The sequence below is a fragment of the Lacerta agilis genome, chromosome 17 (genome assembly GCF_009819535.1).
Source record: "Lacerta agilis isolate rLacAgi1 chromosome 17, rLacAgi1.pri, whole genome shotgun sequence".
NCBI classification, from domain to species: Eukaryota; Metazoa; Chordata; class Lepidosauria; order Squamata; family Lacertidae; genus Lacerta; species Lacerta agilis.
In genome coordinates, this window is record NC_046328.1 from 17,153,796 (window position 1) to 17,435,823 (window position 282,028).

Genomic DNA, 282,028 nt, shown 5'->3' on the forward strand with positions numbered 1-282,028 from the left:
CTCTTCACGGCGCGGTGTGAGCTGGTCTCCGGAATTACCGGTCGTCCCGTCCGCAGGCTTGGCCGGTGCTCCGTGCAAGGGCGCACATGAAGCGCTGGTCACAGATCCCCCAGCAACTGGTATCCCGCGTGCAGTTGACCCTGTCCTGTGCGCAGGAAGCTCCAGCCAAAGAATCCCCGCACAGGATCTTTGGTTCTATAGAGTATAATTGTCCTGCTTCTTCCATTGAAAGAGTTATTAAGCGACATTGGCACATTTTCCCCCACATTCCAGGCTGTGAGAATATGCCTATTTTGGGTAAAATACATACAAGATCATTTAGGGACGTTCTTTCACATAGAGACCTACTTGAATATCATAATAATGACCCCAACACTACATTGAAAGGGCATTACAGATGTGGTCATTGCACATGCTGCAGATTTGCGTTGCCAGTGAAATAATTTACTAACACATCAAATGGGCAAAAAAATATTTTGCAACAGTTCACAAATTGTTCCACAAAAAACTGTGTATACTGTATTTGTTGTGCATGTGGGCTTCTATATGTAGGAAGTACCACACGTACTATTAGGACTAGAATAACTGAGCATTGATCGAGGATACGCAGCGCTTGTACAGATGCCCCATTAGTTCAGCATTTTCAGCAAGAGGCCCATACTGAAAATGATTTGTTTTTTAATTCTATGGACTTTTTAAAAATTATCTTTTAGAACAGTTGATGTGCATAGAGCCTTGCTACAACAAGAGTATAAATTAATATTCCAGTTGGGGACCATGTTTCCAAAAGGGTTGAATACAGAATTTGATCTTGGATGTTGTATATGAATTCAGATTAATGTCTTTGTTTGTGCTATAATAGAGAAGTGTAGCTGTACCTTTAATTATCTGTGAGGATCAATTTCATACACCTGTGATGTTGGTGTAGTTCAGTCAAATGTGATGATTGATTCCAATTATTTGAAATGTATTTAAAATGCTTTGCCGCATTTGTTGTATACTTGCTGTGCCTGTGAAGATCTTATATTCTTGGTGTATCATGTTGAGTATATAGGTAAGACAACATGAGATGGTTTATGCACATAGATTATTTATCTTGCTGTTTGTTGTGACTGGAATGTTGCTTTGTATTATTCAGTATTATGGACTGAAGAAGCTGTTGCGAAACCTGCTTAACATCTGGAGTACAGGTCTTCTGATCAATTGTACTACTTTTGCCGAGGGATGGTGAGAAGGTGCTTGTCTGAGACCCCTGCCTCTACATATGACTATGTGAAGAATCCTTTCTTGCGATCTTCCCACTTACATGACTTTGCACTTCCATTAGAGAACTATTTGCAGAACAATTTGCTTGTTTGCACTGTGTGTTTGCACTATTATTATATACATTATTGGCAGAGTTGTGCCACTGGTTGACTGTTTTTCTATAAGTATCTCCAGGCTTTGACACGCATGTTCCACTTTAGTGTGTTTAAGTAAAATTGTCCTTTATATTTGCAAGCCGGTTTGGTGTTTTGGTTTTGTTGTATTATAACCAGAATTACAGAAGCCATCATGGTTTACGGCTTGATCCTGGAATGTCACGATTTTCCTTTATCCTCCTCTCCACATCCCAGAGAACAATTAAAAGTGGTCTTTCTGTGTGTGTAGGTGCAAAAACACAGTCCTGCTTATACTGACCAATAAAATACGTGTATCAAACTAAGGAAATTGTCAGGGAACTGTCCCCAGCTCAGCGCAGGTGGTGGAAGGGCTCTCGGGATGCTACAGAGAGCCTCAACCCCACCTGACCAGTAGCACCTTGTCTTCCATCGGAGGGAGCAGAGGTCTCCATTGGGGAGGGGCAGGCAGCCCAGGAGCTGGAGAGCCGAGGCTCTGGGGATGTTGGAGAGACCCTGCAATCTTCTTGCTCAGCAGGCGAGGAGGGAGACATGCTGCTTCCGTCACCCCAAGTACACAGAGGGGTGAAACGAAAAGAGGGGAGGCGGAGATTTTGTATACCAAAACTCTTATGTTGGGGTCAGAACCGCAAGGGGCCACTCCTGGATTCTGCAGATGGTTGATACAGACATGAACTTTTAAGCTCTGCACTGTACATAGTATGCACAATAAAACTGTTATAACATGGGAATCGTGATTCAGCAAGTGATTTCAGCTCTGACATAGCAGGCAGGAGACAGCTTCTTCATGTAACACACTTTATTCAGACAAACAAGACGGGAACTGAGGAGAGGGATGCTACATTTATAGGGACAGAAAGACTGGCTAGAAAGGATACATTTTGGAGGGAACAATCTCAAGCAATCACAAAGCTGCCTTTTGGTGGGAACCAATAAGACTGAAGATCCAAATGCAGCAACTTGAATGAACCAATAGTAGCTGTTCCTTCTGGAACACGAAGGCAGTTACTTTCCCCTAATGTGAATACAGACAATAATAATACAGATACTATAACCTTTGAATCAATACGCAACAAAGACTACTAAAGGAATGGCTGGAGTTTTGCCTGGTTTCTCATGAGCAACCATCCAAGGACCTTACAGAAATGATGAAGCTGGCATATGAGGCCCTTGCTATAATTCTGAAGGAAAAACGTAAGCAATCCGCTTTAAAATCTTGAATTGCCAGGCTTCAGCAGCCAGCCATTTTTAAGGAAGCACATGGAGTGCCCATTCCTTTATTGTAAATTGAGCCCTACACTGCCTTTTCAGAAGCAAGTCCCACAGTATTGGGTCAAGGTGACCCATGTAGGTGTGTATATGATGTCAGTGTGTGTGGGAGATCAAACACAGAAAGAGCTTCCTGATGTAGAATAGAATGCCCCTTTTTTTCATCTGAGAAATGTTGGAGGGTGACCAGGCCGCAGATGGGAGTAGGCCGAGAGAAGCGAAAGCTCTGGCTCTGATTCTAAGGCACGGCAGAGGCCAAATGGAATTTTGCAGCCATGGTTTCCTTAGGGCCTCAGTGTGGCTTTCTTTCTCTCTCTTTTCTTTTTGCATTTTCTATTTTACATATACAAGTGGAATAAAAATAAAAAACATAAACATATAATCCCCTTTGACTTCCCTCCCCCCACGTTGTGGATCTTAATACTGTATAATGATTTCCCCCTCTATATCTCAGACTGGCTTTCTAAGCGGGAAAAAGAGCAAGGCCTCTTTGCGAACCAACTTTGGGGAAGCACACTCTCTCAGTCTCTCTCCATCTTGCTTTTTCATGTCTTTCTAGTCTCAAAGCTACAATTAGACATTGTTCAGAGTTATTATTATTATTATTATTAGGATGATTGATTTGTTTTTATTTATTTATTTATTTAGCTAGCTAGCTAGCTAAATTCTGCCACCATCAGCTTTCTGTTCTCAAAGCTATAATATGACACAGTTTGGGGTTATTATTTTTATTGTTATTACTACTACTGTGGCAGTGGCCCAAAGGCCCACAATAAATGTGATACTGAGAGGAGGGTTTATATGTTTGGCTCCCCACCACCCTAGCCTCAAAACAAAAATTTGGCACAGTTTGGGGTAATTATTATTATTATTATTATTATGGAGGGGAGGAAATTTAGCTTCCCCCCTCCCTTTCTGGTCTCAAAGCTACGATTTTATACTGTTTGGGGTATTCTTCTTCATCACCAGCCCCATCATTAATTATATTGAGGACGGGTTGTGCTCCTGTTGTTTATTATCTTGTTTTGTTTGTTTCTTGAGCCGCAGGAGCGAGTGAGGCCTAGTGGTGGTAGTGGGGTGTTGTGTGTGGGGGGGGGGAGCTAAAAAGGGCAAGCTCAGTTTGGTGTGACCAGTGCTAAAATGCAAGGGTCATGGTTGCTACACCAGAAATTGACCCATGGCAGACTGTTTTTACTTTCCAACTAGCCCTGACTTAATCCATGCTGACGCCTCATTGGTTTAAATTATTTGGATCCATTCCATCTCAGTTCTGTTGTGGTTTCGGGCTAGAGGATAGCCTTTGCCAACCTGGTGAATTTCCACAATCTGTAATATTATAAGGGAATAATTTTTAAGACCTAGTGATTGTTTGAAATTTCATACAGGGCTGTTTTTGTTCTTTCTACCAGGGGAAAAATTGTGATTATAAGTAGTTTCGAATATAAAATGAATTATACAACTGAGTTACAACACCTGCGTTGTCATGAAAGCCAAAATACTTCAAATCTGATTGATCCCTTTCCATTTTTTCGTAGCTCTCAGGAGGACAGGAGTGACCATTCAGGTGATTCAGTGATTGCTTTCAAGGTAATTGCTTCATTTGCTCCATTGTAGTGAAGGCAATAGTTTATCTCCCTGAAATAGAGATGATAGCTTGGTTGGCCCTGGAATATGTTGTCCCAGACAGCAGAAATATTGACAAATCAGGAATTGAAATATGAAACATATCATCATCCTATTCAGGTAGACTCCCTTATTCAGACTGTAGCCTTTTTTGGCAGACCTTTTCCGTTAACCTTGGGGTTCGCGTTGCACCACGAGGTGAGGGAGAGAGAGTCAAAAATGACACCGATATGATTTAGAGAAAGAATTTATATTCTGACTGCCTAGGACAGCAGAAGGCATCTGCGTGATAATTCACAGTGAAATACAACAGGTGAAAAGATACATACAGCTTTTATCCTCTTCAGAATCCCTCTCCCCTCATTCAGCCTCATGAGTTCATGCACGTCACACCATTAGTAACATCGAAGCAAAAAGGTACTTTGGCCTCGAGTTCCTGGTGCCTGCCTGTCTTCATATGCCAGGCCATCTATTCAATGACTCATCTTGTCTCTTTGGCCAAGACAGCCCTGAGTTTATTATTGGGTAAAAGTTAAAGCTTTTCATTCTTACTATATGGATCAGTCTGCCCTTTGGCTGGCTCTTATTGGTGCCTCCTTGTACCTCTTGCCTTTCCCTCTAATTGGTAGGATCACCCATCAAAGGATTATCCAATCCCCTTCACATCTCTGGCCAATTTCTGTACCATGGGGGCACTCTGACCTACAGCTTTCCATTGATTAATAATATGCCAGCGAAGAGAGAATACACACGAAAAAATAAGTTTCACAAAGAGAGCCTACAAAAAGCTAAGCTTACAGAAAAAGCTGAATATTAAATGGCCAGAAAATTATATGAAGCAAACAAAGGTATGCACTAAGAACATGTTTCACAAAAAGAGCTTATACCAATAACATCCAGAAAATGATATCAAATAAAGGGGCTACAGTTTCACAAACTCAAATAAGCAAATAATCGTAGAAGCTACATGTCAAATAAAAGAACTTAAAAAACATTAGAGAGAGAGAGAAAGAAAATCAGTTTAATAAGGCTTAAAAGAAACTTACATCAAGCTATCCAGGGAAGGTTTCCAGTATAGAATCATAGAATAGAATCATAGGGTTGGAAGAGACCACAAGGGCCATCCAGTCCAACCCCCTGCCAAGCAGGAAATACCATCAAAGCATGCCTGACAAATGGCTGTCAAGCCTCTGCTTAAAGACCTCCAAAGAAGGAGTCTCTCCTTGGTAGCAAATTCCACTGCCGAACAGCTCTGAAGCCAGCCATATGAATATCAATTAAAATACTTCCAGCTCAGAAAACTGAGAACTTAATATTATTATTAAATATTAACTAATATTATACTAAATGTCTTTCAGAAGAAGAACCTACCTGTATTCAGGGGAGGCTTTCCCTTCTAAATAAGATTTTCACCCCAAAAATCCAGAATGAAGAAATCCCTTTCTCTCTTTAGAAAGGGAACAGACTGACTTCTCAGAGAGGTGAATGTGCAGCTCTGAACCACAAAAAGGCAACTTTCTCTCTTTAGAAAGTTGGCAAATCTCCCGTGCCAGGCAGAGCTTTTTAATTGGAATAGCCTTTTCATGCCAGAAAGTTTAGAGCTTTGCCAGCTTGGGTCAAGATGACCCTTTCATGCTATGCAGAACCAGGAAATAATAATAAGGGCCTCTTAGCTGCTCACTCTAATTCACAGCATGTCAATAGAGAATATATGAACAGAGGTAGAATATTAATACAGAAGAAAAAACTCCTATAGGTCTTACAAGCTATACAGAAAAATTATAAAACTGAATTAATAAAACTAGAGAATAAAACTAGAGAATTGAATTCTCCCCCTTCAAGACCATTTTGTACTCATGGCACCAAAAATATAAGTTTTGTCCCAAGAAAACACTAAGGGCATGTTCAAGATGTCTCATGCAAAATTTCTTCATTGGCGTTAGCTAGCTCAACGTTTAATGTGAAGTGAAGTGAACATACACATCAATTCACAAATTTTTGAGTGGGTGTTTCTTTGTATATCTCTCCCCCCCCCACACACACTTCTTTCCTCATGTACATTAGCGTTGCCATATTTTGAAGGGGACTGATCTAGACAAGTGGATCACCAATAGCCTGCACAGTCATAATTTCTCTCATTTGGCATGCAACATCTGTACAACTTCCTTGTCCTACTCTGACCACTGCACAACAATTCACATTACCAGGGCTTCCAATGTTATTTATTTATTTATTTGCATTTATATCCCTCTTTTTTCTCCAAGGAGCTCAAAAAGGTGTGCATGGTTCTGCCCCTCCCTGTTTTATTCTCACAACAACCCTGTGAGATAGGTTAGTGACTGAGCCCAGGGTCACACAGTGAGTTTCATGGCCAAGTGGGAATTTAAACCCTGGTTTCCCAGTTCCTAGTCCAACACTAACAACTAGGCCACCCTGGCTCTCAGAACATTAGTCCACCTGGATCCCCGTACTGCCTACACTGACTGGCAGCAGTTCTTTGGGGCTTTAAGACAGGAGTTATAGTCCCAAGATTTTTATTTACGGTATTTTATCTCTATGCCTGCTGTCCTCTCCCCTCCAAAGTTAATCTTTAAAGGCCACAGATCTTTTTGTTGTGCTGCTGCAATGGACTAACATAGCTACCACTCTGAAATTTATTTTGTGTTTTATCATGATGGTGGCCTAATATATTTTGTGCTTCCATTTATATATATTTTTAATTGCTGATGGCCATCTTGACTTCTTTCTTTTTTTGCATGGTTGTGGAAGGCAGGATATTTGTTTTTTAAAACAACAACAACAACAACAACAGAATAAAACAAATGAAGATACAACCAGCACTGCAAATCCGCTGTGCAGTTGTTGTTGTTGTTGTTGTTGAGTTGTTTAGTAGTGTCTGACTCTTCGTGACCCCATGGTCCAGAGGCACTCCTGTCTTCCACTGCCTCCCGCAGTTTGATCAAACTCATGTTGGTAGTCTTGAGAACACTGTCCAACCATCTCGTCCTCTGTTGTCCCCTTCTCCTTGTGTCCTCAATCTTTCCCCAACATCAGGGTCTTTTCCAGGGAGTCTTCTCTTCTCATGAAGTGGCCAAAGTATTGGAGCCTCAGCTTCAGGATCTGTCCTTCCAGTGAGCACTCAGGGCTGGTTTCCTTCAGAATGGATAGGTTTGATCTTCTTGCAGTCCATGGGACTCTCAAGAGTCTCCTCCAGCACCATAATTCAAAAGCATCAATTCTTCAGCAATCAGCCTTCTTTATGGTCCAGCTCTCACTTCCATACATCACTACTGGGAAAACCATAGCTTTAACTATACGAACCTTTATCGGCAGGGTGATGTCTCTGCTTTTTAAGATGCTGTCTAGGTTTGTCATCACATTTCTCCCAAGAAGCAGGCTTCTTTTAATTTCATGACTACTGTCACCAACTGCAGTGATCATGGAGCCCAAGAAAGTAAAATCTCTCACTGCTTCCATTTCTTCCCCTTCTGTTTGCCAGGAGGTGATGGGACCAGTGGCCATGATCTTAGTTTTTTTGATGTTGAGCTTCAGACCATATTTTGCGCTCTCCTCTTTCACCCTCATTAAAAGGTTCTTTAATTCCTCCTCACTTTCTGCCATCAAAGTTGTGTCATCTGCATATCTGAGGTTGTTGGTATTTCTTCCGGCAATCTTAATTCCAGTTTGGGATTCATCCAGTCCAGCCTTTCGCATGATGAATCCTGCATATAAGTTAAATGAGCAGGGAGACAATATGTAGCCTTGTCTTCGTACTCCTTTCCCAATTTTGAACCAACCAGTTGTTCCATATCCAGTTCTAACTGTAGCTTCTTGTCCCCCATAGAGATTTCTCAGGAGACAGATGAGGTGATCAGGCACTCCCATTTCTTTAAGAACTTGCCATAGTTTGCTGTGGTCGACACAGTCAAAAGCTTTTGTGTAGTCAATGAAGCAGAAGTAGATGTTTTCTGGAACTCTCTAGCTTTCTCCATAATCCAGCACATGTTTGCAATTTGGTCTCTGGTTCCTCTGCCCCTTCAAAATCCAGCTTGCACTTCTGGGAGTTCTCAGTCCACATACTGTTTAAGCCTGCCTTGTAGAATTTTAAGCATAACCTTGCTAGCGTGTGAAATGAGTGCAATTGTGTGATAGTTGGAGCATTCTTTGGCACTGCCCTTCTTTGGGATTGGGATGTAGACTGATCTTCTCCAATCCTCCGGCCACTGCTGAGTTTTCAAAACTTGCTGGCATATTGAGTGTAGCACCTTAACAGCATCATCTTTTAAAAATTTAAATAGTTCAGCTGGAATGTCATCACTTCCACTGGCCTTATTATTAGCAGTGCTTTCTAAGGCCCATTTGACTTCACTCTCCAGGATGTCTGGCTCAAGGTCAGCAACCACACTACCTGGGGTGTACAAGACATCCATATCTTTCTGATATAATTCCTCTGTGTATTCTTGCCACCTCTTCTTGATGTCTCGTTTAAGAAGGCCCTCTTGTCTCTCCTTGCTATTCTTTGGAAATCTGCATTCAATTTCCTGTATCTTTCGCTATCTCCCTCACATTTTGCTTGCCTTCTCTCCCCCGCTATTTGTAAGGCCTCATTGGACAGCCACTTTGCTTTCCTGCATTTCCTTTTCATTGGGATGGTTTTTGTTGCTGCCTCCTGTATAATGTTACGAACCTCCATCCATAGTTCTTCAGGCACTCTGTCCACCAAATCTAAATCCTTAAACCTGTTCCTCACTTCCATAGTCTTCCATAGTCTTTCCCAATCTTCTAACATGATATTGTGCCCTATATCCTTTGCCCAATTGTTCATTGAAGATTTTACCATCTCGCCTTTTGTATGTGTGGAGACCAATTCTGGATCCACACGTCGTTTCACAGTGTGGACATAGGTTTCTGGGCAGGAGTTGATCACGGTGAGGGTTTGCCAAATGTGCCTTCCTCTTAGCTTGTTTCTCCCTTTCATCCCAAGTTCGAGCATCTTCAAAGTCCATGACACCTTTGGTAAATGGAGTGCTCACGACCAGTATTTCCCAATTGTCAGTGTTTATAGTACATTTTTTTAGATTTGCCTTGAGTCTTTAAGTTCGGAATAGTTGCTTTGGAAGATAATAATCATGCATCCAAGCAACATCACCAGTTCAGTGAAGTTGATGTTGAAGACTCATTGCTTCGACACTGGTGATCTTCCTTCCTTCCAGTACACTGGCACTGTTCGCCTGTCTTCCTAAGTGATGTGTACAATTTTTCAGAGACACCGTTGTTGGAATCTTTCAAGGAGTTGGGGATGGCGTTTATAAGTGTTCCGTGTTTCACAAGCATACAGTAAAGTTGGTAGTACAATAGCTTTGTAAACAAGCATTTTGGTTTCCCTATGAACGTTCCGGTCTTCAAACACTGCACTTCAATCAGGAGAAAGCTGCACTCTCAGAGCTCAGGTGATGCTGGATTTCGGCCTCAATGTCAGCCCTTGTGGAAAAATAACTGCCCAGGTAGGAGAAGTGATCAACACTTTCCAACATTACACTACTGAGTTGGATTTGTGGCGCTGCAGAGGGGTTGTTTTGTGCTTGTTGGTGCATCTCCTGGGTTTTCTGGATGTTGAGCAATAGGCCAAGCTTTTTCGGAAGACCTGCAACCTGAGTGTTAGGAACATGGTTGACAATTGTGATGGGGTGTGAGTGGGATTAGCCTTCTGAAGCTTCTCCTTTTGAGCCCTTTAACTGACACAACTTCCAAGCATAATGGAACATAGGAAGTTGCCTTGTATTGGGTGAGACCGTTGGTCCATTTACTGACCATTTGTTTGGAAGCCGCTCTCCAGGGTTTTCAGATAGGAGACATTCCCAACCCTACCTGGAGATGCCAGAGATTGAAACCTTCTGTATGCAAAGCAGGTGCTCTACCACTGAACTACAGCCCTTCCCCTAATCCAATTCACCATGAAGGCTAGAAAATGAAGAGTGATAACTTTATGAATACAAACCTAGAAAGTGAGTACAGTGGTACCTCGCTAGACGAATGCCTCGCTAGACGAAAAACTCACTAGACGAAAGGCATTCGCTAGCGAAAGGCTGTCTCGCAAGATGAATTTTCCTATGGGCTTGCCTCGCAAGATGAAAATTTTTTTCCCGTCAAACCGCTATTCTCCCGTTGGTGATTCGCAAGACGAAAAATTCGCTATACGACAGCACTCGCAGAACGAATTATTTTTGTCTTGCGAGGCACCACTGTACTGAGTTCTGCAGAGAAATATGCTCTGTGAAGAATCACAAAAGCTACTGACTCTGTTTGCAGTGCATTGTTTTGTTGGCACCCACATTTTTCAAGCCTGAGTTGGATTCTTTGCAGTCCACAAAACTGTTCCTTTCAGTCCAGCAGAACTCCTGACTGGCAGCAGATAGGAGCTGGCGGCCATCCAATCTGATCAAAAGTACAGAGGGCTGAGATGGGGCCTTCCTCACTGTGTCTTCTTAACAAAACGACACGTGGGCATCCCGCCTGTTCGTAGAATTTCCCCCATTCCTAGCTAGTCAGCAGTGGTGGGTGGTGCTATGTACTGAGCTGAATCCTAGAACAATAGGATCCAGAATGCAGCAGTCTGATTGGTCTGCAGGAGCCACCCAATCCAGCTCCAGGTGGAAGTGAACCAGATTGGCTACAAGAGCAGCCAATCAGGCTTCTGGAGGAAGTGAATCCGCAACCTGATTGGCTCACAGGAGTAGCCCAGAATTAGCCAATCACGTGGGGCCCATTGTGTAAATAATGTATATATAGCAGACATTTTGGGGAAAGATTCATTCATTGCTACTATGAGCTGAATAAAGAGCATGAAATTCACACTTGACTCCGAGTATATTTCAAGTGGGCTGTTCCTAGACTTGCAGATTTGAGCCATTTCAACAGTGGCTGTCTCTCTGGCACGTCCTCTTTCTCTTAAGCCCTTTGCGTTTTGTTTCATTTTACCATCAAGCGGTATATAAATTTCATGAAATTAATTATGAGATAAATATAATATGAGAGTGTTAGAAAAGTAACAGTAAGAGGATCGCAAGGGCTTGAAGCTAGAGACCCACAAGATTTAGCCCTGACAGCATTTAAAGCACTATGATGCCACTTTGAAAAATCATGGCTTCCCCAGAATTCAGAAGGGCAGAGGTCCCTTCATGGTAAGCACAACCAGACCCCATCTAAGCTTATACAAACTTCTAAGATTATACAATAACCTGGTAATTACACAATAGTCATTGTTAGGGTTGTACCACAACAATCTAGGTGTTGCATTTCAGACAGATCTACTATTTTCTGTGCACGTACATGGGCAAATGTTTTGGAGGGCTCCAGTATCTTATTTCAGAGCAACTTGTGTTTTCCTTGAAGTTCCATTGTGCATAAAAGAACTTGCACATCATTCTCTTGAAACGGAAGCGCCTGGTGTTTTCCATTTCCCTAAATGCTTCTCTTTGGAGCATACAGTGACTAAAAAAAGGCCCGTTTCATGCTGATTGGGCGGCTGTAGGAGACAGGCATTCTGCTGCAACAGGAATAATAATGTGTCTTTGACCCATGAGCCCACCCCTGCAATTGTGGATCACTACACCACTGGTGCCATCCCTTTAAAATAGTTGCCCTTGATTTCATTCTGACAGGCTACCCAGGCTGGTGCCGACTGCACAATGCCTCTCATTCTGCACAGTAGGAGATGGGGTGATGTCTTTGGCGGTCCCAGTGGATGGGGGCAAGGCTCCACTGCCGCCATGTGGCCGGAAAGAGCACCCTCCTCTTTCAGCCCCCATCATCTTGCTCATTGAGAACAAAGGAGCCAGCGGACTGCCTCTCCGATGATCCCTGCCGCTCGCCTAACAGCAAAAGGAACCATTTGTTTCCGATGAACAAAACCACAGCCTCTTCATAGACTGAAGACCTTGGTAAAGAGCTTCCTTGGCCCTGCTAAAGGGCTACATCCAGACCCGTTCATAAAATGTTGAACTTAGAGGCAAGGCAGGCTGCAGTTTCAAAAATAAGTGGTGCTGCAGAATAAAAGTGAGTGAGTCCAGCCCTAAGGCTAGTTCCTTAATTGTGTACTAGCAGGAGGGAGGGGAGAGACACTTTCAGCTGTTCATCAGGCAATGGCTCTTTCCACCTGCCTTGCCTCAGCCTCCAACCCTAGGAGCCTTTCCCAGGCGTGGCTTTTTATGTTTTGTGGTTTAGGGAAAACACCCTTGTGGACCAGATTTGCCCCACAGGCTGGAGGTTCTCCGCTCCTTCTTTAGTACCATGTTTAAGTAGTACTGTTTTTATATGTGCTGGTTTGTTTGGTTGTTTCTTACCACTGACAGGCCTCTCTTTAACAAAAAATTGCTGGATCTTTCTTTAAAGTCATCTAAGGTGAGGGCTGTTACTCTATCATATAAGAACAAGTTCCAGAAGTCAGCAGGTGAGGCCTTCCATAAGTCCACAAGTGAGATGCTTCACTCTATTTCCTGCCCCAACTAGTATACCATACCTGCCCCTACAGCCCCCAACAGTCAGTCAAAAATCTAAGGCCACGGAACACGTTTCAGCCTGCATTGTGCTGTTTTGGGGGGTTTCTAGCCCATCGTAACTCCCCCCCCCAATATTTTCTATGCTTCTGCAAATCTTAAGGTTTTCCCGAACCTGTAGAACCCACTTCTTTATATGTAGGGTGGTGCCTTTGGCCTCCATAAAAAATGGCCCTCCAGAGTGATGGTGTGCTCCTGTTTGTGCAAGCCTCACCTTCTTACTGAATGGGAGAAGAGCGGGGGCATATTTACTGAAATCTCAGCTGACGTAGAAACCATTGCCAGCCCTCGCCCATGAACCGACATACAAACCTGGCGCAATCTTGCCTTCTCTGCCACCTAATGTGAGTCTTGTGCTGGCCTCTGAGCCACAGATTTATTTTATTTTCCATGCTTTCAGCTGATCTGGCTATGGTAGGCTGGACTGTGGAGAAGACTTGCTGGATTTTGCTGCTCTTAGCAGGAGAGCCAGGGAAAAGAAGGCAGTGATGGCAAGGACAATGTCTTTGTTGATACCAGCACTGCAGAGACATACAAATGATGCTGTTGTTATTGGAGCTGGCTTGGGAGCCCGTTGTGAAAGAATTCTCTGTATTCCCTGACGTGGGAAGAGAGAGGCGATGCTAGTAGAGTCAGCCTGGGTTGCAGCAGGAGCAGCAGCAGCCGCAAGAGTTCATTTCCAGAACATTGTCCTCCTGGGAGACAAGCTTCCCAAAAGAGGAAGCTGGCCCTTGCAATGAGGTGGAGAGCCCTTGGCGACAGAGGTGGGGGGCCTTCCTGAGGGTCCTCTCAGCTCCAGCAAAGACCCCCCTCTTTGGCCAAGGCTTGCCAATACCGGCAGAGGGTTTCTAGGATGCTGTAAGCAGATCTGCTAGCGGAGAGGCCATTCCATGTGGGAGAAGCATCCCAAGGTTTCCCTGGCAAACTCTGCTTTGGTGGTGACAGGGCGACGGAAGGTTTGCTGGAAGGTGCTTAAACTGAGGGAAAGGTGAAGTACAAAGCCAGACTGTTTGTTATGCTGTGTTGCCAGCAACAGTGGGGAGAGTAAGGCAGTGAGAAGAGGAGAGGCTGAGGAGATGGGAGATGGGTTGAGAATTGGGCTGAAGGTGATGTCTAGTAATAGCTAGAGATTGTGTGCCGCAAACTGATGTGCATTTGTGAGTATTTCCATGTATTTGCATGATGTAAAGAAATTGCACTGTGTGTACCTGCTCTGAGAAACTATTTCCTCTCTTATTATTCGGCATGTTCCATGCTTAACGGTGTGGGACTTAGCCCTAGAGAATCCTGGCTGAAATTGAACCTTTTGTGCGCAGGTTTTGCATTTATTTATTTATTTATTTCTCTCTCTATTTGCATTTTCCTGCCAATTATCAACCCAATAGTGCGCTTAGGTTAAAAAAGAAAAAGCTTTAGACTGAAGACCCAGAAACCCAGAAAATGGAGTCAGACTGGTTTGAGTAGTATGGGATGTGACATTCAGTAGTATGGGATGTGACATACCTGACATTCAGAAAATACCTGAAGGCAGCCCTGTTTAGGGAAGTTTTTAAAGTTTTTAAATGTATTTTAATGTTTGGTGGAAGCCACCCAGAGTGGCTGGGGAGACCCAGCCAGATGGGCGGGGTACAAATAATAAATTTTATTATTATTATTATTATTATTATTATTATTATTATTATTATTATTATATCGACAGGTTACCTTTGAAGCATATTGCCATCTCTCATCAACCCAGTGGTGAATGTGCAATAAAATTTATATTCTGCAAGCTTTCGTCTACTCTGTTTAGTTCCATTGTACTGTCACTAAAAGGGATCGTCTTTATTCTTGTCTTTCCAGGAAAAGTGCTGTAAAATAGTGGTTGTTTATGGGACAGTGAACATTGCTGTATGAGTGGCTGTGTTTTGCATGTTTAAGGGTGTTTAATAATAATAATAATAATAATAATAATAATAATAATAATACAATAATAATAAATTTATTATTTCTACCCCACCCATCTGGCTGGGTTTTCCCAGCCACTCTGGGCGGCTTGCAACAAAATATTAAAATACAATAGACCTTCAGATATTAAAAGCTTCCTTAAACAGGGCTGCCTTCAGATGTCTCCTAAAAGTCTGGTAGTTGTTTTTTTCCTTTGACATCTGGTGGGAGGGTGTTCCACAGGGCGGGCGCCACTACCAAGAAGGCCCTCTGCCTGGTTCCCTGTAACTTCGCTTCTCGCAGTGAGGAAACCGCCAGAAGGTTATAGATTGGGGGGGGGGGAATTCCACCTAAACCCTAGGAATTAATAAATGCTAGGATTTATATTAATTGGGATATGGCTTAAAACATAAACTGGAGAGCTGTGCCATCTTATGCCCACCTGGCCCAGCTGCAGCTATCAAGAGAACAATAAAGGTAATTAACAATACAAGGGAACTTCCCTCTTGCCCCCAGGTGTAAGGAGAAACTGGGGATTTGGGGGAGGGCAAGGGGTTTTGGGGAGAGAAGAGGAGGGGAGATCAATCTTTGGGGAAAGCTGCCTGCAGGCTGTTTGTGCTGCTGCCTCTTGAAATGACCGTGCTAGAAGATCTGCACTCCCTCCATGCAGACTGAAGGGGGGAGGGATAAGGTGGATAAACCATATTTCTTAAAGCACGACAGTCTCCGCTGTGTCTTCTATTCTCCAAGGGGGCACAGACCCTGTGTGTTTCCCTGGCACCCCATGGGTTCTTGCCACCGCTTGGCAGAGAGAGGGGCAGGCACCCGGCTTTTGTAACAGATCCCATCGTACATGCAGTAGTTCTTTCTGACCCTCGAGGGCAGCTACCATACTGTCATTGGGGCACGAGGCAGGGACTGATTCTCACTTCAAGTAGAGAATTGCAAGTTCCTTGCATAAAAAAGGGACACCCCCCCCCCCCGGAACTGCCTGAGTGACTGAGTCACAGCAGGTGCAGTTCCTTCTGAAGCATATTAATCATTAACTGTCACACTGTACGGAAAGTCAATACAGAGGATGGGCAGTGAGAGTATGCACGAGAGATGTAAATCTAACCTTCGAGGGAGGCCTGAAAGTCCATATTGGAGTATGTCAAGAGAAGAGACACTTTGCTTCGTGCGGACAGGTATATTTGGAGGAGAGAGCTATCAGTGGCTGCCATCTACGATGCCTCCGCAGTTGGGGGCAAAAATGCTTCTGAATGCTAATAGTTGGAAGCCATGGGAGGGGAGAAAACTTATGCTCAAGCCCTGCTTGCAAGCATCTAGTTGGCAAGAACACTGCAAGAACAGGATACTGAACTGTATGGGCCACTGGCCTGATCCAGCAGGCTCTTCTTATGTTCATATTGGGGGGGTTTCTGAGAAAATTTAAGGGGGGGTAATTTTTTTAAAATAATAATAATAGTAGTAATAATAATAATAAGTGATTAATAATAGAAAGTGTGTGAAAATGAATAAAAAATGAAAACTAATGGTACTAATGAAAAAGGGGTTTGTGTATGTAATTAATATATTGGTGGTAATTTTGACTCACGGGCAGTTTTAATTTCACTGTGGGGGCTGGATATCGGGTCCCTGGGTTAGGACTAAGGTGGCAATCCCAGGGAGCAGCCTTCAGTGGATCAGGCCTCCTGCATGGACACCATTACAGTTATTCAAAGAAAAAGAAAAAATTATTATTATTATTATTATTATTATTATTATTATTATTATTATTATTATTATTATTTTCCAGCAGGAGAGGTGCATTTGTTTTCCCCCGGGGGTGGTCTCCAGTGCACGGTTCTCCCCTGGGCCCTGGTCTGCTCTTTTTACGCTAGCAGCCAGGGACATAGGCTCAGGATTAGGCCAGGGCTAAGCTGTGCGATTCCTCTGGACCTCCCTGGCCCTCCCGGTACCCTCCTACCTCTCTCCCTTGGTGGTGGCTGCAGTGGCAAGCTGGTGCTCCTTTTTGCTCCCCCCCCCTTTTTTTCTTTTCAGCTGGGCTGTTGGTAGAGTGCTCCCAGTCAGATGTGGTGTAATTGAGGGGAGAAGCGTATCAGTCTGCAAGTGGTAGCAAGCTGGGGGTGGTTGGAGTACGATGTGGGCTGGGTGTTTGAATTAGAGGCAGTAGCAATGGGAGAAACAGGACCCTCTTGGGGTGCGAATGCTATGGACCCCTCCTCAGGTTGTATATATGTATAAATAAACCATATATCATAAAGATGGTGGTGGGGTGCACATTTTTATTCTTTACTTATGATTATTACTTTGTCAAAATAAAATATTATTATTATTATTTTAAAAGGAACACTAAAAGGGCATTAGCATGGAGGCATCCCTTTGATAGTTGTGATAAACTCCTACATTTTAGGGTTATCAGAATGTAAGGGTGGCTGAATCTGACAGTTTTGGATTCTCTATTTCTTGTTTTTTTCCAATTCTCTACGGTTCCACATCAGTTTGAAAATTTTGTAAAATAGGTCCTCCTGAACATTCATCAGAATTCTGGCACAAATTTCTCTTGTACACATTTTTATATGCATTTTTGCTTAATATACACTTTTTGGCAAAGCAATTTCCCCATATATCTTGCATTTTTGGGGTGCTTTTTCACTAACACATTCATTTGTGATGAGAGCCTCCATGGGCTCCCTCTGCCCCTTGGCCTCCTCAGGGGCACACCCCATGCACCCACCCCAGGCAGCGGTACCTTATGATCTGCCACTGGGTGGCATGAAACAATATATAAAGAAAGGCAGCCAAACAGGGGGTGCTTCAAAGCTCCAGGTGGTCTCCTGTGTGCCAAACCAGGCAGAGGCTGGACCTCCCTCCTCTGCCCCGCAACCTCTCTCTCTTTCTTTCTACTCCAGTTTGTATCAGGTTCCCAGTTCTTTCTGTGGATCAGCCTCCAAGGGAAAGGTCAACATAAAGACACTGGGATGCAGTGTTGAATGTCAAGAAAGAATAAGGGAGTCTTGTTACCCAGTTCAGGATCTATTTACAATTTCCATTCATTATTCATTGAGATGAGAATCTCAGCTACATAATGCAGCCAGCTAGCACCATGCATCCATCCCTCAACCCTAGCTTCTCTCGTATACATGCCATACATTTCAAGTACACCCCAGGAACAGTAGTTTATTAAGGATGCTGGGAATTGTAGCTCTGTAAGGGGTAAACTACAGTTCTCTGGATTATTGGGGGGGGGGTGCTTTATGTGTACTTTAAATGTATAGTGTGCCCACAACTTCAGACTGATATGGAGAGGGTGCTGTTGGAAGGAAGCCCATTCTTGGAGTTTGTATATTGACAGTAGTAACATTCCAAATTTGGGTGCTGTTCAATAAACTGCTCATATGCCAAATCTGAATGCTTATGAGTCACTGAAGAATTTGCAATTATTTTAGCAGGAAATAATTATAATTATAATTATTTATACCCTGCCCATCTGGCTGGGTTTCCCCAGCCACTCTGGGCGGCTCGCAACAGAATATTAAAAACATGATAAAACATCTAACATTAAAAACCTCCCTAAACAGGGTTGCCTTCTGATGTCTTCTAAAAATCAGATAGTTGTTTATTTCCTTGACATCTGATGGGAGGGCACCACTACCAAGAAGGGCAATTGATGGGTTGCAGCCTTCGCAAGAAGTTTAGTTTGATTGTGGGAGAAATTTTATTCAGTTCACATTAAAAGGAGAACCTACTGAATTTGCACTTCTCGCAGGGAGGGAACCACCAGAATGCCCTCGGTGGTGGACCTCAGTGAACTTGGGACCTTCCACATAAGGATAATCAAGAGATTATCATTTCTGGAGCTGTAAAGGACTTTGGATTACTGTAAAAGTCTCTGAGTTTTTATAATCCTACTGTTTACACTTAGCAAATGATTTGGCTGCTGTGCGAAAGGAAGGCTGTTGAGCTACTGGAACTATAGCAGGCTCTTATTATGTTCTTAACTTGGTCATTGGCATCAGCTATGTACATACAGTTAAAGTACATTGCCCCCCTGAACCCTGGGAGTTGTAGTTTCAAGGCATTGGGAATTGTAACTCCGTGAGGTGTAAACTACAGTTTTCAGAATTGGGGGAGGGGCTTTAAATGCTTGGGTCTTGCTTGTGGGCTTGCCGCTGGTTGGCTACTGCAAGAACTAGAATAGATGCTGGACTAGAATAATAGAAATGTAGAGTTGGATGGGACCACGAGGGTAATCTAGTCCAACTCCCTGCAGTGCAGGAATCTTTTTGTCCAGCGTGGGGCTCAAACCCACAACCCTGAGTCTCCTATTGTACACGGGCCTCCTTTGGCCCCACTCAGCAGTGTTCTTAAATTCTTAGACATTTGCACTAAAATGCTGACAAATTTTCATGAGGATTTTTTAAAAAAAATCATTTTTATTTATTTTCCAATAAAAACAGCCAATTAGCATATAATCCAATCATAATCCAATTTAAAAAATAAACTAAAATAAATAACAACCAAATTGCTGTCCAAATTGTTAATTATTAATTTTTCCGAGCTCCCCACAGTATGGACCTCTGAAGTATATCTCCAATATCTTCATTCCTGCCTTCTTCTGTTGTTCTAATATTTTCCACATTCTGATCTTAGCACTTTAAAGTTCTCCGCCCCTGGCTATGCGATTCTCAATCATGTCCGAAATCTTATATCCTTTCATCCATCGAGTACAGCTTCATTTGTGTATATATATTTTTCAACTATCTATTTACCAGCGAAGCTTTTCCTGACTTCATTCCAGTCTTCCAATCCAGGCTGTTGACCAAGTCTGTCATTTGAAGTTTAATGATGCAGAAACTCCCAAGTTGTTAAGTTATTCCAATCTGAGCTGTTAGCCAAGCCTGTCTTTTGAAATTTATTGATACAGTGACTTCTGTTGAGCATACTGTTTGCAATATTGCAATGTAAATAGACTGTATTCCACAGATATAAGTAATTTGACAATCCAGCTTTTCTGGAGACCACACAATCCCCCCTTCTTGGCCCTAGAAGGGGCATTGCTAGACATCCATTTAGCCTTCTCTCTCGCTCATAATGAAGAAATTATGCAAATAGAAGCTATGCATGTTATCCCAAATTGTTGTCTCGAGTCATTAAAAGTCAACTAGCAAGTATTTCCCATTTCCCTCGAAAAAGGGAGGAATTATCATTTTTCTGTGCTGCGTCATATTTACAAGCGCCATCTTGTTTCTTCTTTTATCCTTATCGAGTCTTTCAAGTCTAAGTAAAGCTGTGCAATTGAATACTTAATTATAAATAGAAGTTCATCTGTACTTCTCCTCCCAAAAAAGGTATTCTTAATGAGGCTTGGCATGGAAAAACAATTGTAGGTATTGAGTAGAAAAAAAGAACATACCAATCACCTCTGTAATCCAAACACCATGATGAGAATCTCTTTGAAGTCCGAGCTTGAACACCAGGGACTGTACAGTTCTGCAGGTTTTTCCTCAATCTTCTTCAGTCCAGACTGTCTGTTTATTGTCCAAATCTAATTATTTTATCAAACAGATATTTCTGGCTTGTGAGACTTCGTAGAGTGCCAGCCGTGTCGTGCTCTGGGACCCAGCGTCCTGCCGCTTGCACCTTGATGCAAGCTGGCAATCTCGGACGGTCTGCGGGTTTAGGAGACAGTCCTCCCCCACCCTGGGGAGTCTGCCAGGGCTAATTACCCCCATATCCAGGGGCGTACCCAGGATCAAAACTAGGAGGGGGGCAAGCCATGGTCGTTCAGGTTCAAAAACAGCTTCAAGAAACAAAAACAGCTTCAAGAAACAGAAAAACACCCCCCCCCAAACAGAAAGCCCCAAATGGCTGAAAAACTCAGTTTCCCAGGATCCTCAGTCCTCGCAAAGGAACTACTCACCATGCAAGTGAACTCAGTTTGCCAAGCTCCCTTGCAGCGATGAATCCTGGCAAATTCAGAAACTGTTCCTCTCTTGCCAGCACGATGTAGCGTGGATACAAAAAGCAGGCAGACGAGGAAGGATGAGAACCCAGGCTAAGACCATGGTCAGCCCTCGGATTCACCCCCTGACACTGCCCAAGTCTCAGCCTGCATCCCCATTTGACCAAGCAGGGTGCAGGCTAGGATCCGCCAGCTCTTTGTCGGCATGAGGGAGGGGGAAACAGCCGGCGCAACCACACACACACACACACACACAGTGGCCAACTGTGCCTCAATTGTTATTTAGATTTTGGGAGGGGGAGAAAGACCAGTCTTGAGCTTTTTTTTCCTTTTAGGCTGCTGATAACCATTTAAATTTTTTTTGCTTCGGGGGGGGGGGGGCAGCTGCCCCCTGCCCCCTCTGGGTACGCCCATGCCCATATCAACCCTGAATTACCGGTACAGCTGGGATCCGGTCATGTGGGAGCCAGCCATTTCTCACTGCTGGAAACAGGAAGCTGGATTTTATTTCATTTTTAAGGATTTTTTTATGCAGATTGATGTAGAAAGGTGGAGAACTGAATGTCAGACTGGAAAAATGAGAACCCAGTTTACCGAAACGAACAGTTCTCTCCATCCTTAGCTGCCATTCTGCATATGCACTGGAACCCTTTCACTCCTTTTTACATGACCAAGCCAATAATTGGGGCTCTTGCCAGCATATTGGGAAAGCCAGCGTTGGCTTAAGCTGGATACTCTCACTTTCAGGGCAGCTCCAAGTGCATGTTAATGCCTAAACGGAAAACTAATCAGTTGCCAGCTGCTATCCCACAAGCACATGCCAGCCCCACCCCAATTTGGTTGTTAACTGGACCTCATATGATAAAAGCCCTCTTCCAGTTGGCAGCACCCGACCTTCGAACAGAGGCTGCAATTTATATTTTCTAGCTTCTAGCAAAGTGCCACTAAATGCTTTTTGTCCTTTGAACTGGACTTGTAGCGAAAGATCGGACTTTTTGCACCAGGAAAGTGACATGAAAAGGTGGGGGGACACTTGCTGGGATGCTGCATCATTTAACCTCCCCACAAACAGATTAGAATGGAAGCCCATGAAATAGCCAAAGTAGGACTTATCCACACTTGCCTTTCCTCCATGATTTCCAAGAACGGACAGCTCCATAACCAAGTGCTCTTTTCTTCACCCTGGGAAACCATTCCTTTACTGCTGGATCAGAGCAAACAGCAATCCAAGAAAAACCAAATGGCTTATTGCACTTCAGCTTTAAAGAGCGTGTTTTTATGGGAAAAGCTCTGGGGCAGAACAAATGGCACTCCAACACAGAGCTTTAAAGCACAGACTTGTGCCTAGGCAGTAGGTAAGTGTGGATAAGTGTATAGTCTTATCTCTCTGGATGAATGCGCTCTCTTTCCCCCTCTTGTTTCAGAAATGTCAGAAATCTCTAATCTGACCTTTTCTGTCTCAGCTGGATAACTTTGCTGGTGGGTGCTTTTGTGTCGCCATCTCTCGCTGGCTCCTACTCTCTAAGCTGGAAAAGGTGAAATAAGTAACAAAGAGATCTTTTCTCCCTCACTCTCACTGAACTTTCCAAGGACGCCAAGGCAAACAAAAAGCTCTGTCCTCCTTAGATTGTATCTCTCACAAAGCCGGAAATAATTAGCTGATGGCTTGATTTTATTCCCACGCATGATGCTGGCTTTAATTGTCTTCCTTGTCGGGTTTTGTTTTGATGTATAGATTTTGATCATTTTGTTGTAATCATTTATTTGTCTTACATATTTATCTGTTCTTTAATGATGTGGGGGAATTAAAGTGTATTTTTGAAGAAAAGGGGAAGGATGAAAAATGGAATGTAGGAAGGTGCCTTATACCATGTCAGCATATTGAACACCCCCAAGGAGTCCTGGGAACTATAATGTATAATGTGGCGCTAGGGAGGGAGTTGTCGCCGCGACACTCCTTGGTGTGTGGAGTTCCGCAGGGCGCAATCCTTTCCCCGATGCTTTTTAATATCTTTATGTGCCCTCTCGCCCAGATTGTCCGGAGTTTCGGGCTGGGTTGTCATCAATATGCTGATGACACCCAGCTTTATCTATTGATGGAAGGCCACCCTGACTCGGTCCCAGACACACTGACCAGGTGCTTGGAGGCTGTGGCTGTATGGATGCGTGGGAGCCGGTTCAAGTTAAATCCTTCGAAGACAGAGGTCCTCTGGCTGGGTCAAGACGACATGGGGTTGGGGGGCCAACTCCCATCTCTTGCGGGGGTGCAATTAGTGCCAGCGCCTTCTGTCAGGAGTTTGGGTGTAACCTTTGACGCCTCACTTTCTATGGAGGCGCAGGTTACAGCCACAGCAAAGGTGGCATTTTTCCATCTCCGCCGTATTAGGCAGTTGGCCCCCTACCTCCCTCGCCCTGATCTGGCCACAGTGATCCATGCGACGGTCACCTCCAGACTTGATTATTGTAACTCGCTCTACGCGGGGCTGCCCCTGAAGCTGACCCAGAAACTCCAGCGGGTGCAGAATGCCGTGGCGAGGCTCCTCACGGGGTCTTTGCCGCGGGACCACATTCATCCAGTGCTTTACCAGCTGCACTGGCTCCCGGTGCAGTACAGGGTCAGGTTTAAGGTGCTGGTTTTGACCTTTAAAGCCCTATGTGGCTTAGGACGCTCATACCTAAGGGACCGCCTCTCCTGGTATGTCCCGGGTAGGACCTTAAGGTCCTCAAATAATAATTTGTTGGAGGTCCCGAGCCACAAGGATGCTAGGTTGGCTTCAACTAGGGCCAGGGCCTTCTCAGTACTGGCCCCGACTTGGTGGAACAGTCTGGCACAAGAGACCAGGGCCCTGTGGGATTTGGCATCTTTCCGCAGGGCCTGCAAGACGGAGCTGTTCCACCTAGCCTTTGGGTTGGTTTCAGTTTAACCCTGATGTTTTGTTCTTTTGGTGTGATTGGTGGGCTACTTAAAAATGAGGCTGCAGTTTAGATTTAATTTTAAATTGTATTTTAATCTGTATTTTAATGAATTGTTTTATGTTTTTGTTGTGATTTTATTTGTGTTAGCCGCCCTGAGCCCGGTTTGGCGGGGAAGGGTGGGGTATAAATAAATTATTATTATTATTATTATTATTATTATTATTATTATTATTATTATTATTATTACCAGGGAGCAACCCATTTGCATTCTCCCAAACTCTGCCTGCCTGCCGTGCCCATTGCCAGCTCTGCCACTGCAAGGCCCCAGGAAGTATGTCTCCTTGGCCTGACACAGAGGACAATGCTGCTGCATTGCAGACACTCACACACTGGGTGCTCAGGCATTCTCTCTGCCTCAGAAAGGAACAGGCATTTGCTCCATCCAGCCACTGAAGCTCCTGAAGCAACTCTGAGGTCTGATTTCAGCAGACTCCTCCTGCTGACAGCAGGCAGGTGCTGTAGCCTTTTCATCTTTGCTCACTGCTAGCAAGGAAGTTATCGAGCAAATTGTTAGGATAGACTAGAGGTAGAAGGGGTGTGTGTGTGTGTGTGTGTGTGTGTGTGTGTGTGTGATTTTTTTTTGGGGGGGGAGCACATTACAAAATAAGGAGCCCTGTGGGACTGTGTGCTTTATTTATTCGCTGGCTCAAATTTCTCCTGCCAGCCTTAACCAGATGAGAGGAACCTTAGACTCGGAGGCCAAATCTGGCTCTCTAAGCCTCTCTATCTGGCCCTTGGAACTCTCACCAGCCCACACCCCTTCACTGGCTCTGCTTTGTACCCCCCTTGAGTGGTTATTGCCTGGCTGGAATGTGTCTTGAAAATCAGTAATGCCCCTTGCTTGCCCGGATAGAGGGTAGAGAGGGGGTATGCAAGTGTGTGTAGAAGTTAAATTACTGCACCAAGGTAATATCCGCATCAATTGGCCCGCTCACTTTTGCCTCCACACTTGCCCACCACTGGCATGTGGCCCCCAGAAGGGTATCTATGAGGGAATGTGGCCCTCGTTCTGAAAAAGGTTCATTGCCTCTTCTCTTAACCAAGGCTTGAAACCAGGGTCTAGAGGTTATGAGGAAGAACCTCATCAGCCTTCACTGCCGTTAGCACTCATGCAATAGGGAACTATGGTTAAGCAAACTGCCCGTGATTACAAGCCTTTTTTGTATCTGTCGGCTCTGACTCTTCTCCCTCCAACTTCAGTACCTGCAACTTCAAGAGGAAGGTGTTCAGCAGGTGCCGAAGAGACAACAGAGACGGGAGGGAGAGAATACCAAAGGGGGGCAGCCGCTGCCACACCTACATTGCATGGAATGGACCTCCTGCTAAGATGGAATCTACAGGAAACCCTCAGCAATCAGTTGGGTATATAAGGCATGAGGGGATCTTTAACAGAGTTCAGAGACACCTTCCAGGCAGGTAAAGAAAACACTTGGTGTTCAAAGCAGTACCGGTGAAGGGTGTGGCCTGGGGTGAGTTCTGAGGGCCATATGCAAAGAGCGGGGGGGGGGGTCTCAGACTGAGGTTCTCCACCCCCCACCCTGGTGTAGACAACACTGAGATAAATAGACGAAAGGTTTGACTTAGTATAAGGCAGCTTCTTGTGTTCCTGCTTCTAGGAATCTGCCCATGAATTCACTGCCCTTTTTCTGTTTTCCTTTTCAGGTGATCGCGATGGTGCATCTGGGGAAGAACTGGAAGTCCATGGGTAAGGGCCTCATCCTGGGGACTCTCCTAACCAGCTTCATGCTGCTGCTGTACTCCTATGCCGTCCCACCCTTACAAGTCAGCATGACAGAGTGAGTGAGTCTGGTGCTCATAGGAGAAGATGTGTGGACCAAGAGACCATGAGTGGAACCAGTGTCTGTTCTGCCTCCACAGAAAGGCGCTCAGAACATATACATGAAGGAGAGTGAAGGGATTGAGCCCTGGTGTGGTAGAATGGACTGTACCACTTCAGGTGGCAGGGGGACGGGGGAATCTTTTCTTTCTTTCAGGGGCATGCATGAAAATTCCCTGCAAGTAGAAAACTTGACACATGTAGGGGCTGGGCAAGAAATGTTATCCTTGATATGCTAGCTTTCTGTTTTCAAGGGATTGGGTTGTGTGTGGGGGGGGTTTAATGTTGGAAAGCACTGTACTGGTACAGTCTACTCTGACACTGGTGAATATGTAGCTCTGGAATCTCCAATGTGGTACCTGTGGTCTCAGAGCACCCTCGGTCATCCCTCGGTCCCCACCAAGGCCCTGTGCACCTCCCATTTCTTAGCAAACTACACTTAAGAAAATGTGGTGAGCATGTATCTCTCTCGCACCGCTCAGAGATTCCAGGGGTACCAGGCACACTTACTAGGGTCTGTGTTTCCTTTTAGAACAATGAGGCACAGTGGAGTCTGTAGTGTATTTATGATATATGGTTTATTTACACATATATACAACCTGAGCCTACTATGGAGGGGTTCAGAGCATTAGCACCCCAAAAGGGCTCCTATGCTTCTCCCATAAGCATAGTAGGATTAGGTTTGCAAACAGAGAAATCAGCCACATTCTCTGTGTGTCTTTGTCACAGCCAGCTCACATAGTGCTCAGACCCCACTTGCTCTCTTTGCCAAACTGCTTGCCAAAATGACACTTTTTCCTGTGTTCATTTAAGTCATCCACTTGGAAATCCTAAACCCATTTGATCTCAGCCCACTCAGTGGGGAAGGAGTTCCACAATTCAGGGACTACCACAGAGAAAGCCCTCTCCTAGGCCACCATTCTCTGCACTTTGGAGGGTGGCAGAACTATCTCTGCAGATCTTAACACACAAAGATCTTGGTAGTGATGGAGATGGTCTTTCATATATTTGTGGCCTAGGTCATTTAGGGATTTAAGTACAGTGGTACCCCGCTAGACGAATGCCTCGCTAGACGAAAAACTCGCTAGACGAAAGCATTCGTCTAGCGGGAGGCAGCCCCGCTAGACGAAAAAGTCTATGGGGCTGCCTCGCAAGACGAAAAAATTTCGTCTTTTTTTTTTCCGTTTTGCGGAGCGCGGCTCCCATTGCCGCTCCGCAAGACGAAAACCCCGCTAGACGAAAATTTTCGCGGGACGAATTATTTTCGTCTAGCGGGGTACCACTGTACTATTGAGAGCACCCTGAATTGGGCCCAGAAACGCATTGGCAATCAGTAACCTCCTCTAGCAAACCACATTCAACTCCTGAAAATGAATGTCCGGTGGAAACTGGAAGCTAGAGGAAGGTCTGGGACCTTTGCCAAGCATAGCATAGTCAAGGAAGATAGTGAGAGAGCTCCTTATGCATTCCTGGAGAGATCCTCATTGTCCACCCTGCTTTCCCCTTAGGGTCCCAATCCCCTACTCGTGCTCTTCCTACCCTTCCCAGGCTTGGCTGCCGGCTTTGGCCAACGGTAGCCACAATCCACAGAAGTGCCATCCCAAGCTGGACATCATGTTCCTGAAGACCCACAAGACAGCCAGCAGCACCATAATCAACATCCTCTTCCGCTTTGGGGAGAAGCACCACCTGAAGTTCGCCTTTCCCAGCGGACGCAACGACTTCAACTACCCCTCCTTCTTTGAGCGGAGTCAAGTGCAGGACTATCAGCCTGGCATGTGCTTCAACATCATCTGCAACCACATGCGCTTCCATTATGAGGAAGTGCACAAGCTGCTACCGGCCGACACCATGTTTGTCACTGTGCTGCGGGACCCTGCCTACCTCTTTGAGTCCTCCTTCCACTATTTTGGGACCCTCATTCCCGTGACCTGGAAGTTGTCGGAGCACGATAAGCTGGCCGAATTCCTGCAGGACCCGTGGCGTTACTATGATCCCAATGGATTCGGTGCACATTACCTCCAGAATCTCCTCTTCTTTGACTTGGGCTATGACAGTAGCATGAATGCCAACAGCCCTCTAGTTGAACAGTACTTCCGTGAAGTGGACGAGCGTTTCCACCTGGTCATGCTGGTAGAGTACTTTGATGAGTCATTGGTGCTTCTGAAGGACTTGCTCTGCTGGGAGCTGGAAGACATCGTCTACTTCAAGCTCAACGCCCGGAATGACTCTAGCATCTCCAGGCTAACGGACGAGCTCTATCAGAAGGCCACGGCCTGGAATCTCATAGACGCCAAACTCTACCGGTACTTCAATGCCACCTTCTGGCGCAAGGTGGAAGCCTATGGGCGTGAGAGGATGGCCAGGGACGTGGCCAGGCTTCAGGAAGAGAATGAGAAGATGAAGAACATCTGCATTGACGGGGGCCGCCCGGTGGACGCCAGCGCCATCCAGGAATCCGGCATGCAACCGTGGCAGCCGCTTGGCAAAAAGACCATCCTGGGCTACAATCTGAAAAAGAGGATCAACAAGAAGCACCGGAAGCTCTGCCGCAAGATGCTAACCCCTGAGATCCAGTACCTGACGGACCTAGGGGCCAACATCTGGGTCACCAAGCTGTGGAGCTGGGTGCGCGAGTTCCTCAAGTGGTAGGAGGGCTGCACAATGGCCTACACAATCCCTGTTCCTGACAAACATGTGCCCCGACCAAGGGAAAAACCAGGTGCTTTCACTTTGGTCCTCCCAACCATCCGCCCCCCCCCCATCCCACACTTCTTATTTACCTTAGCTGGTCAGATATGGCTCCTGCTTGCCACCAGCCAATGCATGAACTAGCCTCAGAATGAAAAGGGACAGCAAGCTTGAGTGGTTAAAAGGAGAGGAATGGCCAAGCCCAAGGGAGGGCACGATCTAATCATCCATTTGGGCCCAGGCTGTGCCAGGAGGGGGATGTTGTGGCACAGACAAGGGCTGAAGTAGATGGGCCCCCACCACCCCTGGGTGCCATGCAGAGTCCAAACACTTGAGACAACCCCACTGTTTCAGCTGAGAGCAGAGCAAGCAACAGCAGACAACGGCATTAGGACACCTCTGCCAATTTGTAGCATTTTGCTAACTCTTTAGAGCTCTGATTTTCTTCCTCTTGACTCTCGTTTCAAACTGCTGTGGACAGTGATGGATGAGCTGCCACCACCCTGCTCCTTTTGTCCTCCTGGTCGGGAGAAACTTGGGAGAAGTGGCTGTTTGTTTGTGCTTGTCTGGCTATTCGCGCATGTATGTGTTTGCATGTCTTGACGGATGCTCCTTTCTAAAGAAGGGAAGTCAACGCACGTGTAATTTGCTCACATCTGCAGGGATGGACAAAGGATGTGCTGGGTGGGCAGCACATTTCTGAACATGTGCACAAAGACGCAAATATTGGACATCTGTCTATGGGCATATCTATACTGCGAACTTAAAACTAGTTAAATCAGGGGTAGCCAACACCTTGCCCTCCAGATGTGGTTGGACTGCAAGTCCCGTCATCTCTGACAGGGACATTCTAATGGGGGACGAAGGAACACAACAACACCTGGAGAGCAGCACGTTGGCAAACCCGACATTAATTAGTTATTCCCCTGAGAATCCTGGGTACTGTAATTCTGTGAGAGGGAGGCAGAGACCCTGGTCAGCATCCTCACTGTAGTAGAGTTCACAGGATGGTCACCCGCAGCAGTTAAATTAATAGCCAACTGCTATGCATGTGTAGTGTAGATATTGTCCATGCAGGGGACTGAAACATTACTGCGAACAGATTAACTGTGAATGAGTTGTGTGTTTGTTTATGTTAATTGCACACACAAATTAAGCTCCAACACAAAGATTAAGCTCCAACACAAAGGTGGCGTTTTGCCCCTGCGTGTTGTTGGCATTGCACTCCTAAGACTGTCTTTTGCTCTGTGGGGGATGATCGAGTGTGTTCCTTTGTGCACTGAAATCTGCCTCTGTTTCAGGATTGCACAAGCCACAATGTGTGAGAGGCAACAAGAAACGGTGGATTGCACTGACTCACCTGGCAGCGATAGACTGGACAGCAGCCTTTGCCCACCTGGGGCCCTCCAGATGTTTGGTACCACAGCTCACAGCAGCCCCAGACTGCAGCCACTGTCTGGGGCTGATGGGAGTTGTAGTGCAGAAAGAACATCAGGAGGGCCCAGGGTAGGCAAAGGCTGTTGTACAGAGTACATGAATGCCAGGATTGACACACTTCCTTTCCTTTTAGTTCTAGGAGAACCATCAAGGGCATCGTCGACTTCCTCAGCCCTCTATAGGTGGGGAAAGATCACCCGCGTCCTTAGCAGATCCCTCTTTTAATCCCATTCTGGTGCTTACAAATAGCTGCTTTGGACGTATACAATAAAATGCCCAGTAAAGGCTGCTATTGCCATCTCTCTCTCTCTCTCTCTCTCTGTGTGTGTGTGTGTGTGTGTGTGGTTTCATCTGCTTATGCTGCCTCTCTTTTGTTCATAAAAACACTTTTTAAAAATTGCCTAGTAGTTAGCAAGAAGTGGGGTGGGTGTGAGTTGTATGGTTTCTTTTAAAGCAGCTTAAGCAATGGGGCTGTTAGGACAGAAGGCACCGCTAAGTATGTAGCCCAGCAAATGGCACGAGGGTTGAAATGCTCTCCATCCGCTGCCACCGCCAACCCAGGACACTCAAACCACAATAAGCAACAAAGAAAAAGGCCACATTCCCACCATACATTTAAAGTGCTATGATACTACTTTAAACAGTCGTGGCTTTCCCCAGATAATTCTGGCAGCTGTAGTTTGTTGCAGGCCCTGTTAGGAGACCCCTATTTCTCCTTGAAAAACGACAATTCCCAGAGCTCTCTGAAGAGCGATTTATTGTTAAACCATGCTGAGAACTGTGGCTCTGGAATTGGGAATGGGGGTCCCCAGCACGAAGTAGAGCTCCTATAATTCTTTGGGTGAAGCCATGCCTGTTTAAAATAGTATCATAATGCTTTAAATGGATGGTGTGAATGTGGCCAACCAAAAAGTGTCGTGTTGCCCTAAACCCCCAGCCTCACGTGAGCAAAGCCTCTCGGTGAACATGGAACTATAGACCCTCTTGACGTATAGCTGGAAGACCTCAGGACTGCATGCCATACATACAAAGCACATTCAACATTTAAAGCACATGGCTTCTTCCTGCAAAGAAGTAGTTTCTCCCCTATAGAGCTACAATTCCCAGTGCCCTTAACAAACTACAGTTCCCATGATTTTTTTTGGGGGGGGGGAGCCATGTGCTTTAAATGTATGGTGTGTTTGCAGTGTTAGTTAATGGTCCTCAGGAGCTGAGTCATTTCAGACTGAGTGCTCCTCATCAACTCAGGTTGAATTCTCCACCCCCGGAACACTACCTAGAGACAAACCCAATCTGTGCCGATGTACCTCTTTCTGTGATTATGGAGGCCTGGGACTCCGGCTGTGTACACACCACACATTGAAATTACACGGCTTCCCCTAAAGAATCCTGGGAACCATAGTTTACCTATAACGGAGCCAGTATTCCCAGCACCCTGAACAAACTACTGCTTCCAGGATTCTTTTGAGAAAGCGATGTGATTTCAATGTATGATGTGTGGATGTGACCCTTGTCATCATCACCCAGCAGGGCCATTTTCCATACACCTCTGTGGGTTTGGTCCACAGGATGCAGAATGCCGCATGTTGTCTTCCTCCAAACGTCCGCCGTCCCTGCCAGAGCTAATGTCCTCACTGGTTGGAGGGTCCTGGAGTTTCTCTCCTCAAAGAGGAGGTGTCAGCCCTGACAAGCAACAGGATCTGATGAGGACTAGTGTGCTTACAGGGAGGGCTCCCATCAGAATGCAATAGAGGAATGGTGGGAGGGAGGAGGCTTCCCAGTTGCTGCTTCTCACTGCAAAAAACAAACAAAACCAAACCAAGGAGAGGCGGTCTGCCTGCACACCATACATTTAAAGCATGTGCATTCCCCCAAAGAATCCTGGGAGCTGTAGATTACCCTTCGCAGTTCCCAGCACCCTTAACAATGTCCAGTTCCCAGAATTCTTTGGGAGAAGTCATGTGCTTTAAATGTGCACAAGTGAGTATCTCCACCACGAAGGAGTTGCTTAGGTGGTGCTAAAAGGCAACCAAAATGTGGGGAGTGTACTCAGAAGGTTACACGAGGGAGATCCTTTTGGGGCTTCCCTTCCCCCTTTGCCCCATATATGACTTCAGGGACAGCCAATGTGATGCCCCTCCAGAAGCTGTTGTACTTCAGCTGCCATCAACTCCTGCAGCCAGCAATGGTTAGGGATGATGGGAGTTGTAGACCAATAACTCAAGGGCACACTGTTGGCTACTGCTGGTCCTACTGTGACTGATAACAATAGTTCAGAAGAGCATCACCTCCTGTCTGTTCCATCACAGCACTCTCTCTCTCTCTTTCTGTATATATACCTACAAACACACACCATTAACTCAGTATACATGTCTAATGTTCTCCACTTGTAAAGATGAGAAATTTTAAGAATCGCTATAATTTTGTAAAATAATTATAATGTAAGGCTGTTTATAATACAAAGGTCTTTGAGCTGTTCAGACTCTTGATTCTTTCCCCCCCACTTGTAGTGGTGGCGTGAGCTGGAGTGGGTTGGGGTGTGGGTGTGGCGAAGGACCATGGCTCAGCGGTAGAGCATCTGTCTTGCATGCAGAAGGTCCCAGGTTCAATCCCCAAAGGCAGCACCTCCAGGTTGGGCTGGGAGAGGCTCCCTGTCTGAAACCCTGGAGAGCTGCTGCCAGTCAGTGTAGACAATACTGAGCAGGATGGACCAATGAACTGACTCAGTATGAGGCAGCCTATGTGATGCCAGCTAGCGAAGGAATTGCAGAGCACAGTTTCTGGAGCTCAGCAGAGCCTATCTAGTGACATCAACACAGGAGAACCTCCCAATGGACAACTGTGTCCCATGAGAATCAGGACACTTCCAGGCAGTTGCCATTTTGGGGTGGGATTCAATCACATACTGGCGATTTCAGGGTGCACAACTGATGTTGAATTGGCGCTCTTCCACAACCAACCTGCCTCTTTTCCCCACCCCTCAAAATGAATGTGTTATGATAAGGAAGGCAATGGGGAAATGCACTGCAAAGTGCAAGACAATATTTGCTTGGTGCACCATCATCTAACCTCCCCATGCACAAATCAAAACAAATGTTTCATAACTAGCCAACATAATCTTGCTGCAAACTTTTTGCAAGTAAATCAGGCTGAACGCTCAATGTGTTGAGAAGCAACCCCAGTTGCTTAGGGGAGGTCCATTTGAATTTTCTACCCCAGGCACCAAATTGTATAGTGCTGGCTCTGAGCAGCAGAGGAGGATAAGCAGAGACTGCTGGGCCAACGGGGTGGATCAATGGGGAGAGCGGATCTACACCATTCATACATTTAAAACACATCATCCAACACACATTTAAAGCACAGGATGTTCTGTGCATTAAGATTCAGAAGCCCGTGTAAAATATACAAAGGTCCGGGTGACAGTCCTAAGCATGCATGCCAGCTGTGTTCCAAGCACAGTTAGTCAGTTACTGTCAAGTTAGTACACTTACAATGGTGGCTTTATTAGGAGGCAAAGTCTGCTGAACTCAGTGGTACATTAAAGGTGTCGACCAGGCTCTGAGTCATCCTCCACAACTCCTTATCTGTATAAAGTCCTGTATTTGATTTGCATACATTTGGAGTTAAGTATGAAACATAGCTGTCAACTTTCCCTTTTATTGCCGGAAATTCCCTTATTCCAGCGGCGTTTCCCATTGCAAAAAAAGGGAAAGCTGACAGCTATGGCCGTTTCCCAACGCAAAAAAAAGGTTGACAGCTCTGGTATGAAATGAGAATTAAAACCACCTCTGAGCATATGTAGAGAGCCTTTCTCCCCTCACAGAGTAACTGCAGGCTCCTTGCTACTTACCACACATGCAGAATTAAAGAGCAAGGCTTTTACGCAGGTCTGGGCCCCTGGCGTCTACACAACCCTCAGTTTTCCTTGAGAACGCAATAATCTACCTGGGAGTGAAGCTTTTTCCAAGCTGGTATCTTACGGGGGTGTTTTTTATACCACCCAGCAATTCAAACCAGCCTTTCACCATTGCTAGGTGACCTAGGCAAGGCGGGGGGGAGCATGAGGTTGCTTCTGTTCCTTTAATGCTGCTATTGTGCTGTGAATATTGTTAGGTGACCCTCACGGAGATAAGTGCCATCAGCTGCTAACACCTGCACATCAGGCTGTTATTAAAGACACAGTTACAGTGGCTGGTTGAAAAAGCTGGCAAATCTACACAGCTCTGTGTGGGCTGAATGTATATTGCCCAGGTTGGAACAGTTTTACTTGCTTTTGTCATTGCAACAGTTTTATCTGTTTTTGTAATATATTTGTATATATTACATTAGGACCTTATGCTGAAGAGTGGATAAGGAAGTTTATAATAAATAAATCAAATAGATAACGCCATTGCTGTAACCATTGGGTCACACTCCCCTTTAACAGGTTGCATCTGGACTGCTAGTCCAGCTCTCTCACCCCTTTGGGTAGATACATGTTCCCAGCCCACCCCCATTAAAGCAGGTACATGGTGATAAAACTCAACAGGGCTTTTTTCTAGCAGAACAAATCTGCTCTACCCAAAACAGGCTGTCTGCGATAAGAAAAGTGATTGTGGAGGGGGAAACAACATTTTACATCTGATGTGCTCCCTCCACCGGTTTGGGAAATTGTATGCCTACACGACTAACCACAATCCACATCAATCCTCGATGTGTTTGGTTTGTTTTTTTTAATGAAATGTGCTACATTTTGATGCATTCCTCCCCAAACCCACTTAAATCTGAATTGGAAAAAGTTAGCTGCGTTTTAAGCCTGTAATGTGCACTTAGACTAAGACTAACCGTTTGATGGGGATGGGTGGCATCCAGCTTTTGCACACACAAATGCTCAGCCAACAGAAGAGCTCAGGTGCCCTTTTATCACCAGTGTCTTCAGCTATTACCTCTGGGGAAGGTTGCTTCCTTCCTCATGGAGAGGGAGGCTGATCAAAATGAATCCTCAGCACCTGTGCCCTGGGAAAGTGGCTCAAGCCGCCCCCAGAAGGTGGGAGTGGGTATAAACAGGTGCCTTAGAGTAAGCTGAAGGGCTGGTGTCCACCTTCTTTCTGCATTGGAAGCTGAGAGCGTCAATATGCGGTTGCAGAAGAAGAGCTTGGTGGTATTTGCCTGGAGTTTGGTGGTTGCTGCTGCTGCTGCTGCTCAGAGTGGTAAGTTGCATCATCTTTTCTCCTGCAAATTGCATTTCTCTCATTGCATTGGGAAGGGCTGCAGCTGAGTGGTAGGGCCTTGCATGCACAAGGTCCCTGGTTCAATCCCCAGTGGGGAGATGTCTACCTGAAACCCTGGAGAGTTTCCACCTGTCAGTGCAGGAGGCACCGAAACAGACCAGTGGTCTGACTTGGCATAATGCATCTTCCAAAGTTGACTCCATGTTGTTTGAGATGAACTAGCTGGGCTTGCATCTCCTTTGCTGTGGGTTTGGAGGCTTGAGGGGGTGACCATGAGTATCTATTCCTACTCTCTGCCCTCTAGAAGCCTCTGAGGGAGGCTTATGTTGAAAACAATAGGGCTGAGGCTCTCCAGTGACCAATGTGGGCTGAGCAAGCACTTGAACCCAGAACTGCCCCTCTCCAACCCCTGCATTTAAATCTGTTTTGTTCCTGCTTTTCAAAATATCATTATTGAATTTATACCTTATCTACAAAAGTACACAGGGCAGCTTACCTAAAATCTATAAACCAATATTTAAAAAGCAACATCGACATGGGGGGGCCCACACATTACAAAATAAGGAGCCCTGTGGGACTGTGTGCTTTATTTATTCTCTGGCTCAAATTTCTCCTGCCAGCCTTAACCAGATGAGAGGAACCTTAGACTCGGGGGCCAAATCTGGCTCTCCAAGCCTCTCTATCTGGCTCTTGGAACTCTCACCAGCCCACACCCCTTCACTGGCTCTGCATTGTACCCTCCTTGAGTGGTTATTGCCTGGATGGAATGTGTCTTGAAAATCAGTAATGCCCCTTGCTTGCCCGGATGGAGGGTAGAGAGGGGGTATGCAAGTGTGTGTAGAAGTTAAATTACTGCACCAAGGTAACATCCGCATCAATTGGCTCACTCACTTTTGCCTCCACACTTGCCCACCACTGGCATGTGGCCCCCAGAAGGGTATCTACAAGGGAATGTGGCCCTCGTTCTGAAAAAGGTTCAAGGCTTGAAACCAGGGTCTGGAGCTGTTTCCAGCAGTTAGAATGAGGAATCTCATCAGCCTTCACTGTGGTTAGCACTGTGATGCAACAGGAAACTGTGGTTAAGAGTAGTGGCTTAGAGGCCCAGCTCCTTCCTACAATCTGCCCATGATTACAAGCCTTTTAGGTATCTGTCGGCTCTGACTCTTCTCCCTTCCACTGCAGTACCTGCAACTTCCATGCCCTATGAATGCAACAGGACCAGCATCCATCTAGTGCTCAAGATGGACCCTTGGGGGACAGGTCTCAGGCTGGAACCACAATATCTGCACCTCGGCCGCTGCCCCCCTTCCTTTGAGGACAACCGGCAGGGCTTCTTCCACTTCCAGTACCACTTGAAGGAATGTGGCTTTGCACGGCTGGTGAGTGTTCTGAGGGGCCAGGATTTTGTAGGCTGCTGTGGTGACTTGCTAAAGCTGAACTGGGTGGGTTGAGGTGCCGGTCGCTGAGGAGGAGGCTGAAGAAAGTTGCTCATAGGGCGGTAGGTAAGGAGCACAACAGTAGGTGGCGCCAATGTCAGAATGAGTTTTAATAAATTTATATGTCCAGATGCAAAGTCAGAAATTTGGACAACTGACTTCGCTTTCACACCATACAATTAAGCATCACATTTCCACTTCAAATAGTCATGGCTTCCCCTAAAGAATTTTGGGAGCTGTAGTTTATGAAGGGTACTGGAAGTTGTGAAAAGACCCCCCCTATTTTCCCTTGCAGAACTACCATTCCCAGAGTTCCCTGGGAAGAGAGGTTGAGCGTTAAGCCATTCTAGCTATTGTAGCTCTGAGAAGGGAATTTTGGGGGAGGTGGGGGTCTCCTAGCAACTCTTGGCACCCTTCATGAACTACAGCTCCCAGAATTTTAAGGGGAAGCCACGGTTGCTTAAAGCAATGATGCTGGCTTCGGTCCAGTATACCTGAAGGAGCGTCTCCACCCCTATCATTCTGCCCGGATACTGAGGTCCAGTGCCGAGGGCCTTCTGGTGGTTCCCTCACTACAAGAAGCCAAGTTACAGGGAACCAGGCAGGGGGCCTTCTCCGTAGTGGCACCCGCCCTGTGGAATGCCCTCCCACCAGATGTCAAAGAAAAAAACAACTACCAGACCTTTAGAAGACATCTGAAGGCAGCCCTGTTTAGGGAGGCTTTTAATGTTTAATAGATTATTGCATTTTAATGTTCTGTTGGAAGCCGCCCAGAGTGGCTGGGGAAACCCAGCCAGATGGGCAGGGTATAAATAATAAAATATTATTATTATTATTATTATTATTATTATTATTATTATTATTATTATTATTATTATTATTTTATATAACATCTCAGTTTTTTATTCTTGCAGATCTGTGGCACAATGGTAGAGTATTCTAGTAGCCTGGTCTACAGGCCGCCATCCACCCGGTCCGATCTCTACAGCAGGAGCCCTTTCATGGAGAGGATTAACTGTACTGATTATGAGTAAGCACTGCATGTGTGGACATGGGAAAGGCCTTTTGGGGCGAAGAGGATGGATGTTAGCAGCATTCAGAAGTGGAGCTGAAGTTGTGAATCTAAACACATCTCTGTTAAGAGTTCAGCTGCGTGAGGAATGTTCCTATAATTATTATTTTTTCCATTTGCAGCAGAAATCTGCTAAGGATATACAGTCTGATTACTGCAAAAGCCACCAGGAAAGCTTCCCATTGGTGAAACGCAGCAAATAGATCTAAAAAAATAAATGCTCATATAGTAGTTCTTAAAAGCATGTGGGTTACTTCCTTGGAGCAGGAGGGGGGACAAATTTATTATTATTATTATTATTATTATTATTATTATTATTATTATTATTATTATTATTTCTACCCTGCCCATCTGGCTGGGTTTCCGAAGCCACTCTGGGGAGCTTCCAACAAAAGATTAAAAATAAATTAAAACATCAGTCATTTAAAACTTCCCTAAACAGGCTGCCTTCAGATGTCGTCTAAATGTCATATAGTTGTTTATCTCCTGATGGGAGAGTGTTTCACAGGGCGGGTGCCACCACCAAGAAGGCCCACTGCCTGGTTCCTTGTAACCTCGCTTCTCGCAGGGAGGGAGCTGCCAGAAGGCCCTTGGAGCTGGCCCTCAGTGACTTGAGGCTGCTATCTTATACACAGTTAGCTGGGATTGGAGGGCGCCAGGTCAGGGAAGGGTGACTTAGGGCATGTTTGGAAGATTTTGCAGAATGATAGAGTTGTAAGGGTCCCCTGCAATGCAGGAATTGCAGCTAAGGAATCCCTGACAGAAGGCTATCCTGCCTCTGTTTTAAAAACCTCCAATGAAAGAGAGTAGTTCCGGTCCACTGTTTGAACAGTTCTTAACCTCAGAAAGTTTTTCCTAATGTTTAATTTGCTTTAATTAAAATATGCAAGTGAATTGTAAGGCTCCCGTGCTCTCTCCGACCTAATGAAAATAAGCCCAGTTGCACTGCGACTTGGAACTTCGAAGTGGTTGAATGCACAGCACATCTCGTCGCTTCACTCCCCTAGTCCACATTGAGGTGGCTCGCTGTAACACCCGCAAGGAGACACTGACTCTCTTCTCTTCCAGCGCAGGGCGCTTGACGACTCCTCCTCCACAAGTGACAATGGTCACCGGCCAGCTCTCTGCTTCCAGTGGGCTAATGTTCACCGGGACTTTAATGAATGGTAGGCAACAGGATCCAGCAGGGCGGGGGTGGGGATGCTCACAGTAGGCGGAGCTAGATGCATTGATAGGCGGAGCCTGAGCCAATGATAGGCGCAGCCTCCTAATTCCAGGGGCATGTGTGATCGAACTGTGATAATGCTGCCTGTTTGCTGGATGGAGAAGTATAAGATTTTGAGGTATTTGGTTAAATTTTACTTGGAGCAGACACACTGAAATTAACGGACCTAACTTAGACCCCCTCTGCATTACATACATTCAGAGCAGTATCGTACCACTTTTAAACAGTCATGGCTTCTCCCAGGGAGTTCAGGGAACTGTAGTTCAGCATGCTGAGAGTTGTTAGGAAGGACCTTCATTCCCCTCCCCGAACTACAGTTTCCAAGAGTTCCCTGGGAAGAGGATTGTTCAACAAGCCTGAGAATTGTCGCTCTGGGAGGGAAACAGGAGTCTCCAAATTACGCTTGGCACCTTTAACAAACTACAGTGGTACCTGAGGTTACATACGCTTCAGGTTACATACTCCGCTAACCCAGAAATAACGCTTCAGGTTAAGAACTTTGCTTCAGGATAAGAACAGAAATTGTGCTCTGGTGGCGCAGCAGCAGCGGGAGGCCCCATTAGCTAAAGTGCTGCTTCAGGTTAAGAACAGTTTCAGGTTAAGAATTAAGTACTTAACCAGAGGTACCACTGTATAGCTCCCAGGATTCTCTGGAGGAAACCATTGCCTTCTAAAGTGGAGAGTTGCTGTGGTGTAATGTTGGAGTCCGGTTAGAGTACCAGTGACCCTGGGCCAGTCTCTGCCTCTCAGCCTAGCCTACCTTGCAGGGTTGTTGAGCAGATGATATGAGGTGGGGGGGGGGGAGAACCATGCATGCCACCTTGATGGGAAAAAGGCGGGATATAAATGCAATGTAATAGCATGTAATAAGAGTGCTATAAATGGATCATGCAGATTGGGCCTTCATAATGTCCGTTAATTCCAATGGGTCTGCTCACGAGCAGTTGAATGCCACCCTCTGAGTTGCATCTGGGGAAATAATAGCTAGCTGTAGAAAGAATCTTGCCCTTTGTTCCACCTTGCTCTGCCCACTGCTGGCATGTGCCCACCCTCGGAGGGTCCCCCCCAAGAGAATGCAGGAAACTCTTTCCCCTCATCGCTCCTAAAAGTGCTGCCTCTTCCGTCTCTTTGCAGAGGACTTCAGCGCTCCCTCATCCTCCAGCTTCTTCCCCCTGGGCTCTCAGATCCACATTCAGTTTGCCGTACAGCGTTCCTTCCACCAGCCTTTGCAAGTTTTTGTAGACGAGTGTGTGGCTGCCACAACTCCAGACCTGAGCACATCGCCCCGGAGTTATGTCGTCATTGCAAACCATGGGTGAGTCTGCATTGGGGGGGGGGGGTTGAATTCTGTGGATGGAAGGGGAACAGTATGGGGGACAAGCCTTACCAAGCTGTTCAATAGGTAGGTTTGTGATTTAACAAGATTCCAGGTTTTGTAGGACAAAACGGCACAAGATGCTGTTAAGTACGTCAGATGTTCTGGAACGTGAAGTCCAAAACACCAGCCAAGGCAGCCTTCACTAACCTGGTGTTCTCCAGATGTTTTGAACTACAACTCCCATCAGTCCCAGGCAGCATGCATGGTCAATGATGACTGCAGCTCCAGGGCAGATCCATGCCATTCATTTAAAGCACACTCAACATGTGTTTCAAAGCATATTCCTTCTCCCAGAGAATCCTGAGAACTGTAGTTTAAGGATGCTGGGGGTTGTAGCTCTAGGATGGGGGAAACTGCAGTTCCCAGGGCGCTTTGGATGAGCGCGGAGTGTGGCTCCGCCCATAGTCAAAACAGGCAGAATGCCATGGTCCCAGCATATGGCCTTGAAGGCACAGGAGGCCCCCCCACATTATTGAAGCTAAGCCAGCCTGGGTCTTTCTGATTAGTGTCGGGATGGGAGACCACCTGGGGAACCATTTGTACGCCATCCTGGGTTACATGATGGAAGAAAGGTGGGCTAGAAAATTAAAATTGCAATTTATTGCCACGGTCTGGAGTATGCTGCGGACTTTTAAAAGGTGGCTCATAGACCTGGCAACCTGGCATGGGCCGTCTCATAGGAGTGTGCCTTGCACAAAGTCAGACTCATCAATGCATCTAGCTCAGTATTGCCAACTCTGATTGGCAGCAGCTCTCCAGGGTTTCAGGTGCAAAGGACAAGCCAGCCCTACCTGGAGTGGAGATGCCAGTGGGGACCTTTTACATGCAAGGCAGATGCTCTACCACTGAGCTACAGCCGTTCACTGACTCCTGTAGCTCAGAGTTGTCTACCAATGAGTTACAGCCCTTGCCCTGGAAATAAAGGTTCTAGCCATAGAACCATAGAGTTGGAAGGGACCCTGAGGATCATCTAAGTCCAACCCCCTGCGATGCTGGAATATGCAGCTTTCCCTTAGGAGGATCGAACCTGCAACCTTGGCGTTATCAGCACCACACTCTAACCAACTGAGCTATCCTTAAGGTTCTAAAAAACACCAGAGCTTAATTAAATAGGAATCCACCTGATATGCAGGTACCAAGGATTGAACCTGGGACCTTCTGCATTCAATGCAGACTTTCTACCACTGAGCTACAGGAGAACGTAAGGGAGTCAGAAGAGAGTCCTGTTTTCTGCAGCAGCCAGGTTCAAATCCCCACTTGGTCATGAAGCAGGTGATCTTGGGCCAGTCACTCAATCTCAGCTTAAACTACCTCACAGGGTTGTTGTGAGAATGACATGGAGGTGGTGGGGGGAGGGCTCTGCTTGCCACCCCTGGAGAAAAGATGGGATATTATTGCCATCAATCCGTAATAAACTTAGGTGCCAGGTTATTTTTTGTTTAAAGCTACCAGTCACATCTGGAGACAATTGTGTGGCATCTGCTTAAAATCTTTGGATGCATTTTGTCCTCTGAATGAGATATACTTTTTAAAACATATATATATTTCTTGTTGGGGTTTGGGCAGGTGCCTTGTTGACAGCAGGGTTGCAAATTCCCGGTTCCTCCCTAGACAGACTCCGGAAGTGCTCCATCTTTCTCTGCAGGCCTTTGAATTCGTTGAGATAGACACTGATGTAAGTAACTGAACTCTTAATAGGCCTTGCGCCAGTATTTCCTGAAATAACTTTCAATTTTGCGGTGATATCTCTCATCTTCTCTTCAGCAGGCAGTTGTTGACTCATTAATCCATGCTTTGTGTAGCCTCAGGGCTAGAAAGCTGTTTGAATGGAAGCGGAATTCTGCTCCCAGTGCTACATTCTGTACTTTTGCATCGCGCACGGGAAGCCACCTTATTCTGAGTCACACCGTTGGCCCATTAAGCTGACTGGCAGTGGCTCTGCAGGGTTTCCAGCATCTGGCGTTCCCAGCTCTTATTTGGAGATGTTGATAGCTAGGTTTGAGTAGCAGTTACAGAGTTTGTGGGGCACTGCAAAACATGGGGCTTTCACTGCAAAATGCTGCAAAACTATTGCAAAACTTTGGCACTGGTTTGAAGGGATTTGGACACCATATTATACCGGTCCTGAAAGACCTACACTGGCTCCCAGTACGTTTCTGAGCACAATTCAAAGTGTTGGTGCTGACCTTTAAAGCCCTAAACTGCCTCGGCCCAGTATACAGTGGTACCTCGGGTTACGAACACCTCGGGTTAAACACTTTGGGTTACAGACTCAGGTAACCCGGAAGTAGTACCTTGGGTTAAGAACTTCACCTCAGGATGAGAACAGAAATACTGTGGCAGGGGCCGTGGGAGGCCCCATTAGCTAAAGTGGTACCTCAGGTTAAGAACGGACCTCCGGAACGAATTAAGTTCGTAACCAGAGGTACTACTGTACCTGAAGGAGTGACTCCACCCCCACCGTTCAACCCGTCCAGCGCCGAGGGCCTTCTGGCGGTTCCCTCACTGCAAAAAGTGAGGTTACAGGGAACCAGGCAGAGGGCCTTCTTGGTAGTGGTGCCCACCCTGTGGAATGCCCTCCCATCAGATGTCAAGGAAATAAACAACTATCTGACTTTTAGAAGTCATCTGAAGGCAGCCCTGCTTAGGGAAGATTTTAATGTTTGAAGTTTCATTCTGTTTTTAGTGTTCTGTTGGGACCCCAAGGGTCCTCTAGTCCAACCCCTTGAAATGCAGGAATATCAACTAAACTAAAGCATCCAGGACGGATGGCCATCCAACCTCTGCTTTAAAACCTCCAAGGAAGGAGAGTCCACAACTTCCCGATGGAGACTGTTACCCTGTCAAACACCTCTTGCTGCCAGAAAGTTCTTCCTGATGTTTAGTCGGAATCTCCTTTCTTGTAACTTGAAGCCATTGGTTCCAGTCCTACCCTCCAGAGCAGGAGAAAATAAGCTTGCTCCATCTTCCATGTGAGAGCCCTTTAGGCATTTGAAGATGGCTATCCTATCTCCTCTGTTTCCTATTTTCGAGGCTAAACACACCCAGCTCCTTCAACTGTTCCTCATAAGGCTTGATTTCCAGACCCTTGAGCATCTTGGTTGCCCTCCTCTGCAGCAACAAATAATAATAATTAAGCATGATCGTGTATGACCGTCCCAATAGCATCAGGAGCAAAATCCATTCCTCTTGCAGGTTTACCTTCACTGCCGAGTTTTAGTCTGGGACCCAGCTGTGCCCGCCGACCACATGAGGAAGGCCTGCTCGTTTCACAGAGATACTGACAAGTAAGGATTGTGGGGGTGGTTGTTCGTTAGAGGTTTTTGCCGAAGGGATCTGTGAGTGGTGAGTCTTTTGGCTAGTGGGTGATGAGTGAGGCCAATACTGAGAGGCTCGTTCCAGACCCTCCAAGTGTCCCTATTTACCAGGGATGTCCCTGATTTAGAGAAGCCGTCCCGGTTCCTGATTTGATCCCGTAATGTCCCGCTTTTCCTTAGGCTGCCCCTATATTCATTGGAGAAATGCTGGAGGGTATGGAGTTATCTGCCTCCTGAGCTGTCTGAAGGCAATCCTGTATAGGAAAGTTTCCTTAATGTTTTATGATGTTTTTATATATGTTGGAAGCTTACCAGACCGGCTGGGCCAACCCAGTAAGATGTGTGGGGTATAAATAGTAAAATTATCATTATGGAATGGGATGTCCCTATTTTCATCGGAAAAATGTTGGAGGGTATGTTGTTCCAGGGATGTTGGACTGTGTGTGTTTGTGCGCGCAACACAAACACTCAATAGGCAGGCCCTCAATTTCAATTTCAGATTTTAAAAATGTTCAATGGGCGTCTATGAGTTGCTCCGAAATAACAAGCCGGCATAGAGCATGTTTCTAGAGCAGAGTGGTCTCTTCATCAGGCCCTGCTGTACTAGGGAAGGAGGGTTCAATGCAAAATCTGCAGTTGCTGTGGAAACCCGATTTGGTACATCGCTGGGAGATCATCCCCTATAAGCCAGTGGCAGGGGGACCTTATTCAGACCAGTGACCTCATTCCTTCATATGCAGCCTTCTGAGGGGTGCAGGAGGGGGGGGGAGATGCAAGTGGTGGGTGGGGCCAGAGGCAAAAGTGGGTGGAGCAACTCCTTTTTGGAGTGGAGGCTGTCATTCCAAGCCATTCAAAAGAGGTTTCTGCACACAGATACCCCTCTCCATCCCAGGCAAGCAAGAGGCAGGAGCACAGTTCCAAGGACACATTCCGGTTGGGTCCAGCCCCTTTAAGAGGGTGTGGATCAGGGCCAGGGTCAGGAATGGCCTCTGGGGCAGGAAGAGGCCTGGGGTTCCCCAACCCCTGATGTAAGCAGACACTGCATCAGAAGGAAGTTCCCAGAGGCATGAGGCTTGCAGTCGGAGCCTGTAAGCAAGTCTAAATCAGTTTCCTTTCATCCTAATATCCGGTGAAAGAATAAACCCAGCATGTGTGTGGATACTGTGAGGTCTGTGACTTTTGCAAGCCTGCAACTTGGGGCTCAACCACACTTTCCATTGCTCCATGTTTTCTAGGCACAGGTCTGGACTTTCCAGGTCCTCCCCCCCCCCTTCTTCATTTTGTATCCCATTGCTTTCTCTGGGAAAACCCACATTTTTTTCCTGCTGAATTGGAGCAAACGGCAAGCAGCAGAAAACCCAGCTGCCAGCTACATCAATTCAGCAGTAAAATGCAGGTTTTCCCGGATGAAAGTTGTGAAATAAAAAGAACCTGCTTAGTCACAGACCTGGAAATCCCGCAGCTGTGCCTAGAAATGGGGCACAAAAGCAAGTGTCAATGAGCCCTTGAATTCAAAAGTTGACGGCTTTTCTTCTCTCCGCAGTTGGGAGCTCCTAGATGATCCATCCAGTTCTGTGTGCAGCTGCTGTGACTCGACATGTGGAGCGACTGGGTCTCGCCACCAGAGAGATGTGGAAGGTATCTCTACACCTTTTAAAATTGTTTGTTTAATGCATCCCTGGAAATGGATAGGGCAGCGATTGAACTGGTCGTACCAAAATCTGCACCCATTGCGTCTCTTCAGGTCTGTCTGTGGAAGCCCGTCCACAGCAATCAGATGTGGTGGTGACTCATTTCACAATTCAGAAACTGGCTCAAAACGGAGACCACGGCGAGCTGGATGCAAATGGCTCTCTTGCTGTCAGGAGGAGTCGCAAAGGTAAGGTAAGTCATCAAATGATATGCACTAGGCCAAAACCAAGGTGGTCTTATCTCTCTCTCTCTCTCCCTCCCTCCCTCCCTCCCCCCCCCATCTCTCTCTCTGTTTGTGTACCAGTTACAGGTAGGTAGCCATGTTGGTCTGCCATAGTCAAAACAAAATAAAAAATAAAAAAATCCTTCCAGTAGCACCTTAGAGACCAACTAAGTTTGTTCTTGGTATGAGCTTTTGTGTGCATGCACACTTCTTCAGATACAGATACAGATACAGAGAACAAACCTAGTTGGTCTCTAAGGTGCTACTGGAGGGATTTTTTCATTTTTTATTTTCTGTTTGTGTGCATTTGTGTTATAAGAAAAACTGCTGCCTTTCCTTTATGGGGTATTCTGGAGCCCGTATAGAGTCCTCAAGTGGGTTCCCTATCGGCAGGAGAAAATAACAGAGGCCAACCAGAGAATATTGAGAAGCAAAGCGGCTAGTAAGTCTGCTCTTTATTCAAAGAACTGTTGCAACAGGGTCCCCACTCACCACACGCAGGAGGGAGGAGAACCCTGAACAATGGTGCACAAGCCCTTATATAGACTTTTGAAATTGCCCACCCTGTAGTCCAAGACCACCCCCCCTAAAACGTCATACATACATCACAGAAGGAGACGGTCTATAGCAGAAATCCTGTTTGCCAGGATACCTGATCATGGTCGCTGATTGCATTACCTGGGCAGTCTGGCCACTCTTTTGTGATGGTTAATACTTTAGCTCCTGAATCCAGGTCACAGGCTCACCCTATTCATACACAAATACGCCCTTAAGACAGTATTTGTAAGCAAAAGGTCAATGGGAAGGATTTCCCCATTGGCCTCCCTTACTGCGGAGGAATATTTGAGGTCATTGGGAGAGTCAAAATGGCTTCAGGATTGCTCTCCCATACTATTTCAGACACATGGTTCATATATTTAGTTATGTGTGCATTTATCAAAATTTATTCTATATTTGAGACCTTAAAATTCTTAAAACAGTGTGTAGAGCTCTCAGTGGCTTGGGAACAGTTTACCTGAAGGTTAATTGAATTGGGCCCAGAAGTGAACTGGCAGCCATTTACCGTGTTTCTCCTAAAATAGACACCGTCTTATATATTTTTTTCGCTCAACAAAACACAGTATGGCTTATTTTCAGGGGATGTCTTATTTTAACCGTGTCGCATCGGTACGCTGCATAGCCACGCCTCTCCAGGCTGTTTTAATGGGAGGTACCACGTCACTATGGCTTATTTTCGGGGTATGGCTTATTTTTTGGGGAACGGCTTATATTTCGCAAATGCATAGAAATCCTGCTATGGCTTATTTTATGGCTATGTCTTATTTTAGGAGAAACAGGGTACCACTAGATAAATTGGGTGTTTTGAAACAGCTGAAAGCATGACAGTGATGCTAAGGGCTGTAACTCGGTGGCGGAGCATCTGCCTTTCTTGCAAATGGTTCAATCCTGGCATCTCTAGGTAAGATTGCGGAAATAAAAAAGGCCCTCTCTGAAACCCCTGGAGCATTGCTGCCGGTCGGTGGAAGTGCTGAGCTAGATGGACCAATGCTCTGACTGTGCAGAGTCCCAAGTTCGTTCTCTCTCTCTCTCCCTCTCTCCGCAGGTGGGAAACAAAATGTAATGCCGCCTGCTGTGGGCGCCCTTCTCCTGGAGCTGGCTGTGCTGGCTGTCCTGTCTCTGGGCTTCTGCTTCTACAACGGTTATCAGAAGAGACTCTGCCTACACCGCAGGGAGGTCGGGGACCTGATGACTCGGGCGCTGTTGAATGCTGAGCACAACTGTGGCAGCATTAATGCCAGTGTAGAATATGCTTGATTAAAAAATGAACCCTGCTTAGTTACACAGGACGGTGGTGTCTTAATGTACCCAGCGCTTTTTTTAAAAAAGAAAGAAAAACTTGTTAATATGGAGGTAATGAGCCTATGCTGGTTTTAGAGCCCTTATCTAATCCAGAAGATCTAGAGATGGTGATTTAAGAGTGGGAAGCATTGGTTCTTTCTCTTTTGGGTCAACACTAGGCTTGCCATATATTGGGCCTCATCCAGCTGTTCTTCCTCTTTCAACTCTTGATACAGGTGGGTAGCCGTGTTGGTCTGCCATAGTCAAAACAAAATCGAAAATTCTTTCTAGTAGCACCTTAGAGACCAACTGAGTTTGTTCCTGGTATGAGCTTTCGTGTGCATCTGAAGAAGTGTGCATGCACACAAAAGCTCATACCAGGAACGAACTCAGTTGGTCTCTAAGGTGCTACTAGAAAGAATTTTCGATTTTGTTTCAACTCTTGAGTTTTCCAAGGCTCTCATCAGCACCTGAGCGGCTAAACAGAATTCAGTATGACTGAGAAGTCAGAAGCAAAGGGGAGTTAAGGGTTAATATGGGGGGAGGAATTGTGAAACCAAGGGGCAGAAATGTGGGGATTTACAGAGTTATGCAGAAGAGACCAGGTCATTGGACCCTTTAATTAGTTCCCTTTCCCTAATTACATATATTTGTTGGATTTGATAAAACGGATCCTCTGAAAATGGCAAAAAAATTGGGGGGGGGGGTTCTCATCACTACCTGGATCACCTCTGTCTCCATGGAGAAGCACATGAATCCAGGGGTGCCAACTTGAATAAAATATTGGGGGGAGCCAAGTAAGCCACGCCTTGCATAATTGATCACATGACATGATGCATACACACCATTGGAATGGCAATGCCCATTGACTTTTGGGGGCCAGCCCCCTCAAATATTTTATCAGGGGCCCCAAAGACCCCCTTGGCCCCTAGAGGTTGGTTCCTATACATAAGCCTGAGATTCATGCATGCGGCAATAAACATTCGCACATGTGCATTAGAGACAAGGTATTTATTTCTTCATTATCATTATCCCAATCTCTGAGAATCTAGGGCAGGGGTTGGCAACCTGAGGCCCATGGGCCACAAGTAGCCCACGGGCGTCGTTTAACTGGCCCACGAGCTGCCCCCGAACTGAGCCACCCGCTCGGCGAGTCCCTGTGCGCTGTGCTAAACCGGTGCGGCGCAGGGACTCGTTTCTGGGGTGCCAGATATCGCGTCTGCGCAGACACCGGAAATCATGGGTGCTAACACACGTGCGCAATCTGGCCCACACAGGAATCTCCGCTGGAGTGAACCGGCCCAGGCGAAGTAAACCTTGCCGATCCCTGATCTAGGGGTTCCAGGAACTTTCCCAGGGTTTGGTTTCCTTTGAATGAAGGTCAGCGGAGACTATGTCTTTAGGATATGCGGTTTTGTTTATATATATATATGCAACCTGAGGGGCTTGCGGCATTAACACCCCGAAATAACTTACTTCTCCATTAGTCTCAGCTTTGTATCCAGCACAGAGCAAACATGTCTCTGGGCCTCCAGCTCCCAGCCTGCTTCCTGCTCAGCTCATATACAATCCTCTGGCTTTTGTCCTCTTACCTAGCAGCTAGGTGAGGGGCAGGAAGGCCCATCCATTTGCTTGGAGGGTCCCATCACTTGGTTTTAGCGTCTGTAACCTGGCTCATTATTTTGGGATGTTGATGGGGGTACTTCAGTGGCACACTCTTCCATTGTCTCCAGAGACAGACGGGTGCCAACCAATAAAGTCATTGCCTTACAAATAAATGTGTCTGACTAAGGTACCAACATCCCAAAGGAGCAGAAAAGACTCTTTATGTATGTGACAACAGCAGCACAGATGCTACTAGCCCAGAGATGGAAGGAAGAGTCCCTACCAGAGAGGAATGGCAAACCAAGCCGAAATGGCAAAACTGACCGGAAAGCTCAGGAACCAAGAAGACAAAAACTTCAAGAAAGAATGGGAAAAAATTATAATTTATTTAGGAGACCACTGTAAGCGGACGAAAACAATGGCAGGATTTTAATTTCACTTGTAACAAACGCTAAGGACAATATGGACAGATATAAAATATAGATTATGACATAATTTGCAGCTGAAAATGTTGACAATAGGACCCATGGAGGGGATGGGGGGGGAAGTCTTGAGATTCAGAGAAATATATACAGATATATATTCAGTATTGTTATAAATTTACATTTGTGAAATCAAATATAAGCGATTTTTTTTAAAGAAATGTGTCTGACTAGTTCAGGAATTTCCTCTGCTAGATTCTAGCCTTCACTGGGTACTGGACACGAAAAATTGGGGTTTGGAGCTTTATCCAGATTGACCCCTTTCCCAAACCCGCAATAATATATTAGATTTTTTTACCCTTCCTTCGCCATAAGGTCTCAGAGTGGGTTATTACGGCAACATAAAACATGCAACCTTAAAATCAGTTAAAACAATCTAGAAGAAAAAGAATAGGTCCTCAAATGTACAGGGTGAGTCCTTTAAAAGGGGCCCCGTGGATACAGACTACACATGTTCCACGGGGCCTCTTTTAAAAGACTCACTCTGTATATCTCGGGTGTAAAAAAAAAGGTCAGGGTAAGAAGAGGTACACCTTCAGCGTACAAGGAAGCTATACAGGCATGGTGCAACATCTGCCTCTGTGGGGTTTCCACAACTTAGGGGTGGTTTTCCTAAGAGACCCTGGAAAACGAGGTGTAGCAAATCCTGACACCAAAACCCAGGACAAAATGGGGACGCCCATTTACAAGGAAGGGAAGCATTCCAGGGAAGCGCAGCCTGTGGTCACTTCCAGACTTTATTTCCGGCTGGGATTCAACCACATATCGGCAGATTCAGGTTGTGCAGCTGTGGTTGACAAGGGATTGTTGCATGGTTTCAGAGAGTTCAAATGGGGTAGATTTGCCTTGAAATGCCAATTAAATCTCTCCTCCATTCCTAGCGATGAAGGAAGTGGCAAGAAAATGCCCTGGTAAGTGTGGAGGAAATGCTTCCTTTTGACCCAATGTCATCTCGCCTCCCTGCAATGGATGAATGAAGGGGTTATCTGGAAGTGCCCTGTGATTGGATCAGCTGGGAGGGAAAACAAGCTAAGTTACTTAGGACTTGCCTGCTGATCTGTCAGTCCCAAGTGAGTTCTCAATGGGACGACTCGGGAAATGATGCACAGCACTGTTGCCTTGGCGTTCTCCGATGAAGAACGTTGAGCTGTACTCAACATTAGTCATACTCTCAGACTCATTGACATTAGTGAACATGGCGAGCTTGGATCCATTCATTCCACCAGGTAGAACTTAGTTTACTGATTGATTGATTGAATTTATATTCAACCCTTTTCTCCAAGGAGAGCTCCAGGTGGTGTACATGGTTCTGCCCCTCCCCATTTAATCCCCCCACAACAACCCTCTGAGGTAGGCTAGGCCAGGCATAGGCAAACTCCGGCCCTCCAGATGTTTGGGACTACAATTCCCATCATCCCTAGCTAAGGGGACCGGTGGTCAGGGATGATGGGAATTGTAGTCCCAAACATCTGGAGGGCCGGAGTTTGCCGATGCCTGGGCTAGGCTGAGAGGCAGCGACTGGAGCTAGGCCATTCAGGGAGCCTCATGGCTGAGTGGGGATTCGAACCCTGGTCTCCCAGGTCCTAGTCTGACACTTTAACCACTACACCAGCACAGGCTGTAAGCATTGTATTGGATATATACCTCCCATGCTTTGGAATTAGGAAGCCTCTGAAAACTTAGGCGTGCAATGTGAGTATACCTAAACCAGTTTACTCAGAAGTAAATCCCTCTGAGGTCTGCAGCTCCACAGGGCACCTGTTATGGATTGTAGCTCATGACTTCAGGTACCAAATTAGGGTTCCTGGCCAATAGGAGACTTGAAACAATCAAGGAAGGCCCAGGTGTGTTTAATTTTCTCTCTCAGCCTATTTAAAAAAGCATTTTGCGGTTTCCCCGTTTTCCTTCCTTGTCTTTCTTCAGGAGAATGATGACTGGCTTCTGGTGGGCGGCTGTGTTTATTGAAGTGTTGGGTAAGTTTCTGGCAGACCCTCCAAGTGTCCCTATTTTCCAGGCATGTCCCTGATTTAGTGTACCCATCCTGGTTTCTGATTTGATCCTGGAATGTCCCACTTTTTTTTAATGTTTTCTGTTTTATGGTGTTTTGTATATATGTTGGAAGCTGCCCATAATGGCTGGGGCAATCCAGTCAGATATGTGGGGTATAAATAGTAAAATTATCGTTATGGAATGGGATGTCCCTATTTTCATCGGAGAAAGGTTGGAAGCTATGTTCAAGAGGGCATGTTGGGGACCTCCTCTATGCTCAGTAATGCTTCTGAACATCAGCTGCCAGAAGCCACAGGTGGGGGAGGAGTGCTCTTGTGCTTGGATCCTGCTTCTGGGGGCTTCCCTTTGTGTCTCTGGTTTGACCACTGTGAGAGCAGGATGCTGTGCTTTAATGGGCCATTGGCGTCATCCAGCAGGTGGACTCTCTTTACGTTTTCAGCCGTGAATGAAAGTGAGGCTTCGTTACTGCCCAAATACGTTCTGAGCAAGGTTAGATTAATAGAGAGAGCATTAAGCTATTTGGTGTACATGGCTGCTACAGTCCAGTTATTTGGCTAGGCATTTTTGGTTCAAATTATTCTGTACCAACCCTGAGGTTCTCATCCAGCCGTTTCTCATGAAATACTGTATTTTGGCACACTTCTCTGCAAAATAGATTTGACCTGAATGTGTTTGCAGTCCAAGAGTGTGCAATGGGTTGAGGGTCAAGTTCTTAAAATTCCTGATCAGGTATTCTGTTCCTTCATTCCTCAGCCATCCAGATTTTGGCCCAAGGAGAAGGCTTGGCTTCTCCAGACACAGTAGGTTCTAACATTCCTCAAGTGACAACTGCAGAGCTGGGATTCTTCAATAGGATATTTCATGGTGAGGTGACTTGTTTAATGTCCAGAATGGGGATGTGAGGCAGACCCACTGGAATTAAGGCTCCAACATTTGCACGATCCTGCCACTTTAAACAGTCCTGGCTTCCCCCAGAGAATCCTGGGAACTGTAGTTTATTAAGCATGCTGGAAGTTATTAGAAGAGACCCCTATTCCCCTCTCAGAGCTACAATTCTCAGAGTTCCCTGTGAAGAGGGATTGCTTGTCAAACCACTCTGGGAAGAAGAGGGTTTTCTGAATACTGAAAATGGGTATCTCTACTAGAGATAGAGAAGAAATTCAATTCAGCTCACGTTTAAAGGCAAATTTACCCGATTTGAACTTTCCAAAGCACAGCCATCTTTTGAAATTAAGATTTCAGTGAATTTTTCGAAGCAGTTTGCTAGCCAAGTAACGTGAGTAAAACTGCATAGGCTACGGTAAGGTAAGCATGGAAATGTGCATATGTTAGAGAGACTAGTGTTTAAAAAATGCATTGCATTAGGGGACCTTGCTTAAAATTATTAAACAAAATTGCATACAAAAATGGGCAGGTTAGGAGAAACACACTAAAATGCTGGTAGATTTTGTTTTTTTTAATGAAAACTGTAGAAATGTGGAGAATGCAACTTGCAATTGGAAAGAACTTGAGATAAACCTAAATGGACAGTTCCATCCACCCCTAGTCACAAATATTTGAGGGAGCATCAGGATCAGTGCAGGAATCCTGGCAACAAAGGCATCTTGGCTTTAGTTTCAGGCTAAAATTTGTGTTGGGAGGTGCCAATGGGCTAATGTCTCTTTCTCTCCCTCTCTATCTCCAGCTGCAAAGGGTCTGGTGTGGAGCAGCGATGCCAATGCCACAGAGCCCACGGCAACCACTTTGCCAACGCTTCCTCGCTCCACGGCAGCCAGCGCAGAGCCCCGCGTCCAGCTTCTGCAAGCTGCTCAGGCCAGTGATGCAAAGATTAATTTCTCTCTGAGAGTGTTGAATGGTAAGATGACTCTCCCACCCACAAGAGTCAACGGTTGCTTCCCTTAGCACCCTGATTTTGGGGTTCAGTTGTGCCATAGTAAATGATTATCCTTCTTAGAAGGTGGGAAACATTGGTCTAAGCCAGTCTTTCCCCTAACTGGTGCCTTCCAGAGGTTGCTGGACTACACTTCCCATCAGTCTTGGCTGGAATGCCTAGCGATCAGGACTGGTGCCAGCCTCCAGAGGGCTGCTTCTCCTCCTCCTCCTCCTCCTCTTCCTCCTCCTCCTCCTCGGTGATCACTTGTAGCCGAGTAAGATTATCTTCCATAAACACGGTTATAACAATGAGTCTGTAAGTAACTGTAGATGCCAATTCTGGATCCGCACGTGGCTGATACCATTGTGGCTAATAGCCATGGATAGGCTCTGCCAGTGGCATAGTGTTGGTTGCTGATGCCCGGGGGTTGCGTGCACATGCATGCCGGATGAACATGTGCTGGGCAGGGGAGCACCAGCCCACCCTCACCACTGACATTGCTGGAGCGACCCTATTTCCACCAGAGTAATGTGGGGATGGGCTGAGCCGCCTGCCCACCTGTTGGGTTTCCAGACTACAGTTCCCATAATCCCTGACCACTGGTCTTGCTAGCTAGTGATGATGGGAGTTGTAGTCCAAAAACAGCTAGAGACCAAAGTTTGGGAAACACTGGTCTAGAGAGCAGCAGGTGGAGGAAGGCAGGTGTAAGATGCTAGGTGTAACATCTGCATGGGCTAGTCTGCACCGCACACAATTTCCAACTTCTCTCCCAGAAGACTTCATTGTTGCGGCTGAACCTGGGGAGTACGTTGAAGGTGCTTTGATCCATCTTGAGGCCAGAGTCCAGGCGAGTCCAGGCCTGTCCCCCAAGCTCTTTGTTGATGAGTGCTACGGCGCGGATGCCCGACCCCACGGCCATTTCAGGAGGGTCTACATATTTGCAGATAAACACGGGTAAGTGGTGTGCCGTTCTGTTAACAGATGGAGAGGGCCTTCTCTGTAGTGGCACCCACCCTGTGGAACGCCCTCCTGTCAGATGTCAAGGAGATAAGTGGCTATACAACCTTTAGAAGACATCTGAAGGCAGCCCTGTATAGGAAAGTCTTTTAATGTTTTATTATGGTTTTATATATGTCAGAAGCCGTGCAGAGTGGCTGGAGCAACCCAGTCAGATGGGCAGGGTATAACAAAACAACAACAACAGTGTTTCAATGTGGTAGTCCTTCCACCCACCCCCACTAAAGCAGAAATGGGGCAGTGTGTTAAAATGAGTTCATCATTTTAAAAAACGCAAAAATATTTTGACAGCGCATTTGGCAGATATCTGATCCAGCAACATCAAAACTGGATTGTGCTAAGCCCCAAGGCAGTGTGGAAAATTGGGTCAAAACTGAAAAATGATGCATCCCCCCCAATACCTAAAAATTGATTCTGGCACTCAAAACCACACTCTTCCCACTTTCATGGTTAACTTGCCAGGTGCCTTTACGGTGATGGCCCCAAAGTCAGGTGGCTCCGTAGAGAAGACTCTGCAATGGTGTTCACAATACCTGCCTTCTTGCTAACCGGCGACTCGGAGGAGGTAGGAATCTCTCTGGAGTAATTGTCTGTGTTCTGGGATGCCGCTTACGTTCTGTTAAGAGACTTCCTGGTTTTCTCGCGTAATTTTCCTCCGACTGCCATCTCCAGGATTCTTTGGGGAAGCTCTTAATTCTTAAAAATTGTTCACAGAGCAAATGTGAGTGGGTGCCTTCTGCAGGGATGCCCCGATGCAGGCTGAATAAAGCACCCAAATACTTTCACTGGCCAGCGTGGTTGTAGTGGTTTGTGTCAGCCTCGCACCCACTGGGTGACCTTGCGCCATTTGCTAAATCTCAGCCTAATGATTAATCTACCTCACAGGGTTGTTGTGAACACGACATTGGGGGGGGGGGAGAACCACAAATACCGCTTTGAGCTCCTGGGATGTAGATGTAACTTGCAAATAAATATTTGTGACAGTTTGAAATCTGCTGCCAAAAAAAAAACCTTCCCTTCTTTTCTAGATCTATATTCATTGCCTCCTGTCAGCATGGAGCAAAGAGACCTCCTCAAGCTTTGGCAAGAAAGCTTGTTACTTTGACAGCTTCTCTTCCAGGTCAGCTCTAAGCCTCTTTTATTGCAAGTCCTTGCTTGACCGCCCCCGCCCCCACCCCCACCCCCACCCCAGAACTAAATTTGTTTAAATGCCTTGCAAACAAAAAAAGCGAGAATGCATTCAATATTAGTTAAATATATGTTGATCACATCCTTAAGCGCTTATTTTGTCTGGCCAGATGTTTTGAAGACATGCTGTTTGGTTTCTTTGCCGTGGTGAATTTGACACAAGAGACAATCGGTTGTAAATCCAATTAGGTTTTTAAGACCCACTAAAATAAATGGGATGGGACGCAAGTGGTGCTGTGGTCTAAACCACTGAGCCTAGGGCTTGCTGATCAGAAGAAGGTCGGCGGTTCAAATCCCCGCGACGGGGTGAGCTCCCATTATTCAGTCCCTGCTCCTGCCAACCTAGCAGTTCAAAAGCATGTCAAAGTGCAAGTAGATAAATAGGTACCGCTCCGGCGGGAAGGTAAATGGTGTTTCCGTGCGCTGCTCTGGTTCACCAGAAGTGGCTTAGTCATGCTGGCCACATGACCCGGAAGCTGTCTGCGGACAAACGCTGGCTCCCTTGGCCTATAGAGTGAGATGAGCGCCGCAACCCCAGAGTCGTCCGCGACTGGACCTAACAGTTAGGGGTACCTTTACCTTTACCTAAAATGAATGAACCTAAATTAGCTATGGCCATTAATTTCAATGTGTTTACTCTGAGTAGGACTAACAACTGGATACAAAAGTGAACTTCTTACATCTTAACTTACTGCATGAGGCACAATTCCTATGAAGCTGCACTGTTTTTAACGGTTGTACAGTGCCTTGGTAATTTTTGTGCAACGATACAGATTCCCTTAACAGTTGCTGCGCGTATTACTTGTAGTGATTTTGTTCCCTTCTAGCTGGAAGAACATAGATGAACCATCCAAGAATTATGTCTGCAAGTGTTGCAACAGCTACTGCCCTTTGGAGCCCCCCACTCCTGGAAGCGAGAAAGGTACCTGTAAGCTAACCTTTGTGTCTAGGAAACTGAAACAATAACTGAGATGCAAGTAGCCAGCTAAGAGGTGGGTGGTGAATTTTTACCATTCACACTGATCTGTGGCAACTAGGAATCTAGTTCAAAACGCATTTTAACGTGAGCACCTTCCAGAAAAAAATTTCTTGAACTGGAACGCAGCTGCCCTTTGAAATTTGCCCTTCTCCAAATTTGGCAGTGAAGTTCTTCAACCAATAATAAATCATGATGATAATAATTGCATATATTATGGGAAGCCTAAATTCTGCCTTGTGTTTCCCAAAGGTATATATCAGGGGTTGGCAAGGTTTATCTTGCCTGGGCTGAATCGGACCCGTGGAGATCCCTCCATGGGCCAGATGGTGCCTTCCCGCGATTTTTGGCATTTGCGCATGCACAGATGTGATTTTTAGCACCTGCGCAGACGTGGTTTCCGGTGCCGCGGAAGGGAGCCTCCACGCTGTGCTGCGCCGGTTTAGCGCAACGCGTGAGCGGGCAACTCGATTTGGGGGCAGCTCATGGGCTAGTCAAACGACCTCCGCAGGCCACTTTTGGCCCATGGGCCTTAGGTTGCTGACCCTTGGTATATATGGTTGGCTGCTGTGAGAGCAGGATGCTCGACTGGGTGAACCATTAGCCTAATCCAGCAAGCTCTTATGGGCTTCTCATTTACACTACTGCAATTTCCCACTTTTTGGATAGATCATATAGTGAGAGCATAGAATTATAGAGTTGGAAGGGACCCCGAGGATCATCTAGTCCAACCCCCTGCAATGCAGGAATATGCAGCTGTCCCATACAGGGATCAAACCTGCAACCTTGGCGTTATCGGCACCACGCTCTAACCAACTGAGCTATCTAGGATAAGGTAGCAATATAGAATTTAATCCTGTGCTACATTGCTGTAGCACCATTGCTGTGTACATGAGCCTTCCACAACTGAGTGCCCTCCTGATGTGTTAGGACTGACCATTGGTAATGCTGGCTACTGGAACTAGGAGGGGAGCCCCAACATTTGAAGGTCACTGGAGGCTGGTACATAAGCAATTGTTGGGTGCCTGCAGGAATCGTAACTTCCCTACCCCTAAAACTCTTTCTCCCATCTTCCAAACAGCATTTTGGGGTGAAGGAAAGCTCCACAGGAGAGTGGTTGGCCCCTTGAGAGTGCACAAGGAAGATGTACCTTGGTTTGAAGGTTGGTTTTTGTGTTTCTCGTTTCTGAATACCTTAGTCTCTTCTGGGGCTGGAAATCGTGCTCCAAAGCTTCCAGGAGAATCACTCAAAATAGGCAGCCCCAGAAGCACTGGTTTAACTGTATAAAGGGCAAAAATCTGCAGATGCTAAGGTGCTGCTTAAGTTTCAGAGGGTGGGTTTCTGGGTTTTTATTTATTGCATTGCATTTTTATTGAATTTGTATGCCGACCTATATCTGTAGATCGCAGGATGGTTCACAACATAAAATCACAATATTAAAAAAAAACCACACACAAAATACATAATAAAAACAAAGACAAAAACCAATAATCCCCCCTCGGACAGCACATTTGAAAGGGCATCAGATGTCAACTGGCCAAAGGCCTGGTTGAAGAGGAACGTTTTTGCCTGGCATCTAAAGGTGTATAATAAAGGTGCCAGCAGAACGTCCCGGTGGGGGGGGGGAACCTTCCACAATCTGGGTTTTCACCGACAATCTGATCTGGGGGCCTGAAATTGTAGTGGACAAAACATGCGGGGAAGATAGCTGCTAGCCACAACAGCTGTGCTCTGCCTTCAAACTTTGGAGGCAGAAATGCTTCTGAATACGAATTGCTGGAAGTCAGAGCGGAGAGGACTTTTGTGCTCAGGTCCTGTTTTCTGCAGGCATCTGGTTGGCCACTGTGAGAACAGGCTGCTGGACTAGATGGGTCAGTGGCCTGATCCAACAGGTGGTTACTATTATTAGGATTTGTTGCCTACAACGTCCGAGGCCCATCAGAGCCAGTGTGGTGTAGTGAATGCGGGTGGCGCTGTGGTCTAAACCACTGAGCCTCTTGGGCTTGCCGATCAGAAGGTCGGCGGTTCAAATCCCCGCAACGGGGTGAGCTCCCGTTGTTCTGTCCCAGCTTCTGCCAACCTAGCAGTGCAAGTAAATAAATAGGTACCGCTGCAGCGGGAAGGTACAACAGCGTTTCTGTTGGGCCAGAAGCATTTAGTCCTGCTGGCCACATGACCTCGAAAGCTGTCTGTGGACAAACACCGGCTCCCTTGGCCTGAAGCGAGATGTGTGCCGCAACCCCATAGTCGCCTTTGACTGGACTTAACCATCCAGGGGTCCTATACCTTTACCTTAGTGCAGCAGATTTAGGATCTGGGGGGCTGGAGTTCAAATCCCGCCTTGGTCAGGAAAACTCACTGGGTGATTGTTGGCCTCAATATCGAGTCTCGGCCTAATCTGTCTCTCAGGATTTGGGGAGGGGTGTGTGGAAATGAGGAGCAGGGAGGGCCACGTATGCCAGTTGGAGGTCTCCGCAGGGAAGATGGGATATCAATGTAATGAGAGGATACTCTATCTATGGCAGGTGTGAGCAGCTTGTGGTCCTCCGGATGTTTGTTGATCTACAACTCCCATCACCCCTGACCATTGGGCCACACTTGCTAGGGCTGATGGGAGTTGTAGTTCAGCAACAGCCAGAGGGCCTGAAGGTTCCCCTACACCTGAACGAGGGCATCTTGCTTAGGCAAAACGGCTCCCTAAATGTCCCTTCTCTTCCAGGGCGATGCCACACCATGAAGACGTTCCTGTTGGTGAGCATCTCCTTTGGGGGCAGCTGTGTGCTGGCGGCCCTCTTCAGCGGGGCTACGATAGCGCTAGGCCTGGCCGTTCTCCGCTACTCCCGCACCAGCAAAGGCCACAAACCCCTGAAGAACCGCAAGGAGCAGCCGTTCCAGACCGAGCTCCAGCTGGTCCTTGGGGACCTGGCTGTCGACGAAGAGGTGGAGAAGGAATCGAACATTGACTACTGCAAGATCAAGAGTGACACGCCAGAGAAGGCCTAACTCTCTAACCCTTTAAAGCAAAAATAAAATGTGTGTTGAAAGCTTTTCTTTTATCACTGTGTAGCTTTACTGCCGTAGTCACTTTCTCCTCCCGGTTGAAGGAACTTCCTCTCCCCTACCCCCAGCCGGAGGGCCACATTCCCTTCTTGGCAACATTGCAGGGGCCACATGCTAGTGGCGATGGGTGGTCAGAAGCAAAATTGGGTAGAGGAATCGGGGCAAACTTTAATTTTTGCGTAGGGCAGGTTAACGGAGTACAGCTCAGTTTTTCTCTTATGCAACTAGTGAGGACGACCACCCTGCTGTACAGGGCATCTGGAGTGCATTGGAGCTCTAGCACTACCATGTAAATGCTGAAGGGGCTCATAAATGGTGCAAGATTCCGAAAGTGGTTTCATTTATTTATATGCCAAAATTCTCACTGGCTTGGGTACACCATGCGTTGGAAGCATACTTTGAGATTCCTGCATTGCAGGGGGTTGGACTAGGATGAACCTTGGAATCCCTTCCATCTCCTGATGCTATAAACCCCAGAGCTATAAACCCAGGATTTTTTGAGGGGTGTCATTCTTTAAACGCAGAGTGTGTACAGTGTCACTATCATTAAGCCAGATCGAAGGAACTACAAATAACCTTTTCAGCCGAGCAGCGGTAATGGGAGCCATTTAAAACTGGCTCTACTTAAGTTGTTAACGGGTTAGTGCAATTAACCACTCCCATTAGCTGGAGGAGGGGCTCACAGTGCAAAATGAACTGTCAGCAGGCTAGTCCACATTACTACTGGGAAACAGCTGCCAGGAACCCGAAACAAAAAAATAAGAGGTTGTGCCTTAAGTACATCCCAGCGCCCCCCTTATCTGGGGTGGCATTGACTTGAACAAGGATGTGAAAGGATTTCTAGAAGGCCACATGCAAGTTCCGTTGGCATGGGAAATGGACCAGTCTCTACATAGGCTTTTAGGACAAGTCCTGAGCTGCCCAGAAGATCCATTCTTGTTGGATCCACAGTACCAAGCTGGATTGGTTAAGCACAGGTTCCACTAAGCTGGATTTCAATATTTTAGAAGTCTAGATAGCATGGAGACCACAGAGAAAGAGGTAGTGGCTTTGAGGGCGGATGATAGCCTGGTTTTGCTATCCGAGGCTCTGGCAGGCCAGGGGAAGGAGGACTTCCTCTTACTCTTCTGTCTTGTAGAGTTTGCGGAGACTGGAGTCCATCAAGAAATCCACTGACCTGCACCAGAGGAATCGGGAGTGGGAGGGGGAGAGAGAGAGAGAGAGAGAGGTAAAGGAATAGTGCAATCCGTAAACCAGGAAGTAAGTGCCTCGGTTTTCAAACGCACCTCAGAAGTCAAACATGAAACGCGGCTTCCGTATTGAGTTTTCTGTTTTAAGTTTTCCGTTTTCTGTACTAAGGCTTCCGTTTTGAGTTTTCGGTTTTCGAACATTTCATCTTCCGGAACAGATTACTGTATTTTTTTGTCTGTAAGACACCCCCTATTTTTGGGGACTCAGAATTAAGAAAATTGGGGGGGATGGTCCAGTGTATAAGACGCCCCCAATGTTTGACATTATTTTTAAGGGGGGGAAACCTAGTCTTATACACGGGAAAATATGATATGTTAGAAAACCAAGGTACCACTGTATTTGTATTTGCCTGGCATTTCCATGGAGGCAAGAAATTACTCTAGGGGATTTGGGGCATATGTGTTGTTTTTTGATGCTCTCGTAGAAAATCTACACCAAACCCCAAATTGACAGCACCCCCCCCCTGCCTCTCCCAATGTGACTGTTATCATGTAAGGAGAATGCACGTCTGAATAAGGATTAGAAGCTGAGCAGGAATGAAACACAAACCTAAGGTAGGCAAACAGATTCTGCAAAGAAGCGACGGGTGGCTACTTTGGGAAGTAACAGCAGAATCGGTCTCTCAATGAAGATGTGTTTCCTTGGGTCTGGCAGTAGGGGGCGCCACTTACTTTAAAAAAAACCAGTGAGAATAGGACCTTAGGGCAGGACATTCTGCATCGATCAATCAAAGAGAACACAATGTCACTGACACACTCTGGGCATAATGTTTATTTATAGACAGACTGAATTCTTGCCCAGGGATCGAATTTATTCACATCGTTTTACTCAAGAGAACACAGAGACACAATTTAAATGAGAGAAGTGAGGTGAGGGGTGAGATACCCTATTTTGAAAATTAATGTCCCAGTGTGAGATTAAATAAAGACCCATTTCTGACATAATTCCTGTGTTCCCTCTAAGGAATGTTAGTTTGAAAAGGTGGCTGTTCAGCCATGCTTATGTCAGAGTACTTTGGCCATGTTCACACCACACACTAGAATGCAACTTTAAACAGTCGCAGCTTCCTCAAAAGAATTCTGGGATCTGTAGCATGTTAGGGGTGCTGAGAGTTGTCAGGAGACCCCTATATTCCCCTCGCAGAGCTGCAATTCCCGGAGAGGTTCAACAGGCAACCCATCTTCTCAGGAAACACTGGGAATTGTAGTTCTGTGACTCTTTTTTATATTATGGGCGTTTGTTCTGTATTATTTTGTTAATACTATTGCTTAATACAAGTTTGTCATGGCCTTTGGCTAGAACGGTAAACTTACGAACTGAACGTGAGGGGAACAGGGGCCTCCTCACACCTCTCAGCACAAACTACATTACCCAGGATTCTATGGGGGAAACCGTGACTGTTTAAAGAGGCACCGTAGTGCTTTAAATATACGGTATGAATGTGGCCTTTGTGACATTTAAAAGGTGAGGCCGTCTTAATCACTACTGTTGCAAAGCAAGCTGCCCTTTCAAGGTCACCACCTCAAATAACCTTTCCCAATCAGGTGTTTAGGGCTAAAACTCCATTCAACCCCAGCTGGCAGGCCTGTAGGTCTACTCCCATCAACCCTAGCATCTGCTGGTTGGGGCTGATGGGATTTGTAGTCCAAAATGGCCCCGGTGCCTGGGGCTGATGGGATATATAGTCCAAAATGGCCCCCTGTGTCTGGGGCTGATGAGGGTTGAAGTACACAGCACCTAGCAGGGCTTCAAGGTTGATACAGCTCATCCCTTGCATTTAATCCTTGGCTGTGCCCAAGGGGTGGAAGTTGCCCGTACCTGTCGATGGGTTTGATGATGAAAGGAATGGCCGAGAGTCCCACGGCAGTGGTGGCCCACTTCCTGACCGAGAGAGGCCAGTGCGTCAAGCTGGCCATGAGGTAGAGTGACCCTGCGCAGATGCGGTTAATGGTGAAGCCAGGAATGGCCACGGAAGCCAGAGCCTGCCATATGAACGTGTCCACGACTGCCACTGCGGCATGCCTGCTCCTCCCTTTGTCCACGGCCTTCGCCTGTCAATCAGAGGAAGGATGAAAGTTGTGTGGACTTAAAACTTTCAAAACCAAAAAAGAAACTGACCATCTCTTTCAGGTTTCCCATCCTGCCCTTTTTCCAAACAAGAACAGTGGACCCTCCGGATACGAATTAAATTCGTTCCAGGGGTCCGTCCGCAACCTGAAAAGTCCATAGGCAGAGGTGCTGCTTCTGTGCACACGGCGAAACTCGGAAGTATACACTTCCAGGTTTGCCGCGTTTGTAACCCGAAAGTTGCGTATCCAGAGTGGGACGTAACTAGAGGGTCCACTGTAATTTAAAAACAAAACACCTAAAACCTATTTTACCCATGTGCTTGTTAATTGCTTCATCTTGAAATGAAAGGAGGTATATAAATTATATTAATCATTGTTTTCATTTATTATTTATTTCATAAAATCCATACATCCCCTCAACTGTTTAAACAGAAAACCTCAAAGCAGTTTGCTAAAAGAGTAAAAGAACGAAATCATCAGCAAAAACAATTAAAAACAACTATTTGAAACGATAAAATATAACTGTGTTTACCTCGGGCCTGGAGGCAACATTCAACCCTATCTGAACTCTGTAATTTTTATTAAATTTTCTGTTTTACATTTTGGAATATTCATTTAAACAACCTTAAAATATCAATGACTCCCCTTCTTCTCTTTCCATGGTTCATTTTGCATAACATAAATCCCTGCATATTTTATATAAACTAAACCATTGGGTATTCCAATACTACAGCCATCAAAACTTATTTACACTGTTGAATTTATCTGAATGCTGCCCACGTTTTCAAATAAACACAATTTTGCTGCATATATTCAATAAACATTTTCCAATCTTCTTTAAACGAATGTTCTCTTATTCTTTATGTTAGGTCTGCAAGCTGCACATATTCCAACATTCAACCCTATCTGGCCCTCAAAACCCTCCCCAGACTACATTGGCCTAGTTTTGCAATCTAAACATTTTTTTTCCTGGATGGAATGAATCCTTGATTTCTGACAACACCTCTTGCTTCCCTGATGGAGGACAGAGAGGAATGTGTGTGCACGAAACAGCTTCATATACAAAGGGAAAATCTTTGCTCCACTACCAGCATGCGGCCCCCAGAAGGGAACGTGGCCCTTGACTTGAGAAATGGTTTCGCCCCCTTCTCTGTACTCACAGATGCCGCCTTCTTGCCCTTGTCAATTGCGTCAGCTGCCACATAGGCAGTCGCTACGCCGTAGCTGGCCCACACCAATGAGACGGGCACGATGGCCCGGAAAGACTCACCGACCTCGTTGGCGTAACCTGTAACGAAGGTCAAAGGTCAGCAGGAGCGCCAAAGCCCCTCCCACAGCCTCTAGCTCCGCCCGACAGGGAGGAAGAGTCCAATAGTTGTCATTACTTTCAAGAGTTAATGTGTCCGCAGCCACTAGTGGGGGGGGGGGGAGAGAAAGACTCCCAACTTCTCTCGCTTTGTCTCTACTTTGTCATTTTAATTAAGGATGCCATACATCAGGAACTTCCTGGACATAACTAGCGAAAATTGTGCCTGGGCGGAATTCTGGAATGGTAGTCCATCTCGGAAGTGTTTTTAGGCAATTTCACAAATAAATAGGTAAAAGGCAAAAGCTTCAACAACTTTTGTGTCCGGATTCAAATACGGCAGCCCTATTTTAATCCACCTGTCAACAGTTGGAAAGATGACAAGATACCTACGAAAGCAGACTGGCTGATGAAACTACTAGATTATGCAGAGGTGGCAAGATTGACCGGGAAAATCAGAAATCAGGAGGATCAAAACTACAATAGAGAATGGGACAAATATAGATTGCATTTAAAAGAACACTGTAAACACTTGAACTCTTTGGCATGCTTTAAATAGCTCTTGCAATGTCACAAAGACTTTGGATACAATGGAGGACTGAAATTTGGATAAATTTATAATACACAGTTGACATTGGTATTTTAAGAATCCACAGAGGGGAGGAGGGAAGTCCTAAGATTCTGAAGAATTTTAATATTTGCAAGAACTTTATTTGTGTGAATGAATTTGTATAACCAAATAAAAAAACTTTGTAAAAAAAATAAAAAAAAATCCACCTGTCAATAAAACTGAAATATCAAGAATGAGATCCATTCAGCTCCACTAAATCTAAGCCACAGCATATTTTAGTAATATGGGATGGAAAGGGAGGGGAATGGCTTGTGCTCCATCACTGCCTGAGGTATGTGAGGTTACAGAATGCGCACAAACATCTTAATTGTGTACTGTTTACAAGAAGTGTATAGGAGCAGAATTTAAGCAAGTCTTTTTAGTTTAAACTTCAATGGATTGCAGTTAACTGGGTTACGGTTTGGGGGACCAACCAACACCAAGCCTGGTATATGATGAACGTATCCTAAAAACTGTCGGATGGGATGAAGCCAACCCACCCAGCTCATATATTACATTAAGTATTTATTTATATCCCATCTTTTCTTGAAAGGAACTCAACACACTTCTCCCTCTCCCTATCTTACCCACAGAACACCCCTGCGAGGTAGGCTTGGCTGAGAGTTGGTGATTGACCCAAGGTCACCCCGTGAGACTTCATGGTGGGGATTTGAACCCTTGTATTGCAAGTCCTAGTCCGGCACTCTAACCACTACACCACACTTCTTCCTTCCAAGAAACTCAACAACGTCACGCCAAAGTTTTATCCTCCAAATTTTATCCAACGGGGGGTGTTTGACCTTGCAAGCACCACCAGAAAGACAAAAGCAAAACAAATGCATTACTGGCAATAACCTCCACCGTCCGTTTCGCTCCCGCGGGCCTGACTGCCGCAGCTGTTCCTACGGGATTAAATTTCGCTGTGCTGCAAAGAGGGGGCATCAATGCAGCCATTTTGTGCCGCTTTCATACTCTTCAGAGGACGCACCCTCCGCAGTCGCCTCCTGATGCTCTAGCAGAGCCCTTCCCAAGGTCCAGAGAAAGTCACCTTGGGAGCTGCCTGCCGCCCGACGCAGCAGAAACTTCCCAGCGAGGGATCCTGCTTCTCAAATATCACTGGACGGAAGCTGACATTTCATCCTTGAAGCTTGCCACACCACCACCACCACCATGCTGCCCAGTTTTTCACCCTGTGTTCCTGGCGATTTTGAGCTGTGACTTCAACAGCTGTCCAAGACCCTCAACACAGGAAACTGCCTTGCATAGAGTCAAAACACATGTCCATCTAGCTCAGTACAGTGGTACCTTGGTTCTCAAACGCCTTGGCACTCAAACAACTTGGAACCCAAACACTGCAAACCCGGAAGTAAGTGTTACGGTTTGCGAACATTTTTCGGAAGCCGAACAGGCTCCGTTTTGAGTGCTGCGCTTCCAATTTGAGTGCCACACTTCCGTTTTGAGTGTTACGCTGAGGTCTGTCTGTTTCTGCTATTTATTTTGTGTTTGTTTTTGCGTGGTTTTTCTTGTTTTTGTGACTGTGTGGAACCCAGTTCAGCTACTGATTGATTGATTGATTGATTGTGACGCTGCAGTACATTGTTTATTGTTTTCATTTTATGGATCAATGGTTTTGTTAGATAGTAAAATTCACATTAAATTGCTGTTTTAGGGTTTGTTTTTAAAAGTCTGGAACGGATTAATCCATTTTACATTACTTTCCATGGGAAAGCTTGCCTTGGTTTTGGAATGCTTTGGTTTTGGAACAGACTTCCGGAACGGATTAAGTCTGAGAGTCAAGGTACCACTGTACTGTCTACACTGACTGGCAGCAGTTTTCCCAGCCGGACTTGGGGAGATTTAAGCAAGGGCTTTCGGCACATAAACTAGTTGCTCTGGCCACTAGGTCAAGAGGTACATGTGACATTTGGTTGTGCAAAGTTTTGTCCCGCAGTCGTCTTTAAAGACAAGGACACCAAAATATAGTCTCAGAAGCCGTGGAACCCCAGCAGCAAACCACTGCAAAGTTAGAGGAGTAGGAGCTGCTGCAAATCTTCTATTTATTTATTTTTTAAAAAGAGTCAGTATGTTTATTGGTTAGAGTGCCAGACCAGGACCTGGAAGACCAGGGTTCAAATCTCCACTTGGCCTTGAAGGTTGATTTTGGACCAGTCACAATCTCTCAAGCTAACCTACCTCGCAAGACTGTTGCGAGGATGAAAATGGGGGGGGGGGAGAGAGAACAATATATCTCACCTTGAGCTCCTTGGAGGGGAAAAGGGGGGATATAAATGCAGGAAATAAATAAAAATACTCTTTTCTTTGAAGATAACATCATTTATGTAGCAATGATACAGAACAACACAGAAAACCAAGGGGATCCTTAATTATTTCCCCACATTTATTATTATTATTATTAATTTTCTATTTAAAATCGCTGTCCTCAACAAGAGGAAAAGCAACTTGAAAGGACAGTGAAAGATTTTAACAGAGAAGCTGTCAAGAAAGTTAAGAAGCCTCTTCCCCTTTGCAGTGCCCAATTGCCCACTGGAGACGGCAACTAGGAAGGAAGAAGAAATTGAATTTTGTTTGCATTTCTGTGAGAAACAACTTATCAAAATATATAGCAGATGTACAATAGCTATAAAGAGTTTATCTGGAAAGTTATACTCGGCTGCATGTAATGCATAATTTGGACTTCAGATCATGAGGTTTGTACCCAAACGCTTATGTGGGGAATGTATTTTCCCTGTTCCATTCTTTAAAAATAAAAAATAAAAAAATCTCTCATCCTTGGGCTCCACAACACATTTATTTATTTATTTATTTATTCATTCAATTCATATCGCATCCTTCCTCCTGGTGAAGGAGCCCATGGTGGAAAATGCATCAATAACAACCAACATATAAAAAGAGTTTAAAATATTCTCTCAAGCAGTGATTTCAGGGTCGCCAGGAAGAGTCTCTTTCTGCCATCAAATGCCTGGATCTAAACTGGGATGTTTCCAAATTCCTCCTGGAAGTCAATAACGAGAGGGGAAGATGTGCCTCACCAGGGAGGGCATTCATCAAACAGAAAACTGCCGCTCAAAAGACCCTACCGTGCGTATATGCCAGCCAGACAAGGCCTCCTCAACCTGCCAATCATAGTCTTGGAGATGCCCACTATCTCGGTGCCTGGTATCTATGAGAACAATTGTCCCCTGTGTATCTTTTGTGTTGAAAGAGAAGCGTGTAAGCTGTATTCTCATCAGCAGGGAGGCTTAAGACTTGCAGAAGCTCTTGTAGACTTGAGTGTGGATCCTAGGCTAAATATCTTCCCAAAAAAAGGTGCCACAAGACTGCTTGTTGGGTTTTGTTGTTGTTGTTGCTCCAAACTAAAGCCACAGTCCTAACTCCACTTCCTTGGGACTAAGACCCACTGAATTCAAAAGGACTTACTTCTGAGCAGTACACAACTGCCCTGCTGGAAAGTACCTTCAGGGAGGTGATGGTATGCTGTTTTATTGTATTTCTATCCCACTTTTTTTTCTCCAAGGAGCTCAAAGTGACAGACATGCTTCTCCCCCTCCTCATTTAATCTGCACAACAGCCCTGTGAGGTAGGTTGGATTAAGAGGTAACTGACAGGTCCTCAAGGTCACCCAGTGTGCTTCATGGCTCAAATGGGGAATTTGAACCCAGATCTCCTTAGTTCTTTACCTTGAAATACACCATCATTGCCCATGTATACTCTACCTTTCAGGGCATTATTGTGCCCTGAAAGCTAAACATCTATTATTAACGTTATTTCACCGAAAGGTATAGCATTAACGGCGCTTAATGGCGGTAAATCTGGACAAGAGTTGCCAACTTCTTTCCTCGATGGAACTCTGCTGTGCCTAAGAAGGCGCAAGAGCTTGAAGGCACAGGAGCCCTGGCAGAAAAGCAGTTGGCAACCTCCGCGGCCCAATCCTGAGAACAGCGTTCCTTGCCTTTTACTCCGATCAGTCTCCGCCGTCCGATTTCCACCCCCCGTCCCCCGTCCCGTCCGCCAACTTCTTGTTGAAGGCAGTTCCAGCGGGGAAAGCGCTCTTCCGCCGCCTGCGGGCTTCCTCGAGAGTAAATTCCCCGCCCTTAACGGAGGCTGGGACTGCCGAGGAGGCGCGCGGCGCGGCTTTGAGGCCACTCACCCAGGTAGCGCACCCACGTGTCGCGGTAAAGGTCCGGCGCCGGCGGCGGAGGCTCCTCGGCCGGCGATCCCATGGCCGGCTACTCAAGGGCGCCAAGGGCAGTAGCAGGAATGACGGGGATGGGGGAAGAGTCCCGGGCGGGCGGGCCAGCGCAGGCCGGGCCTCCTCTCCAAAGCGCACCGCAGGGCGCACGGCGCCGCGGAGCCAGCGGCCAACGGAACCGGGCGGAGCCGAGCCCAGCCGGCCGAGCCACCTCCCCACTGGCCGCCTGGCCGCGGAGAGGGGCGGCCCCAAAGGAGGAGGAGGAGGTGGAAGGCTGCCTTGCCTGCCTACCGCCGGGGGAAGCTTCTTCCCTGCCCAGGAGAGCGCGCGATCGCGCGGGGGGGGGGGGGGACGGACCTCGATGGTGGCTAGGTGGCACTACCTCTCCGCCTCAACCTACCTCGCAGGGCTGTTGTGACTAATAATAATAATAATAATTTATTTGTATCCCGCCCATCTGGCTGGGTCTCCCCAGCCACTCTGGGCGGCTTCCAACAAATATTAAAATACATTAAAATATCACAGATTAAAAACTTCCCTAAACTATCACTATCCCATCTTTCTTTCACCAAGGAGCTCAGACTTGCGCACATGCTTTCTCTCCCTCTCCACTTTATCCTCACAACAACCCCGTGAGGTATCTGAAGAAGTGTGCATGCACACGAAAGCTCATACCAAGAACAAACTTAGTTGGTCTCTAAGGTGCTACTGGAAGGATTTTTTATTTTTTGTTTTTTGTTTTGTTTTAGACTATGGCATACCAACACGGCTACCTACCTGTAACCGGTGAGGTAGGTTAGGGTTGAGAGACAGTTGACTGGCCCAAGGTCACCCTGGTTCATGTCTGGATATGGGTCTTCCAGGTCTTTGCTGTCACACTAGCCAGGGCTGATGTATACTGGCAGGTCAGCGTGTGGTGGTGGGGTGCAGGCTACAAGCAAAGAATAAATTAAGAATGGCAGACTATGAACTGAGAGGGACCACTGCTCGCTCGCCTTGAGTCCCAGTCACCATCTCTTAGCCTAGCTTACCTTGTTTATAATATGGAGCAGGGTCCAGCAGCCATTGAACCACCTTGAGTTTCCTTAGGACGTATAAATGCAATAAATAAAAATGAAACCAGGCACCTGCAGCTTTGACCACCCACAGAGCTATAATTTCCAACACCCTTAAAAAAACACCAACAGTCCTCGAGATTCTTTTGGGGGAGAAATACAGTACAGTAATGTGGTTTCAGGACACGGTGTGTTCGCAGCTTGAACAGAAATGAAACCCGGAAAAGGGCGTTGATATCTGAATCTCGTGATGAAGACGAGTCCGTTCAGACCACGAGATGGCGCGTTTGTTTACACTCTATCTAGCAGGGGATTAAATGGGGATTTGTTTTAGGCCGAGGCAGCTGTGTGGGAAATCCGAGCTGCCAACTTCTCCAGTTCACTTTAGGGCAGGAAACGAGTTTAGGGGCTCCCGGGTAGGCAGACACCACGCGTCTCTTTCTGCTCCCCAGAAGTAGCTGCCTGACGGTAGGGCCGATTGATTCATAATTGCTTATTCATGTCCATGTTTGACACCCTCCTCCCTTTCATTTCAGTTAAAAACTATCAGAATGGTTTCTAAAACAATTAGCAACCTAAAAAAAAATTATGAGTTAAAAAACAAAACAAAAAACCAACCCATGCAACAGCCTGACCACATAAACCTCCAAATCTGGAATCAAAATCTAACAGACGTCAGAAAATAAAAATGTTTTTTTCTAGCACCAAAACAGATTACAAACTCAGTTGTCACTTAGCAGATTTCCATAGCTGGGACAGCATTCTAGAAAAAGGCTGTCTCTGTCCAGTCAGTAATATGCTATCCTCAAGCGATCCTAACTCATAAAAAGATATCGGACGTGTTTGTAATTTTTAGGTATTAAGTGTACTTAAGGAGATCATAACTTGTTTGTTATGCCAGGAGCAAAACCTTATTGACCAGTTGCCCCTGATTCCCACAAAAAGCACGTGCCAGAATAGAGGCGTGGTATTCAATATATAACAGGTTCTCTCTTGTTTTTTTTGTGAAAGAGAGGAATTCCAGGTTTAGGCTAATTGTACACCAAGACCAAAGACAGGAATTGGCGCACGGTCCCTAAATTAGTTCTTCCGCCCTTAACAAAGATGGCTAACACACCAGGCGGAAATGCCTACTGTCCTATTTAGGTCTGCCTTTGAAAGTACAGGCTGGTGGGCACGTGATGTTGAGTGGCAACCAGAAAGGAGGATACAAAAATCTGTTCGCTTGCACGGTTCAAGGAGGAAAACAGAAATTGATTTTTTTTTTTAAAAAAAAAAAAAGGTATTTCCAGCACTTCCTATGCAAGATCCCTTTAAAACTGGAAATGCAAGGGACAGGGTTGCATGCAACCTGTCACTGAACTGTACAGATAATATGATCTCTCCTATTGAAAGGTACTTTGTTTTCGTCATGTGGTTTGTCAGAGGTTGGTTTGCTTGAAATCCACTTCTTTGCCTTCTTGGCTGTAAAAGTGGAGGTGCATGATTGCTGTCTCCAGCTTAAATTGATACAGGAATCACTACCTCCAAGCCCCGAAGCCGGTTAGATGCACAAAATTAATAGTAAAGAGCACATGCATGCATTTATATTTTTAAGAAATGAGTTTTATTAGTAAATATTTTGTTCAGGAACAATAAGCATAAAATAAAACATATTTGGACGTCAGAAACTTCACACATTTTCTCAATGGTGGGTAGACCAAGTCAAAGAGCAAATACTTCAGAACTAGGGTCTGCTTCCCCAGCTTGCTGCGAATGCCAACGCCCTTACCCCTTTGCCCCAAGCCCCACAACCTTTGAAAGGAGGGGGAGGCACTTGCTAAGATGCTGCATGAAGAGCCTCCCTCCCTCTGTTAAACCTCACTGGGGCAGCCTGCCATTCCTCATGCGTGATGACCACTTACATTTTTATGTATATAAGGGAGAAAGTGGGAAAGTGCCGTATTTTTCAGTGTATTGGACGCCCCTATGTATAGGGCACCCCTATATTTGGGGACCCCAAATTAAGAAAATGGGGGGAAATTGCCCTGACTTGTTGAAATTTGGGGGGGGGAGGATTGCCCAGAGGCTAACAGCCCCACGCGTCTAACAGGCTGCCTATCAGCTGTTCCCTCACGGCAATCGCTGAGGTTTTTTGGGGGGCAGAGTTGAGTTTTTTGGGGGGGCGGAGAGTGGTGAAGCTTTATTTTCAATTATTTTTTAGCAATTTCCGCCTTTCCCACAGAGCCTCCGTACAATATTATGCTCCTCCTCCCACTCTGCCCACCCTACAGGCAGAGGCTGCATGTGTGATCTGCTTTTTTTCTGCGCAGCGTCTTCGCGCTGCTCCATTTGTGCACGGGCGGCGCAACGTTACACAGGAGGAGAGCAAAGCGCAATGTTTTGCTGGTGTTAAAGGCGCAGGGGGGGATATTACTTCAATCGCCGCGCTCCTCCTGTGTAACGTTGCGCCGCCCGTGCACAAATGGAGCAGCGCAAAGATGCTGCGCAGAAAAAAAACGGACTGCCTGCTGCAGCCTCCCTCTCCACTGTAGGGCGGGCAGAGTGGGAGGAGGAAGCAGACTATGGAGGCCCCGCAGCTCGCCACTTCCAGGAGCTGCGACTGCTAGAGCAAGTTCCGTTATTTATTTATTTATAGATTTAATTGCTATATTCCGTGGATAAGACGACCCACATTTTTAGACCTAAAAAATTGGGTAAAAAAACTTATAGACAGAAAAATACGGTAATCCATCTTCAATATAGAGTGGTACTTCTGCCCAGGGGCGTAGCAAGGGGGGGGCGAGGGGGTCGGCGCGCCCCGGGTTCCATAATGGAGGGGGTGACAAATTATCAAGGAACAATTTTTTTTTGGAAATGCCTGCTCCGAAGGTCTTATCTTACTATACTAGGGATTATATACAGTATATTCTGGCGTATAAGACTACTTTTTAATCCAGGAAAATCTTCTCAAAAGTCGGGGGTCGTCTTATACGCCGGGTGGAAAATCTGTGGTTGAGTATATTTCAAACTCTGTATTTTAACTGGAAAAGTTGGGGGTCGTCTTATACGCCCAGTCGTGTTATACGCCGCAATATACGGTAGCTATATCTGAAATTTCATGCATATCGGTTAATATCTTGACCCTCCTCCACCAAAATAGCTGTTCACTTGGCTGTTTTCCTATGTCATGAAGGCTGAAATTTCAGTTCAGAGAACACTTTACTGTTCCCAACCCTAACCCTGTGGAAAGCCATCTAATTAGACTTCTATTTGATTTTGAGATGTTTTTAGGAGGTAATTTAATTATTGTTTGATTTTATACCAATGTTGTGTATCTGATGTTAGCCACCCTGAGCCCAACTTTGGCCGGGGAGGGTAGGATATAGTTTTTTTTAATTATTACTTGTTATTATTCCTTTGTAAGGAAATATTAAATAACGTAAAACAATTTTTGCGGGGGGGGGGATCAATGGGGGGGTTGACAAGAAATTTTCCGCACCGGGTACCACCTGACCTTCCCATGCCTGGGGGGGGGGGTTTGACCAAAAAAAAATTGCCCCCGGATACCAATTTACCTTGCTAGGCCCCTGCTTCTGCCTTTCCAGAATGCTCGGAAAAATCACATTTTCTATAAAACTTGCCATGCCGTGTCACTGGCTGAGCTACTGTGTGTCGACTTCCCAGCTGAAGCAATGCTCCAGACCAGCCTTTGCCAGCCCATCAGATGTTTTGAACTACAGCTTCCATCAGCTACAACTAGTTCAAAACATTTTTTTGGGGGGGGGGGTTCCCTAAAGTTGGCCAAGGCTGCTCCAACATCCCATGTACTCTACTTGAAATGAGAACCTAGAGGATGTTTCTAGCCTTTAGAAATCTTTAGCAGCTGCCAAGAGAAATGTTATTATCAGATCTTTGTGCTATACACCCACAAACAGAGGGTTTTGTTTTGTTTTTGAATTGCCTGTTGTGTAATTGGCAAATACGTGTATCACTAGTTCCCGAAAGCTCATGAATAGGGATGATTGTCTATTTTGGTTCCTCTTATTTCCTCATTTTCTTAAGCTGAGTTCTCCATATTTCCACATCCATTTGCATTTTTAATTTTAGCCCTCATGAGAATTCCTCAGTCTTTTAGAGCCTTTTACCACTAAATATATAACTGTTTGTGTGCAATTTTGCCTAATATACACAATTTTGTAAATCCACTTCCCCTCATATTTGTATGCCATTTTCACTAAGAGATTCATTTTGCACACATCGTGTGTGTGTGTATCTTTTGCACAAGTTACTTGACTGAAGACTTACATTACAAAATTCAGAGAAGTGCAAATTTCAAATTTCAAAGAATGGCTGTGTTTCCATTCTGGAAAATGCAGATTTGGTAGATACACCTTTAAAATATGAACTGAATTGCATTTCTCCCTCCTCCCCAACACATGTGGGCACTGTTCCCCATACTGTACAAGTTAGAGTTTCCTGGTTTTATGTGTTATGGTTTTAGTGCATTTTCAGGGGGGGGCAGAAATAAGTGCTAAAGCTACAGGGATTCCCTAAATCTGACTCCCTGTTATAAATATATTGGTAGTGACATGTAAGTAGCTGGGTAGCGAAAACGCAGATGGAAAATGCATTGTCTGGTTGGCAAATTGTGAACCTGCTCAACCGGTTTCTGCACCCTATGGATCTGCTTATGTTTCTATCTGGCTGGCATTTCTGAGTCCAGTGTTAATGTCAGCCAATTTAAACAACAGATTTTTAGTAGAATCATAGAGACAACAAGGGCAATCCAGTCCAACCCCCTGCCAAGCAGGAAACAGCATCAAAGCATTCCTGACAGACGGCTGTCAAGCCTCCGCTTAAAGACCACCAAAGGAGACTCCACCACACTCCTTGGCAGCAAATTCCACTGCCGAACAGCTCTCACTGTCAGGAAGTTCTTCCTAATGTTTAGGTGGAATCTTCTTTCTTGTAGTTTGAATCCATTGCCCTGTGTCCGCTTCTCTGGAGCGGCAGAAAACAACCTTTCACCCTCCTCTATATGACATCCTTTGATATATTTGAACATGGCTATCATATCACCCCTCAACCTTCTCTTCTCCAGGCTAAACATACCCAGCTCCCTAAGCCGTTCCTCATAAGGCATCGTTTCCAGGCCTTTGACCATTTTGGTTGCCCTCTTCTGGACACGTTCCAGCTTGTCAGTATCCTTCTTGAACTGTGGTGCCCAGAACTGGACACAGTATTCCAGGTGAGGTCTGACCAGATACAATGGTACTATCACTTCCCTTGATCTAGATGCTATACTCCTATTGATGCAGCCCAGAATTGCATTGGCTTTTAGTAGCGTCTGCTAAGCTTCCCACCTGGGAGACCAAGCAGTCGCATTGAGGCCGCCCCATCCGCTTAGAACAGTGGTCTTTAGTCTCTCCAAGCCCAACTTCGGCCACCCAGCTCAATTGGATTTATTGTATACACCTCTCTCTCCTCCTAAGCAAGAACATGGAAATAAGATAGCAGAAGGCAGCTGGTCATCTGTAACCAATAACTCATACCTGAGCTTGCATATTTTTTCTTCCCTGCCTGTTTATTTTTTCTTTTGTGCCATGTATGCATGTTTCTTCGTTTAAGATTGCAAGACAGAAAGTAAGAAATGCCTTTTTTTCAGTGATCTGTAAGCCATGATGGGAGACTTTCCCCCTTCCAGCTGACAAGTGGGATAAAAATTATTTCAGTAAATCAAGCAGCAGTTTTCTGGACTGTACCACTTTATGCTACATTTAGGGGAGTACACTTTTGAACATTCCACCCTCTATTTTCTTTTTCAAGAAAATACATGCCACCCGCCTCCCTCTGTTAACTTCCTTAGGCCAGATAAATAAGTCAACATAGGGAATGATTCCTCAGGAAGTTCTACACTATTGATTATATATTTTGTGGTTTTATATTTTGATTTTGTTCTGTGAACTGCCCTGAGACCTCCAGATATAGGAGAGTATATAAATTTTATGATGATGATGATTATACCCCACAAGCCCCACTGTAACAAATGACTCAAGTGCTGAACATGTGTTTGAGTTTGCTTGTTTTCCTCATCCTTCCTCATCCCTCTTTCCTTTCGTGATGCATCTTGTGCATGGGAAGCTTGCGGAACAGGGATTGTCTCATTCTTAATCAATCTTTTCTGCAAGGTCCTGTTTTGATTGCCTCCCCCACCCGGAAAACCCTACCATGAACAGACGTAGCCATGCATACCAACTCAGATGTTTATTAACATTTCTCATCTTCAAGGTAACCGAAAAACTGTAACTGAGGTGGGGGTGGGAGGGAGAGAATCAAAAGTGCTATGTTTCTGGACACTCTGGCCAAGACTTGGGTTTAGCTACGAGCCAATGGTGAATGTGTCCATCGGGAAAGTTTTATTTCCTTGGGCCTCCGTTTTCCCAGCGCTGACCACGCACTCAAGAATTTCGACAGAGATGTTCATAAGCAAAGAGATAGGCAGGGAAGAAGTGGCCTCTTCCTAAGCTTTTCCCTCCCTCTCTGAAAGTGTGTGGCAGGTACAACTTGAAACCCACTTGCTGAGCATAGACCCCACAACCCTGACCCCCCCAAAAAAACTAACTGAGGTGAGAACCTACCCTGTAAACTGCTTTTTTAAAAAAATGTGCAGGATTTTCAGATATTCAGGACCAACGTCATGCAGGCATTCAGGACCAATGTCATGCCCACCTCACCTGTTACAGGTGGATTTAAGGTGGATTTAAGGCAATCCATTAATAGAAGCAAGCATTGCGTGGAGAGAGCCACCACATCTTGCCCCCCCCCCCCAAATACATTTTTTGCTGAAACCTTGCCAGAGGTTGAGAGGTGCCTGCTGTTCTTGGGAACAGCCAGAACGAGGTGAGTGGAAAAGCGACGCCTTCCAGTACGCAGCTGGTGGCAGCCGCTTCCGACGGATGGGTCCAGGAATGGCTTTGTGCCCTTGTGGAATTCACTGCAGAGGGCAGTGATGGTCGGTAAACTAAGGTGGCTTTTTAAGGAAGCGGAGGGAGGCTTAAACACATCCACAGAGCAGGTGTGGCTAACCTGCGGCCCTGCAGATGCTGTTGGATTCCCAGCACCCACCAGCCCCATCTGGGAGCACTGCCGATGGTCAGGAATGATGGGAGTTGTAGTCCAGCAACATCTGGAGGGCTCCAGGTTCACTCTATAACAGCCAGAAAGGGATTTGTTATTTTGGTAAAAGACATACCAGAGCAGGGTCTTCAGCTGTTTTTTGTGGACTACAGTTCCCATCAACCCTGACCGCTGGTCCAGCTGGCTAGGGATGATGGGAGTTGTAGTCCAAAAAACAAAAACAGATGGCGACCCCAGTTTGGGGAATCCTTTACTAAAGGAATGTAGACGTGTTGGGTCAGGGCTGATGGGAGTTGTAGTTCAAAGCATCTGGAGGGCACTCAGTCTGATCCGGCAAGGAGTCCCGAAACTTCCTCCTGCTCTTTCAGCCCTATGCCTACTGCAGGGGTGGGGAAATTCTGCTCTGAGGGCCACAGGCGGCCCTCAGCCTAATTTCAGAAGCCACCTGCACGCAACCAGTTCAGACCTCTGGCATGAGCGATCTGTTGTGGTCCCAGCAGCCGGAGCGGGGGGAGGAGGAAGAGAAAGAAGCGGTGGGGGGAGAGAACGGGGGTAGCCCTGCCTACCACTGGTCCGTGGCCTGTGACCGATTAGCCTTGAGGAAATGCAGCCCCACAAGGGAAGGAAAAAAGGTTCACTAGGCCCACCGGGTCTCAGGCGCCATGTAAACACGGAGGCAGGGCTACAGAGCTTGAGAGACAGAGTGCAGCTCTCCTCTGCCCATTAGCGTTGCCAAATCAACCCCCACTACCCTAAAAAGAAGCTGGTGGTGGGCAACGTCCCACAGTAGGGACTGGAATAGACCAGTAGGTCGCCATATCCAACTGCAAAAATAATCCACTCCACTGCCCCAAATAAAATTCCCCCACCATCCTTGGGAATGTTCCTTCCACTCCTCTGCCCCATAAACCCAGCCCTCCCAAGGGGAAGAAGCGTTTTTAGGATTGCCGCCTTTGTTGGGGGGGGGGGTTGCAGGGTGGAGAGGAGAGAAAGCTCCATCAGGCGTGGTTAATCTTCAGCTCTTTCATCTGCTCCTCCACCTTCTGGAAGTCTTCTTCCACTTTCTTGTCCGGAAGTAGCACTTCGACTGAGTAACTGATTTTCTTGGCGTGGATGTAGCTGTACGTGTTGTCAAACCGCAGGACGTCTGCGTGGGCAGAGAAAAAGGGACAGCAAGTGTCATGTCAGGGCTGCCGTCGCCCCTTTCCGAAACCCCTGGGAGCCCAGAGTGCCACCGAGCAAGTGTGATAAAGGTGGGGAAGGACCCAATAGGGTGAAATGATGTGTGGGCGGTCTAGAATAAATTCTCCAACAATGCACTATTGTTGCATCAATGACGTATTGCAGAATACACACCAACCAACCCCTCCCCCACAGAGCACCACTTTGGAGGGTCCCCAAGACTAAATGCATGTAACTGCACTTGAAATCCACTATGTGCTCACATTGAAATTGAGATACTTCTAAGTGCAGTGTGGGGGTGGAAGGCAGTTGCGTTGCTTATGAAACTTCATGAATATTGCTATATATATATATATGCCTAGAACACTAGAGAGGGCCTTCTCTGTGGCTTTGCAAAGACTATGGAACTCCAGGGCCAAGGAAGGTCTAGCTTGTCCCCTCCCTAAAATATGTCCTTTGCCATATTTTATTCCAGTGAGCATTTGGCAAGTCAAGTTGTTAGGGTTTTGTTTGTTTGTTTTTTAGCTCCCTGAATTTATTGGTAAAGTTTTTAGGCTTCCTAGAATTACTGTAATGCTTATTTACCTGCCGGGTTTGACTGTTTAACTGCTTGATATTTTTACTGTTGCTTTATTTTTGCATTTTGTCTTAAGCTATTTGGAATTGCCTGTATTAAAACAGAAAGGCAGGACGTTTTGGCTCCGAACGCCACAAACCTGGGAGTGAGTGTTCCGGTTTGCAAGCATTCTTTGGAAGCCAAACATCTGACGTGGCTTCCGATTGGCTGCAGGAGCTTCCTGCAGCCAATCAGAAGCCGCGCTTTGGTTTCCGAATGTTTTGGAAGTCGAACGGACTTCCGGAACAGATTCCGTTCCACTTCCAAGGTATGAGTGTACTGAGCTCCACCCTAGCCGGAGGAAGGAAGCCTTTTGAACAGCCAAACTCTGTCCCTTTGCAGGGAGCGCGGCCGGCTCTACGATGAGGCAGAGTGAGGCTGCTGCCTCGGGCAGCTGGTAAAGACGGGACTACAGGTTTTCAGGCCTCCAGGACGTCAGAAGAGCCTCCTGGATCAGTCCAATGGCCAAACAGTGGCCAAACAGGTGGCCAAACATATGTATTTAGACTCTGCCTTTTCCCCTGATGGCACTCAAGGTGGAATGCAGATAAAAATAAGAACCACTGAAAACATAGAATAAATCACTGAAAAACAATTATACAGTGATAGAATTATATCTATATAGATAGCAACAGATATATATGTTGAAGCCTTACAAATATTTACAATAAAAACAGCTTGGCGCCAGTCCTTTCATTAAAAGCAGTCAGTTCCCCAAAGCCTGATGGTTACCTCTACCCTTGTAGAGGTATGGGAAACCCGCAAGCAGGGCCTGAGCGCTCTCCCCTCCAGGGTTTCCAACAACCGATATTCAGAAGCATTGCTGCCTCCAGCTGAGTGAGGAGGCAAAGCAGAGGTCACCACGGCCAGTATCCATCAGTGGCCTTCTCCTCCATGAATATGTCAAATCCTTTTTAAAAGCCTTTCAAGTCTGTGGCCATTACTGCCTCTGTGGCAGTGAGTTCCACAGTGAAAAAGAAGTCCTTTCTTTCATGTGACCTGAATCTCCCAACACTCGGCTTCAATACTGGGTGTCCACGAGTTCTTGTGCTATTGTGACAGAGGGAGAAAAACTTTCCTTTCTCTGTGCCATGCATCATTTCTATCGTATCACCTCATGCTTTCCTGAGGTATGGTTAAGGATATTGCCCCACCGCTAGGTGCTGAAGTAAGATTCAATTTCCCCCAAGGGAAGAAAGACTTTGAAAAGCAGAACAGAAAAGCAAGGCACGATGTCCTTCAGCCGCTAGATTTTTTTCCACAGAATAAAAACGCAACTTTAGGAATGGCCCAGTTTGCTGTTTTAGGAGCTAAACCTAAGTCAAGACATTGGTCACATGCACACCGTACGTTTATAGCAATAGGGTATCACTTTAAAACTGCGGTGGCTTCTCCCAAAGGATTCTGGGAGCTGTAGTTTGTTAAGGGTGCTAAGAGTTGTTAAGAGACCCTGTTCCCCCCACCCACCCCGCTTCATAGAGCTACAATTCTAGAGTGGTTTAGCAGCCAATCCCTCTCCACAGGGAATTGTAGCTCTTTGATGTCCGCCATCCCAGATAATTCTGTTGTTTTATACCTTTTCTAAACTGCTTTGAGGTTTTGTTACAATCAAGTGGTATATTAATCTTCTGAAATAAGTAAGAAAAACAGACAGTAGCCCAATACAATTAAAGTGTTTTACACACACACACACACACACACACACACACACACACACATTATGTACATACATAACATGTACATATTCTATATATATATACAGTGGTACCTTGGTACTTGAACGGCTTGGCTCCCGAACAAATTGGCTCCCGAACGCCGCAAACCCAGAAGTGAGTGTTCCAGTTTGCGAACATTTTTTGGAAGCCGAACGTCCGACGCAGCTTCCACAGCTTCCGACCGAGGGCAGGAAGCTAGTACAGCCAATCGGAAGCTGCGCCTTGGTTTCCAAACGGTTTCAGGAGTTGAACGGACTCCCGGAACGGATCAAGTTTGAGAACCAAGGTACCACTGTAATATAGTGTGTGTAATATTATCTGATTCCTGCATTGCAGGGGGTTGGACTAGATGACCCACAAGGTCCCTTCCAACTCTACAATTCTATGTAAGTACATGCTGCACAGAAATGATATGGGGGGGCTATATTGCATAAGAGCGTTATTACAGCGCATGATACATGCAGGGAGGCAGGTAAGAATTCCCCATGAAATTCTATGCAAAATAAACTACATCCCTCCAGATGAACACAAGTCCATTCAGGAAGGATGGGGGGGGGGAAGCTGGAAAGTGAGAGATCTGGGTACCACTTACAGATCCCTGGATCCGCACAGGTGATAGAGCCGTCTTCGGGCACCATGTGGGCGTTGTAGCGCTGGTTGGGATGCACTTCCTCCATTTCGCTGGCATGCTGGCGCGCCCCAACTTTGGTCTTCAGGTAGACGCCAAAGCCTATATCGGCCCCGTCCGACATGAACTGCCACCTATAAGCAGGGATATCAGAGGGGAGTGGGGAGACATGAAGGAATGTTAGGAGTTATGAGAAGCATTCATTCCTCTGCATTCTGAAGTGGTACAGTCTGTGCCCCATTTTGCTTGGCGATGGCCCCATCCCCTTGTCTAAAGTCCTCCAATGGTGTTTGTGCAGAGTGCATATTTTCCAGCAAAGGTCCCCTGCATCTTTTATTAAAAGCGTACCGCTGAACAATAATGGGATTAATGATGAAATAGCCTGTTGCCTTTTAATGTCAGTTCTCATTTGGGGAGGTGATGGCTGGGTTTGATTGCAGGACTGGAGTGTGTGCCCACCCACCCCCTTGCCCAAAGCTGCTGAACTCCAACTCCCATTGCCCCCAGCCAGCGTGGCCAGCGGTCAGGGATGATGGGAGTTGTAGTTCAGTGTGGGGGAGTGGCCAGAGCGTTCAATTAGGCCCTGGAAGGCCAGAAATCACATCCCCACCCATCCATGAAACCCACCAGGTGACCTTGGGCCACAGTCACTGACTCTGGGCCTAAGCTACCTGGCAGCATTGTCCTGTGGGTGAAATGGGGTGAGAGAACCGCACATCACCCTGAGCTCCTTGAAGGGTTGGCCAGGAAAATATTAAAACAGGTGCACTGCCAGAATTCCACTTTCCTCAGCTCACCGCCCACGGTTTGCTCTTGCCTCAGCTTACCTCAGGACGCAGCCCGGGAAGAGGATTTCGTATTCCAGCTGCTGCGAGGAGCCCCGATTCACTATCACCGAATGCTCATACTGCTGCTTCAGTTGGTCTCGCACGTAGTATTTCTTGGGGACTTCTCCACCATGGTTAAGCTGCGCACAAGACCACATCGACGATGAGACTGAGGCAGCGGCTGCTGAGACAACACCTGCTCAACGTCCCTTCCCTGCTGCTTGTCCTCTACACTCCCTATTCCCATCCATCGAGCTGAGAGAATGAAAGAGCTGCTTCCCCCTTTATCGATATAAGCCTGGTTGCTTGGTAGGTGGTGATGACTGCCAGGCATTGATCTTGCATCTAGAAGCCTCCGCCTCAGCTTTCTGAGCAGCCTGGAACAAAGTCTAAGGCCTTTTTGGGTCAGGACAGCCATAATGGTCCAAAATGGTCAAAGGCCTGGAAACGATGCCTTATGAGGAACGGCTTAGGGAGCTGGGTATGTTTAGCCTGGATATGATAGCCATGTTCAAATATATAAAAGGATGTCATATAGAGGAGGGAGAAGGGTTGTTTTCTGCTGCTCCAGAGAAGCGGACACGGAGCAATGGATTCAAACTACAAGAAAGAAAATTTCACCTAAACATTAGGAAGAACTTCCTGACAGTAAGAGCTGTTCGATAGTGGAATTTGCTACCAAGGAGTGTGGTGGAGTCTCCTTTTTTGGAGGTCTTTAAGCAGAGGCTTGACAGCCATCTGTCAGGAATGCTTCGATGGTGTTTCCTGCTTGGCAGGGGGTTGGACTGGATGGCCCTTGTGGTCTCTTCCAACTCTATGATTCTATAGCCCTAGACCTGGCCTATGCTCCAGGGGTAGCCCATGCAGGGGCCCTACAACTCCCAACATCCCTTGATGGCAGCTCCATTAGGGCAAATGGGGCACTGCCCCTCAGCCTGACCTCAGCCAGCCCCCACCTGCATGCCTTGAGTGGGTGCCCTGGATATTGGCTTCCTCTTCCTTTGTGCTGCGCTGGTAGAACTCAGCAAGGAAGAGAAAGATGGGGACAAATCTACTATTAGTTTGCTCCACCTGCCAGTGGCTCCGGCGCCACCTACTGTTCACCTCCTGGGCTTCCACCCTATCGGTCCAAATGGGCACCCACCACCACTGCTGCCCCCCCCCCCCCCGGAAGAGGGATTGATTGTTAAGCCACTAGCTCTGGGTGGGTAATAGGGGTCTCCTCAGGATACTCTCGGTACCCTGAACAAACTACAGCTCCCAAGATTCTTAGGGGGAAGCCATAGAAGTGGTGTCATAATGCTTTCAACAAGTGGTGTGGATGTGGCCCAAGTCTTAATTCTGTAAAAACCATTCTACTCGGAGCCAAAGTAATTGGCTCTGAATTGTTAGTGGTCTGTCTTAGTACAAGAGGTACGGCCTAGAAAATCTTGAGGAATTGATAATTAACCCAGCAGTCAGAGAAGCACTCCCATAAACAAAAAATATTTGCTTGTTATTTAGATGTTGACTGGATTGTAATCAGCTCACACCAAGTTCTCTGGCTAGTGTGTGCAAAGCAGTAACGTGCTTTTGAAAATGTAAAGGTGGGCCACAAGCCTTGGAAACCAGAAGGAGGCAGAGTTAGTATCCCCTCTGCCTGGTTGTCTGAGTCCAGCTCTTTCCAGCAGCTTCCTGCCTTGCAATCTTGTGTCTCATTCCTCTATCCAGACTCCAGTCTTCCTGCCTCCTCCAAATTTAGGCAACCAAACTTCTCTAGCTGCTGGGGATAGACCCCCGCCCCACCACCGCCCAAGGGCTAAGGACCCCCGAGTGCTACCTGATGAGTGTCCATACCATAGTCTTGCATTTGGGGTCTCCATCTGGGTCTGTGAGGGTTCCCCCATATTCCATGGGGATCTGTGAGGGGTCGATGTGCTTTTGCAAAACCTCCTTCCAGTTAGCTGGGAGAAAAGCGAGAGGGTTCGTTTATTGGACAGAATTTGATTTTCAACCGACTCAATACAACCAGCAAGCAATTTGTCTAAGGCAAGGGTCGGCAAAGTTTTTGTGGCTTGGGCCGGTTCACGGCACGGAGGAGGCGTGCGCACCTTCCCATTGGCTGCAGGATCTTCTTGCAGCCAATGGGAAGCCGGCCAGCGTCGCAGAAGGCGGTCCCCGCTCAGCCCCGTATTGGTTTAGCACGGCACATGGGAGCCGACCGAGCGGGCGGCGGGAGTCCCCGAGTGGGCAGCAGGGGTCCATGGGCCGGTTAAACGACCCCCATGGGCCGCTTGTGGCCCATAGGCATTAAGTTGCCGACCCTTGCCTTATGAAAAAGCTGGAGATTAACCAGCGAAGGTCAATATTCTCCAGAGCTGACATTTACTCTTCAAATATCTGAAGGGCTATCATGTGGGAAATGGAGCAAGCTTGTTTTCTGCTGCTCCAGAGGTTAGGGCAGAAGTGATGGGTTTAAATTACAAAAAAGGAGATTCCAACAGCCTCAGGAAGAACTTTCTGGTGATAAGAGCCTTTCAACAGTGAAATGGACTGTGGACTTTCCCTTATTGGAGATTTTTAAATAGAGGCTGGAAGGCCGTCTGTCAGGGGTTCTTCAGCTGTCATTCCTGCATTGCAGGGGGTTGGACTAGATGAACCTTGGTGTACCATTCAACTCTACATTTTTATGATTCCGCAAACCAGCCCATTTCTCTCTCATCCCTCCTGCACCCTGCTGTTGAGAATGCAGCGGCTGAACAGGTCAGCAACCTTGCGGCCGCTTTTCAGGGAACATTCCTCGGTCACTGGCCCAGGTAGGCCTCTGAGGGCAAACATTAATCTCACTAACCAGGTAAGCAAAAGTCCCTGGAGTCCACAGTCCCCAAACCCCCAATATTCCCCCCTCCTCCAATCTGCCAGATTTTGTATAAGCCGCTAGCTGTCTGTGTCTTATCCTGGACAGCATCTCGACACAAAGCCTTGGCAAGATTTGGGGTGCATTTGGGGAATATTGCATTAGGTAGTTTTTTTAATTTTAATAATTGTTTCGTTAACCAAAAAAAGAAAAAGAAAAAAGAAAACGTAACAAGAAAACAAACAAATAAACAAACTACAAAGCATCATAGTCTGGAAAGACAAATGTACACAGATTATGAAGTAGTAATGCATACAAAGATTTCCTTTATAGAGCTTTATAAAAACAAAAATATTCCATACTTGTATAAGAAAAAAAAATTAAGTCATATTTGTTTTTTAAAAAACACACCCATTCGAATTCTGCTCGTTAGATACTTTTAGCTTTCCTAAAATTATAACGTTGCTGCTTCAGTATGGCTTTCTAATGTTCCTTTTGCACTGTAGTATCTTTTTGTAACTGTGGCTTTTAAAATAATCACGCTTGCGGGTGTCATGTGACACTGTGGTGAATGTCAACACCACTACCCCGGGGTAGACAACACCACTACCCCAACCCTTTTCACACACAGGCGGGCTTCAGTTCCCCTGTGATCCCCTCAAAAATGGCAGGAAAGACCTGCCCCAAATGTCATCACTTTCCTCCCATGGTTTTCTTCCCTAATAAGATTTCCCCCTGGAATCAGATAATGCAGAAACAAGCACTAAAGATGCACTGGTTTTTCAGAAATGGCTTTTATGTGGTGAGAAAGCTCAAACATACGATGAGAACTGACAGTTGTGGAAATGTCAGGGAAATGGAATAAAGTGCCGTGTGATTTCAGCCTTGGTTGGTTGAGGGGGATAGTAACATACAAGAGTTCCCTCCCCCCAAATACTTTCTAAACATCCCCACCTCCAAAACAACAATAATGCTCTGTGCATGTTTTTATATTTGGTATTGACAGTATATCAGCCCTCCTCTCCTTTAACTAGCACCTGTCAAAAGCCATTCCATCAGCTCTGCCAAAACACCAGCTCCATCAGGCACCTCCTACCTGGGAACTACTCTATTATTTTTATTTTTATTTATTAAATTTATATTCTGCCCTTCATCCGAAAATCACAGAGTGGTTCACAACATAAAATACCAACTGGCCGCTATACAAACAACTGTTTAAGAATTGGTGCCCTGAGTTTGCTTTTTTCCCTCTTCCCTCCCCATCCCTTTTTCCTTGTGTGTCGTGGGCGGAGACAGTCTTGTTCTAAGTGATTGGATGTGAGCCACTCCAAGAGCTCCCCCCTCCCTTTTGGCTGAAGAGTGGGCCGCAAATGGCTCTAAATAAATAAAGAGGCGTACACCAAACCTTTCCCCAAGCTGGTGTCATCCAGATGTTTTTGGACCACAGCTCCCAGCCTGCAGTGACTGGCCAGAACCGTGGAAGATCGCTGTGCAACTGGGGCAGGGAGGCTGACTGTGTGCATTTGCTGTTTTACATCGCCAGAAGTTAAAAGATAGAGATATGGCATATTTACTTTTAAAGGGGAAGCTAAATGTTCAGCAAAAAATATGAGGCATGTGGTGGGTGAGTGGAATAATTGCTCTGTCTTCCTGTGGCTAACAGCTCTGAAGAAGAGTTTGGATTTGATATCCCGCTTTATCACTACCCGAAGGAGTCTCAAAGCGGCTAACATTCTCCTTTCCCTCCCTCCCCCACAACAAACACTCTGTGAGGTGAGTGGGGCTGAGAGACTTCAAAGAAGTGTGACTAGCCCAAGGTCACTCAGCAGCTGCATGTGGAGGAGCGGAGACGCGAACCCAGTTCACCAGATTACAAGTCTACTGCTCTTAACCACTACACCACACTGGCTCTTGGAGTTTTAAACAGCTAAGGGCAGATTTTCTGAATGGATTCATTCATTCATTCATTCCTGCTGCCCAGAATACAGAGAAGCTTTATGATGTCTGCTGCAGGGTAAAAACAAGGGACTTGGAAAAATGCATACCTAGCCAGGCAGCAGCAGGAGGGGCCTCAGGCAATCTGCTTTAAATTTCCCTTCAGCCATACAGAGGAAGGATAGGTCCCAGAGAAAGGAGGAGGAACCTTTTCCTCCCAGCTTGGGACTTCAGGGTGGTGGTTTACAGAGCAAGCAACTGTTTCTAAGAAGAGACGTCATGTATGCCTCCAGACAGACACAGAGCCTTGGCTGAAATTCAGAGGAACCAAATTCCCAAACAAATATGGAATAAGCTTGGCTCACATGGGTAGCACTGGGCAGACGTCAGGCTTGCGGGATCAACTTTGTTTTGCTTTACTAGAGTAGAATTCCCCAGATCCGCGAATAGGAGCCAGGAGCAAACGACACTCAGATTTAGAAGAGAAGTCCAAGCACAGAAGTTTTGCTTTGAGCAGTGGAGCTGGGTGCGCACAAATCCTTTTCTAGTCTCCCATTTGCCTTGTTTCAACAGTATAATTGTCAGAGACCAGGCTGAGGAGTGCTGCTGTGATGAGGAATGGTGGGAGTCTCCCCCTCCCCCTGCTCCTGCCCAGGATCCTGAAGCTGCCCAGGACCAGTGGAGCAGTATAGATTTGGAACAGTGGTTTGTAGAGGGGCATAGTTTGGAAGACAAAGGTTGGGATGAACTGGGGGGCGATCAGCAAAATGAAGAACTGGTAGGGAGAGAGCTAACAGACTCTCTCTCACTGGAAAGTGCCCAGCCTATCAGTCCAAGAGCAGATAAGGTAGCTACACAAAAACATGACGGTTGCGAGATCAGGTTGCGAGACGTGGAAGTGACTAGGGGGGAAGTGGGTGGAAACCTTAATTGGGAACACCTTCATTCCAAGAAAGGATGCTTTGTTCTTTTGCTGTGATCATTAAAATACTCTTTAAATGGCAAGAGACTTTTTCGCTTTGTCCTGCTTATCTATGGCCAAAGGAGGGCAAGAAGCCAAGTCCCCGAAGCCTGACAATAATTTAGGGTGGGCGTGGGAATTATTGTTGCCACAAATGGCCTTCAAGCCATGTAAAGATCAACCAGCAGATCCCAATTTAGCTTCTTATAGCTGTTGTGGGACGTGGGTGGCGCTGTGGTCTAAACCACAGAGCCTAGGGCTTGCTGATCAGAAGGTCAGCAGTGCGGTTCTAATCCCCGTGATGGGGTGAGCTCCCTTTGCTCCGTCCCTGCTCCTGCCAACCTAGCAGTTCGAAAGCAAGTCCAAGTGCAAGTAGATAAATAGGTACCGCTCCAGCAGGAAGGTAAACGGCATTTCTGTGTGCTGCTCTGGTTCGCCAGAAGAGGCTTAGTCATGCTGGCCACATGACCCGGAAGCTGTACGCCGGCTCCTTTGGCCAGTAAAGCGAGATGAGCGCCGCAACCCCAGAGTCGTCTGCGACTGGACCTAACGGTCAGGGATGCCTTTACCTTTATAGCTGTTGTAGGGGAAGGGCTCATGGCTCAGTGACAGAGCATCTTTCTTGCACGCAGAAGGTCCCAGCTTCAATCCCCAAAGGCAGCATCTCCAGGTCAGGCTGGGAGAGACTTCCTGCCTGAAACCCTGGAGAGCTGCTGCCAGTCAGTGCAGACAATACTGAGCTGGATGGACCAATGATCCAAGCCTGTAGAAGGCAGTTTCCTATGTTCCTACGATTTCCATGTGCTGTGTACACTACCAGGAAAAAATGGGTGATGTGCACCCAAGGAGAAAGCTAGCAAGGTATTAAATGCAGAGTCCAAACTGCAGGGGCTTAACACACTTGTATTTGCTTCGCTCGCCACATTTTATTGGGGGGGGGCGGTTTGGTCTTTTTTGGGGAGGGGGAGTACTCAGCTCGCCCTCTGTTACATTTCCCGTTTCCTAGAAATGTTGGAACCAACAAAGGCAGATCCTACTCACCTCCTAAGACCACGATCTTCTTGCGAGTATCTTCGCTCAGAAAGTGCTTCACCAGGTTGTAAGCCACAGGGAAGAGCCTGGAAGCTGTAACAGGGTCGAAGAAACAGACTGAGTGGCGTGTGGTCCCCAGAGATTGCCCATGAGGCCCTCAGGCCTTAAAGGGTTTTTCCACCCCAAGTTATGCTTCCAAGGCTCACCTTTTATAACGTAGATTTGTTTAAGGGACTCAGGATAGTTCTCTTCAAACATGGCAAGAAGCTGAAAGGGTAAGGGGGGAAATGAGTCAGGAAAACATTTCAGAGGTGCTTTATATGCCAAATTATGGGAGCAATTAATATATCTAGATTCTCTAACATTTAAAGGTAAAGGTAAAGGACCCTTGACAGTTAAGCCCAGTCACAGAAGACTCGGGGGTTGCGGCACACATCTCGCTTTACAGGCCGAAGGAGCCGCTGTTTGTCCGCAGACAGTTTTTCCGACTAAGCCGTTTCTGATGCAACCAGAGCAGCGCACGGAAACACTGTTTACCTTCCTGCCGGAGCGGTACCTATTTATACTTGCACTTTTTTGGCATGCTTTCAAACTGCTAGGTTGGCAGGAGCTGGGACAGAGCAACGGGAGCTCACCCCCGTCACAGGGATTCGAACCACCAACCTTCTGACCAGCAAGCCCAAGAGGCTCAATGGTTTAGACCACAGCGCTACCCGCGTCCCTTTCTCTAACATTTACCCTGCCATAAAAAAACCCCTGTTCCATCTAGAGCAGGGTTTCCCAAACTTGGGTCTTCAGCTGTTTTTGAACGACAATTCCCATCATCTCTGAACACTGGTTCTGCTAGCTAGGGAGGATGGAAGTTGTAGTCCAAAAACAGCTGCTGACCCAAGTTTGAGAAAGACTGGAGAGAAATCTTTGTCTGAGCTTACTTCCCCCTTCTTTCACGGGGTGTTTGTAAGCTCTGAGGTTAGCTTATTGTTGATTTTAATTCATTCTGAAGTTTTTTTTATGGTTGTTTCTAACTGGGTTTTTAAAAATACTGATTATTCCATAGTTTTATTCTTTCTGTAAGAACAGCACATTTTTTATTTCTTTATTGCGTTCACATCCCACCGTTTCCCCCAATGAGCTCAAGGTAGCATACATGGCTTTCTCCCTCCTCATTCAATCCCCACAACAACCCTGTGAGGTAGGTTAGGCTGAGAGGCAGTGACTGGCCCAAGGTTACACCCAGTGAGCTTCATGGCCAAGTGGGGATTTGAACCCTGGTCTCCCAGGTCCAGAGTCCAACACTCTAACCACTACAATCAGTCAAACGGTATTAAAAAAACAAAATACAGACATAAGAATAAATCAATCCATAATATTGTGAATACTAACACTGCTCATAATGTTTATTTGATTAATTACCTGCCCTTCACACGTCACAATAATTTTTTAAAAAAATTAAAAACAGCTCAAGACTGATTGCAGTCCCAAGAATAAGTTGGGTCCTTAAAAGAATACACATCTCAGGGGTCAAAGGCAAGGACAAAGAGATGTGTCTCCACAAAGGGAAGGTGGGAAGTCAAGGGGATTTGAGGGAATCCTGTATGTAGGTAATATGATGTGTGATGAATGTAAATTTTAATATGGAAAATCAAATAAATATATTTGGGGGGGGGGGAGAAGTGTCTCCAGCATATGACATACTGAAGGTGCCACACACAATTCTGTGGGGAGGGAATTCTTGGGACGAAGATACAGGACTAAAACTGCACCCCAGACAGCAGATACAATCATTCAGAGACACAATGGGGTGGGTTCCCTGCCATTCTCACCTCAGAATAGGCATCCACAGCTGGCTTCCAGAGATGCTTCAGGCCCAGCCCTTCAAAATCGTAAATCATTGTGACAGTTTCAATTCTCCTCCCCAGCTTTAAAGAGAGAGAGAAGACAAAACATGGTTTAGACAAAAACATCTACAGCCATTCTTCCCCCTACCTTTTGCCACACTGGTGTCCCCTCCAGATGTTTTCACAGAATCATAGAATTGTGAGTTGGAAGGGACCACGAGGGTCATCTGGCCGAACCCCCTGCAATCGGGAATCCATTTTGGACAATGTCTTAAAGCTGTCCTGGCTAGGGTGAAATTATAGTCCACAAACATCCGGGTTAGCAGCACGTTGACTATTCTTTAAATTTAGCACTAGAGATTGGATACCCTGCCATCCCATGGCCAGAATGTTGGTAGGTGACTGTGCTGAAGAATTCTGCACAAAAAATTATAGCCAGTGTAACAGGCGACCACATGCAGAAGACTACGTCTTAATGGAGAGCTCTTAAGAATGTTAAGAAAAGCCTGCCGGAACTCTGGTTTGTTAAATGCACTTAAGAGCTGTGGCAGCTGTGGTTTGTTACGGGTGCTGGAAGTTGTTGGAGGGACCCCGATGTTCCTCCTCGCAGAGCTACCCTTCCTGGAGTTCCCCGCGAAGAGGGAAAGCTTGCCAAACACTTCTGGGAATTGTAGCTTTGTGAGGGAAAGGGGGAGAGAAAAAACCACGACTGTTTAAAGTCGTATCGTGGTGCTTTAAAAATACAGGCAATCTCCGATTTGCGTGGGGGTTGTGTTCCAGGTCATCGTGTTCACCGGTGGCGCATGCATAAGCCCATTATGCCCCCGTCCTGTTACGCCCCCTTTTCCGGCCAAGCATGCAGACCCTGCAAGCATCCCTATTTCCCCAGGAAAAGTCCCGGATTTACAGAAGCCCGAGTCCCAGTTTCTGATTTGATCCTGGAATGTCTTGTTTTTCCTTAGGACATCCCTATTTTCATTGGAGAAATGTTGAAGGGTACGGAGTTCTGCAACCCCTGAGCCAAGGAGATAAAGATACGACCTTCAGAAGACATCTGAAGGCAGACCTGTAACAGCAAACTTTTTAAATGTTTAATATTTTACTACGTTTTTATATATTTTGGAAGCTGGCCAGAGTGGCTGGGGCAAGCCAGTCAGATGGGTGGGATAACAACAACAACAACAACAACAACAACAACAACAACAACAACAACAACAACAACAACAACAACAACAACAGAATTGGATATTTTCACCAGAGAAATGTTGGGTGCGCATGCGCGATCACACATCAATTGAACGCATGTAAAATCGGTTGTTGCCTGTATGACATGCATGTGGCAGACATGAAATCAGACATTCTAGGCTGGGTACCAAGGTCTTACCTTCTCACTCTGCTCCACACACAGCTGCCGTAAAATCTCACAGTCCTGGAACTTTTTTTTAAGCAAATCTTGTTTCGAAGCCGAGAAGAGGATCCCTTTGGCATCGAGAGGTCCAATGATCTCGTACCAGATGGGGCAGCCTTCACGGTCGAAACCGCATCTTCCCCCGGCCATGTAATTTGTAATGACCTGTGGGGGCCAAGATATAAGCAGGTGAGCAGGCTGAGGGTACAAGAGGCAGCTGGTTATGCGTAAGGGGAAAATTTGGGGAATCTGGAGCAGGATCAGACGTATGGACAAAGCCAATAAATTAGGAACGCACCTCTGGGGCCTTCCATTCCATGATATGATCTGCATCCATGTGCTTCCGACATTCAATATGCTGTTTGGGGGAGGGGAAACCAAAAAGGGAAAACTATTAGTGAAGAAGAAGAAGAAGAAGAAGAAGAAGAAGAAGAAGAAGAAGAAGAAGAAGAAGAAGAAGAAGAAGAAGAGTTTGGATTTGATATCCCGCTTTTCACTACCCGAAGGAGTCTCAAAGCGGCTAACATTCTCCTTTCCCTTCCTCCCCCACAACAAACACTCTGTGAGGTGAGTGGGGCTGAGAGACTTCAGAGAAGTGTGACTAGCCCAAGGTCACCCAGCAGCTGCAGGTGGAGGAGCGGAGACACGAACCCGGTTCCCCAGATTACAAGTCTACCGCTCTTAACCACTACAAATGGCGGTCAGACATAGGTCATCTTAGGCCTCTTCCAGACGGCCAGGGTGCAGTGCGCACTGCGTGGGGCTGGCCTTGAAGACAACGCAGAAATGGCAACTGGCCCAAAATGCAGCGGTCAGATTATGGGCGGGTGTTGACCTTAGAGCTCATACAACCGCTGTTCTCAAACAGCAGCACTGGCTGCCGGTTCGTTTTCAGGCCAAATTCAAGGTGTTTATAAAGACCTAAATTCTTATGGCCCCATTTCCAGAAAGGCCACCTCCTTCCCTACAGACACTCCTGGGAGCCAAGATCAGCACTCATAAGTTCAGGAGGGTGGGTGAGCCCAGGAGAGGGCCTTCTCTGTGGCAGCCCCTAAGTTGTTATATGCAAACTAGGCCACTTTTACAACGCCTTTTGGGACCCAATGTATTCTATGATATGCTGGGCCTGCTGGGATGCATTACACCAACGATCCTCAACTCCCCCCCCCCAAAAAAAAAACAAAATTGAAAATTCCTGAGGGTCTTGATGAACCACTTAATTATTTTTCTGCCTGTTGTGGACGTGGCGCAACGTTATACTAGGGGCTGCAAGTTTTTTAATTGTATTTTTATTGCTTTCTCACATATAGTACATTTTGCTGTATTACAATTCCAGAGAATGCAAAAAACAAAATAAAGTATTATGGTATTTTATACAATACCATAAAATACAAGGTAAAGAAACACAAGCGTTAAAAATGCAATTAAAAACCAATATGAATATGTAACACAACAGCCATGCCCTTTCCTGCCTTCAGTTGCGAATCCACAGTCACACTGCAGACTACTTGAATGAAGTGGCACTTATGAACCACTGCATTATACAAATTATCAGTGTGAAGTTTATGATTTGCATGCATCCGTTTTGATATTTATAACAATAAGCCTCTTACCTTCCGGAGCATGGCTTCAGACTTCTTCAAGTCAAAACACCGAGCTGCAAAGAAGATCATGAATGGTTAGAGACCAACTTGCAAAATACCTGTGCTAAAAGGTAATAGCATTTATATGTACCCAGTTGTTTTGGCCGATGCCCTATTTGCACTCATTTCCAGATGTGCTTCTATTTGAACGGCAATTCTTTCCAATAAACAAGTAAGGTCGCTACATTTCAAAAATGGATTCCCCACAGCTGCCATTTGCGGTAAACAAAGATTCGCCCAACTTAAAAGTGACATGCTGAGCGAGCGTCATTTGGCCCCAGAGTCTCCACTTTTATTTATTTCTGCTTTCCTATCACTCCTCACAGCAAACGTGACCGTTTCATCTTCAGATATCTGGAGGGCTGTCACGTGGAAGATGGAGCAAGTTTGTTTTCTGCTGCGCAAGAGGGATGAACCCAAACTAACAGATACAAATGACAAGAAAGGAGATTCTGTCTAAACGTTAGGAATGATGCTAAGAGCTGTTTAACAGTGGAATTCTTCAGCTGCAATTCCTGTATTGCAGAGGGTTGAAGGCCAGCAAACTAAGGTCCGCGGGCTGGATCAGGTCCAACTGCCTTCGGATGCGGCCCATGGATGGTCCAGGAATCACTGCGTGGATTGCCAGTGCGCACGCTCTTTCCCTCTCCCTCACACGGCAGCGGCGCCACCTCCTCCCTCCCTCCTCCTGGCTTCTCCCTGCCCTGCCTAGAGGAGGAAGGGGGCTGAGCTTTGTTGGTGCCAGCAGCAGCACGACTCGAGCGGCCGCCATTTTAGGCAGCCCCTCTCCAGAACCCTTTCATGCGCCGCTCATCATCCTTCTGCCACCAGCCCCTGCTGCTCGCAAGACACAGGTAAGCAGCCACCGGGGCACATCCGGTGCTGTGGAGAAGGGAGGGGAGAGTCGTGGGGGAGGGGTGGCTTATAGTCCAGCCCCCCACAAGGTCTTAGGGACAGTGGACCAGCCCCCTGCTGAAAAGGTTTGCTGACCCCTGAACTAGATGAACCTTGAGGTTCATTTCAGCTCTACTGTTCTATAATCATTGATGTTTGCAAAACCATTACAAAATCCTGCAGCAGAGGTTACCATTTCACCTCTGACCTCCTTACAAATATCAGTCGTACAATTGTTTGTGGGACAAGCAGGCAGCTGGCCACTATACATTGCCGCAGGAGCTGGTGCAACCTGTTAATTAGCCCCCAGGGTGTAGACCTCCGATTGGGGAGTGCCTGATCCTGTTTTTATTCTCAGTGGAACATAATCAGGGATTAGGAGGGCGGCTCTTCACAGCCAGCGCCTTCAAGGATTAATCACACCTCGAGAACATCTCCCTCTCAGCAAGTAGGATCACACCCAAGAAATGCCACTGAACAGTAGCTTGCAAGAACAAACTTAGTTGGTATCTAAGGTGCTACTGGAAGAATTTTTTTTTTTTAATTTTGTTTTGACTATAGCAGACCAACACGGCTACCTACCTGTAATTGCAAGAACCAAGTTTATTTTGAAGGTCAGGTCAGGACTCAGGACCCATTTTAGGCAGAGAGAAAAGGAGGGTGGGGGAGGGAGATGTGCTGGCCAGGTCAAGTCTGAGGCTTCCCAGCCAGAAGCAACCCTTTCTGGCAGATTTCAGGTGACGGGCAGAACACCTGAATCTGATCTATGGACTCTTATCCTGGTTATAATCTGGACCTGATCTGGTTATAATCAGGTTTTCCCTGATTATAACCAGATCAAAAGGGCAAGTAGGCCAGGTGGCAAGGCCTGGAACAGGTTCAGAAAAAGGCAGCAAAAAAATGATCCAGGAGCTAACCACTGGAATTTGTTCCCCCAAGAGGTAGTGGCAGCCAACTTGGGATTCAGGCCAATTCATGCATGAGGACCAACCTTGACGGCCACATTCTGCCTCCACTGTCAGAGGAAGGAAAAGCCTCTGAATGTCACGGGTCAGGAGTCTGCTTCGCCTGCTGAACAGCAGCCTGAAGGGGGAGAAGGCAGAGTGACTCCAGCCGCAGCCAATCAGCCTTCAAGGACACAGAGGAGAAGGTGCTGATGAGAACCAGCTGGCTTCAGCCTTCTTAAGCAGAGTTTCCAGCAGCAGTCAGCGGCTATAAACAATGCTTGTAGTTCCTGGCCCTACCTTGCTGTTTTCTGCTCATCTTGACGCTTGACCCCACCTGATCATCGGATTCCCTGCCCCCTGGGCCGCCTGACCACATGGATTGCTGTTTGGCCAACCCTAGGACTGGACCTGACTTTGGTTGAGGACATCTCAGAGATACCTTCTAGTTGGCTTGTCTCCCACTCCACGGAGCTCTGCAGGCTGTTGCTCAGCAATGAGACTATGAGTTGGCCATTGTGGGAACAGGATGCTGGACCAGATGGGTCTTTGGCCTGATCCAGCAGGGCTCGCCTGAGGGCCTTAAACACACATTTTCACTCTCGGGGAGTGAATTGGGTCTCCTGTTAGTGATTTAGTGGGAAGGGTCATAGCTCAGCAGTAGTGCATCTGCCTTGGTCCCAGGTTCAATCCCTGGCATCTCCACTTAGGGCTCAGAGAGACCTCTGCCTTGAAACCCCAGAGAGCTGCTGCCAGTCTGTGTAGACAATACTGAGCTAGGTGGACCTTTGGTTTGACTCGGCATAAGGCAGCTCCGTACACTCCTAATAATACTCTTAACACATACGTTATTAGCATCACCACTTGAGGAAGGGGCACAGCTCAGTGGTATGTTCACTAGGGCATCAGCTGAGAAAGATGGGGAATGGCTACCTACGCCTAATGGTAGGACCGGCCCCTTGTGTTGCGACATCTCTCCATTGCAGCACAGGGCTAATAGGACTTCGGAGGATATCAGGGGTCAGGAAAGGGAGATAAGGCTGCAATAACAGCCAGATAATTTTTAATCTCTCACTGGAGAGCCTTATCTCCCCAACAGGCAGAAACTCCAGGGCAGAGTCTCAAGTGGCAGAACTGGTTGAAATAAGAATCTGGCGGAGTTGAAGGAGAAATTCTAATTGTGGGTGTAATTGCACTTATTGCAAAGCTCTTCCCTGCCACACAAGTCAGCCCTAACCTACCTTACAGGTTTGTTATGAGGATAAAGTGGGGAGGAGGGGAACCATGTGTGCCACTTGGAGCAAAGCTGGCATATAAATGTAATAAAACAAAGACAGCCATCATGGGGAAGGAAAGAGAGATTTAAAAAATTATCCAGTTTATTTTGATTATGAATCGCCTAATAAAAATATGTTCCAAGTCCACCCATTCCCCAACCTGGTGCCCTCCAGATGTTTTGGACTACAACTCCCATTGCCTCTGCCCACTTTGCCAAGCTGGCTGGGGCTGCTGGGAGTTGTAGTCCAACAATGTCTGGCATTCACCGCATTGACTAGCCTTGAGATCTAGAGCGACAGGAAATTTCCTGAAGCAAGTGGAAACATTGCCAAATCCCCACAAAACAACCTGCTCCCATCAGCCCCAGTGAGAAGAACAAATGGCCAGGGATGATGGGGGCTGTAGTCTATAGCATCTGGCATTGTGCTTCTTATCCAGGAGGGTGTATGAAGATCTCAGGGTGGGTGGGGTGAGTATTTTTTTTAAAAAAAAATTGTACCACTAGGGAGTGCTGCCCCTGCTCACTCCACTCAGCAACCCACCTGCTCCTGTGCTAGACACCCTCCATTCAATTTACACCTCACCCACCCCCTCACCTATCCCCCCCCCAGCTCGATCCAAGGCCCTTTCCCCTTTTAAATGACCGGGGAGCCACTTCACAAAGTGCCTCGCTAAACCGCTGTGTGAAGTGCCTCTGCTCCACCCCGTTCACTCGCTTGCCGGCCTGCCATTCCTCCTGTGGGAATTGGCAGCCGCACAAAATTGCATCGTGGCAACAGCCTTACGTTTTTATGTATATAGGCAGATATAAGTTTTAAAAAAAAGTCACAAAACTTCAATCCATTGGAAAAGTTAAATAAAATAATTAGAGGAGCCAGGCTGAAAGGAGGAGTGTGGGATTTTTACGTTAGCTAAAAGGGGGTATGGGCTGGAAGAGGTTGAGAAACACTGACCAAACACTGACCATATCAGACCTGGAGCATATTAGGTTGGTGTCTCCGTTTAAAAAAGAACAGGGAAATCTGTACTGAGTTTGCATGACCATGACTAGCTGCACATATTAATAAAAACGTTATCTGGATTGAGCACTCAGTCACCTGGGCCTGGCCTTGGAATTCTGAACAAGATCTGCCTCTTTGTGGACCAGCTGCGTTTTATGCAAAGCCCGTGCCTGGCACGTTCTGGTTTTTGGACTTTACCAAACAGAGAAAGTGCAAGCAAAGGAATCTTGGGTGATTAAAAAACATGACTCTCTCCGTTCATCCCCGTTTGGGGAAGATAAACACACACACACACACACTCCTCTTGTTCCTGCAATGGCCTGTCTGGCTCTCCATACCAGCTACCAGGCCGCAGCTGATATATTTACACTTGGGAGCACTTGCAGGCAAGTCTACAAAAACCACCAAAGAACCAGAGAAAAGGGACTGTAGCTCATGCAGAAGATCACAGGTTCAATCCCCAGCATCTCCAGGTAGGGCTGGGAGAGAAAGGACCCCTGGAGGTCTGTTCTTAACCTGAAACTGTTCTTAATCTGAGGTACCACTTTAGCTAATGGGGCCTCCCGCTGCCACCACACCATTTCTGTTCTCATCCTGAAGTAAAGTTCTTAACCCGAGGTACTATTTCTGGGTTAGCGGAGTCTGTAACCTGAAGCGTCTGTAACCTGAGGTACCACTGTATGGGGTTGCGGTGCTCATCTCGCTTTCAGGCCAAGGGAGCCGGCATTTGTCCACAGGCAGCTTTCCGGGTCCAATGGCCAGCATGACTAAACCGCTTCTGCCGCAATGGGACACCGTGACGGAAACCAGAGTGCACGGAAACGCCGTTTACCTTCCTGCCACAGTGGTACCTATTTATCTACTTGCACTGGTGTGCTTTCAAACTGCTAGGTTGGCAGGAGCTGGGACAAAGCCATGGGAGCTCACCCCCTCGCGGGGCTCAGAGCCACTGACCTTCTGATTGACAAGTCCAAGAGGCTCAGTGGTTTAGACTAAAGTGCCACCTGAAATCCTAGAGAGTCACTGCCAGTTGGTTCAGATGGTATTGAGCTAACCACTACATCAAGTGTTTCCTGGCACAAAGCAAACAACCCCCAGGCCTTCTTACCTCGGAGCCATTTCAAGAGAAAGTAGTCCTCTGTGATAGGCATCAGAGGAAGGATATCCTGGATGTTCTCACGGAACTGAGGAGAAAAATGAAAAACACAGAGGGTGTGTATGTAAAGATTTAGGATCCCACTACAGAGTTTTGCTCTCACACTTTTCTATAATGCTACCCACACATCCCCAGAATTGAAGTCCTGTTGAATACTGTGGAACTTATTTCCAAATAAAATAGCTATCTGCACTGTACATTTTAAGCAGTATTGTACCACTTTAAACAACCATTGGCTTTCCCCAAATCCTAGGAATTGTAGTTTGTTAAGGGTGCTGAGAGCTGCAGTTCCCAGAGTGGCTTAACAATCAATCCCTCTTCTCAGCAAACTCTGGGAATTGTAGTTCCATGAGGGGGATATGTTTGTTTGTTTGTTTGTTTATACCCCGCCATTCCCTCTAACATGACTCAAGGCGGCTTACAGATAAAAACAAGAATCACTAAAAACATAGAAAACAACAATTAAACATTATTAGAATTAAAACTCTATACATATATAAAATCGGTTTAAGACACACAAATAATTACAAGAATGTTATAAGTTTGTGGGTGCCAGACACCCTAAGTTCCCGAAACCAGCAGTGTTAGAATTTAATCAATGTTCGGGCTGCTAAATTTGGTGACTGGGAGTGGTCGCCGAGACCATATAACACCGGTCCTGAAAGACCTACATTGGCTCCCAGTGTGTTTCCGAGCACAATTCAAAGTGTTGGTTCTGGCCTTTAAAGCCCTAAATGGCCTCAGCCCAGTATACCTGAGGGAGTGTCTCCACCGTTCAGCCCAGACACTGAGGTCCAGCTCTGAGGGCCTTCTGGCAGTTCCCTCATTGCGAGAAGCAAAACTACAGGGAACCTGGCAGAGGGCCTTATCGGTAGTGGCACCCGCCTTGTGGAACACCCTCCCACCAGATGTCAAGGAAATAAACAACAATCTGACTTGTAGGAAACATCTGAAGACAGCCTTGTTTAGGGAAGTTTTTAATGTTGGATGTTTTATAGTGTTTTTAATATTCTGTTGGGAGCTACCCAGAGTGGCTGGGGAAACCCAGCCAGATGGGCGGGGTATAAATAATAAATAAATTAATAATAATAATAATAATAATAATAATAATAATAATAATAATACTTCACATTGTGCCTTGGAAACAGATGAATAGCCGGTGGAGCAGTTCTAGCAAGGGAGCCATAACCTAGAGCAGCCCCAGTCAGCTATCTGGCTGCAGCTCTTTTGAGCCAGATGAAGTTTCTGAGCACTTTTCAAAGGCAGCCCCATCTAGAGCTGATCTAAACGGGATGTAACTGAGGCGTATATTACTGTGGCCAAACCAGACATCTCGAGGAACAGGCACAGCTGACACAATCAGGGTCTCCTAACAGCACGCAGCACCGAGAGCCGTCTTTCCAATTGGGCTTACTGGCTCATTGCGCCAGAGTGCCGGCCTCTCAGGGGCACCCCAGTGAGTGGGGGAGCTGCGCAGCTTTGCCGGCGGCCTCCCCTTTCCCTCCCGCATGCCTGCCAGCTGCGCCCCATCAACCATATGGCTGGTGGGCGTGCAGCTTGCCCCCCAAGCCTCCGCAGGAGGAAAGCGATCCCCACAGAGACTTGGGAAAAGGCCAACAACTCTGGGAAACCGGGGGTGGGGCGTCGGAGGGATCTTTGCACCACGGCGCCGGATATGCTTAAGACTGCCCTGGCAGCACCCTTAACAAACTGTTGTTGCCAGGATCCTTTGAGAGAAGCCCAGACTGTTTAACGTTATACGATGCTACTTCAAGCGTTTGGTGCATATGGGGCCCTAATTATATTGGTTTAATTTTTAAGCGAGTTACAAAGTTCTTGGAATAAAATTATCTAAGACAATATATCGAAAACAAGCACCTGAAACCATTAAGCCCCGTATCATATAAAACAGAAATCAAAATGATCAAATGCAGGGTCCAGCTTTAACAAAAATATTCAGTGGTGAGGAACAGCCTGGGCAAATAAAATGCTTCAGACATGCTCAATTCCTCTCTGCACAAATGAGCAGGAGGCCCAAGGTGGGGAAATGGTATCATGGAAGGTTCTCTCTGTGGTTCTCCCATTCAGACATGTGAACCATTACTGGATGTTGTTATCAGATATCAACATATGTGAACCAACCCCTACCAGGCCAAGGAACTCCCAGTGATGGAGTCAGTAAAACCGACTTGCCAAATGCTCTTAATTACAAGATCTGGTAGTGCCCGTTGTGCAAAGTCCCACCTCTCTCCAAGGCAAACAATGCTATTTCTGCGTCAGATGCCTCTTCTGCTAGGTAGATCTCTCTGATTCAGCCTTATTGCCACATGGTTCAACGTTTACAAGAATCACACATGATCGCAACCTCTGGGGTACAACGTTTTGAGCACGGCATTATGCTTTGATGACACGCTCGCACACGTACCTGGTGCCCTTCTAGCTCTAGCATGAATGCTGTTCATTTATATTGGGCAGAATAAAGAGATTGTAAACAAAGAAAATAATGAACCTGCACACTCCAGCAGGAAAGGAACCTATTGCAGCATACACAATCGATCCAACGCTTGGAGAGATGCCAGCCAGCTTCCAGAGGCTTGCACAACTCCCAAGGTGCAAAAAGAGACCTCGGGAGAAACACAAAATTATGCTGGAGGCCCTCCTCTTCTTAATGAAGCTAATTACTGGTAGACTATTGCAGCCAGAACTGGGTCACAATCAGCCCAGCCACTGCCAGCTGTATCGTTGGGAACAACCAGCATGGAAGGGTTGCGCAAAGGAGGAAAAAAGGGAAATCAAGTTGGGAGAACTTTGCAGAGATTTATACCACCAGCACATGCAAAAGGCATCCCTCCAGCTACAGGCCTTATCTGAGTTGAAGCGAGGCTCCAGATCTACAAGGCGTACAAGACTCGGAAACAAATCCACCTGGCAGTGTGGAAAGGTCAGTGACCCGACATATATTCCTTGCAGTCAACAAAACCCAGAGGCAAAATTCAAGGTGATGAACTACTGGAAGTATAAAATAACCCAGAGGAAGTTTAAAAACGTATGAAAGTGTCTGATGCAATTTAAGAAGAACCCTTTTCAAAGCTTCCGAATTGCCTATCACAAGTTTTCCCAAACTTGCGAAAATCACGTTCCCCCTTTGGAGAGTTTAGCCCAGCGGTACCAAAACTTCTTTTGGACACGGCCCCTCAGTTCCGTAAAAAATTGATGATTTCAAATAGCAGTTTGCACGATCCATGAAGGAAGATAGTGACACAATAAAAGGCAGAACGATAACAATTAGTTGCACATTCATTCCAAATCCAATGAAAACTATTTCGTGGATTGTGAAGTTGGAAGGGACCCTGTGGATCATCTAGTCCAACCCCCTGCAATGCAGGAATATGCAGCTGTCCCATACCGGGATTGAACCTTGCATAATTCATTAAGTTTAATTAATTCAACAAAACCGATGAACTTGATTCAGTAATACCAGCTTTCAAAGTCTGATAGTCATTTGCACCTCCAGTTTGCCGCCCGTTTCCCTCTTAGCACCTCCCCAGGTAATTCCACCATGTCCCGTCCACCCCCCCCTCCTGGCGCGGTACTGCCCAATTTAGGGACCAATGGTTTAGTTTTACCAGTGTGCCCCTTCTTGGGCGAAGACAATGTGGCGGGTAGTTTTAATAATACTACCGTATTTAATATTTGAATTTGTTTCCTGCAGGTAGAAAAGCTATGTTTCGGTAAAATTTAAAAATTCTGCCGCATACTCTTTGAAACCCTTCCTTATACCCCTGGGGGTAAAAGGTAAAGGTAGAGGACCCCTGGATGGTTAAGTCCTGTCAAAGGCAACTATGGGCTTGCGGTGCTCATCTCGCTTTCTGGCGTCTGTCCCAGACAGCTTTCCAGTACATGTGGCCAGCATGACTAAACCGCTTTGGGTGTAATGGAACACCGTGACAGAAACCAGAGCCCACAGAAACGCCATTTACCTTCCCGCCGCAGTGGTACCTATTTATCTACTTGCACTGGTGTGCTTTCGAGCTGCTAGGTTGGCAGGAGCTGGGACAGAACAACGGGAGCTCACCCCGTCATGTGGATTCGAACTGCCAACCTTCCGATCGGCAAGCCCAAGAGGCTCAGTGGTTTAGACCACAGCGCCACCCGCACCCTTATCCCTGGGGGCAGGGGCACATGTACCACACTTTGGGAAAAGCCATGCTAATGCATCAGCGCCAATTCCGAAAGCAAAGATTTAGAACCCCCAAACCTGGAAAGAAAACTTGGAAGTGCTCATAAGAAAAAGGTTAGAAAAGAAACTGGGTTACAGATGTCAGAAATTAAAGATGCTTGCAATACACCTTGGTCTCCAGCTTCCCAGCATGTTCTCACGGGCAACGCCTATATAGTTTTTAAAATGTTCTAGTGCAAGCACAACATGTTTCCCTGCAGAAGTTTACTGTAGTTTGCCAACATTTCTATTCCAGTTACAGGATCTCAAAGAAATTACAAATGGTATCCAATGCAGATTATGGTAACTCCTAGATATCCTTTCCTCCCTGCCTTTAAAGTTTCTAGCTCCTGCGGGGATTCTTCGCTGGAGCCTCCCGCGTGCAGGATAAGGTCAACTGCACACGGGATACCAGTTGCTGGGGGATCTGTGGCCAGCGTCTCACGTGCGTCCTTGCACGGGCGCCGGCCAAGCCTGCGGACGGGATGGCCGGTAATTCCGGAGCTTAACTCACACTGCGCCGTGAAGAAGGTTGTCCACCAGGCTGAATCTGAAGGGTGCGTGAGTAGTTCGGATGAATGAGTGCCTCGTAGATGTACCTGCAAGCACTTGCGACCTCCTAAGTTGTTCCCTAAAGCAAAGTACCCAAATAAAAGATGGCCAAAACTTCGGCCAAACAAAAGCGCTAATAAACTGCAAAAAATTAAACTAAGATGAAATGAAGACAGACAACCATGGTTTCTTTTGATGGCTTTGGCTAACCCGCGTGGGCTTTTACTTCTCTCTGTACCTTGTCCGTTCTAAGACTATCTAAGCTAGCTGACCCTATACCGCCAATTCTTCCACAATCTATCCCTTACTTAAGCCATCTAAACCTTTACCACCAATTCTTCCGCGATCTAACCTTTCTACCTCCTGCACACTCTTCAACCCCAACCAACCCTCCAACCAACCCAAATAACCCACAGTCTAAGACCGTCTATCTCTCCCGACTTAACCTAACTATCTACCCAACACGGGGAGCCGCAGCCTTTTATTGACAATGAACAGACAACGTCATGATCAATACTTTTACCAATCAGAACACTGTTGCTGCCCTTGAAAAGGGCGGGAAGCAGATTAACTGACCATTAACAAGTTAACCTTTGGAGCCAAAAAGTCCAAGCGGAGGGATCTCAGTGGCAAGACGCCTACTGAATCCTGCTTTCACTTTCGCTTTAACTCGGAAGTATACGTTAAATAGTGCACATAATTGACATTTAAACAGGTATAAACGATCGTAGGTGCAAGCGCACCCACGGAGTGTATTCCCACAAGCTCCCATGTTTGCAGAGGAAAAAATAAAAGTGCCTGGGCACATTTGATGCTAGGAATGAATTTTTTTTTATGGTGTTCAATCAATTTTTTTTACCGTACATGCAGCTGGGGGTTTCCTGGTGCTCTTACTTAATTTTTATGGTAAAGGGCATTTTTTAAATTGGATTGTGATTTGAACTGCTGTGTTTTAATGTTTGCTTTCAAATGGGATTTACATATTTGTTTTCAGCTTGGGAAGGTTGTTGAAAAGCAGCTTGGAAATATTATTTTATGTATTTTTATTTAACAGGATTTGTATACCACTTAATTGGGTGGGCAAGCTGGGGGGGCCCTTTGAGCTGTTTACATAAAATATACACTAAAGCAATAAATAAAGAGTCTGAAGTTAAAAATAGACAGACTTAAAACAACAACAACAACAACAACAACACCAAAATACAAATAAAACCGACAGTTAGGAACATGCATTATTTTTAAAAAGACATATGAAAATGCATGTCAGCTTTACAAAGCTGGGAAGGCTTACCTGGACAAAAAAAAGGATGCTAACAAATACCAAAAATGATACAGCAAAGGCACACGCCTAAGGTCAAAGTGCAGGGAGTTCCAAAGTATACCTTGGTTCCCAAATGCTGAAAACCCAGAAGTAAGTGTTCCGGTTTTCGAACTTTTTCGGAAGCCGAACGTCAAATGCGGCTGTCAGCTATTGTTTCCAGGGTGCCTGCACCAATCAGAAGCCGCGCCTTGGTTTCTGAACATTTTGGTAGTCAAATGGACTTCCAGAACGGATTAAGTTTGGCGCTTTTGTTTTTGCTATTTATTTTGCGTTTTTGTTTTTTAGGCTTTTTCAGTTAATTTGTTTTTGTGACTATGTGTATCCCAGTTCAGCTACTGATTGAGTGATTGATTGATTGTGCGGAAATGGATAAAAGCCCCCCCATCCAAACAATGACTATCATCAGTGCCGGTAAGAATAAAAAATTAATTTTAATTTTTATCATCTACAATACTTATTTATTTTTTAGTACAGGACATTGATTATTGCTTTCATTTTATGGATCACTGGTCTCGTTAGATAGTAAAATTCATGTTAAATTGCTGTTTTAGGGGTTGTTTTTAAAAGTCTGGAATGGATTACCGGTAATCCATATTGCATTACTTTCTATGGAAAAGCGTGCCTTGGTTTTGGAACGCTTTGGTTTAGGAATGGGCTTCCAGAATGGATTAAGTTTGAGAACCAAGGTACCACTGTAGTTGCTGCCACACTGAAGGATCTTCACAACGACCTTGTGCAGGAGGTCAAGCTAAAAGATGGTGACCGGCCCACTCTGTGAGCTTCACGGTTGTGTGGGAATTTGAAAGCTCTAGGTATGTAACCAGTACTCCACATATTTTTTAAAAAAAATAAAGAAAAAAAATATTTCTTGAATAAGGAAGATGTATTCTGGTTGCTAGGCAACTGCAACACAGCTGGATGGCTGTGAGAATTGGATCCTGCCGTGAATATTTGGGAGAGGTTATACTTAGGTACAGAGTTGCTCAGTGCCCCTACAATGGGGGCCACTGACCTGAGGCCCTCTGAATGTTTTGGACTACAACTCCTATCAACATCAGCAACATACAGCCACACTGGCTGGGGCTAATGGGAGTTGTAGTTCAAATCATTTGATGGGCCCCTATACGACCAGTTCAGTATCCCTTGTGACAAGTGTGACATTACTGCATGACATCTGGAACTGATTTAGTGATATGGCAGCTTAGAGCTAGGTAAAGGGACCCCTAACCATTAGGTCTAGACGCGGACGACTCTGGGGTTGCGGCGCTCATCTCGCTTTATTGGCCGAGGGAGCCGGCGTACAGCTTCCGGGGCATGTGGCCAGCATGACTTAGCCGCTTCTGGAGAACCAGAGCAGCGCACGGAAACGCCGTTTACCTTCCCGACGGAGCGGTACCTATTTATCTACTTGCACTTTGACGTGCTTTCGAACTGCTAGGTTGGCAGGAGCAGGGACCAAGCAACGAGAGCTCACCCCGTCGCGGGGATTCGAACCGCCGACCTTCTGATCGGCAAGCCCTAGGCTCTGTGGTTTAACCCACAGCGACACCCGTGTCCCTAGCTTAGAGCTACCGATGGCCAATTTACAGCAGCTTATTCCAGAAGCTGCTGGAAACCCCAATGGCAACACAAATGCAACAATACAGTTTCTCATAAAAAGACAGATTATTCAAAACGCAGAGGTACGCAAAGGGAGAACTATAGCTACAGGGACATATTTCATATAACAGCAGCCTGAACTATTATGGAGAGGGGGATTTATATTGGGCTGAAGGTCCCCAGTTGGGGGGCAGGGGCTTGTGGCACATTTGGAAACCTAAGGAAATTGTTGTGGATACCAGAAAATACCCATTTCACAGAAGAAAAACTGATAATGTTAGAACGCCCTCTAAACAGGCAAATCACCTACCCCCATAAAGAAACAGGCCAAAAAAAGCAGATCCCCCCACATTGTAACATTGGGGATTCCAGATACACGACATAAGGATGTGCAAACAGTTTTGGCAAACAAGGTAAAATGCCTTATCGTTATCCCCATACTGCAGATAGGAAAACTGAGGTTGGGAGGATAATGGCTTGAATTGGGTACTTCCTGGCTTACTTTCTGGCCACTACCAGTCCGAACCCCTCAGGTAGAAAAGGGGCTTGGCAAAGGTGCGAAGTGTAAGCGAAGCAAGGAGTGCCCGTTCTAAGTTCTGAATTCACTTTGGTCACAAAATACCGAGCACCGTGGAAAGAGCCTGTGCAGTTTCCTCGGCGCCCAAACCCCGTGAATGCAGCACTCTGTATGCCTCCCCTTCTGCCAGTCTCCAAGCAACCACATTCCCCTGGCAAAAAGTGCCAGCTCCCCCACCCTGTGGGACACCCCACAGAGCAACGCATTGATTGCAGCCTGGTGACGAAGGGAACCTGCCCTCCTCTGTTTAAGCGTTGCATGGTATCTTATTTTATTTTTTAAGTGGGAAGTTGCATTTATAAATCAAACCTGCTGCCGCAAGACTCTTTGTTATTTCATAATGCAGGCTGAGCATTGCCAGTTATGCAAAAGAATGCATGAGAATGTTACACCAGTCTTCCTGAACTTGTTCGAGGCCTAAAAAAAGAAGCAATTATTTGTTTTTAATTACTACTGCACTTGTTCTTCCTCCGCTCTTTGAAGCCATCCAATAAGCTTTGTGCCTAGAAGTTTAGAAGACATCTGGAGGCAGGCCTGTTCAGGGAAGATTTCAATGGTTAATGATATATTGTGTTTTTAATCTTTTTTTGAGAACTGCCCAAAGTGGCTGGAGCATATAAATAAAATTAATTTATTATTATTAGCAGTGCTGTCAAGTATCCCGTTTTCCCCGGGATTCTCCCTTATTTCAAGCAGTTTCCCGCTGCTCTCCCTTATTTTTTATTTCCCTTAAATTTCCCGGTTTTAATGGAAGCAGCTCCTCCCCTGCTGGCCAGGGACTGGGTGGGAAGACCTCGCCTACTTGGAGAGAAAAGCCTCAGCCCTCAAAGCAAGTGGCAGCCGTTTCCTGTGCTTACAGGGGGGTGTATTCCTCCCCCTGCATCAGCCCCTATCTGCTGCCGCCGGGCCCCTCAGCCGGCCATTAGGGTTAGCTGGCGGGCGGAGCCTGGCTGCCTTTGAGCAGCTGCTGCTTCCTGTCCTGTTTTGATGGGATCAGACAAGAAGACGATGGGGCTCCATTGTGCGGAGCACATGGCTGCCCTCCTCTTTGCTCCGCTCTGAGCCCAAGCCCGCTTGGAGTTTACATTGCTGCTCTGCCCACTTTTGCTTCTGGCTCCGCCCACCACTGACATGTGACTGTCCCTGGGATAGGCGAGACTGCTGATCCCTTATTTTCAAATCCGAAACTTGACAGCTATGATTATTATTATTAGTATTATTATTACATGCAGAGCAAGACCCACTTTGTAGTGGTACACACTCTGTGAAATGCTGTCTCACAAGCTACCCGCTTGGGACCATCACACACTGTTTTCCCCAGTGTCAGTCATAAACATTTTCCATCTTCCAAATAATAATAATAATAATAATAATAATAATAATAATAATAATTTTATTATTTGTACCCCGCCCATCTGGCCAGGTCCCCCCAGCCACTCTGGGTGACTTCCAAAGTGTTGGGGAAGGGCTAAGGCTCAGTGGTTAGAGCATCTGCCCCAGGTTCAATCCCCAAGGGTATTCCAGGCAGAACAAGGAGAGAGACTCTCTACCCAAAACCCTGGAGAGCCTCTGCCAGTCAGAGCACACGCTACTGAGGTAGACGGACCAATCGTCTGACTCAGTTCAAGGCAGCTTCCTATGTTCCTGTATGGGTACTGGCTGGCTGTGCGCCCATTGTAAGAAGTGGGCGCCCACTGATGCTAGAATCATAGACTCATCGTGTTGGAACGGACCCTGAGGAGCATCCAGTCCACCTCCCTGAGATGCAGGAATCCTGCCCACAGCCATCTCTAGGTGGGCTCGAACCACCAACCTTCTGGTTAACAGTCAGACACGCTGACCCATTGTGCCACAGATTCAGGGCAGACTTCTTCACGCATCACATAATAAACTATGGAACTCACTCCTGCAGGAAGCAGCAATGGCTTTAAAAGAGAGTTGGACAAAATCATGGAGGAGGGGGCTATTGGTGGCTACTAGCCATGAAGGCTAGATGGACCAATGACCTGATTTGGTCCAGGGCAGCTGCCTGTGTTTTTTAGGGCAAAGGCTGCAAGGCTTTATGCCTCTCTGCAGATGATGGCAGTAGATGCCCCAGAGTCTTGGCCTTTCCCCAATTACTTTCTTCCTCTTCAGTTCTTTACAGAAACTCTTACAAGAAAAATGGAGAGAATTGGAGAGAACGGTGCAAGCCTATTCTTTGCTTGGAAGTAAATTTCATTTTTTTTTCAGTAGGGCTTGCTCCTTAGGGCAGCTTCCCCCAACCTGGCGCCCTCCAAATGTTTTGGACCACCACGGGCTGGGGAGTGTAGTAATCCAAAAGATCTGGAGGTCACCTGGGTGGTGAAAGTTGCCCTAGACAAAGGGAATGTTTTCAGCCTTAAAATTCCTGTTGCCTTCAAGCTTCCCATGAGCTGGCTATATCTGTCTTTGCCTGTGTTCATTGAACAAATTCTTTTAAACCGTCCTTTTGAGATGCTTTCCCACTTAGTAGCTGAGCAATCTAGGTATGAAAGACCACCTAGTATAAAAAGAAATTCCAAGCCCAAACCCCCTATTTATTGAAAAAAATAAAATGCCACAGGGTGGATCAATTGAGTGCCATTGGCTCAGTTCTGTGCAATCCTCTGCCACCAGGCCTATCCAGGACTTCCCCTACGTTGGCCTATTGATGTTTGCTTTCAATTTTATTTTATTTTTGCTTTTAACTTCTTTGTCATTTTTTATGATGTTATTGCTTGTTTTCATGTTTTTATACTGTTGTAAACCACTGTGATATATTTTTAGGATGTAGCGGTAGAGAAATATTTTTTATAACTAAATAAAATAAATTAAAAGGCCCACACCCAAACCAAGGCCACATATATGCAGCATAAAGCATATGATGTCCCCCCACAGAATCCTGGGAACTGTAGTTTAAGGGCGCTAGGAATACGAGCTCTGCAAGGAGTCAACTACAGCTCCCAGCATTCTATGGGGGAACCAGTGTGCAGGGGGTAGATGCAACTTTAAACACAGCCTACTTGAGCAGTGTTTAAAAGCCATCCTCTTCAGAAAATAAGAAGAGCCTGCTGGATCAGGCCAATGGCCCATCTGGTTTAACATCCTTGGACTGAGTCAGAGCATTGGTCCATCTGAATTAGTACTGTCTACTCTCTCTGGCAGTGGCTCTGCCAAGGACTGGAACTCGGACTTTCTGAATCCAAAGCACTTGCTCTAGCCTCTACCAGTAAACCATAGACCTTTGCTGTAGGAAATGTTTCTGCAGGTCCGATGGACGCCAGGTGCCAACGAAAGCTGTGAGTTTCCCAAGAGGACACCTGTGAGGACACACCATGCTTTTTGTGAGAAACAGGTGCCAGACTAGAGGTCATCATTCAGCCTGCTCTCCTTATGCACTTGCATTTTTATTTTTTTATTTTTACAACTTTTTACAACTGAGCATCAGTGGAAAAGACCAAACTTCAAGACCAGAATTATTTGGGCAAGGGCCATAGCTCAGTGGCAAAGCATCTGCTTTGCATGCAGAAGGTCCCAGGTTCTATCCTCAGCATCTCCAGGAAGGTCCTCTGCCTGACACCCTAGTCACTGCCAGTCAGTGCAGCAATACTGAGCTAGACGAACCAGCAATCTGACTCAGTAGAACACAGCTTCCTGGGTTCCTGTGAATTAAGGGAAGGATCACAACAAAGAGGCAGAACATCTGCTTCCCATGCAGAGTGGTCCCAAAGTTCAATCCCTGGCATTACCAGGAAGAACAGGGAGTGTCCCTTGCCCGAAACATTGGAGAACTGCTGCCAGTCCGTGCAGACAATACTGAGCTGGGTGGATGAATGGTCTGGCTTGGCACAAGGCATCTTCTTATGTTCCCAGGAAGGGGATTTGCTGGGGGGGGGGGAAACAATAAATAAAAACAAAACAGTAGATACGGTTTACAAAATTTGCAGCCAGAAGATGTTGGCAACAGGCACTAGGTTTAAAACAACTTTAAAACAAGTGAAGGATGCAGATTTGCAGGGCCAAGAGGTCAGTTAGCCAGGAGAACAAAAGCAGAGCCAAAACTCTTGTGTTCACACAGGCGGAATCACCTTAATTCACTCCAGTAGCAAATTCAGGTGGTGAGTGCCAGCTCTGGAGATGTTGAAAAAAATCGAGGCCATTGAGAAACAAAAGAAGGAGCAACCCAAATGCACTGGCAGTTCCTGAGATTTTGCAAAAGTGGAGAAGCAATTAAGAGACGCTCAAGCAGGACCTGGCGAGCTGTTGCGCAAAGCTTTAAGCCTGCTGGAGGAGAACTGGCTGGTTTGCACCCTGAGTAGGAGCACTTCTGGGAAAAGGTAAGAATAGATTGCAACATTTCATTGCACTGTCCATTTTGTCCCTCTAAGAGCAAACTCAGGTGGCTGAGTGCCGATCACATCAGAAGCAAAAAACAAAACAGGACTGTTCCAAAATAAGGTAGAATAAGGTTGCCATATATTTTTTTCCAATGAATCCGGGGACACTTCTCAACTTCAATGGATTTTGTATGGGGACTGAATTGTAAATCCGGGGACTGTCTCCGGGAAACGGAGATGCAATGGCGTAGGAAGCCTTTTCGCCGCCCGGGGCGGCGGCGTGAAGGCAACCCCTGGGGGCGGGGCATCACGGCGCGTGCGTCGTGACTCACGACACGTAGAATGCACTGCGCATGCCTGGAATTTCCGGGCATGCGTAGTGGATCCGGCCGGCGCTGCTGCGAGCCAGCAAACAAGCAGCAGGTCAGGCAGCTCCATGACCCATCGCCCGCTGGCCACAGGAGGAGCAGTGCCAGCCAGATGCATCCGGGCCAGCGCTGCTGCTCCTGCGGCGAGCCAACAGTGGCTCGTGGGGCTGCCCCGTCCGGACAGGGTGCCAGGCGGCAGGGGAGGGGCCAGGGAGTGTCACACCCCTCCCCTGGAACCCAAGGCGCAGCGCCCCCTACACCCCGCCCTTCCTATGCCACTGCAGGGATGTCTGGTAACCTTAGAAGCATCTACAATATATACAAAGGGGACTCTTCTTGCATCCAAACCAGGACACAAATGTACACAAGTTTACAAGTTAACATGGAGGATCCCCTATGTTTTTCGAATCCCAAAATTGTCCAGCAAAGGACCTCTGAGCTTACACAAGCAGAAAAAAGTGGAGGCAGCTAAGGGGGTTCTAGAGCAGGCTACTTTCTTCAGGCTCCCCCCCCCCGATTCTATAAACTCATCCCCAGTGTCCCCTAGCTCACCCACTAAGAAAGACAGTATTACAATAATCAAAATCCAATGAAAACTATTTAGTTTGATTAATTAATTCAAGAAACTTGATGAACTTGGGCCAGGGAACCCAGCAAGTCTGATCAAAATTCACGCCTCCTGTGCTCCCTGCCAGCTTCTTGCAAAAGGTGACCCCCTCCCCCAGGTGGCAGCAGTGGTGGACCTAAATTTTGGGGGCCCTGAATTGTTACGGAGAGGCCCCTTTCGCGAACAGCAGTGAGGTCTGAGTGACTACCATTATCCTCTCCAGAAGGGTTCTTCCATGACAGATCACCACAATTTATTTTTTTAAATTAACAACTACATGTCAGATTTTGATTAAATTTGCTATACTGGATTATCTCACATGTCGGAGACACTGGTATGAATAAAAAAAATCCTATGCCTTGTAGTTTTTGAGTTATGGTGGGGGTGGAGGTGTGAACATTAGGAAAATGTTATTTACATGCAGGATGCACTTTTCAAAGCAATTTAAAACAAAAACAAAAAACCAACCATGTGGCTGAAAGTCACTTCTGGGGCCTCTCCAGGGCCCTGAAGCTTTCATAGTAGAAATGAAATGGGGGCCATTTCACCCGCTTTGAAAACCACTGGTGTAGAGGAACTAGAAGCTGGGGGAAATGAGCTAGCCTATAGTTGAACATATCTGGCAAGGGGACCCAAAACTGTTCCACAAGACTCCTTTTAGTAGTTGATGGAGGCCTGAAGAGCACCACCATTTGTGGCAGGACTTGCTTGCAACTCTAAGTCTCAGATGCTGGGGGTGTAAACCACTAGTGGGAAGCGAGAGGGACAGGAGATGCTGTGATTTCCTCCCCTGCTGACAAACTTCCCCAGAAATTCACCGCCTGGCACCTACTGGGACGCAAAACGTGGGATTAGACAGACCTTTGGCCTGGCCCGGCCAACCTTATGTAAGTTACCCACTTGGACACTGGTTAAGAAATGGCCTGCCCTGTACTTAACCCCCAGGGAAAGTCTCTCTCTCTCACCTGCGCAGGCATTAGTGAAGAGCTTTGAGGTATGTGCTAGAGAGGGATCTCGCTTGCTATCGTGACCCACTGTTTACCTCTTAGGTAAATATGGGTCAGAGGAGGCCAGAGAGAAAAGGGAAGGAGATAAAGTACAACCAAGCGACAACCTTGCAAGGTAGACCGGTCAGGATGATTGCTGAAGTTCCCCCACCCCCCAAAAAAGCACTCCAACCCTGCACGTGCATATCCCCCCCCCATGCGCATATGTTAGGGGGCAGGTGACCAGGACTAATGTGGGGCACCTGACATCCTGTCTCTGGCTCTATCTAGCAGATTCGGACTGAAACGTTTCAACAACAGTTGTTGAAAATAACTTTCTTTTGACCCGCAAGTGCTCAGAAAAACCTGTCAAAATCTTCCTACAGTTTCTACTTTTAGTTAAGTAATTTATTTATTTTTACTTGATTTAGGGGGAGGCAGCTACCCCTCCCCCCCGCCGCCGCCCCCCGGCTACACCCATGAAACCCCTCCCTTAGAAATCAAAGGAGGGCGGCGGCGGCGACTTCTGAGTAAACATATCCACAGAGTCAGTCTGCTGAGCATGACATCGCCTGCGCTCAAGGGAAGTGGGCAGTTTTATCCCTGGAGATCGCAGGGCGTCTTTTGCAGCACCAAGGACGGGGGCGGGATGCTTGAAACCGGATAAGTCAAATGACGGCGCGCGCTCGCGGGTAGGGGGGGGGGGGAGAGAGAATCAGCCCCCATAGCTACTGCTTACGTGTGCTTTCCTTCTTGAGAAATGGGGCTACGTTGGGCTCAGAATTGGGGGATCTGAGCCAGCCCCCTAAAGAACTGAGTGAAGTAAACACAACGCAGAGAAAGAATGGATGGATGGATGAGGTTCATGCTCCTAGTCCTCTTGATCATCTCATCTTACCTTGGCCAGCGCCTCCTCCTGCTTGGCGCTGAGGTCGCCAACGTACCCGCTCATGGTGGCCCGCGCTGCTGCAGCTGATCCAACCGGCGAATGCCGAGCCGGTGCTCCGCTCCGAAGGCTTTCATGGCCAGCCGGGCTCTGCCAGGCTCCCAAGCCACGCCCCGGCCCGGCCTTTAAAGGGGACGTGCCTCTTTGCGAGCTGCGCGGATCTGTTCCTGCGCACCTGGCCAGTGCGGGATTTACGTATAAATTAAACAAGGTAGCTTAGGGCCCACTCTCTTGGGGGCCCCCAAAAAAATTTAAAGAAAAAAAAAAACCTGGATGTACATTTCCAAAATATAAGATAATAAAATAAAATGAAGTAAAACCTACATAGAGCAACAGTGTTTTGTTTCGTGTTGTGTAGGCTCCTATGATGTAAGTAACGGCCCCGGCCTTCTAGCCTGCGCCCTGAAATAATAATAAATAAATAAATAAATAAATAATTTATTATTTGTACCCCGCCCATGTGGCTGGGTCTCCCCAGCCACTCTGGGTGGCTTCCATCAAATATTAAAATACATTTAAAATATCACAGATTAAAAACTTCCCTAAACAGGGCTGCCTTCAGGTATTTTCTGAATGTCAGGTAGTTGTTTATTCCCTTGACCTCTGATGGGAGGGCGTTCCACAGGGCGGGAGCCACTACCGATAAAGCCCTCTGCCAGGTTCCCTGTAGTTTTGCTTCTCGCAGTGAGGGAACCGCCAGAACGTCCTCGGCGCTGGATCTCAGTGTCCGGGCTGAACGATGGGGGTGGAGACGCTCCTTTAGGTATACAGGACCGAGACCGTTTAGGGCTTTAAAGGTCAGCACCAACACTTTGAATTGTGCTCAGAAACGTACTGGGAGCCAATGTAGATCTCTCAGGACCGGTGTTATGTGGTCCCAGCGGCCACTCCCAGTCACCAGTCTAGCTGCCGCGTTCTGGATTAATTGCAGTTTCCGGGTCACCTTCAAAGGTAGCCCCACGTAAAGTGCATTGCAGTAGTCCAAGCGGGAGATAACTAGAGCATGTACCACTCTGGCGAGACAGTCTGTGGGCAGGTAGGGTCTCAGATGGAGCTGGTAGACAGCCGCCCTGGACACAGAATTAACCTGCACCTCCATGGACAGCTGTGAGTCCAAAATGACTCCCAGGCCGCGCACCTGGTCCTTCAGGGGCACAGTTACCCCATTCAGGACCAGGGAGTCCCCCACACCCACCCACCCCCTGTCCCCCCAAAACAGTACTTCTGTCTTGTCAGGATTCAACCTCAATCTGTTAGCCGCCATCCATCCTCCAGGCACTCACAAAGGACCTTCACTGCCCTGGTTTGCTCATTTCTATATATAGGGTTTTGAAATTCTTACAACAGGTGCCTATATTCTGCATGGACTGATTGCATGGCAACATGTGCAAAGGGCTTTAGATACCTATTAGGTCCATAAATTACCATATGGCATATATTCAACACAAAAAAACTGTGACAATTTGTTGTTGACAAAGGACAGTTGAACTAAAGGGCCCCATTACCTTCAGTAGCTTAGGGCCTCATCAAACCTAAATCCAGCCCTGGCACTCGTGCATCATGGATGGTGGGCACGGGGCTGCAGCTGAGGCCTGGCCTTTCACGCTCGGTGAAGCTATGGGGTGCTCTAAGCGCAGCCACGCACGGGAAGGGAGAAGAGCTGGTAGGGTTGCCAACTGATCGGGCAGAGAAGGAGCCTGGCCTTGTTCTTGGGAGGTGGACAAGAGCATCAGGAGAGGCTGCTGGATCAGGCCAACAACCGGCCCATCTGGTCCATCATCACAGCGGACAACCAGATGGCCCAATGCGAAGACCCTCAAGGAGGACCCGAGCACAAGAGCACAGCTCTTCCCCTCCTGTTTCCAGGAACTGGTATTCAGGAGTGATGCTGCCTCTGACTGCGGGGCCAGAGCATAGTCATCGTGGCTAGTAGCCATTGATCGTCCGTGAATTTGTCCATTGCTCTTTTGAAGTTATGCAAGTTGGCGGCCTTCGCTGTGTCCTGTGGCAGCGAGTTCCATAGGTTAACTGTGCTGCATGAATAAGTCCTTTCTTGGGTCTGCATGGAATCTGCCAGCGTTCAGCTTCATGTGATGTCCACGAGTTCTAGGGTTACAAGAGAGGGAGATAAACATTCCTTTATCCATGCTCTCCATGCTCTCCTTCCTTGCCTTTTGTTCCAAAAGGAAAAGCCCCAAACCTGGCAGTCTTTCATCATAGGGTAGTGACTCCAACCCCTTGAACATTTAATGGGCTGCCCTTTTCTGAACCATGATGGGGCCATTGGCCTGATCCAGCAGGGTGCTCATGTTCTGCATGGGTAATAGCCAGAGGCGATGGGAGTTGTAGTTCAATTGCACCTGGAAGGCACCACACTGGCTACCTCCCTCTAATGAATATTTTGTGCACCCTTCAAAATTGGGTCCCTCGGTGAGTTACAAAAAAAAATGTAAAAGAATGCTATATTGAAATCAGTTGAAACAATTTAGATCAGAATAATAAGGTGGTTCTAACAAATGTATATACAGAGGTAAATAAATGTGTTTTAACTGATTTTAATGTTGCATTTTTATATTGTTGTAACCCACCCTGGGACCAGGTAAAAAAATCTAATTCCTGCTTGAAATGCATCTGGATAACTTATTATATTTATTTTTATTGCACTCATATTCTGCCTTTCCCCCCCCTCCCAGGAGCTCCAGGTGGCATACATGATTCTCTCCCTCCTCATTCCATCCCCAAAAACAACACTGTGAGGTAGGCATAGGTTGCAAAAGCCAGAAATCTTCCCAAGGTCACCACCCAGTGAGCTGCACATGGCTGAGTGGGGATTTGAACTCTGGCCATCCAGATCCTAGCCTGACACTCTAACCACTATACCACACAGCCTCTCTTGCATCGTTTTGCAGAATGTCGCAAGAGTTTTGCTTGCCGATTGGTGCAGCCTACATTTTGGACTGCCAAGGAAGGGTGTGTGTGTGTGTGTGTGTGTGTGTGAAGTGAAAACCCAGAGATCAGCTTTGCTATCTCCTCCTGCTTGAACAGCAGGTCAATGTGCAGTAATCAGTAGCAGATGTGATAAGCATTATCATGGGATCAGTGTCTGTACACGAAACTGCAGCTCAAGGTGGGAGACCAGAGGCAAAGTTGGCATCCTAGGAGGGGTGTTGCAAAGGTGCAGCCTGCTGTCCTTTGGCTCCCCCACCAGCCTGCAGTGACTGGCAGCTCTCACAGACAGAACAACACAGGGACTCTTACCCAGCTAGATAGTCCTCCTGAGCCAAACAACCCAGCCCCCTGCTTTAACCTTGGACTCTCTGGGCTTTGGCTTCCCAGTCAAAAGTCACTTTCCTCCTGCCACACCACACATTTCATGGATAAACTGCTTTGATCCAGGAAAGGGAGTGGGGAGAAATTCAATTCAATTCACATTCATTTATTTGTTTACATTTATATATATTTGTGAGATATATGCCACTATTTCATATATATGCCACTATTTCCTAGGAAAAATATCCACGTGCTTTAGAATAACACATAAAACCATGCATTGAAAAATATATATTAAAAAATTACAATCAGACATCAACCATTGTGGCAGGATGTGTTGTTCTTACATGCCTGTGTAAGCCTGGCAGAACAGAATAGTTTTCAGCAGCTGTTTAAAAGTTGGCAGAGAAGGGGCCTGCTGAATCTCTAGTGGCAGAGAGTTCCACAGAACTGGGCCAATGAAACTAAAGGTTTCTTAAATGTATAGTCACCTGTTCCCTTTTCCATCTGGCCACTAAGGATTATCCCCATGTTACAGATTCTTCCCCTTGCACCAGTACCAATATGTGACAAAACAGCATCCTGAACCACACCTGAGGTCAATAGACATAGTTTGGTGGGGGGGTACCATACAGGACAGGTCATGCAGCACATAGCAGTCTCTTTTCCCACCCCTCATCACCTAGCAGTGGAGCCAGCCCTGTTCATAGTACAGTGATACCTCTGTTCTCGAACGTAATCCATTCCGGAAGACAGTTCGAGTTCCAAAATGTTCAAAAACTGAGGCGCAAAGGTCTGGCTGCAAATGCAATAGAAAAACACGCAGCGGAAACCATTCAACTTCCGAGGCGCGTTTGAAAATGGAACCATTTATTTCCGGGTTTTCGGCGTCTGGGTTCTGAAACGTTCGTCAACGGAGACGTTCGGGAACCAAGGTACCACTGTATATCCTAAAACAATTCAGCTATGTCTTTTTGATCAACATGTATCACACTCCTCATGAATGTGTTTCTTCAAGTCCCACTTATCTCTCTGGGATATCTTCCCTTGTTACAGCATGTGTCTACTAGATAAAAACTTTTAAATCAGCCAAGGTACCAGGCCTAAAAATAATTGCAGAAGCAATTCCACTGGGCTTTCTGATGGATACGCCCAAAGATCTATAGCAGAGACTTAGGCAAATGAACAGTGTTGCAGTGTTGCACAACATAGGAGGAGCCTGCTAGATCTAGCCCAGCATCGCTCTCACAGTGGCCAAACAGATGCCCCAAAGGGAAGCTTGCAGGCAGGAGCCAAACACAAGAGCACTCTATCTTTCTGTGGTTTCCAGCGACTGGTCTTCGGACCGGTGTTTGGAAACATTATTGCCTCTAACAGTGGAGGCAGAGCAGCACAGTCATCATGACTAGTAGCCAGTGTACTTAGACTTCTTCATGAATTTGTCCGATCCTCTTTTTAAAGCCATCCAAGTTGGTGGTCAAATTGGTTTCCCATCGGCACATCTGGGAGGGGCCTTTGAGAACAGGACGCTGGACTAGATGGGCCAGTGGCCTGATCCAGCAAGCTCTTTTTGTACTCTTATGGCTGCTCAGAGGGCTCGCCCACACTTTCGATTTCCAGTCCGAGAGGCTTTCCTTTCGTCCTGCCACTTTTTTCCCTGGGAAAACCCGCAGTTTACTGCTGAATCGGAACCAACATCAATCCGCAGCAAACCCAACTGGCCTCTCGGACCTGTGACTTGAAATCACGGACAAATAGGAGGTTTTGGTGCGGTACTTTGTACCCCAAAAAAGCCCAATGAAGACAGTACGTGTACCATTGCCACAGAATGCAGGGGGGGGGGAATAGGATGGAACAACCAGAATCCAGAACACTCCATGCTGTAACAATTTCTTGCCATTCTCGGTGGCAGCAGTTGCCCATTTTAACACAGGGAACGATCCACAGTGGATGGCTCAAAACCATCACGGCGTAAGTAATTTATGTGGGTGGGTGTGTTCATCTGCCTTGCTTATCATGTTAATCTGTTGGCACACCTTTGCATCAGCTGTGAATATAGTTAAACATCAAAACAACCTCGGAAAGGAGTGGCGTTTTTCCTCCCCCACTCTTGCACCCATGAACTTATTGTGACTAGCGTAAGAGAAGAAGGCTCAATTTAAAGCCAGTCCAGATTTGAGTGGGTGGAGATTAGACAATGAGGGAAGAAGGCGTCCTTTATTTTTTTAATCAAAATGGTTTCGGAAACAACATAAAACTTTCTCTCCAACACCATAAGAGTTTCGTTTCAGTTCCACGTGCGCAAAACATTGTGCAGGGTAGGATTTGTCAAAGCGTCGGCGGTAGAGTGTCTGCTTTGCATGAGAAGACCTGAGGTTCAATGCCTGGCATTCTTGGAAAGGGCAGCGAAATACTTTGCCTGAAATCCCGAATAGCTGCTGCTAGCCTGTGCATACAACACTAACCTAGACAGATCAATCGCCTGGCTCCGTATGATGAAGGGCCACAGCTCAGTGTCAGACCATCTGATTTGCATGCATTCAATCACCAGCATCTCCAGGTAGGATTGGGACCAACTCTTCTCTTAAAAACCTGAAATTCCTGGCCCTGTGAATTATAATCCTAAAATTATAATGCTCACCCAGCATTAGGAGTGGCCAACATTTGTATTTCTTCATCAGAAAATATAGTAACATGGCTTTTTTTTTAATATAAAAAAATTGTTCCAGCTTATTATTTTACTGCCAATCCAAGTTGTGCCTTTGTTAGTTACCTTGAGAATCCTGTACTCAAAAGTGGCAGAAAGTATTTTAAATGAACGGAGGTGCCAGGAATTTTATCTGGAATCTTTGGTCTACAAAATGTGTATGGTGGTCCATCCCAATTTAGGAAATGAAATATCTGAGCTGCCTTTAACAATTATACATCTTGAATCTTATTGATAATGTAATATTCAGCTGTTTACTTTGCTATCTTTCCCTCTTTACCAGGATTGGGGAACTTCAGGGCCTGGACCCAAATGTGGCCCTAGTCTAATGTTCAAAGACAAGAGTCTTTTTGGTTCCAGCCCTGTCCACCTGCCTCTTGGAATGTGGCCCAGGAGGGAATGCAGACCTCAAGCCAAGGAAGCATAGAGAAAGGGGTAGAGAACCCAGGTCACCAAAACTGGAATGCCAAATTGGTTAGAACGTGGTGCTGACAGCAGCAAGGTTACAGGATCTATCCCTATATGGGACAGCTGCATATTCCTGCATTGCAAGGGGTTGGACTAGATGATCCTGAGGGTCCCTTCCAATTCTACAGTTCTATGATTCTAACTGCCACTGGAATCCTCTAAACCGGCCTTCGCCAACCTGCCACCCACCAGCTGTTTTGGACCACAACTCCAATCAACCCTCCAGCCAGCCATGCCGAGGCCATGCTCAGCAAGAAGCAATAGGAGGGGCAGAAGCTGACAGCAGGAAACATTTAACTAAAGGGACAGGAACCCCAAAAGCCTCAGTCGTGCTTTGTTCACACTTGAGAGAACACAGCAATCACATTGAATTTTTTAAAAAATAAAATAAAAATAAAATCTCAACAAATCATGATTTAGCAACAGTGTCATCGGGATACTCTGCAAAATGTGGGTGAACATTTGGGAAATGTGGGTGCCAGGCTAGTTTGAAAATAACTTTGCTAATGCACAGAAGAGCAGGCAGGATCTAATCCCTAAGGAAGATCGAAGAAGCTCCAGTTCAGAATTATCTAGGAGCAGGTGGTTTTTTGTGTGTGGGGTGGGGGGTTTGCTGCAGTTTCCAAGCAGCATTGCTAGGCAATGAAGAAAAAGATAGCCTAAAAAAAGAAAAGGGAAAAAAGAGTGATACAGAGCCAGTTGCTAGAATTTTGTGTGAGAGGGAAAGTAAATCCATAATTGCTTTAGTATAAATTGGCAGCATTCTTTCTGCTTAACTGTTCACACTTTCATGGGAAGGCAAGGTATCAAGAAGCCAGCTTGTCAAGGCTAGATGCAGGAGAGAGAGGGACCCTACTGCAAAAATAGTTGCAGCTCTTCATAGAATCATAGAGTTGGAAGAGACCCCAAGGGCCAACCAGTCCAACCCACTGCCAAGCAGGAAACACCATCAAAGCATTCCTGACAGATGGCTGTCAAGCCTCCGCTTAAAGACCTCCAAAGAAGGAGACTCCACCACACTCCTTGGCAGCAAATTCCACTGTCGAACAACTCTTACTGTCAGGAAGTTCTTCCTAATGTTTAGGTGGAATCTTCTTTCTTGTAGTTTGAATCCATTGCTCCGTGTCCGCTTCTCTGGAGCAGCAGAAAACAACCTTTCACCCTCCTCTATAGGACATCCTTTTATATATTTGAACATGGCTATCATATCACCCCTCAACCTTCTCTTCTCCAGGCTAAACATACCCAGCTCCCTAAGCCGTTCCTCATAAGGCATCGTTTCCAGGCCTTTGACCATTTTGGTTGCCCTCCTCTGGACACGTTCCAGCTTGTCAGTATCCTTCTTGAACTGTGGTGCCCAGAACTGGACACAGTATTCCAGGTGAGGTCACCTGGAATACTGTGTCTTCGACTGCCTGCAGCCCAAGACCCCAACACCTCTGCTCACCGTCAGTTTATCAGTGTGCCACCCCTCCACAAAACTGTGCCTCAATCACCTCACAGTTACCAAATAAACAACAACAAAATTAACGTGTATTATAAACGATTAAAAAAAGAACCAGGTCAACAAGTGCAGAGAATATGTATCCATTAAGTTTTTGTATGAAATATGCAGAAATATGCAGAAACTTACCGGAATAATAAATCAAGATAACAAACTTTTTTTAAATAAAAGAATGGGAATGGTTTATTTAACATTTACAGATAAATTTCAAACAGATAAAAACATTGGCAAGATGATTGTAACAACCTGCAGTTTCATAAGAGTATATATATTTAAAGTAGATAATTAAATGAATTTGGATCTGCAGAAGATATTTAAAAATAAATTTAAGGAACCGCAGAAAGAGGGGGAAGGAAGTCAAACTTTGAAATGTTAAATTGGTTGTAAAACTAATGAAATGTATAAACTTGAAAAGTATAAATAAAAACTTTTTTAAAAAAACAAGTACATAAAATAAATCCACAGAGCCTCATACAAAAACAATGTAAAAAAGCTAACCTAATCTGACTGCTTAAAATGTAGCATCCTAGTACCAGCGATAGAAGAGAACAGCCTATCTATCTATCTATCTATCTATCTATCTATCTATCTATGTTCCCATTGTGTGTACGCCAGAAACCTATGTTCTCCGTAACCGCTGCACCAAACAGCATCAAATTAGGACAAAGCGTAACTTGACCATCAGGGAAGGATCTGGCATCATAAAAATTTAAAAAAACCCACACCTGTCATGCCTAATATATAGAATACAGGCAAAAAAAGTGGTGCGCCTATTATACCTCACCAGCAAAAGGAATGAAGACTCCAACAGCATCCAGTAGAAAGGCGGATTGCCCGTCGACATCATCAGACCTGGCCAGAGCAATGCTGGTGGGGTGGGGTGGGGCTGGGGTGGTCCCCAGTGCCCTCACCTAAAATGGCCACCGCAGCTTCGCATGCACCGAGAAAAAAAAAAAGACGGAGCAGGAGGCATGTCTGAGAGGTCGTACTGAGTAAGATCAGCTCTGAGGGGATTGTGTCGCTGGGGTGCGTAATTTTGGGACTAGGGTGGGGGAGAATGCTCTTTAAGGTCCCCAGTGCCCTCACTTAAAATGGCCGCCGTGCTGTTTTTACATGAGTAGAATGTGTTCTTTTATTTAAAATGTATCTCTGGGTTATTTGTGGGGCCGGCCTGGTTTTTTTACATGAGTAGAATGTGTTCTTTTATGTAAAATGCATCTCTGGGTTATTTGTGGGGCATAGGAATTAGTTCATCCCCCCCCCAAAAAAATAGTGCGGCCTACCACATGGTCTGAGGGAAAGTGGACCGGCCCACGGCTGAAAAAGGTTGCTGACCCCTGCTCTAAAGGGACAGGGAAGAATGGAAACGGGAGCTTCCAGAATACTCTCGGAGTCAGGAGAATTTTAAAAAGCAAACAAAACAAAACAAAATCCACAGCAACGCGTGGCTGGGCCAACTAGTTTAGGATATATTTGTTCGTGAGGTTCTTCCACTGCCTTAAGACAGGTATGAGGAACCAATGGCCGTTCCATCATCCCTGGCCATTGGCTGTGTTTCCTGGGGCTGATGGGAGTTGTAGTCCACCAACATCTCTCTGTAGGGCCAAAGATTCCCTACTCATGCTTTACAGCCCTTTTACGGTGTTGCCCTGATAATGCCCCTTCCTTGCTGGTTGGAGCATAGAGACAGGTGTGGGTTTGTGGGTGGGTGTAAACTATCCTATGGGACAAAGAAGGTTAAAACAGACATTTAGGAATAGGAATAGGAATAATTTATTATTGGCCAAGTACATTTTCCAACATACTTGGAATTTGTTTCGGCTACATTGCAATGTAAACATACAGACACTGTTCCTCTCACAATACAAAGAAGCAAGAAACCCCACCCATATTTTACCTCCCCTTAAGCTATACAACTATGAATTTAACAATTTAATGGCACAAGGGAAAAAATTATTCTTGTGCCTGGCCGATTTTGTATATGAAGTCCTGTAGCGACGTCCAGATGGAAGTAAATCAAGCAGATGATGACCGGGATGTAAAGGATCTGCTACAATTCTCTCTGCTCTCATTTATTGCTACGTCTACATTTGTTTTCAGCCCCACCCACCAGTGGCATAGGGCCCCCCAGAAACTTGCCAAGGAGGAAATGTGGCCCTCATCTTGAAAAACCTTCCTCGCCTCTTTTGTTTGGTTGTATTAATTGGTTTAATGATTAGCTTGGTTGTTTCAATATGAATAAATAATGGCAGGCAACGTTTGCAGTTAGCTCCTGTTGGGTGACTCTCCCTTTGAAACCTGCTCAGGTATCAGAATGGTTAACATCCGGAGTTGGCAGACTTACTCCCAGGGCGAAACTGCCAAGCAACCCTCATTAGCGCAACAGCACCACAAACACTTAATTTGTTATGTTGTTGTCGGAGCATCAGACCTGCAGTCATGAGGAAATCCTTGGAAAGGAGCCCAAGAGAGACGGACAGCATTGTCTCGCTCAAAATATTTCTGAAGGGAGAGGAGAGCGGTTGGCCAGGGATGAAGAAATAGCAGTGGGTGCCCAGCAGGCCTGTCCCAACCGTTCTGCAAGCTGGCAAAGGACCGTGTTGCAAACTGTTTCTGCCCCAGTTCCAGGCACCAAAGCTGGCAGGTGAATCTCATTTCAACGGGACAGTGGGATCCTCTGAGCTAGGCATGGACTGATCCATCGGTATCGGTTCTCTATGCTTTTTGTTTTTTCAACCTTAAGTTCATCTCTCCACATTTCCGAACCAAAAATTTATTTTTAAGAATCCTCAGTAAAGCTTGACAGCACGTTCATGCGATTTCCCCCTAATATATACTTTTTTTTGCAATGCAGTTTTCCATACAGGCAACTCCCCATTTATGCTTATATTGGGAACACTACTGGGAAAAGCCTTCAAGCAACCCTCTAAACCTCTGGAAACCTTTGGAAAAACCCTTTAAAACAAAAATTCACCAAACTCCACCACAAACCTCCTTGCTCTCCACAGGCCTCAAATGTCAGTGCAAAGGGTCCTGGGATTGCACTTGCAAAGGCTCAAGAGATTGCTAGATCCTATTTTCGTGCCACTTTTGGCATTTTTGTGTTCTTTCAGGGCCGTTTTTGCCCCTTTCCATGCCACTTCCAGGCTTGCGGCGATGTGCACGGGCACAGTCATGTGTGCCTTGAACGCACATCAGTGGGGAGTCTATAATTTAATACATGAATGCAACTTTCATTAATATATGCATTTATATGCACACAATTCCCAGAGCGGTTTAACAGTCAATCCCTCTTCCCCAGGGAACTCTGAGAAGTTTAATCTCTCAAAAATACTGATCTCCGGCAGTATAGAGGCTGCACCCTGGAATGCCGACCCTATCAAACCTGTTTGTTGAACCCTCTTGTCGCTTTTAGTGTGTCTGACCCTGCGCTTTTGTTCCAGTGTCTGAAAGGGGTGGAGAACGTCTCCTTGAATAGGAATGCAAAGTGAAGTGTGGTGTGGAATTATGTTAGTCTGGTCTCGGGGCCAAAACATAAATGTGCAGGCTTGGCTGCAGAGAGAAAGAAAAAAATGGCTTTCGATACCTTCGACCATGGTTATCCCCTGGCAATGAACAGATTATCAATGTACGTCCATTTCGCAAACCCACAGATAGAAATTCCCTTTTGCACTATCACTCCAATCATCCTGTTCATTGAAAAAATAGCCTCCCTTTCAGTCAATTCATAAGATTAAAAAGACATTCCTCCCTTGAATCTGATTTTTTGAAAAATGCTACTTCTCTTTCTTCTGCATTAAAAGATAGAGGATATTCTCAAGAGTATAATGCAGACAGCCCTTGATAGGGCCAAAAGAACACCCAGACAGAGTTTGTTGATATCCAAACCTAAAAATGAACATAACAGGATTTGGGGTTCCATCGAATATAATTGCTTATCCTCTTCCATTGAAAGAATCATTAAACAACATTGGCACATCATCTCCCACATTCCAGGTTGTGAGAATTTACCTGTTTTAGGCAAGAGAAGGACTAGATCATTCAGGGATGTCCTTACTCATACAGATTCATTAGAATATCATGATGAGGACCTACGAGTATCGGCAAAAGGGCATTACAGATGTGGGCATTGTACATGTTGTAAATTTGTGTTGCCTGTGAAATCTTTTACGAACACGCTCAATGGGAAACAGATTGTCCCGCAACAATTTTCCAATTGTTCAACTAAAAACCTGTGTATACTGCATACGCTGTGCTTGTGGGCTATTACATATAGGCAGTACCACACATGCAATTAGGACCAGAATTTCCGAACATAGATCCAAAATACGTAATAAATGTGTGGACGCCCCCCTGGTTCAGCATTTCCAGCAAGCAGATCATACAGAAAATGATCTGAGCTTCTTTATTCTGTGGACCCCTAAAAAAAACTACCTTTTAGAACTGTTGACACAAGAAGACTTTTGTTACAAAAGGAGTATAAATTAATATTTCAACTTGGAACCTTGCATCCCAAGGGTCTTAATACAGAATTTGATCTGGGATGTTATATTTAAGTTTGATATGTATGTTTTTCATTGAAGAGATACTGTACCTTTAACCATGCGACCATGTAATGATTGATTCCATTCACCTGCATTTGTATTTAAGGCTTGAAGCAAGTTTGTTGAACAACCTGCGCCTGTGAATATTTTCTTATTTTGTGTTAACTGTTCTGTCTAATTACGTAAGGTAAAGCTTGTTACTTTTGTTCTACAATTCTTTTTGTGTTAATATACATTGTAATTTGAGTATTGTTTGCATCATGCAGCCTCGAACTGATGAAGCTTTGTGGCGAAACCTGTTGCTAATCCGGAGGACAGGTCTTCTTTTACTCGCCCACCTGTGTTGACTTCATCATGGTGGTGGTTATATAAGAGCTACAGAAGAACGTTTCATCCAGTTCCTTCCTTCAGCCACCCATGTTAATTTCATCAGGGTGGTGTCAACCTTAGATCTACTGAAGAACTCTCCATTTAGTTCATCTTTTATGAACTGTTTTGAACCTTCTTTACATTTTTCTGTTTGCATCAGGATACTGTTCAATGCTTGGATCTTAGCCACTTATTGAATGGTTCAGTTATTCAGACATTGGAACGTTCACTGAGCATATAATCTATTCCATGTGTTTGGCAGAACCAGTAACATGTTTTTGGTTGTGTGAATGGTCATTAAAGGTTAAGGTAAAGGGACCCCTGACCACCAGGTCCAGTCGTGTCCGACTCTGGGGTTGCGGTGCTCATCTCGCTCTATAGGCCGAGGGAGCCGGCGTTTGTCCACAGACAGCTTCCGGGTCATGTGGCCAGCATGACAAAGCCGCTTCTGGCGAACCAGAGCAGCGCACGGAAACGCCGTTTACCTTCCCGCTGGAGCGGTCCCTATTTATCTACTTGCACTTTGAAGTGCTTTCGAACTGCTAGGTGGGCAGGAGCTGGGACCGAGCAATGGGAGCTCACCCCGTGGCAGGGATTCGAACCGCCGACCTTCTGATCAGCAAGCCCTAGACTCTGTGGTTTAACCCACAGCACCACCTGGGTCATTAGTTAACCTTTATTCAGCTATTATCCTAGTAAATTCCCTTTTACACTTATTAGCCAGATTGTGGTGGTTTGTTTTGGTTTATTTTCGATACCTTCAACCATGGTATCCTTCTGGAGTGGCTGTCCAAGTTGCTGGTGGGTGGGACTGTTTTGCAGAGGTTCCGGTCCTACTTGGATGGTCGTCCCCAGAGGGTGATGCTTGGGGAGTGTTCTTCAGCCCTGTGTGGGGTTTCTCAGGGTTTGATTTTATCCCCCATGCTGTTGAACAACAACATGAAACTGTTGAGTGGGGTCATCTGGAGTTTTGGAGGGTGGTTGTCAGCAATATGCTGATGTCACACAACTCCTCCTTTACATCTGCAGGTGTGGCTGAGGATGTGCTGGACTGATGTCTTGCCTGGGTAATGCACTGGATGAGAGCCAACAAACTGAAGCTCAATCCAGATGAGACAGAGGCACTGTTAGTGGGTGGCTCCCTAGACTAGGTGGATGGGAAGTTGCCTGCTCTTGATGGGGCTAAACTCCCTCTGATGTAGCAGGTACGTAACTTTGGGGTGCTTCTGAATCCTTTGGTGTCACTCGAGGCTCAGGTGGCCTTGGTGGCATGGAGTGCCTTCCATCAACAACATCTGGTGGCGCAGCTCAGCCCCTATCCACACAGGGATAGCCTAACTTCTGTTGTCTAGGCTCTGGTAACCTCAAGGTTAGATTACTGCAATGGATTATACATGGGTCTACCTCTGAAGTTGGTTCGGAAACTTCAGCTGAATTTGGTGGCCAGGTTGCTGACTGGGGCAAGAAGGTTTGGGCATATTACACCGATCCTGGCCTGACTTGCATTGACTGGCTGCCAATTTGTTTCTGGACCCAATTCAAGGTGCTGGCTTTGACCTACAAAATCCTTAAACAGCTCAGGACTGCGAAACCTCAAGGTACACCTCTTTCCATATGAACCGTCCAGGACCCTGCAATCATTATCTGAGGCCCTTCTTCGTGTGCCTCCTCTACGATACATTGGCAACACGAGAACGGGCCTTTTCTGCAGTGGCTTCCCATCTGTGGTCTGCTCTCCCCAAGGAGGCTCACTTGGCACCTTCATTACATATATTTTAGGTGCCAGGCAAAAAAAAAAAATCTATAACCAGGCCTTTGGCTGATTAAACATTCCATGGCCTTTTCAATGTGTTTGTGGGAGGGGGGTTATTGGTTTGTTTTTATTAAGTATTTTGTGTTCTCATTTTGTATTTTTATGTTGGGCACCGCCCTGTGATCTTTAATAATAATAATAATAATAATAATAATAATAATAATAATAATAATAATAATTTTATTATTATTATTAATAGTTTTGGCCAACTCAGAGCAGACTCAATGGGTCAGCAAACTTTTTCAGCAGGGGTACGGTCCACTGTCCTTCAGACTTGTGGGGGGCCGGACTATATTTTGAAAAATAATAATGAACAAATTCCTATGCCCCACAAATAACCCAGAGATGCATTTTAAATAAAAGTACACATTCTACTCATGCAAAAACACCAGGCAGGCCTCACAACTAACCCAGAGATGCATTTTAAATAAAAGGACACATGCTATTTATGTAAAAACACGCTGATTCTGGAACCGTCCATGGGCCGGATTTAGAAGGCAATTGGGCCGGATCCAGCCCCCGGGCCATAGTTTGCCTACCCATGATGCAGGCAGACCAAGATCCAAAGGGCCAGAGGCAGTCACTGTCAGTACAGTCAAAGGCCATGGTGCAAAGATGGTCAGGTTACAGAGGAGACAAGGTGTGGGGAACCTTTGGTCTTCTGGATGTTGCTCAGCTAAAACTCCCATCATCATCCCAGGCTAGTTCTGACATCAGCTGAGCTCAGAACAAAGAGATGGCTCTGATATTAGGGCTTTGTAGTTGAGGGTGGTCTTTCCTCCTACTTTGCATAGGCTAGTCCTCTGTTTGAAACGTTGTCCAGTCTATGTCTAGTGCAAAGATTGGATGCTCCCAGTAACACCTTCACAATTGTTTGGTTGTCCATTGTGGTTTGTCTTAGTTCCCCACCCTTACAAAATTTATACATCACCTGATTGTAAGAAAACTTTTAAGTGGTTGACACCTGGACCAAGCCCATCCGCAAGCTCACCTGGTCAAGCTTCTTCCCACCATAGTGAGGTTTAATGGACAGTAAGCCTGCAACGTAACACTCACGTTTCTTAGGTGATCGCAACCTTACACAGGCAATCGAAAAATAATGTTGTTGTTGTTGTTCAGTCGTTCAGTCGTGTCCGACTCTTCGTGACCCCATAGACCAGAGCACGCCAGGCACCCCTATCCTCCACTGCCTCTTGCAGTTTGGCCAAACTCATGCCAGTTGCTTCAAGAACAGTGTCCAACCATCTCAATTGAAAAATAAAGACAATTGAAAAATAAACAAACAAATAAATAAATTGGGGAAAACGTGGGGGAAATCAAAATATGTGGCAGCAGAAATGTCAAAAGGAGGTGGGAGAGGGGGAACCCACAGCTTGGCATTTCCATCAACCATTGCACTCCCCCTGGGAGAATGTTTGGGTGTCGTCAGAGAGTTGGAGAGTGCACCAGGGCCTAGAGAGAGCACAGAGGGCAAGCGGAGGTGGTCTGAGAGCGACGGTGAGTGCTGGCGATTTTTACGTTGGTTTTTTAATGGGTTGTTTAAGGCGCTTTCCTAGCTTTGTGCATTTTTGCGTTTGTGCACGGTTCCCGGAAACCAAAGCTTCACGTAAGTTGCAGGCTTACTGCATTTCTATTTAAACGGATAACAATGGTTTCTAAATTTGTATCTGCGCAGAATTTCATTTCTCCAAATCTGTGCTCGTGTTTTGAGGCAGCGAGTAACTGGATACCCTGTTTCTGCAGGGTACCAACCTCGGCAGAAGGTGCCATTTTTTTCAGGATATCAAATGTCTAAGCCAGGACGGTAGGTGGAGGAGCAGCTTAAGAAAACGAGGTGCCTCCTTCTGTAAGTATGGGAGTTGGCCCCCTAACCTTAAGACTAAGGGATATTCAAATGGGTGTTGGCCTCACTGGGCGAAACTGAGAATGACCCAAAAGCTTTTGCCGTTTCAACAGGGCTTTCCTTTCCAAGAAACTGAACTACTGGTAATCGGTAGAGCTACACTTTGTGGGTGTCACTAAGCGGACAACTGACTCCGCTGAATCTATAGGGGTGTGGATTCTGCCCAGCAATAATGGAGCATGTGGAACACAACACACAACCCATTTTAATAGGGTCATAAACGATTATGTGCTTCTTGGAGCCAATGGGGCAATTTTCAAGCAGAGTAAATGAGCATTGCTTTCTCTAATTGCACCATGTATCACGTTTCATGATATGGTGCCCACCAGCCTCCCCCAATCTGGCACCTTGCAGATTTTTTGGGACAGCAACTCTCATCAGGCTCGAAAAGCACAACCAACTTCTGAAGCTGAATTCTTCCGATGGTAGATTCTGGATGGATCAAAGAAAGGACTTCTTCCCACAGCACATAGTTAAAACCATGGGACTCCCTCTCACAGGAAGCAGTGATGGCCTCCAACCCAGTTGGCTTTAAAATAGGACCTGACAAATTCGCGGAGGAGAAGGCTGTCAGATGGCTATGCTCTGCCTGCACAGTCAAAGGCAGCAATGCTTCTGAATCCTAGTTGCTGGAAACTACATGTGGGAGGCAAGCGCCCTTCTGCTCAAGTCTTGCTTGCAGATTTCCCAGAGGCATCTGGTTGGCCACTGTGAGAACAGGATGCTAGACCAGATGGGCCACTGGTCTGATCCAGCAAACTCTTCTTACGTTCTTGATAGACATCTTAGATTTAAGATCTGAAGTGCTTGGAGAAAAAGGAAGAGAACTCTGCTTCCAAAGAGAACTATAGCCAGGAGATCCACACTCAATGATACCCCACACTGCTTTTTATTTTTATGAAGGGCTGTAGTTCAGCTGTGCTCAAAAAAAGTCTTAGGATTAATTCTTAGGATCTCCAGCTAGGGCTGGGGGGGGGGGGGTAACATGCCTGAAACCCTGGAGAGCCAATGCCAGTCAATGCACACAATACTGAGTGAGATGGACCATAGGTAGACAGCAGTTTCCTGGGTTGGTAATTACAATAATCTTTTTTGGGGGGGAAGATCATTCCTACAGAAATTCCAGGCTTAGCCTTTGTTCTTTGCAGTTCCGCCTCTGACTACAATGTCCCTCCTTTATCCGACCAGTTCCAACAGTGCAAGACGGCTCCCTGCTCCTCTTTTTTTGTTCTTCTCCCGAACATCTGCCTATTGGGTTACTTCTCTTCTGGGTTTCCAACACGCCCATCGCTTTCCCACCCTTCTCAGAATTCTCCACACAATGCGGGATTTACACACCTGCACAGTTTCTGTTGGCAGCTCAGCTGAGCGGCTGTAGCTGTGACCAGGTGGCCTCCAATTCAAGGTACTAGGCCAGACCTGGCCAACCTGGTGCCCTCCAAATCGTTTGGAGTTCAGCTCCCATCATCAGCCCCTGTCAGTGTGGCCCTGCTGGCTGGGGCTGATTGATGAGGGATCTGGAGGGGACCAGGCTGCTCTCTCAAGCCTGCAGGGTGGGGAGCAATACTGACCCACTTTGCAGGACTGTTAGGAATACAGGGTGCTGCTTCATACTGGGCCAGACCATTGGTACATCTAGCTTAGGGTTTCCCAAACGTGGGTCTCCAGCTGTTTTTTTGGACTACAACTCCCATCACCTCAAGCAAGCAGGACCAGTGGGCAGGGATGATGGGAACTGTAGTCCTAGCTGGAGAGCCAAGTTTGGGAAACCTTGATCTAGCTCAGGGGTCCGCAAACTTTTTCAGCCATGGGCTGGTCCACTGTCCCTCAGACCTTGTGGGGGGCCGGACTATATTTTGAAAAAAATAATAATGAACGAATTCTCATGCCCCACAAATAACCCAGAGATGCATTTTAAATAAAAGGACACATTCTACTCATGTAAAAACATGTTGATTCCCGGACCGTCCGCGGGCCACACTTAGAAGGTGATTGGGCCACATCCGGCCCCCGGGCCTTAGTTTGGGGACCCCTGATCTAGCTCAATACTGTCTACAGTGACTTCCAAGACTTCAGTCAGGGAACGCTTCCAGCCCTACCTGGAGAATAAATTTGGGGCCTTCCTCATAAGGATAATCAAGAAAGTATAGTCTATTGCTGTTATCTTATAAGAAACAGCTCCTCACTTGCAATTCCCAGCAACTTTAACTGAGAGGCATATTGCCTCCAACCGTGTAGGTTGAACACAGCCACCAGGGTTAGTAGCCTAGCCATGGATAGCTGTATCAGCTTGACTGTTTCTGTCTTTCCACTTGCCTACCTCGCGTGGACAGCTCATTGATTTCGCCCGCTGAGCTAAATCTCACTTGCTCCTACTGCAACTCTGCTAAATTGTTATGGCTTCATCCTGCACGGCACGCCTAAGATCAGGCTCGGATTTAATTCCCTTCCAATCCCCTACAAATCCCTCACATGACTCAGCCACTACCTGACACATTTATCCCTCCCTGGGATCGAATGGGAAGGTGGGATTGTCAAAAAGGCCCCAATAAGGCATGGGAGACCATTCTTGGAACCCTCTCCCCAGAAAAACTCGCCAGGCACCAACACTGTCCATTTTTAGGTACCAAGCAAAAACATGCCGGTTTACCCAGCAGTTTGGATATTAATTCAATCATAACACTGTATGATTGTGAACTGTTCCACCTTATAGTGGAGTACGAGTCAGTCTTTTTATTTTTGCTAATGGATTAATACTTTTATATTCTTATGTTTTATTCTGTGTTAGGGTTTTTAAATGTTTTAGAAGTTTTCTGTTTTAACGCTCTGTAAGTCACTTCGCATTTTGCAAACAACGATGAACAAGTAAAGATAATAAGTGATAATAATTGAATCTAAAACAATTCTTCAGCTTAATGGACAATTTGACGTCATTTTCAGCTTCCAGCATTAAAAAGTTTCTTCCAAAATTCACTGCAATTTCTTAAGATCTGTGTACATAATACCTTTAACCAAACCCAAATGTTTTATTTATTGATAAAATATGTATATACTGTCATACCAGAGCAGTTTGCAACAATAGTTCATAAAAGCCATACAATAAAACAGTATTAAAAAGTTAGAAACACCAACCAGCTGATTACTGCAGAAAGATGTATCCTTAATTGCTTGCCAAAAGCTTGGCAGCAGGTGTTTAAAAGTCGAATCAGAAGACACCTGCTGAATCTCTATTGCCAGAAGATTCTACAGGCCTGGGACAATGACACTAAATGATTTTCTTGCTGTTCTCAGATAGGCCTCACCAACCTGGGGAATAATAATAATAATAATAATAATAATAATAATAATAATAATAATTTATTATTACTTATACCCCGCCACTCTGGGCAGCTTCCAACAGGAGATTAAAAATACATTAAAACATCAGTCATTAAAAAACTTCCCTAAACTGGGCTGCCTTCAGAAGTCTTCTAAACGTCATATAGTTGTTTATTACTTTGACATCTGATGGGAGGGTGTTCCACAGGGCAGGTGCAACCACCGAGAAAGCCCTCTGCCTGGTTCCCTGTAACTTTGCTTCTCGCAGTGAGGGACCCACCAAAAGGCCTTCGGCACTGGACCTCAGTGTCAATGATGGGAATGGTCAATGATGCTTCTCCAGATGATCTCAGTGATGGAGCTGGGATATAATGTTATATATTCCACAACAGCTCCATAGCAGGGAGCCCCATCAGTTAAGAATCTTATATGTTTCTATGTTAGTGGTTACCAACCTTTCTGGGCCCATGGGCCCATTTGCAAACTGGAGAAACTGTTAGGAGCACAGCACAAACACAGCAACCAAGCAGTGGTACAATAGCATGCTTCTCTGGAACCTAATTTCAGTAGGAGAACGGCCAAGTGGTCATAAGGGCACCATGTTGGTGAGCCCTGGTATTTATCCTTCTTTATTCAGGATAGTCCAACCTAGCTAGACTCTCTCATTCAGAGCGTTTTAGATGATATAATATTGATACAGTTGAATCAATACAGTAGGAAGACTGTGTCATTTGGAACAACTGATTGATTGCTTTTGGTGGAATGGGAGAAAGGGGGGCATTTAATATATTTCACTGAGCTTCTGAGGCAAATTTTGAGCATAAGCAAATACTGAAAGATCATCAGCATCTGCTGGTGTCTATCTATCCCAAAGCAGGGGAAATATACATCACAAATATAAATAAACCTCATTTGACCTAGGAGGACTCACTCAAAATTAAATTTAATTGTAGCTCATGGGGCTTCCTCCCTAGCCAGTTTGTTGAGCTAGGGTGCAACCCATATTGCTTTTTATCTATGAGTAAAAACACTTTTTACCCTAACGAAAGGTCCCGGATCGGTTTCTAAAGCAAATAAAAGTAATACAAATTAAAAAGAAAAACAATGACAATTAAAATCAGAGCCAGGTAACACAAAATCAAGCAATGGGCCAGTTAAAACCCCACATACCCCCCACTTCCTTTGGGATAATTCCTATTGAGGCTTATTTCTAAGTAGACAACAGGACTGTGCTGTTTGTTTGGATTTTTTTTTTACTATCAAACCTTTATTTATTTATTTATTATTTGCATTTTTAATACAGAGACAGAAAAGAAAAACAAACACATCCCACATCCCCTTCCTTCCACCCCCACCCCCAGTTCTACAGCTTTTGGTGACTTCCCTTCCACCCTTTTCTGGGTTCCTTTTATTTTTCTATTAAACCGCATATTCCAAATTCTTCAACTTCAAATTTCTTCATCAGCTATAAATCCCATTAATTTCTATTCTGCTGGATTTACTCAAGACTTGCTAGGTTATTCACTTGTTTGTACTGGTTCTGAAAATATTCAGCAAACATTTCCCAGTCCTCCTTTATATTCTTTATCATCCTTTTATCTCTTTCTCCCCCCCCTCTCTCTATATATTACAATTTCAAATACTGTACTCATTTCTGCATCCTTAAGATATCAATTACTCCCCTTCTTCTCTTTCCATGGTTCATTTTACGCATCATATAAATCCCTGCGTACTTTACAAAGTAAGCTATACTATTCAGTATTCCATTACTGCATCCATCAAAACTTGTCTACACTGTTGAAATTATCTGAACGCTGCCAGCTTTTTCAGCTGCGATATCTTTGTATGTGTGCTGTTTTAGGCAGCTCCCAGCACTTCACTTTAAAGCAAGCAAGTCGCCTTGCGCGAGCGCGCACGGCTTTGCTTTCTGAGCAGGCAGGAAAAAGGTTGCTGCCGCTGCGACCAGGTCGAGCGCACGATCCTTTCCCCACCGACCTCGACGGGGCTTACTTCCGAGTAAGGCACCATCAAGATCTGCCCCATTTTCAGGCTACCCATCCTACACAAACCCAACTTTTTTGGGGGGGGCGAGGGTCTTGCTTCTGGGCAGCAGCCGCGCACCGTTTTGCGCTTCTAGCAGGGTGCCCATCCCGCTCGCCCTCTTGGCTTGAGAACACAAGCCCGGCTGAACTCGATACCGGGCTTACTCCTGAGTAGACATTTCCTTTGGCTGCCGGAAGCTTCTGCACCCGTCTGGCTCCCGGACAGGCCTTGCTCGCTGTGCCCGGCCTGGGCTCCCCTTCTCGGGCCGTTGCTTCCGCGAGGGAGGCGGATTCCTCCTGCTCTTCCTCCTCCTCCTCCTCCGCTCCAAGGCGAAGAAGGGCAGGAGAGGCGGGCCTGCTCGACGGACGACGCGATGATGGCGGCAGCGGCGGCGGCGGCGGCGGCTTCGGGCTCGGCCGGCCGGGCGCCGGTGCTGCTCTCGTGCCTGCTGAGCCACCTGGGCGGCCTCCTGGTGGCGGCGGCGGCGGGGCAGGCTCAGGTGGAGGTGCTGCTCTTGCCTCCTCCTCCTTCTCCGCAGCCGCCGGCGCCCGAAGAGCAGCTAGCGCAGGCCGAGGGAAGCGGCCCCACTGGCGGCGGCGGCGGCAGTAGCTACACTCTGCAGGGCGCGCTGCTGGGCAGGCCCGGCCTGGAGCCGGAGCCGGAGCCGGAGCGCGGGGAGAAGCGGCCCCACGAAGAGGGCGAGGAGGAGGAGGAAGCCATCCGGGGCAGCCTCGTCCTGGTGAGCGGGCCCCCCCGACGACCCTCCCCATCTCGCAGTGGGGCGACCCACTCCTCCCCCGTCGCCCTTCTCAATGAACCCCCCTCCCCTCCTCAGATCTGTTTGGGGATCCCCCCTTCCCCGTTAAAGATCAATCCTCAGGGCCCTTGCCAACCCTTCCAGCCCGTGTAAAGAATAGGAATAAGAATAATAACAGCAACAAAATACCATTCCCTTTCCCTCCCCCTCAGTAAAATGGCTGGGTAAGAACCTGCTGCTCCCTGCAAATAATAATTAACCATAATTAACCATTCTCTCTGCCCCACGGCCCCACGACAAAGGGGCTAGGTAGAAACAGGCTCCCTTGTAAATAATAATAATAATAATAATAATTAATAATTAATAATTAATTAATTAATAAAACAGTAACAGCAACATATACCATTCTCTTCCCCTTTCCCCCCACCCCAAATAAAATGGCTGTGTAGGAACCTGCTCCCTGCAAATATTATTATAATTATATAATAATAATAATAATAATAATAATAATAATAATAATAATAATAATAATAATAAGGTAGAAACAGCCTCCCTGTTAACAACAGCAGCAGCAGCAACAAATACACTTTTCTCCCCCCCCCCCCAATAAAATGGCTGGGTAGGAACCTGCTCAACAACAACAACAGCCTCTCCCCCCACTCCCAACAAAAGGGCTAGGTAGGAACCGGCTCTTGGTAAATGATAGTAATAAATAATGAGAATAGCAGCAACAAATACCACCCCCCCCCCCCACAGACCCCACGATTAGGTACGAATCTGCTCCCTGTAAATAATAATAGTAATATAATAACAATAACAACGCAGCTCACCCTTAAGCATCAGGACCCCCGGGGCAGGCTACCCTAATTTAAAATCCGATATTGAAAACAGTTAAAACAAGTCACAGGAATAGGGTGGGCCGTAAAGCTCCTATCTCAGGTGTCAAAGGTTAGGGTGCACCCCTCTTTGCCTTCCACTCGCTCAGCTGAGTGGTGATGGTGATCCTCCAATAATCTGCTAGGAACCCCCAGTGCCTCCCTTGCTGGTTGTCCTCTGCAACATGTTAGTCAAATGGCATCCCCTTCCCTGCAGATAGGCCTGCTGGAGTCTGCACTCCCTGTCAGTAAGAGGGGTTTCTCCTGCCCCAGATGAACCCTCTATTCCCCCCCTCAGTTAAGTGATAACCCTCCAATATCTACTGTGAACCCACTGTTCCCTCCCACCAAAAACCAAACAGCTGCTGCCTCTCTGGGGATTCCCCTTTCTTCCCCATCAAGTGAAGACCCTCTAAAGGCTGCGGAGAGAGTGGCCAGTCATACCCCTTTCTTCTTGGGACTGTTGGCAAGCTGGTCATGACCACGGGTGGCTACAGACCCTAACTTTGAGGGCTCACCTCTTTCTCTAGGTGGGGGACACCGACCCAAAGCTGAAGGATGATGACAGTTGGATTGGCGTCGTCCCAGTGGGCGAGGAGCAGGCGGATCACCCGCGAGGCAGCAAGGAAGAGTCCTTTACCACTGCTGTGGTCAACAAGGTGAGTCTCCTATTTTTCCTCCTATTGCTGTGACCCAACCTTCTTCTTTTGGGGTAGGTTCCTAGGATGCTGCTTAGACGGAATCGGATGACCATTGGTCAATCCAGCTCATTATGGTTCACACTGACAGGCCGCAGCCCTCCTGGATTTCAGACAGGGGAGACTTTCCCAGCACTACCTAGAAATGCTGGGGATTGAACCTGGCACCTTCTGCATGCCATTTTAGCTTGGTTTTATAGCAGGCATGGCCAAACGTGGCCCTCCGGCTGTTTGGGGACTACAACTCCCATCATCCCTAGTGAACAGGACCAGTGGTCAGGGATGATGGGAATTGTAGTCCCAAAACAGCTGGAGGGCCAAGTTTGGCCATGCCTGGATTAGAGCATGGTTTCCCAAACTTGGGTCTTCCAGCTGTTTTTGGACTACAGTTCCCATCATCCCTGGCCACAGGTCCTGCTAGTTAGGGATGGTGGGAGTTGTAGTCCCATCTTGAAAAATTCAGTACAGGTGAAAGAAAGCAAGTGCTTTTTCACGTAGCACATAGTAAAGAGGGTTCAACAAATTCATGGAGGAGAAAGCTATCAGTGGCTACCAACCATGATAGGCATGCTGCAGTTAGAATACCATTTTCTGGAAACCACAGAAGGGGATAATTCTCTTGTGCTCAGTTCCTGCTTGTGGGCTTCTCGAAGAGGCATCTGGTTGGCCACTGTGGGAACAGGATGCTGGATTAGATGGGCCACTGGCTTCATCCAACAGGCCTTTTTTTACTTTTTTACATTATTATTTGAGTGAGGGAAAGTTGTTGTTTCTCGAGACAGGGTCAGCGTTGAACATTTAACTATATGGTGACCCCGTCAGTAGTGAGGTGTTACGTAACACATTCCTCTGATCGAGTGCTTCTCAGGTTGCTGGGGTTTTATACGTTCTTGTGTTTTGAGATACGTTTTCTTGTGCGTTGCAAAGGCGGCAAGAGACTATTGGTATAAGGCACAGGTGAAGACGAACATCAGGCCTGGGGGCCAAATGTGGCCCTCCGGGTCTCTCCGGCTGGCTCTCGGGACTTCACAAGGCCACACCCCTCACTGGCCCCATGTCACACCCTCCAGAAATGCTTTTGCCAAGCGGGAATTTTTCCTTGAGCTCTGATCATGCTTCTTGCTTGCCTGGGTTGAGTATAGTACCGTATTGGCCAAATATAAGCCACATCCGAATATAAGCCTCACCTTTCAAATTCAAGGGCAAAGGGGGGGGGGAAGAGAGAGAGACAATACCCGAATGTAAGCCACTCCCTTAAAATCCTGCAGGCACTCACACCCGTTCTGTTTTACCATATGTCTGTTTCAGCAGCGATACCGTAAAAAAGCCATTTTTTGTAAGGTCACAAATTTAAGCTGCACTTTAACTTTTCATGGTCGGAATTTGGGGGGAGAAAAGGTGTGGCTTCTAGTCAGGCCAATACAGTATATAAAAACTAGCCTACTGTATCTCTGTGGTTTCTCCCTCTGCAGATGAAGCGTGCCCTTGTCTTGGGGGCCTCGGCTTTGCTTATCCTCGCGCTGAATCAGAACGCAATCCGTGAGGTAAGCAGCACCCCTTCCCTCTCCGTTGCCCTTCTGGATGAAGGGTGGACCTCAGTTGGCCTGAAGGAGCCACCAGCCCTACCAGCGGCCCCTTTAAACTCTCACTTTCCTCTTCCCCGCTGCAGTTGGATGTCTCCCAGGTCCTCTCCAAGCCTGTGATTGTTGTCCAGACTTCAGAAAATGTTACCAAACTCCTTGGTGCATTGCTACGGTGAGACTGGTTGGGTTTTGGGGAGGGCAGGAGATCCTACATGAGGTTCCCATTGCTGGCTCGGGGAGGTAGGTCAACGTTGGTTTGTTTTACTTTCTTGAAGGATCTGGAGCAGCTGATGAGAGCAATTTAAAAGCAATGGAGAATGTTGCTAAATTAAGAGGTGAAGCAGGAAATGACACCAGTAGGTGCCATTATCCCTCCTCCCACCCATCCAATCACAGCAGCAGAGAAAGCAGAGGCCAGCTTCCTAGAAAGCACCTGTCTTGGCCTGGCAATGCAAAATGATTAGGGATGGAGCCAGGCAGGCATCTTTGGGGAAAGGTAACCCCATCATCCCCACTGTGCTCGCTCACAGAGAGAAGCTCTTTGCACCTTTCCTCTGTTCTGAACAGGAGGAGGGTGCGGTGTCTCCTATGCATTGAGGATTTTCCAGGGTATTTTTACAGAGACCTTTTGTGGGGACCCTTTGAGGTCCAGGCAGACATATTGGTGCCTGCAGGGGCCGCATTGGCGACCATCTGATCTGACAATTCTTAATTTTCTTCTTATTTTTTGCCCGCAGAGGTCTTCGGGCAACAGCAAAGATAACATACCAAGCGGTGCTACTGGAAAACGTGGTATGTAATCCTCAAGGGAAATGGGAGCTTATCTTCCAGTTGGCACAGTATATATTTAAACCCCCCAATTCCCTCATTGTTCAGCAGGGGAACAAGATGTGTGGGCTGGTCATCCAATGGGTTAAATATTTTTGATCTATCGTCTTGCCTGTTGGGTGCCTCCCCTTTGTCTGCTTCCATTGTTGGACTTCAGCCTGAAAACTTTCTCTCTGTGTGTGTTTCTTCTTTATAAGGGAGTGACCTTGACTCTGTGGTCAACCTGTGGCCTGTCCCGGGGCGGTCTCTATGGAGAGTGGCAAGGAGTCATCTGCACAGGAGAGAACAGCTCGAGAGTCCAGGTTGGTACCCCTTGCTGGATCAAAGGGGATGGGCATTCTGCTTAAAACCATATTAGACCCCTGCGCCATAGCCGAATTGGGCCAACTGCTCTGTGAAGGGCCTCCCTGCCCAGGAAATGAGAGCAGCAGTTGTCTGCTATAATTAAGATTACTTTGTTATCTGCCAATGGCAAAAGTACCGCACAAGATGATGTACAGGAATTTCATTTTGTGACAGAGAGATGGGGTAGGGCTGTAGGTGTGTCTTTAAAAAGTACTTCTGTTCAGCTCGGACTCTCCTGGGAAAAATGGTTTCCAAGATGATAGTAAGAGCAAATCTTGTATTCCATTGGTATGTTCCCACCCCAACTCATACGGGAAGTATGTAAGATCTGTTCTTGCATCAGCTGTTGCATGCTTTCCTCTCTTTTTTAAAAACTGGCTTTTTGCAAACATGGACCAAGTGCATTTTCAGGGTTTTTTTTCTTGCTAAAAGCAAAATTTGTAAAAATAAGATGCTATTAAATATTGCTAAAATCAATCAATCAATCAATGGAGCAGCAAGCTGTTGAGAGATAGGTGGTTGGCAAGAGCAAGATTAGCAGCCGTGTGTGTGTGTGTGTGTACAGTATACACCCCCCCCAGTCCATTCAAGTTAAAATAATATTAGCTCATTCACATCTTCTAGACTTTGCAGATGCACACCACTGATGTTACTCTGATATGAAACCAGTTTCAGTATTGTGGCTCTCTTTTAAAAGATCTCTAGGAACACTAAGTTTAGCAGAAGTGCTAAAATTCTAGATTAAAGATCTCCCTTCATAGAACAAGTTCTGGGGTGGTTTGACTGGGAAACTTTCAGATCTGTACAGTCTGCATTTCAACGTGCCATGCGTTTGCATAAATGGCAGCCATTTTACAGAGCTTGGGAGTCCAGTCAGCATCTCACCTGGCTGTCTTCCAGGGAACTGCTGTATCTGTAACAGTATTCCAGTACCTGGAAGCGTATTGCACGGCTATTCTTTTTAACTATCGACAGGTGGAGTTTTTCTTGCTTTTAAGAAGTGTCCTCTTATTTAGTGGCGGTTCTGGTGCCCCCCCCCCCTCTTAAAAATGAAAATGACGCACCCCTCTGCACCATCGCTATAAGAATTAAGTAGAGCCTCCTGGAATCAGGCCAATGGCCCGACTTAATCCAACGTCCTGTTCTCACTGTTGTCAACCAGATGCCCATGGAAAACATCTTGAGTTGTATAAATTGCATTGGTAGACCTGGTGCCGGAGTCAGTGCACCAACAACAGTCTGATGCCATCTTGGGCCACCTCCTTTCTCTCCTGACCTAGAACCGTAGTATGTGATGGGGCCTCACTTCTTATGCGGTGTGTGTGTGTCCTCCTTGCAGAAGTATCTCCAACAGCTGTGGAACGCCATCTTGCTCATTGCCTTGATCCTTTGCACAGGCGTGATCATGCAGGCACAGCGACAGTCTCGGCACAGCCGGCTCCACCAGGACTCCGAGGTGAGCTTGCTATGTTGCCCTGCTCACCCCTGGCAGAAAGCTCCCATTTGGGTTTCAGGCTGAGGCTCACCCCGGCCTTTCCTCCTGCAGCTCGATCTCAAGCAGCACATCGTGCAGAGGCTCTCAGCGCTGAAGACTCGGCGCTACCACCCCGGGAAGCTGCCCCGGAGCTGGGCTCACGAGATTGACAGCTGCGCCATCTGCTTGGACCGGTTCCACAAGAACCAGGTAGCGCTTGCCGAAAGGCCAACACGTCTCGGTGCCTCTCAGGATGCAGCAGGGTTTCTGTGGGAGGGCTTCTGCCTCCTCTGTGTTTTTAAAGTCTGTATCTAGAAGCCCCGAGTGGAGTTGGAAGCCTATGGCGTATCTAGTCAGATGCAGTGCATGCGCAGTCACAGCCCTGCATGCGCAAACTCTTGCACATCACCACCTCCTTGTGTGCCTTAATATTGCGGCTGCAACCTTTCATAGACTTCACCACCACGTAGATTAATAGATTAAAGGTTATTTTAGCCACTAAAAATGAACATAAGAACATTGGAAGGGTCCTGCTGGATCAAGCCAAATAACCGACTGATCCCAGATTCTTTTCTCGCATCAGCCAACCAGCTGTCTGTGGCAAGCCTGCAAGCAGGACCTGAGCACAACAGCAGAAGATAGCCATTGTGGCTAGTAGCCTTTGATTGACGGATCCTCCATGAAATTGTCTAAACCCCTTTTAAGGCCATCCAGCTTGATGGCCATTGCTCCCTCTTGCAGGAGCGAGTTCCATAGTTCAGCTATGCTGTGTGAAGAAAGAAGTGGTCTGTCCTCGATCAGGTAGCAGATTTAAAAGAGATACCCGAGTTTTCAGGGATGCATTTATAAAACCTTCAGGCCGCAAGCCTCTTTTGCAGTGGTGCTTGCTAGAACGCAGTGCCTGCTTAATGTAACAGCAAAAGAAGGGTGCTGCCCGATAAAGGCTCTTCCACCCCCCTCTAGCCATGAGCAAATTTGAAAGAGACATAAGACGGGGAACAGATCAGACTATTGGTCCATCTTGTCCATGTTTTTGACAGAGAGCATTAAGTTGTCAAAGGCTATCTAACCACTTAAATCGGGTCTGCTGGGAAGTGAACCCAGACCTTCTGCATTCAAAGTTTGTGCTCTCTTACTGAGTTACAGCTCTTAAGAGTAGTCGACAAGCCCACACAATTAACCAACTTAAGATTTCTTTAATCAGGTAACGGCCCTGCTTAATGTGCATTACATTGCTGTTTCCCCATATGGTGGTCTTTCCCTTTTTCCAAATGGGAGCCAGTGTTTGTGAGGGGGGGGGGAGTGAGACACTTTCCTTTTTCCCTGCCCTGCAGCCTCTTTGGGTTGAGCTCTTCAAAGGGGGACATGCAGCTCTTGAAACTGTCTCAATCTGCCCAACAGTGTCTCCGGGTGCTGCCATGCCTGCATGAGTTTCACCGGGACTGTGTGGATCCATGGCTCCTCTTGCAACAGACCTGCCCCCTCTGCAAACACAATATTTTAGGTAAGCCCCCTTCCCCACCCACCACGGGGCCAGCTGCAGCCCAGATCTTCCCACCTCTGCTTTTCACCAGCCACTTCTGCAGACGTGGGGCTGGGAAGGTTAAACAAACTTGGGAGCTGAAACACCATATATAGACCTAGCTGGCTGCCCTCTCCCTTTCCAGTGGCCTTGGCGTTGACGGGCAGCAGAGAATTGCCCCGTCTTAAGTCTTGTCTGGAAGTCACATGCTCTAATCCTGGCTGCATGTGGGCTGACATACTTGGCGGCAAGGGAAAGGCACTCTGCATATCCTCAGAGGTGGTCTTTATTATTGCTTTATACATTCCCAGCATCACAACTTGGGTTTTGATGCTTGGGTTGAGCCCCAAATGCCAACCCACAATTTGTATTTTCAATTCATGCTCTCCTGCGAGTTCACAATGGCCAGAGATTACTGCAGCTAGAAGAGCAACCTAGAATCGGCTTTGGTGATCTAGTTGCTGAGGTGGGACCCCCACTTTGCCCTACCCACCAGACCCAGAATTTCATCTTCCCATTCAGCTGCCAGAACAGGAGGATGAAAAGCCATAATGATGTTTGCTGTTACTTCCTCACTTCTTAAGTATGTGTCCCTTACAAGGGTGGAAGTGGCCTCCTTTCTTGGGTGGAGGAAGCATACGCACTGTGCCTTGGTCTTTCTTTCTTTCTTTCTTTCTTTCTTTCTTTCTTTCTTTCTTTCTTTCTTTCTTTCTTTCGTTCAGCTTTCTCTCTGAAGGCTCAGGCCTTTTGCTCTTGGGTCTTTTAAAAAAGAATAGCAAGCAAGCGAGTTCTCCATTTAGGGAGTTTTGCTCTTTCGCAGAGGCACTCTTCTATTTTGTTTTCCGCTGCCCATGCCAACCATTGTTCATCCACTTCTCCATCCTGTGATCCATGTTGCACATCCCCCTCTCACCTCCCCCACTCCTGTGGCCCTTAAGAGCAAGGTTGGGGAAATTGCAGCGCTTGAGATGCTGGGACTTTTTACTCCCAGCCAGCATGACCCCAGTGGTCACGACACCCGACACCACAAGGACCACAGCTTCGCAATAGCGGCCAGAGCACTGTCTCACCAACAGGCCTCATGGCCTGGGGGATCTCTGCCTTTCTAGTAAAATACCCCCCTTCTCTTTTATTTCCTCCCCTGCCTAGGAAACTGCTGTCAAGACAGTTAGCACGACGATTGCCCACCTTTACGGATCAATCTGCTTGTATTTCAAGGGAGAGAGCAATTTTCCCCAGAGCGTTTGGACACCGTGGCAGCTGCTCGGGACATGGAGAAAATGACTCTCTTGGAACTTGGGGCTCCTTTGAGATGGGAAGCGTGTGTGTGTGTGTGTGTGTGTGTGTGTATGTGTAAAAAAAAAAATGTGTTTGTTCTCTGGCCTTTTCTGTGCTGGGCTAAATCAATTGCACCGTTGGTGGAGCATCTGTGCAGTATGAACCCAGGGAGGGGGGTGTATGTGTGTGCTGGGGGGGGGTTTGAAACTCTCTGCTTGTACCTTGTTTTGCCACCTTGCAAGTCCCCCCACCCCCCAGCTTGCACTGTTCCTGATGGGAGAAGGCTTCGCTTGCTTAGGGTTGGGGAGGGCAGGGAATTTGAAATGCTTGCTTTATTTATACTAACTTATTAGAGAGAAGGGGCTGGGCAAGGCTGCAGGAGGTTATGGAGGGGATGCAGAGCCCTCTCCAGAGAGCGTTGCGGGACTCGAGGCACCGCTGGGGTGTGTAAAGAGCCACCTGTACTAATAAAAAGAAGATAATCTAAGCAACAAGACGCTTGACTCAGCAGCATTCCATTGCAATCCCATCTTTCTGGAAGGGCTACAGGTGGAGCAGCCTGATCCCCACTTGCCTTGCCTGTCAGTGGGGGGAGGAGACAGCAGGGATTCCTAGGTGGGACAGAGGACAGCCCTGAGCACATCCCAGGGCTTCAAATAAGTTGAGATTCTGTTTGGGGTTGTTGTTGTTGTTTTTTAAAACACTTTTTAGAATATGATCCCCCTGCATGACAGTCCAGGTTTAGTTGTCTCATACCGATTGATTGATTGATTGATTGATTGATGTCATAATTTTATTGCACATGTTATTATTTTAATTATGTCCGCAACTGTAATTAATGGAAGCTACTTCGTTCTTGTGAAGCATGAGTTATAAGGTTCAGAAATACTGTAAAATAATTCTAGGAAGCCTCACTCAAGGGGGAACGGGAGGCAGTTAATGCAGCTGGAAGGCAGAGGGGCTTAGAAGGCCTGTACCTGCAGCAAACAGGTTTAGAAACATGCTTTTAAAAACAACAACAACAACAACAACAACATTGAGATTATCCAAATGTTGAACTCCGTTCACTCTGCTTTTTTGCTGTGTGTTCTTGTCTAGTATCCACACACAGCCTTTAGCAAGGAAGAGTTCTTGGCCTTTTCCACCCAAGTTAAGACCAAAAAGCATTTGGCTTCACCCCCGAGGTCAGAAAATGAGCTAAGAAAAATTGGACATTTGCATTACAGTGATAATGCTTCTTTTCTGCAGGGGATCCTTGACTGGGTCACTTCCCCTCTGAGGATCCCCTCCGCATTTCCTGTTGGAAGATGCGTGAGAGCTAAACACACAAATTAGTTACCGGTAACTAGGGAGAGGTTCCACTGGCCTCCGCCCCTCCTGGTCATCACAGTTGTGACATGCATAGCATATTGTTGAGGTTCTTACTCCCACCTTCCCAGTCTGCTTTTGGTCCAATCACACTTGGAGAACCTTCTTCACCCTGCCAAAGAATGCTAGTTCTGTGCTCAGGTGACAGTGGACTGGATTTCAGGGGAAAGAAGCTAATATCTTCTCTTTCTCGCCTCTCTGTCATTTACAAACTGTAATTGGGTTTTTTTGGGGGGGGAGGGGGGTTGATTTTTAAAAATTGAAGCCAAATTCCCCACGCTATTGTGGGTTTTATTTTTGCAGGGAGGTTACTACACCTGGCAACTCAGAGCAGGGCAAAAGACACAGAAAGATGGTTCCTGCATCCTTGCCTTAGTGAACTCATCAATTACCTATAAAGACTTTGGTGAGGCTCAACTGGTTGGGTCACCATTGCAAAGGTGCATGACCACCTGAACACAGGAACAGCATTGCACCGATGATTATTTGCGGCCAGGGAGAGGTGCAGCCGTTTGGTCTCCCTTCGCCACCCCCACCCCCGTTTTGCTTTGGAAATGTTGGCAACCTTCTGAACTTGCTCAGCAGGGCCTTTTTATTGTTATTTCTGGTGTTTCCTGTTGCAACGGGCCGAGTGGCCCGGGGTCTTGCTTTTCCCTTTCCCCCGGGTGTGGGTTCGGATGGCTGGTTCCTCGGAGACAAAGGTGAACGGGTTTGACTGCTGGCCGCTGAGAGCCCTTCGGAAGGGGGAGCCGTTCTTCGAGGCACTGCGGGTGCCCTTAGATCTGTTTGGGACCGGGCTGCCTGGGCTCTTGGGGCTGGCAGGAGGCCTCAGCGTTGCTCCTTGGGCACTCGTCTGTGCGGGATGCCTGCAGATGGAGTGGAAGCAAAGGGGGGGGGGTGAGGAAGGGCCTTTCTTCGTTCATGGTTGGAGGATGCTTCAAACCAGAACACTCACCTGGTAGGCATGTGAATCCCACTGTCTTGGGGAGAGGAAAGATTCCACAGCTGGGTTGGAGGGAAAAGCTGCAGAGAGAGGAATTCCATATTGAACTCCGGTACTTTAGGAGATGGGGGACACCTCTGTTTTACTTATTTATAAAACAATTTATATACAGCCAACCCCCAATTTGTGCCTGTCACAATGGCTCCTCCCATTTTGGTGGTACCTTAGGCCCTTCCTGCTGCGCTGCCTCTCTCATTTTGGCCACTGCGCTTCGGAGGCGCGTGTTCTCTTCCTCCAGGATGCTGATACGAATGTTGTTGGCCTGCAGCTGCTTGCCCATGTCTTCCATGACGTCCCCAGTGCCTGCGACAGAGCCAGCGAGGACGGACTGGGCATCACGGTCTCACAGCATTGAAATGGGGGGGGGGGGTCAAGGCCAGACCCTCAACTCAGCAGCCCCTTTATCTTCCCTAAACTATCCCTTTCAGATTACTAAGGAAGAGCACATCTGGACACAGGAAGGTTCCCCATAGTGAGTTAGACCATTGCCCCATCTTGCTCAATATTGCCTACTCAGGCCGGCAGCAGCTCTCCAGGGTTTCAGGCAGGAGACCCCTGGAAACTGAACCTGGGACCTTCTGCCACTGAGCCTGTTATTCGCTTATGTGCTTATTTAGGGAAACAGTTTTTGATAAACAACAGATGTTACCTAATGGTGAGAGGTTATTAGCCATGCCAGTGACTGGGAATCACAGATAGGTCCTTCTTGCAGGGTTCCCTTGGGGGCATCTGGTTGGGCACTGCGAAATCAGGATGTTGGGACCAGATGGGTCCCCTTTGGCCAGATCCAGCACCCAGGCTGATGATGTCCTTAGGTAAAACCTTCAAGCCTCTCCCCTTCCTCCCAACAGCTCCTCCCCCTGACACAGGGGACCTCCCTTCCCTTGGCCTCCTTACGTTCAAACTGTGCCTCAACAGGCATGTGAAGGTCCGGGAAGAAGACCAGCAGCCTCTCCCTGTCCTTCAGCTCCTCAACCAGCTCTCTCAGCTCAGAGACAGTTGTCTGCAGCTCAGACACATGCTGCTCCAAGCTCAGCTTTTCCTTCTGCGCTTGCTCTGCCAGCTTCTGCAATGAGACAGGAGGGGTGCGGTTAAACCTGGTGCCCTCCAGCTTCTTTGGACTACGACTCCCATCAGCCCCAGCCAACACAGTCATAGGATGCTGGGGCTGTTGGGAGCATGGCTGATGGGAGTGGTAGTCCAAAACAGCCGGAGGCCACCAGGTTGGCAAAAGCTGGCATAGATTATGGCGTATGAAAGTTTAACATGGCAAAACGGCTAGAAAATTTTTCGCCGCAGTTTGATGAGAATTCTCATCCTCTGTGCAATTCGTCCTGCGCTGGGGAGACATGGCCTGGGTCTCGCCAGAGGAGCCCATGTCAGGCATCCCTGCCCACTTCCTACAGACCTGCTGGGCTGCCACCTGGTGCTGGATCTCCCACTTCTCCTCCTGCATCTCCTTCAGCCTCTCATTCAAGATGTAATGGTCCTCCTCCCTGTCAGCCAGGCTGGTCTTCAGCTGCTCACACTCCTGGTCCAAATTATCCAGCTGCTTCATCAGAGTCATTTGCTTGGTCTGCAGGGACTTCAGCACGAGAGGGAGAGATCTTGTTAGTTTTGACTCAACAGATGCAAGGTGGAAAGCCAATGACCGGCCGATTCGTCACGTCGAAGGGACAGGTTGTAAACGGTGGGGGATGACAGGTTAAAGGCACCCCGGTTTGCATTCTGCAGGATGAAAGATTCCCTGCGTGAAACCCTGGAGAGCCGCTGCCAGTCAGTGCAGACAGCACTGAGCTAGGTGGACCAATGGTTTCACTCTGGGCTAGCTCCACTGGTAGAGCATGAGACTTCATCTCAGGGTTGTGGGTTCAAGCACCACCTTGGTCAAAAGATTCCTGAATTGCAGGGGATTGGACTAGATCAGTGTTTCCCAAACTTGGGTCTCCAGCTGCTTTTGGACTACAACTCCCATCATCCCTAGCTAGCAGGACCAGTGGGCAAGGCTGATGGGAACTGTAGTCCAAAAAAACCCCAACAGCTGGAAGTGTGGGAAACCCTAGATTAGATGGTCCCTTCCATCTCTATGATTCTGTAATTCTAAGAAGATTCCTATGAGCTGCAATGGGGAATGAGATCCGACCCGCTTCCTCCACCATGGGGCTGCTGGGAGTTAGTCAGTGTGGTGTATTGGTTAAGAGTGTTGGACTAGGACCTGGGAGACCAGGTTTCGCACCCCCACTTGGCTATGAAGCTCACTGGGTGACCTTGGGCCAGTCCTATCTACCTTGTAGGTTGGTTGTAGGGAGGAGAACTAGTATGTAAGCCACCTTGAGCTCCTTATAAGAAAAGGGGGGAGATAAATGAAATAAATAACAGCATCAAAGATAGGTTGCCCACCCTTATGCCCCTAGAAATGAGAGCATCCTGATTGCCCCCAGCCACACCTCTTTGTGTCGGAGCACGCTCTCAGCTTTGGCCTTCTCCTTCTCCAGCTCAGTGATGGCCCCATTTAGCTGCTGCTTGGTACTCTCTAGTTGGCTCGTGAGGACCGCAAGCTGGTCTTTCAGCTTGTCCACCTCTGCTTTGCACACCTTCATCTCCCTTAACTCCTGCAACATCTCGCGCTTCGATCGCTCTGGGGAATGCACAATAGCTCAAGAGCAGCATGCCACAAATAATAATAATAAAATTATTAATAATAAACCTTTATTGTCACTACACCACCTGTGTGCAGTGAAATTAAACGAGCCCCCCCCCCCATACACTCAGTCTTGTTCGCACTCTGTGTGCTTGTCGGAAGTCAATTGCACCACTATTTTTTTTCCATTCAGCAGCCCAACAGCCCACAGATAAAAACTGTTCTTTAACCTGTTGGTGCGGCTGACTATACTTCTAGTGGTTTGCAATTTCAGGTTTCAGGCAAGGAAGCAAGAGTCAGACTAGCCCCAGAGGCTGGCTCTTAAATGCAGTGGTACCTTGGCTCTTGAACTTAATCCATTCTGGGAGTCCATTCGACTCCTGATATGGTTAAAAAATCAAGGCGCAGCTTCCGATTGGCTGCAGCAGCTTCCTGCACTCAATCAGAAGTTGCGGAAACTGTGTTGGACGTTCGGCTTCCAAAAAACATTTGTAAACCGGAACACTTCCGTGTTCGCGGTGTTTGGGAGCCAAAACATGAGTGCCAGGGCGTTCGAGAACCAAGGTACGGCTGTTAAATGGCAAAAAGCGGTGGCCACAATCCAACACAGTTACTCGGAAATAAGCGCCGTAGCATTTCCATTCATTCTTTCAGCAGGCTGAAAAAGGCTCCCCACTATAGACCACTTTGGCAAATAATAATAATAATAGTAGTAGTAGTAGTAGTAGTACCCCTCCCATCTGACTGGGTTGCCCTTGCCACTCTGGGCAACTTCCAGCATATACAGAAACATAATAAAACATCAAACATTAAAAAAACTTCCCAATACAGGGCTGCCTTCGGATGACTTCAAAAGATTGTATAGTTACTTGACGTCTAATGGGAGGGCGTTCCACAGGGTGGGTGCCACTACGAGAAGGCCCTCTGCCTGGTTCCCTGTAGCCTCACTTCTTGCAGGGAGGGAACCGCCAGAAGGCCCTCAATAGAGTCGGGGCTGAACGACGGAGGCAGAGACGCTCCTTCAGGTATTCACCTGAGGCTGGGGGGGGGGGCTGGCCACCCTCTCAGCCTCCACATGGAAGAGGAAGCAAGCTTGTTTCCTGTTGCTCCAGAGGGTAGGATCCGAACCATCAGTTTCAAATGACAGGAAAGAAGTTTCCGACGAAACATTCGGAAGAATTCCTCGATGGCAAAAGGACAGTGGAACAGACACCCTTGGAAGGTGGCAGACTCTCATTTGTGGGGTTGGACGGCCATCTGCCAAGGTTTATTTAAATGTGATTTCTACATCGCAGGGGCATGGAATGGATGACCCTTGGGGACCCCTTCCAACTCTACAGTTCTATGATCCCTCTTTCCTCCATCTGCAGTACAGAGAAAATGACACTGGTCTATTATTTGGGGCAGTTAGAAGGACTGCAAGAAGATACTACTTTCCCCCCCAGTCAAGCAGTGTATTTTGTGAAATAAATTAAATTAAATGTTCTGAATCTTGGGAATGGCCTGTATGAAATGCTGCCTGGTGTTCCTCTTACCCAGCCCTTGGATGGTGTCTTCCTGCCATTGGAGCTTCTCTTTCAAGGTGGAAATGTTCTGGTCCAAGGCAGCGGCTTCTAGAAGTAGTCAAACAATGTCACCGGTCAGCATGGACCGTAGAGGAAGACAGGAAGCTGCCTTATGCTGAGCCAGACCCATCGATCCAGGTAGCTCGGTGTGTCTGCACTGACAGCACGTTGTTGAGACGGAAGCTGAGACGGAAATGCAGGAGCATCTCAGTTGACTGCGTCCAAGTGGGCCCTTCGGAATCAAAGGTTTGGGACAGGCTTGGGGTCACATCCACACCATACATCTAAAGGACATGGTTTCCCTCAAAGAGTCCTGGGAACTATAGTTTGTTGAGGGAGTGTAGCTCTCTGAGGGGCAAACTATAGCTCCCATGATTCTTTGCAGGAAGCCATGTGCTCTAAAGATATGTATGCGCAGCCACAGCCTGGCAGGTATCTGAATGGAGAATGGGCAACCTGTTGCCCTCCGGATGCTGTTGCACACCTAAATTGCAGGTTCAATCCCCATAAGGGACAACTGCAACATTCCTGCATTGCAGGGGGTTGGACCTGATGATCCACAGGGTCCCTTCCGTCATGATTCCCATCTTCCCGGACAACTGGCTGTGCTGGCTGTAGCTGTTGACAATCACAGTCCCTGGGGGTCTCAAATTTCAGTGGTGCCCTGTGCAATGCCAAAATTCAGTATCCCCTGCCTTGCACCTTCCTGTCTACAACATATTTGTGGCACCCCTGAGGCTCCACACCCAGTGCGACTGAACTGGACCAGTCGCACTCCATTAAATGCGCCTGACAGTTGGAGTCCAAAAACATCCACTGGACAAGTTTCAAGATGGGACTAACTATACAGCCGAACCTCGGAAGTTGAACGGAATCTGTTCCACAAGTCTGTTCAACTTTCAAAATGTTTGGAAACCAAGGCATGGCTTCCAATTTGTTTCCGATTGCGCAGGCAACAATAGTGGAAGCCTCGCCGGACATTCGGCTTCCAAAAAAATGTTCAAAAACTGGAACGCTCACTTCTGATTTTCAATCGTCCGGGAGCTGGAACGTTCGAATCCCAAGGCGTTCGGGGACCAAGGTACGACTTTTTGTTCAACATATAATACGTTAGAAATGCTAGATTCTTTGTCCCGCTCCTCTCTAGCTTCTGCTTCTGCCTCTGATTCTTGACTTCTCTCTGCCACAGACTCTCCCTGCTCACTAAACCCTGTTGCCTCTTCAGCTTCTGAGATGCACCCCCCCCCGTCTGCTCCCTCTTCTCCCTCTGACCACTCACCCTACTCCAATCCCCTGGGGGTTCCCTTGGGGATTCCCCAGCTGGTGCCTCCCACCACTCCTCAGCATCCAGCCATTCTGTGACATAGAATTTCACTTCTGAGAGGGAGGAGGAGGAGGAGTTTGGATTTGATATCCCACTTTATCACTACCCTAAGGAGTCTCAAAGCAGCTAACAATCTCCTTTCCCTTCCTCCCCCACAACAAACCCTCTGTGAGGTGAGTGGGGCTGAGAGACTTCAGAGAAGTGTGACTAGCCCAAGGTCACCCAGCAGCTGCATGTGGAGGAGCGGAGACGTGAACCCGGTTCACCAGATTACGAGTCCACTGCTCTTAGCCACTATACCACACTAGCTCCCAGGGATTCCCTGGGAGAAGCCATGACTGTGAAAATGGTACAAACTTGCTTTAAATACATGGCGTGGATGTGAGCTGGCTTAAAGAAAGAGACGGGAAAGGATGCTCACTTTTCTGGAGGTCCTCCTTGCCCATCCTCAGGGTGGCCATCATCTGCAGGCTCTCCGTATTCCTTCTTTCAAACGCCCGCTCCGCCTCCTTCCTCTTCTGCTCCTGCTCCTCTCTTTCCTTCTGAAGGCGGCTGTCAAAAGTCTCCAGCTGCCTCTTGAGCTCGCCCTTCTCCCTCTCGGACTCTTCCAGCTCCCCCTTCAGAGGGTTGATGAGTTCCATCAGCTTCCGGAGGTGCTTGTTGATCCGGGAGAGGTCCTTGCTTTGCTCGGACGCCCAGTAGCTGATGTCCACGGCCGTGAGCGGCTTGCGGCCCAGAGTCTCCTCCACCATCTCCAGGAACCTGCTCAGAGACGACGGGAGGTTCTGGCTGTTGCAGATGCCGATGATGGCGCTGCCCACTTCCCGGAGGCTGAGCTGCGCCCTCTCGCACGCGTCGCAAGGCACCAGGGATGACTCGATGGTCTGACAGTGGGTGCTGCAGATGGGCTTGGTGGCCCCCCGTGCTGGTGGTGCCTCTGAGGAGGTGGCGGGGCAACTTTCCAGCAGCCTGCTGCTGGCCGATAAGGTCAAAGGGGAGGACTGAAAGCTGGGCAAAGTCACATCTGACTCCGAGAAGCAGATTTTTAAAGTCTCGTTCTCAGCTTTCGCCTCCTGGAAGGAAGCATTTGTGCCAACAGCATCCTCTCTGCTGCGTTTTTTCTAGATATAAAAGAGAAAGGGCGGCATTAACTTTCCAGGTTTTTATTTTGGGAGGATCACGTGAGAGGTTTTTTTTGGGGGGGGAGTTTGGGCATGTGTTGTGATCAGAAATGTTTGATACTGAGAACATAAGAAATACAAGAACGTAAAAAGAGACTGACTAGATCTTGTTTGGCATCCATGGCCAACTAGATGCCCCAATGTGAAGCATGACTGCAGGATGTATGTGGAAGAGCCCCCTCCCTACTTGCGATTCCTGGCAACTGGCATTCAGAGGCGTACTGACTCAGACACTGGAGGGAGAACACAGCCATTGTGGCTAGCAGCTACCAACAGCCTGATGATCCTCCATAAATTGGTCAAACCCTCTTTTAAAGCCATCCATATTGGTAGCCATTACCACATGCCCTTGTGACTGTGACTCTTAACTCTTCCCAAGGATTCAAATGACGGCAGCTTGGCCTGTGCTGATAGCAGAAATGGTTGACCCCCCCCCACCTTTCCACCCATAGAAGTGCTGAAGGAGCTTTTCCAGCACTGAGCTTATGATGGAAGATCATTTATATCTTGCTTGCCTGTTTGGATACCTGCAGTGCTTTATGGTGCTGTAGTGTGATCAACGCAACAAGGTGTGGGTGGGGCCCTGCGACCTTCCAGTTATCGATGGACATCCAGCTCCCATCAGCCCCAGTCAGCATGGCTACTGGTTGACTCAGGGATAATGGGAGTTGTAGTCCAGAAACATCCAGAGAGCCACACATTCCCCATCCTTGTTGCAGCCTGTGAAACAGAAAACCCTCCCTGTCACTGATTTTGGCAGCCTCAAACTACAGCCTAAGTTTGTGATTATATGTTGACAGGTGGGTATTGCCATCTCCAACTCCTCGAAAGATTCCATCAACGGTGCCTACAAAAAATTATACACATCACTTGGGAAGACAGGCGAACTAATGCCAGTATACTGGAAGAAGCAAAGCTCACCAGTGTCGAAGCAATGTTTCTTCAACATCAACTTCGTTGGACTGGTGATGTTGTTTGGATGCCTGATTATTGTCTTTCAAAGAAACTACTTTATTCCGAACTTAAAAATGGAAAGTGTAATGCTGGCAGTCAACAAAAGAGGTTTAAAGACTCGCTTAAGGCAAATCTAAAAATATGTAGTATAAACACTGAGAACTGGGAAACACTGGCCTGCGAGCGCTCCAATTGGAGAACAGCCTTTACCAAAGGTGTCTTGGACTTTGAAGACACTCGAACTCAGGACGAAAGGGAGAAACGTGCTAAGAGGAAGGCACACTTGGCAAACCCTCACCGTGGTCAACTCCCACTGTGGAAGGATGTGTGGATCCAGAATTAGCCACAGTCACTTACGGACTCACTGTTAAAACAGTGTTTATGGAAGACAATCTTACTCGGCTACAAGTGATCGCCAAAGAAGAAAGAAGAAGATCGGATTGGAACCTCAAGCACCTATACAGCCAGCCCTGCATCTCATGGGGGTCTTTCAGCAGCAGACCTCCCTGGTGCTTTCACATTTGAATGGAAATATTCTTGGTACTTTCCCATTGCTTGGAGAAGGGAGATAAACCACACCTATCTGGCCACAGTAAATTTTGCTCAGTGTGCATGCAGAAGCAGACCAGCCCACCTGGGCAGCCTACCTCAGAAGCCAGCTGCTGGTAGAGGGATCCCAATTTCAGCATGCTGTTCCAGTACTTCTTCACAGCCAGCCCCATAGACATGCATGGTCCTGCTGTTCTTGATGGGGGCACGGCTTGTTCACTGATTAGGTTCTCTGTGTATCTGGTGAAGCTTTGGAGCAGCAGCAGCAACCTTCAGAGGACAGAAAGGACACCCTGCTTTAGTTTTGTAGTTTGTGTTTGAACCCCAATTTTCTTTCCAAACGGAAGCCCAAAGCAGCTACTGGCAGCAGACCAAAAAATGTTCTCAAAACCAACCACCACACCCTCCAATGTGTTCTGGGCCAGGTGAAGTTTCCAGACAGGATTGTAGGAAGCTGCCATTGGTCCATCTAGCTCAGTACTGTCTACACTGACTGGCAGCAGCTCTCCAGGGTTTTCAGACAGTGGTCTCTCTCAACCCTACCTGGAGGTGCTAGGAATGGAACCTGGCACTGCTCTGCCACTGAGCTACAGCCCCTCTTTTAAAGAAAACCCCATATATTGTGGGATATAACATAAGCAGTCAAGTACAACACTTCCTGTTTGCCTAGAGTGGACACAGGTGGGGATATTGATCCAACCAGTTGAACTTCCTGTTACACCTGGTCTGGAGCATCCTCCCCCCGCATGTGACCAGGTAGGTGGGCATGACCCTTGGACATCCCACAAAAGGTAAAGTCATGCGGCTACCTTCCTCTCTTGATGCCTTTTCTTCTCTTGGACTGCACTGCTGGCTCTCTGCCAGCAGCACATGGGCCCATCCTTACAAGGATGTAAGCCACACTGCATCTGTAACTACAAGCTAAAGCCTGCCTTCAGGGATCCAACTGCGAACTGAATGTGAGTAAACTTCTTATTACTTTTAAAAGAAGCTTCTTGTGTCTTTATTCTTTTTAGGAGGGATAAAAGGGGTCTTACCAGGAACATACTTCAATCTGAACAAAGCCAGATTGGATTGCTTAAGTAAAGAGATTCAAACGAATCTACCAACTAGCTTTCTGCTGCGTAAAGGGGAATGAGCTCTGCTATATATGTGTGACTCACTAGCGTGAGTTAGGAAGGAAAATATTTAATCAATATAGCCTCTCCTAGTATCCACAACATTCCCACATATATAATGGATGCAGTAATCTAATTCAAAACCTGGCGCCTCCTGCATTCAATGGGGTTTACTTCCGTTCCAAGTTAAGAGTGGCTCAACAAGGAATCATTGCAGAACCACCAGACCTACCCTCACCTGTCAATCACTAGTTCCAGAAGAACCACGTGGGAATGATGAGTAAATTCAGGGTCATTCTGTGCAAAGTCGTAGTGCTCAAGCAAAGCAACCAGGTCCAGGTCACAGGACAACTTATCAGGAAACTTCCAGGACGGGTAGCGCACGGCCCCGGCTCGGGTGAAGACGCTGAGGATGATTCCCTGCAGATCCGTGATGTCCTTCCGCAGACTCTCCATGTAGTTTTGGTTAACCAGCAAGGTCACCATGTTGCCACACTGATGTCATTCCACCAACCACCAACCGGGTCTTAGGGCAGATGTTCCTGGGAAAGGCAAAAGCAAGACCACCTACCTTCATCAGGCTAGTCAAGGCAGGGGGAAAGTCGCAAGAGGGGAAAGGTTAAGTTTCCTTCCTGAGTTCCCTACAGATCATGCCCCAACTATATTACAAGCATGGGGAACCTGAGGCCTCAGGTTTGAATGTAGCCTTTCAGCCGCCCCTTATCCAGCTCTCAAAGCGTTCCCCAGGCCACATTCCTCCCTAACCCTGATTTCACTAGACTGTACATCCAGAAAAACTGTGATACACTAGAGTTTGCAGCGGCATAAATTTTCCCAATAAACACTATTTTTCTCTGCTACTTTAAAGCAGTTTACAAAACACATTGTCTTGTCGGCAGTCTCAAAAACTGCCTTGCAAAGTAGGCATGATTAACTTAATTTGCTCCCTGCTTGCTAAATTTTGCTGCGTCTTGCAACCTAAAGTGATGGCCTCTTAAAACTAGCATTTGGCAGGCATGCTACTGCATAAAATGGGATGCAATGCTCCTACACACATTTTATTAGGAAGCAACCTGCACACAAGGAAACCAACTCCCAGGACATTGTGCATACTAAAGGTAAAGGACCCCTGGAAGGTTAAGTCCAGTCAAAGGCGACTATGGAGTTGGGGTGTTCATCTTGCTTTCAAGCCTAGGGAGCCGGCATTTGTCCACAGGCAGCTTTCTGGGTCATGTGGTCAGCAGGACTAAACTGCTTCTGGCGCAACGGAATACAGTGATGGAAACTAGAGCGCACGGAAATGCCGTCTACCTTCCTGCCACAGCAATACCTATTTATCTACAGTGGTACCTCAGATTACATACGCTTCAGGTTACAGACTCCGCTAACCCAGAAATAATGCTTCAGGTTAAGAACTTTGCTTCAGGATAAGAACAGAAATCGTGCTCTAGTGGCGCAGCGGTAGTGGGAGGCCCCATTAGCTAAAGTGGTGCTTCAGGTTAAGAACATTTTCAGGTTAAGAACGGACCTCCGGAACAAATTAAGTACTTAACCAGAGGTACCACTGTACTTGCACTGGTGTGCTTTCAAACTGCTAGGTTGGCAGGAGCTGGGACAGAGCAACAGGAGTTCACCCCGTCATGGGGATTTGAACGGCCGACCTTCCAATCGGCTAGCGCTAGCCCAAGAGGCTCAGTGGTTTTAGACCACAGCACCTTTGTGCATACTAAGTTAGCATTTCCTATAAATGCTAAATATGATTTGTTAGGATTGTTAACAGCACCCCTGGGGTGGGAGGAGGAGGAGGAAGGAAGGAAGGAAGGCACTCTGCACATGCTCGGACACACACTTGCTGAAGTGCCTTTAAAGGGTCTACAGTATATTGCGGTGGGGGGGAGTGGATCTCCACCAAGGAGGGTTGATGGGAGGAGGGTCCTGACTGGGGTACAGTGCCAGGCTGACTAGCAGAGGCAGCCACGAGTAGCCCAGGCTGGCGAAGAGGCTCAGCCGCGGGGGAGGGGGAATCCCTTTTGCCAATAGACTTCCTCACCTTCCCGCCCAAAGGAGGGACGAGGTGGGCAAGACCCACCTGCCAAACAGCCGCCGCCGCAGCCAGGCTCTTCCGCTCTTCCCAAGCCTCCGCTGCCATGGCAACCCCGAGCTTCTTAGGCGCGCCCTCTTTGCAACTGAGCGGATAAGCCCCGCCCTCCTTCATTCTCTATAGAGATATAGGAAAACCTGCTTTTCACAAAACGTTAGGTTCACGTTTGACCAGTCGCTCTATGCAGAGCGGAGCCATGTTAGGGAAGGAATCCGGGAGGGCAGGGGGATGTCTAAATGTCTTCCGACACTTCGAAGATCCAACATCCAAGATATTTATTGTGGCACTTTAGAGACCTAAGGGATGTACATACTGCGATAGCAGAGTTTCCTTGATCAGATGCATTGAAGTTGGATAATTGGGCTGTTAGAAGAACGAAATCCGGGTGGGAGGGGAGGGATGTGAGGAAAAGAATGCAAAAACGGAAAGTCTGACAAACTGTTTTTAAAAATCAGATGCACGCAAAAAAAAAATAAAAAATGGCACTTCCCCTGCTCACAACGATATTGGCCAGGATTCTCTAGGGAGTGCTGGGTGGAAGGAGATGTTCCCTTGACATCCCTCAGGGTGAAATTCATCTATACTGTGCTTGATATTAGAACAGGATTGAACGGGATGAGACTTACTTTCGAGTAAACGTGCATAGGTCAGGTGTATCCTTTATTTTATTTTAAAATCATGTTTTCATTTGCAAGGACATAAACAAATAACGGGCTCGGGACCGGAAGTGCAGGTTAAAGGCTCTTAACTTTATGTGAAGAATCAGGGGAGCCACTGACACTCGTCGTCTCCGGTGCCTCAAAGGGGTTCGAAGAGGACAACGCGCATGCGCCACACAGCCCCCTCTCATACTTATACCGCTCCTCCTTCCTTTGACGTGGCCGCTCTGCGTGCGCGCGCAGCCACGGCCGACGGCGACGCCATTTTGTCGCCAAGCTCGGTGTTTTGTTGAGCGCCGCGCGTCTAACGTCGGAGCGAAGAGCCGCCATGCCGGCCGGGCCTGTGCAGGCGATGGCGCCTGCCCAGCCAGCGCCCCCTGAAGCGAAGCAGGTAATTTTCGGCCTAGTCTGTTTAGCAGAAACCCACTCTCTGAGGTTCCTTCATCTTTCCACCCCCCCAACCCCGGTTCAAGGCCTCCTAACGGGGGAGGTCCTCCCAGGATGCCTTGCGGGACGAGAGTGGTGCATGCTGGGAGGCGTAGTCTGCAGCCCGCGGAAGCTTGGATGTCTGGGAATTTTCTAAAGTGGGGAATATAGGGAACCTATGTCCCCCACAGGTTGCGTGACTGCCAGCTCCCATCATCATCCCTGGCCATTGGCCGTTCTGGCTGGTGATGATGGGAAATGTGGTTATCTATTAAATTTATAAGCTGCTTTTTTGCCATAACGGCTCCTTACAAAAACGGGTTAAAAACAAAATTCATACACACATTAAAACCGGTTCATTAAAACATACTACCCACTCTAAAAGGCCATAGATAATTAAAAGCCAAAGGCCTGGTTTAAAAAGGAAGGTTTTTGCCTGGTGTCTGAAGATCTATAACAATGCTGCTGCCACCCTCCAGACTACTACGTTGTTTATTATTATTATTATTATTATTATTTTATTATTATTATTATATCTATCCACACATACAAACACAGAGCATTCTTTCCCAGACCAGGACTCAAGGCAGTGTGAACAAATTAGAACAGCACAGATAAAATGCAGAAGATTAACAACATATAAAATATAATACTTAAGATAATAGTTAAAAAGTAATTAAACTATAAAATAATTAAAACAATATAAAAGCAAATCCATCGAAAGACATAGTGAAAACAACACAGCACTATTTAAAAAAAAACACCACTTGCTTTAAAAGCAGCCCCCCAAAGCATGTTGGAATAAAACAGTCTTCATCTGCTGGCAGAAAGATGACAAAGGGTGGGATGAGAGCCTGAAACTGAGATGATAGTTACATTTCTAAGGCCATCCCATTCAGGAGATTTAAACAAAGGGCTTTGATGTTTAGTTCAGTCTTTCACCACAGAACAAAATATTCCTGCAATAGAGACTATTGCTTTGAGGGAATACTTGATTTTTTCATCAGCAAACTGGTTTTTGAAAGATCCTTGGTCTGTTTTCTTTTTATGCCATATTCACTTTTAATTGCAGCCAGAAGATGAACCGAAAGAAGAAGCAACACCAGCCAAGCCCGTGGTGGGAATTATTTATCCTCCTCCAGAGGTTCGGAATATTGTGGACAAGACAGCCAGCTTTGTAGCCAGGTATGCCACTGTAGACTGGATTCTTGGAATATCAGCTTCTTGTAGAGATAAACTAAGAGGGTGGTTGAGGCAGCCTCAGCATGCATAGCTAATCAAATGTGTTAAGGGACAAAGGCAGTGAGGACTCAGGATTGGCAATAATTTTTTGTGTGGGTTGGATACTGTGCCTGTCCTTGGTGGCTTTTGAGGAATTTTATATTTTGGTTTGGTGCTGATTTTTGCTATATAACCTTTCCAGAAATGGTCCTGAGTTTGAAGCCCGTATCAGGCAGAATGAAATCAACAATCCCAAATTTAACTTCTTGAACCCCAACGATCCTTACCATGCCTACTATCGTCACAAAGTCAATGAGTTCAAGGAAGGGAAGGCACAGGAGCCCTCGGCAGCCATTCCCAAAGTCATGCAGGCACAGCAGAGTGCACAACAGCAGCTTCCCCAAAAGGTAAGTGGTTCCTCTCTTGTCTTCATCTGTCTCTTATCTTGCATGGTGCTGCGGGAGGGAAGGCCAACTGCCAACAAGTTTCTCTTGGCCTTTTCCTTCCATTTATGCCTCACTGGCAGAAGTGAGGAACTTTTGGCCCTCTAGATGTTGCTTACCTAACCCATCAGCCCTAGCAAGCAGGGTCAGTAGCCAAGGACATTGTAGTTCAGCAACATTTGGAGGGCCACAGGTTCCCCACATCAGCTCACTGTGGAGATAAGAACAAACTTCACCAACCTGGTGCCCTCTAGATGGTTTGGACTGCAACTACCATCAGCCCCTGCCAACATAGCCAAGCCATCTGAAGGGCACCCGGTTGGCAGATGCTGGCTAGGAATGGTTTCTAAACCACAGAGCAGCAAATACAGGGACCACCTGACCTGTGCACCTAAGTGAGGTTGGGTATGAGTGGTGATCCATTTCTGTGTTCCTTCCGCAGGTACAAGCCCAGGTGATTCAGGAGACTGTGGTTCCGAAAGAGCCTCCTCCGGAATTTGAGTTCATTGCAGACCCTCCCTCGATCTCAGCATTCGACTTGGACGTGGTAAAGCTGACAGCCCAGTTTGTTGCTCGGAACGGCAGGCAGTTCCTCACTCAGTTGATGCAGAAAGAGCAGAGGAATTACCAATTTGACTTCCTGCGCCCACAGCACAGTCTCTTCAACTACTTCACCAAACTGGTTGAACAGTACACTAAGGTAACAAATCTCAGATACCGGGAGCATTCATTTGAGCAAGCTTGAGGACAGTTCTATTTACGCAGAGCAACATGTGAATTTCAGAGTGACAGACTTTGAAGACCTACTGTCTGGGTTGAAAAGAAATGCTTGCAGGGATTTTGGAGGGGAAAGTAGGCACACCCCAGGCATTAAGGTGCCCTAATACTGATTGCACATTTTTTGTATGAATATAGCAAGATAAAAACAAAATCTGTTCCATAGCAAACGGAAGCAGTGGAAATGATAGCAGAATTGTTCTGTTTTTGTCAAAAACTTAAGAATAGCCTGCTGGATCTGGCCAGTGGCCCATCTAGTCCAGCATCCTGTTCTGACAATGGCCAACCAGATGACCAGATGCTTGTGGGAAACCAGCAAGCAGAACATTAGCATTCTCCCCTCCCGTGGTTTCCAGCAACTGACATTCAGAAACACTGCTGCCTCCAAATATGGAGGCTTTGTCTAATAGGAGCTGGCTTGGCTAAGTCATAGCTATACCCTTTGCCAATTATGGCAAATAGTTGCCATCTTCTCTGCATCCTGTGCACATGTACTGTTCCTTAAAGTGTTCCTACCTTTAGGCAAAGACTGGGGGGGGGGGGGGAAGAGCACAGAATTAAGGTTTTCTTTGAAACTTACAACTCAACAAACAAGTTTCTAGTCCTCATGGCTGCTAAAATATGCTTGAAAATGTGTTGCGTTTCCTGCTGATATCTCAGAAGCTGAGTGGGTGGTTGCACATACCTTCCAGCCCATTACTGTGACTTGCAAACCTGGAATAAACTATAAAAATAACTGGCAGAAGTTATTTTGCATTAAATATACATACTGCAAGCTTTTCTTAATGCAGACTGTTGATTGCTTGGGCAAGAAGAAAACCCTAATTGGAACTGATGTCTCAGTAGCCTATTGAATTTTCCCACCAGATCTTGATTCCACCCAAGGGTTTGATCATAAAACTTAAGAAGGAGGCAGAAAACCCCAAAGAAGTATTGGACCAGGTAAGCAGTTAATAGTTTTTACATGACTGCCCTTTGCTAGGTTTAAATAATCTGAAAACACTCTTCTGAGCTAACCATTTTATATCACTTTGAATTTCTGCCAATACTCAGTGCAGTCCTATAGAGGTTTATATGTTACCCAGGTGTAAGCCTCACTGAGTTCAGTGGCGCGTCCTCCTAGGTAAGCAAGTGCAGGATTGCAGTGTTACATCTCAGTGGCCTTATTTATAATAGAGGCAAGGTGGACTTTTGATTCTCCTTTTGTGATTGTATCACTTTGCGTTGCTACCAAAGACCTTTTATTTTATTTATTGCATTTCTATTTCACCTTTCCTGCAAAGGGGCAAACCGTGAGGTAGGTTAGGCTGAGAGGTAATGGCTGGCCCAGGTCACCCAGTGAATTTCATGGCTGAGTGGGGATTTGGACCCAGGACACAGTCTAGCATGCTAACTGCTACACTGCCTCTCAAAATATGCCACTATGTGTAATTTTCAAATGAGTCTACCATCATCAGATTAAGTGCAGTGATCCAGTTAATCTGAACTAGCCTTGGTAGCCAGCCAAAATCTGCAATTGCCACCAACCCAGCTCTTCCCATGACTGCAGTGGGAGGATATGGCATAGTCATTGCCTTCAAGCTGAGTTTCGGGGGCACTTGAAAGCAGTCGACCTTGATGCTTTTCAAGAATGTATCCAAAAACACAGTTACTGGTTTTTTTTAAAAAGTTACTTGATGCTTTGTGCAGGCGTGTTACAGAGTGGAGTGGGCCAAGTTTCAGGAGCGAGAGCGGAAGAAGGAAGAGGAGGAAAAGGAGCGAGAGCGCGTTGCTTATGCCCAGATCGATTGGCATGATTTTGTGGTGGTGGAAACCGTGGACTTCCAGCCCTCCGAGCAAGGTTGGGTCATTTACTTTGCTGAAATGCATACCTTGACCTCTCTCAAAGCCTCATAGAATCCAACATAAGAAGGCTCTGTGCATATGTCACGAAGGGAAAAGCCACTTATACTCAATGAAAATATTGAATAACTGATCTGCTATCCCTCCAAGGTAGCACTATATGGCTACTTTCCAACAAGGTCCTCCGGCAACCATCTGTATATTACCATATCATCATCATCATCATCATCATTATTCTAGTTAGCTGCTTGTTACTTGAAGGTCTCCAAGCAACTTACATTTAAAAATATAAATATAAACACATTACACCATAAGAGGGACCCAGGTGGCGCTGTGGGTTAAACCACAGAGTCTAGGGCTTGCCGATCAGAAGGTCGGCAGTTCGAATCCCTGCGACGGGGTGAGCTCCCGTTGCTCGGTCCCAGCTCCTGCCCACCTAGCAGTTCGAAAGCACGTCAAAGTGCAAGTAGATAAATTGGGACCGCTCTGGTGGGAAGGTAAACGGAATTTCCATGCGCTGCTCTGGTTCGCCAGAAGCGGCTTTGTCATGCTGGCCACATGACCCAGAAGCTGTCTGCGGACAAACGCTGGCTCCCTCGGCCTATAGAGCGAGATGAGCGCCGCAACCCCAGAGTCAGACACAACTGGACCTAATGGTCAGGGGTCCCTTTACCTTTACCTTTATACCATAAAAACAGAACACATCAACCCACAAAACAGCCACAGGAAACTTGGGCAGTAAATTATCATCTCAAGTCTATCAACAGCCTTAGCAGGGGGAGGGAAATATACATCTTTACGTGGTGTCAAGTAGATATCACTGAAGGTGCCAGGTGGCCCTTACTGGGGAAAACACACAAACAGAGCCACAACTGAAAAGGCCCTTCTTTCCCTCATCATCATCCTTTGAGCCTCCCTCGGAAGGGGATTCCTGGAGAAGACTGTAATATACTTGAAAAGCAGGTGCAAATAAAATGGAAGCGGCAATCCGCGAGACCTGCATTTGAACTCTGCTTGAATCCCACAAATATCAGAAAAAGTGAAGCTAGCAAGAGCCCCCACCCCCGGCCTGTCCAGTCACTTCCCACTGAGGTGGACCCTTAACAAGGAACTTGTCTAGGGAAGACACATGATGCTTTTCTCAGCTGTGTAACTTAAATTTCACCAAAGGTATTATCCCCCCCCTTTTTTTTGCAGGGAACTTCCCACCTCCCACCACTCCCGAGGAGCTAGGTGCTCGAATTCTCATCCAGGAGCGCTATGAGAAGTTTGGCGAAAGTGAAGAAGTGGAGATGGAAGTGGAGTCAGATGATGAAGATGAGAAACAAGAAAAGACTGAGGAGGCACCCTCTCAGTTGGACCAGGATACCCAAGTGCAGGACATGGATGAGGTGAGCAGTTAGTCTGCGGGAAAGACTTTTCAGTGTGGCAAAGCTTGAAAGTAGTCTTTCTGAATCTCTTAATCCCCGTACTCAGTAAAGTAATGTTCATAAGAGTTTGTTTCTTGTGCTGCATAGCTGGTGTCCTGGACCTTAATGTTTTGCTGAGCTTAAATTGGGGCTCAAGTTTTAATGTCTGGTGGTGGGGAAAAGGTTCTGAAAGTTTTAGAAGATCTTTGTCCATTAGCCGTAAACTTAAAAGGGATGAGAGAGGGTTCTGAAAACAGTCTAGACCAAGCCCCGTAAGGATGCTTTGCTTAACACGCTGCACATTCGTATTCCCACACGTCTGTTGATGGTTCAAAGTGCAGCCTTTCACAAGCTCAAGGCTTGAACAAGCCAGCCCCAAAGGTATGATAGAATCATAGAGCTGAAAGGGACCCCGTGGATCATCTAGTCGAACTCCCTGCGATGCAGGAATATTCACCCATATGGGGATCAAACCCATGACCTTGGCATTATTAGCACCATGCTCTAACCAATTGAGCTAACTGGTGCCAGCTTAAATTGAGGAAGAGACTGAGTTGAGCCTTTCAAGGGAATCCTGCTTCATGATCCTTCACTTTAAAAAAATCTTTTGAAGGGCTCTGATGAAGAAGATGAGAGTCAGAAAGTTCCACCACCCCCAGAAACTCCGATGCCACCACCTCTTCCTCCTACTCCAGACCAAGTCATTGTCAGGAAAGATTATGACCCTAAAGGTAAGCTTGGGGGTTAAGATCAGGTGGGGTTTTTTGACTGGTGAATGGGTTGCATTCCAGATCCAATGGTCATGTAAAACATTTCTAACTGTATATCTCTCTTCTCTCTGTCTCTTCTCTCCAGCATCTAAGCCTTTGCCACCAACTCCGGCCCCAGATGAGTATCTTGTCTCTCCCATCACGGGGGAGAAAATCCCTGCCAGCAAAATGCAAGAACATATGCGGATTGGGCTTCTGGATCCCCGCTGGTTGGAGCAAAGGGATCGCTCTCTCCGGGAGAAGCAGAGTGATGATGAGGTCTATGCCCCAGGTCAGTCCAGAAAGGTTTTGAGTGGTCTTTTATCGACATTTTTTCCCTTGTGTTAACCTTGATTACATGTTTATGCGTGCCTGAAGGAAATTAGTCAGATACTAAAGTGCTCTTCTGAAATAATTAGAATCATTCAGTGTTAATAAATTAATAGATAAATGAATTACGTTGGATTAGCTTTGGTTTTATAAGAGGACAGCTATCAAGCGTCAGGTAGGCATCAAATTTCAAAAGGCGTTTTGGGGGCAGGTGTGTTTACTACACTGGATTTCATTTGATTCTGTAGTAAAATGTTTGAAGTATTTTCCTCTCCAAACTGGGATGTTCAAAGCAGCTAATAAAGGTACAGTGGTGCCCCGCTAGACGAATAACTCACTAGACGAATGGCATTCGCTAGCGGAAGGCTGCCCCGCAAGACGAAAAAGTCAATGGGGCTGCCTCGCAAGACGATTTATTTATTTTTTTAGCGAAAACTAGCGGTTTGCATTGGTGCTTCGCAAGACGAAAAAATCGCTCTACGAAGACACTCACAGAACGAATTATTTTCGTCTAGCGAGGCACCACTGTATATAAAAGAAAAAATGATACCCAGTTAATAATTCAGAATGCAATAAGTACAACTAAATGACATGCTAAAAGTAGTATAAGTGACCAAGAGAGCCCAGACTAGGGATACTGTATTCTAAACAGAATTAAAATCAACGACAGTTATACATTTGAAGATCAACCACATGTCAGCTGCTCTTGAGGTTTTTTATGAAAGAGTGAGCTTTATAAGCATAATAAATGTATAAAAACCTGTCTCTGGTTTGGGTTGTCCAGAGCCCTGACAAAGTAGTGAGTGGAGAAGGTAGAACACTATTTGGAGGCCAAAATTTTCAGATGGCTAAATTTTTCAGTGCATCCATTTTCTGTTTGCCCATTTTGTGGGAGTAGTGACAACAGTTTACTTAGAACCTATAAGCAGTGCCCTATCTTGAAAGACAAAAAAATCCCAAACCATGGCAAACACTCCCATTTTACTCATACTTTCCAGGCTTGGACATTGAAAGCAGCTTGAAACAGCTGGCTGAGCGCCGTACTGATATTTTTGGTGTTGAAGAGACAGCTATCGGCAAGAAAATTGGGGAAGAAGAGATCCAGAAACCAGAAGAGAAGGTATGGCAGGGAGCCAGGCTAAAAAGCACTCTGCTACCGGAAGTGTGAAGGAAAGAAAGCCTCCTCCTCCAGAGGCTTAACTTTTATTAGTGTGAAAGCAAGAGGCACTAAGACTCACCCGTTTTCTCTTTTACTAGGTGACCTGGGATGGCCACTCTGGCAGCATGGCCCGAACTCAGCAGGCAGCTCAGGCCAACATTACCCTTCAGGAGCAGATTGAGGCTATCCATAAGGCCAAAGGGCTGGTGCCAGAGGATGACAGCAAGGAGAAGATTGGTCCAAGCAAACCCAATGAGATGCCCCAGCCCCCACCCCTCTCGTCAGCCCCAAACATCCAAACCAGCGCTCCACCAATTGCATCAGTGCCTCGCCCGCCCTCGGTAAGCCCCACTTGTTCCATAGGAAGCTCCTCTGCTTAACAAAGGACTTCTTCTGGCTCCCTCTGCCAAATAGGTTTTAATTTGCGTCTTGTAAGCTGCATTGCTTGGGGAAGGGTCACGTCTCAGTGGCAGAGCACAGGCTTTGCATGCAGAAGGCCTCTGGTTCAATCCCCAGCATCTCCAGGTAGAGCCAAGAGAGATTCTCTGTCTGAATCCCCGGAGAACTGCCAGTCTGTGCCAGCGATACTGAGCTAGATGGGACAACATGGCCTGGTTCAGCATAAAGCAACTTCCTGTGTTCTTACGTCTTCTAGATGCCACCACCTGTCCGTACAACAGTTGTCAGCGCTGTTCCCGTCATGCCTCGCCCACCAATGACTTCTGTGGTCCGCTTACCTCCAGGCTCTGTCATCGCTGCTCCGATGCCACCGATCATACATGCCCCTCGGATCAACGTGGTTCCGATGCCACCTTCAGCCCCGCCCATCATGGCTCCACGGCCCCCTCCCATGATTGTGCCAACAGGTCAGTTGCTGAACAATCTCACCTTGGGCTAAATACATTTTGGGAATTGCGGAAGCCCATTGGGATTGTTCCTGGTCTCGGAATTTGCTTCCGTTGGTGCATTTTTCTCAGTGGTCCTATGGCTACCGCATTAAGCAGTTGCACTTTACCTGCAAGTCTTTGAACAAAAGTTCCTGCAGGCTTCATTGGGATTCTCCATACCAAAAAGCCATTCCTACAATGGACTTAAGCCCTGCAGGTCAACACACTGCTAAAATTTAGTCACTGCATTTGCTGAATGAATTATAACAGTTGTGTTAAAATTGGTGACATCTTTGTGTCTGATACGATGCCACAGTGACAGCTTTACCTTATGTATTGCTTTGTGATGATCACCATGTGTCCTTTTAAAAAAAAAAATCTGTAGTTGGTAAGTTATACAGGTGACACTTTTCTCCCAAAAGTTCGAAGTCTATAAAAGAAGAGGGAAGAAATGTTGGGCAGAAACAGAATTCCTCCTCCTTGTTCCAAATTGGTTGTTCCCCTCTCCCAAAATGAACTCAGAATTTCATGCTCATTCTCCCTGGCCTTCCAGTTCCCTTTCTCACATGAAGGGTTAAAAATTGTTGCATAGTCTTATTGTTTATGCTCCATGACCTTCTCCTACCCATAGCCCCTTTTCCACAGAGAAACTGAGGCAGACTGCTTTCAATTTCTTCCATGGCCCAAGATCATTCTTCCCACCATCTACGGGGATGCGGGTAGACTAGATTTTGCATTTTCAATCCTCTAGGATGCTTCACTGATGTACAAAGACTGTCTGTGGTGCTGGCTGCATTTACACAGGAGTTGGCTTACAAGTTTTCTGTTTAAATCAGAGACCCGTTCTTCCAGTTAGGTATGGAAAAGCACACACTGCCAACCCCAGTTCTTGAACCCAATAAGTTGAAAGTGTGCTCTGCGACATTATATTCTTGACCATTGTATGGAACAAAGGAGTGGCTTGGAACCTTTGTGCTTTCCTGTAGAGTTTTCCATTTTAAATAATGAAATCTAAATAGGCACTATTTTATTATCTCATAGGTTTCAGGTGAGCTAAGCCATTGACTAATTGTATTTAATTTAATAGGATACAGACAGGGACCAGTCAGCAGTCCAGGTAACTTCTTAAGTGTCATTGTGACCTCGGAGGTAACTCAGCTAATCACTAACCTTCAAGTCGAGCTCTTAATTTGCATGCCTTCACTTCTCTTGTCTGTCCAGAGTGGTACCGGGGATTCCTGGCTGTGGTGTGCGTCTCTGTGTGTCAATAGTTCTTGACCTTTTGTAGACTACTTGGCCTGATTGTCGCCGCTCTTCAAAGATTCTTGTGGCTGCATGCTAGCTTGGGTGCCAGTTCTCCAGACACTGTCGTTTTGCAAGAGAAGCAAAGGCAGGAATAGAGGAAGAGCAACTCGGTGCCCTTGGAAAGAGCCAGAGTCTTCTGTCTGTGTTTCAGTTGCTTCACACCCACTGTAGTTGTTGCAAAGTAGCTTTAAGCCCTGCCTCATCTCGCCTTTATGGTCTGGCTGCTTTGTGTGTGGCTCCCCCTCATTTCAATGACTGCCATCCAAGTTTGAGATAAGTATCTCAAGGTACATAAATAAGATGCTGTTGAGTTACTTAGATCCCTGGCTGTCACGTGGAAGTGTTCTTGTCTGAAATTTTTGTAATTCTCTTAAATGCTTAATACCCCAGTCATTCCAAGCCAAAGAGTTCACAGTGGAGTTGAAAGGTCTGTGATTTTTTTTTTTTTTTTAATACACAACGTGGGTGGAACGTAGTCGCCAGACCCAAGTATTTAAAACCCAGGGAACAGAGCAAGGCCAAATTCACATACTGCATTTTTAGCCGTATACTTCTGGTCGAGCACATGTGCAGTTGCAGCCCAGGATAGTTCATGGGGACCCTTAAGGAAACAAGGACAACTTGCCCATAGCAATACTTGTGTCATAAAGCTCACAACTAGCATTAACTTCCTACAAAGCTGAAGCAAAGCCTAGGAAAGGGGCTTCAGACTACTCTGGGATAGCAGATGCATCACATGTGTTTAGGTGCGTTCATCTCTCTTCCCCCCCCCCACCGCCCCCAATTTATTTAACCTTAATTTTATTGCTACAAAGCAGAGCTTTCTACATTCCCACATTTTCCTTACTTAGATGCACTGAAGCTTAGACTTCTAGCGGGTGTGATGTCCTGACTTTCACAGTGCTTGGATAGGAGAAGCTGACAACTTTCCTAGGCTTTTTAGCTCAACTAATCTCATTTTAACACAGCTTTTATGCCTTGGGAGTTTCCACTTACTCTTGCTTTTCTTTTTTCTTTTGGTCTCTTTTCTTTCCCTAAAGGCAATGGTGTCAAATGTAACTCTTTCAAGAGATTTCCACCCCACCTTCTTGTGACCAGGAAATGTATTTTAGGATACATACTTCTCTCTGGTGCCAGGGACAGACACCAGTGGAGATTGCAAAGGGCACTGGTCCCTCCAGAGTCATTAAACTTTTATACACACATATATATAACCCTGCTATTTCTATACCCTGCCTTTCTATAAAAATCAAGCAAAATTGTTGTTTATGTTTTAAAAAACACATATAAAACACTTTAATATTTAAAATAACCAAAGCAGCGTTCAAAAGAATAAAAGGCATTTGATACATGAGAAGTAAAACACTTTTTTTTTTTTTAAAAAAAGATACAACTCCACACCTTCACAGTGACTAGTACTATGCATAACCAATAACACCATTCTGAAAGTGCTTTGGTGAACAAAAAGGTTTTTAGCATACACCAAAAACATACAATCACCTTATTTCTAAAGGCTGGGAGGTGGGGAGTGGAGACACAAACACCCCCCACTCTTCTTAGTTGTTTCATGCAAGCAAACTCATAAGTGAGTTGTTTTGCCCTTGATTAGAGTTGGAAGATGCCTCCGTACATGCTTCCTGTGCTACCTTCTCAAGCAGAAATGGAGATGGGACTATACCAGGCTTTTTCTACATTTGACACCACTGCTTTAGGGTTCTGTCCACGTCTTTGCTCCAAACGCCACTAATGATTTTCCTGCAAAATAAATACTCCCCCCCTTGCTTCAGCTTTTGTTCCAGCTCCTCCTGTGGCGCCAGTGAGTGCTCCTGCCCCTATGCCTCCTGTCCACCCTCCACCTCCCATGGATGATGAGCCGGCCTCCAAGAAGCTGAAATCTGAAGAGAACCTGATGCCGGAAGAGGAATTCCTGCGCAGAAACAAGGTGTGCGCTTAAATAAATAATGGTGCTTTGATATTAGGCCAGAGGAATCTTCTGACGAGTTGGGTGATCAGCGACCCTTCACATTCCGATTAAGCTGGGTTGCCAGCCTGAAGTTCTCCACTTGCAATCTGAATGGGGGAATTTGCAAGGGAAAGGAATTCAAAAGGTGGAAGGGCAGCCTTCCAGGAAGAAGGAGAGGTCTCTTTATCTATTTTCTCATTGGTTCTCCCTTCTTCTCCTTTGTCAGATTAGACAAATTCATGGAGATGGCTATCAATGGCTACAAGCCACAATGGCTATGCTCTGCCTCCACAGTCAGAGGCAGTGATGCTTCTGAATACCAGCTGCTGGAAACCACAGGAGAGGAGAGAGCTCGGATCCTGCTTGTGGATTTTCTACAGGCATCTGGTTGGCCACTGTGAGAACAGGATGCTGAACTAGATGGGCCAATGGCCTGATCCAGCAGGCTCTTCTTGTGTTCTTAAGCACACACCCCTTAACAATGTAATTCTGCTTACTCCCTTAGGGCCCAGTCACAGTCAAAGTTCAAGTTCCTAACATGCAGGACAAGACAGAATGGAAGCTGAATGGCCAGGTGCTGGTGTTCACCCTCCCTCTCTCTGACCAGGTATGTGGCCCAAGCAATGGGTGGCCAGTTTCTTTATTCTCAATGACTGCTTTGCTCTTCAGACAGTTACCTGGGGTTTGGAAAGAGTATTTTGCTTCATAAAATGATCCCCATCTTTATCAGCGGCCAGGTGCCATTAATAAAACTAGCGCAATCTATAAATAATGTGGAGTGCAGGTGTTGCAGCAGAGAGTTACATACAAATATGTTAGATTATGTGAGGCGGCCCTTGAAGACTCTTCAGGAACTGCAGCTGCTGCAGAATGCAGTAGCCAGATTAAATGTTGTAGCCAGGTGATTGTATCTTTTAACACCTGTTCTGGCTGCACTTTACTGGCAGCCCGTGCATTTCCAGGCCCAATTCAGTGTGCTATATTTAATCTTTAAGGTTTACACAGTTCAGGACCACACTGCTTAATGGAATGTCTCTCCCAATATGAATCTACCCATGCATTAAGTTCTACACCAAAGTCTCTCTTCATTCTGGAGAGGTTCAGAGAGTTGCTCCCTGTTTGTAGAAAAACAAAAAACTCCGCAGCAAGACCCACCTGGTGCTGATACTGTCTTTTTTGGCGCCCGTTTTAAACTTTCCTCTGTTCTCAAGCATTTGATGTCATCTAATGGGCTGCTTTTCCTGATCATCAGTTTTTAATTTTTGGGGGAGAGGCTATATTCTTGTATATTTTTCCAGTTTTTATATTGCTGATTTTAATGGGGTGTATGTTTTTAGTGTTATATATTGGATCTCTCTTTTACTGCTTAGTTTTAGCACTGTATATTTACATGTGTTTTATATTTCTATAAGCCAGCTTGGGAAAAGCATCTCAGAAATATGATGATGATGATGATGATGATGGTGATGATGATGCTAACATGTAAAGATGCACAGCATGCATTAAAAGAGAGAACAATGCTTGGCTGTTTATAACCATGAAGCAGCAGGCAAAGCTTTTACCATTCCTGGGTGTAAAATACCTGACCAGATTTAACTGATGAGTCACCATTTGGCATCCTTGCTCCCTGATTCATTTCTCTTTTGCTCGATACAGCTTTCCTTTTATGACGATTCATTGCAAACTTTTCCTATCTATCATGTTATGTTTCCAAGCACGTGCTGTACAGGTCCCTTGTATAGTGCCCAATTTCATTGACGGTGTTTGTGTGTTTCTTCTGGTTCCTAGGTTTCTGTTATCAAGGTCAAGATTCATGAGGCCACTGGAATGCCTGCTGGGAAACAAAAACTCCAATATGAGGTGTGTGTGTGGTCCTGTTGACCCTTAGTTAATTAGTTTGCTGTTCTTCATTCATAGATCTCGGGGTTCACAATATAAAAATACAAATTACAAAAGACATAATAAAAACAAGACCAAAAACAAACCAATAACCTCTCTCATCTCCACCGTCTCCCACAAACACATTTAAAAAGGTATGTAGCATGTTAATCAACTAAAGGCCTGGTTGAAGAGGAACATTTTTGCCTGCCGCCTAAAGGTATATAATGAAGGCGTCAGCTGAACCTCATTGGGGAGAGCATTCCACTTAATCCTGAGTGACTTAAGATCCCAGCCGTGCACCTTATCTGTTCCCTTGCCTTTTTCAAGCTTAAATCACAAATTCCATGATTCGCATTCCATGCTTCGATATGAAGGAAGGGCTATAACTCAGTGGTAGAGCGGCTGCTTTGCATGCAGGAAATCCCATATTCAGTCCCCAGCATCTCCAGGTAGGGCTGCCGGTCAGTGTAGACAATGATGAGCTAGATGGACCAATGGTGTGACTTTGTGCAAGGCAGCTTCCTGTGGTTTCCTTCTGGTGCAAAGGGTGGGTTTTGTTTTCCTTGCCAAGCACAAAGCTTAGCACTGTTGAGACCTCTCATGTCTTTTCTTTTCAGGGCATCTTCATCAAAGATTCCAACTCTCTGGCTTATTACAACATGACCAGCGGGTCAGTGATCCACTTAGCTCTCAAAGAAAGAGGAGGTAGAAAGAAGTAGGACTCCATTGGCAAGGCAGCTGCCACACAGCACATGGCACAAGACAAGCTGCCAGAATCTACCAGCTCCTGAGTAACATCTGTATGGCGTTCCCACATGAGCAGCGCTTTGTACCTTCAGCTTGTATCTGGTAATCCCTTCCGCTGGAGAAAGTTGTTCATGCCCTTGGAGTTACTGTGAATTTTTATTTTTTAAGTTGGTGTGTGTATATTTCAGCAGCTCGTGCTATATATTCACAACGTTATCAGAATCGCTGCTTGGCTAGCATTTCTTTTCAGTGGTCTTCTATTTTGATTTCCTGCAACATTTTGCCTCTGCAGCCAAGATCTTTCTTAGCTTTGATCAGATCTGACCATGTGCATTAAGCTTTTGGAAGGGGCTTGCTGGCATATAAGAGAATGATACCTTCTGGATGAAACATTTCAGTTTAACTTCCTTATTCCAAATAACTAGTGTAATAAAAGCATTTGTGATTTTCCATGTGAAATCTCTGACTTCTGATGTCTTTTGCAATGACCTGGATTTCCTGGGAGTGGTCAGACAACATAGATGGAAGAAGCTGGTAATACAGTAAACCTGCATTGTGAACTCTTATTCAGAACAGTGGAATCGGTTAGGATTCCTGGAAGCGGCTTGCATTAGTCCTAAATTATTTTTTACCTCCCCCCCCCCCCAATTTCGAGCAACTTACCTCCTCCATTGCACGGCTTTTGAGTTGAGAGAAAAAGAAGTCACTTTGTTCTTGGCTCCTGGTCTCCTGTATTAAGTGTTTGACCAACACGTGAGTTTCAAGGGGCTCACGCTAGATTCCTCAGAATCTTGCCAAGATTTTACCCTCTTGGTTTGGGAGATTACTCGTCAAACAATATGAACATGACAAAAGTGTAACACACTTTCACTGACTTCAATACAAAATTTGGAAATGATTATACATCTATGTGTCTTTTTTGCAAATCGCTCCTTGTCTTTCCACCCAAGGCGTACTAAGGGCTGAATGAAGCCTTTAGAGGGCAGTAGATTAAGATGCTGTTCAAGCCTCTATCTTTACCCCCTGCAGTGCAGCCACACTTGCTTATTGAGTCTGTAGGTATGTGTTTTTGATAATCAAAGGCTGTAATTTTGGTGGCGGAGGCTTTTGGAGCCTTTCCTACCACAGCTAAAGAGTTACACCATAGGTTCTAAATTAGCCTTTCTCAGGCTGCTGCCCTAGAGATGTTTTGGACTACAGCTCCCATCAGCCACAGGCAGCATTGCTACTCTAGCTGGGACTGATGGGAATTTGAGTCCAAATCATTTAGAAGGCGCTGTCCTAGAGAAAGCTGTTTAAATCGTTGGTCTTTCAACTGTTGAGGCAAATAGATGGTAAAAATATTACAAAGCAAGTCCCAAAGTGCATGCTCTAAATGCTGCGCTACATGCTCCAAATCCCCCTTGCACCTTTGGCACCTGTTGTTTAGGTGTTCACAGCTAGAGGCACCCCCTTCCAGCCTTTTCCTCCCATACCCCTGATCATTAGAGAGTTGTTGCTTGCTTCCCTTAAGTGTGTCCAAATTAAATGGCTATCACAAAGCAGTGTTGCTTTTTCCCTCTTGGCTTTCCACAGGGCCAAAGCTTAGTGGTAGAGCTCCTGCTTTGCATGCAGAATGTGAAGAATCCCCAACACTTCAAGACAGAGCTGAGACTGCCTCCTGCCTGAAAAAGGAGTTTGAGCACTGTTGTGCTAGATGAACCAGTGATCTCACGGGTATAAGGCACCTTGCTGTTTAAGTCAGCTGTTTTGTAACAATCATGAGACCTCAGATCTTTTATTTTTAGAGGAATTACCTCATTCTCTTGGCAGAGTGTCAGCTTTGCATGCAGAAAGTCTCCGGTTCATTCTGCAGGTAGGGCTGGGGAAATGTACCTTGCCTGAAATACTGGAAAGCTGCTGCCAGTCAGTGCAGACAGTACTGAACTAAATGGACCAATGGTCTGACTGCATTAGGCAACTTCCCGTGTTCTCAGCTCACTTCCTTGTTCTCTGCAAAATCAGCTGGACTCATACTGTAGACTAGATTGACTTTGCTAACTCCCTGGTCCAAGGCCCAAATGATTGTTCTTTCACCTATCTATGCATCCCTTTTGGGGTGGCAATTGATGTCCCAGACTTAGGGTCTCCTTGGGCTGGAGGATTTATGAATGGCCATAGGAAGGCCAGGAGGAGAGAGGTGGAAGTGGGTCTCCTAACATGGGCTGGAATGCAAGCTGCCAAGAGTGAAGACACGCCACTTTATGGAAGTCTTCAGGCTCTGCAGTCTCACAGCTTGAGCGGACTCTTGGGAACAAATGTGGCTGACGTATATATGATTGTGCTATGCCTGGGGAATGGAACAAACCCGGCTGCAGTTGAGCTATGAGAGGCAACTGACTGGGTTCTGCCAAAGCCACCCAGAAACCTTTTATTTGGAAGCCTTGGTGATAGATTCCAGTCTCTCAGAACAGTCTTGTAACCATGTTTGGTTCCATCTGCCCTATTGCAGTTCTTCAGCTGATTTCAGACAACTTAATCACTTGCAGGTCTTTTCTGAAAAACACATTTCTCTGCTGGCTGGGTTTTATGAAGCAGATTTCATTTTGAGTCAGGCTGTGGCCCCTCTACCCTGCTCTGGCTTTGCTGTGGCTTCCGTCTGGGGCAGGTGTGGGGGACCTTCAGCTCTCCTGATGTTGAATTAGAAATTGCATCATCCGTGGACATTGACCATACTTTCTTGGGCTGGTGGGAGATGTCATTCAGCAACATCATCTGAAAGGTCTCCCACACCTGCTCTGATGTTCCAGATGCTGCGGTCTCTCCTGAAATCTCATGGGTGGGCATGCTGGGCATTGAAAGCAAGAGCCCCACTGGATCAGGTCAAAGGCTCAACTAGTCCAGCATCCTTTTCTTAAAGTGGCCAACCAGATGCCTCTTTTGGGAAGCCTGCAAGCAGGACCTGAGTGCAGAAGCAGAACTCGCCCCACTTGCGTTTCCCCGGTAACTGATATTCAGTGGCGAACTCCTTTCCAGCAATGGAGGTAGAATGTTGCTGCCATGGCTCATAGACGGGGGGCTTTTTATCTGCAAAGCATGTGGTTTACCACTATGCTACATTACTGCATTTAAAAAACAACTAAGCACTTAGCAAACGTGGGACACTAAGAGGCCTAACTAACAAAGATGATTAAGAAACTATCACGCTGGACCTATCTAGTCTAATCACCAGGCCCCAAACTTCCATCTATATTCCAGCTTTCTGTTTTATTTTTTTATGTGTTCAACTGTGTTTCTGGAACCTCACAAACAGGATCTGAAAGCAGCAACTTCTTGGAAAGGGCAGCTTAGGTACAAGAGAGCGGAGAAAGGGAGATAAATTGTCTTGTGTTTACAATTTTATTTATTACATTTATATACCATATTTTTTTCCAAGGAGCTCATGGTGGTGTACATGGTTCTGCTCCTCCCAATTTCATCTTTGCAATAACCCTGTGAGGTAGAGCAGGCTGAGAGAGGGTGACTGGCCCAAGGTCACCCACTTCATGGCTGAGTGGAGATTTGAACTCTGGTCTCCCAGGTCACAGTCCCAACACTAACCATTATACCACACAGACTATAAGCTTTTAAAAAAGAGAATTAGGCAAATTCCAAGGAGGATGAGACTATCAGTGACTACTCACCCTGATGGATATATTGTTCTACCACCATGTCAGAGGCAGTATGCTTTTGAATGCCAGTGTCTGGAAACTGCAGGAGGGAATAGTGCTGTTAAACTCAGGTCCTACCTGAGGGTTTCTCAAAGGCATCTGCTTGACGACTGTGAGAACAGGATGCTGGACTAGGTGAACCATTGGCCTAATCCAGCAGACAAATTTTTGGGAGGTGTTAATAAAGGTACTGTCACAAAAACTCTTAAAATGACTGCTTTTTCAGCAGTATTCAAGAATGGGCATTTTTTTTGTTATGGTGAGCCACCGTGGAAATCCCTTTATTTTAGGGTGCTAAGGACACCTTTAAAATGTAACCCTAAGGAGTGTACTTCACGCACTCAGGGAGCGTTGCTGCTGGATCTGCTTTACCATATCCTGCATTGACTCTTGAGTTAACAATTTGCTTCTCCTGCCTGAGCATTCACACAAAGGTGGGTTTGGCTTTCTAACAAACACACACACACACCCCGGCTGCTTTCACAATACAGTACTGAAGACGATTTGCAAAAGAGCCAACTTCGTGGCTGATGTCGGATGCAAAATAGATCATCTGAAATCCACTTAGCTTCCAGTGTGAGGGAGAGTAGACTGTTGTGGTTGCTGGGCATGTATTGTGTTTCCCAATCCACCCGCAAAGGATGTGCTGTTCCCTGGTTGTTTAGGCCTTTTGGATGTGGGCCCACAACTACCCACATGCAAGTTGTGAGCTTCTTCCCAGCCCAATTAGGAGACTGGAGATAAAAATCTGGAAGAGATATTTATCTATGCAACAAACATGCACCTCTGGGAGACGCACCTGCGTATAACAGCAAATAGTGCAGATAACATTGGCAAAATGATGTTTTGAATAGAATGAGAGCTCCAGACAAAGCCCTGAAGCAGAACCCAAGCATGGTTCCTACATGTCTCTGATGTAGTGTGGCTGGAAGGAATGGAGTCATTTTGCAATCCACCCATCGCCTAGCCTTTATTATACGTGTACTTTGTATATGTTCTGATGGTCTGTTTATTTTTGGAGGCAGAGATGCTTCTGAGTAACAAGCCACAGGAAGGGAGAGTGCTCTTGTGCTTGGGTTCTTCTTGAAGGTTTCTCACAGGCACCTTGTTGGCCACTGTGAGAACAGGATGTCAAGACTAGATAGGCCATTGGCCTGATCCAGCAGGCTCTTATCTTGTCCTTGCCAGTGGCAATCTCAGCCTTCTAGTCTCTGTCATTGGCCAATTGTTCTGCTTGCCTGCTTTTTGAGGCAATTCTGGGATGCTTTTTCAAAGGTGAATTGTTCCAGTTGTTGTTGTTCTTCTTCTGCTGTTAATCCCTTGCTTCCCTTTGCGGTTTTCTTAAGAGCTAAATTTTGGGCGGCTGAAAATGGGTGTGTGTGTGGGGGGGGGGAGTCTGCATTTTTGCCCCAAATGCACAACTATATAAATGGCACACACACAAACAAACACGATAGCATCATGTAGTATACACCGATGGTCATTTTCTAACAGATGTTTGCCATGTTTATTTAAAATACTTTTATACAGCTTTTAAAGGTCAAAACATTCTCAAGGCAATTTGCAATGCGAAACCTGAAACTCTGTGTGTGTTCGTGTGTTTTTATTGCAAATATCTAAAACGACAGTATTAAAACAACATTCCAAGTTGAAACAAAAATAAAGTAGTAACTGTACAAACAGCAAGCATCAATTAAAAGCAGACTGAAATATCCACGTCTACAGGGCCTGTGTAAAAATAGGAAGGGACCCAGGCATTTTATGGAAGGCCATTGCAGCACATCATGGCCAAAAATATGTGCTAGATGCCCTCCACATGTTTTGAACTACATCTCTCCCAGCCTCACAGACAATGGTCAGAACCGATAGGAGTTACAGTCCAAAACAGTAGAGGATTCCAGGTTGGTGAAGGATGTAAAAGAAGGATTTTCTGGCCAGCTGTACAACTGAATGAGGTGTATCAATGTGAAGAGGCCAGTCGTCTCCATATAAGCTTCCTAAATAGTTTTAAAGACACAAGTATTTTAATGTATTACTGTATTTTCCCATGTATAACACCCCCCATGTATAACATGCCCCCTTTTTCGGACTCCAAATTAAGAAAAAGACCCCCAATGTTAAACTTATAAAATTTGGGGGGAGATATAGTCTTATACCCAGAAAAAATACGGTAAATATTTTCAATAAAATGAAAGTAACGAATTGGTCATCACGCCTGAGAATTTGCAGGACCGGGATATGCAACGGGATGTGTGTTTGTGTGGCTTTCATTCCTCCTGAGGAATTTTGGTAGCATTCCTCTTGCACACATCTTGCTCTATATTTCTGATTTTAAAAGGGCTTTAAAGCTGACTCCTATCCTTGGGAAAGAGCTCAGAAAATACAGGAAGGAAGGCTGTCATATCCTTGAAGGGCTCAAGGCTACCCACTCAGCTGTATTCCTGGCCCAGAACTTGTGACCAGTGGCAGAGCTTCATGCTCTGGCACCGGGGAGCGGAGAACAGCCGGGGCGTGGCTGACGTGGGTCCCGGGGCCGTGGAGTGGCGCCTGGGGTGTGTGGCAGCAGCCATGATGACACCCCACCGGGATCGCGCTGCCGGGAGCGGTGCACTCCGCCCGCCCCCTTCTTCCGCCTGTGTTCGTGACATGATAAAAGATGGAAAACCTTTGAAGATATATTTTATGAAGGCCTCGGTCCAGGTTCAAGCTTTGGGCCACTGGACACACTGTGGATTTTGAGAGGGTGGCATGGGCACAAGTCACAAAATGGCTGCTGGGCAGGATGTGGCAGAATACAGAATGGCTGCCACATCTGAAAGAGGAAAAACAAAACAAAAACAGGAGCACAAAATGGTCCCTACTACTATCAGCAGCCCCACTGGTCGGTGGGTGGGTGGGAGGCACCAAGCCTAACACAGTGGCTTCCAAGCTTTCTACCTTCTGACGTGCATATCATACCTTCCAACTGCCTTGAAAATGCCGGGATTGCCATGAAAACCTTGAAGCCACCGCTGCTCCACACAGAGTCCCAAATTCCCCAGGGGCCATTCCTCCAGTACTGTACAGCGTTTCAGCATGGTATGGTCCCTATAGCAAATTTCTTAGATCCCGCTATCCTTTCCCCCCTCCCCAACCCCAGATCAAATCAGAAACTGAGGTGTCTTCTTTAAATCTGGGACTGTTCCTGGAAAATAGGGACACTTGGAGGGTCTGGAATTCCATAGTTTAACTCTGCACTTCAGGAAGATGTGGGGACAACAAACATGGCTGCCCCATTTTGTCTAGTTTGGCCTATAATCTAGGGCCACTCAATAACGACATGAGGCAGACCTGTGGCGCTTCATGTCCACCCTACTTAAACCTAGCAGGGGACACACATCGCCCTCTCCTGAAGCGCAACATGACTGGGCTGGGGGGCTGGGAAGCTCTATAATGGTGGGGAATCTGTTTCTCATGGAAGTCTGTTGGCCATTATGGGCCTTTGTGAGGAACCTCCAAAACCACTCAGCTCACAAATATCTCTTACGTACATGCAGACACACATGAATAATACACGCACGTACACACAACACACACATAATCCCACGAAAGTGGCATTCGACTCTGCAAAGTCCTTTGTCCCTCTTGGCTGGCAATAAATTGTCACCCTTGCTCGCACAACAATGCGCCTCGACAGCATATGGAATTCGTCACAGCCCAGCCATCGGCCTGCAACTAATTTAGAGCACAATAGGACGGGCTATGCTCTTTCCCCCCGTCTCCCCGCTTTTCTTTCCTCGCACTCGGTCCACCGTAATAAACACCATCTGCTTTCCCTTCCTTCTTACGCCGATTTGCAGGAGACTCAACGAAAAGAAAATAAGATGAAAGGAACTGACTCCTCGCTGCACCTTGCCCTGTTTGCAGAGCTCAGCTCTTCCAAATACCTCCCGCAGCAGGGTATGTGAGAATTTGCTTCTCGACTGGGGTGGATAGGAAAGGAAAATATAAAATACATTCCACAGGGGCATGAAATGGCCGAGCCTTTTTAATATTGAAGCAAAAGAGAAGTACCCATGCCCTATAAATTTGGCAGAACCAGGCCAATACACAAGGACAGCGGGAAAAATACAGGCCAACCCAGTGTGTATGGACTCTGCAATATTGGTGCAAGGCAGGGCCCAGCCCTAGAAGGCTGTTGTTCACATTGTGTTCTGCGGAAGATAAGGGGTGTTTGCTGATCTGTGCAGTCACAGAAGATGGTTGGGGAGGTGCTCTTCTAAGATAGCCTTTGCCAAGCTTAACACTGCAGGAGTTTGGGGCTATAGTTTTTAGGCTGGTGGGGGTGTTCTGGGAGTTGTAGTCCAAAACATCCAGAGGGTTGCCAGTTTAGTGCATGGTGTGGAGAAAGCAGATATTTTCGTTGCATTGATTTGTTTGATTTACTTTAATAAAATAGAAAAATAAAAATAAAAAGGGGAAGAAACTACTATTCCCAGGATTCTTTGGAGGCAGTGATTTTTATGTGGTATGCTTTAAAACTATTGTGCAGATGGAGCCTAAGTTATAGCCTTTCCCCAAGAGAAATGTCTTCCTCCTAGGAATACAGGAAAACTTGCCTTATCCCGAGTCAGATCAATGATCCATCTAGCTCAGTATTGCCAACACTAACTGGCAGCAGCTCTCCAGGGCTTCAGACAGCGAGTCTACCTTGCATACTGGTAAGTTTGTTACCTATGTGTTTTATTTGTATGGGCCTATGGCTGTAAATAAACATCTATCTATCTCTCCTGGCCCTACTTTGAGATACTGGGGATTGAACCTGGGACCTTATGCATACAAAGCAGGTGCTCTACCACTGAGCTACTGCCCTTCATCTAAAAATAAATTAAGATGCTAGTCTAAAAAAAAAAGAGCTGGATTTAAGAGGAAGCTGCCTCCTATTGAATCAGACCACTGGTCCATCAAGTTCAGTGCTGTCTGCACAAACTGGCAGCAGCTTTCCAGGGTTTCAGACAGGGAGTCTCTCCTGGCCCTACTTGGAGATGCCACTGGGGGCTGGACCTGGGACCTTACGCATACAAAGCAGCTGTTCTACCCCTGAGCTATGAACCTTCCCCTCTCCGAGCAACCATTAGAAAAGGATGGGGGAATAAATGAAGGACTCCTTGACTGAGATGCATCTCTGATGGATGTGGGGGGGGGGGTGAGATGCTCCCTTCACTTGTCTGTGAGCCTATCCTCCTCCCGACGCTGCCAGACGATGTTTACAGACAACACAGGTGTTCATCTGCGTCGCGAGCCCTCTGGCACCAGCCCTGGAACATCGGAGCTCTTTCCACAATGAGGGTTTGTGCACTGCAATCAGAGGTAGCCAGATCTGGGGAACAGAATTTGGCAACTGGCTGAAAAACTGAAGGAAACCAGCATGCCATAATTAGTTTAATTGAGCTAAATTATATACATAAACAATCTAAGACATGTTGGGGGCCTTCTTCCACAGGGGTTCCCCAGCCTCCATCCCCTCCCCATGTACCTATCGGTCTCACACACACAATTGCACACAAACTTTCTGCCTGGGTGTGTGCCAGGAGTTTTTTGATAGCTGCAAGGCAGGCTAAAAAAAACTCCCATCAATTGAGCTTTTCATATACTTTGCCTATAGTATTCCTGTCTTTGAACAGCCTAGCCCATGCTAGCTCTACATTTATCAGAAAGTGGTACCTTTTATTTTGGCTGGGCTCCTGCATATTCCAGTTCCTTCCTTTTAGCCGCTAAACAAGCCAACATTCAACAGGTGCAGCTGTGGCAAACTTCATCTGTTGAATTTTGACTTGACTCACATTTGTCTATCCTAAACCTACTACCAAACGATGCTATCAGGTGACTCTGAGTTTGAGTGTTATGAGCATGAAAACTTTGTTCCTGCTGCTGATCACTGAAGCAATATATGAACTAGGAATGCTCCTCAATAATGTAAGAAAAGCCCTGCTTTGAATGGGTCAAAGGCCCATTCAGTCCAACATCCTCACAGCGGCCAACTAGATGCCTACAGGAAGTCACAACAAGTAGGAACCAAGTGCAACAGCAATCTCCCTACTTGTGATTTCCAGCTACTTTCCAAGGCGGGAGTCAGGAGCGGGCCAGCAATAACTCACAAGGTGTCAATGAACTTAACTCTTTATTCAAAGAAACTCAGGCCTAGTGAGCACAGCAACTGTTCCCAGTAGATTTTGCCACAGTGTCAAGGCAGTTGCAAGAAGAAGAAGAAGAAGAAGAAGAAGAAGAAGAAGAAGAAGAAGAAGAAGAAGAAGAAGAAGAAGAAGAAGAGTTTGGATTTGATATCCCGCTTTATCACTACCCGAAGGAGTCTCAAAGCGGCTAACATTCTCCTTTCCCTTCCTCCCCCACAACAAACACTCTGTGAGGTGAGTGGGGCTGAGAGACTTCAGAGAAGTGTGACTAGCCCAAGGTCACCCAGCAGCTGTATGTGGAGGAATGGAGACACGAACCCGGTTCCCCAGTTGCAAGGAATGAAGGTCCCTGCCTTTCCATGGCTCTCTAAATTTCCTCCTCCCCTGGGTCGTTCACAAGCAATCTGAGACTTTCTTGCTTTGTCTGTCTTCGTTCCGCCCTCTTCATATCTCTTCTGGTTCTGGGAGACCAGGGAACAGGGAAGCCGGTCGCAGCAGGACAGGGAGTCTCCCTGGCTTCTTCAGCAGCCTGCCTCATCTCTATCTCCTGGGCCCTCTGCCTCTCCTGCCTCTGAGGCTGGACTGCTCTCTGCCACAGACTCTTCCTGCTCACTAAACCCTGTTACCTCTTCAGCTTCCAACACCTCCCCCCCTCACTCTGCTTCTTCTTCTCCCTCTGACCACTCATTGTCTTCCTACCACCAACCCCCAGGCTCTGAGCCTTCTTCGCTTGGGGGGGGGGCGTTGCATCCAAGCCAGTCCATGACACCAGAAGTCATCAGTTCTCAAAGGTTTTGAGGACATGGAGGTCCTCTTGAAGCAGGGATAGGGAACCTCCAGCCAGTGGGCTTTATATGCCCCAGCTTTCCCACAAGCCCCACCCACCTGCCCCATCCATGCCTGACATCGTTTCCTGCAGGCAATAATTACACAGTGTCTAGGAAGGGGTGTTTCATATATTAATACACATGGGCAAAGAATGTGGCAATCCTGCTTTTAGGGAACATTGGGTGAGTAGTGTTTTGGGGAATGGACATCACTGGCCAGCTCTGGCTGAGTCGGCTTCCTGTATTAACCACTGGGGGGCACTGTCTCTCCTTAAATGAGTCCACGCTCTAGCGCTCTAAATTCAGGTTGGAGCTGGGGCACAGGTTGAGGTGATCACAGGAAGAGTGCTGGAAATGACGGGTCACCTTCAGAAGGTGACTTTCCTTTGCTACCACTGTTATGTGCAGCTGGAGAGTTTCTCTACCAGTGCTGGGGAGCTGGGAGGTGTCTGATGCTGCTGGGAAAGCTTTTTAAACCAGACACCAAAATCGACATTATGGCCAGTTACTGGCACTACATCCGTCATCTACGGACAAAAGTTATCTAGAGATTTCCAGTAATCTCATGTTGAGTTTATTATGAAGATGTGCTTTGGCTCCTTGTTATCTCTTAGCATGCTTCAGTCTCTTACCCTGGGGTATCACCATGGTGCAATGGTTAGAGCACTGGACTAGAGTGTGAAACCATCGGAATGTGAGTCCAGGGATCAAATCTCTACTCAGCCATAAAGCTCACTGAGTGACCTTGGGCCAGTCAACCTTTTCGTCACTCTAAAGTCCAGGAACTGTCGTGTGACCAAATGGACGTCAATTTCACATTCTCTCCGTTTCACAATTTTGTTTCCAATCCACTGTCTCAGGCAGTATTTCTCTGAATGCAAGTTGATGGGAATCACAAGTGGGGAGAGGTAAGTATTTTATTTTATTTTAAACGTTGAGTACAGACAAACCTCAGTTCTCAAACGGCTCCGTTTCTGAACGTTTTGGCTCCCAAACGCCGAAAACCTGGAAGTAAATGTTCTGGTTTTTGAACGTTTTTCGGAACCTGAACATCTGATGTGACTTCCGTCTTGAATTGAGGCTTCTGCTTTCAGTTTTTGGTTTTTGAACGTTTCAGAAGTTGAATGGTCTTCCGGAACGGATTATGTTCAAAAACTGAGGTTCTGCTGTAAAAGGTGACATGATAGAAGTTCATTAAATGAAGCAAGGCCCGGAGAAAATGCAGTGCTTTGTTTTGTTTTTGTTTTTGTGTGTTTTTTTGGGGGGAAAAAAGGGGGAAAAGGAGCTCAACAATTTTCAGGTTTTCCTTAAAAAGTTCAGCAACTTTCAGGGTGTCCTGGTTTTTACCTTTTGAAATATGGCAACCCCATGGAGACACATGGGGGGGGGGGACTGTAAACACTGAGGCCAATGAGGTCCTTTCCTGCATCTGTGGACTCGTGCTGCACTGTTGATGGGACTTTTCCTCTGCTTTATGACATGCTAGCCTCTTAAGGGATGTGGGTGGCACTGTGGGTTAAACCACAGAGCCTAGGGCTTGCCGAGTAAAAGGTCAGCAGTTCGAATCCCCGCGACGGGGTGAGCTCCCGTTGCTCGGTCCCTGCTCCTGCCAACCTAGCAGTTTAAAAGCACGTCAAAGTGCAAGTAGATAAATAGGTAAAGTGCAAGTAGATAAATAGGTACCGCTCCAGTAGGAAGGTAAACGGCGTTTCCGTGCGCTGCTCTGGTTCGCCAGAAGTGGCTTAGTCATGCTGGCCACATGCTCCCTCGGCCAGTAAAGTGAGATGAGCGCCGCAACCCCAGAGTCGTCTGCAACTGGACCTACTGGTCAGGGGTCCCTTTACCTTTACCTTACCCCTCTTTTTTGGAGTCTGATTCCATGCGCAATAGATATACACCATTGTCCTTCTGGGCATGTATTTGGTTGAGGTTGCTGAATTAGAAAAAAAGTAATAAAGTGCATATATGTTATGTGTATATATTTTGTTGTTGTTGTTCAGTTGTTCAGTCGTGTCCAACTCTTCGTGACCCCATGGACCAGAGCACGCCAGGCACGCCTATCCTTCACTGCCTCTCGCGGTTTGGCCAAACTCATGTTAGTAGCTTCGAGAACACTGTCCAACCATCTCATCCTCTGTCGTCCCCTTCTCCTTGTGCCCTCCATCTTTCCCAACATCAGGGGCTTTTCCAGGGAGTCTTCCCTTCTCATGAGGTGGCCAAAGTACTGGAGCCTCAACTTCAGGATCTGTCCTTCTAGTGAGCACCCAGGGCTGATTTCTTTAAGAATGGATATATTTAAGAATGTGTGTATATACGTATCTATAAATACACATGCCCATACATCACATGTAGATAGATGGGAGTAGACACACATAGATCTTAGAGACAACAAGGCTCTTGGAGCTGTTACAAGGTAGAGTGATGAATGGGAATCATCTCAACAGCCTCCAGTGACTTTGGCGTTGGCGAGCTCCTTTCCCCCGAAGATAAAGATGTTCTTGTTCCTGGTGGGAGGGAATGAAGAGAGCAAGGGAAGCAGAACAAAGTGGGGGTCTTGGCTGCTCAGCAAGAGGCCTTTCCCAGGCAAAATCACCCTGCTCTTCATGCACTGCTCCCATAGAATAACGCACAAGGTTATCTCCATGCAAGATGGCACCTCAATTGCTCCTAGTACCAACCTTGACCCTTTGGTGCATCTCCATAAACTGTTCCCCCCCCCCTTCAAGGCTGGGATGATGTTCCTTCCACCCTGCACTGCCAGAAGCTCCCCCTGAGTCACTTTAGCACACACATGCCACAAAGCAGCTGCATTGCATGATCTGAGGGTGGGGGGCATTGCAGGCCTAGACTGAGGAGAGGGCAAGAGGTAGCACATAGGTAGGCAAACTAAGGCGCGGGGGCCAGATCCGGCCCAATCGCCTTCTAAATCTGGCACGCGGACGGTCTGGGAATCAGCGTGTTTTTACATGAGTAGAATGTGTGCTTTTATTTAAAACGCATCTCTGGGTTTTTTGTGGGGCATAGGAATCCATTCACCCCCCAAAAAAAATATAGTAATGCCCCCCACAAGGTCTGAGGGACAGTGGACTGGCCCCCTGCTGAAAAAGTTTGCTGACCCCTGAGTAGCACATGCTCCAGGCAGCAGGTTATGGGGCTGATGAACAGTATCCTGCCCTGAAGATGAAGTGGTGCCTGGGAGAGAGAGAAGAGAAAGATGTTGCAGCACACACTCAGTGCCTCCCATGTTTTGCAGCTTGCAGCTGGGAATGATGTCGTGTAGTGGTTAAGAGTGGTAGACTTGTAATCTGGTGAACCGGGTTCGCGTCTCCGCTCCTCCACATGCAGCTGCTGGGTGACCTTGGGCTAATCACACTTCTCTGAAGTCTCAGCCCCACTCACCTCACAGAGTGTTTGTTGTGGGGGAGGAAGGGAAAGGAGAATGTGAGCTGCTTTGAGACTCCTTCAGGTAGTGATAAAGCGGGATATCAAATGCAAACTCTTCTTCTTCTACTTCAAAATCTATGGAGTGAACCAAATTGGGGGAAACTGGTGAATGGGATTTTTTTCCTGGGTAAGTTTTACTGAAGTTAAGTGGAGAAATAATGATGATGGGGCAATTCAACCCTTCTCTTTCCTCCTGGTTGTTCTCCCCCCTTGAGATGTCCTCCTTTGAGCTGCATTTCTCCCACAGAGACACCTTTTTTTTTTTTTTTTTTTGCAGCTCCTGCCTATGTGCAGGTACCCTCTTGGAGCAGCTCACTGTATCTCCCACACAAAGGAAAGGGGGCAGATTTGGGGTGCCACACAGTTGCCCTTCATGACATGCTGAATCTACCCCACTCTGCTTTGTAAAGGCCTCCTTTGAGGTGCAACTCCTTGGCAACAGGAGGTGGGGGAGAGAGGAGAGAAGCTGGCTTCCTGAAAAAAAGCCGGTCGTGTGTGTGTGTGTGTGTGTGTGTGTGTGATCTCAACACATCCACCCCACCCCCTAAGTCCTTTCTTTTTCTCCTTAACAAGGCCAAGAGTGAATAGGGGAACTTTTCGAGGGTTTGAACATGAAAGACTGAGCAGGGGGAGGGGGCAAATGAGGAGGGAGGGGACCCTTTGCAAAAGCCTTGGTCTCTCTCTCTGGTTTCCTCAATCTAGTCGAAGGCGACGGGGGGGGGGGGGCGTGAGAAAAGGGGAGGGATCTGCAGGTGAAATATAGATATATATTGCATTGGATATGCAAATATATTTTGCAAATAAGACAGAGGCACATTGAGCCAACAAAAGGAGGAAGGGTTATTAAGAGTTTTAGGCTAGACAAAGTTCTCCTCCCCCCCACCCACCCCCCTCTGCTGGAAATCCAGCCCCTGTAAGGCTACCCTTCCTAACTGCCGGGGCCCTCCACCAGGAGGAAAGAGGAGGCCCCCCCCTTTTTTTTTTTTACTTTTGCGCTCTTTTGATCAATCCGGCGCAGCCTGCACGCGCGCGCAGCAGCTGATCAGCGCCCTCCTGCAGCCAAGCTGGATGCGGAGAGAAAGGAGTTGAATGCCATTTTCTCCTCCCGTGCTTTTCTTTTCTTTTTTTAAAGATAGATCTCATTTCTTCTTCAATATATTTGGGGTTTGCAGCTTGTAAGCAGCAGCAGCGCGCAGCTGAGCTCTCTTCCCTCCTCGCTCTGTTTTGGCTGAAACCCCTGGATTTATTCCGGCTGTGCTTGGCACGGAGCCACCCATACTCTCTCCCTCTCCCTCTCTCTCTCTCCTTTGCCAAGCGGAGGACTTTTCCTCTCCCGCGGTTGCCTTGGCTGGGCGTCTTTTGCCGGGGAGCCTTTTGCGCGTCGGGGAGGACGCACGGCTCGCTCGGGAGGTTTTCCACCCCTTCTCCTCGCCATCAGAAACACAGTTGCCTGGAGGGGGACGGGCCGGCTCTCCAGAGGCCCCGCGGCTCCTTATGGAGACGGCCGGGAGAAGGCTTCGGCGCTGGCCGGGCTGCCTCCGAGCTGCGCTGTGGCTTTGCTGCTTGCTCCCGGCGCCGGTCAGCTGCACCTGGAACCGCGCGGGGCTCCAGTACGCCAATCGGAGGTAAGGCGGGAGTGTGGTTACTCCGGGTGGCTTAATGCGGATTGTGCTTTTTAATGCCCAGAACTCCTTGGGCTAGGCCCATCTAATTCATCCTTCTTTCCCATCAGACAGATGCCTTTGGGAAGCTCGCAAGCCCTGTTGCTTTATCTCTTCGCAGATAGACTGCTCCTATCCAGAGGAGCTCCATATAGGTTTCCTATTTTATTTATGGCATTCATAGGTTCACCTTTTCCTCCAAGGAGCTCAAAGTGGTGTGCAGGAGTGCTGGCTTGGCCCTACAACTGTGGGTGCCTGGGGCCGTGGGCGGCATGCAATGTGCATGGCCCTGGCACCAAAATTTGTGGCTGCCTGGCTCCTTCATGGGGAATTTTGTGGGTGCTCGGGCACCCAGGGTCCCAGGGAGTTAGCACCTATGGTGGTATACATGCCCCTTCCCAACTTTATGTAACCCTCCACAACAGCCCTGTGAAGTTGGTTAGGCTGAGAGGCAGTGACTGGCCCAAGGAGGTCCAGTGAGCTTTCTGGCCAAGTGGGTATTGGAACACTGGTCTCTCCCAGGTCGTCGTCTGGTGCTCTAGCCATTATACCGCACAGTCATGTTATTTACTAAGAAAGGTTTCCAGAGTGGCTAATGAACAAAACATACAAGAAGCTGCCTCAATACTGGGGCAGGCCATTGGCCCTTGTAGATCAGTGATGGTCACACTGACAGGCAGCAGCTCTCCAGGGTTTCAGGCAGGGAATATTTTCCAGCCACATCTGCAGACGGGCTGGCGAATGAATGTGGGACCTGCATGCAAAGTGGCCGCTTTGCTATTGAACTGCAACCCTCCCTCACTGATATTTATTGTCTTAGCTGTTGTTGCCACCCTGATGGGCGAAGGGCAGCGAATAGGGGGAACAAATAGCATAAGAAATAAAAATGAAATGAGAGACAACAGGGCACACGCAGAGAAAGGGTTGGGCAGGGAGGAGGAGAAAAGCAAGCTCAACTCAATCAGCAGAGTATGAGAATCTTAATCTCGGGGTTGTGGGTTCAAGCCCCACGTGGTGCAAAGGATTCCTGCATTGCAAGGGGGTTGGACTAAAAGACCCTCGTAGCCCCTTCCAACTCTGCAATTCTATGATATACCAACCAGCCGGGATGGAGAGAGTAATGGACATGTTCAGACTGTGAATTTGCACCAACTTTTGAAAACCACCTGGGCTGCTGGCCATCAATGGATCTGGTGGCAGTGAATTCAATAAATTAATTATGCTTGGTCAGCTCTGAAGTTAGGGCTAGTTCTGAAGGCATGTTTTAATAACCATTTAAAGTTATCATAACTTTTATACTTGCAGTGAAGGAAATTAAGGAACGGTGAACTGATAGGACCTCCCCACCCCCATTTTGAATATAGTTTTAGAGCGCTCCTAATCTATATTGCGGGCCTTGCAGGGTAATGACTAATCTAACTACTGAATTTAGGTATAAATGGCATAGGGTAGCTATGGTTTTGGTTCCCACATTGGCTCAGAGCTTGCATCAAAACATGAACCGGATCAAATTTCTCTGCCATCCTTATTTGTAACACGTATTTTGGGGGTAGCAAGCCTTGGTGAAAGGGCCCTTCCAAAGGTTTTGCCAGCAACATTGGCTAGCAATAAATAAAGCAAAGGACACCTGCAACAGTGGACATAGAACAAGGCGAGTTAAGCAAGGGTGGCCCATGTCCAAATGCAGGTGTCATTAGCTCTTTATTTATTTATCTATTACATTTATACCCCACCGAGGAGCTTGAGACAGCATACATAGTTCTCCCCCTCCTCGTTTATTCCCCACGACAACCCTGTGAGGTCAGTTAGGCTGAGAGACAGTGACTGGCCCTAGGTCACTCAGTGAATTTATGTGGCTGAGCGGGGAGTTGAACCCTGGTCTCCCAGGTCTTATTAGTGCAACACTCTAACCAATATAGCACCCTGGCGTTCCTAGCCTGGGCAGCCTCTCACATGGAAATTGGGGACCTCCGGCCCAGGGACCAAATGTGGCCCTCTGTTCTCCTTTACTTGGCCCCTGGGGATCTCCCTAGCCTTGCCTTTCACCTTCCTCCAGAGTTTCCACCTGGCTGGGCTGTGTCCTTGAAGTCTGACAAGGATGCTTGCTTGCTTGGATGGATGGAGGACAGAGAATCTGTAGCCAAGGCCGTCTTAGAGCAGTGTTTTTCAACCTTTTTTGGGCAAAGGCACACTTGTTTCATGAAAAAAAATCACGAGGCACACCACCATTAGAAAATGTTAAAAAATTTAACTCTGTGCCTATATTGACTATATATAAAGTAATTCTCTTGAATAGGAATCAAATAAACAAATTTTTCCCACGGCACACCAGGCAACATCTCACGGCACACTAGTGTGCCGCGGAACAGTGGTTGAAAAACACTGTCTTAGAGGGATCGGCCGCCGTGGCGCGGCGATCCCTCGGTGCCCCCGGCGTGCCGCCTCTCCGCCCGCCTCTCTCCCGCACTGGCCGCCCCTCGGGAGGGGGGGGCGAGCGGGGGATGAGGGGCATGGCGCTGGAGCGGCGCGGCGCGGGGCTTTGCGTGCCCTTCCAGCGCTCCAGCTGGGGCTCCGGGAGGCGAGGGCGGCGGGCTTTCAGCCCGCCCGCCCGTGGGGGCGGGGGCGGGTTGGGGGGGCGCCCGGTATGCTGGCGGGCTCGCGGGGGCGCCCCTGGGGGGTCTGGCGCCCTGGCGCGGCGTGCCACCAGCCCCTATGGACGAGACGGCCCTGTCTGTAGCACTAGAAACCAGCCTGCTTGTACAAAGGGAGACATTTATGCCTGTTGCTCTGCCTACTCTCAATTCCCGGCATGTAGCCCCCAGGCTGAGAAAAGGCACTGGGCTCTTGCTACAAAGTCTGCTGCACCAGGTTGAGAGGGGGGAAAAGAATGTGGAGGCAGGAAAGGAAGCATTTCCTACTCTTTGAATGACTACAGCTAATTATAGGCATTCCCCTGATAATGTTGGGGGTGGAGCATCCTGGCTCACTCTGGGCCATCACTTGCCTGCGATGTCAATGCAGGAGTTTGGTAGCATCAAGAGTATTGGGGCTACCAAATTTTCTGAACCGCCAAGCTGATTGCAGCCCATTGCACCATATATGCTTATTTCTGCTTGCTGCGTTTCAAGTGGGTTCCGCTCTGGCCTTCAGTAAACACTGCAATCAAATGGAGGGGGAGAGGTTGACGGTTCAAATCTCCGCAACAGGGTGAGCTCCCGTTGCTCTGTCCCAGCTTCTGCCAACCTAGCAGCTCGAAAGCATGCCAGTGCAAGGAGATAAATAGGTACCGCTGCTGTGGGAAGGTAAACGGCATTTCCGTGCGTTCTGGTTTCCATCACGGTGTCCCATTGGGCCAGAAGCGGTTTAGTCCTGCTGGCCACATGACCCAGAAAGCTGTCTGCAGACAAACGCCGGCTCCCTTGGCCTGAAAGCGAGATGAGCGCCGCAACCCCATAGTCGCCTTTGACAGAGCCAGATCAATGGGTTGCGTGCATCTTTGCTAAGTTATACTCAGACATGATCTGAGTCAGACCATTTGTCTGCCTAGCTCAGTATTGTCAACACTGGCTAGATTTCAGAGAGGATTCTCTCCTAGTGTCTATGTGGAGATGCTGGGGATCGAACATGGGACCTTCTTCCAGGCAAATTCTCTGCCACTGAGCTACAACCATTCCCATGAATGCCTTGGTTGTTTTCCTGGTGGGTTTGGTTTTTACTGAGCATTAAGTTATTTTACAGTGTGACTTTGCTTTGGTGGCATTTCCCCCCCCCCCTGTAAATGAATGGTGACATAGAAATATTTCAATTAAATAAAATGGCACAGGCTGCATCATGCATGAACTTTTGGATCATATCCATGCTATACATTTAAGGCACTTTAATAGTCATCTCTCCCCCCTGCCCCGAATCCTAGGAACAAAAGTTGTCTGCTCTGGTGGCTACTAGTCAGTGTTTGAGAGCCAGTGTTGTGTAGTGGTTAAGAGCGGTAGACTCGTAATCTGGGGAACCGGGTTCGCGTCTCCGCTCCTCCACATGCAGCTGCTGGGTGACCTTGGGCTAGTCACACTTCTTTGAAGTCTCTCAACCCCACTCACCTCACAGAGTGTTTGTTGTGGAAGAGGAAGGGAAAGGAGAATGTTAGCCGCTTTGAGACTCCTTCGGATAGTGATAAAGCGGGATATCAAATCCAAACTCTTCTTCTTCTTCACCTTCTTTGAAATTAGCCAGGTGCCAGGCGCATTTTGCACCTGGCTACCGGCCACTTGCAACCAAGTGAAGATGCCCGGGCTCCAGGATGGCACCTGACGTCTCCACCACCTGCAGGTGCATGCCAAGGAATCCTTGGATCTTGACTGTTTCCACATACTAGCAACACATCCTGTAGAATTCTACCCATGATATTTTATCTGCACAATCAGAATGAATTTCAGGAGCCAAAAAGTTGTGTTTTGGACTCACAGCTGTCCATGGAGGCACAGGTCAGTTTTGTGTCCAGGGCAGCCGTCTACCAGCTCCACCTGGTACACTAGCTGATACCCTACCTGCCCACAGTCTTGCCAGAGTGCTGCATGCTCTGGTTATCTGCCACTTGAACTACTGCAATGCGCTCTACCTTTAAAGGTGACCCAGAAACTGCAACTAATCCAGAATGTGGCAGCTAGACTGGTGACCGGGAGTGGCTGCCAGGACCATGTAACACCAATCCTAAAGGATATTCATTGGCTCTCAGTATGTTTCTGAGCACAATTCAAAGTGTTGGTGCTGATTTTTAAAGTCCTAAATAGCTGCAGCCCAGTATACCTGAAGGAGTGTCTCTACCCACATTGCTCAGCCCGGACACTGATGTCCTACTCTGAGGGTCTTCTGCTGGTTCCCTCACTGTGCGAAGCAAAATTGCAGAGAACCAGGCAGAGGGCCTTCTCGGTAGTGGCGCCCTCTGTGGAACACCCTTCAGATGCCAAGGAGATAAACAATTTTAGAACTTTTAGAAGACATTTGAAGGCAGCCCTGTATTGGGAGGTCTTTAATGTTTAATGCTTTATTATGTTTTATATATTATGTAAGCCACCCAGAGCGGCTGGGGAAACCCAGCCAGATGGGCGGGGTATAAATGTTGTTGTTGAAAAATACGACTTGTATTCGTCTGGGCCAAAAATGGGAACTAGGCATTCCATTTTGGCGACTGCAATCCTGGTTTAAGGAGCCATTTGGTGCCTAGCTTACATACAGGTGAAACTCGAAAAATTAGAATATCGTAGAAAAGTCAATTTATGTAAGCAATTGTTTTCATTAGCTACTGGAGTTTAATATGTGAGATAGACTCATGACATGCAAAGCGAGATATTTCAAGCCTTTGTTTGTTATCATTGTGATGATTATGGTGTACAGCTGATGGAAACCCCAAAGTTGAAATTGTTAATTTGTGGTTCTCATCAGCTGTACGCCATAATCATTGCAATTATAACAAATAAAGGCTTGACATATCTCACTTTGCTTGTCATGAGTCTATCTCATATATTAGTTTCACCTTTTAAGTTGAATTACTGAAAGAAATGAACCTTTCCACCATATTCTAATTTTTCGAGTTTCACCTGTGTCTGAGTTTCTAGCACTCCTGCAAGCCACAATGGCTGTGCTCTGCCTTCACAGTCGAAGGCAGCAATGCTTCTGAGTACCAGTTGCTGGAAACTGCAGGAGTGGGGGAGGACTCTTGTGTTCGAATCCCGCTTGCACGTTTCCCACAGGCGTCTGGTTGGCCACTGTGAGAAAAGGATGCTGGACTAGATGGGCCATTGGCCTGATCCAGCAGGGTTCTTCTTGGGTTTTTACGTTCTTCCTTGAGGAGGGGCATCCCTCTCAGCCAGCGGCAATGCTGGCCAGATGACGTTCCTCCCCAGACCAGGCAGCCTGCCTCCCAGGCGTCATGGGAACCGTGTCTAGGGAGGTCTTGCAGCTGGAGAGCGGAATCGAGACAGCCGCAGAGCGCTTCTTGTGGTGGGCCCAGTTTTTTTTGGTGGGGAAGGGAGGGAGTGAACAGAAGATCAGGGAGATCTATTCATTTACTCCACTTGGCCACTGGCGCCCGTCCCTCTTGGCGGGCTGGGATCTCGGCCACAGGGGCGGCCCTGATGCTGAGTGTTCACATTCCACGAGCGCTAGTGACAACCCCTTCCAGCTGCTCTGGGGTGAGCGGACGTTGGCCAGCCAGCCAGCCACCCACCCACCCGCAAGCCTGCAGCATCAGGACCAGAAGAGGCCAGATTGACAGGGGGAGGGCAAGGCATAAAGAGGCTTTTGTGATGGGCTCCAGGGGGGCAGTGGCGAGGGTGTCGCATGGCCTTGCTCCAGGAGGTAGGTGGTGGCCGCGGGGCTGGCGTGATGCTGAGGAGGAATGTGACAGGAATGTCAGAAGTTGTGGAGTTGTCGTCCCCCCACTTCCATCAACCCCGGACTGGAACCAGTCCCTGGGCAAATGTGTGTTCAAGAGATGGGGCTCTGTGTCGGCCTTTAACAGCAAGCACCTTGGCCCCTGTGAGACTCTCCCCCACCCCCCACCCCAAAAAAGTATCAGAGTGACTTAATAATGGAAAGATAGAGGACTTTATTCACTTCTTCCTCTACTGCCCACTATATGCCTCAATAAGATCCAGGCTTCTCCCTCTAATCCCGTCGACTATTGCCAGGGACGATGACCGCATGAAATATCTACTGGTGGATGCCAACCCCTTGGTTTCACGTGGAGTGGCCATCTACATATTACAGGCCCTGAAACTCAGGACCACCTTTTTGGCCAACTTCCCTTAGCCTTAGTCCTATGTATATTCCCAATATGGACACTGTCGTCACACCTGCTAGTGCTTTTTATTTTGTTTGTTTTAACCTGTACAATTTTACTGCCAATTGTTTTAACTGTATCTGTTGTATTCTCTGCATAATCGTGCCAGGCTACTGCCTGGTCTTTTACTATGTGCTATGGCCATAGGGCTAATGCAATAAACAAATTGAATTGAAGACTTAATAAGTTTCCCGTCCTCATTGAGCACTTGGTCAGCAGACTGAGAAGGCACACAGGGGTCAGAGTCTGGCGACCTCACTCCGTTAGTTCTGCTGTGGCAGGCCTGCACCATCAGGTCTCCTCTCCTTTCAGCTGTCATAGAATCCTAGAGCTGGAAGGGACCTGTCTTTTGCCATGCTTTATTCCCTACATGCAGAGTGCAGCATGCATTTCAGCGATGTAGGCAGGCCTGAGACTGGCTCCCCTCCTTTTAGGAATGAAAGGAGCCCTGTCTGTAGGTGGTCTCTTCTGGTTTAAGGACTATGCGGGGCAGTGGTTGCTGGGCAGCCGAATCCTTGCCTCTCCTGCTGTCTGGAATGACAGAAGTTGCCTGAGATTCCTTTGATCTCGCTCCATCCATGTGAGGTTGCAACACAATGAAGCTTCTGCTGGGATGCTGGCTTGAGCCTCTGGGGTTGTGTAAAAGGTGGAGGAATGCATGATTTGGGGCTGAACTGGTGTGTAGGGGAAGAGACAGACCCCAGCCCTTATAAATCTGGCTTGTGACGAGTCAGCGAAGTGTCAAGCCAACATTTGCAACAAACCTGTGGGGGGGTTGTTGTTGTTTTAAGTGGTGAATTTCAGGAAGCTCAACAACTCGGAGGAAAAGCTTTTCCAGAGGGATTGCAGCAAAAGCAATAGAGGGTTGCTGCATCCAATGTTAGCACTACTCAGGGTAGACCGACTGAAATGGCAGTATCATGGCTATTGCTATGGCATCGGGCTACAACATCATCGTCACTGTTGACCACGTTGACTAGGGAAAGGTCAGAGGGGAACAAAATACCTTATCTCCTGGGAATTTGATTGTCTAACCCACTTTTTGAAACAAAATAGAAAATTCTTTCCAGTAGTATCTGAAGAAGTGTGCATGCACACGAAAGCTCATACCAAGAACAAACTCAGTTGGTCTCTAAGGTGCTACTGCTGGGACCGAGCAACGGGAGCTCACCCCGTGGCAGGGATTCGAACTGCCAACCTTCTGATCAGGGCTTGCTGATCAGAAGGTTGGCAGTTCGAATCCCTGCCACGGGGTGAGCTCCCGTTGCTCGGTCCCAGCTCCTGCCCACCTAGCAGTTTGAAAGCATGTCAAAGTGCAAGTAGATAAATAGGGACCGCTCCGGCGGGAAGGTAAACGGCGTTTCCGTGCGCTGCTCTGGTTCACCAGAAGCGGCTTTGTCATGCTGGCCACATGACCCGGAAGCTGTCTGCGGACAAACGCTGGCTCCCTCGGCCTATAGAGCGAGATGAGCGCTGCAACCCCAGAGTCGGACACGACTGGACCTGATGGTCAGGGGTCCCTTTACCTTTACCTTTTTAAGGTGCTACTGGAAATAATTTTCTATTTTGTTTCGACTATGGCAGACCAACACGGCTACCCACCTGTAACTGGAACTATGGAAGGCACCACTTTTTGAAGCCGTTCAAGTTGGTGGCTGTCACTGCCTGCTGTGGGAATGAGTTCCACAGATTAACAATGAACTGTGTGAAGAAGTCCTTTCTTTTATCTGTCCTGTCTTTCCCAACATTCAGCTTTGTTAGACTTCCACGAATTCTAGTTTTATGCAAGAAGGAGAAATTTTTTTCTTAATCCGCTTTCTGCATAATTTTATACATTTCTATCGTGTCACCTCCTTGCCTTTTCTATAAGGCTAAAAAGTTCAAGTTCAGGAATGGGGCACAGAGGGGGCTTTAACTCTTTCCACCCACTGTGTTCTCATCAAAAATCTCTCCCCCCCCAGCTGCTATTGGTCCCAGGAGGGGCAATTTTTCTCAAGGCTGTGGTGTGGGAAGCAAATATTAACTGGGCTCCAAAGTCCTAATTTTGTCAGTAGTGTTTCTATTTTACAATCCCTTTAAAAACCATACAGATGATGCATTTGATGTGATTTGCCATTTGACCCTCAGCCGCTTTTGGGTAGTGTGCTCCCATGTGAAACTGCCTTCTGCCAGCTCCCACCAATTTACTGCAAGAGGAACACTAGTGAAGTGGTTATTGGGGGGTGGAGTCAAAGACCCCTTACTATTTCTGCAGCTGCAGGGTCGCCTCAAAGATCTTGCCTCCAGCATCTTAGAACCACCCAGTCAGCACAAAAGGGGAGCTTTCTAGCCACTAAGAAGTCATCTCCTCCTCCTTTGTCCTGTTGGGAGCCAATCCGAGCGAAAGGAAGTGAGCCAGCCAATGAGGATGGGCTCCCAGGGTCCTTCTGGAAGAGGCGTGGGAAGAACACCATGGAGCTGTTTAGGAACCCTGAAAAACACACCAGGGCAGGGGCGTAGCTAGCCGCTGGGCTGCCGGGGGCGGTAAGCCCAGCGGCACCCATGGGGGCGGGGTGTCGCTCCGTGCGGGCCAGTTGGCCCGCCCCTCTCCCGCTGCGCTCCGTGAGCGGAGCCGTCCTGGGGAAAGGAGAGGGGTTGGGCCAGCAAGGGGGGTGTCATTCCCCTCGCTGGCCTGCCCCTGTCCTTTCCCCCCGGGCTCCGCTCCCTGAGCCCAGCGGCGAAAAAAGCCGCTGAAAGGGGGAAAGCCCTCTCTTTCAGTGGCTTTTTTCGCCACTGGCTGGAGACGAGCTGTGCGCTGCCCCTCCTGGGGTGACGGAGGGAGCGGCGGCGTGTGGGAGTGGGGGGAGGGGCCGCCGCTTGTCACCCCACGTGCCGCCGTTCGTTCCGTCGCCCCGGGAGCAGCAGCAGCGCACACACTGTGCGCTGCTGCTCCCACGGCGACGGAGTGAGCGGCGGTGTGTGGGGGTGACAAGCGGCGGTGCCTCCCACCACTCCCCACGCACCACTGGTCACCCCGTCCCTGCAGCGCTGCTGCTCCCGGGGTGACGGAGGGAGCGGCGGCGCGTGGGAGTGGGGGGAGGGGCCGCCGCTTGTCACCCCCACCCGCCGCTTGTCACCCTGTCACTGGAGGCGTACCGCTCCTACCGCCCCTCTCCAGCGACGCCCCTGCACCAGGGGCTTCTGTCTCAAGAGAATGGTGTGCAAATTCTGTTGCGTGCAATGGAACTTCGCAGAAAGCACCGCCTGGGTCACTCTTAAAGGTGACATTGGAGCACTCCAAATCATTTGCCCATCTTCGTGTGCAGGAAATAGTCAATCTAGCTGAAAAGGCAACACATGGAGATCTGCATTGATTGTTGCCATATTGTTGTTGTTATCGAATAATTGTAAAATGGTTGTATAATCAAAGAAGGGGGAGTGGCTGTGTCTCCCGTGAAGGGACCCTGCAGTTCTGAATTTGCCGCTAAAGTAATGATAAGGAAGCAGGTCTCTAGCCCACAAGCAGTGGCGAAATCTGTGGTCCTCCATATATTGTTAGACTCCCAACACCCTCCAGTCCAACATCCTGGGATGATGAGAGTTGGAGTCCAATAACATCAGTTGAGCATGCCACAGGATCGCCGTGCCTTATTTACACACTTGCCCCACAGGCCTGAGATGTCTGTTGCCTCCACCAGGGACATGGCAGTGCAATCCTTGCAAACCTACTCGCATGCAAATTGCACTTTGTCGCCGTGTGGCTTATTCCCAGTTAAGTGTCTCTATGCAGGCAGCAACTGTTTTGCATGGAGGTTCCGTTCCCAGTTCCCAAGCGTGTTGGCAGAGACTGGAGAGCATCTAAGCGTCCCTGCCCCGTTCCGCTTCTGACCTGCCTTCGTGCGTCGATTGGGCGTGCTTAAAATAGAATGGCACTCTTAATTTCCAGAAACCACGGTGGCGGTGCTGAATCCCGAGAAATGCAGCAGGTGTATCAACTCACACTTGTGAGATTTTTTAAAAGGCATCCCCTCCCCCTGGAAGGGCAAACTGGGATTCGCTGGGACACGTACCACCAAACTGGGACAGCTTAGGGAGGGGAAGGCTATGAAATATACATTTTGTTTATTACAGCTACTAGCCAAGATGGCTGTACTCTGGCGACACGATTGGAGGCAGTGATATTTCTGAAGGCCAGTTGCTGGAAACCATAATGCTCTTGTCTGCAGGTCCTGTTTACAGGTTCCCCGCTGGAGCATCTGGTTGGCCCCTGTGAGAGAGCAGGATGCTGGACTAGACGGGCCGTTGGCCTGATCCAGCAGGCTTTTCTTGTGTTCTTAAGCCTTTGATAAATAGGAACCCCTTGGAGGGATGCCTCGACACATCACTGACAACAGGCCCTTGCTGTTCTGAGCCTGGGCACCCCCAACTCTTGACCTGCTGAAAGGTCTCCATTTAGATTATATCGGGGCTTGAAAGGCAACCTCCAGATTCCATGTGTTTTGGCAACCTCAGGATCTCACATTACCTGACCCTTTTGCCGGCTCTCCTGGAAAAGCTTGCCGCTGCCTGGAATCCAAAGACTTAACGTGTCTTATATATGCACGCCAGACGGATGGAGAGAGTAGCAATGCTAGGTCCTGTGAACCCCCCACAAGGCGAGTGAGTATTTCCTTTCTCCATCCTGCCAGTCAGGGATTTATGACTCTGGCACGGAAAATTACAGACCTCTCAAGAGCAAGACTTGGCACCAGGTTTCTGGGGCTGGAGGGAATTCCCCTTCCTGTTTGCTCTCTGGAATGCTTAATCGCCTCTCCAGGGCCCTTTTCCAGCCTTTTCAAGTTCTCGCTCTCTCCTCCCCTATATTATGGGCACACAGTCGCACACACACACACCCCTCTTCCTTGCTCAGAATGTGGAGAGGCAGTTCAGTGCCAGCGGGGTGTTCCTCTGGCAACTCACAGTGTTTTGGTTTCTTGGACCGAGTAAGGTGTCAATCACGAACTGGGGAAAGTCTGGGCTGGGAATATTCCTGGGGTCACGAAGGCTTCACACACTGGTTTTAACTGCATGTTGTTGCTTCGGTGTTGTAGCCATTAGGGGCTCGGTGAGAGGGTGCTGGCCTCCTCGCCATAGGTGCCAACTCCTAGGGGCCGAGGTCCCTTTGGCTCCCTCCCCAATAAAATATTTGAGGGGGCCGGGCATTGCCATTCAAATGGTGTGAGTGCGCCCTGTCATGTGATCAGTTATACTAGGCAGGGCTTACCTGCCCCCTTCCCAATATTTTATTCAGGTTGGCACCCCTTTCCCTCATTGAGATTCTAGCTCTTGCCTTGAATTTTCTTTCGTTAGGGTGGGGGAACCAAAAGAGTAGGGGGAAGATGAAATGATTGACTTGTAAGGGACCTTTGAGGTCAACCGAACAGCCAAGAACTTAAGAGCCTAGAGGATGGGTCAGGTCAACACCCCGTGTAGCCTGGCATCCTGGACTCAGGGATAGACACATTGCTGCTTGTTCGCACAAATGTTTTGCACCTTCCACACAATGGCGTCCTCGTCAGACGGCAAGGATGGTAATGGCGAGGAACGATCAGTGGTGCTCCTGCAGATGATCTCATAGAATCATAGAACCATAGAGTTGTCCCAAAGAAACCAGAGTCCTTTCTGTTGGGGATAATTCAGATGGAAATTCCCAGGTGTCAAAAAGGTTATTTATGTATGCCACTACTGCAGCCTGCCACTACTGCAGCCTGTGTTTTGTTAGCCCCAAAATGGAAAACGAGCGAAGTCCCGACTACAGGAGATTGGCAACTTAAGTTGACAGAATATGCGCAGCTTGCAGACTTAACATCTAGAATAAGAGAACAAGAAGAGGATACGTTTAGAGAAGATTGGAAAACGGTCATTGAATATATGGGAAATAACTGTGTACAGCTGAAAACGCTGGCAGCATGAAGATAAATTCAACAGTGTGAATAAGTTATGATGGATGTAATAATGGAATACTGAATGGTATGGTTTCTGTGTAAAATATGCAGGGATTTATGATATGTAAAATGAACCATGGAAAGAGAAGATGGGAAGTCACTGATACCATGTTTCTCATAAAATAAGACACCGTCTTATATTTTTTTCCCCTCAACAAAACACAGTATGGCTTATTTTCAGGGGATGTCTTATTTTAACCGTGTCACATCGGTACGCTGCATAGCCACGCCTCTCCAGGCTGTTTTAATGGGAGGTGCCGCATCACTATGGCTTATTTTCAGGGTATGGCTTATTTTCGGGGAACGGCTTATATTTCGCAAATGCATAGAAATCCTGCTATGGCTTATTTTATGGCTATGTCTTATTTTAGGAGAAACACGGTACCTTAAGGATGTAAAAATGAGTACTTTAAATTGTAAAGCAGAAATATATATATATATGAATTGTAGAGTTACAAGGGACCCCCAAGTGGTGTCATAAGGCATCCATGATAGATAGAAGGACTCAAGAGATCCCTGGGGTACCCCGGGCCTATGTTGTTCAGGGATTTGTCAATTAATACAAGGACCTTCCTTGAACCAGGCTTGGTTGTAAGTGGGCTCTAATGGTGGCGTGGCATGTTGTCAGTCAGATGCCCCCACCAGCAGTCTGGCTACCACATTCTGCTGCAGCTGGAGCTTCCGGAAGCTTCCAGGCCGGGCACATAATACGAGGGCAATGGCATATTCTGCCTCCGCTGTTGTTCCTCAGCAACTGGTGATGCATCCTGTGTCTCTTGTCTCTTTTCAGGAATTGGTGTTCTTACACTGTCACCCGGACGGTTTCCTGTCATATCCAGAATGGCACCTACCTCCAGAGAGTGTTCCAGAGCTGCTGGTGGCCCACGACTTGCACGGGGGGCAGGTGAGGAAGCCGAAAGCATTTGAGCAGCCTCCCGCATCCTTTCTAGCCTGTTCGCCGTCCCATACACCCCGAAACACGGAAACCGAGCTCTGCCTGCCTACATTTCCAAACCCCTTTACAACAGGGAGTGAGGAACATAGCACAATTACGAGTCAGTCGCATTTGACGGGTCTGTGGGGCTTGACATCTGCCAGTCACCCGGTGTCATATCTGCAGCCGGTGGGCCAAAATGACCCCGCAGGCCAAACGAGGAGGTGTGGTGGATCCGTTTAGGCCCACTGGCTGGTGGTTTCCTGGCTTTAAGGCCTCTGTTGCCAATGCCATTTATTTATTTATCCTTACAGTTATTCTTTTTTATTTCATAAAATGTGCATACAGTGGTTCTCAAATTTAATTCATTCCAGAAGTCCGTTCCAAAACCAAAGCGCTCCAAAACCAAGGCGTGCTTTCCCATAGAAAGTAATGCAAAACGGATTAATCCATTCCAGAGTTTTAAAAACAACCGCTAAAACAGCAATTGAACATCAATTTTAATATCTAGCGAGAGCATTGATCCATAAAATGAGAGCAATAATCAATGCACTGCACTATAAAATAAGTAAGACAATATTATAGATGATAAAAATTAAAATTATTATTTTTTCCTTACCTGCACTGATGATAGTCATTGTTTGGATGGGGGGCTTTTATCCACTTCTGCAGTCACACAATCAACCAATCAATCGATCAGTAGCTGAACTGGGTTCCACACAGTCACAGAAACAAATGAACCGAAAAAGCCTCAAAAACAAAATAAATAAATAGCAAAAACAAACTTAATCCATTTTGGAAGTCTGTTTGAGAACCAAGGTACCACTGTACAGCTTGATTGTAAAAGCAAACCTCGAAGTAGTTTTGTCAGGTCTGCTTTGGGTTGCTCAAGAGTAAGCAGGCATGAGTCCGAACTGTCTTATAACAGTTTGTGCAAACGTATTTACAGTGCAGAGTGCTGAAAAACATGACCGTGTCAGTCGCTAGCAGAATCCGGGAGTGGCCCCTTCTGGCTGGGACCCCAACACAAGAGTTTCGGTATCCGAAATCTCCCCCTCCCATCCTTGTGTTTCACCCCTCTGCGCACTTGGGGCGATGGAAATGGCGTGTCTCCCTCCTTGCCCGCTGAGCGAGGAGGGTGCAGGGTCTCTCCAACATCCCCAGAGCCTTTGCTCTCAAGCCCCTGAGCTGCCTGGCCCTCCCCACTAGAGACATGGCTGCTTCCTCCGCTGGAGGAGGAGGTGCTGCTGGTCAGGTGGGGCCGGGGCTCTCTGTAGCATCCCGAGAGCCCTTCCACCACCCTGCGCTGAGCTGGGGACAGTTTCGGGACAAGTTTACAAAAAGAATAAAACTGTATACCTCCTTTCCCCCCAAGGGGCTCAAGGTGGCCTACAGAATCTTACCTCCCTGCATTTTCTCCTCATATCAACCCTGCCGGCTAGGTTAGGCTGACGGACAGTGACTGGCTCAAGACTTACCTATTGAGTGTATCATGACTGCGAGGGGATTTGAACCCTGGTCTCCTTGGCCCTCGGTCCTCCAACCACCCACTCTGCTCTTCCCTCCACAGCCCCACACTTTATTTTAGGAGTTGGGCCCCCACAGAAGCCCCAGGCTCTCTTGAGCTTGTAGCTCCTGTTGCCTGAAGAAGCCATTTCGGTTTTTGTCTCTCCTCAGCTATAGAACTATCGTCAGGCCAACGTACAAACAGGCCTACAAGACGGTCACAGCTCTGGAGTGGAAATGCTGTCCGGGACACACGGGTGTCAATTGCGAGGCAGGTATGAGGCAGCCGGTTTGGGGGCTGGGCCCAGAGATCGGGGTCAGTTCATAGAATTGCAGAGCTGAAGGGGACCTCAAGGGTCTTATGGTCTGAAACAGTGGGGAAGGGGAAAGTGAAGGATGGGCGGGGCAAAGCTATGTGGCGCTGTCTGGTGCAGCCGCCCTGAGATGCAACTTATTTATCTTATTTATTTTGCAAGATTTATATGCCACGTGGTTGTAAAGGGAAGAAAACTCAGAGATTTGCAAGAAGTTGTCCCAAGGAGCTTGCGAGAAAGTTCCCACTTGCCCTTTGCCTTGCTTGAATTTAACTTGCGCATTTTCAGCCTTGAAAGCACGCAAGTTAAATGCGCATAAAATGCGACCATGCTGTATGGCAACATACAGAAACCTGTGGGGTTAGCCTGCGGATGGGATGGCCGATAATTCTGGAGCCCCGCTCCCACCGCGCCGTGAAAAAGGGTCCGCTGGCTGGAACCTGAAGGTTAAGCTTGTGAGTTTGTAGTGTTGATGCCTCATGAGTCTTCTGCGAGCGTCTGTGAGTTCCAAGGTGTTCCGGAAAATAAGAAGAACTGAACTAAAAGGTGGCCAAAAACTAGACAGCCAAATAAAAGGTTTTAAAGTAAAAACGAAAATGAAATAAATACAACGGAGACTGCTGTCTGGTGAAGAAGCCTACCGCTACCCTGCGTGGTTGGTTTCAGTTTCTCTTTCTATCTGTGCTTGCCACGCAACGATGTTCTTACTCGGCTTGCCTCACGCTTTCTCCACACCACAAACAGAGAGCGGCCACTATTTATTAGAAGATCAACCAACGTCATAACAAGCATAACAACCAATTACAGTCCTGTTACCGTGCTAAGTTTCGGCGGGAAGAAGACTAACGACCGTTACCTTATTTAAAGTTGGAGCCTTTTTTACCAGCGGATCCATGCAGTGAACTGCCCGTTGGATCCCCTTTTTTACCCTTCCTTCCAAGGCGGAAGGATACTACCAAGTAAACATAAACAAGCATAAATAAACATAAATAACCAGGTGCAAGGGCACCTACAAAACATATTCCCACAGAAACCCACAACTTTTCAATATTATGAATATCGTAAGATTGCATTGGGACGCGGGTGGCGCTGTAGGTTAAACCACAGAGCCTAGGGCTTGCTGATCAGAAGGTTGGCGGTTCGAATCTCTGTGACGGGGTGAGCTCCCGTTGCTCGGTCCCAGCTCCTGCCCACCTAGCAGTTCGAAAGCACGTCAAAGTGCAAGTAGATAAATAGGTACCGCTCCGGCAGGAAGGTAAACGGTGTTTCCGTGCGCTGCTCTGGTTCGCCAGAAGCGGCTTACCGGTAGTCATGCTGGCCACATGACCCGGAAGCTGTACGCCGGCTCCCTCGGCCAATAAAGCAAGATGAGCGCTGCAACCCCAGAGTCGTCCGCGACTGGACCTAATGGTCAGGAGTCCCTTTACATTTAAGATTGCATTAACAATGTCACACTTCCTGGCAATAGCCAAAATACCAAGGTTGCTAGTCTGGTTCACCTTGTTTCTAGAGACAGACACCCCTCCCCTGATGTTGCTCACGGCCCTCCTGCAGCAACTTGCAAACCTTCCAGAAGGCTGAGCAGCAGTGTCCTGGGAACTGTGGTTTGCTGAGGGTGTCAAGAACTGCTACCACAGAGCTACCGTGGGTGGCGCTAAACCACTGAGCCTCTTGGGCTTGCCGATCAGAAGGTCGGCGGTTCGAATCCCTGTGACGGGGTGAGCTCCCGTTGCTCTGTCCCAACTCCTGCCAATCTAGCAGTGTGAAAGCACACCAGTGCAAGTAGATAAATAGGTACCGCTGTGGCGGGAAGGTAAACGGTGTTTCCGTGTGCTCTGGTTTCTGTCACAGTGTTCCATTGTGCCAGAAGCAGTTTACTCTTGCTGGCCACATGACCCGGAAAGCTGTCTGAGGACAAATGCTGGCTCCCTCGGCCTGAGAGCGAGATGAGCGCCACAACCCCATAGTTGTCTTTGACTGGACTTCACCATCCAGGGGTCCTTTACCATTTACCTTTTACCACAGAGCAGAACGATTTAGAATTCTCTAAGAGTGTTTGCTTATTGAAGGCATTTACAAATCGCTTAATAATAATAATAATAATAATAATAATAATAATAATAATAATAATAATAATAAATGTTCCTGTGATGTGACAGGAGCTGGGTTAGGAGAGGCTGGCTGAGGTGGTTCCTGGCTGACGACTCATGTTGAACTTGTGTCTGGGCCCCAAATCCTAAATGGAAGCAGGAAGTTCAATGTCCACTTGGTTTGGGTTGAAGGAAGCAATGACTCAGGATGACCCGGAACAGAGATGACCGATTCATCCTGTCTCTTTTCCTCCCCTTGTCTTTGAAGCAAGGAAGGATGTGAGCAAGGGCCCAGGACTCCCAGATACTGAGATGCTCTGGAGGGCTGCACATGGGCAAAGAAGAAATGGAAAATCCCCAAGCAAAAAGCTGGGAGAGTTTGCTGGGAAAGCTGAGGAGCGAAACTTTAGTACTCTATTTATAAAAACACAGGGAGATAGTAGAGTTGTAATGCAGGAATCTTTTGCCCAACATGGGACTCGAACCCACAATGCTGAGACTGAGAGTCTCATGCTCTACTAGTTGAGTTGAGCTTGCTTTTCTCCTCCTCCCTGCCTAGCCCTTTCTCTTTGTGTGTCCTGTCTCTCATCTCATGCTCTACCAACTGAGCTACCCCAGCTATCTAGATGGGATATATAAGACGACAAGATAGAGGTGTCCAGAATAATGCACGGCATGGAGAAAGTGGATAGAGAAAAGCTTTTCTTTCTCAGTCATAATGCCTGAACTCGTGGACATCAAATGAAGCTGAATGTTGGAAGATTCAGGAAAGTTAAAAAAAGAAAGCACTTCACACAGTGCATGGTTAAAATTTGGAACTCTCTGCCACAAGAGGCAGTGGCTCTATTTAAAACTTGCCGCAGGACAGCACACCTGGAGGCAGCAGGGCTTACAATGGGCATACAGGACAACCTGCTCTGTCTTTCATTGCCTCTCCCAAGCAAAAATGGCCAGAGGCAGCTTCCTCTCTCTGTCCCATGGTAGAGCCGGCGCTGTGAATGCCATTAATCAGGGTGACAAGATGGAGGGGTGGTTTGTTGTTGTTGTTGTTCAGTCGTTCAGTCGTGTCCGACTCTTCGTGACCCCATAGACTAGACCACGCCAGGCACGCCTATCCTTCACTGCCTCTCGCAGTTTGGCCAAACTCATGCTAGTCGCTTCGAGAACACTGTCCAACCATCTCACCCTCTGTCGTCCCCTTCTCCTTGTGCCCTCCATCTTTCCCAACATCAGGGTCTTTTCTAGGGAGTCTTCTCTTCTCATGAGGTGGCCAAAGTACTGGAGCCTCAACTTCAGGATCTGTCCTTCTAGTGAGCACTCAGGGCTGATTTCTTTAAGAATGGATAGGTTTGATCTTCTTGCAGTCCATGGGACTCTCAAGAGTCTCCTCCAGCACCATAATTCAAAAGCATCAATTCTTCGGCGATCAGTCTTCTTTATGGTTCAGCTCTCACTTCTGTACATTACTACTGGGAAAACCCTAGCTTTAACTATACTTTACTATACGGGGTGGTTTGTAGCTCCACTTAAACCACTCCACACACTCCCTGAGCCTTAGTGAAGGGTTGCGCAGCCCCCCCAAACCCAGCTATGCTTGACTGCGCATGGAAGGGGGGACCAGTGTTGGTAACTCCAAACAGCAGGCTCAGATCATAACAGGTGGCAGGCAGCCAAGATGTCAGACGTGATCCATAATAAAAGAAAAGGACACCTGGTGCGAAATCCCATTATTGTGAAATCCTACCCCGTGGATGGATACTCCCTGTATTGAGCTTGGCAGAGCATAGTAGGAAATGAGAGAGGTCTGTGGTGGAGGGGAGGCCGATGGGGGCTGGTGGGGGGAGAGGGTAGACGAGGGAGGGAAATAAGCCAGCTTTGGCGGGAAGCACATTGGCAAGAGAAGAAAACCCTTAAGAGAAAATGCTCTGTTTTGCCAGGGAGGTTCAGGATTATAAATTTGTTTTTTAATTGGCTCTTGTTTCAAACATAATTTTTATTCAGATCCCATCAAGGTGGATTTGATTTAAATCAAACTGATTTAAATCACGATTTAAATCACTAGCCAGTAAGGCTTGATTTAAATCACAGTTTTCTACATAAAGACTAATTCTTACTGGTATAACTTTAATATGCAAGTAGATGAAGATTTTTAGAATAACAACTTTTCATATTAGTTTTTTTATCCCCAGTTTAATAGGTTAATCATTCATATTTGGACAACTTTTCTGTTGTACTTAGGAAGGAGAAAAATAATCATTACCTTAATAATAACAATTTAAATAGATTTATTAGATCCATTCCACTCCAAACAATCAGAAAAATATTGTTTCTATTCTGTTCACTGAACTTCTTGAAACTTAGCACTGAAGGGGTTGATTCTGTATTCATAGGTTTGTAGAACAATAGGATTAAGGTCTTTTTCTCAACTCTGTTCACATTTTTGCTGTGAAGAAGAGGCATGTGATCTCTGCTGAGTCAAATTCAGTTTTGAGAACTGCAAAAGTAAACCAAGCATCTGCGATAATATCTTGTAGGCAGAGAAACTGCCCAATAATCATACAAAAACCACTGGAAGAGCATAAATGACATTGTGAATGGATTAATGGAATTTATTTACCAAAAAAATTAAACATATACAGCCTTATTCTACATAATTAAAAAACTAATCTTTATTTCATGATTGAATAACCTTTGGATGGTAATATATTTTCACCAAAAAGCATTTTATTTTTAAAAATCCGATTTAAATAAAAAAAATCTGATTTAAATAAAAAAAATCCGATTTAAATAAAAAAAATCATTTTTTATATATATATTTAAAAAATCATTGATTTTTATCCACACTGGATCCCATTTTATTTTAGTCATTTTAATATTTATTAAGAGCAAATCATCTGCCCTTCTTAAAATTGACCTTCCAGGGAAATTCAGCATACTGCAGTTTATTTGTGGCCAAGTTAATTTCAGTTTCTGCAGCCTTGGTCTACTTCTGTATGGTTAAACTCTGTTCGGCAATGGTCAAAGGAGCAGAAGCAACCAAATAGGTCTGAGATCTGCAGGCAAAGGGTGGTATACAAATTTAATAAATCAAAATAAATTTTAAAAAAATACCCTTTGTTCAGGTCCTGGTGTCCTGGTTGGTTGGTTGTAGTGTGTTTTCATAGAATCGTAGTGTTGAAACGGACCACGAGTGTCATCTTAGTCCAACCCCCTAGCAAACCAGGAATCTTTTGCCTGATGTGGGATTCGAACCCATGACCCTGAGACTGAGAATCTCAGTTTCCACCGACTAAGCTATCCGAGCTGTCTTGTATTATATTTGTGTGTGTTTGGGTGGGTTGTTGAATCAGATGAGCCATATTGGCTGAGTTGAAGACCAGTAACAGGACAGAGAAAAGGAAGCTTTTATTCACACAGCACAGAGTTAAACTCTGGAACTCTCCGCCACAGGAGGCAGTGATGCCCACCAACCTGGGTGCCTTTAAAAGAGGATTAGACAAATTCATGGGAGGAAAAGGAGATTAATGGCTGCTGCCCAAGGCAGAAATGTTTCTGAATACCCGGTGCTGGAAGCCACAAGTGGGGAAGAAAGCTCTTGTGCTCAGATCCTGCTTCTGGGTTTCCCACAGGCATCTGTTCAGCCACTGTGATAATAGTACAGTGGGCTGGATGGGCCACTGGTCTGATCCAGCAGGCTGTTCTGAAGTTCTTAAGTTAGGTTAACAGCTGGAGCTTGCCATGTTGACCATCACTGCTTTGCATGCAGAAGGTCTCTGTTTCAATCTTCGGCGTCTGCAGGGAGAGCCATGGTTGCTGCCAGTCAGTGTAGCGTACCCTCCAACATTTCTCCAGTGCAAAGAGGGACGTCCTGTCTTCCTGCAAGCACGGATGTCATATTCACACCTACACTGGTCACATTGCAAGGAAAGAATTTGAAGCAGATGGGCGACATTTTCCTTCGAAATTATAGGAGGGGCTTCATAGGCCTTGTCCGCCATTTCCTTCATTTGGTGCAGGGGTTTTATTTTCCATCAGAGCAGGACTCTTTAAGTTCACATATGGTGGGGGTGTAAATATGTACAATTTTTCTGGCAAAGGGTGTTTAAGGAGATAACAGAAATCACTGGGTTAAAGCTGACCAAAAGTCCAGAGGCAGCATTATTATCAATTTACGATGGAGTGGAAGGTTCACAGGCTATGAAGGACTTGCTCACAAATTTATTGATAGCTGCACAAGTTATGATAGTTAGGAAGTGGAAGGGGCAAGCAGAATAGAAAATGGAAGAATGGTATAAAGAGGTGGGGGATATAGCTATTTAATGATAAATTAACATGTCCCATTAAGGTAAGATGGGAAATATGCAGGAGAAATTATTTCGAGGAGATATGGAGGGTGTTTATAGAATTTGTACAGTGGTACCTCTGGGTGTCTTTGTTTCTTGTTGTCTGCTTCTTGGGAGAAAGCAATGACAAACCTAGACAGCATCTTAAAAAGCAGAGACATCACCTTGCTGACAAAGGTCCGTATAGTTAAAGCCACGGTTTTCCCAGTAGTGATGTATGGAAGTGAGAGCTGGACCATAAAGAAGACTGATTGCCGAAGAATTGATGCTTTTGAATTATGGTTGTGGAGGAGACTCATGGACTGCAAGAAGATCAAACCTATCCATTCTGAAGGAAATCAGCCCTGAGTGCTCACTGGAAGGACAGATCCTGAAGCTGAGGCTCCAATACTTTGGCCACCTCATGAGAAGAGAAGACTCCCTGGAAAAGACCCTGATGTTGGGAAAGATGGAGGGCACAAGGAGAAAGGGACGACAGAGGACGAGATGGTTGGACGGTGTTCTCGAGGCTACCAACATGAGTCTGACCAAACTGTGGGAGGCAGTGAAAGACAGGCGTGCCTGGCATGCTCTGGTCCATGGGGTCACGAAGAGTCGGACACGACTGAACGACTGAACAACAACAAACCTGTGGCTATGAATGGGATCCGTTCCGGAGCCCTGTTCGCAACCTGAAAGGTCTGGAATCTGAAGCACCGCGTCTGCGCATGTGTGCGACTCGATTCAGCGCTTCTGTGCATGCACATGATGTCATTTTGCGCGTCTGTGCATGCGCAAATTGTCGAACCCAGAAGTAACCCGTTGCGGTACTTCAGGGTTCGGCACGTTCGTATCTCGTGATGAACGCAACCTGAAGCGTTCATAACCAGAGGTACGACTGTACTGTTAAAACGGAAAGGGGTCAAACCACCGCAAGAGGTGGTGAAATTTTGGGAGGTCGGATAGTTACAATGGAATGGTCTCGGTGGTGGGGTTCACATTTTAATCCTTATTTATTTATGATTATTACTTTATCAAAATTTAAAAATTTAAAAAGTAACAAAAGGGGGGGAGAATCCATTTCTCCACCTATTCACACAACTTTTAATTGTTTTCTGAGACGCGGAAGAAAAAAGGAAAAGAGGGATCGAAACCAGGATGGCTTCTGTAATTGCGGAACTGCCCTTGGAAAATAGGGACACTTGGAGGGTATGGTGTAAACAAGACTGAGCTAAATGGACCAATGGTTCTGATGCGGTATAAGGCACTCTGTTCCTGTACTCCAGTGGTGGAGGTACTGTAATTGAGAGCGTTTTAGGTAAGAGGTGCCGGGACCCCTCCTCTTCCTCTTTCGACAGGCCCTGCCTGCTTGGTCAGCAGTGTGTTTTCCTAGGCGTGGTGCTTGCCTTTCTGTGATAGTGTCCTTTCATCTCCTGAACCATCTGACCTACGAAGGTGACAGCCTCCAAGGGAAATCATTCGCCCTTCCTGTTTGTTGAGTGTGCCTTGCTGGGTCAGCAGCACAGCCGCCCTCCTCGAGATCCCGTTGGCCCACCTCATTTCCTTTGCTTGCTGTGGTCATCTCAGCCCATTTCATGGCAAAAGCATTCTGGGGAAGAGGGGGAAGAGGCAGCTTAATTCAACTTGCGCAGGAAGCAACAGCTGGCAGAGGTGGATATCACCGGGAGGTGATAGGATAGCCATCTTCAAATAGCTAAAGGGCTGTCACATGGAAGATGGAGCAAGCTTCTTTTCTGCTGCTCTGGAGGCTAGGGCCTGAACCAATGGGTCCAAATGACAAGAAAGTTGATCCTGTCTAAACATTAGGAAGAACTTTCTGATCACGAGAGCTGCTTGACAGTGGAATGGACAACCTCAGAAGCTGATGGGCTCTCCTTTGTTCGAGGTTTCTAAATGGGAGGCCGGAAGGCCATCTGTAAGGGATTCTTTAGCTGTGATTGCATGGCTTGGACCAGATGACTCTTGGGGGTTCCTTTCCAAGTCTTGAATTCATTGATTCTGTTATTTCGGGGATTTCCCATAAAGTACAAGTGTGGAAACTCTTTCAGCCTGAGGAGCTGTGTTCCTTTCTGGTCAACCTCCCAGTGGTGGCCAGGGCCAGAGACAAAAGTGAGCAGAGCTGCTTATATGAAGGTTATTCCACCTCTTTACCTTCTTGTCAGGCAAGCAAGAGACTTTGGAGTTTAAGGACACTTTCCACCCAGGCAGTGCTAGTGAGAGGTGTCGTCTGGGGAGATAAGTGTGACAAGAGAGGGGGATGGTATGGGTAAGGTCCTGAGGGCCTGAAAGAGAGACTTGGGGGCCACATGTTACCCCCCCCCCTGCAATAAAGCATGCCACATTTCTCCCCACTCCTTATTATTACAGTTTGGCACCCCCTCTCCATAAGCAGGTTGGACATCACCACGCTTCCAACAAACAGCTTAAACGCCACGACACGTAACTCTTGCCTGGTCCTGGCAAGTCTTCTTCCAGGTTATTTTGTCTCTGCATTTGATTCCTTGGCATCTAGCCTCTGTGATCATGAGGTCTGGAAACTTGAGTGTGAAATGAGAACAGGGCTGATAGTGAGAGGGAGTCCTGCAAGGAAAGGGTGACCTTTCGTGTATTCCTTGCATTTTCAGTTAGCTTGGGAGCTACTTGGAGGAGTCTAGTAGAAAAACAGGATGCAGATTTATCAACCAAACAAAAGTGTAAACAATTAATTAGAAGGGAGAGCTACCGTGCCTTTGTGTGTTCCAGTTAATTGTAGCTTATCTATCCAGGAACTAAACTTCCTTTTCAGTTTAGGGGAAAAGAGAGTAAGGGAGGAACAAAATAGTGATATTTAAAATAGTGCATGGCTTGGAGTAAGCGGACAGAAAACGCCCCCCACTTAAAATACAAGGAAAGCAGCAGCAGCAGTAGTAGTAGTAGTAATATTTTATTTATACCCCGCCCTCCCTGACCAAGACCAGGCTCAGGGCGGCTAACACTGAATATAAATACAGTAAAAACATTAAACACACACACACACACACACACAGTTGATTAAAATATAAGTTAGAATACAGTTTAAAATGCAGCCTCGTTTTAGTGGTAGCCCATAGATCAAAGCCATAAGGGGAGAAAACGTCAAATATTCACCGGGGCCAACTATCCATGCTGGTCCTACATGGACCAGCAAAAAGAGCCGAGGGAAAATTTATATACAAATCCCATATAAGGGGTTCCATCAAACAAAACAAAACAGAAAATGAGGGGGGGGGGGTAATGCTTCTGAATACCAGTTGCTGCAAATCACAAGCAGGGAAACTGGCTGTAGTGCTTAGGTCCTGCTTAGGGGAACCCCATTGGAACATCTAGTGGCTCCTAAACTTTTCCCCATAAACTCATCCCCACTGCCCCTTACCCTACAAAAAGCATTATTCAGAATAGCAGTTTGCACAACCCACTAAGGAAGATAATTGCAGAATAAAATTCAAAACAGTAACAATTACTTGAACATTTTTTTTCCAAATCCAATTGAAACTGCAGCACAACCTCGGTTTTAGAACATCTTGGCTGCTGAACGTTTCAGAAGCCGAACGCTGAAAACCCGGAAGTGAATGCTTCCGATTCTGAACGCGCCTCGGAAGTCGAAAGGCTTCCACGGTGCGTTTTTCCATTTTCACCTGTGCATGCACACGAAAGCTCATACCAAGAACAAACTCAGTTGGTCTCTAAGGTGCTACTGGAAAGAATTTTCTTTTGTTCCATTTTCACCATTCACTTTGCCGACAGCCCTTGGATTTTCGGTTTTCGAACGTTTCAGAAGTCAAACGGACTTCCGGAATGGATTACGTTCGAAAACCGAGGTTCCACTGTATTTAGTTTAATTGACGAACTTGATCCAGTGATACCAGTTTAAAAAACTGGTCTGGTGGTCATTTACGCCCCATTGCCCTTACCTCTTAGCGCCCCCCCAGCAATCCCCACCCCTAGAAGCCTAGAGATTTCTCACTGCCTCCTTTTTCTATCTTGCCAGCTGCATCGCTTCATGCCTGTGATCTGCACAAACAAACACCCGCCCTCCTTTCTCTTCCATTCCCCTCCTTTCAAAGCAAATATTTACATTGCCAAATGCATTCCGGTTCATATTAAGGGGAAAGGGGAGATCGTGGTCCTCAGGGTGGTCTCAGAATGAGCCATCGAGAGATCAACGTGTTCTCTTATTGGTTGGGACGGCTGATGACGCCCTGACCTGGTGTGACTTGAAATCAGGATGGGGCGAGTGGGTGGGGACAAGTCAGGGGTGATGAGGACATCCTTCTGGCCACCCGGTTGCAACAGCCTTGTGGAGACAACCCTGTCTCAGGCTATATAGCACGGCGTGCCCCCAAATAAGTACTGGGAGGCTGAAGAAAGCTTCTCCTATCTACCAGCAGATAAATCAAACTAGTGGTTCAAGTACTATGGGATTCACTCCCACCCACAAGAGGCAGTAATGATCAACAAACTTGAATGGCTTTGACAAAAGAATAGACAAATTTGTAAAGGATAATTATTATCGTTATGTGTTTATCCCCACCCTGCTGTTTTCCCTGACAGGGACTCAAGGCAACTTACAGATAAAATAAGAACAGCTAAAAAAAGGGGGGGGGTGTAATTAAAAACCAATTAAACATTAATAGAATTAAAACTAACCAGCCAACACACACACACACACACACACACACACACACGTACACTATGTATGCATGTTAGTTAGTTTAAATTCTATTAATGGTTAATTGTTTTTCAATGATTCTCCACCTAGTTTTACCTGTTATATCTCTGTTAAAAACATTACCGGTCCCCCCCCCCCCCGGTTTATGCAGGGGTTATGTGAAATTGTATATAATTGAAACCCATTGAAAAGGCCTGCAAAAACCCTGTTCTGCCCTTTTGGTGGCATTTCAGTGACATCTTTATGCAGATATTGAAGGTGCATAAACAGGTGTAAAAAACTATAGAATATGGCTATCAACGGCTACTAACCCTTATTGATGTGTTCTATACTGTCCACTGTTGGAGGCAGTATGCTCAGGTCCTGCTTTTCTTTTATGCTATGCCTTTGGCTCTTAATTAGCTTGCAAGCAGAGCAGAGGCATTCAAAGCAGGTGCTCTTCCTCTAAGCTATGGCCCTTCCCCTTAAAAAGGTTAAGTTTCTAGTCCTCAGCATTGTAAATAAAGGGTTGCATTAAATAGGAACATAAGAAGCAGCCTTGTACCAAATCAGACTATGGGCCCATCTAGCTCAGTGTTGTCTACACTGACTGGCAGTAGCTCTCCAGGGACATTCCCAGCGATACCTGGAGGTATCTGCGATTCAACTGGAGACCTTCTGCCTGCAAAGCAGATGCTCTACCACAGAGTTACAGCCTTTCTCCATTGGCCAATGTCACTCAGTGCTATCTGCACTGACTGGACAGCAGCTCTGCTCCTAAGCAACGACCTTTCTACTGTGGTGGGTGGCGCTGTGGTCTAAACCACGGATCCCCTTGGGCTTGCCAATCAGAAGGTTGGTGGTTCGAATCCCCGCGACGGAGTGAGCTCCCGCTGCTCTGTCCCAGCTCCTGCCAACCTAGCAGTTTGAAAGCACACCAGCGCAAGTAGATAAATAGGTACTGCTGCGGCGGAAAGGTAAACGGCATTTCCATGCACTCTGGCTTCTGTCATGGTGTCCCATTGTGCCACAAGTGGTTTAGTCCTGCTGGCCACATGACCCAGAAAGCTGTTTGTGGACAAACACTGGCTCCCTCGGCCTGAAAGCAAGATGAGCACCCCATAGTTGCCTTTGACTGGACTTAACCATCCAGGGGTCCTTTACCTTTTACTTTCTACTGTGTGATCAGGGTTTAGGGGAATTTCCAAATTCCCTGGCCGGGCTAACTCCACGGAAACCACCCTAGGAATTCTTTTCCTCCTGGGGATCTGAAACGGCAAAAAGGCTTTGTTACCTAGCAGAGTCGGGGATACAGGCTTGGCTCAGAGAGACGAACCAGACGGCAATCTCGGGCAATCTCGTTCCTTTCCCACCCCATCCCAGCATGGGAAGCCAGCCCTCCAGACCCGTGTAGGAGACAGACCCCCATCTGGAGGAAGCCAACTGCAGTTCCAAGTGATTCAGACAGCGGATTTCCTCAGTGACTCCACGTGCCAACAGGAACCTCATTCAGAGAGCCATACAGCTGCTGCCCTAACCCCACCTTCCCCAGGAATAAGCCACACTGAATCCAACAGGGCTTACTTCTGAGCAACTGTGGTTAGGATTGTGCTGTAAACTGTCTCTGGTTGTGGCATGCGACAGCCCTATGGCTACATCCACACTGTATTTATTTATTTATTTATTTATTTATTTATTTATTTATTTATTTATTTATGTTTAATTTTTGTTTACGATTTTCAATTTTATACATTTCAATAATTTTACCATCATTTTAACATTTTGAAATGCGACTTCCTCCCCCCTCTTTTTGGCACTTCCTTAAATTTATTTTTTTATATATTTTCTGCATATTCCAAATTAACTTAACTTACTCATTTATTCATCTGCCTTAAATATATACTCTTATAAAACTGCAGGTTATTAAAATAATCCTGCCAATGTTCTTATCTGTTTACAGTTTGTTTGTTTTGGTAAATATTCAGTAACCATTTCCATGCTTTTATAAAAAGTTTGCTATCTTGATTTCTTATTTTTCCAGTAAGTTTCGCCATTTCAGCATATTCTGTAAGTTTTTTTGTATCCTTTCTTCTTGCGCTGGGATTTCTTCTTTTTTCCATTTTTGGGCAAGTAACATTCTTGCCGCCGTAGTTGCATACATGAATAAATTTCTATTCAGTTTGGGTAGCTCTGTCCCTATAATTCTGCCCACACGGTATTTAAAGCACCAGGATACCTCCTTAAACAGCCGTGGCTTCCCTCAAAGGATTCTGGGAACTGTAACATGTAAAGAGTGCTGAGAGTTGATCGGAGACCCCTGCTCCCCTCACAGAACTACAATTCCCAGAGTGGTTAAGCAGAGATTGGGGAACTATAGCTCGGGGGGAGGGGGAACTTGTGGCTTCTAGACTACTCCCACTGCCCTTAACAACAGCTCCCGGGTTTCTTTGGCAAAAGCCACAATTGTGTAAATGCTTGGTGGGAATGTGGGAAGAATAGTGCCTAGCTTAAGGTCAAACAACTCAACAATGTGGCGTGTGTATTTTTTAAAAGTGTGCTTAAGTTTGGGTGAGCTCCGATCTGGCCCTCGGGCTGAAATAGGTTCCCTGCCGCCACAACCCTAAACAATTCTCCCTCGTCTTTTTCTTCCTTTTCAGAGACTGCTGGCTACCAGGATCCTCAGGACGCTGCTCATGGGGCCGCCCCTTTGCGCAGACTGCCAGCCCGGCCTGCAGCTTATTCTGGTGAGGGTTGAGGACCTAAGGCGAGCCCTGCAGGGTCAGGTCAACGGCTCGGCATCCCTTGCTCATGGCGGCCACCTCAGTGGGAAACCATCAAGCAGAACCCAAGTCCTAGAGTAGCCCTTTCCCCTCCTGTGGCTTCCAGCAACCGGTATTCAGAAGCATCGTTGCCTCCGACCGTGGAGGCAGAGCATAGCCGTTGTGCCTAGTAGTCGCCCAGAGCTTTTTCCTCCAGGAGACCCTCCCTGAGGGTTTCTAAGCAGAGCGCCCTTTGGGCTGGCGTACGTTGTCCTACCCAAACCACACCATCGCCTTCCTCCCCTCCGCTCTGCAGATGGCATTTTGGGCAGACAGCGGAAATGACAGATCTTAGCACACCTTTGACTTGAGCTCGAGGTGGGGTACATTGTTCTCCCCTTCCTCATTCAACCCCCACAACAACCCTGCGAGGGAGTTTAGGCTGAGAGGCAGCGACTAGCCTGAGAGCACACAGTGAGCTTCATGGCCAAGCGGGTGATTTGAACCCCGATCTCCCAGCTCCTAGTCCGACACTCTAACCACAACGCCGGCACTGGGTCTGTGTTGGGTATAGAGCATTTGAGATCTCTTTCATGGCTTTCAACTCTTATTTGCTTGTTTGTTCCAAGGTCACGTTTCAAAGTAGCCTCTGTGTCTCTCTGTGTGTGTGCGCGCAGTTCTGATTCCCATTAGTTGGATCTTAGCGATGAGTGAAAAATCCTTCTCTTTCCACTCCCCTCCAATAAGGACAGCAGGGATATTTGTCACGGCTGCAGGACCTCACCAGGGAGCTAATAGAATTGGTTCTACAATGCAAGGCACTGATCTGCCCGGTGTGGGAATTGGCTGAGCTGGCTTGGCAGAGCGCTGGCACCCCTTTGCAGGCTGAGATATCCTTGCTGTTCCTGGTTGTCCCTCTGGCACTGCTTTCGCAGTAGTGTAAATTTGCCTTCCCCAACCTGGTGCCCACTCAGACATCACCATCAATAATTATTATCAATCATCTTCCACACAATGGCCTCAAGGCAACGTGTGAAAAAAACAGCGGGAAACAGTGGAAAGCACAAAAGAACAGCCTCTATATTTAAGACAAAACTTAAATAATACAAAATAGACAATCGGCACAAATACCCATTTATCCAGCTGGGAAAGCATTAATACAGTCGTACCTTAGAAGTCGAATGCCTTGCGACTCAAATGTTTTGGCTCCCAAACTCCGCAAACCCAGAAGTGAGTGTTCCGGTTTGCGAACGTTTTTTGGAACCCAAGCTTCCGATGCGACTTTCGTGGTTTCCAATTGGCTGCAGGAGCTTCCTGCAGCCAATCAGAAGCCGTGCCTTGGTTTCCGAAAGTTTTGGAAGTTGAACGGACTTCTGGAACGGATTCCGTTTGACTTCCGAGATACGACTGTAATAATAATAGTAATAATAATAATGGTAATAATAAATTGTATACTTTGCTATACCAATAGATCTCAGGGCAGTTCACAACATAAAATCACAAAATAAAAAACACAAAAAATACATAATAAAAACAAAAACAAAACGTCTTCAGTTGTTTCTGGAAAGTACAGGCAGTTGATGCCAGTTGTATCTCAACAGGGAGGCTACCGGAGCAGCCACACTTACAAGCCCTGGTCAGAGATACTGTGCGTCAGGCTTCTGAGAACTTTGGAACCAGCAGGAGAAACTTTCTGCAGGGACCTATTGGGTATAGAAGAGACTTTGTAGTACAACACCCACCGGTCCCTCTCAGCCCTACCTGGAGATGCTGGAGTTGAACTTGGGACCTTATGTTCACAAAACCAGTTCCTGTACCTTCTGGAACATAGGCAGCAGACCCATTGGTCCATCAAGCTCAGTGTTGCCCGACCAGCAGCGGCTTTCCGGGGTTTCAGAAAGGGGTCTCTCCCAGGTCTAGCTGGAGATGCCTTTGGGGAATGAGCCCGAGAACTTCTGGATGCAAAGCATCTGAGCTATGGCCCTTCCCCTTAAAAACAAGTTAAGATTCATTCTGCTGAATAAAGGGTCGGATTAAACAGGAGCAAAGGAAGCTGCCTTTTACCCAGTCCGATCTCTGGTCCATCTAGCTTAGCATTTCCTGCACTGACTGTCAGTGGCTTTCCAGGGTTTCAGAGAGAGGATGTTTGCCGGTCCTACCTGGAGATGCAGGGGTGTGTGAGAGTGTGCGGTAGCGACACCCACTGATTGCATGTGGTCCTTAGAGAATTAACCAAGGGTGAATGTGCCCTCCAGGCCAAAAATAAACAAATGTTAGCTGCCCATTTCAACTTCTTCCTGTCTCCCTTGATTCACCAGGTTGTTTAAACTGCAGCAAACTCTCAGAGCTGCTGGAGAGGGTCAACTTCTTAGAAGCAAAGGTCAGTCTCTTTTAATATAATTTTATATACTCTTGAAGGGGCAGTGGGGTTGGGGCTGCTTTATCCAATACCTCTCCTCCACCTCTCCAGCCTTGTCAGAAATCATTATTTCAGTGTGGCAGCTTTGGAACTTCCTGCCTATTGATATCAGGCAGACACCTTCATTGTATTTTTTTCCCTCCTGGTGCTTGCTTATTTTGTTTTCGTTTAGGCAAGCCTCTCCAGACACATGAATGTTAATGTTGTTCGCCGTTAATTATTTTTTTCAGATGCTTTTCCTTGTTTTTAACTGTTTCTTCAATGATAATTTTAATATTTCCTGTAAACTGCTTAGATGTCTTAGTTCAATCAAGAGGCATGTAAATGTAAAAAAAAAAAAAGTTATGCAATTTCATTGAAGACCAACTGCATCAGAAGGGAAACAGCTCTGCATGTGGGGGACATACAGAGTGGAATGAAAAGGGTGCCTTCTTGCCTCCCTAATCACATATGATAGCCAATATAGCTAGCATACTGAATCTGAACACACAACCCTCACATACTCAACCACCCAGCGGTCACCCTCTCCTTGCCCCCACCGCAACCATGCTACTTCTGGACCTGCGTCTCCCTGCTTCTGCATGTGTCAGGGGTGAAGACCTATTGCCTGCTTTGCTGGAGATGTTCCCCCTTGTCTTCAGGTAGCGACCCTCTCTGCGGCTGAATCTGTGACCTCTCTGGTTCCCGGCAGACGACTTCCTCCTAAGGGAGGTGACTCTCCTGATTCTGTGGCCCTGTGGGGCTCTCTGGCTGCTCAGGGGAGCCCTGGGGATGAAAGCACAAAAGGTAAGCAGGGACGGAGGGAGACAGTGGATCTTTGGTGGTCATCTGGGGTGTGGCAGGGTGGGCACAGGAGACGAGGCCTTTTCAGTGGTGGCCCTGCCTGTGAATTCCTTGCCTGGTTAGCTACCGCACTTCCTTCATGCCTTTAGACTCTGGCAGGGAGTGGGAGCTTCCTCATTAGGGCTGATGGGGCAATGCCTCATGAACCTCAGTCTGGCCTCGGCCAGCTCTCACCTGCCTGCCTTCTTACATTCAAGCAGTCCAGGGGGTGGCCCTGCCTAGCAGCTTCCTCCCTGCCAGGGAGGGAGCCGGCACTAATTCACACAGAGTAAGTGAAGTTAACTCTTTATTAGATGAAACAAGACCTGCTCCATGGAGTGAGGCCTAATCAGCACAGCAACTCTTCTGGGTAGGCAGTTGTGGAGGCTGAAGGTCCCCTCCTTCCCACAGTTGCCTAAATCTCCTCCATCCCCAGGCCCTTCCCAAGCAATCTGAAACTACGCCGGCATGCTTGTCTCTGCTCCTCCCTGAATATACCTCTTCTGGTTCTGGGAGACCAGGGGGAGTGTGGATTGTCACAGCAGGAGTGGGAGACAGCAGCCTGACTTGTCTCTGCCTCTTGGCTCCCCTCGCCTCCTGCTTCAACATCTGCCTCTGATTGTGGACTTCTCTCAGCCTCTTCCAGCTCACTAAACCCTGTAACCTCTTTAGCTTCTGACGGTTCCACTTCCCATTCTGTTCCTTCTTCTCCCTCTGACCCTCATCCTCTGTGTCCAGCCAATCTGTGATGCTCCTCCACTCCAGCTCAATCTCAGTGGTTGCCCTTAAAGGGTCCAAAACTAGAATTAGTTGACTCCACGTAGAATTGTAGAGTTGGGACTCAAAAGAGTCACCTAGTCCAGTGGTTCTCGAAGTGGGTGATACTGCCCACTGGGAGTCAGTGGGATTACCTAGGAGGCAGGGGGCGCAGGAGGTGTAAATGACCACCAGACTTTGAAAAGCTGCTGGATCAAGTTCATCACCTTTCTTGAATTAATTAAACTAAATAGTTGTGATTGGATTTTTAATAAATGTGCAATTAATTGTTACTCTTTTAAATTTTATTATGCTATTATCTTCTGTAGTGGGTTGTCAAAACTGCTAAAGAGAGGGCTATAGCTCAAAAAACTTTAGGAACCACTGGCCTAGTCCAATATAGATATAATCTCTGGCGCCCCCTACTGTTAGCCTCCCTGCTTTCCACCCTGCCAGTCCCATCAGCTACCATTTTGGCACCAGGTTAAGATGCTGCTGTCTGGATGTGCCAACAGATGACAGTGTAGGTGTGCATTTTGTGTGGGTGGCCATCGTGAAGCCTCAGCTTCTTTGTTTGCCTTGTCTGTCCTTTTCTGGCAGTCCTGGGACCTGAGTTTTGTGCCTGTTTTGATGGTCGTTAGCCACACTAAGGTTCCCATTCTGGGACAGAATGGCAGGAATCAAGTGTTTTAATAAATAAAAGCAAGATGGAGCAAGAACCCAGTTTGTTCGGAGAGGGTGTGTGTGTGTGCATGGAGCCTAAACCCGAGGACGGTCTGAGGGAGTATCCTTTTATCCTTTGCTTCTTCCTCCCTGAATGAGCCGAATTGGATGAGTTTAGGCCATTTCCTTGCTTGCAGGCCCTCGCTAGTTCAAGGTAACTGTCCTTGACATTTAGCAATTCCGGAAAACAATCGTTTTTCTCTCAAGAGAATTGCCTGCTGGGCCTCATTTCATGTGGGTGGCAAGCAGGCAGGAGAGGGGTGCAGGAGAAGAGAAGTGATGAGAGAGAAAAAGGGAGGGGGAGAGAGAGAAGGAGACAAAGGGGCGAGGCAGAAAAGAGGAGAGAGAAAAGCGGGCTGCCCTTTTTGGCTCCAGCACTGCCAGGGGGACGAAGCACTTCAGTAGCGCACACCGAAATTTCTGGGATGCACTTCAGGCCCTCCTGCAAATTACTTGACAGTCTGGACGTGACTAGAGTAGCCTAGAGGCTACTTTACCTTTGCAAAGACACCGTGCAGAGGTGTCACATGTTGCCTTTTCAAGCACATCTTATTTATTTTATTAATTGCATTCATATTCCACCTTTTCCTCCAGGGAGCTCAAAATGGTGTGCACAGTTCTCTCCCCCCCCTCCTCTCAATTCAATCCCTACAACAACCCTGTGAGGTAGGTTAGGCTGAGAGGCAGGGACTGACCCATGAGGTCACCCTAGTGTGAGTTTCATGGCCGAGTGGGGTTTGGACCCCTGGTCTCCTGGATCCTAGGATGACGCTCTAACCCAGGCATCCCCAACTTTTGGCCCTCCAGATGTTTTGGACTACAAATCCCATCATCCCTGACCACTGGTCCTGTTAGCTAGGGATCACGGGAGTTGTAGGCCAAAACATCTGGAGGGCCGCAGGTTGGGGATGCCTGCTCTAACCACTAAACGATGCATTAGATTTTTATTTTAAAGTAGGACAGCGTAGGGGAAGCTGAGACTCTTTGAAAGCAGAATTCTGTGTGGATTTTCTGTGGAATCGTAGCTGACCTGCAGCGATTTGTTTTGGGCTGGCTGGCAAAACTGGCTGAAGTTTTCACGCACTGGGCAGTGGCATCCTAAGACTGGGTCCTGCCTTCTCCAGGATTGAAGCAGGGACAATGGAGTTTTGCTTCTGATTATCAGCTCCAGCCTCTTCTCTTCTCTCTCCTCCTACCACCCGCCATCTCCTTCCTCCCAGGTCCGCTGCCAGCATCGCATCGGGGCTGGGGAGAAGCACACCAGGCGAGGGGGCCAAAATTGAAAGCAGCTGGCTGACGGGGACTGTCCCGGGGCCTGGCGAGGCTTCCTGGCTTTGGCTGGATCTCTCTGCAGCTGGAAAGGTTTAGTGGTCCTTCCCTCGCTCTGACAGAACATGTGTTTCTGGTTTGGGCAGAGAGCGGGGGAGAGGACTGGAATAATTAACGGTGGAATATTTCTCTCCTCTTTGCACAAGCTGCAAAAGGACAATGGGCAGAAAGGGTGGCGAGATGTTCTTTCCTGGCAGGGATGTGCAAAGGCTTCCCTCGTCGCTTTGTCATTCATTACACCCAACAGGAAAGGTGTGCTGAACCCAGAACATGATGCGCCGTGAGCAACTGCTGTTGTTCCTCTGTTGTGTTTCTGCCTTGCAGAGAATGTCCCACATTGACATATGCAGGGTTTTCGGTGCCTATATTGGACGCCATGGTGGGGGACCTCAGAGTCGCTTCAAGATGCTTGTGTGGCAAAAGGGTCCTTGTTCTAGTGCAGTTGTAAGAGGTAAAAAAAAAAAGCTAAAGGACCCCAGGACGGTGAAGTCCAGTCAAAGGCGACTATGGGGTTGCAGCGCTCATCTTGCTTACAGGCCAAGGGAGCCGGCGTTTGTCCACTGACAGCTTTCCGGGTCATTTACTTAACTGCTTCTGGCGCAACGGAACACCGTGTGGAAGCCGGAGAGCATGGAAACGCTGTTTATCTTCCCGCCGCAGCAGTACCTATTTATCTACTTGCACTAGTGTGCTTTCGAACTGCTAGGTTGGCAGGAGCTGGGACAGAGCAACGAGAGCTCACCCCGTCGTGGGGATTCGAACCGCCGACCTTCTGATCGGCAAGCCCAGGAGGCTCAGTGGTTTAGACCACAGCGCCACCCGCGTCCCCTAAGAAGAGCTCTGCTGAATCGGGCCGATGACCCATCTAGTCCTGTTCTCACAGTGGCCAACCAGATGCCTGTAATGGGAAACCCTCGAGGAAGACCCAAGCACAACAGCACTTTCCCCACCTGCAACTGGTATTCAGAAGCATTACTCCCTCTGAACGTGGAGGCAGAGCATTGCTGTCATGGCTAGTACCCATTGATAGCCTCTATGAATTTGTCTAATCAAAGCCATTCACGTTGTGTGCCCATCATTGCCTCCTGTGGCAGCGAGTTCCCTAGTCCAACTATTTGCTGTGTGAAGAAGTCACTTCTTTTGCCTATCCCGAATCTTCCAACCCCCAGCATCCTTGGATGTCCCTGAGTTGTCGTGTTATGAGAGAGGGAGTGGAACTTCTCTCTATCCGCTTTCCCCAGACTGTGCAGACTTCCCCTCTAACTTGGCTTTTCTCAAAACAAAACAAAATCTCTAGGTACTGGATTGCCACCTGCATCTGAAAAGCATCGAGACTGTTGGAATGCAGCTAAGGAATGGGATTCTTTTGGGGAGCACAGAAGTGGACACTTTGCGGGAATGATAACGACGAAATGGTTCATTATTCGGGGATGCAGCTACTATATGAGAATCATGGAATTGTGGAGTTGGAAGGGACTCTTAAGGCTCAGATTAGTCCCAACCTCCTGCAGTGCAGAAATCACAGCTATGCTCTTTGAGGCTCAAGCAAGCAAATTCACTCTCCATCTGCATGCCCCCCTTCCCGAGTTCTTTTACTTTCCAAACGGCATGCAACATTCTGAGGTTATTATTATTATTATTATTATTATTATTATTATTATTATTAGAATTTATATACTGCCCTACACCCTAGGGGTGACTGAATCTCCCACTTCCTTCTTGGTGGTTCAGTCATGCCCTCATGGGAGCACTGAGTTCAAATTAGAAGGAGTCCTCATTCAAAGGGTTGCTGTGTGCTGCATTTTCCAAAACTGCTGGATCGCAGAGGATGGGATGGGGAAGAGAATGTTCCATGCCTTTGTGTGCAAATGGGGTCTGGCTTAGTTTTTTCTCTCTGTCTCTGTGTGTCTTGTCTGTCTGTCTGTCTGTCTGTCTGTCTGTCTGTCTGTCTGTCTCTCTCTCTCTCTCTCTCTCTCTCTCTGTGTGTGTCTCCAGGCTTTTCATCCCAGTGGTCAGTTCTGCCCCTGATTGAATCCATGTCTAGGGTTTAAAGTCCTTGTGTCTCCTTGCAGCTGGTAGCAGGGTCACTTAAATACCACAGATGGAGTACAGAGAGAAAAGCAATCATGATAACAATTTACTGATCAGAGAGCAGTGTATGATCTGAGGAGAAAGGAACAGGGAGGTTTCTTCTTACTTACGTCAGGCCTTGTACATAGCAGAAAGAGATTTGACCAAACATACAGAGGAAAACTTCCTCAGAACTACACAGCCAATCGGAACACATGCTCCCTCAGTAAACATCATGTCACTTTGCCTAGTTGCTAAGCAACACCTCCACATGTCCCGCTCTTGGCTACTTGACTTTAACACGAGCAGAATTAACCCTTACATTACAAATTGAATGATCTCTGCTGCTGCACTTTCAACAGCAGCATTCCAAAGATCCTGAAAGAAGGAAGATCAGGGACACTGTGTTGGGTGTACATGTGTTACGCTCTTAACATAGCCTTGGTTGTAGGAGCTCCAGGTAACGTCTTGCCCCCTCTGTATTCAGCAGGTTCTCCAGGCCCCAGAGAGAGGCTGAGGACCACCATACCTGGACGGGATGGTATGTACTCAAGTGACTTACAGTATTTTAAGGGGGAAAGCAAACATACACATACCGGTACATTAAAAGCAGCATTAAAAATAAATTATGAAAGACAATTCTGTTTTTTTAAAAGCAAACAAACTGCATCAAAACATCCCACCCATGCAGAAAGACCATAGATGGCTTAAAAAAGAATGTTTTTGCCTGGGACCAAAAAGTATGTAACGATAGTGTCAGGCTAGTCTCCCTGGGAAGAGTGTTGCACAAGTTGGGGAATCACTTCTGGAAAAGGCCCATTTTCATTTTGAGGAGGGGCCACGTGAAGAAGGGTCTTGGATGACGATTGATAAAAAGAGACTGTGAATTTCTGTGTGAAATGTTCATTTTACATTCATCTTTTCTTTTCCTGTTGTAATCCGACGTCTTCAAGTATTTCCCTCTACTTTCGCTTTCTCAATTTCTCGCTGCGACACACCATTCTCCGTGAATCTCATTCTCAACACATCCCTTTTTAGCTATGGCCATTCCATATACCTCCCAGCAAAAGAATCCTGGGAACTGTAGTTTCTCCCCACCACAGAGCTACAATTCCCAGCACCCTTAACAAACTACAGTTCCCAAGCTTCCTTTGGAGGAAGCTGTGTGCTTTCAGTGTATGTTGCGATCTTGTGAATGTGCATCTTCCTTGACTGTTACCGCCTTCCCTTTCCAAAACTTCTGTTTCAGGGAGGCTGGCCTCGCAGGGACCCCCCGGCCCCGTGGGTCCCAAAGGAGACATTGGCATCCGTGGCCCGTCGGGCGTACCTGGAGTCAAAGGCCCTGCTGGACCGCAAGGTAAGCCTCAGGCACCGGGAGCAGGCCGCCACTCAACAGGTGCAGCTCTGCCTTATCCTTGCATGGAGACAGCCCCAGGTTCAATCCTCTGCATTTCCAGCTGAAAACAACTTAGCTAGCAGCCTTGGGGGACACCCCCCTCCCAGGTCTCCGGAGAGCCCTGTTTGTTGAATCAGTCAGGGGCCTTTTCCTTCTGCTCGAAATGAATCATGTGGAGGGATATAGTTTGATGTTTTGGACTACAAATCCCACCAGACCCAGTTCAGGTGTGGGGAACCTTTAGCCCTCCAGATGTTGCTGAACTACATCATCACCTCTGGCCATCGGCCATGCTTTCTGGGGTTGAGCCAGTGTGGTGTAGTGGTTAAGAGTGGTAGACTCGTAATCTGGGGAACCGGGTTCGCGTCTCCGCTCCTCCACATGCAGCTGCTGGGTGACCTTGGGCTAGTCACACTTCTCTGAAGTCTCTCAGCCCCACTCACCTCACACAGTGTTTACTGTGGGAGAGGAAGGGAAAGGAGAATGTTAGCCGCTTTGAGACTCCTTCGGGTAGTGAAAAGCGGGATATCAAATCCAAACTCTTCTTCTTCTTCTTCTCAGCAACACCTGAAGGGCCAAAGGTTCCCCACACCTGTTACAGTCCAAAACACCTGGAGGGTTTAAGGGGTATTGCTTGGGTTAGTTCTGGGGGTGCATCCTCTAGATTAGGTTCATGTATTTTATTGTTAGACCTTATTATGCATTAGCAATGATTTGTTTAATTGTATTCTTGATCCCTGTGAGATGTTCTCATCAGCCCATCCGTTTATCTGGCTGTTTAAACTTCCTTTAGATCTTGCAGTTGTTAAAGAATGATGAAAGAAACCTTTCTTACATTGTTGCTAGTTGCTTTGAGCTTGCCTTGCAATGAAACGGCAACGACTAGGCCAGGGGCTCCCAATTAGCTAAGTAGTTTTGAAAATGTTGATATCTCTACGTTAGTTTTTGTTATGTAAATGGTGGCACACAAACGCTGGGGTCTACGGACCACCAATAATATATGATTACATTTGTATATTGAATTCTTCCTCCAAGGAGATCAAGGTGCCCTACATGATTCTCCCCCTCCTCATCTAATTCTCACAACATCCCTGCAAAGTAGGCTAGGCTAGGCAACAGTGACTGACCCAAGGTCGTACCCCGTGAGCTTCACGTGGCTCAGTGGGGGTTTGAACCCTGGTCTCTCCCATGTTGTACTCTGATGCTCTACCCATTACACCACACTGTCTCTCATTCCAGTGACGTGGTGGTGTGCACCATGGGCTCCTTTGCAGGACAAACGTTTGTATGTGTGCCCTCTTTCTCTCTCCTCTTTTTTTTGGGGGGGGGACACGAGAGTGAAGATTGTCTCTGATGTTAAATTGGGGAGGGTACGATTTGGAAGTTTGCCTCCATGATCAGAAGTCTGGGGAAAACACAGTCATTGTAGGATATCTTGAAGTCTCTCATAGTGGTTTTTTTGGGGGGGCGGATTTGCTGTGGTGGAAGCACCCTCCCCGGGCAAACAAGGCCGGGGACCTGAGCTCACGTGGAGCTGTGGTCGTACTTGGCCGTCTCTGTGGGTCTGCTTAATGTTTATTGGGTTTGGAAAGCGTCCCAGAGAAAGTTGCCTCTGGCCGTTTGGAGTTAAAACATTAACCAGCCAGCCCACCCCCACACAGACCCCATTCACCACCCTCTTTCCCCCCACCCCACTCCCAGGCCTAGCTCTCCTCTCTCGCAAATCCCATTTCTTTGTTCTGGACCTCCCTGAGGTAATTTTTTTTTATTTTTTGGAGGGGGAGAGCGGGGAGTGAGTGGGAAGGGGTTGCCTTTGCCAAATCCAATCTCCCCCTTCGCTTCCTCCCCTCCCGTCTCTGCACGCTCCCGGTCTTCAGCTGCAAGCCGCTCGGAGCCAAAAACCTGAATCTGAACCCCTTAGCGATGGGGATGGGGGAGCCTGGGACACCCCAGATATTGTCAAACTCCAGCTCCCATCTTCTGACCTGTTGGACATGCTTGTTGGGGCTGAGGAGAAATGGAGTTTCATCTGAAGGGCCACAGGTTCCCCCATTTGCGCCTTATAACAAGAAGATCACCTCCATTCAGGAGAAGGAGTGGTGTCACCTTTTTCCCCCCATACGCCAGCTATTTAGTTCCCATGGCAACATATTGTCCAAGCTTACATGGCAAACAGGAGTTCTCAATAAAGCTGGCTAGGGCCTGTTGACTTAGCGAAAGGAATTGGGTTGACAGTTTTAGCAGCCGTCCTCTTCTGCAGACCCCAGTCTTATAACTACAGAATTCCACGGTTGCAGGGGATCCCCAGAGGACATCCATGCCAACCCCAATCCTCATTAACAACATAACGACGACGTGGAGTTTGCCGCATGAAGCAGAGCCTTCTCAGTGGTGGCGCCCTGGCTAAGGCATTTCCTCTTTATCAAGACCGGACTGTCTGCCCACGTTCTTTTCATTCAAGATTTCCCACAGGCCTTTGTAGCATTATACGTAATTTGTATTTGTATCGTTTACTGCTGACATGTCTGTGATTTTACTTGGGAGTTGGCTGCAGTGCTAGTCCTAATCGGAGTAAGCCCATTGAAGTTAATGGATACCACAAACTTAGGTTCATGCATACATTTCAGTGGGTCTATACAACCCTTTGTTTTGGGGGCCCGTAAAAGAAAGGGCAGCATGTGGAAATGTCACAATAATTTATCATCATCATAATTGATAATGATAGATGTGGTGATAAGTTAAATCAAGCAGGCTGAATTGTGCCCAGTTGCTGATTCAGGAGTAGCAACACAAGAGGCGAAACTTGTTTTCATTTTTAAAAGAAAGCTGAGGTTTTCCAGAAGCTGGATTTGGTGCTGCCCTCGTGGTCCTACACAGTTCTGACAACCATGCAAATCCCTGCTTGTACGGCTCACATTCTGCTGTTCCTCGTGCTCAGCCTGAGAGCCAGTGTGGCATAATAGTGTCGGACTCGAATCTGTGAGAGACCCGGGTTCGAATCCCCACTCTGCTCTGAAACTCACTGGGTGGTGTGACCTGGGACCGCCCACCATCTCTCAGCCTGACCTACCTCACAGGGTTGTTGTGAGGACGAAATGGGGAGAATGGGGGAACCATGTGCACCACCCTTCAGCTCCTTGACAGAAAAAAGTAGCGTATAAATGTGATATATAGCTAAAAAAGTGGCACCCTGAGCATTTGCCCACAGGCGCTGGAAGAAACCCACCTTTCCTGGCTCAGCTCTCATTGCTCACCATTGTGCTGTTTTGTTTTGTTTTCCCCTCCCACCGTTTCATCCAGGGCCTCCGGGGCCCCCTGGTCCCCCCGGGCGGGACGGCGCAAGAGGTTTCCCCGGAGAGAAGGGCCTCCCAGGGCCCCCTGGACCACCAGGTCCACCAGCCCCTGTGGGACCAAAGATATCACCCATTGAGGATCAAAGTGAGTAACCTCCCAGGCAAGGGAAGTGTCTTGGCCACAGGGGTAGGGAACCTCAGGCCTGTGAGCCGGATACGGCCCTCCCAGCCTCACTATCCGGCCCTTGGAACTCTCCTCAGGCCACGCCCCCTTGGCAGCCCTGCTTCTCACCCTCTCTGAGTGCTTTGCCCTGAGTGGAATGTCCTCTTGAACTTGCTTCCCTGGATGGAGGACTAAGAAGTCTGTGGGAGCGTAGAAGCTTGCCTACTGTACAAAGGTTTTTTTTTTTTTTTTACATTCGTTGCCCCACCCACTTTTGCCTCTGGCCCTGCCCACCACTGGCATGTGGCCCTTGAGAGGTTGCCCAGAAGGGAATGTGGTCTCTGAGTTGAGAAAGGGCCTCTGCATTTGCTGCTCATTTCCTGGTTTGTTTTTTTGTGAGGTGAAAGATGCTTAACTCTCTCGGTCCAGGATGGTTTTGCCCATTCGCTCTCCCCTTGATCTGTCTACTGCAGTCTCCTGTTCAAACTGCTGTTTCCTTTTACAGGCAGCCATGGCCAAACTGGCACCATCCAGGTATTAATGGGACTATATCTCCCATCAGCCCCAGCTAAACCTTTGTTTTGAAAATGCCTTTGGGGCATTTCAGTTCCAAGAATATCTCTGCAAAAAATGCAAATGCCGATAAAAGGAGGAGGATTTGGGATCCCAGACTTAGAATTGTATCACCAAGCATATTTACTGTCAGGTACACTATTCTGGAGACCCATAACTGAAAACAACTGTCCGAATTGGGCTACTTTGGAATATTCCTATGTAGCACCTTTAGAAAGATGGGCAGCACTTGGCGTCTTAATACATTAATGCTCAAGATTCTGTTCAAACAATAACATCAGTCCGAACAATATGGCTCCACATGTCCATATTCAACCTTTTCTCCCACGACAAAACGACTTGGGTGGGGAAACCCGTCTTTAAAAATTGGGAAAGAAATGGTCTTATGGAAGAGGTGGATGAATTTGGGTATATTAACGTTGTTGTTGTTCAGTCGTTCAGTCGTGTCTGACTTCGTGACCCCATGGACCGGAGCACGCCAGGCATGCCTATCCTTCACTGCCTCCCGCAATTTGGCCAAACTCATGCTAGTCGCTTTGAGAACACTGTCCAACCATCTCATCCTCTGTCGTCCCCTTCTCCTTGTGCCCTCCATCTTTCCCAACATCAGGGTCTTTTCCAGGGAGTCTTCTCTTCTCATGAGGTGGCCAAAGTACTGGAGCCTCAACTTCAGGATCTGTCCTTCTAGTGAGCACTCAGGGCCGATTTCCTTGAGAATGGATAGGTTTGATCTTCTTGCAGTCCATGGGACTCTCAAGAGTCTCCTCCAGCACCATAATTCAAAAGCATCAATTCTTCGGCGATTAACGTTAGACCAGCTGATAAACAAAGAGGATGAATTTTATACATATTCCGTCTTAAGAGACAAATACAGATCACCTACAAATGATCAATGGCAATTTCTCCAGATAAAACACTTGCTAACCACCATCTGCGGCCAAACTGCGGGAGGCAGTGAAAGATAGGCGTGCCTGGCGTGCTCTGGTCCATGGGGTCACGAAGAGTCGGACACGACTGAACAACAACAACCACCATCTACGGACCAGCAGCTTTTACAGCCTCAGAGACCCCAGAGATATTGAAGCAGTTGATTAGTTCTTACGCAACGACAACAAAAACGGCCATCAACATATATAAATCTTTGTTAGGTAAAGGGACCCCTGACCATTAGGTCCAGTCGTGTCCAACTCTGGAGTTGCGGCGCTCATCTCGTGTTACTGGCCAAGGGAGCCGGCATACAGCTTCTGGGTCATGTGGCCAGCATGACTAAGCCGCTTCTGGTGACCCAGAGCAGCACACGGAAATATCGTTTAATTTCCCGCTGGAACGGTACCTATTTATCTACTTGCACCCGTGACGTGCTTTCGAACTGCTAGGTGGGCAGGAGCTGGGACCTTTGTTACTGCTAGGTGGGCAGGAGCTGGGACCTTTGTTACAATTTGATATACAGGTACTAAGGGAGGATTGGAATAAAGAATTAAGAGATCACATCTGGAGGGTGCCAATTTACCAAGGCTGTTTCATGGGGGATGGTTTGACTGCCTATTATAATGGCGGATGTTTTATATTCTGAGGGATTTTAAAACTGCGCAAACTGCTCAGAGGCTTATTTTGGCATTAACCGGTATAGAAAAAAATACTTTGAATAACCAGCCTGGTTTCCAAAGGAGAGACACCCATTCCCTGATCTTTCTCTGTTTGTGTGATTTCAGGGGACCCGCTTCTGTCAAACACCTTCATTGAAACGGGGGTCACTGGTCCAGCTGGGCCACCTGGCCTTCCGGGACCAATGGGTAAGTCTCTTTTTGGCCCTGTATCTTCACCCAGGGATGTGGGAATGATGGGCAGCAGCTCTGTGGGGTTTCAGGCAGCATTGTCCGCCAGCCCTACCTGGAAACTCCTTTGGGGACTGAACCTGGGACTTTAGATGCTCTGAGCTCTGGCCCTTCCTACAGAAACAGCAAAATGTGAAGCTTCCTCAGGCAAGACAACAGGCAGGCCATTGTTCCATCTAGCACAATATTGTCCACACTGACCGGCAGCAGCTCTCCAGGGTTTCAGGCAGAGGACATTCCCAGCTGTACCTGGGGAGATGCCATCAGGGATTGAATCTGGGGCCTTCTGCCTGCAAAGCGGGTAGATGCCCCACCTCCATGTTCGGCCCTTCTCCAAAGGGAGTCTAGGAAGAGACAGGAGAACCACAGGAGATATCCCAGATGGTGTCGCCATGCAGATACCTGTCAAAAGCCAGGTCCGCAAAATGTGGCCATTCCACCCTGAACGCTTGAAGTGCCCCTCCCCATAGCATCTGACTGCTGAAATGAAATTTGTGGCTTGCCGACGATCCAGAGACCATGTGAGCTGCGTGGACTCGATCTGCCCTCTGAATGTTTTGGACTCCCACCCAGCCCCAGCCGGTCTTTGCAGACCTGCCATTCCCAACCAGCACAACAGCTTTCTCATGCTTCCCCCCCCCCCCCAAGCCTTTTCTGTGAGTGTCCTGGTAGGAAACAATACAACCTGTTGCCATCCATGGCTGATGGCTCAAGCGACCTAGGAAGGATTTGATAGCTGGTGTTCTATTGGCCTCTAGTGGCAGCTTTGATTATTGCACTTTCCGTTCCAGGAAAGTTGTTGGAAGTGTTTTCTGACTGTGGCAGGAATCGTTTTCCTCCTCCTAGAGTGCGGATCTGCTAGGCCCAGCTGGGAAAGGGAGCATAGCTGTCAACCTTTCCCTTTTTTGCAGGAAATTCCCTTATTATAGCATTGGGAAACAGCAGGGAGGCCCCGGGGTGGGGGGGTGGGAAGCAGCAGCCACAACAAAACTCAGGGTGGGGTGGGAAGGTTGTAGTTACAGCTGCAGCCTTGTGGGTGCTGCTGGTTGGCCACTTTGGAAAAGGAGGTTTGGGGGGCTTTTGACCCTCCCCTCCCCAGCTCCTCCCTTCTCAAAGCAGCAAAAATTATTTGCTGACCAGGGGTGTGAAACCTCTTTCTCCCTGTAGGTCCTCCAGGGCCAGCTGGAATCCCAGGTCAGCCGGGACGTGATGTAAGTACCCCTAATCTCTGACGGGAGGAGGCAAGGATTTCTGGGAGCGGCAGCACTTTTGCAGCCGAAACAGCCCATTTGCATTTTGAGCTCATGATTTGAATAGGAGGTGGTGTTTTTCCAGGGCCTGGAACCTCCCAGTAGCTTGGGACTAAACTGTGGGTAACACTTAAAAGTAAAGGTAAAGGGACCCCTGACCTTTAAGTCCAGTCGCGGATGACTCTGGGGTTGCTCATCTCGCTTTACTGACCGAGGGAGCCGACGTTTGGCCGCAGACAGCTTCCGGGTCATGTGGCCAGCATGACTAAGCCGCTTCTGGCAAACCAGAACAGCGCACGGAAACGCCGCTTACCTTCCCGCCGGAGCCGTACCTATTTATCTACTCGCATTTTGATGTGCTTTGAACTGCCATATTTGTGGTGGGGAGAGATCCCTTGCAACTGACTTGGAATAATTTTTATTAAAGATTTTCTTGAATTGCAAAAGAACCGTCCCTTGCAACTGAGATCCATTGTTTATTATTATTATTATTATTATTATTATTATTATTATTATTCGCGTCTTATGCAAGTCGTGTTACGTTGCTGTTTATTTGTACATCGCCTTTCATTCAAACAGGCTCCCGAAAATAAACAGATACATGCAAATGACAATAAGGCAAATAACAACAGTGCGAACGCAACACAACAAAAAACCAAACTAAATCTTAACCTTTCTTTCTTTTTATTGGGACTTTGTTTTTATTCAAGTTTAACACAAACTAAAACAGTTGAATGAGCAGGCTCAAAAACAGCCATTCAAGAATTTTGAAAACATCTGTATGGGAGGGGAAATCTTCACCTTTCAAAAGTGTTAGAATGCGTTCGCTATCACTGTGGGTTTATTCCCCGCAGTTGAGAGCAAGAGAGAGCAATAAACAGGGAGTCCCTCTCCTTTTAAGGGTCCCAAGTCCAGCAAAATCTGGGAGGCCCCAGCAGTATCTCCAGTGAAAGAATGTTGGATGCCTAGGAATTAGCCTCAAAGTGGGGGTGGCACAAGTCTAGTTGTGGCTTGTGTGTGGGGTTTTTTTTTTTGGCACAGAGGATAGAAATCCCAAGGAGGAGGGGAGTCTGGCATGGGGCAAAACGCCAAGCCTACTGCACGGTTGAAACGTTTGCAGGGTTAGGGAGACCTTGTTTGAAGCTGCAATGGTGCTTTCTTTCAGGGGAGCCCAGGAACCCCAGGAGTCGACGGGGCAGCTGGTATCCCTGGAGAGAGAGGAGAGAGAGTGAGTACCAGCCTCCAGCATCATGTGCTCTCAGACTTACATCCAAGTTTCAGAGAATTGTATGGTTGGATACATGCAGGAATCACAGCTAACAATCAACTGAAGAAGTATGCATTCACATGAAAGCTCATACCAAGAACAAACTTAGTTGGTCTCTAAGGTGCTACTGGAAGGATTTTTTTATTTTTTATTTTGTTTTGACTACGGCAGACCAACACAGCTACCTACCTGTAACTGGAGCTTCCAGCTTGGTCGATCTCCTTAAACTTGCGGTGTCCTTAACTAGACAAATCAAACTGGTTTGATTGGCAGCCGGCAGCAAGGAATTCCTCTCCACAAGATACAGAGCTGTTATTACCCCTGCTGACGTCTGCACATCAAGCAGCTTTCGAAAGAGCATCTACAGTGGCGGGCTGGGGAGATGGCAGCCCTCCATCTGCCAGAACAGGAACCTCAGTGGAGCACTCGGAGCTCTTAAAGCACTGTGGGGCTGGAGGAACTACCCCTGTGGGATTTCTCCCTCAGCCAGAGCCATATAAAGAAGCAGGCGCCTCCCTCCAGGTCAGGATCGGACATGGGGGTGGGCTCTTGTGTTCGTATACTTGCCCGGAAGACCTGCGTTCAAATCCTGCCTGCTTGCTTTAGCACTGTGGGGAACCTTTGGCCCTCCGTATGTTTCTGATCTACAACTCCTTTCAGCCCCAGCAAGGGGTTGATGGGAGTTGGAGTTTAGCAAATTCTGGAAAGCCACAGTTTCCCTGCACTTGCTTTAACCAGGCAGAGAGGGCCTTCTTGGTGGTGACGCCTGCCCTGTGGAAAGCCCCCTCACTAGATCTCAAGGAAATAAACAACTATCTGACTTTTAGAAGACATCTGAAGGGAGCCCTGTTTAGGGAAGTTTTTTAATATTTGATGGTTTGTTCTGTTTTTAATCTGTTGGGAGCTGCCCAGAGTAGCTGGGGAAACCCAGCCGGATGGGCAGGGTATAAATAAATAATAATAATAATTATTATTATTAGTAGAGGATGAAGAGCGAAAAGGGGTTTTAGGCAGGTCCCTGGAGGGCTGATAGAGCGGGAGAACCGAAGCATATAGCCATGGACTGCATTTTCAAGGGGTTGGACTAGATGACTCTTGAGGTCCCTCTCAACTCTACAGTTCTATGATTCTGTGGCTCAGGCTTTCCTTTTTCTACTCCTTCCTCTCTCCTGTAGGGACCGCAAGGATATCCTGGCCGCCAAGGTCTCGATGGAGAACGCGTAAGTGTGGCGCAGTGGAGGAGGAGAGAATACCCTGCTAAGGGTGGGTGCAAGAAATTTGGTGGCTAGTGGCAAACTCCAGCACCCAGGGAAGTTCTGCACATTCTGAGGAATGTCCCTTACATTACATGAGAACTTGCTCGGTCACCATTCTCAATGGGACTTCCATTGGTTCGCTTCTTGGTTCATTGATTCGTTTGAAGCAGGGCTGGGGGACCTGGGTTCCTTTGGAGAGTTGCTGGACTCCATCTCCCATCAGCCCCAGCCAGCAAGCCCAATGGTCGGGGATGATGGGAGTTGAGTCCAGTGACGTGTCAGGCCTGCGCAGGTTCACCATCCTCGATTCAAATGCATTTAAACCCAGCTCTTCAGTTCCCAGGCTGGCGTACAAATCAATAAAAAAACCCAGCATGGTTCTCCTTCATGCATGTCACAAAAGGAAAAAGGGATGAGGTGGGAAGAGGAAAATGAGCAAATGCAGGTACTGGATTCTTAACATTACAGTGTTATTATAATGACCTGTCTCCATGCCCAAGAAAGCATCCATAATCTGCCTTTCCCAGGGTAGGCCAATCCTACCCACCCCCCGCGCCGTCCTTACCCCTTGAAAGAAAAAAGCTTTGGTTTTCCCTGACACCCGTATGAAGCTTTTTATTGTATTACATACGTCTTACATCATAGGTCACTAACGCGAGTTCTGTGAGCTCATAAGCCTCTGTGGAGCCCTTCCAATTCTCATTGAAATTTAGTTTTTGCCTGAGGTTGCAAATTCTTTATGCTGGGTTGGTTACTAATTTCCAACCCCTTCCAGCTTATGGAAACCTTTCTGCATCTCTATTCATGACAATGAGATGTTGCGATACCCGAATGCTCCCAGAGTTATAATAAATCCATCTTACTAGGTTCTCCGTGTGCTTTTCCAAAATGTTGCATGTAAGATTCTCCCTGCTGCTACAGTGTGTGGCTCTTGAATTCGGTACTTCGGCGTTATATGCTGTTTTACACAATTCAGCAAGGGGGCAAGTGCTGTAGCTGGAGCATCTGCTGTATCTGCCTTGCATGCAGGAGGCTCAATGCCCGGCAGCTCCAGGTAGGTCTGGAAATGTCCCCATGTCCGAAATGCTGGATTGCTGCTGCCAGTCAGTGTGGGCAATACTGTGCTAGATGGAACACTGGCCTTAGACTCTGTGTTAAGCAGCTTCCTAGGTTCCAACAACAGCAGAAGAGGGTCCAATACAATTTCCTATTTGAAGATTTATTTTGCAATAACCACAGACCCCCCCCCCAAAAAAAACCCTTTGTTTTCTCATGCCTTTTCTCCTTCCGCTTCAGGGTGAGCCGGGGCCCAAAGGTGAACCAGGCGAGAAAGGCACCTGGGTAAGCTTGGAGGGTGGGGTGGGGGTGGGGACCCTCCTTTTCTCTCCTCTTCCCCCACCCCAGACACTTGCTAGCTCAGCCAAGGGACACTGAGTCTTGGGAACCAGCTAGACCTGCAAAAATCTGCCCTGATGCCCAGCTCTTTGCCCCCATTGTACCCTCATCAACAGAAGCCCATTTCCACTACTCAGGCATGAGCCAAGCTGGCAGGCTTTTAGGGGTGTGCAAGAGATATAAGGGGTGCGGGAAATGAAGGCGCTTTCCTATTATCTTGAGACCTCCCTGGGGTAGCTGCGCCAATCTGCTGTATTCAAAACAGCCAAGAGCCTCGCGGCGTCTTGAAAGCAGCTTTCCCACCAGCCACCCGCTGATTTTGGACCACAATTCCCATCAGCCCCAGCCAGCACAACCTTTCTCCCATCAACCCCCAGCATCACAAGACTGACTGAGGCTGATGGGAGTTGAAGTCCAGAACCATCTGCAGAGAGGCCAGATTGGGGAAGGAAAGCTGCCTTCAGGGGCGTTCCTAGCCCCTTGGCTGCCCGGGGCGGAAGCCAAGGGGCACCCCTGGGGGGCGGGGCATCGCTGCGTGTGCGTCATGACGCGCGCGCAGCGACGACCCCACCCCTGGGGTATGCCGGGCGGGGGCTTGGAGGCATCGGCGGGCTACAAAGAGCCCCGAAGCCGCTGCCATAGCGCAAAGGGCTGCCAGGCTTCGGCTTCGGAGCTCTTTGCAGCCCACCGAAGCTCCGGAAGCGGCGGCCCGGCATCCCAGGGGGCGGGGCATCGCTGCGTGTGCGTCATGACGCACGCGCAGCGACACCCCCGCCCCTGGGGTATGCCGGGCCGCCACTTTGGGAGCCTCGTCCGTGCAGCGCTGCTGCTCCCAGGGTGACGGAGGGAGCGGCGGCGCATGGGAGTGGTGGGACGCGCCGCCGCTCCCTCCGTCACCCCGGGAGCAGCAGCACCGCACACACCCGCCTAGGGGCGGCACGAGGGGCGGCCCGCCCCCACCGCCCCCACCCTACGACGCCCCTGGCTGCCTTAAAGGTTTATTGTGTGACACGAGCCACCGTGAGCCAAAAGCTGCTTCACCAGTCATTTTATTTCTCAGAGCTCAGTGCGTATTCTGCATGAACAGAACATTTTTTTTGTTCACCAAAATAATCAAAGTTCTTTGCCAAGAAAAATCACATGTGATGATCTATATGGACTGTGTAAATCTTCTGTGTCCACATTTTTGTGGGCTTTTAAGCTTATTGCCACAGCCTTAAGGACTAGAAACTTGGTTTGTTTGGTGTGTTTTTTTAAAGAAAGCTTCCCATCTTGGAGATGCTGAATTCTTCCTTTGCATGGTACAGTGGGAGAAATAAGCACAGCTTTCTTGCTGCTGGCCAATGCAGCCTGAAACCAGGACTGGAAGTGTGCTTTCTCCTCTGGTTAGGCACAGAAAAAGGAACGCTCAGGCACGATCCCAACTAGGATTGCCAACTCTTCAACCAGCTGCTGCAGCTCTGCCTTTTAGGAGCAGCTTGGTGTGCAGATGTTGGCAACCGGGTTGTGGCTCCATACCGCAAAAAGTGTCGTGGGCTGATTTCTGCGGATTGGAGAGTTTTTTAAAGAACAGAGTGGGTGGGTTCTTCTTCCATTCCAGCCATTTGGCAACCCTCATTCCAGTCTCCCGTTGCAAAAGCCTCCAGGAGCTTTGTTGTATTGTGCTGTGTTTCATTGCTGCCCCTTGAAATAACACCTGCTCCAATCATCAAAACGCTCAGGTCACCCATCCCATCCATTTGAAGCAGTATCATATCACTTACCCCCCAAAGAATCCTGGGAACTGTAGTTTGTTGCGGGTGCTGAGGGTTTTTTTGGACCACCCCCCAAATTCCCCATTCCCAAAGCTACAATTGCCAGAGTGGCTAAGCAATCACAGAGTTGTAGAGTTGGAAGGGACCCTAAAAGGTCCACTAGTCCTACCTTCTGCAGTGCAGGAATCACACCTAAATCAACCCTCGTTCCCTGATAATTCTGGGAATTGTAGCTCTGTGAGGGAGACTAGAGGGTCTCCTCTTAACTCTCTGCATTTTAAAGGCGAACCTACCTTGATTTGCATTTTTTCAAAAGAAGACATGAAAACGAAAATGCAGCCCCCCCCCAAAAAAAACTTTCACATATCCAAATTTTGAAATGCAAAATTATCTTCCTGGAGAGTGAGCTCAAATGAATGCTAAGGAACTGGGGTGGGGGTGGGGATTGGGTTTGGTTTGGTTTGCATATATCTGGGGTAAGTGTCCAGAAAAATGCATATATTTGTGGAGGAAAGCATACAAAAAAAGCCTAATGTTATTAAATTTGCCATACCGCTCCATGCCAAAATAGGCTTCTGAGAAATACGTCAGGGAGAGTTGCATGTAAAACTCTGCGTGTGTAAGGAAAAACTGAGTGCAAAGCACTTGTGCGTTAGGAGAAAACGAGTCTCAAATTGCTGTGGACTTAAAAATTAAATCGCAGAATGACAGGAAAGTTTGAGAAAACGCAAAATGGAGAGAATTTTCCCATTCCTCATGAACGTAGCAGGGCTCTGATCTGGGTAAATATGCATTGGATCCTATTGCGAGCTCACGGAGAACGGTTCTGGGGGCACCTTGGGCCCTCTGGATGTTGCTGGACTACAACTCCCATCAGCCTTAGCAAACGTGGCTAACGGCCAGGGATGGTGATGATGATGATGGGAGTTGTAGTTTAGCAACATCTGGAAGGTTCAAAGTTCCTCACTCCTGACTTGGAATATGCCTCAAAGTCCAGAGATGGGGGGGAAGTATCCGGGGATCCTTGTCTGAGGGCTCTCTGCCTGCCTGTCTCTTTCCCTGGCCGCCACCCCCAGTGAACCCCACTCACCCCACTCTGCCCAGGGGCTTGGTGTGCTGGTACCAGAACTCCTGTGTTCCGTCTGTTCCTTTGAGGCACGGAATTGGGACCTTTTTCTGCCCTGGGGGGGGCCACAGACCAGTGGTGGGCGTGGCCAGAGGCGGGTCAACACATGTAAATTCCACCTTTGTACAGTAGGCCAGTTTCTCCGACAGGCCCCCCCCCCTCCATCCTGGCAAGCCAGACCTGTTCAGATTTCAAGGGTACATTGCCAGCCAGGCAGAAACTACTGAGGTTCCCCCACCCTCATTCTGGGAGGAGGGCAGATCTTAGCCCTCTGCTCTGTTTGTTGTGACATGTGGTGCAAAAGGGTTGGGGGGGGGGCAATCCGCTTTGCATTACCTCTGCCACCGGCTGGGGCTGATGGAAATTGTAGTCCAAAAGATCTGGAGGGCACCAGATTGGGGAAGTCTGAGTTGAAGAGATGCCCTCCCCTTAATGGGGAGGACTTGGGAAGGGCTGCAGCTCACTGATAGAGCATCTGGTTCAATCATCCACCTGTGGATGGGAAAGACTGCCTGTCTAAAAAACAACAACCCCAAAGAGTTGCTGCTGGTCAGTGCAGACCGGGCTTCTCAACCCCCTGACTTCATGGGCCCCTTTCATGAGTTTAAGAAGTCGTCACTGACCCCCCCCCCCAACCCTAGTTCTTAGGAACGTGAACGAGATAAAGTCAAGAAGAATCGATCTGTAACGAACATTTATTAATCCCCGTTGCTAGGAATCACAAACCGAAGGATAAGGAGTATTGTTGCATTGCGGAATCGTCTTATTAGGTGCAAAGGTTCCTCACTGGCACTCTGTACATGCTCGTGCCCTTGATTTCTGAGACTCCTAATTCCCACTACAGTCGTACCTTGGTTTTCGAACAGCTTAGTTCTTGAACGTTTTGGATTCTGAATGCCACAAACCCGGAAGTGGCTGTTCCGGTCTGCAAACTGTTTTTGGAAGCAGATTGGCTCCGAACGTTTTGGAAGTCGAATGGACTTCCGGAACGGATTCTGTTTGACTTCCAAGGTACGACTGTATAGGCCACAAGTGCCTTTTCTGTGCCTAGGTCGTTTCAGCCCTGGCACAGGCCCACCAACCTCCAGAGAGGGGGTCAGTATTGACCGCTTTGAGATCCCCCTTTGCAGACAGCGCTGAGTGAGATGGACGGATGCTCTGACTCGCCCCATGCTTCCACCATGCCTTTGCTTGTAACTGGAAAGATGTTCCTACTTTTAGGTTCAGCTGTCTGGCTCGCCCCAACTTAGGACATTGCTTTCCTAGCTCTCAGTGGGATAGTTTCCCCTCCTTCCCGGTGGAAGTGAGAGGGACTGTTCCTCTGTGTGTTTGGCCACATTCGGCCCCATACATTTAAAGCAGTGTCATTCCTGTTCACACAGTTGCGGCTTCCCCCAAAGGATTCTGGGAGCTGTAGTTAGTTAAGGATGCTGAGACCCCTCTCCCCCTCCTAGAGCTGCAGTTCTCAGAGTGGTTTAACAGTCATTGATCCTTCCCAGAGATCTCTGGGGACTGAGCGGGAATAGGGGGGGGGGTCTCGCCTAACACTGCTTAGCCGCCGTAACAAACTACAGCTCCCAAAAGGCTTTGCGGGAAGCCAGGGCTGTTCCGAGTGGCATCAAAGCACTTTAAAAGCGATGGTGGGAATGTGGCCTCAGGGATATAGCTCTGGGAATCTGGTTACTGCATCTGTCTCTCTCTCTCTCCACATCCATGCCACCCTCGAGGTCACTGCATTTGGGACCGCCCCCTGCTACTAACCACCCATGCATGTGCTTCTGCTGTTCTCGTGCCCACACACCTGACTTCCTGAGCAAAGAGGGAAAGCTCATGTCTTCTCGACACCAAGCCCAGGTGGCCGTATCTGGGGCTCTGTGCCATTGTGGTTCTTCCGTTAATTTTCTTTGCTTTGGTTTGGCATCTTTCCTGCGGGAGCTTCTGGTTGGACCGAGCAGCCTGCTTCTGTATAAGCCAGCTTTCTCCATTTGCAAAAGCAGCAGAGAAGGTCTCCCGTGGCTTTTTCAATTGCATTTAAAGCCTACCTTTCTCCTCCAAGCAGCTACATAGTCCTCTCTCTCCTCGTTCAACAACAACCCTGCGAGGTAGGTTAGGTTGAGAAGCAGGGACTGGCCCGAGGCGAGCTTCACAGGTCCTATTCCGACACTAACCACTGCTCAGTGCTGCCTGTCAGTGGGTCAACCCTCCGCTTGCTGGAGCTTCTGGATCTGTTGGGGAGTCCACCAGTGCTGCTCCTGGGGATTACATCTCCCCAAGGCATTTGCCGGCCTGCAGAAGGTGGCACCCAACTGCCACTGGTGCCAATACAGCATCCTCTGCTGCACCTTAGCTTAGCGGGCAGAGGGCGGGCACCTGGAGTGATTGCAGGGAATCTTGAGTGCCAACACAGCCTGGCTCAGGAAGATTTCTGATGGTGTAATGCAGGGGTGAGAAACCTTTATTCAGCCTGAGAACCACATTCCCTTTCTTTGGGGGGGGGGGTGTGTGCTTGGGGTGGGCAGGGCCACAGGCAAAAGCAGCGATAAGGCAGCTGGTCCAGGGTGCGAGGTGAAGCTGCCCCGGTTTCAGAATGAAACACACTTTCCCTCTGAGCATATCTTTCTCTCCCTGCGAGCTGCGCCAGCTGAATGATATTGTTTGCCCAAACTCCACTGCACGTGCATGGTAGATGCACTTTCGATGGGTCTGTTTGCGTTTGTGCCCCTTGGGTGTGGGTGTGTTGTTGTCGCTGTTTCTGATGGCTGAAACAAATGCGGACGGGATGGAGGGTTAGGCATGCCAAGCCTCAGCTCACCCCCCCAACCTCCCTCTCACCCTCTCCTTTTTGCACGTATTTGTGCGCATGCACACACCCACACCCCCGCACGTGCGTCCCCTTCACGGCCGTGTCTGTCTCTCTTTCGTCCGCAGGGGGAGGGTTTGCACCAGCTGCGAGAGGCTTTGAAGATTTTAGCTGAGAGGGTTTTAATCTTGGAAACAATGATTGGGCTGCATGGTGAGTAGAGACAGACAGGAGGACAAAATTCCCCCCCCCACGCCGCCCCCCAGGCCAGGAGGGGTCAGGAAAAAGGGGGCCACCGTGGGGGAGACCCCGCCCAGGTCTGTATGGTGATCTGCTTAGGGCGTTATTGCCCTGTCCTTGCAGCCTTCTGCAAAATCCAGGGGTTCAATTGCTCCCTTGTCTGGCTACCGGACTGACTCTCTGGTTCCTGTGGGGAGCAGGCCTGGCACAATGCGTTGAGGGCGGCTCAGCCATGGCACAGTCTCCATGGCAACGAGCCCCTGTTTAAGCATGGTGACATCAGGAAGTGGTTGCGCAGGGTCTGCTGGCAGAAGCAGATTCCCCCCCCAACCCCAACCCCCAATTTTTGTTGTTGGCATCTGTCTGTCTCAAGAGACAATGGTGTGCACTTCCAGAGGTGAAGCCGAACCTCTGCGTTAGCAGCACCTAAGTGACCTCCCCGGGGCGCAAACCTGGGCAGTGCATATGGGGGTCCTAGGCTGCCCAAATGACAAGATGCCCATCTCGGCCTCGCTGATGTTGCCCAAAGGAAAACAGAGCAATATGTTGGGCACCAACTTGGCTGTAGCAGTTGCCAGGAGGAGCATGCAAGGCACCCTCCAACCACCTTAGGGACTCCATTCTGGATTTGTGTAGGGTTTAGGACCAGAGTTATCCTTCTCCTAGATGGGCTAGCTTTCCAGGTTGACAAGCCCCATGTCCCCCTCGCTTTCCTCTACAGCACATACAGAAATTGCCTTCTGCGCCATTGAGTTAGGGACTTCTAAACCAGCTGTCCTTCAAAAAATTACTACTTTTTGTCATATGTTGAACTTTTACTAAGGTGACTAGTAAAAGTTCAACATATGACAAAAAGTAGTAATTTTTTGAAGGACAGCTGGTTTAGAAGTCCCCACCTAGCAGTTCGAAAGCACGTCAAAAGTGCAAGTAGATAAATAGGTACCACTCTGGCGGAAAGGTAAATGGCGTTTCCGTGCGCTGCTCTAGTTCGCCAGAAGCGGCTTTGTCATGCTGGCCACATGACCCAGAAGCTGTACTCCGGGTCCCTCGGCCAGTAAGGCGAGATGAGTGCCACAACCCTAGAGTCAGACACAACTGGACCTAATGGTCAGGGGTCCCTTTACCTTAAGGTAAAAGTAAAGGACCCCCTGGACGGTTAAGTCCAGTCAGAAGCGACTATCAGGTTGCGGCGCTCATCTCGCTTTCAGGCCAAGGGAGCCTGCTTTTGCCCACAGACAGCTTTCCGGGTCATGTGGCCAGCAGGATTAAACCGCTTCTGGCACAACGGAACTCCGTGACAGAAACCAGAGCGCACGGAAACACCGTTTACTAGTCACTTGCTATATAGAGAGGCTCTAAGCAACTTAACAAAACTTGTAGAGTGTCGTGGATTTCAAAACACACGCAGAGAAAGATTTCTCAGTCCAGTGTTAGTTTTATTTGTGCTCATACAATCAGTGGTCATGGGAGAGGGATAGAAAATGAAGTCTCCAAACAGGGGGTCCTTATAGAAAAATGTACTCTTACAGCATCAGGCTCAGATAAAACTTAGTCAGATTGCTCTCCTTCCTTGTACGGGGATGAACTTTTCTGCTCCTGAGCATGGTTACTGTTGTAACATGGGGTTAGTGATTTCAGCAAGTGATTTCAGCTCTGACATAGCAGGCAGGAGACAGCTTCTTCATGTAACACTCTTTATTCAAACAAGACTGGGGAACTGGGGAGAGGGATGCTACATTTATAGGGACAAAAAGACTGGCTAGAAAGGATACATTTTGGAGGGAATGATCTCAAGCAATCACAAAGCTGCCTTTTGGTGGGAACCAATAAGACTGAGGATCCAAATGCATCAACTTGAATGAACCAATAGTAGCTGTTCCTTCTGGAACAGGAAGGCAGTTACTTTCCCCTAACGTGAATACAGGCAATAGTAATACAGATATTATAACCCTTGAATCAATACACAACAGTTACCAGACAGATAGATAGAGATGGACTGCAGATCTCAGGAAGAACAGCTCTTTTTACGCTTATCACTCAACCGAACTTGGTTCAAGGCAGAGAGAGGAGGCCTTTGGGGAACACATTCCGGTGGGACATATTTCCCCCTCAAAAGCATCTCATGAAATCAGGGGGGAGATACAATAAGAAACAATTCAAAGAATGTTGCTAACCAAAAGCGATTTTTCCAATCAAAGCACTCAAACGAAGCAAGTGGGAAATCAGGACCAGGGTGGGGCTGGTGTTTTTAGGATGGGTGTTGGTGTGGACGCAGATGAACTCAGTCTGGGCCAGACTCGGAGCTAGCCTCTGCTCAAGGCCAAACAGATGATCCAAAGAAAGGAGAATATGCAGAGTCCCTAAGTTAACACCTGAGGCAGACAATCCCATAAGCACCACCCTCCTTTTCCTGGCAGCAGAAATACAGTACAGAGAACGACCATATTGCTCACAACCAAGGACTGTTGATGGGGTGGAATCTAGTGGAATTTGACACACATACAAGGCAGATTTTCCCTGCAGGGTTTTTTTTCTGTCAAAAATGCCCACCTCCCTAAATTTCCTACTGCAGAGTAGCATATTTTCCTCTTCTTGTGTTACCAAAAATCAAGGCTGTGAGATCCAAGTCCGCTTTCCCCGACCTGGTTCCCTCCTCAGATGTTTTGGACTACAACTCCCATCAGCCCCAGCCAGGGATGGGGTGGGGGAAGAAATCCGATTCCATCCGCATTTCAAGGCAAGCCTACTTAATTTGCAGTGTCCACACCAATGTGTGAACCAAAACACAGCCGTCCTGTTAAAATTGCACTTCTCTGAATTTTGCGGTGCAGTTCTGCTGCCAAGTGATGTGTTCAAAAACACATATATTAGAGTGCATATAAACCATTACATTAGTGAAAACAGTTCTGCTATGGTGTATGGACTAAATGCTGTCCTAGTGAAAAAGACTATACAGTGGTACCTGTGGTTGCGAACACGATCTGTTGTGGGGTCCCGTTCGTACCCCAAAAAGTCTGCAACCAGAGCGGTGCTTTTGTGCATGCACAAAAGAGCGCTTCTGTGAATGTGTGAACCGCACAGAACGCTTCTCCGCGTGCATGGCGAAACCCAGAAGTAAACACGGGTTTGCCGCGTTCTTAACCTGAAAAAAACACATTCACAAGAAGAGGTATGACTGTATAAAGCTGCATTATATTGGGGGAAATTGCTTTGCAAAAACCACAGTAATAAAACAGAGCAGTCAAAGCAGTTTGATTCCCCCTGGGTCTCCTGTGTAGTCTTGTATTGAACTGTGACATTTTCAAAGTGTGGGCAGAGGGCTTCAGTTGCTACTACTGAGCATGTGCAGTAGTTTGAGCATGCTCAGTGTGGGGAAATGGAGATGGTGGCCTTCTGGTGGCTACACCTCCAATAAGGTAGGAGCTCAGTGCCCTCTGGTGGCGGCAGCAGGAGAGAACAGCCACTTGGGCCTCCCTTTCAACAGAGAGCGCAACTTTCTCAGTAATCCTAGGCTCATTTACTCAGAAATAATTGCCACCCAGTTCAGCTGAGTTTACTCACAGGCAGATGTGTATAGGACTGCATCTTAAATGCTAATAACAATCCTGGATCCTGGATAGCTGATATTTTAATGCAACCATCAATTTATTAGGGTCAGTTTGCAACAAAAAGGGCTTTTACCAGACCTCAGACCTTGCGTTAATTCATTTCCCCACCTTTCCACTCCAGGAGCATTCCAGGATGTGTGCTAGAGGTGAGGAGGATGCAGAAAGGTGGAAAGCAGGGCTGTTTCCTGGATTGGAATCTCCATACCCGTCCATCATTTTTTCCAGTGAAAATAGGGGCATCCTATTCCATTATTATTATTATTATTATTATTATTATTATTATTATTATTATTATTAATATTATACCCCAGCCACCTGACTGGGTTGCCCCAGCCACTCTGGGCAGCTTCCGACATATATTAAAACATAATTATTAAAACATAATTAATTCAGACATATATTAAAACATAATTAAGCACACACACCTTTTTTTAAAAGGCACAGGCTTTCACATGCCCCTGATCCCCATGAGTAAAGACTGGAAAACCCTGTATCATGTCTTTCCAGGACCGGGGGAATTATCACCTTTATATCTTCTGAGCCCCCCTGCCCAAATTCTCCACCCGCAGTCACACACCCCTCCAAAGATTCCTGATTCAGACCTCTTTCCCTCTCCCCTCCTCTCCACCCTTTCCTCATAATGAGGGTGAATGAATTTCCACTCTGCTCTTCTCAATCTCCCATCAGGCCATTAGCTTACGAAGCTTCCTAGAGCAGCAGGCCCAGCTGAAGCTGTTGTCTAGGAGGGTCACCTTGCTGGAAGCTATCATCTGGCCAGGTAACAACAGGGGGGGGCTCCCCCTCTCTCCCTCTCCCCTTTCCTCCCAGCATGCTGCATTCACCAATGCAGAGAGCCCATGGCCAGGAGAACCCCCCCCCCACTTCGCTTGCAGACATGGGCTTTCCTTCCCTCCCTAAACTCTGCATGCCACTAGTCCACAATGTCCAGGATTTTAATTTCACCCCCTCCATAGCCCTGCTGCAGTCAGAGCTGCTTTTATGTGGGATTTTGCCTTTCCTTTTGGAGGGAGAATTAATGGGGATACATCTGGTGATGGCTGGGGTGGGGAGGGAATGCTCCTCTTCCTCCCCACCCCTCCAAGCATGAGCTCAGAAGTAAAAAAAAAATGCTTGCCTTGCACCAAAAGTTAACGCCAGCTTGAGGGTGTGTTGGATTTGTCAAATTGCTGGGTATCCAACAGCATGGGGCGGGCGGGGAGGAGAGAGCTGCCTTTCTGATGGAAGTCTGTGCATGCTCAGTGGCAGTCTCCTCTCATGCCAGCTTGCACCTTGTAGCTTAAGTCTGCCTGGAGGAGGTCGGCTCAGCAATGGCCTGCCTCTTCACTCACCTGGCAATGCACCAACCAATCCAAGAAGGATGTTAGCAAGGAACCAGTGCAGAGGTTCGGGTGGGGGAGTCCGGTGGCTGACAACAGCTAAGAGACTGACTTTGCAGTGTTTTGTTTGCAGCAGCAGTTCCGAAGCAGGACATACGATGGGGGCAGCTTCTCCCCTGCTTCTTGTTCCTTGTCATTCAGATACACTGCCCCTGCAGGTGGGGGTTCCACCTGCCTGCTGCAGCCCGGCGATCTTGCCAGATACTAGATTCCCCCATCCATGTGTGTCCTCTGATGTCACAGCTCCCGCCAGCACCAGCCAGCATGAATCAAAGGTGGCTGGGAGTTGTAGCACAATAATGTTTGGGGAACCCAAGGCTGGGATAGGCTCATTCTAAGGTGAGATTCCTTCTGCAGTTTCTCCACTTCAGATTCATTTGGAACAGCAGTTAGTTTAGTTTTAAGCTAAAGGAAATCAAGTCTTTTGCTTTTGGAATACACTAGATCTTGCAGTCAACTTTGAATACAGGCATGGCGGGAGGGATCCCCAGAATCCCTAAGGAGCACCCCACACCTTGTTTGTTCTCCTTGAGCAGGTTTGGGGAACCTGCAGGCTCTCCAGAAGTTGCTGCACTATAACTCCCTTCCTCGACTGCTGGCCATGCATGGGACTCCAGCAACATCTGGGCAGCTGTGGGTTCTCCGCTTGAGCCACCTAGACATTTTTCCACACCTCATGAGGACCAGAAACTTTCTTTTTAAAAAAGAGATCACAAAATGACAACCGAGGTTCTTGGGTTGCCAAATTCCGCAGCGGATGAAAAGCTGCTCAGCTCTTGACTCTTGCTTGTCCTTCCTCTCCGTTGACAGAACCAGAACCGGGATCTGGACTGGGCCTTTCCTCCACCAGCATGCCTGGCTACGACCGGGGGAAGCGAGACGAGAGCCTGGCAGCCTACAAGATGATCTCCCACCACCTCTCTCAGAGGAGCGAGGAGGAGAGGAAATGAGGAGGGGGGCCGTTGGCCTGCCCGTTGGCAGGTGCAGACGAAGAGCATCCTTTTGGGGGAGGGCACGAGAGGTCTTTTTCGTGGTGCCCCCCCCCAGACCCAGCCCTCTTCCTCCCACTTTGGACTGCCCCCCACGGAGAAGCAGTGGAGAGGCGTGTGTTGAGGAGGGCACTTGCTCGCAGACACCCTGCTTCCGTATTTATTTCGCGCAAAGGGGAGTGTATGTGTTTGTGTGTCTCTGTAACGGTTGCTGCGATGCACCCCACGCCTTCACCCCCCCACGAACTGTTGCCACAAGTAAGCCGATAAGCTTTCTTTGCGGCCGCCTGATTGTCTCGTAGGGAATGCCATTTATCCCTTGGTGCTATTTTAACGGGGATATTTCCTCCCCTGCTCTCCTGTAGAATCATAGAGTTGGAAGACACCCCAAGGGCCATCCAGTCCAACCCCCTGCCAAGCAGGAAACACCATCAAAGCATCCCTGACAGATGGCTGTCAAGCCTCCGCTTCAAGACCTCCAAAGAAGGAGACTCCACCACACTCCTTGGCAGCAAATTCCACTGTCGAACAGCTCTCAGTGTCAGGAAGTTCTTCCTAACGTTTAGGTGGAATCTTCTTTCTTGTAGTTTGAATCCATTGCCCCGTGTCCGCTTCTCTGGAGCAGCAGAAAACAACCTTTCTCCCTCCTCTATATGACATCCTTTTATATATTTGAACATGGCTATCAGATCACCCCTTAACCTTTTCTTCTCCAGGCTAAACATACCCAGCTCCCTAAGCCGTTCCTCATAAGGCATCGTTTCCAGGCCTTTGACCATTTTGGTTGCCCTCCTCTGGACACGTTCCAGCTTGGCAGTATCCTTTTTGAACTGTGGTGCCCAGAACTGGACACAGTATTCCAGGTGAGGTCTGACCAGAGCAGAATATAGTGGTACTATTACTTCCCTTGATCTAGATGCTGTACTCCTATTGATGCAGCCCAGAATTGCATTGGCTTTTTTAGCTGCTGCATCATGTAGCTTGCTGTTTTTCTGCCGCTTGGGACTTTGACCTGGAAATTTTAACTAATTTTTCTACTAAATTTCTCCCGATCTCTGAATCGCCCCTTCCCCCCCCCCCCCATAGCCTGGCCCGGGCAAAGATACCGAGGAGAGAAACCGGGCTGTTCTGGACTACTGTTTTCAGCCACAGTTATGGAAGCTCAGGAGTCGTCCTGGCAGACGTCACGATATCTCTGCCAGGAAAACAAAAGTTCCCCGCTCGCTTCCTAAGAATGGGGAGCCCTAGTAGGGTCAGGTCAAAGGGGTTCCTGGGGTTTTTTTCTCTTTCGCTCCGGATGCCCAGCAGTGTGTGTTTGTGGAGAGAGGACAAACGTTTCCCCTTCCCTGGCAGAAGCTGGCAACGCTGAATTGTGCGGACGTTGTAAGAACTACATCGGTGGCCGTCCCAACAAAGGATAAGTCCTTTGTGATTGGATCCCCGGGTGCAGTTTTAACGACCGTATCAGATTCAGCACGCAAGCCGTGTATCCCAAGTTGTCAAGTGGGCTGCGGAGGCGATTCAAAGCGAGGTTAGATGTTGGAGCAGGTGGGGAACAGGTGCGGCTGGTGCTGCCTTGAAGCCTCAAGCACCTGGGAGACGATCAGACTACTCTTAATGCAAAGTCTTGTGGCCAAAGCAGATCAGGGAGAGAGAAGGATGTGTTTATCGGTGTGTGTCTGCCTCCATATATTGTATGTACTCTGTGGGATTTTGGCTGATAACAGGGACCAGGTCAATAAAGCTTCACTGAACACGAGCCTCTGCCTGAATCGAAGGGAGTGTGGAGGGCCTTGCCTCAAAGCCTGAGCTGAGACGGATCCTTTGCTGCATTTTGTTAAATGTCCATCAGGCATCAGCTTGGCAAAGGCTACTTTTTGAAGTCCTCTCCTACTGCTTTAATAGATGGCTCCACCCCCCCACCCCCCGAGAATCCTGGCAACTGTAGCTTGTGAACAGCCCTGAAAGCACCCAGCCCCCCCCAAAAAAATGTTTAGGGATACAGACATACCTCGGGTTGTGCTCGCTGCGGGATACGAACATGCCGAACCTGGAAGTACCGGAACGGGTTACTTCCGCGTTTCGGCACATGCGCAGAAGCGCGGAATTGCATCGTGCGTGCGCAGACGCAGCGGCGCAGGTTGCTAATGCGCCTCCTGCACGGATCGCGTTCACAACCCGAGCGTCTACTGTACTCTCATTTTGACTCAAGAAAATCACCATTTTATAGTTCAAATCGGGGGAAATAAACACAGTACCGGTAAATGGACAAAAGTACAAAGATTCACAAATATGTAGGGGTATGCATCCCCCCCCTGAAAAAAAGCACTGGGAAGACCTTGACGGACAACAGTTCCCAGGATTATTTGGGGGAAGTTGTGGCTCCCAACCCCCAACACATGCATCCTGGAAACTGTTATAGTATCACAGAATTGGAAGGGACCCAACGAGTCATCCAGCCCAACCCCCTTGCAATGCAGAATTCACAGTCATCTGTTATTCCTTTGAACGTTTTAAGAGTGCTATAAACATACAGTGTGGATATGACTCTGCATGGGGTGAGAACACCCTGCCCGCCCCCTTCAAAGCGGCTGCATGGGAAAGGCCCAGATTTGAGCTCCGGATGCTTTTGGTCAAACTCCGAACCCCGGAACTGAGATCCCTGCTACAACTCCCAGGTGAGTGGCGGAGCTCATAGGCACGGAGAGAGGTCCCTTTCTCACGAATGCCTAATGGGTGGCAGCCCAGACGGATTGGCCGTTGGGGGAGGCCTTTGCCCGTGTTCCCACCACCTCCTGACACGTCTTGGGAGATGGTTTCCACAAACACCCATGGAACACGTGGAAAAACGACTGCAATCAGGAGAAACCTCTGTTTTTGTTATTCCAAGAATCCCCAGGATGGGATGGAAGAAGCCACTGGGTTCCCTTTTGGAGGATTTCCCAAGTGACTTTCAGCCCTTGAGATACGTGCATCGTCTCTTACTCTTGCCCTCATGCCGCGCCAGCCTGGCTGGGCTGTACGGCAGCCACCCCATAGCAGCAGGATGGCGTTGGCTTCAATGGTGGGTCTCGCCCACCTTCCGCTTTCCTTCCTTCTCAGTTGAGTCCACAGCGAATCACCGCTCAACTCCACCAGCCGTGGCTGGTTTTCTGCCTGGACGCTGGCACCATTTGGGCTGGCTTGCCAACCTCTGTCCACTCGCTGGCTGGTGCCCGGAAGTCGCTAGCGATGAGCGGATCGGCTCTCTGCCGTCACCACGGCTTGGTCTCCGACATGGCCTCCGATCAGCAGTGAGACAGCACCCTCCACGTGGCCTGTGGCTGCCAGTGCCACAACTGCTCGCTCGGTTGGGAAGCCCATTTTCTGGAGCTGCTGGAGCCTGAAAGGGCAGGGGGCAGGAGGGTGGCATCAATTCCAGGGAGGCAAATTTCAAGCGTTGGCCTCCCCCAGGTTAGAAGGCTGCAATCGGCAACCGTATATACAGCACAATAGCATATTATGCACATTTAACATGCGTGATTTCAACCATAAGCGGTTGAAGGCAGGCTGGCAGACTGGTGTCTGCTGGGACTATATAACACTGGTCCTAAAGGATCTGCATTGGCTCCCAGTATGTTTCCGAGCACAATTCAAAGTGTTGGTGCTGACCTTTAAAGCCCTAAACAGCTTTGGTTCTGTATACCTGAAGGAGCATCTCCACCTGCGTCGTTTGGCCCCGGACGCTGAGGGCCTCCTGGCGGTTCCCACACTGCAAGAAGTGAAGTTACGGGGAACCAGGCAGAGGGCCTTCTCGGTAGTGGCACCCACCCTGCAGAACGCCCTCCTATCAGATGTCAAGGAAATAAACAACTGTGCAACTTTTAGAAGACACCTGAAGGCAGCCCTGAAGGGAAGGGCAACCCAGTCAGATTGGTGGCATAATAATAATAATAATAATAATAATAATAATAATAATAATAATAATAATAATACTGGTAGAAATTGTGAAAGTTGAACACAAGCAAGGCAGAGAGCTTAAAAGCTCTTTGTGTACCATGTCTGCCTAGGGTTACCTGGGGTGAAAAGAGCTTTTAAGCTCTGCCTTGCTTGGGGGGCATGGCCTGCTCAGCATGCCAGCTCTGGGATGCTCATGTGAGATCTCATGGAGCCATCCGAGATCCCAGAAGGTCTCTTGTGAGCATCTTTAGCCTCTCGGAGTTGGTGTGCTGAGCAGGCCTTGCCTTCCAAACCAAGGAAGAGAGTTTCAAAGCTCTGTTTGCACCCGGTCCCCTTGGGGGTTACCTGGTGCAAAATATCCACCCCACCCCACCCTGCTAGCCACAGGGGTTGCTCTCGGGGTTTGGGGACCTGCAATTTTCACATACACGCAGAATTCTTGGAACCAAAGCCCCATGCAAGATACGACTGCACTGTATCCACCTCTCTGATGCCCCACCAAACCCCATCAGGAAGGAAGCTTAGCTTTTCCCCAGGAAACCCTTACCGGAGAGAAGAAACCGAAGATTTGTAAAGTTTCACCTCTTCCTCCACCATATCCTGCAGAGAAGCCTGGATCCCAGCTCGGAGCAGCTCTTCATCCATCAGGGATCTTTGGAGGGCCGAGAAAGGAGGGCTCAAAGCCCCGTGGTGGGCGGGGAAGGGAGGCAGGGAACCAGCAGCAACTGACTGCCTGCATTCCTGCTCCAGCGCTGCAGTTTCTCCACTCCAGTAAGAGGCAGGTGGCGAAGCCAGAAAGAGAGGCTGCGTAGGGGAATCTGCTGGGGGGAACGCTTGGGTTGGCGACTCCGGAGAACGAAGAATCCTGGGAGAGGGGAAAAGATAGGCAAGGCTGTGATCTTGAGCCAAAGAAGACTGAAGCTCGGAGGTGGAGCACTTGCCTGCAGAAGGTTCCCAGTTCCCCCACCCCCACCCCACATATTTATTTATTTGTTTATTATATTTTCAGGTATATATTTCCCCACAATTAAATATAGAATAATACAGCCAACGACTTCCCTCCTTCTCCTTCCATGGTTCCTTGTACTTCCAAAATTAACTGAGTACAGTCGTACCTCGGAAGTCGAATGGAATCTGTTCTGGAATGTTCGGAAACCCAAAGTGTGGCTTCTGATTGGCTGCAGGAAGGTCCTGCAGCCAATCGGAAGCCCCATCGGATGTTTGAGTTCCAAAGAACGTTTGCAAAGCGGAACACTCACTTCCGGGTTTGCGGCATTCGGGTGCCAAGCTACGACTGTTATTATATTTCCTCCGTCCGGTTTCCCCCTTTCCATTATATCTTAATCTAAATTATACCATTGAATTTACATTAATCCTGCTAGCGTTTTCATTTGCTTACAAACGGTTTTTCTGCAAATGTTTTCCATTCCTCATTATACACCCATTCTTCTTGTTCTCCTGCCCTGCTGGTTAGGCTTGCTAGCTCTGGGTATTCCATCATTTTCCAGCTGCCATTCTCCGCTCTTTGGAGCCTCTCCCACCTTCCATTTCTGAGCTAACAAAATCCGAGCTGCAGTCATTACATATGTAAATAGCTTTTTTCACCCCCTGGCTACCCAGAAGAAATGCCTCTGAGGCTTTTGGGGGGGGGGTGTTCTTTTAAAGAATTTTTTCATTTCATTACAAATCATTCCCCAATACAGTGGTACCTCGGAAGTCGAACAGAATCCGTTCCCGGAAGTCCGTTCGACTTCCAAAATGTTCAGAAACCAAGGCGTGGCTTCCAATTGGCAGCAGGAAGCCGTGTCATGCGGTTGGGTTCCAAAGAACGTTTGCAAACCGGAACACTCACTTCCGGGTTTGCGGCATTTGGGAGCCAAAACGTTCAACTCGCAAAGTGTTCGGGATTCCAAGGTACGACTGTAATCTGAAGTTTCCCAGGTTCGATCTCCAAACAGGGCAGGGAATGTCCCCTGCCTGAAATCTGCTGCTCGTCTTTCTTATTAAGTCTCAAACGACGACTCCTTCGCCCGCCCAGCCCTACAAAGAAAGCCTGGGTTCCAAATTCACCTGTCCCTCCTGGCGGCTGGGTCGGCGGTGGGGAGGATTTCAGCAGGTTCTGCCGGGGGCAGGACGAAGTGGAGGAAAGAGCCTCTCCCCGGGAGGGTCTTAAAGATGATTCCGCCGTGCAGCTTTTCCAGGCGTCTCTCTGATAATTCCAGCGGGGAGAAGACCCCGGCCCAGACTGCGGCGTCAAGGGAAATGAGAATCTAAGCAGACCCTGGTTGCTGGACCCACCCAGTCCTGCCTCCTGCTCTCACAAGGGCCAACAAGATGTACCATAAACCAGCAGTTAACACGCCCGCCCCCCGGAACCCACCTTTTCGGAAAGGATACAGGCCAGGCCCGTGAGCAGCCCACTCAGATGCAGGAGGAAAGGAGAGCTGGGGGAGAGAATCCAGCTCAGACCCAGCAGCAGCACAGCCAGCAGAGGAGGGGAAGCCCACTTCTGGGGAGCCCCCTGTCTCCGACGCCCTTGGGGGCACCCCAGCAAGGCCAGGTGCACGGGGGTGTAGCCCCCAACAGCAGAGCCGGCCTGAGCACCCTGCAGCCAAGCTAGGAGGAGGTAGAGGAGGGCCGAGGCGAAAGCGCCAAGTGCCGAAGAGTGGAGGTAGCGCAGGGTGCCCTGGCGTCGCTCCTGAGGCCAACTCAGCAACGGAAAGAGGAGCAGGTTGAGGATGAACAAGGGAGTCTCCGTGAGGCACAGGCAGTAGGTCATGAGGCGATACACTGCAGGGAGGAAACGCAGGGGGTGGTCAACAACGTGCCATTATTATTGTTATTATTAATCCTATTGAAAATTTTCGGTCGGGAAATAAAGTGGAAAAAAGTCAAAACAAGGACAAAAGGAGGGGGAGAAGTGCTTGAAACTGTGGTAAAATACAATATATGGATACAGAATTGTAGAGTTGGAAGGCATTTTCACGATATTGTTTAGATATTCTTTAAATGTTATCCATTCTTTACACACTTTCTGGTTTGAGTTTCCTCTTATTCTCCCAGTTATTTTCGCAAGTTCCAATTGTTCTATCATCTTCACCTGCCAGTCAAGCTTTGTAGGAACTGAGTCACATTTCCAGTTTTTTGCCACTAAAATTCTAGCCGTAGTTGCATACATAAAGATGGCTCTAAAGGGTTTTTTTGGATTTCAGTGGACATAATGCCTAACAAAAAGGCTTCTGGGTTTTGTTTTTTTTTGGAAGGAGAATGTAAAGATCTTTTTGAGTTCGTTGTATATTATATCCCAAAATTCTCATATCCTCACACAGTCCCACCACATGTGCATGAAGGTACCCTCCCGAGCATCATCTAGTCCTACCCCCTGCAATCCAGCTGTCTCATATGGGGCTCAAACCTGTCACATTGCCGTTATCAGCACGGGAGCCTTTTTTTGGCTTGGAGGGGGTGAGATAAAAACAGTTCGCATCAATAAACCCACATGGGATTCTGGGGGGTGGGGTGGGGGAATGAGAGTGGTGTTCTCGACCCAAGGAGCCCAGAATGGTTGGGGAGGCAACACGCCAGGGGGCAGGAGTCTCAGGTAGCATACCTTGGAAAGGGCTGCTCAACAGGAGGTTGGGTGATAACGCCAAGCTTTCGTCTACGCCCGCCAACCACAATAGGCAGAGAAGCACCATGAGGGTGAACGATGCAACTGGGGGGCGCCATAACCCCCATGGCCTGGTCCAAAGGCTCTTCATCAGCATGCCCCTGAGGGGGGGGGGAGGAAAAGACGAGGGAGAAAGTGGCAGGGTTATATGAACCAGAAGGCAAGAAGCCACACATTTGCTAAAGCTTTTAATCACTGGTTATTCAGAGGAGCGTACACCTAGTAAAGGCTCTGGGATTTGTGGGGCATCCACATTTACGGCGCTTTTAAGAGTCAGGCCCACAACCCCAAAGAATCCTGAGTTTACTCCTGACGGAGCTGCAATTCTAACCCCCTTAACAAACTACGGTTCCCGGGATTATGCGGGGGGTGGCGGGGGGAACCTCAGGTTTGTAGCTCCCAACTAATGGCTCCTGCTGACTGCCCAGATTAACCTGTCAGAATTACCCGATTATGAATTTGGCCACAGGGCAACTCAGCTGTGGCAAGTTGCTGTGGCCTGATCCTATGTCAGCCGTCACCAACCAAGCTCAGCAACGGAGCACCTCTGCTTTGCATGCAGAAATTCCCAGCTTCAATTCCCCCAGCAGCAACTCCAGGTCGGGCTGGCAGCGTTCTCTGCCTGAAACCCCGGAGAGCTGCTGCCGGTCAGTGTAGACACTACTGAGCTAGATGGACCTATGCTCAGTCCAAGGCAGCCTCCTCACATTTTTTGGACCACAACTGGGAGCCACCAAAAGATAGGGAAGGCCCTGCATTGTCAAAGTGCACGCCCAACTCTGCATTCGATTGGATTTGGTGCCTCACAACCCCACAATTAAAGCTCTTATAGGTGAGAGAATTGTCCCTCATCAACGCTGGAACACAGTTTTTCTCCCCATGTAGAGTGAAATCCAGCTGGTTCAGAAGAGCCCAAAAAAGGTGTGCACGATGCAAAAGGCACTTATGGAACTCACTGCTGCAGGATGCAAAGTAGATGGATGGCATTTTGAAAAAACTGCAACTGCTTTTGAACACAAATGAAATAACTTAATGGGGGCAGGAGGATCCCTGCACCTTTCACGATTGCGCAGGAGAGAATTTCTGGGAGTAAATCTTGCATGCCTGAGCTGATCCAAGATTTTTTACAAGATCCACCGGCCCAGCATCTCACGATGGGGGTGAAGGCAGCCAGATCCATCCTTCCTTCCTTTTTTGATTTGCAGCCTCTCACCCTCAATCTCTGCGGTTTGCTATTCTTTCCCACTGGGCAAGAACACTGCTCGGAGAAAACTGGGGAACACTCCCCCTCCGTCCCGCCCCCTATTCCTTTTTCTTTTACCAAGCGCAAGGCTGGCTGCGTGCATGGGGTTGCACCGGCCGGATGGGCAACTCGTCAGCCGGGAGAAAAGGACCAGCGCGCAGCCATTTTGGACATGGCAGTTTGGGATCTGTGGGGCCGGTCGGCGATGATCCTCTACGCGGCTTGCACATGCTTTTGCAACGAGGCAAGGGAGCGTCGCTAAAGAGGAACTAGAAACGAAGGAGCTCCGGGGGGGCAAAATTAGAACTCAGATCCCATCTGCTTCTGCAAAGTCCTTAGTGGTGTTTTGTTTTGTTTTTTAAATAGGGTGGGGGTAGGAATGAGTTTCAGTTCTCTGTTCTTTTTGCTGGTCTGTGCAGAGTTGGCTTACTCAGTCCCTCCTTTTCGGCACTGCTTAATCAGCAGTGAGGCCGCCAACTTGGCTGGCTTTAAAAGAGGACAATTTTACTACTAGCCACAATGGCTATGTTTCCACAGGCAGAGGCAGCAATGCCAGTTGCTGGAAACCGCAGCAGGGGGAGAGTGGTTTTACTCTTGATTGCGGGTTTCCACTATTGAGAACAGGATGCTGGACACGGTGGGCCGACCTTATGTCCACTTAGAAGTACTGTAAGCGCCTTTCCTTCTGTAGGCTTTTTGCCCTGGAAATGGGTTAAGGAATTAAGCAACTAAACAGTGCAGTCACTTGGTTCTTAATCGCCTGCTTATTTCAATTTCTCAGCAATGGGCTTAAAAACAACAACAACAACAACCCACGCTTGCATCACTTTTCCAGACTCCAGGCTGCATTTGGATTGCAAGCCTCAAGGAGCAGATAATGGTGGGGTTGCGACTTTTTTGTTGTTGTTCCCAAAATGGAGCATGATGCCAGTGCAAAACCGATTTCCGTGTGGGGAGCTCCTGTTATGTGTCCTCTGACTGGCCTAGGCGCCATGCGTTCTAAACTCGCTCGCTGGATCATCACCTGGTCATGGTGAGACGGACTCACTGTTAAGACCGTGTTCATGGAAGACAATCTTACTCAGCTACGAGTGATCGCCAAAGAAGAATATATGTTTAAAGCATGTGGCTCCTCCCTCAAAGAATCCTGGGAACTGTAGCTGAAACAAAACAAAAAAATCTCTTCCAGTAGCACCTTAGAGACCAACTAAGTTTGTTATTGGTATGAGCTTTCGTGTGCATGCACACTTCTTCAGATACTGTATCTAAGGTGCTACTGGAAGGAATTTTTTTATTTTGTTTCGACTACAGCAGACCAACACGGCTACCTACCTGTAACTAGAACCTGGGAACTGTAGTTCATTAAGGGTGCTGAGCATTGACAGGATGCCCTTAACAAACTACAGCTCCCGGGATTCTTTGGAGAAAGACATATACTTTTAGTATAAGGCATGTACACAGCTTCTGTCTCCTAAGAGAAGACAAGACACCCCAAAAGTTGTTGGGCTTTTTTTTTTTTAAGAAAACCCCCTGTTATTTAGCAGCCCTAATGCTAGACCTCAGAGTGGACCCACTGAAATTAATGGGCATGCCTAACCTGGGTCCAATTTTAATGTGTCTATTCTGAATAGAACTAGCATGGGGTGCAAGCCAGTGAAAACAACTTTCTAGAAGTCTGCATCTGTATAAGTTTTTTAGATGTCTTAATTGTTTTGTCAAATAAGAGTTCCCTTTCCAAACACATTCCAGAAAATGAAAGGCCAGTCCCAATAGTATATAGTTGATAGCGTAACACATAATCTATATTTTATTTTGCTGTTTTTTTTTAAAAAAAATCTGTCATAAATATGCTAGCATCACATTGGGGGCTCCAAAACTGAAGTTGTGGGGGATGTTTCATTGTGAAAAACCTGTGTTGTACAGTATGTAAGCCCTGAGTTCCTGGGAAATGACAATATTTTTTTAAAAAAAGTTCCCTTTCTAATTGTTCTGAAACTACATAAAAAGAGGTGTGCAAGGAGGTGAACACTTTAAAAAGTCAGGAAAATAAGGAGAGGAACAAGACAGAAGAAACTCCTGAGATGGAAGAACAGGGAAGCTTTGAGAGGTATTGAGAGGGGGGTGCTGGATGACACCCACTGGGTGCCATCAGGGTTTCCAGGTGGTTAGAGACTCAGAACTCGGGTACAGCGGGAGAGATAGCACAGGTTTCCAAAACTTTGGGAGCCAGTGGGCACATCTGGAATTTTGAGACAGTCGCAAAATGGCTGCCATGTATGTGGCACAATTCAAAATGGCTGCCATGGGACCGTGTCGGGGACCCAGCCATGACATGGTGGGCAGACAGGCACAACTGTTGCTCCATTTTAAATTCCCACTGGGTGTTTGCTGAGTTGCAGAGTTTGTGGAGGAGCCGACTGGAGTTTCTCCACCATCACCTTACCTACTAGACTGCATCCATGTGCTGTGATTTGCCATCCCCATAAGAGCATCAAAAATGTGCACACATTTTTTTGAAATGTACATTACTGATGTGCATTATTTTGAAATGGACATCATCAAATGAGAGCTACTTCCTGCAGCTGATAGCAATTTAGGACCCCCCCATCCTTTGAATAGACTGCTATGGAGGCCAAAGGCTATGAGAAATAACTAGATTCAGACACCAAAACGTCTAGATATTTAAGGTTTGTAGATACTGAAAGAGGTGTTGGATAATGTAACAAAACGCAGCTGCATCCTGTCCATCTTTACTCAGAGTAAAGTGGCAGGCTGGTCTAATCCAGGGGCTCCCAAACTGCGGCCCGTGTCACAGCATGTTTGTAAAAATATACTGTATTTTTCCGTGTACAAGATGCCCCCATGTATAAGACGTCCCCTATTTTTAGGGACTCCAATTTAAGAAAATAGGGGGGGAAATTGCCCCATGTATAATACGACCCACAGTTTTCCACATAATTTTAAAGTAAAAAAAAACTAGTCTTATACACGGAAAAGTACGGTTATTTAAAACTATGCAGGATCTAGCTCCAGTGTATTGCAATGCTCACAACAGGAAGAGAAATTGTTTAGGGGTCTGCCAACACCTCCAGCAATTTTCAAGTGGTCCATAGGAGGGAAAGGTGGGGAACTACTGATGTAATCCAGAGGGGAAACCAGTGGCCCTCCAGATGTTGTTGTACTCCCAAGTTCATCACCCTTGACCACTGGCTATGCAGGCAGGGGCTAATGGGAGTTGTATTATTTATTGTATTCCTATCCCACCCAAGAGCTGGCAAGTATAGTTCCCCTCCTCTCTATGTTATCCTCACAACATCCCTGAGAGATAGGTTAGGCTGAGAGGCAGTGAGCTTCATGGTGGAGGGGAAATCGAGCCCTGGCAGGGACTAGTTCACCTGGCATTTCAAACACGGTTGGTGGCTTGGGGGGGTCAGGGACTGCCTCCCAGCCTAGCCTACCTCGCAGGGTTGTTGTGAGGATAAAATAGGGAGTGGGGTGGGGAACCCGTGTTGAGTAAAGAAGATAAACGAAGGCATTTTCTCTACTTTCAAAGGGGCTTACTTCCCCCACTCACCGCCTCTCCCAATCACCTTCTGGGCAAATCCTCCAAGAGAACCCGCCCCCTTCCCTAATGTGACTCACACAAACCCGCCCGGCGTTTTTCAATCGCTCTGCCTCTTGGACGAGGATCCCTAAAGCCTCCCGGACGGAACCAACCGCTCAACAGGAGGGGTTGCGAGCGTCCGACACTATTTCACGCGCAAAGAGCTCCTACCGCTCCTCTACTCCGCATGTTTCCCCTAGCACTCTTTTTGACTTCTTTGACTCCAACCTGAATTTAGAATAAATACAAAGAGAAGAAGAGGAAGAAAAGAAGCGGCGCGTTCCCTCTCCACCCCCCCCCGCTTTAGCATCGCACAGTGGTGCCGACCAGAGTGGAAAACCTCGCGCCTGCGCAGTGCGCGGCGTCAGAAAGACCGGGAGGACGTTAGTGAGGGAGGAGGCGGCGGCGGAGGAGGAGGAGGAAGAAAGAGAGAGAAAGAAAATGGCGTCGACGGGTGAGGAGAGCCGGGCGAGGCCTAATGTTAATCGGGGGCGGCGGGAGAGACCTTGGGAGCGGGGAGGGAAGGAGGGAAGGGGATCCCTCCGTGAGGGGGGAATTAGAAGGGGGCTCGGGGCGGAAAGCCGGGAAGCCGCGGCCTTTTGTGGAAAGTTCTCATTCTCTGTGGGGGGGGGGAGGGGAATGGTTGCCGGGCGGCCGTTAAGTGGGGGGAGGGGCGGCGGCGGGAAGCGCGTGCGACTTCGTGATTGGCTGGGGGGGTCAGTAGGAAGAGGGAGGGGCGGTTCCCCCACCCGTGCGCTTTCTTGGTAGCGCCAGGCCTCGTTTAACCTCATGGAAAGGAGGGAGAAGAAGGTGTGGAGGTGGGAGGAAGTGGCTGCTGGTGTCGCCCCCGGTGCAAGCCTCAATGCACACTTCCTCTCCTCTTTTTCTCTTCGATTACATTTTTTTAAAAAAACAAAATTATTTTGTAAATCGACGGGTTGCAAGAGGGCCTCCCCGGGCGCCCCCCCCCTCCCCCGCTAAATAATTAACTTTATTCAATTTATAAATTAACGGCTGGAAAGAAGGGAGCCGCGTGAGGTAGGAAGGGCCTTGAGGGCAAACAGTTAATTTTATTTAGAAACTCATTATTCGGCCTCAATACCTTTTCTTCCTGTCCTCCCATTAAATTATAAATCGACAAATTCTCGTGTTTTATTTTACTCTGCTCTTCAACCGAGGCGGGGAGAGAAGAGGGGTGCTGCACCCCCCCCCCCCAGTGGCATGATGCGCCTGTCCTCTTTCACAAGAACAGTGATGACGTTGTTTACTGTAATAATTATAAATTAACAATGATGATAAAAATGTCTGGCGCACAGAGAATTGGAGAGAAAAGAATACAAGAGATGCGGTATTATCACTAAGCTGCTCTGATTATTATTAGGAATCCCTTTTCTCTGCTGCACCCTGCTTTTCAGATAATGGGGAAGGAGTGCAAAGTATTGCAAACGTTTCTGCTGCTTGCCTTTTCATCACTTTTTGTTCCCAGTTTGTTTTTCCTATGTATGCTTCTGATGAAAGTGGACTGTATTCCGCAAATAAAATAACTTCCATTTGTCTTGGTATTGCAAGATTTGCGATGGGTGTTACACAGCAGATGTAACACAGCTGCCCTGCTGGAAATTTCTGTGTGTGTACTGCATGTGTTAATGCATAGGGATGTATGCATGCATATACTCACCCACATGTACATGCACCAGACTGGGGAAGCTGGCCTCTTTTCTCCAAAGATAGCATTTTGGGTACATTACAGACAGAAATAAGCACATTAAAATGCTGCCGACAGTTTTTATGTTTGGGGAATATTTCCATTGGATTTCCTTCTGAGGGAAGATTGCATAAGATTTAGCCACATGGCTTGTGGATTCCAGGGGGAAAGTTGAACACATGCTTTTAGCCTCCATCTCCCAGAATGAAATCAATGGGAAATCAAATCAGCTACCTATAAATAGTTTAAAGAATTGTATGTAGTCCTGGTCAAAATGTGTATTGGTATGCACACAAAACATCTGTTACAATAATTTTTTTGCAACAAAACTGATCCAGAGAAGCAATGAAGTGCCTATACAGGTCTGTCTCTGAAAACCACAGGGCCAAAAAAATGCCATGAGAGATTACCAGCTGATTCTGGTGCAAAAACTGATCCAGGGAAGAATAATTCCTTTCTTTTGGTAGAACATTCAGCAACAGCCTGCAACTTAAACAAATTTATCTTGTGTGCTTTCAGCTTTAAAGTAAGCTGGTGGGCTTCCAGGAAAAATGAGTTTAGCAATCCCACTCGCCACTGAATACAATGTGTTTTGATTATAAATGATTTTGGCTTTTGGCATGATCCCTGGATCATAACCCCTAAGTAAGTTGCAGGCTTACTGTATATGAAGAATTTGGCTTGGGGTAGTGAAATTTCTTTAGTGAAGCTCATTTTTCTTTTTTTGGTCTGTGTTGAATATTAAAATAAGGTGCAAGTAACATTTTAACATATTTAAGCTATGTTAAACAGCATAAAATCCAAAAAAAAGGAGAGATGGAAAAAGATGTGTTTACTGTTTGTCTTACAGTACTATGATTTTGTTATTCTCACATGTTTTGTCTATAAGGCAGATGGGGGATAAGTTATATGTGTGCGAGTTGCTGTCGACTGATGAAAGTACAGAAATACATTTTTTGCTACAACAGTAGCAGCACCAGAAGAAGAAGAAAAAAGAAAAGCAATCGCCAATTTGTCATCTTACTACTGTACAGTGGTACCTCAGTTTAAGAACAGCCCTATTTACAAATGATTTGGTTTATGAACTCTGCAAAACCAGAAGTAGTGTCCCAGTTTGCGAACTTTACCTTGGTAAGAATGGAATCTGAACAGTGGAAGGGCACCGGTAGCGGGAGGCCTCATTAGGGAAAGCGAGCCTCAGTTTAAGAACAGATTTGGTTTAAGAATGGACTTTAGGACCTGATTAAGTTTGTAAACCAAGGTACCACTGTACTCATTTCCCCACTACATACATTCCGGAAAACCTCTTTGCTGTTCCCTGCTGTAGTAGAATTTTGGTTGTTTTTGCTGCAGATGTAAAATATGCAAAACTTAAAAGGACTAGTTCAGACATGGTACTCTCTCTGTGGGTATGAGTGAGGAGAACTAGAGGTAAAACAGGAGGATCCAAGGGGAGGGGAGAGTATTGGAAGGATACTTTGCAATACTACTGGGCCTTCCAGTTCTGCTGCTGTTTACATTTTTTGTGTGGCATCATTTGTATCCAAAATGTGTTGAACTGGAAGTAAGGCACCCTTAGCTATCCAAATATTGGCCTACCTTATTTAACAGATCTGATCATGTGATCAAGTCTGTTGCTATTTCATGGTCATCTAATATAATAATTATAAATTTAACAAGTGCTGATCACTTTAGGGATCCTTTGGGAGGAATGGTGGGATATAAATTTAAAAAATATGTAAAGTAGTGTAGTGAAAGAATAGACTTTTTGCTTTTTAAACCGTGAATGGTTTTGTGCATTTGTATGTGCATATTCCAAGTGGCTTAGTGTTGTCCCATAAGTGTTTACTGCAAAGTCCTGAGTTCAGTGGGACTTTGCCCAATAAGGATGTCCTATTACTCATACAACGGACCTATTGTTAGCACATTAGACAATTACACACCATTCTTGAATAGGGTAGTTGGAAATTGTGCCTTCTGGCATATGACTGCTGCATAAGTCATTTATGTAGTAATTGTAAAATTTGTGCCGTGATTGCAGCTGTGTAAATGCTTTTAGGAGATAGATCGCAGAATGGTAATTGTAATGGGTAAAGCACAATGCAGATTTTATTTTAAACTTATAGGTATATATAGTGGTATTGGTGGTGCTTGATGGGGGGGGGTGTCCAAACAGAATCCCCAGTCTTCGCTAGTTCAATAGTGCAATGACTTATTTAATAAAGATGACTTACTGTGAAAACAAGTTTTTTTAAATCGTGCAGTTTGGTGGAATAGCTGGCTTAAATATCCACGGTGCCACTGAAATTGGATGTTTATCAAGAGCTTTTTCATTTTTTAAATCACATGAAAACCAGCTGTTTTAACACGTTGAAATATTTTTTCATTCCTACTGGAAGCCATATTCTCTTAATTTGTGGCACAAACTATGTACACTCCTTGGTTCCTGAGGATAAGTGCTGTGGGTTTATGAATGCCCTACGTGGCATTCTTAAGTAATGTTTGCTGTTCTGTTCCCTTGTGTAATGATGAAGAGTAGGCTTCAGTTTTATCAGATTGTGCTATTTTGCATAATTTTTACAAATCATAGTTGTGACCACTTTAAAATCTCAGTCTGCTGGGAGTATGATTGGAATAGTAAACTGCCTGAAGGTCAGTAATTGCCCACAGAGTTCCTCATTTTCATAAGTAGAAGTAGAACTCATTTTTGAAGTAGAACTCATTGTGCATAGCTGAATTGATGAACTCTTAAGTCAGTTATGGACAGGGCAGAAGGTTGCAGCTTTTAGGTTTTCCTTATTTTGTATTTCATTCAAGTGATCATGCAACTCTCCTCCTTCCTAGATTTGAGAGCTATTTTAAGGAAGTCTGGGGTCCCTGCCCCCATTGGATTGGGCCTTCTTGATTTCATTTTAACTAAGTACAAAATAAATTTTGAAAGTTATGTCACTAAAGCTCTTCTGCAAATATTAGCTTTTAAAATGGTGTGTCACAATGTTTAATCGTAATATTTGTGCAGTTTGAATCACGAGACGGATTAAATGTTTGGATAGAGGAAAAAACAGTTATAGACTTGAATTGTGTTAATTGATATGCAGTTAAATTAAAAGGTACAAAATGGATCTTCTCATAGACCTTTCCTTTGTGTTGTTGAGTGAAGAGTTTTGCTAATTCTCTTACTTTCCTATAGTAATACAACTTTAGACTTTGTGCAGGTTAAAAAGGTCAAAAGTGTTCATTTACTATATTAGTAGGAATACACAGCAAGATATAGTGTGCTTTGCTTTGCTTCCTTTTTCAACATTGTGTATAGTAAAATTTGCCGCTCGTGTTGGAGAAAGATCTTAGGACAAATTTCAGGAAAACATTCGTCAATTTGAATAATCTCAATGTTGACAGCTTAGCTTGGCAAAATAAATGAAAGTACTTATATACTTGAGTATAAGCCTAGTTTTTCAGCACATTTTTTGTGCTGAAAAAGCTGCCCTCGGTTTATACTCAAGTGAGGCAGGCGGTGGGGGTGGCGAGAAAGAAGCCCTTTCTCTCCGCTCGTGCCGCCGCCCGCTCACCCCAGTCAACCATTCCTTAAGAAGTGTACAAGAACGGCGGTTCTTTACTCTCCTCAGGCAGCTTGTTCCATTCCTGAACTGCTCACATAAATGCAAACTTTAGACCCCAGAAGGCAGAAAGCCTATCAGTTAAGGAAGTATTAAAACCCCACAGGTGCTCACTTTCCTTGGCTCCTGCTTAAACAGGACAGGATCCCAGCCTTCTCTGTATAACACAAGGGAACATTGCGCTGTGGGTTAAACCACAGAGCCCTAAGGCTTGCCGATCAGAAGAATGGCGGTTCGAAACCCCACAATGGGGTGAGCTCCACAGCAGCAAAGGAAGAAGAGGAAGGAGCAGCCCGTAGGGCTGCTTTTAGGCTGCTCATTCCTCCTCCTCCACAGCGGCAAAGGTGAACCGGCTTATACTTGAGTCAATAAGCTTTCCCAGGTTTTTGTAGGGAAATTAGGTGCCTCGGCTTATATTCGGGTCGGCTTATGCTCGAGTAGACTCTTTGCCTATTGGAGTTGAGAATATTAAGTGCCGTTTGGCTGTAAATAAGCAAAGGCATTGTCTCTGGCTCCTCTCAAAAGGCTTTTACATTGAGTAGGACTTAGAAATTGTAACTTCCAAAATGGAATTTGAGGTCATAGATGATTTTGGGGTGGGGAAGAGTTAGGTTGAAAAAGCTGTAGAAGTGGTGCCAATCTTGGATGTTAATACAGTACACAACAGATTTCAGACTTCCATTGTGTTTGTGTCTGCAATAGTGTTGTTTTTAATTGGTCCAGCTTCTCTTGGTGAAAGGGAATCACAAGCTGATGCATCTCAGGGGAGTTTTTAATATGACAAACATAAGGGGGTGAGTGTAACCTTAGATTCTGAGCTTATGTTTAGAGGTGTTGAGAGATTTCCTCCCCCACCCATCTCCTCTTATGCTTGATTTTATGTCTCCTTACCACCTGCAGATTACAGTACCTACAGCCAAGCAGCAGCCCAGCAGGGGTAAGTTAAGTTACTTTGAAGATAAATATAGCCTATTCTTGAAAGAAGACTTGGTTTAGAATTCCTATAATGTATTTTATGCTTTAAGGACATAGCAGAGTTTTAATAACAAACTGTTTTAGTACTGCTATTTTGAAGGTTATTCATGAATGCATTGTCTTCATTAGTCATTGTATTTTACAGCTTCAGCTTTCTTTCTTTCCCTCCCTTCAGCTACACTGCATATGCTGCTCAGCCAGCTCAAGGATATGCGCAGACCACCCAGGTAATAAAGAACCAGAAGCCACTTCCCCTCTAAATGCAAATGAAACCACAACCTTTTTGCAAAACAAAAAGTTGCTAAATAGCATTGCATCTATTCCCATATTTTCTGTTGGGGCTTTTAAAACTAGCTGCTAGAAAGTATATTTCTATTGCTGCAAGTATTCATTCAGTGTGTATACTCATTCAGTGAGTAGCCATAGCCTTGAGCACAAGCAGTGGAAAGCTGGCTGTTTGCTGCTCTTGTTCCCTGTTAATGGAGTTTGCTCCTGCCCGCCCGTATACAGAGCCCTTGGAGGACAAATGCAGCAAAGCCCTGTGGGAGGTGACGGCCTATAAGGGCAGCCCCCATCATGTTGAGCTATGGAAACAAAACACGGGGCTGCTGTGTGATGGCTGCCAGACCCGATTTAATTGCAACATGCTAGTTGCCATGCAAGATTAAAGTATTAAGGGACTTAGCACAGAAATGAAATTTTAAAAGGGGCTGCGTCATACCCTGAAAACAAGAGCTAATAATATAACCCTCTTTTATGTAAAGGAACTGAGAAGCAGCAGTTGATGGCTTCAAGGCCTTTAATTTTGTTAACTTATAGCTAGGTGCTAGAGGTGTCTAATTAACTTTAGTTATCCTTCATCTAGCTCTTCCTTAGTCAAATTGCTTGGGTGCTGATTAGTACACAGCATGGATAACGAAATAGAGTGAATTAGACTCATGGGATGGCCAGTAATACTTACTAGCTGTTAACTGACAATTCTACTATACACCTGTCTCCACTTTCCCTGGCACCTCGTGGGTTTGTGAATCTGCTTTGCCTGAGCAGGAAGATATTTGATACAGGACGTGTGATTTCACCCATCTCATTTCAGTTACATATGATTACAGACTTTTCTGCCCAAATAAAATTCTTAAAATCTCTTGTGTAGAGCAGTGTTTTTCAACCTTTTTTGGGCAAAGGCACACTTGTTTCATGAAAAAAATCACAAGGCACACCACCATTAGAAAATGTTAAAAAAATTAACTCTGTGCCTATATTGACTATATATAAAGTAATTCTCTTGAATAGGAATCAAATAAACACAAAGAAAGTATATTATAATTACTTTATTATGAAATAGTAAGTAAACAGAAATATGAAAAATTATAAAATACTTTTTCAGTGCGCAACCAGGGCCTGTTTGGCTGAACACAAAGCTGATATTCTGGCTGGAATTTTTCCCACGGCACACCAGGCAACATCTCGCGGCACACTAGTGTGCCACGGAACAGTGGTTGAAAAACACTGGTGTAGAGCCCAAAATTAAAATAAGCCCCTTCCCTCTTTGTAGCAGGCCTATGGGCAACAAAGCTATGGAACCTACGGGCAACCCACGGATGCCAGCTACACCCAGCCTCAGACAACTGCTACTTACGGGCAAACAGCATATGCAAGTTCTTATGGGCAGCCTCCAACTGGTAAGTGTGCCTTTTCTCTTTCCACCCAGTCTCCTTATTTTTTCATTGTGCTTTGGAGGCTTTAAATTAATGTTAGGGTGGGAACTTTTTGTAAAGCAAATTGGACTTTAATATTACGGATCACTTTGGGTACTGGTTCACATGGACATTGAGGCATTGCTGACGAATGCTGCTAGCAAGATCCTAACATACCTGGGGAATGAGGCACTCTACCTTTTGTGACAGTACTAAGACTCTCTTAAACCTTTCTATTGCTCGAGGATGAGTAGTTCACAAGACTGCTTGCCTGTTCTGATAGTCTGCCCTCTACTTCTTGTCTTGTGCTTTCCACAGTAGAAGGGACCAGTACAGGTTTGAATATCCTGCTCAATTTTGCATGGGAAATGCTGTTCATTTGGTCTAAATTTATGGTGTTAACCCTTTAGGTGGTTTTATTCTACCAGCAAAACTTGCAGTATGGTTGGCAAAGGCCCATTCAATGTTTGCTGCTCATGTTACTTTGCAGCAGAATATCTGCTGTAGAAAGGGTGCCATTCATGAGCTTTTTGACTACTGTGTTGTATGGATAAAGCTTATGTATTAAAATGACAGCTATGAACAAAGATGATTCAAGCTAACCAAACTCAGCTGTCTTCCCAGTGTCCTAAAGGGTGAACAGCATGATTAGACACATTCAGCTGTTGCAGCCACCATCTCTGCATGTTCCATGTTATTGGTTCCTCTTTCAGACATTTACCTCAGTGTTGTCATAAATGCTCTGTAAATTATTTTGCTTGTGCTAAACTGTGTTAAAACTGAAGTTCTGTTCATCCTGGTGCTTTATTTTGATGTCTGAAAAATAGACCTACCTTTTGAAGGTTGTACAGCAACCACTTGTTCTGTGGTCTGGATTTAAAGTGCATGCAAAAACACTGCAAACAGCATCCTGGCTACAGTTTTAAGTAGCATGTTTTTTCCTTGTGCTTAAAACAAATAACTACTGTGTTGGCAGATCAAGGTTTTAAACAACAGAATGGTGAAACTGTTTTCGGTTGTACATTTAGCCAGTAAAAATAACTGTGTAGTTAATGATGCAAATGTTTTAGAATGTTTCCAATTTGGCATATATTTATGAGACCTATAGTTAAATAGATTAGTATAGAATCTCAGTTCTACCACAACTGCTTTTCTGGGAATGGAGCAGTCTCTGACATGAGGCCTTTTGGATTAAGAGTATTTGGAAGAGAGGAGGTATTCAGTGCTAGTGGCACATTTCAGTTTCATACCTGGCTTCTCAACTGTTGCATAGAACTCCTGCAGTTAAAACTACTAGTAGGACAAGGCATCAGAACCAGTAGAACTGAATGTTCCCCAAACAGTTAAGTACTTTTTGCAGTTCTACATTTGCCCAAGTACAGTGATACCTCGGGTTTCATATGCTTCAGGTTACATACACTTCAGGTTACATACATACAGGTTACACTAACTCAGAAATAATGCTTCAGGTTAAGAACTTTGCTTCAGGATAAGAACAGAAATCGTGCTCTGGTGGCACAGCGGCAACGGTAGGTCCCATAAGCTAAAGTGGTACCTCATGTTAAGAACAGTTTCAGGTTAAGAACGGACCTCCGGAATGAATTAAGTACGTAACCAGAGGTACCACTGTAAGAGGTAGGGATGGAGGAAAGGTGTTGCCTGGAGGCACTGCATTTGAGCATGCAAAGCGGATACCTGATATATAAAGTAGGCTCTCTAAATTCTCTCAGGCATAGCAGGAAGAGGATCTAATTCTTCTTTGCATGCCAAGATGACTGAATGCTTATGCAGGTATATCAAATACACAGTTGGAAGAATTGCTTTACTTTTCTCAAATCACTAGCAATTTACTGGCCCAGCTCTGTTTTTAATGATTAAGTTGGTAGCGTAACAATGGAGGAGTCAGTTGTTTAATCTAGTTCTGAGTTTACAGATAGATCTGAAGACCCTGGAAGGAAATGGAAACATTTGAAAAAAAGCTTTGTTCAGAACCCAAGAAGGGGGAAATTGGGGGTGGGTGGAACTATATTAATGCTGGGAATTCCTAGGTTTGTCTGTTAAATATGCCACTGTTTACACAAAGATGAAGTGCATCAGTATTAGAACATACCACTCCTTTCCTCTGTGACTATTGTATACGTTGTGAGTATTCAGATGCACAAGGGGGATGGGATTCCAGCAGTCTTAGGGAAAACAAATATTGTAAGAAAGTAAACAAAGTTGAGAGGACAGAACCCCAAATGAGCCACACGAAGAATGAGCATGGGGATAAAGCAAAATAATGTAGTGACTAAAATTCTGAGTAGCAGTGCATTGCTACACTGCAACATGTTGTGGTTGGTCCACTTTTTTTTACACCTTAATTGTCCCACAGGAATTTTAGTGTCACTAGTTTTTTCTTTACAAATGTTGGGTCTGCATGATTATTTTTTAGGTCCATATATTGGACAGGGTCCAAGGATCTCCCTTGAGGCATCCCCAAGGGTTTGAGCATTGCCCAGTGGGATTTCTGATTCCCCCCCTTGGGACAGCATATCCTGTTTCATCTCAAACTTATTTTGAAAGTATCTTCTAAGCATTAGAAGCAACTTTTAGAAAACATGAGCCTTAGGACTCCTTTATGAAGCTTGTGATTTTGTTCACCAGATCCTGGATACCATTTCTAAGCTGAAGTAGTACTTGACCACTCTCCCCCCCCCCCCAATGTCAATAGTTCCTCTTTACTTTTTAATTCCATATTGTTAAATATATTGTCACAAAAGTTGGGCACCACTTCCAATCTCTGCCAAACTGGCAAGGTTCAAGGTTCCAGCCTCTCATTCAGGGTCTGTGTTTCTTTGAGAAGCAAGGCGTGGCAGAGGCTGTCGTAGCTTTAAGAAATATGATTTATTCACATATTTACACCTGAATTTAGGTGGAGTCCAGATCTTATAGCATGGTCATCTCAAGAGGGGTTTGTTCCCCACAGCAGTTCAGCGCTGGTCCAAGGCATTTCTTTGAGCCTGTCAAGATGGTTGTGTCGTTCTCCCTTCTTCCCAGCACACCTTGCTAAAGGCCTAAGCCTCCTGCCAAAGACACACTCTTACTTTTGCCTGAAACGCACACAGCCTTGGGAACCTCTTCTGCCCAGGCCCAGGATTCCTCTTTGATATGGGCCATCTACACCTTCTGTCATGTTATCCCTGGTTAGCTATTTGAAGCTGCTTGGGCATCCTAAACTGAATGCAACAGCACTTGGCTTAGTTTTAATTAACCAAACTTTGCTTGCTTCATGAATTTATGAGTTTGTTCAAATTCAAGCTCTTTACAGAATCTAAAGATTATGGAGAGTCTGGCCGCCCCCCAAACTTAAAACAATATGCTTAGGATGCAGCCACTTGTTCCTTCATGTCTAATGTTTAAATAAATAAAATGCACTACAATATTTGATGAAACAGTGCTACTGTTTCATATGCTAAATTATAGCATATTCCTGTGTTCTTACAGTAAATAAAGTTGGGGTTCAGTGAGAACAATTATTGCATAATTCAGTTTCCCCCCAAAATATTTTCCAACAACAATTTAAGGCTTAAGTTTACTGAAATTGGACATCAGTGTTCCTACATTGTGGGTTAAAAGACTGCTCCATATATGTTTGAAAGATTTATCACATGACTAGTCATGAATTCAAATTTACTAAGAGATCTGCATATGGAGTAAATCTATGTTAGGTTGCTTTTCTTTATAACTTGCATTTGCAGTTAATTCAGGAAGCCATTCTGAAAGTTGAAAATCGTTATTGATTGCACAAAGCTTGCTACTCTGTTTACAATCCTTACCCATGTTTTGCCAGTTTGTTTTTGTGTTCCACTTCACCTGGAGCTTTTGGAAGAATGCTTCATAAGCATTTTGAGACACTACCTTTCAGTACAGTTCAGTGCCAGTTGCTTGAAATATGCTTCTGAAGGCTGGATGTTAGAATCATTACAATAGTCACTGTGGAGGGAGTGTCCAGTACTGCTGTCTTTTCAAAGCAGCAGAGAAGGAGAATAGAGCCTTGTAGCATTATATTCTTTTGTCTGAGAAACTTGTGCATTATGACTGCATATGGGCATGCAGTTTGGCTGCTGTCAAACTCCTTCACTTGGATTTCAGGCCACAGTGATTGCAGGAGTGTGTGTAAAGCGGCTGTAGCTTATCAGAAATGGGAGCTATTCTAAATCTTCTTGATTTGGTTGCTACATAAGGCAAGTTTTGTTGTTTATCTGGAGGGTTCAAAAGAGTGGCCCTCCCTGCAATCAGAAGTGATAGTAGTGCATCATATTGCATAATGTGCAAAATGGTTCTGCTTCAAGTTCCACAGCAACATTTGAGAATTAGTTCTCAAAACTATTATTCCACCTGTACAAATGTGGAAATTTTCAAGAGCTCGTAAGTTCCAGTCAGTCTGCCATTCCCCCACTTAGCTGATAAATTTAAGGCTATAGTTATAATGGCTAACAAAGAGTAGCTGTCCATTCTGTAATCCTGGGAACCATCTTGTGTCATGGAATGGTTGAAATATGTGAAGGCTTCAATCTTTGTACATTGACAGTGGCTTGTGATGGGTTTCCTTTTGCGTTATTTCTCCCGTGAAATGCAAGGGCACTAGTTTTATCAGAATCACCCTAGTACTTTGACATTTCCTTTAGTCTTTTAACTATATTTTGGATTTAGAGATGGCTTCTGGATATATGTTTTTCCCCCCTGAAAGTAGCTCTCTTTAAGCTGATACTAAAAAATTCATTACTTAGCCTCTTCTCTGTCAGTATTTTTAGTGAGGTTGAGGCACTACCCTCCCACAAAGCATTTTTGTTTACAGGCTTCCTTGACTAGGGTCCTTAGTTTAAATGCTTAGACACAGTAATCAAAAGTGATGAGAAGCACAGGTGTGTAAGCTTCTCAATAAGGTTTCTTTTTGTTGCAGGCTATACCGCCCCAACTGCTCCCCAGGCTTATAGCCAGCCTGTCCAAGGCTACGGCACTGCTGCTTATGATACAACCACCGCGACGGTTACCACCACCCAGGCTTCTTATGCTGCCCCATCTGCTTATGGCACCCAGCCTGCCTACCCCACCTATGGGCAGCAACCAGCAACAACAGCACCTGCAAGGTAACATATAAATAAAATGGGATGCATTAACATATACATGCTTGTACTTTTGGTTCAGGGAAAGAACTCTATTTGAGAATACCATCCTCCTGTCTGGCTTCTGCCCTACAGCTTTGATAATTCTGGTTTGTAGGCACATTCCCCTCTTCTCCACGTAATACTTGAATGAAACAGAACTCACATGAAGTTCTTTCTGTGAAGCGCCATGTGGAATAATAGCCATCTATTCTTCTTTCACTCTGGATAAAAAGACAAAACGTACTCGGGCAATATCGCCTTAAAACACATCTGGTGTACTTTGCTGTTGGTGTTTTGATTGGCAAGACATTTAAATGGCACTCAGAGTAGGATTCTTCCCCCCTCTGTTAATGAAGCACCATTGTGGCTTCCGCGGCAGTCAATGGATGGATTGTACTAAATGTTTGAATCATACAGCGATACTAATTTTTATAAGTTTAGTGTATTTAAAATGGTGACCTGCCCTGTGTGATGAAGGGGAGGGGGATATAAATAAAATTAAAATGGTTTTTATATTTTGTTATCAAAACTCAAATATTAGCCTAGGGTTTAAGGCAAATCCTGAAGGCAAAATGTCCTGAGTAATCTTCTGAGATATAATTTCCACCTGCAGTTAAGTGTTAACATGCAGAGGCAGTACATAAGGTTGCCCGTGCCTGACATGAAAGGCAGGCAGGGGCTCCTAAAAGATTTATCCTCACGGATGGATTTAATTTTTAGAGCCCAGGATGGCACCAAGCCTGCAGAGACTACCCAGCCTCAGTCAAGCACATCAGGCTACAGCCAGCCTAGTCTAGGATATGGACAGAGTAACTACAGCTACCAGGTTCCTGGCAGCTACCCTATGCAGCCGGTTACTGCACCTCCATCCTATCCTCCCACCAGGTGAGTTTACTGGAATTCTCAGTACATATCATCTGTTATGTATATGCTATCTGACTGGATGATGTTTTGTGTGGTGATGGTGGGGGGACCTCAGGCCCAGGTGCTGAATTCAGCTCCTCAGACTGCACCCCTCTCCTGCCCTGAACCCTCCTTGAGTGCATTTTGCATCCTTGAACCGTGTATGCCCTTAAACCATGATTAATGCTCTTGTTTGCATGGATGGAGGAATATATGCATGTGTGGAAGCTTCTGACTTTAGTGTGCCTACGGTACAAAGTTGAGTCACATACATTGTCCTGCCCACCTTTGCCTCTGGCCCCGTCCACCACTGATAGGCAGCCCCCACAAAAGGTTGTCTGTGAGGGATGTGGTCCTTGGGTGCAAAATTCTCCCCCCCTACTTAAAGGATGGTTAGAAACGTCAACTCCTTTTTGTGACTTACATCACCTTGGAACGCAGAGGAGCAACATTTATGATTCTTAATATCTATTGGCATACCATGGATAATGATTTACCTTGGTGACTTGCTCCTCAGAGTGACATTGAAGGCAATAGGCAGACTGGCCAATCATAGCAGCACTGCAGTGATCAGTGCAACTTGTTCTGCTTCTCTTCATTGCCTTCCTCCCGCCAGCCACCTGGTTAGTTGTACTGCCATTTACCATGGCAAAAGACTTACGCAGTCTCCAAAAGATATGGGCATCAGAGAAAAACAATAGACTAGTAGTGTTTTGATTTCCCACATGGTTGCAACCTAATGGCAAAGTACTAATAGTATGCATCGTTCTAGTCTGCAAATGTGCAGGTGTAAGGGTTTTGGGGGGTTTTTTGGTCACAGCTTTGTCAATTTTATGGCAGCCGGTGGTGTGTACTGGTCTGGTTTTCTGTAGTTGTTGATCAGCCTGGGCAAGGGCAAATTATGCATGTTTGCTTAGGCATTTGCACATGTATGGGTGGAAATAGACTGTTTTACTAAGTGCCATTTTCCTTTCCTTTGACATATCTTTTCAGCTATTCTTCTTCGCAGCCCAGTAGTTATGATCAGAGCACTTACTCTCAGCAGAGTGGCTATGGTCAGCAGGGCAGCTATGGACAACAGAGCACCTATGGGCAGCAAAGTAGCTACGGGCAGCAGCCCCCCACCAGCTACCCACCTCCGACTGGATCCTATAGCCAGACCCCCAGCCAGTACAGTCAGCAGAGCAGCAGCTACGGGCAACCAAGTGAGTGTTAATAGGGGCGGTGTGTGTGTGTGTTCAGATAAAAGTTAACAACCCCAAGATGGTAATCAGGACTTTTGAATCAAGGTGTTCTGATTTAAGGGTGGGGTTGGGAAGCTTTCAGATGTTTTTTTTTTTTTAAAATCAGCAACCTCAAAACCTGTGCTGTGTTTCTGCTTTTCAGCTAGCCTGTCTTTCATATTTGTATTTTTTTTTTAAATGCACTGCTGGGGAGCCATTGGCCCCTCCAGGTGGTGTTGTCCCATCACCCCCACTGATGGCCATCTTTGCTGGGGGTGATGAGGGTTGGTGACCCAAGAACATCTGCAGGGGCACAGTTTTCCCAGATTCCTTTTTCTTCTGTTTTAATAGTTTTCAGTGCTTTCATTTTATGTTATATTGAAACAATATAAAGCAACATATTACACTACAGTGTTGGTCACACAGTTTTATATCATATTTATTTTCACTAGTTTGATCTACCTGCCCCCATAAAGCAGGTAGAAAAGATGCCTCTGTGTGCTTTGCTGGGGTGGAAAGAGTAAAGTAAAGTGTAAAAGCCAGTTGGAAAAAAATAAAGTATTTTCCACCTGATATTTTGCATACCTGTGACTATCTTAATGAATGCTTCAGTTCACCATTAGGGTCATTGCATGTTAACATTCTAGAGGAAGGAAATGAATGCTGTTTGCCACTTTGCTAAAATTGCAATGTTGACTATTCCTTAGGTTCATTCCGTCAAGACCACCCCAGCAGCATGGGGGTGTATGGCCAGGACTCGGGAGGCTTTTCAGGCCCAGGAGAAAACCGAAGCTTGAGCGGCCCTGATAGCCGGGGCAGGGGAAGAGGGGGATTTGACCGTGCAGGCGTGAGCAGAGGTGGGCGGGGAGGAGGAGGCCGCGGCGGAATGGGGTAAGAGCAAACCTTTTCTTCCTCTCACCTAATTTGGTTTTACCCCATAGGGTGTGCAATGGAAAGAAGGGCTGAAAGATGTCGATGCAAACCACTTTTCCATGGAAATAAACTAATTAACAGCTAGTAATATATACAACTAATGAATTCATGGAAACATTTTCCTAATGGGGACTAGGGGCAGGATACATTTTACCTGCAGTTAATTGAGGGTTGGAGGCAAGAGGGTTTTGGGTGTTCAAATTGTGAAACTTTCAGTTCCCTTCCACGATGAACAGAGATGAAACCCTCTGTGGGTTTAAGAACTGTTGGGTTGAACACACACACCCCTTCTGAGAAGTCCGCATGTCATTCATTCCTCCTTGCTGGTGTTTGATATCGCAGGTATGTACCACGGTGTCTGCTGCTCTTGTAAAGCATTTTCTTGCCCTAGCTGTGTGTTCTCTTGGCAGTAGCTCTCTGAGCTCGTGTCAAAGCTGAATAGGCTGTGTCAGGATGCTCTTTGAAGCCCAGAGCTCTCTAGCGTAGCTATCGCGT

General features: G+C 47.0%; 12 protein-coding genes across 21 annotated transcripts in view; 7 read left to right on the forward strand and 5 right to left on the reverse strand.

Moving 5' to 3' along the window:
* The first annotated feature begins 4,100 nt into the window (after positions 1-4,100).
* GAL3ST1 (galactose-3-O-sulfotransferase 1) lies at positions 4,101-29,348 on the forward strand. 3 transcript variants are annotated; one of them, XM_033174811.1, is made up of 4 exons: positions 15,909-15,960; positions 24,918-25,074; positions 25,380-25,513; positions 27,063-29,348. In XM_033174811.1, exons 2-4 carry the CDS (start codon positions 25,045-25,047, stop codon positions 28,204-28,206), a joined length of 1,308 nt encoding a protein of 435 aa, XP_033030702.1. In that variant the 5' UTR covers positions 15,909-15,960; positions 24,918-25,044; the 3' UTR covers positions 28,207-29,348. The 3 variants fall into 3 exon arrangements, with proteins under 3 accessions (XP_033030700.1, XP_033030701.1, XP_033030702.1); XM_033174809.1 differs by lacking the exons at positions 15,909-15,960; positions 24,918-25,074 and adding an exon at positions 4,101-4,256; XM_033174810.1 differs by lacking the exons at positions 15,909-15,960; positions 24,918-25,074 and adding an exon at positions 13,579-13,835.
* Positions 29,349-34,720: 5,372 nt separating this feature from the next.
* On the forward strand, positions 34,721-47,082 carry LOC117039247 (zona pellucida sperm-binding protein 3-like). Its single transcript, XM_033136337.1, has 10 exons — positions 34,721-34,871; positions 36,075-36,271; positions 37,243-37,358; positions 38,469-38,566; positions 39,760-39,940; positions 41,570-41,678; positions 43,199-43,290; positions 44,864-44,958; positions 45,065-45,204; positions 46,839-47,082. Exons 1-10 carry the CDS (start codon positions 34,796-34,798, stop codon positions 46,854-46,856), a joined length of 1,122 nt encoding a protein of 373 aa, XP_032992228.1. The 5' UTR covers positions 34,721-34,795; the 3' UTR covers positions 46,857-47,082.
* Positions 47,083-51,064: 3,982 nt separating this feature from the next.
* On the forward strand, positions 51,065-59,291 carry LOC117038814 (zona pellucida sperm-binding protein 3-like). Its single transcript, XM_033135753.1, has 9 exons — positions 51,065-51,134; positions 51,925-52,035; positions 52,856-53,026; positions 53,818-53,998; positions 54,524-54,626; positions 55,090-55,181; positions 56,077-56,171; positions 57,307-57,387; positions 58,945-59,291. The coding sequence occupies exons 1-9, from the start codon at positions 51,089-51,091 to the stop codon at positions 59,226-59,228; spliced, it is 1,164 nt and encodes a 387-aa protein (XP_032991644.1). The 5' UTR covers positions 51,065-51,088; the 3' UTR covers positions 59,229-59,291.
* Positions 59,292-59,608: 317 nt separating this feature from the next.
* MTFP1 (mitochondrial fission process 1) lies at positions 59,609-68,810 on the reverse strand. The gene is made up of 4 exons (XM_033135752.1): positions 68,690-68,810; positions 63,766-63,893; positions 62,355-62,587; positions 59,609-60,462 (listed from the first exon to the last, which is right to left on the reverse strand). Exons 1-4 carry the CDS (start codon positions 68,760-68,762, stop codon positions 60,405-60,407), a joined length of 492 nt encoding a protein of 163 aa, XP_032991643.1. The 5' UTR covers positions 68,763-68,810; the 3' UTR covers positions 59,609-60,404.
* Positions 68,811-76,013: 7,203 nt separating this feature from the next.
* On the reverse strand, positions 76,014-114,418 carry SEC14L2 (SEC14 like lipid binding 2). Its single transcript, XM_033174897.1, has 12 exons — positions 114,264-114,418; positions 98,752-98,827; positions 93,497-93,540; positions 92,182-92,241; positions 91,860-92,048; positions 90,461-90,556; positions 88,844-88,904; positions 88,647-88,730; positions 83,710-83,816; positions 81,874-82,013; positions 81,011-81,180; positions 76,014-78,052 (listed from the first exon to the last, which is right to left on the reverse strand). The coding sequence occupies exons 1-12, from the start codon at positions 114,315-114,317 to the stop codon at positions 77,904-77,906; spliced, it is 1,230 nt and encodes a 409-aa protein (XP_033030788.1). The 5' UTR covers positions 114,318-114,418; the 3' UTR covers positions 76,014-77,903.
* Positions 114,419-136,443: 22,025 nt separating this feature from the next.
* Positions 136,444-145,682, forward strand: RNF215 (ring finger protein 215). The gene is made up of 10 exons (XM_033174898.1): positions 136,444-136,989; positions 138,413-138,541; positions 140,053-140,124; positions 140,250-140,335; positions 140,901-140,955; positions 141,189-141,293; positions 142,676-142,792; positions 142,883-143,020; positions 144,212-144,314; positions 145,482-145,682. The coding sequence occupies exons 1-10, from the start codon at positions 136,624-136,626 to the stop codon at positions 145,502-145,504; spliced, it is 1,194 nt and encodes a 397-aa protein (XP_033030789.1). The 5' UTR covers positions 136,444-136,623; the 3' UTR covers positions 145,505-145,682.
* A 1,867-nt stretch (positions 145,683-147,549) lies between these two features.
* LOC117061937 (coiled-coil domain-containing protein 157-like) lies at positions 147,550-154,022 on the reverse strand. The gene is made up of 6 exons (XM_033174936.1): positions 153,933-154,022; positions 149,390-149,566; positions 148,879-149,047; positions 148,145-148,284; positions 147,934-148,001; positions 147,550-147,844 (listed from the first exon to the last, which is right to left on the reverse strand). Exons 2-6 carry the CDS (start codon positions 149,546-149,548, stop codon positions 147,577-147,579), a joined length of 804 nt encoding a protein of 267 aa, XP_033030827.1. The 5' UTR covers positions 149,549-149,566; positions 153,933-154,022; the 3' UTR covers positions 147,550-147,576.
* A 3,525-nt stretch (positions 154,023-157,547) lies between these two features.
* LOC117061938 (coiled-coil domain-containing protein 157-like) lies at positions 157,548-159,492 on the reverse strand. Its single transcript, XM_033174937.1, has 2 exons — positions 159,364-159,492; positions 157,548-157,855 (listed from the first exon to the last, which is right to left on the reverse strand). The coding sequence occupies exon 2, from the start codon at positions 157,797-157,799 to the stop codon at positions 157,548-157,550; it is 252 nt and encodes an 83-aa protein (XP_033030828.1). The 5' UTR covers positions 157,800-157,855; positions 159,364-159,492.
* Positions 159,493-160,308: 816 nt separating this feature from the next.
* Positions 160,309-175,671, forward strand: SF3A1 (splicing factor 3a subunit 1). The gene is made up of 17 exons (XM_033174208.1): positions 160,309-160,464; positions 161,572-161,684; positions 161,923-162,127; positions 162,606-162,863; positions 163,808-163,882; positions 164,630-164,780; positions 165,980-166,173; positions 166,805-166,922; positions 167,047-167,232; positions 168,269-168,390; positions 168,528-168,770; positions 169,085-169,295; positions 170,404-170,433; positions 172,409-172,563; positions 173,090-173,191; positions 174,373-174,444; positions 175,083-175,671. The coding sequence occupies exons 1-17, from the start codon at positions 160,402-160,404 to the stop codon at positions 175,182-175,184; spliced, it is 2,400 nt and encodes a 799-aa protein (XP_033030099.1). The 5' UTR covers positions 160,309-160,401; the 3' UTR covers positions 175,185-175,671.
* Positions 175,672-190,685: 15,014 nt separating this feature from the next.
* Positions 190,686-252,914, forward strand: EMID1 (EMI domain containing 1). Its single transcript, XM_033174964.1, has 16 exons — positions 190,686-190,970; positions 204,595-204,708; positions 206,416-206,519; positions 220,315-220,401; positions 222,735-222,796; positions 223,477-223,621; positions 229,023-229,076; positions 229,785-229,892; positions 233,232-233,369; positions 235,673-235,753; positions 236,963-237,006; positions 238,211-238,273; positions 239,488-239,532; positions 240,865-240,909; positions 251,179-251,269; positions 252,699-252,914. The coding sequence occupies exons 1-16, from the start codon at positions 190,840-190,842 to the stop codon at positions 252,836-252,838; spliced, it is 1,452 nt and encodes a 483-aa protein (XP_033030855.1). The 5' UTR covers positions 190,686-190,839; the 3' UTR covers positions 252,839-252,914.
* Positions 252,915-255,452: 2,538 nt separating this feature from the next.
* RHBDD3 (rhomboid domain containing 3) lies at positions 255,453-261,972 on the reverse strand. The gene is made up of 6 exons (XM_033135929.1): positions 261,808-261,972; positions 260,427-260,587; positions 259,214-259,606; positions 258,887-259,061; positions 257,364-257,681; positions 255,453-256,259 (listed from the first exon to the last, which is right to left on the reverse strand). The coding sequence occupies exons 1-6, from the start codon at positions 261,957-261,959 to the stop codon at positions 256,103-256,105; spliced, it is 1,356 nt and encodes a 451-aa protein (XP_032991820.1). The 5' UTR covers positions 261,960-261,972; the 3' UTR covers positions 255,453-256,102.
* A 3,748-nt stretch (positions 261,973-265,720) lies between these two features.
* EWSR1 (EWS RNA binding protein 1) overlaps positions 265,721-282,028 on the forward strand; it is a 26,482-nt gene continuing 10,174 nt past the window's right edge. For 4 of the 8 annotated variants that reach the window (XM_033174781.1, XM_033174784.1, XM_033174782.1 and 1 more), the window contains exons 1-8: positions 265,722-265,787; positions 271,556-271,592; positions 271,806-271,857; positions 273,183-273,309; positions 278,270-278,456; positions 279,195-279,359; positions 280,371-280,582; positions 281,308-281,491. In XM_033174781.1, the coding sequence (XP_033030672.1) occupies positions 265,775-265,787; positions 271,556-271,592; positions 271,806-271,857; positions 273,183-273,309; positions 278,270-278,456; positions 279,195-279,359; positions 280,371-280,582; positions 281,308-281,491 (977 nt within the window). In that variant the 5' untranslated portion in view covers positions 265,722-265,774. Of the gene's footprint in view, positions 265,788-271,555; positions 271,593-271,805; positions 271,858-273,182; positions 273,310-273,642; positions 273,661-278,269; positions 278,457-279,194; positions 279,360-280,370; positions 280,583-281,307; positions 281,492-282,028 lie in introns of all 8 variants that reach the window. The other 4 variants (XM_033174779.1, XM_033174780.1, XM_033174783.1 and 1 more) reach the window with 2 other exon arrangements.

Excerpts from the sequence above, each read along its gene's own strand:
- LOC117039247 (XM_033136337.1), top strand. The coding sequence starts at position 34,796 with ATGCGGTTGCAGAAGAAGAGCTTGGTGGTATTTGCCTGGAGTTTGGTG. Across the intron at positions 37,359-38,468 it reads ATTAACTGTACTGATTATGA|CGCAGGGCGCTTGACGACTC; the intron begins GTAAGCACTGCA and ends CTTCTCTTCCAG. Across the intron at positions 43,291-44,863 it reads TTTCACAGAGATACTGACAA|TTGGGAGCTCCTAGATGATC; the intron begins GTAAGGATTGTG and ends TTCTCTCCGCAG.
- LOC117061937 (XM_033174936.1), bottom strand. The coding sequence starts at position 149,548 with ATGACTCTGATGAAGCAGCTGGATAATTTGGACCAGGAGTGTGAGCAG. Across the intron at positions 148,285-148,878 it reads TGTTGAGGCACAGTTTGAAC|GCACTGGGGACGTCATGGAA; the intron begins GTAAGGAGGCCA and ends GCTCTGTCGCAG. Across the intron at positions 147,845-147,933 it reads GGGATTCACATGCCTACCAG|GCATCCCGCACAGACGAGTG; the intron begins GTGAGTGTTCTG and ends CTCCATCTGCAG.
- LOC117061938 (XM_033174937.1), bottom strand. The coding sequence starts at position 157,799 with ATGGTGACCTTGCTGGTTAACCAAAACTACATGGAGAGTCTGCGGAAG.
- SEC14L2 (XM_033174897.1), bottom strand. The coding sequence starts at position 114,317 with ATGAGCGGGTACGTTGGCGACCTCAGCGCCAAGCAGGAGGAGGCGCTG. Across the intron at positions 92,049-92,181 it reads TGGAATGGAAGGCCCCAGAG|GTCATTACAAATTACATGGC; the intron begins GTGCGTTCCTAA and ends TGGCCCCCACAG. Across the intron at positions 90,557-91,859 it reads GTGTGGAGCAGAGTGAGAAG|CTGGGGAGGAGAATTGAAAC; the intron begins GTAAGACCTTGG and ends CTCTCTTTAAAG.
- LOC117038814 (XM_033135753.1), top strand. The coding sequence starts at position 51,089 with ATGATGACTGGCTTCTGGTGGGCGGCTGTGTTTATTGAAGTGTTGG. Across the intron at positions 51,135-51,924 it reads TGTGTTTATTGAAGTGTTGG|CCATCCAGATTTTGGCCCAA; the intron begins GTAAGTTTCTGG and ends TTCATTCCTCAG. Across the intron at positions 52,036-52,855 it reads CTTCAATAGGATATTTCATG|CTGCAAAGGGTCTGGTGTGG; the intron begins GTGAGGTGACTT and ends CTCTATCTCCAG.
- EMID1 (XM_033174964.1), top strand. The coding sequence starts at position 190,840 with ATGGAGACGGCCGGGAGAAGGCTTCGGCGCTGGCCGGGCTGCCTCCGA. Across the intron at positions 204,709-206,415 it reads ACGACTTGCACGGGGGGCAG|CTATAGAACTATCGTCAGGC; the intron begins GTGAGGAAGCCG and ends GTCTCTCCTCAG. Across the intron at positions 222,797-223,476 it reads TCAACTTCTTAGAAGCAAAG|GTAGCGACCCTCTCTGCGGC; the intron begins GTCAGTCTCTTT and ends CCTTGTCTTCAG.
- RHBDD3 (XM_033135929.1), bottom strand. The coding sequence starts at position 261,959 with ATGTGCAAGCCGCGTAGAGGATCATCGCCGACCGGCCCCACAGATCCC. Across the intron at positions 259,062-259,213 it reads GCTGCTCACGGGCCTGGCCT|TCTGGGCCGGGGTCTTCTCC; the intron begins GTATCCTTTCCG and ends TTGACGCCGCAG. Across the intron at positions 257,682-258,886 it reads CCAGCCGCCAGGAGGGACAG|GATTCTTCGTTCTCCGGAGT; the intron begins GTGAATTTGGAA and ends CCCCTCTCCCAG.
- SF3A1 (XM_033174208.1), top strand. The coding sequence starts at position 160,402 with ATGCCGGCCGGGCCTGTGCAGGCGATGGCGCCTGCCCAGCCAGCGCCC. Across the intron at positions 166,174-166,804 it reads AAGTGCAGGACATGGATGAG|GGCTCTGATGAAGAAGATGA; the intron begins GTGAGCAGTTAG and ends AATCTTTTGAAG. Across the intron at positions 168,391-168,527 it reads TCCAGAAACCAGAAGAGAAG|GTGACCTGGGATGGCCACTC; the intron begins GTATGGCAGGGA and ends CTCTTTTACTAG.
- GAL3ST1 (XM_033174809.1), top strand. The coding sequence starts at position 4,116 with ATGAATTATACAACTGAGTTACAACACCTGCGTTGTCATGAAAGCCAA. Across the intron at positions 4,257-25,379 it reads ATTCAGTGATTGCTTTCAAG|GTGATCGCGATGGTGCATCT; the intron begins GTAATTGCTTCA and ends TTTCCTTTTCAG. Across the intron at positions 25,514-27,062 it reads TTACAAGTCAGCATGACAGA|GGTCCCAATCCCCTACTCGT; the intron begins GTGAGTGAGTCT and ends CTTTCCCCTTAG.
- MTFP1 (XM_033135752.1), bottom strand. The coding sequence starts at position 68,762 with ATGGGATCGCCGGCCGAGGAGCCTCCGCCGCCGGCGCCGGACCTTTAC. Across the intron at positions 62,588-63,765 it reads AGGGCAAGAAGGCGGCATCT|GCGAAGGCCGTGGACAAAGG; the intron begins GTGAGTACAGAG and ends TCTGATTGACAG. Across the intron at positions 60,463-62,354 it reads ATCATCAAACCCATCGACAG|GTCAGTGGATTTCTTGATGG; the intron begins GTACGGGCAACT and ends CCTCTGGTGCAG.
- RNF215 (XM_033174898.1), top strand. The coding sequence starts at position 136,624 with ATGATGGCGGCAGCGGCGGCGGCGGCGGCGGCTTCGGGCTCGGCCGGC. Across the intron at positions 138,542-140,052 it reads CCACTGCTGTGGTCAACAAG|ATGAAGCGTGCCCTTGTCTT; the intron begins GTGAGTCTCCTA and ends CTCCCTCTGCAG. Across the intron at positions 141,294-142,675 it reads AGAACAGCTCGAGAGTCCAG|AAGTATCTCCAACAGCTGTG; the intron begins GTTGGTACCCCT and ends TCCTCCTTGCAG.